Source organism: Meriones unguiculatus, chromosome 5 (genome assembly GCF_030254825.1).
Source record: "Meriones unguiculatus strain TT.TT164.6M chromosome 5, Bangor_MerUng_6.1, whole genome shotgun sequence".
NCBI lineage: Eukaryota > Metazoa > Chordata > Mammalia > Rodentia > Muridae > Meriones > Meriones unguiculatus.
The window spans coordinates 132,887,615-133,175,972 of NC_083353.1; the positions used below are offsets into that span (position 1 = coordinate 132,887,615).

The following is a 288,358-nucleotide window of genomic DNA, read 5'->3' on the forward strand; positions in this document are numbered from 1 at the left end:
ATGCTCTCTCTCATCCCTACGTCCCTTCCCACTGGCACTCAGGACTTAGACCACCCTACCATGGCTCACACAATGCCTCACAAACCACGTCCATCCAATCAAGTGTCTTTCGGTCTAAGTTCAGCAACACTGAAAACCTTTCAGTGTTCATTCTTCTCTCTTGCCAGAGTTAGTCCTCCTCTCCTGTTTTCACATGATCGACTCCACGTAGTCTTCTGTATACCCTTCCATGCCCAGAAGTGTTTCTTGCAAGGGGCAGCATGTCTGTCTCCTCCATTGGACAGTAAGAAAGGACACCCATCTGCCTCAGCCTTGCAGTGCCAATGTCTGACATCACTAAGGGACGAAAGGAAAACATGCATAGCAGCACAGATTGCAAATCCGAAGATTTGGGTAAATGAACACTTAAAAAAACACTGATCTAGATCTAATACCACACCTGGTCTCTTTGCTGTCTCCTATAAACTGTCCTGTGTATTTATTTATTTTTGGTTTTTTGAGATGAGTTTCTCTTGTGTAGCCTTGGCTGTTCTGTACTTACTTTGTAGACCAGTCTAGCCTCAAATTCACAATGAACTGCCTTCTTCTGCCTCCCCAAGTACTGGGATCACAGGCGTGTGCCACCATGCCCAGCTTGTCCGTGTATTTTGAAAGCAACAAAAACAAAACCTCAAGGATATAACAGCTAAGACAACACTTAAACAACTCCTTAACAAATAAGAAACCTCTTCATGCTGAGATACCAATGCTCCTGAAATAATGAGAATACAGAACTCACAAAACTTGCTCAACAAAAAGGAAAAGAATTTATGTTTAAATGAGACACATGTCATTACATTTACTGGGAAGGGGAGCACCAGTGCCGTGGCACACATGCAGACGGTGGAGAACAACCTACAGCAATCAGATCTTTTTCTCCCGTGTAGGCCCTGGGGGTGATGTGCAAGTCATCAGGCTTGTGGCAAGCGCCTGTACCTCCCTCCTGCACGATTTCACCCTCTACCACCACCTGCTGCTTACGATGCTCATTTCTCGATGGAAACAGTGCATGAGCCGTGCACTACACCGTGGGGTGAGCTATGTCTCCAGAGAGATATGCTGAAGCCCTGGGCCACGGTACTTACAAACGAACCTTAGGAAGAAATTTGGGCCTTTGAAAATGGACTTAGTTGAAATCACAGTGGATTGGGGGAAAGCAAAGTTAAGAACTGGTGTCCTCTCAAGAGCAGGTGAAGGCGCCAATAGACAGGAGACCACTATGCAAAGACAGTGTAGGGACGTGTTTACACGCTGTGCAGAGCCAGGAAAGCAAGGAAGCCCTCCACTGAGTACCGGAGCAGGTCTTTCCACAAACTGAAGATGTGGAAAACGAACACAAAAAAAGAAACTACCAACTGGCATCATTCCAACATGGGTCGGCGCTGCTCCCCAGCAACACAGTGTAAGACCAGCAGTAGCTACTCAATCTGCGTGTGCGAGATTAAAATAACCAGATACAAAAGAGAGGAAACAGGTCAACCACACAGGAGATACATTTGCAATATAAATGTTCTCCAGGGGCAAGATGACTAGGTAACAAGTCAGGGGCATACTGATAAAAATAAGACTTGTAAGTGGAGAAGCAGGGGGGGAAAAGCCCGCAGTACTAATTAAGAGCAATAGTTTTCCAAACTGAGGAGGTCGAGTATATAGTATATAAGAGTTCCTGCTAAACATAGCCATCAAAAATGTAATCAGTTTTAAGGGTTATAAAGGCTCTACAGGGCTTTTTTAAGGACTCAGGCCACATGGACCTGCACAAGTCAGAACCTGATAAATAAAACAGCGGCAGGAGTTCGGAAGCCTTTCACTGTCTGAAACATGTTCTCTTCCCAACGTCCTAGGAGCTAACCATTACCGCATTATTCCCGTTTACTGATGAGGAAACCAGGACGCGGAAGTCTCGTTTACTGATGAGGAACGATAAGCTCTCGATGTCCTTAAAACACAGAATTAAATGGTAGGAAAATCACTGGGTGCGGTGGCGCACGCCTGGAATCCAGCACTGGGGAGGTCGAGGCAGGTAGATCGCTGTGTGCGTTTTGTTCTAGACTACCGTGACTTCCTTCCAGGGCCTTTGAACTTGTCGTATTTGTGCAATGTCCGCCGTGACAGGTGTTAACGTGTAACAATACCCTAACGTAGTGAGGCTGAGTATGGCACAGAGAGTGCCTGCTCCCAAGCTCACTACAACAAGGCCGTTCTACTTCTCAGGACGCTCCCCGACAGGCTGGCACAGTGGTAACTTAGGGAGTAATAAACAAGGCAGGCACACGACCCCTGCGCGAACCTGCACACTCGTCTCCTTAGGCGTGTGCGCTGTAGTTCAGTCGGGCTGAAGGACTGCAATTCGCAATCTCAGCTCCACAGAGGCGAGGAAAGGCTGTTTTATCTGTCTTCAGCTGTTGCCTACCTCGCAACAGCGACACAGCTGTTACCTGCCTACCGTCTGGAGGGCACTGGATTCCACACGCAGAGTTAATGGCACGTTTGCTCACGGACCTGCCAAATCTAGTCAACGATTCCCAGGGCTGGCCTGTGTCGGGAGCTGAGCTATCGCCTCCCGAAGGGTCAACAGTTGACCAACAGGACACACGCTCGCACACACGCACCACTTGTCTCGGAATGGGACACACACGCACGCACACACCACCCGTCCCGGTGAGGGTGGGCTCGGGGCCGGCGGGGCCGCCGCTGTCCACGACGGCCGGCCCGAGAGGAGCGTCCCGGCGAAGCCCCGGGCCCCGTCGGCAGGAACGCCCCCGGGCAGCGAAGCGGCTCGGCGGCCAGCGGAGCGGCTCGGCGGCCAGCGGCCCTCCTCGGGGCCGCGCGCGCGGGCCAGCGCCGGGCTGGGGCGCCCTCCAAGGCGCCCGCGTCCCCGCTTGCCCGGCGCAACCGGAGGGAACGGCCCCAGCGGGGCTTCAGCATCTTACCCAGTGCTACGGTCCCAGCCGAGCGCCATGTTTCACAGAAGCCCGGGTCGCCCGAGCCCGGCGAACGCGAAACTATCGCGAGAACAGAAACAATTCACACCGCTGAGCGGGCCTCAAGGGGAGACCTCGCGATAGTTCCCGTGTTGACTTGTGTGACGTCATCAGGAGGCGCGGTGAACCTGGAAGGGGCGTGGCTACGTGGAACCGAAGCGAGCCCACGAGGCCTGTGCCTTTCCAGGAAGGGACCAGTTACCGTCCATCTGACGGCGAGGGACCCGGACTGCGCTCGGCTCTTCGGACCGGAAGTGGCCGCTGGGCACCGTAAGGCCTGGGCGGCGCTTCGAGGCTAAGTTGGTTGAGTGGCCTCCGTCAAGAACACCTGGATGTGCCGTGTCAGACTCGGGGAAGGGCTTCAGCTGTGCGGTCAGCACGGTTGAAGTTTCCCATACCTAAGCCCCACAGAAGAGCAAGACAGCGCTGCTCGTGGCCTGTCACCAGCGCCACCTCATCTCCTGTGCCCTCACAGCTCAGGACGTACAGAGTTTGGAAGAGAGGGTGGCTCGGAAGGGCTGCAGAGGAAGCTCATTTCAGATCTCTTCACCCACTTGCTACCAGATTTTACAGTCGTGGGTTGTCACTTAAAAATCAGGATCACTCAAAAGTAAGAACAGTTCTAACGCGTGTTTACGACTGTTTACACAGAAAGCACTGTTTTAAACAGTGTGATCTTCAGATCACACTAACTTTGTAACCTATATGTCTTCTAAAGCCTATAGTTTTGAGTTTTAGACCCAGGTTAAACTAAAGCCTCTTAGTACCTTTCCAGAGAACGGAGGAATGTGACCCTGGACATCTGTGAGGACAGAGATAAAAAAGTGAGCAAGTAATGACCTTCACTCAGCAAAAAGAATGACCAGACCCTTGTCTTCGAGATAGTGTTTCTTAGCAACCAACCCAGATGGCCTCAGTCCTTCTTCTGAGTAGCACCTGACCTCCAGCCAAAAGCCTGCAGCCCCGATCTTCAAGGAGGAGCTAATTGCCCCCACCTTTAATTGCAGCCACATCCACACTTGGCATGACTGGCCAAGCTTGAGCACCTAATACTAACCAATTATCTTACTTTATAGCTTCCTCATCCAATTCTGAATTGCCAAGACTGCAACCCCTCAAAATTCCCGCACCTTGTCCTTTAAAAACCCAAGGCCTTTGTCTCCCAGGGCCACTCTTTGCTGACCAGCAGGGGTGGCCCCATTGTGCAATGGTTAAAATAAACCTCTTGCGATTTTGCATTGATGAGACCCGGACTCCTGAGTTCTCTTCATCCCTTCTGGAAATGAGGCTCATGCTGGGCCTAACAGCTCCTTTCTATTTAATCCAAACAGTAGTGTTGGATAAACACAAAGTAATAACATTGTTTACTTGCCTAGTGGATAGGGAGTTTTAGTTTTAAGAGAAAGGTAAGGAGTAGGTAACAGCTGTCAAAGAGGAGCAGGCTGGGAAAACCTGACAACAGTACTAAACTGTACATCAATCACAGTGAACGCCCTTCGCTAAAGGGGGATCTCATATCCCTCAAACCAAGGTTGGATGCGTACCCTCTGTTGGCAACTTAATTTCCAGACTTTCAAGATTACTCCAATTAAATATAAGTTCCCACTTCACTGACTTAATGAACATGGTTGAACGGGCACATACACAGCCTCAAGAAAGGATTTCCTAGGTTGAAAATTCAGTCTGACATGTTAATAATATGTGACTTTGAGTATATTGCATTTCTTATCTCCATCCCCTCATCTGTAAAATGAGCAAAATAATCTTAATAAATGTCTAAAATAAACCTTAGCTTAACTTTACTCTTAGCTCTTCCCGGTCCCGTCCCCAGGACTAGAGTGTGCAGGCTCTTACTTGGGCAGAGGCTGGGCTGTTGTTCATGTGGTCACACCTGATCCACAGTCTCCAGAGTGAGTTTCCCGGGGTAATAACCATCCCCTGAGACTAGGGTTTCACAATGTAGCAACACTAATTTGGTCCTACTATTTTAAAATAACCACATTTTGCAAAGCTAACATGAGCAGAAGAGTTAGTTTTTTCCGAAGAGTGAAAAGTTAAGCAAGCAATCAGTTCTCTTTGTCTCTGTTTCCTTTCCTGCTTTTCTTTGTTTTGCTGTTTTGTTGGGGGTGCCCAGGACCAGAACTGGGGCCTGATACAAGTTGAGCTATATCACTGAGCCACACTGCCAGTGCAGCCTGCCTCACTTTATAGGTTACTTTCCATATCACGATGCTGTTACATCTGGAAAACTGCTCTTGAGAAAATCCATTCCATCATGTAACAGTTATTGAAGACATGTTTAGAATAGGGTGAACTAGTTCAAAACGACCTGTATTCAGGGAAAATGCTCAAAGGTATTTTCATGACATCTCTTTCCTTCTTTGTTGATGCTCTCTTCATCAGGCTTACAATACAGGCTTACAATAGTGTCCTGAGTGTGTTTGCATAATTCACTCTTGCCCTTTCTTACAGTCTTGTGTTTTCCTTCTTTTGTTCTTTCTTTCCCTTCCTTCTTTTATCACTCCCCTTTTCTCTCCTCTATTGGTATAATATTCTTGTGGAATGTACCCTTGTTCATTCAAATGCTGTTTGCTCTACCCCGCTATCTGGTTTCAGTCCAGACACTGCATTGTGATGCTTATTCTAAACATCACCTGTCTCAAGTTTGTGTAAACATGCCACCATTTGTTCTCTGTATTTTCAATAAAACAACCAGCCCCAGTGCTGAGCAATGGAGAGAATATGTGGGGCATCCTGGTCCAGAGGGGAGGAGGAGAAGGAAGCAAGTAAAAGAGGAGGGGCAGAGGTGGGCAGGACAGAACTTGGAACCATGAGGAGAGGGTCTTGGAACCAGGAGGAGAGATGAACCAGACCTAAGATATGACTAAAAGCAAGTATAATGGGTGAAATCTGAAGGATAGGAAGCTATGCTGGCTTAGAGGTTTAGGATGGAGTAACTATTGCCAGCATTGTGCTCTAGGTTAATTAAATAAATCCTAGTCTCTGTGTGGTGATTTGGATATACAGCTGGATTAGGAATAACTGCAGCTTAAATAAAAGATAAATCAATAGTAAATATTATTTGATGGAATATCTTATAGACTAGGCTAGCACTGAACGTGCTACGTATAACCTTGAACTCCTGACCCTGCTGCTTCCACCCCATAAATGCTGGGAATACAGCTGCGCTGTGCTTTCTTGCAATGCTTGGTGCCTGCTTCAGTTTGAAGAACTTTCTTTAGCGCTAGTTCTAGAACAGGTCAAGTCACACACAGTCTCTTGGCTTTGATCTGGGAATGTCATCATTTGTTCATTTTACAGAATAGCGTGGTTGGGACAGTCTTTAATGATGACAGGTATTTTTTTCATTGCCATGAAAATCTCACAGCACTCCCAGCCCCTAAGTCTCGGCCAAGAAGGGTACCGTTAGGTGAGCTGGGTCCCTGCATTTCTTTCTTGGTTCCTGCAGCCTCTGGAATCTTCTTTTCCCCAGTAAGAGCTTACTTGATTATATGCTTTGGGGAGATGTCTTGAGTATAATTTGATTGTCAACTTTTGCCTTTCCTGTGCCAGGGTTTTTCTGTGCTCCAGGGCCAGGAACTGTCCTGTTTCATTTCCGTGAATAAGCGTTCTTCCTCTCTGGCATTCACAGGCCCTTCTTACACCCCAGAAGCACAGTTGCTGTTTCAGCAGTTCCCGATTTTCCCGCTTTCTCCTTCCTCGTGTTTTCTCCAGCAGTGCATTTCAAGTAGCCCAGCTCCAAGCTCACTGATTCTCATTAACCCACCTGCTCTTAATGCTTTCCATGATCTTTTCAATTTCACTATGAATATTTTTCACCTTGAGAACTTATTCATTGCTTTCAACTTATTCATTGCTTTCTCTGATTGGATATTGAAACCTTTCCATGTTTCCCTTAAGCTCATCGAATTTCCTTTATAAACAGTGATTTCAGCTTCTCACTGCTCCCTGGCAGGTGACTGCCTGGTCAGTTTCTGGCCCTTTGGGTACTGATAAGCTCAGGCTTCCCTAAAAAGCTGTTGGTGCAAGCTGGTGTGACTTGCACTGAGGGAGCCTGAGGAAGCCTGAGGGAGCCTGGCTTTCCTCTGAGCGTGCTGTCACTCTGGCGCTAGGTGGCACCCAGGCGCAGGCTTGTGCAGCACTGAGGGAGCCTGAGGGAGCCTGAGGGAGCCTGGCTTTCCTCTGAGCGTGCTGTCACTCTGGCGCTAGGTGGCACCCAGGCGCAGGCTTGTGCAGCAAGCTGCAGCACGTCCTCACTGTTGCAGCTGTAGGTGGGATTCTGAGCCCAGCTTTGTTTCAGTACACTTGGGGTATTGCTGAGAGGAAATTGGAGAAGATCGAGAAATTACCTGCCTCCTGGAAAGGATTCAAGATTCTCCCTGGCACCAAGTTAGGGTTAGATGCCTCTTTCAGTTTCTGGGCTGTGTTGAGAGTCCACTGGGTTCTGCCCTCCTCTGGGCAGTCATCATGGATAGATTCTCTCTCATTGTGTTGTCTTTTCGCACAGGTGATTTATTTTCTTTGTTGTGAATGAGGGTTTTTAAAAATTACTTTTGTATAATCCCATTTGTCGACTTTTTATGTGTTTGTCTGTTTTATGTGTTTTGAAGGGGCCAACCAGAAACAGCCAGTTGTCAACATCTTGATGTTTCCTCCATAGATTCCTGTTGGCTTCATAACTTCAAGTCTTAGCGAATGACTCTTCTGGGGGCTGTCGGCTGGGTGCTGATCTCTCCCCACTGTGCCTTTACAGTGCAAGGCAGCCTGTGGGTCAGCCCACAGCCTGTGATGAGCCAGGCACGGTCCACCGTCCCTGGCATTTTTAAAGCCTATGGCCTTGGGCATGTTTCTTAACCACATGCTGTGCCTCAGTTTTCTTTTACATAATTTTGAGATGAGAATGCAATATAATATTCAAAGGGGATTAACCCAAATTATGTTTGCAGCCAATCATAAGTATTTGTTGGATAGGCGTAAACTTCAGTCGGTGTGAAAGCAAAGTGTTAGTGTCGCAAGGAGAAGAAGAACCTCAGGGAGATGAGTATCGAGATTCACAGATCTTTATTATCACAGTCGTCACATGTCCCTCAGACGTCCCGATACCTCCCCTCGTGTGCCGAGAACAGCTGCAGCCTGGCCGATGGCTTGGCAGGTAAGGGTCGCCATGTGTCCTCGGCGGTCTGCAACCAGCTTCCTTCTCTGGGCCTGGCCCCTGTCTGGCCTGGTTTCCGACAGGTCTCTGGACTTGGGGACGTGCAGCTGGATCTGCACAGTGGTGAGGTCTCCGTTGGTAGCGGCCAGCCTGAAGCGGTCTGTGCTCGGCTAGTATACGCTGTCTTCACCAGGAGCAGCTGGAGGTCACAGCACCCCGTTTGGCCAGTGAGGGATTGCTGTTTTCTGTTCTCCATTACGCTGACCACTGTATTCAGGTGGGCGGCTCGTGTCACTTCTTAGCACAGCGAGCGCATGGTTTCACTACAAACGTGCGCGTGTTCCTGTACCCTCTCCTCCTCGTCTTACATGTCTGCAGTTAGGCAGATGGTTTTCACCACTGGAAGGAATTGTGTGTGAGAAGCTAGCACAAGACCCTTGACATGCACACTAAATTAACCTGATTTCATTTTCAGAAGATCTAATTATGAGGTGGCTAGAGGGAACAGAATAAAGTTAATGGGTTCTGACTTGAGTGAAACACTTAATAAATGCCTCGTGATGCCTGTGTAAGCTGAGAGAAAACAGTAAGATAATTCTATGGCTGGGAAGTCCATTAATGAGCAGCTGATTAAGTAGCCATACGAGAAATGTTAGCCTGAGGGAATGGCTTTTCTTTTAAGGTTTATTTTTATTTCTTCAGAGGAGAACTCCAATGTAGGCCCCCTCCACTATCACAAACTATACGGTTGTGTTGCCCACATTGGGGAAATCTCAGGGGCCAGCACAGCCGAGTGCAGTGGATGAGCTGATCACAGCCTGTCCCTGACCGTATCGTTGTTATTCAGTGTGTGTGTGTGTGTGTGTGTGTGTGTGTGCATGTGCTCGCGCTCATGCCTTTAGGGAGGGGAGCCTTAAGGAAGAAATCAGAGCCTGCTCCCTCCACCCCGTGCAAAGATCCACCACAGGCCCAAGGGCCTCAAAACTGAGAGCCAAAACCAACCTTTTCCTTTCTTTCTGTTCTCAGTGTTCTGTTCCAGGGAGGAGTGGTGACGGAGGAAGTTCCCTTGCTGAACTGGATGGTGGCAGTAGCCCACGTCCGTGTCCGGTCTGATTTCCTCCTGCTGGTGCACTGGTGCACGTGGGGACCAGGAGTGAGTGTGCTCAACCTCTCAGGCTGCGGGGATAAGGTTTTAACAGTCCACAGAGTAGGTTGCCCCAGCACTGAGCAAAAATCCCAGCTTTCACTTAGCCAAATCAGAGGTAACCCAGGGCTTCTTTTTAAAAACTGTGTTAAAGGGAGCTGGACAGACCCACCCTTGTCACTCTTCATTCTCTGTAGAAGAAACTGATGAAAGTCATGTTTGCCTGCTCCTCTCCATTCTGGAGAATTCCCTTTTCCAGCGTTGCTGCTCAGAAAACACACTGGTCCATCCCAGCTCTGCTGCTGCCCGAGGGGCCTCATGCCAGGACCTCATCCCTCACTGGAGCAGTCCCTTTCTTTCTTCATCACAGTTACCTGGAATGTACCAGGGTGACTCCCGAGAGGGACCTTGCTTCCTTCCGTTTTCCAGTGCAGCCACATCTCTGGTGTTGGAACCCTCCGCAGCCATCGCCTTGTTGAGGAAGGTTACTCTCTAGAAGCTCTGGGTATGGGAAGCAGTATGGGGCATGAAGAAGGCTCTCAGAAGTCCCTTCATCTTGATGGGCAGTTAGTGTGGCCCTGTCTTTCTGTCATTCTTCAAGATAAGCCTCCCTGTACACAGTCCTTCCTCATCCAAAGTCTCGCACCTACAGCCTTCTTAATGGTTCTTTATCCTTGTTGATTCTTTCCATGGAAGCCCCTTAAATATATATTCTGAAACAATCTCTCTTTTTGTATACAAAGTTGAAAACATTATGTAGATTTTTAACTCTTAGTAATCTCACTTGTTAATGAAGACCAGGAAGAAAGCAATCTTGTCAGCAATAAGCATAAACACATGACTAGACCCAAATACATGGCTTTTTATAGAATTTAATTAGCCAAGAATATTGGGCCTATGTTTTACATAACTTGAAAATATCTCATGAAGAATATGCTAATAAACCCTTGTCCTACTTTTATCAACCTTGTTGAACACTTATTCCTGGATTATCGCAGAAACGGAAATGCCAGACAAGCGCAATCAACATCTCAGGCTGTTTTCTTGTTGCAAACAAACCCCACCCCTCCCCGGCTGCTGTGGGTCACACAGAGCAGCAACCACTACGGAATCATAGAGACAGAAAGGCAGTAATGAGAGTACAGCCCCAACACACCGCAGCTTCCCTCCACTGTCCCAGCTGAGCTACAAGGTTCCTGTTCGCAGGGTTATGAAAGATGTGACCAAGCCTGCAGGCACAGCACTTCACAAAGATGAACCTTTTAAGACATAAAGTTTTCCTTTTTGTTTGTTGATTCTGAGGTGGACGGCTTCCCTGATCTCCTCAGCTGCTCATTATTAGCAGGTAGGGAAAAGCCTTCTGGTGCTGTCTGAGCCACTGTGTCTCATCACAGATCTGTACTTTCCTCGTTGTTGTCAGGTCTGTCTGAGACTTTCTGGCGGAGCACGGCACACCTAGCATAGCATAACCCTGTTTTTGTCCTGGGAAACATCTACACCCTCATACCAAAGGCTCCTCTTTGCATTGGGGTAGCTTGTTCACGCGTGCGTTCAGTTCACGGGTATGTTTCCTTTCAGACACAGGGAAAAGAACCCCCGAGTGCAGAGAGTGTTATGATATCAGAGTTAACTCCAGGTCACCTGAAACTTCGGGTCCTGGTGATCTCCCTGGTTCCTTGTTCCTCTGGAGGCTCTGATCTGGGAACAGTTGAGGAACATTGGCTGCTATGTGAAGGCTCAGCGCTCTCTGCCCTTATTTTCTGAAAGCATGTGTGACTTCCTCTAAAGCATCTGCCTAGCGCCTAGTGACTACCTGACTTTTTGTTGTTTTTGTTGTTCCTATTTGGATAAGGAAAAAAAAAAGCAGGGATTTTTGTATTTCCTTTTGAGATTTTACACACACACACACACACACACACACACACACACACTTGTTGTTTTTCATATAGAATCTCAGGTAGCCCAAGCTGATCTTGCCTTTAACTTCTGATCCTCCTGCCTCTGTGCCCTGAAATCCTGGCATCACGGCATATCACAGCACACTGAATTCACATGGCGCGGGTATGGAAACCAGAGCAGCCTGTATGCCAGGGGAGCACTCCGCCAGGGGAGCGTGTCTCCGCTCAGAAACTTTTCATCGTAGGACTTCTCCAGTAAAAGAGTCTCTGATGCTTTAGACTGGCAATACTTAGAGGTAGATTCATAGTCAAGGGCATTTTGGAAGACTGATTATTTAAATCTGCTTCTTGTTGTAAGCCACCCCTATTCCACTGATCACACGCGCTGGTCACACCCAAGCCACTGTGTCTCATCACAGTTTAGAGCCAGTGATTCTACTGCAGGAACATTTTGACTTTGAACAGACAGGAGGATCCATCCATCTTACAACAAGAAACGAGGAGATTCCCTTGAAGGGTTCACCAGCTTACTTGGGGTGCTGAGTTCGAAACCGGGGGCTCCTGCACACTGAGCAGTCTGTTCCCCAGCTCAGGAGGTTCAGTCTAGATTGCGCAATAACTGGCACAGGAATGCGCACATTCCTCACCTCTCAAAAGAGGATAATGGCTAATTCTGTGGGTTATTTCCTTCCAAAAGCTTTTCTAGGCAACAGCTGGCCAGCTGTTGGGCAAAGAATCAAAAGATGAAAGGCTTGAGTCTCTTCTTTTCACTTTAAATCTGATCGATATGCTATTGATGCCATCTTGAGAATACAATCTTTATAGATTCAAGCTCTTCCAATATTGATCTGCAGACACCCTATCTGAGTCCTTTACATACTTTCCAGAACTATTGGAAATCCCAGGTTTTGTTCAACTTTTTTCTGTTGAAAAAAGTGTTTACTTAGGCGATTATTGATTTTTATTTTCTTTATACGAAATGGCTCACATTTTTTCATTTTCAATGATGTGACAAGCATTTGGTCCCTGACCAGCTGTCTTGGGGCCTGCTGTAGTGGCGTGCTCTGCTCTGGTCTCCCTGGATGATGTTGCAGGCCACAGTGACCCTGGGCCCTCTCCTGGCCCATTGAGACCCACAGGCCTCCTCTGCTCCAGCGTCTCTGTTCTAAACAGGTTTTAGCTTATAATGAAATGATTCTCCCAGCCATCTGCCCCTGGCCTGGAGCTTGCCAAGCAGATCTGCCTGCCTCTGCCTCCCAGCGTTGGGAATGCAGATGTGGGCCACCACAGCTGGCTGTGTGTGTGCTGGGGTGGGGGTGAGGGTCAGAGACAGATCTTGATGCTTGCCAGGAAGGACTGTACTTTACACACTGCGGAACCTCCCAGTCCTGGAGTGCCAGGAAACATTTCCTAGAGGTGTATTTCATATGAATCTGAAGCCTGAGATGTTAACCCTTAACTGGCCAACTGGATCTGGGCCATTTATTATCTCTTATTTTTAATCTTATTTATAATCTTATTTATTATTGTCTGTGTTCACATAAGATGGTCAGAACATGTTTTTAAAACAAAGTATGGAAGCGTTAGGTTGGAACATGGCTGATGAAACCAGTGATTCTTGTCAGGTGACACGCTGGGCCATGTGACCCGTGCAGCCTCTCAGTTCTCAATACCTGTGGGCCGGGAGGACTGGGAGCTTCCTGTACTAACTGAGTATCATGTCGTAACACGTAATGTTGCCTCTTCAGAATGATGCCTGCTGATGCACGACACACTGTGTGGCCTCATACCCGTGTCTTCCCTCCCTGCCTGCCCTCCTGGAGCCTCCGTCCCTGCTCACTCCACTCCCGTTGGCATTTCGCGCTACACTGTATGTACCTTTAACCTTGGTAAGATCAGGGTTTGGGGTGGTCCGTGCCCCACAGCAAATGTCCCACGGAAATCTCTGGGGAGGAAGGGAACTCTGCCCAAGAAAGAGAAGAAAGGCATTAGTTAGCGTATTCCAGTCATTGCTATTAAAAGGCTAGTTGAAGAATGATCAAGTATGTCCTTGAATCAGTAAGGAACCGTTGCTACTCCTGAATGAAATGTTAGCTCCCACAGGGAGAAACACGGCATTTGATAGCACAGGACGTTACACAGAGCACGGACGAGGTCACACTGCCGTTACAACTGTGAGGTCTCAGCTATAATCTGAAGAGACAACAATTCCGTAGATTCTAGCTGACAATTTCATATCACAGCAATGCTAGGTTAGAAAATTACAGGGCATTTTCAGTGATAGCACGGCAGAGTCAGCATTTCCCAAAGGCAATAGAAAAAAGGCATACTCTCTAGAAAACATCCTCCTGTATAAGAATCTAACACACAGTACTGTCAGTTGGGAGTGGGAAACTTCAAGCTTTCCTTTATTTTGCATATGCGTCACTTACCTCCCCGCTGCTTGACCAACCACCACGACCAAACGTGGCGGTGGCAGGAGAAGCTGCAAGCTGCCATCTCGACTGCAAGACCAGAGCAGAGAGAAAGCCAGGAGCGGCACAACGCATTTAATCACAAAGCTCACCCCTATGACCAGGTGCCTCCCGCTACACCACTGAAACCTCCCCAAGCAGGGCTGCCCTTGAGGGCAAGTGTCCACTGCCAGAGACTGTGAGGACATCTCTCAGTCAAGCCTCCACATTCTACCCGCTACCACAAGGGCTCATAATGCAAAATGCCTCCAGTCCAACTTCAAAAGTCCAAATCCTAAAGTTTCTTCTGAGACTCAAAGAACTCTCTTAATTGTAACTCCCTGTAAAATAAAAAAGTAAATAGCATACTTCTAACATAAGGCACAGAATGTATATTGCCATTCAAAAAGGAAGGCATGGGGCAAAGGAAATCCTGGACCAAGCAAGACCAAATCCCTTCAGATCAGGGCCAACATCAAATCTTGTAACTTCATGTCCAATGCCAGGGACTTTAATCTGAAATTTCTACGGCTTTGCCCAACACACTGCTCTCTCTTGGGCTGATTCCGCTTCGTTCATGCAGCTTTTCTTGGAGATCTCATGGTCCCGGCACCTCTACCATCTCAGGTTCTCCACTGCAGCCGGACCTGATTTTTAAGCCACAGGCAATGGCCTCTTTGGGCCTCTGCCCTCTCAGGTCCTTCACACAGGGACTTCCCTTCCGTGTGAGGCCCAACCTCAGGGGCTCTCTGGAACTAGAGGAAGAACCCATGGCCCTTCCACTCAGGCATCTTCAAGATGCAAGGAGAAAACTTGAGTAGTGGGATTCTAGGAGGTGTGAGGAGACCTGGTTTAGAGCGAAGCATGCCACAGTTGGGCTGGTTTGGAATGCCAACATCTAAATAGTGTCTGCACTTAGGAAGATTTTTATCTAAGTGTTATGTCTTATGACTCAGTGACTTTCTCTTGGAGTTTGTTCTCAGAAAACAAACGGAGCCTCAGGCTACCGCTGGCCTTTGTGTATTTCTGAGTCAGGGAGCACCACAGGCTCACGGTGGCAGCTGTGAATGTGTCCAGGTTTCCTCATCAACCAGATTGTCTCAGTTGCTTCCCCACTTCTCACTGGGAGCCCAAAACCTTTCATTGCTGGTGGCAACCCTGTTTTGTTGGACAGAAACATGTCTGCCCCTACATGCTAAAGAATGAGAACTGGATGTGCCGAACAAACTTTTAATCATACCACTCTGAAAGTCTTTTTGCATACTTTGTTTAGTTCTTTTCATTCTCCTCGACCTTTCCTCTTTGCTGCCCATTTGACATCTTCTGAACTATCCTTCTACCACAGGTCTCTTCTGGCAGCCTGGCTAGATTGTGTTAGAAGCTGGACCCTAGCCTCTCTTTCCTCCCTGTCCCCTCTGCTAGTACCCATTTCTTTGTAAATTCCTATTTTGAAAGCAGTAGTGCTTAGGAAAAATAAAGCCCAAGTAAACATCCTGCTGCTGCTTTAGAAATGGTCTTCTGTAGCCCTGGCTGGTCTTCAATTCGCTGTGTAGCAGAAGATGGGCCTTGAATTCCTGATCCTCCTGCTTCTCCCTCCCTCAGAACTCAGGTTTAATCATGCAAGCCCTGCTTTCTGGAAAAGGCCCAGAGCACAAAGCTTCCTTCTAGGAAAGGTGGGTACCTGCTGCCCCTGCTCACAATGGTTTTCTTTCCAGATACTCAGAACTGAGCGTCAGCCACAAGTAAGACCAGGACAGGACGTACAGGCAGGAAGGCCTTCCTGAAGGTGCAAGTCTGAGCACCCACAAACACTCCAGCTCCTCTCTACACCCAGTGGGGGGGAGGGTATCCGCACATATCAGTTGGGTGTATCTGGGCTGCCAGCTGCACTTCTGGCACAGCCTAGAAGTCAGAACATGCGAAAACCATGGGCCCATGTGACCAAGGAAGAGAGCAATGAGTGTTTGTCACAGGCACCAGTGAGCCGGGCTTTTAGGAAGAGACTCGGTCTGTTACTTCAAGTGGATGCATGTTCTTATGTCAAATTGAAGAGTTCTTCACATTTCATTTGTACTTGATTTCTTGGAAGAATTATAGTGGTAAATGTAAATCACATTGAAAATTCTAAATGTTCTCAGAAATGGCACAGTGGATTTCACCAGGTGATCCTGTGATGCTAAGTTTTAAGTGTCCTCTTACCACAGCCTAGACTCACCTGAGAAGAGAGCCTCGGTGAGGAATTGTGTAGAGCATGCTGTGAGGGGGAGGGGTCAGTTGTTATGAGGTAAGGAGAGCTTCTCTGAATGTGGACATCACCATCTCACAGGCTGGATCCTGTGTGGGTAAGCTAGCCAAGAGACAAGCAAGCAGTGTTTATGCTCTTGGTGTGTCTGTGTTTTGATTAGCTGCTGAGAATTCCTCCTTTCAGAGGCCCTCAGTGACAGGCTCCTGTCCTATTCCCCGTTTTCTCCTTCTTCTGATGTCCATCTTATTTGCCTTTCTGAATGAAGATTGAGCATCTTACCAGGGTCCTCCTTCTTGATTAGCTTCCTTAGTTGTACAGATTTTAGTATACACCATGTGTGTCTTTCTGTTTGTGGGATACCTCACTCAGGATGATCATTTCTAGATCCCACCATTTTGCCTGCAAATTTCATAATTTCCTTGTTTTTAACTGCTGAGTAGTATTCCATTGTATAAAGGTATCACAATTTCTGTATCCATTCCTCAACTGAGGGGAATCTGGGTTGTTCCAGCTTTTGGCTATTACAAATAAAGCTGCTGCAAACATGGTTGAGCAAATGTCTTGTTGTATACCTGAGCATCTTTTGGATATATGCCTAGGAGTGGGATAGCTGGCTCTTGAGGTAGCACTATTCTTAATTGTCTGAGAAAGTGCCAGACTGATTTCCAAAGTGGTTGTACAAGTTTACATTCCCACCAGCAATGGAGGAGAGTTCTTTCTCCACATCCTCTCCAGCATGTGTTGTCACTTGAGTTTTTTATTTTAGCCATACTGATGGGTGTAAGGTGAAATCTCAAGGTTGTTTTGATTTGCATTTCCCTGATGACTAAGGATGCTGAGTATTTCTTTAAGTGTGTCTCTGTCATTAGATATTCCTCTATTGAGAATTCTCTGCTTAGCTCTTTACCCTATTTTTTAATTAGATTACTTGATTTGTTGCTGTTTAACTTATGTTTTTATATATTCTGGATATTAGCCCTCTGTCAGATATAGGGTTAGTGAAGATCCTTTCCCAATCTGTAGGCTGTTGTTTTGTTCTGATGACAGTGTCTTTTGCTTTACAGAAGCTTTTCAGTTTCATGAGGTCCCATTTATTGATTGTTGATCTTACAGCCTGTACTGTTGGTGTTCTGTTCAGGAAGCTGTCTCCTGTGCCAATTAATTCAAGACTCTTCCCCACTTTTTCTTAGCAGGGTGTCAAAACATATGCTGAGGCTCATAGCCAAACTTAGGGCAGAGTGCAGGGAATCTTATGAAAGAAGGGGAGATAGAAAGACCTGGAGGGAACAGGAGCTCCACAAGGAGAATAACAGAACCAAGAAATCTGGCACAGGGGTCTTTTCTGAGACTGATACTTCAAACAAGGACCATGCATGGTGATTAACTCAGAACCCCTGCTCAGAACTAGCCCATGGCAGTTCAGTGTCCAAGAGGGTTCCCCAATAATAGGAACAGGGACTGTTCCTGACATGAACTAATGGGCTAGCTCTCTGATCACCTCCACCTGAGCGGGGAGCAGCCTTACCAGGCCTCAGAGGAAGAGATGAGCCAGTCCTGATGAGGCCTGATAGACTAGGTTGAGATGGAAGGGGAGGCCTTCCCACCAGAGGCCAGCTCAGTCACACCTTGGTGGGCCGAATGGTCAGCAGCGCCTTGATCTGATAACCTCGTGCAGGCTTCATCCAGGATTGTCCTCACTCCACGTTGCTCCTTTAGGAAAAAGTAAGCATTTACAGAGTAAAATCAGGGCTAACCTCTGTTGTGAGTGCGTCCACGATGCCCCCTGTGCCCCACAGAACCCGGCAAACAGCTGTGTGGCAGCAGGGCTAGGGAGATCAGCTGCGGGTTCAGGTTCCGGTTCCGGGTTCCCCCAGGGCCTCAGGCACTGTTCCTGAGGAAGGCTTCTTCTTGTTTAGGTGGCGGTTGTGTTTATGGTTGTGGCCCGGCCTTTAACGGCTGAGCTACCTCTCCAGCCTGGTGACAATGTTCTAACATCCCATAGAGCAGTCAGAGAACGGAGCAGAACTCCATGCTCCAATAGACAGTTGTCAGCATTCTTTGCTGTGCCAAGAATTTGTGAACACACAGACACAGAACACCTTCTTTACCATTTTTGATGGATACACTAATAACACCACCATCTACTGACCTCTGAGTGATTGTGCAGGATCACAATCATTTACAGGCCAGCCTGGGCTACAGCGTGACATGCTGTCAAACTCAAAACCAAAAAAAGGTAAAATAAAAACAATACATTTAGCTGAGGTAACAGAAGTCAAGTTCCATGGGCTTCACTGTGAAATTTCACTGTTCCATGTGAAATTTGTACTTCGGTCCCTAACCCACTTTCATCCTTCGTTCCATCCTCTTGCTATAGGCCGGGCTGGCACTGAACTTGCAGGGACGTCCTGCCGTTCCCACCCACGCTCCAGATTACATCGTGTTCCCCACGGGCTTCCTCAGTTATCTTACACTCCTGGTCACCATCTGGAGCAGAGTGTGTACAGGTGGGGGAGGAGTCGCCACTTGTGAACCAAGGGTGGTTGACTACAGAACCTCCATTTTCCTTCAAGTTTATTACACTACCTGACCCTCTATTTGCTGTCAGTTTTTGACTAAAATCCAAAATCCTATGGGCGAAGACAAAAGCTGTTGGAAGAAAAGTAAGAGCAGAGTTGATTCTGGTAACAGCCAGCTATTTCACACCCAGCATCTTAACCAAGAAGATGCCAGTGCTCAGGCAGGAGTTGACATAATTCTGTACATCTCAACAACCCCACCCCTATCCACAGCTGTAAGAGTTTTAGTTACAAAAGCCATGCACCAGGGTAGTGTAGGAAGGCTGCAGGTTAAGGTTTTCCAAAGAAAATTCCTAGCCGCAGACGTTGACTGCTCTTTCCTGAGCCATTTCTAGAAGAGGCTGCGGGTCAGCGGAACAGTCACTACCTGCAGGGTGCTGGCAGCTACAGTTTTGCTCCTGTTCTTTGCCTGAAGGCCGGCAGGTTCTGAGTTTGGTTGCAGGAGTCATTAAAACACCTGGAAAACCGGAGGGCAGCACAGAGTCAGCCCAAAAGCAGCCTCTGTCCAGCAGCTGCTGCGGCCACCAGCAAAGAACTGCAGACCAGTCACTGCACACACTCACTGTGAGAGCTGCAGACCAGTCACTGCACACACACTGTGAGAGCTGCAGACCAGTCACTGCACACACTCACTCACTGTGAGAGCTGCAGACCAGTCACTGCACATACTGTGAGAGCTGCAGACCAGTCACTGCACACACACTGTGAGAGCTGCAGACCAGTCACTGCACACACTCACTGTGAGAGCTGCAGACCAGTCACTGCACACACACTGTGAGAGCTGCAGACCAGTCACTGCACACACTGTGAGAGCTGCAGACCAGTCGCTGCACTCACTGTGAGAGCTGCAGACCAGTCACTGCACACACTGTGAGAGCTGCAGACCAGTCACTGCACACACTGTGAGAGCTGCAGACCAGTCACTGCACACACACTGTGAGAGCTGCAGACCAGTCACTGCACTCACTCACTGTGAGAGCTGCAGACCAGTCACTGCACACACTGTGAGAGCTGCAGACCAGTCACTGCACTCACTCACTGTGAGAGCTGCAGACCAGTCACTGCACACACACTGTGAGAGCTGCAGACCAGTCACTGCACTCACTGTGAGAGCTGCAGACCAGTCACTGCACACACACTGTGAGAGCTGCAGACCAGTCACTGCACACACTCACTCACTGTGAGAGCTGCAGACCAGTCACTGCACACACTCACTGTGAGAGCTGCAGACCAGTCACTGCACTCACTCACTGTGAGAGCTGCAGACCAGTCACTGCACACACTGTGAGAGCTGCAGACCAGTCACTGCACACACTCACTGTGAGAGCTGCAGACCAGTCACTGCACTCACTGTGAGAGCTGCAGACCAGTCACTGCACACACTCACTGTGAGAGCTGCAGACCAGTCACTGCACTCACTCACTGTGAGAGCTGCAGACCAGTCACTGCACACACTGTGAGAGCTGCAGACCAGTCACTGCACACACTCACTGTGAGAGCTGCAGACCAGTCACTGCACTCACTGTGAGAGCTGCAGACCAGTCACTGCACACACTGTGAGAGCTGCAGACCAGTCACTGCACACACTCACTGTGAGAGCTGCAGACCAGTCACTGCACACACTCACTGTGAGAGCTGCAGACCAGTCACTGCACTCACTCACTGTGAGAGCTGCAGACCAGTCACTGCACACACTGTGAGAGCTGCAGACCAGTCACTGCACACACTCACTCACTGTGAGAGCTGCAGACCAGTCACTGCACTCACTCACTGTGAGAGCTGCAGACCAGTCACTGCACACACTCACTGTGAGAGCTGCAGACCAGTCACTGCACACACTGTGAGAGCTGCAGACCAGTCACTGCACACACTGTGAGAGCTGCAGACCAGTCACTGCACACACTGTGAGAGCTGCAGACCAGTCACTGCACACACACTCACTGTGAGAGCTGCAGACCAGTCACTGCACTCACTCACTGTGAGAGCTGCAGACCAGTCACTGCACACACTCACTGTGAGAGCTGCAGACCAGTCACTGCACACACTCACTGTGAGAGCTGCAGACCAGTCACTGCACACACTGTGAGAGCTGCAGACCAGTCACTGCACACACTCACTGTGAGAGCTGCAGACCAGTCACTGCACACACTGTGAGAGCTGCAGACCAGTCACTGCACACACTGTGAGAGCTGCAGACCAGTCACTGCACTCACTGTGAGAGCTGCAGACCAGTCACTGCACTCACTGTGAGAGCTGCAGACCAGTCACTGCACACACTGTGAGAGCTGCAGACCAGTCACTGCACACACACTCACTGTGAGAGCTGCAGACCAGTCACTGCACTCACTCACTGTGAGAGCTGCAGACCAGTCACTGCACACACTCACTGTGAGAGCTGCAGACCAGTCACTGCACACACTGTGAGAACTGCAGACCAGTCACTGCACACACTCACTGTGAGAGCTGCAGACCAGTCACTGCACACACTCACTGTGAGAGCTGCAGACCAGTCACTGCACTCACTCACTGTGAGAGCTGCAGACCAGTCACTGCACACACTGTGAGAGCTGCAGACCAGTCACTGCACACACTGTGAGAGCTGCAGACCAGTCACTGCACTCACTCACTGTGAGAGCTGCAGACCAGTCACTGCACACACTGTGAGAGCTGCAGACCAGTCACTGCACACACTGTGAGAGCTGCAGACCAGTCACTGCACACACTGTGAGAGCTGCAGACCAGTCACTGCACTCACTCACTGTGAGAGCTGCAGACCAGTCACTGCACTCACTCACTGTGAGAGCTGCAGACCAGTCACTGCACACACTCACTGTGAGAGCTGCAGACCAGTCACTGCACACACTGTGAGAGCTGCAGACCAGTCACTGCACACACTCACTGTGAGAGCTGCAGACCAGTCACTGCACACACTGTGAGAGCTGCAGACCAGTCACTGCACACACTCACTGTGAGAGCTGCAGACCAGTCACTGCACACACTGTGAGAGCTGCAGACCAGTCACTGCACACACTGTGAGAGCTGCAGACCAGTCACTGCACACACTGTGAGAGCTGCAGACCAGTCACTGCACACACTCACTCACTGTGAGAGCTGCAGACCAGTCACTGCACTCACTCACTGTGAGAGCTGCAGACCAGTCACTGCACACACTCACTGTGAGAGCTGCAGACCAGTCACTGCACACACTGTGAGAGCTGCAGACCAGTCACTGCACTCACTGTGAGAGCTGCAGACCAGTCACTGCACTCACTGTGAGAGCTGCAGACCAGTCACTGCACACACTGTGAGAGCTGCAGACCAGTCACTGCACACACTCACTCACTGTGAGAGCTGCAGACCAGTCACTGCACACACTCACTGTGAGAGCTGCAGACCAGTCACTGCACACACTGTGAGAGCTGCAGACCAGTCGCTGCACACACTGTGAGAGCTGCAGACCAGTCGCTGCACACACTCACTGTGAGAGCTGCAGACCAGTCACTGCACACACTGTGAGAGCTGCAGACCAGTCACTGCACACACTGTGAGAGCTGCAGACCAGTCACTGCACACACTCACTGTGAGAGCTGCAGACCAGTCACTGCACACACTCACTGTGAGAGCTGCAGACCAGTCACTGCACACACACACACACTCACTGTGAGAGCTGCAGACCAGTCACTGCACACACTCACTGTGAGAGCTGCAGACCAGTCACTGCACACACTGTGAGAGCTGCAGACCAGTCACTGCACTCACTGTGAGAGCTGCAGACCAGTCACTGCACACACTGTGAGAGCTGCAGACCAGTCACTGCACACACTGTGAGAGCTGCAGACCAGTCGCTGCACACACTCACTGTGAGAGCTGCAGACCAGTCACTGCACACACTGTGAGAGCTGCAGACCAGTCGCTGCACACACTCACTGTGAGAGCTGCAGACCAGTCACTGCACACACTGTGAGAGCTGCAGACCAGTCACTGCACACACTGTGAGAGCTGCAGACCAGTCGCTGCACACACTCACTGTGAGAGCTGCAGACCAGTCACTGCACACACTGTGAGAGCTGCAGACCAGTCACTGCACACACTGTGAGAGCTGCAGACCAGTCACTGCACACACTCACTGTGAGAGCTGCAGACCAGTCACTGCACACACTCACTGTGAGAGCTGCAGACCAGTCACTGCACACACACACACACTCACTGTGAGAGCTGCAGACCAGTCACTGCACACACTCACTGTGAGAGCTGCAGACCAGTCACTGCACACACTGTGAGAGCTGCAGACCAGTCACTGCACACACACACACACTCACTGTGAGAGCTGCAGACCAGTCGCTGCACACACTCACTGTGAGAGCTGCAGACCAGTCGCTGCACACACTCACTGTGAGAGCTGCAGACCAGTCGCTGCACACACTCACTGTGAGAGCTGCAGACCAGTCACTGCACACACTGTGAGAGCTGCAGACCAGTCACTGCACACACTGTGAGAGCTGCAGACCAGTCACTGCACACACTGTGAGAGCTGCAGACCAGTCACTGCACACACACTGTGAGAGCTGCAGACCAGTCACTGCACTCACTGTGAGAGCTGCAGACCAGTCACTGCACACACTGTGAGAGCTGCAGACCAGTCACTGCACACACTGTGAGAGCTGCAGACCAGTCACTGCACTCACTGTGAGAGCTGCAGACCAGTCACTGCACACACTGTGAGAGCTGCAGACCAGTCACTGCACACACACTCACTGTGAGAGCTGCAGACCAGTCACTGCACACACACTGTGAGAGCTGCAGACCAGTCACTGCACACACTCACTGTGAGAGCTGCAGACCAGTCGCTGCACTCACTCACTGTGAGAGCTGCAGACCAGTCACTGCACACACTGTGAGAGCTGCAGACCAGTCACTGCACTCACTCACTCACTGTGAGAGCTGCAGACCAGTCACTGCACACACTGTGAGAGCTGCAGACCAGTCGCTGCACTCACTGTGAGAGCTGCAGACCTGCATTGCCACATTCACACATATTCTGGATCTAGATTATATAGCCACTTAAAAAGATGTGCTTTCCTGAGACACCCTAATTTCCACATAATTCCAAGAAAATGAACAAGACTGAACGTAAGCATTAAGGGAGGTGCCATCTGCAAAAGAAGTAACCTGTTTCGAACCATCACACCACAGAAAGGCAGATCTTAGGAACAATTTATACAAGATCCAGTCTGTTTTAAATGAAAAACACCGATGTTCATGAATTCTGAGACAAGTTTGTATATGGAACTTAGAATTTTAATTCAAATTTCCTTTGCTTTCTAAAGCTTAGTTCAGATCCTAGTACAATGTGTCAGAGGGAGCTTGAGATGTGGAAAAGGAAGAAAGCATTTACTCCCCATGATTATGGTTTTTCTTAACTCTGACATCTTGGGAAAACATCATCAGTTGACGTCTGTCTTTCCATGGCTCTTCCTCAGAGTATCTGCCCTTTGAGCACCAGCTACCCAGGAAGCGATCCCAGTTATGCTTCATGGTACAAAAGCATGGGGACCAAGTCTCCATGCAGCCTTGGCTCTTCTCTTCGAGGTCTAAGAATCCTCACTCGTGGGCCGCTGTGGCCCTCCCTTTAACCAGAAAACGTCCTTGGAGCCCTTACTAACTATCACTAGAGTCTTTTCCGTTCAAGAGGGAAAGAATAAGGCTAATTTGTCAGAGTATTAGAACACAGAAAGATAAAACTTCCTGAAAACGACACGGCTCGGGGTTCGCGCTCCCATGCTCTCCCACCGTCTGTGACGGGCCGCCTCCCCAGAGGTCACATTTTGTCAGGGCCTCAGCACCGAGACAGAGGCTGAAGAGTCGGTTCTCAGACAGGTAAAGCTCACCCCAGGCACTGGCCGCTTCGGGGGAGACAAGCAGCAGGGCCAGGCAGGGGCTGCTCAGGTTGGGCCACTCTGATTCTTACCCAAGTGTCAGTCACATGGGATCCACTCTGTGAAAATCATTCTGCCTATGAGCTTAACATGCTGATACCCTTGATGACCTTAAAATGACGTTAAAAACTTGAACCTGGGTCTAAAGAATGGCACAGTGGTTGCGCACACGGGAAGAACACCTAGTTTCAATTCCCAGCACCCATGTGGCAGCTCACAACTCCGACTCGAGTGAGTCCCAGGAGATCTGATGCCTTCTGACCTCCTAAGATATCACGCAAGTATGTGTTTGGAAACATACCTGCAGGAAAAACATTCATATACACAGAAGAACTAAATCTTTAAAAAGTGAACCTGAATCGTATTAATTTGCCATTTCAAAGTCTCCGAGTGAAGAGATGTTTAGGGACCAAATGCATTAACTGCCGAGCACACACTAGCACCCCTGCCCAGAGACTGACAATCCTTACATACTCCAGACTGCCACTGCAGAAAGAGTCACCGCTATTTTCAACACTGGGGTCAAAGCAGGCTCCTGAACACAGGCAGCGAGCTCAGTTCTGGCCAGAACTACTGTTTCCATTTCTTGCATGATAAAGCCAACTCAGTCAAGGGTTTCAGGATGCCCTTTCTTAGAGCAATAATGCCATTTAAGAGTGCTTTGCAATGGTAATGATGTCACAACAGAGGCCATTACCACGGCCATTATCTGCCATGCTCTCTTAATGGGAAGATCTTATTTCAAAGTCACCTTTTAAAATATTGTTTTGTAGTAAAGAAATATTTCTTGGGGCTGGAGAGATGGCTCAGAGGTTAAGAACACTGGCTCTTCTTCCAAAGGTCCTGAGTTCAATTCCCAGCAACCACATGGTGGCCCACAACCATCTATAGTGAGATCTGGTGCCCTCTCCTGGTGTGCAGGCACAATGCATGCAGAATGCTGTATACTTAATAAATAAATCTTTAAAAAAAAGAACATTTCTTAAGCCATTCCTATTATTATTATTATTATTATTATTATTTTTAAAGACAGGTTCTTCGGGGCTGGAGAGATGGCTCAGAGATTAAGAGCGCTGCTTGCTCTTCCAGATGGTCCTGAGTTCAATTCCCAGCAAGCACATGGTGGCTCACAACCATCTATAATGAAATCTGGTGCCCTCTTCTGGCATTCAGGTGTACATGCAGGCAGAACACTGTCTATATAATAAAATAAATAAATCTTAAAAAAAAAAAAAGACAGGTTCTTCTTGTGCTATAGGGAGATCAGATTGGCCTTGAACTTGCAATTGTTCTGTGCTGGGCTCCTGCATGCCACTGAGATTTCAGGTGTGTTCTACCTTGCCTGGCTCAATTCTTTGTGTACAAGCTAATACACAGACAGGCCTGAAGGTATAAGCCTGTAATCCTAGCTGCTCGGAAGCTGAGACGGGAGGAGCCCAGCTGTGGGGGTAAATAAAAGCTGCATGGGAGGTGATTCGACGTCTCTGTCTTTAGAGGCCACCCAACAACGCCAGCAGTCTGGCATCTGTGATGGCAGCGCAAAGGCAGGCAAAGCTCCTGATTCTGTCTGGTCTCCCATGGCAACCTTTCCCTGTCACATGGGAAGTGCAGCCCTGGAAGACGACGAGGTTGGCAAAGTTGAGGCAGAGAGCAAGAGCAGCAAGCACCCATGTTCCCACCACGACAGAGCTTGGCTCTAATGGTGTGTGTGTGTCAAGATCCACCTGCCTCCAGGACCAGCTTTCAAAGACTTTTCCCTGATTAAGGGAATGAAGAAAATGATGAAGTTTAAGAAAATGAGGCCCATAGACATTTCCCACAGCCAAGAAGCACAGTATAATGGCATGTGCCTAAAGTAGAAATGTGGTAAAACACCAGCTTAACATAAAAAGATGGCTCACATTCAGGTACCAGCCCCCACACGGCAGCTGACAACCATCTACAGAGCCCTTTCAGGGGACCTGACACCTTCTTCTGGCCTTAGGCATCAGTCATGCAAGAGGTACACATACAAACACAGGCAAGATTCTCATGAACATAAATCTAAGAAAAGGAAGAGTGTCAGTGCTCGTGAGCCCCAAGGCTAAGACTCCCAACTCTTTCCCAGGATTCCTATCTTCTAAAGCTTAGTTCAGCTTCTAGCACAACATACCAGAGTACCCTAACGTAGGAAACACGGAAGAAGTTAGCCCATGATGCTGTGTCATGTGAGAAAATCCATCACCTCAGACACCTTCCAAGTGGGGGACACAGATCAAGGTATGTCCATGGTTCTTTCTCAGAGGAATCAAACTCAGAGTATGCTCAGATAGCCAGGAAGTTGTCTAGAGGGGCCCAGATACCCAGGACGTTGTCTAGTGGGGGCCCAGGGTTCGCTTCTTCCACTGTAAACCAGCATTCCTCCAGACTCCTCCTTTCGCAAACAGAAAGAGCACAAACGTATTCACAGTTAAACATCCAGTCCCTCATCCCTGTTACCAGTCACCTCTAAACGTTAGCCTTGGAAGGCCGCTCTCCTTCATATCTCCTGCCCAACAGGCACCAACTCCATGCATCTCTGGCAGTCTCCACCATAAAAGAAAAGAGAAAGCACAGTGTCCAGAAAAACGTGAAATGCAAAATGACTTACAGAAGGACTCTGTAGATCTTCATGATTGGCATCTTGCTTGATTCAGCTAGGCTGAGCACACTGTGGTAACCCTGCCCCTCACACCAAAATAAAGAGGCATGAGAGCAAGGATGGTTCCAGGACAGAAGCGAGGAAGCTGACTTTTTTTTATGGTGGCCACACGGAAGGGATGGAGAAAAAGGAACTTCAGAAGGCATAGCTCCGGAAAACACCAGCCAGAGGAAAGGAGAGGCAGCTGCCCAGCTCACCCGAGGCTGTCGTGTGTGAGGGCTTAGCGGCGTCCCGGGCCCGAGTGGGAGGCACCACACAGCCTGCTCACACCTGAAGCTGGTGCGGTGCAGCCCAGAGCACACATGTCCTCCAGCATGAGGGAAGCCCTCCCCAGTGGACCAACAACCACCCGATGCTGTGGAGAGCGGAGCACACCTGCTTGTTCTTGCCAGGTGGCGTACCTGGGACTTACAGGGTTAACACAAGTTCAAGTCAATGTGAGCAACAGGAAATTAGAAACATGAATGGATGAGATGAAGGACTTTTTGAAGGAGAAATTCACCCAATTTCAGTTAACAGGTAGTATCAATCTCCGCGTAGAAGTTTCCCCAAGAGGAAAACAATGTTTTATAAAATTCTTCATTTAAAAAAGCACAGAGCTACCTTCAAACTCTGCTGTAACTAACTCTGTTCATATTTGAAGCACGTAATATGGTGTCTGGACATATATGCATATGAACATGATTTCCTGTGACAGTGATTTGCATGTGGGCAGAGTGAAGGTCTCTTCCCTCAGCACACCACCCTGGGGTTACTCCAGCTGCCGCGCCGAGTGCCAGTCTCCAGAACGCAGGCCTGTCCGACTGCATACTCGCCCTGCTCCCCCAGCCATGGGACCCTGGCACTCCCCCTCTGCCCTCTGGGTTTGGTTTAACTCTCCACCACAGTGTTTCGACTTCCTGCTCGTTCTCTTGCCCTCTATGTGGCAAGGCGTCCTGTGGTTTACCTGGTCTGACATACCGAACGGAAATGACAGCAGCAGGAGCTGGGTACAGTGACGCTCACCTGTAATCCCAGCACCCTGGAGGCAGAGACAGGTGGATCTCTGAGTTCTAGGCCCAGCCTGGTCTACACAGTGAGTCTAGGACAGCCAGGGCTACACAGAGAAACCCTTTCTCAAAAAACCAAACAGCCCTCTCCCCAAGACAGCAACTGGGACATTGCCAAGGTTCTTCCAGGCGTGAGACTGCCATGGGGAGATAGCCGGCGGCCTACACGGGGTGAGCAATTAGAAGGAAGAGAGCATGAAGTCTTCAGTCAGGGTCAACAAGTGCCTACTGTCTCTGGGCAGACAGAGTCCTGGAAAAGGTATTAAGTACTTTGGGGGCTGGAGAGACGGCTCAGGAGTTAAGAACACTGGTTGTACTTTCAGAGGATTAGGGTTCAGTTCCCAGCACCAACATGACAACTCACAGCCTGTAACTCCGGTTCTGGGAGATCTGATGGCCTCTGCTGGCCTCTCTGGGTGCTTGGATGAATGAGATGCATACACATGTATACATGTGTATGTATATGTTACTTATATGTAGTGTGTATATATACAGATATGTATATATGTGTATATATATATATACAGATATGTATGCATATATGTATACATTTCCACATGAATACAGAAAAAATAAAACCTTTGTTCTGAAAGAGCATTTTAAAAATAGAAGCATGGCTGTCATTGCTCTGCCCTCGTTGAGATTCTCCAACCCGTTGTTGAGATTCTCTAACCCGTTGTTGAGATTCTCCAGTTACTAACTCTGGGAAGAGACCCCAGGCCATTTCCTTCCTTGCACACCTCCCATTGGGACTGCACACCTCAGCGCTGCAGGAACTGGCACAGGTGGCTATGCTCACACACAGCCTGTGCTTATGGCTTCCCCTCAAGATCCCAGTCAGATGCCCCAGGCTTGGCTCAGAGGCCTTGAAGTCATTCCGCTTTAAAAATCCTCCTTAACTTTCTCAGGACTCTTACACGGATGCTGCCAGCCAGCTCAGGTTGACCAGAGCTTGCTTAGAGTCCTGCTATCCGCCCTGTGCTGCTCTAACAGACGGCCCAGGGCAGGAGAGAACCAGCCCTGGTTCTAGATTTAGAGAGCTGAAACTGTGTGGAAGATATGCTAGCACCAGGCTCTAAGGGAGAAGCTTGCAAGCTCCCAACTCGACACATTTCACGTAGGAGGCCTTCCTTTGCGAATACCTGGACCCGTACTGGTGACAAGCTCAGGAAATCCAGAGTAAGCCATGGGGATATGATCTTTACCTCATGGCAGAATCTAGGGGCCTCCATCACCTAAGTTCTGGGGGCTAAGGGGCAAGGCCAGCAGCCCAGCATCCTCGGCAGCATACGCATCATCCACAGCATCTACAGCAGCATCCACAGCATCTACAGCAGCATCCACAGCAGCATCCACAGCAGCATCTATAGCATCCACAGCAGCATCCACAGCAGCATCCACAACAGCATCCACAGCAGCATCCACAGAATCTACAGCAGCATCCACAGCAGCATCCACAGCAGCATCCACAGCATCCACAGCAGCATCCACAGCAGCATCCACAGCAGCATCCACAGCAGCATCCACAGTATCTACAGCAGCATCCACAGAATCTACAGCAGCATCCACAGCATCCACAGCAGCATCCACAGCATCATCCACAGCAGCATCCACAGCAGCATCCACAGCAGCATCCACAGCAGCATCCACAGCAGCATCCACAGTATCTACAGCAGCATCCACAGAATCTACAGCAGCATCCACAGCATCCACAGCAGCATCCACAGCATCCACAGCAGCATCCACAGCAGCATCCACAGCATCTACAGCAGCATCCACAGCATCTACAGCAGCATCCACAGCATCCACAGCAGCATCCACAGCATCCACAGCAGCATCCACAGCATCCACAGCAGCATCCACAGCATCTACAGCAGCATCCACAGCATCCACAGCAGCATCCACAGCATCTACAGCAGCATCCACAGCATCCACAGCATCTACAGCAGCATCCACAGCAGCATCCACAGCATCCACAGCAGCATCCACAGCATCCACAGCAGCATCCACAGCATCTACAGCAGCATCCACAGCATCCACAGCAGCATCCACAGCATCCACAGCAGCATCTATAGCATCCACAGCAGCATCTATAGCATCCACAGCAGCATCCACAGCATCCACAGCAGCATCTATAGCATCCACAGCAGCATCTATAGCATCCACAGCAGCATCCACAGCATCCACAGCAGCATCTATAGCATCCACAGCAGCATCCACAGCAGCATCCACAGCAGCATCCACAGCAGCATCCACAGCAGCATCCACAGCATCTACAGCAGCATCCACAGCAGCATCCACAGCATCTACAGCAGCATCTACAGCAGCATCCACAGCATCCACAGCAGCATCCACAGCAGCATCCACAGCAGCATCCACAGCATCTACAGCAGCATCTACAGCATCCACAGCAGCATCCACAGCATCCAGGCTGCACCTGTCACACCTGGGTTCAGTTGTCCCTTGTGGTCATTCTGCTTCTTGTCACCTTTGTCTTTTGGGCTTCCTAGTGCCTCCTGCCCTGACCCGGCCCTGGGAAAGGTGTCCCCATGGCTGGAGGTCCCCTCATGTGTGCCAAGGGTTCTGTGACAGAACAAGGCAGTCATTGGTGTGAAATATGCAGACCAGGGCAGGGTGGGGAGATGGCGGCACTGAAGCCAGGAATCCAAGCTAGATGCAAGCAGGCGCTCCTCAAAACAGGAGTTCAACCAACACATAGCTACTGTTGAGCTTCTAAGTGGGGGTGCCCCTCCTACCTCCACCCTCCTACCTCTACAAGAATGTTGCTTTACTGGGATACAGTATCTATCATCAGCTTCAACAGCAGAACCAATGCTGTATAACCCACTGTCTAAGGTAATTATAGTTGATTCATTACTGAGATATCGTGTCAGGTTTTCTCCATTAATATTACATGGCAGTAAGTTATCCTGAGGATGGGAAAAGAATAAAAGCCAGGCTCTTTGTGGACTTACGTTTGATCAGAATCTTAGGGCACGCCTAAGAGGCCACTCTGCATATACCAACTACCCTGTGCCCAGGGCTCCACTGTCTCCTGGAGATGGGAGGGCAGAAAGGTGGAAGCAAACCTGTGCACGGGGAGAACTCAAAGTGGTGAATGCAGATGCAGGCACCCAAAGAGGGTTGTTTGATTTTTATCAGCCAAGTGCACAGCAATGAGGCAGTGGGCTTGGGGCACGGGTGATCGAATACTCAACTTCCAGGCTGGTGTCCCCTGTGGAAAGCACTCCAGTACAGGCTGGCTTGCTAGCGGCCCTAGACTCTCCCCCTCTGCTTCCGCCAGCCCCCTTTGTCATGACGACTGCCAGCTGAGCCCTCATGTTCACCCAGGTACACACTGTTTTCCAGTAATGCTCAAAGCCCCACACAGACTCAACATTTTCAGTAAGAGGTGATGTAAAACCTGCCCAAAAGCCTTTAGAGTAAGGCAGTTGGTGGCTGGCCCCCCTGTGCTATGCGGTATGGTGCACAATGGTCCAGCTCTGGCCATGCCATGAAGTCAGTCTCCCCAAGTGCTTCCCAGACTTTGTCCCCTGCCCTCCTGTGCGTGGTCCACACAGCTGTGCCTGTGTCCTCTGGTTCCCTCCACAGAACCGAGCACAGTCTCGCTGCTTGTTACTGCGCAGCCCCTGTTGTTACCAGAGGTCGTACGGGAGACCCTGTAACGATGCTGAGAATTCATCCTGTGCAGGCTCACCCAGACAAGGCCCTTCCATCCTCAGGGCAAGAACCTCTCGTGTGAATGGTATCTACAGAGTAGCAGGCAGCTAGGAAACGTCAGGTCTAGTGATAAGGCGGTGCGAGTAGAAATGGTGGTAGCAGAGGATAATCACATCTAAAGTAACACTAGAACACAGGTAAAGAACACTGGTCTCCGAGGGGCCTGGTCTGGAGCGAACCTGTGGCTCGCGGACGCCTCCTTCTGGTCTGGACCCTTCTTCCCTATCGTAGGCCAGCAGCAGTCAGCCACTCAGAGTGTGGCTGTGCCTCGGACTCTCAGCACAGGACCAGACACTGCCAGGCCTGTGACGCCCATGCTAGAGCAGAAGGAGACCGCGGTGCCTCACCCTCTCCAAGGATATAAAGAAAGTTACTAGCTGCTAGGGGACAGGACTGACGTTTTTTCTGTGGTGTAGCTACTGTGAAGGTTTCCCTGCTCATATAAACAACCCTGAATAGACACAGCAGGTCACTAAAAAAAGTGTGACTGTGTGGTTAAAAAAAAAAAAAAAAACAACAACATATCAGCTATTGAGAAACTGGAGACTGTGGTGTTTTCTCCCACTGTGTGTGAGGGCTGGGATGCTTGTATCCCCATCAGTGAGCTTTAAGACAGAACTAGCAAAAGCCAGCGAGCTGAGGAAAAGGACGGGCAATACAGAGGTCAGCGCATGGGAGGCGAAGTCCTGAGCCCGGAGGGAGCGCTGGGGCACAGGGTGTCGAGGGAAGCCTTGCTGTCTAACTTCCATTTGGACCAACAAGCCCTGGAGACACCTACCTTGCCAGTGGAGAGCAGAGCCTGGCCTGGAAGTATCTACCAAGGGAGGAGAAGGAAGGATCTAGTATGGGTAAGTAGACAGTATGGACAGACGCCTGACAGCCTGGGACAGGCCATCTTTACTTCCGAAGCCCATTCACCAGCAGAATGGCTACTGGTGGATTCTCATCAGAGAACCTGAGAGACTGAGGCCAGACAGAATTCTTATTTTACCATGTTTTATATAAAATAGACATTTACATAAATTTTATTTTTGAAAGACTCAGGCAAAGTATACAGTCAGACTTAAACGGAGAAATGTTTTAAGCAGCATAGTAAAAATAATGCAGGTGTACATTTATATATGATCAGCCAAAACAGGAATGTTGAGCAGTAGGATCAAAGAACTCCGCCCTGACAGCAGACAGCAGCTTCCACACGGCCGAAACAGGCACCTCAGTCCCCAGGAGGAAAATGCTCCTTCCTTTCACCCGGGTGGTGACAGGGCCGCCACGAGAACTTTAAGCCCACGGACTGTAACCTGCTTCGTCCTGGGACACGGCTGGGCAACCACCATTTCAGGGTGGCCTGTCACGTGCTCTGTGGCTGGGGTGCTCATCACTAAGACTGCCTGGGTCACTGTTACTATCTCCACAATGCCCAGCGGGTGACTGCGTAGAGTGATAGTAGGACCAGAACTCTGAAGCGCTGACCTGGAGCTAGTGCGTCCCCATGGCAGCGACAACTAACTAAAGAAAGTGCACATCAGCGACACGCGCTCACGATGGCCATCCACCGCGTCCCTGGCCTCTGCTCACGATGGCCATCCACCGTGTCCCTGGCCTCTGCTCGCGTTTCCTGGTGGGAATGACTGCTGACTCCACTCACAGTCAGCCCAGGGCGGTGCCCTGGGTGCTAGCTGCTTGTTCTTAGAGTTCCGTGCCCTGAGGCCTTTAGTCAGGGGAGTCCGGGTGAGTAAATGTGCATATTTCAGCAGAAACCCTCCGGTGGCTCCAGGTGTCTTACCCCCTCCCCCACATGGTCCTGCTTCAGTATGAAGCCTCGGTTTGTACTATGATTTCTTTACCTGCTCTCTCAGAACAGAGCTCACAAAAACACGTATGCCAGAAGTGTTTGCAGAACTACACAACATGCCTTGTGTTGAAAACTCAGACAGGAATCACTGTTTCCGACAGTGCTGTTTGGTTCTGAATTCTTAGCTTACACAGCTGCAGCGTGGACTCAGGTTCTGTGGTATTGGGCAATACCAATCTACAGTCAAAAGTGTGGCCTGACAACGAGAAAACAAAAATGCCCCCCAAGGCTATGCGCCTTCGGTCATAACTCATCTTCCTATTCTCCTGGGCAGACGCACCACAGAAAGGCATTTGCCTGTGATTGTTTTAAAGACAAGTTTTGGTTGGTTGGTTGGTTGTTTTTTTTTCTGAGACAGCTCTGTGTAGCCCTGGCTATCTTAGAACTCACTCTGCAGACCAGTCTGGCCTTGAACTCAGAGATCCACCTGCCCCTGCCTCCCAAGTACCGGGATCAAAGGCATGCACCACTGTGCCTAGCTCATAAAAAACAGGTTTTAATAAGTGCAATCAAGAACAAAATAACAAAGCCCATTGTCTGCATACCAGGCAGAGCAAACCCGTGCCTGTCATGGACACCTTCTGTGAGTCCAAAGGAGTCAGGTTTTGTTGGTTTTTTTGTTATCCTTGGCACCCTGCCTGGCACATGCACATGGCGAGACAGCGCCTCTCCATCTGACAGCCAAGCATTTTCTAAACAGAAGGACACGTTATAGTCCAGTGGCACAAGCAGAAAGCCACCCCGCTCAGCCACCTGCCGGCCAGTCCAGAAAGAACGGCCCTGACCAAACCCACAGCGCAATAACTCAATCTTTACAATTCTTTGGCTCATTTTAGTTCAGTATCGAGGCAAAAGCATTTTGTGGTATTACCCACATCTCCTTGATAAACGTAGTCAGCTCCGCACACTTTGCTGGCACTGGAGCACTGTTTCAGGGAGTCTGAAAGGGCCCGGCTGATCTCCCAGGGCAGCTAGGCCCGGGAGGCCTCCTACCAGCCACGTTGCTGTCTGCTAACAGTCACAGGAAATGTGACGTTTGCTTTCTCTCCTCCCTCAGTTCAGCCACCTCAGGCTTCTACGGTGTGGTTTGGAATTTTATTTAGTCTTGGCTAAAAGCTGCAAAGGCCTGTGCAATTCCACTGTAGACTTCAGAAGAAAACCCGAATCCTAATGCAGACCAGGAGCGTCTTTATGATTTTCAAAAGAACCTAACCCAGGGCTCAGATGACTTCGGCAGCCAGTGACAGAGGGCTCGCCTGCGGGCCTGAGGTTCTGACCCAGAACCACACAAACAAAAAGGCCCCCGGCCCCACAGAGCATCCACTCCCATGGTCTCTGGACTTTTGGTTCATTCACCTGCGTTCCACCAGCAAACCAGGTTTTATAAATGGCATCAGGAACCTGAAACATTTGAATCACTTTGAAAAGTCCGGACTAAATAATCCCCACATTTAAAATAAGCCACCAAAGCATTCCTGTAACCTATGTCAAAGCACAGGACCGGACTGCCGTGGGAAGGTTTCATGACAGGGACTGGCTTTAGGTAAGATGGAGGGCAGGCCTGAGACAGAGATGGTGAGGGGGACACAACATGCATGTGAGAGGAAAACATTTCAGGAACGCCATGCTGGGGGCTCGGCCCAGGCAAACAAATCCTGATTCGCTCTTTGCCTCCTTCTTCCTACCCAGGCAGGGCGTGTTCAGAATTCTGAGCCACCGGGCTGGGTTAAAAGAAAGTTTTAGCTGTGGCTAGGGCTCAGTGGGGGAGCGCTTCCTGCTGTAAGTCTCTGGGAGCAGTAAGGAGGAGGAGGAGGAGGGCCGCCAGCTCAGGCTTCAGAAGCTCTGTCCAGCCACCCTGGACAGTGCCTCATGACAAGCCAAGCTCTCCGCTTCTGGGGAGTAAGAAAGACTCCCACTTGCTATTCCACATTACAAAGACCACACAGCGTGTTACAAGATGCACTCAACATCGACTTTCTCACAGGCAACATTCCAGCCATGGAACCTAGCTCACTGGCTCATTTCAAGAAGGGTCCCAAATATCCAAGCCAACAAAGCACGCTGACTTTGCTTTCTTTTTGAGTAGTGCTTATTTTTAATGTTTTGGCAGATGAATGAGGAAGAAGAGATGCCCAGAGGCAGCAGCCTCCCAGACGCCAGGGGGCCTTTTCTCTTCAGAAGTGCTCACGCTGTCATTGCCTTGTAATTACCCAACAAGCTCACACTGAGACTCTGGTAGCACTTTAAATAAGGCAAGGTCATGTCAAACACTGCAGTTCAAGCTGCCCCACCAGCTTCTAATGCACCATCTGGTAGCTCTGTTCTAACAAGCGCTGCTAAGAAGTCACTTTTACCAAGGATCCCTACTTCCAATGTCGAGACCAGGGACTGTTTTATAATAAACATTACAGCACATTGTTTGACCTTTGGATTTATGTCTTAGCTGAAAATAAGGTTCTGGATCAAGTTATGACGCGTAATGCTGACAGACAAATACACACAGCAGGTGAGGAGCTGCCCCAAAGAAGAGGTGTGGCTGGACCAAACTCCCTCGCAAGCCTTTTCAGAGGAGTGTTCGGCTGCTTATTTCAGCTTACCTGCTACAGAAATAGCACACACAGGCACTGCCTCCTGATGCTGGGTGCAGGAAGCGAAGGGCTGGCTGCATGGTGAGGGGCTTTGGCTTTCCAGCGGTCTGAGTGACATCTGGCTCAGCGTCAGGGCCTCGTGGCTGCGGCGTTCTGTTCCCTGGGGTGAGCCCTTCCACCTCCTGCACTCCCCAAGACTGAGCTGTGGCCCCTCGTTCTACCAGCCTTCGTGGCAAATAACCAGTATGGCCTGGGGAGAGTGTTAAAGCTTTCCTATTTTGCAATTTTCATATGCTTGGTTTTGAGAGATGCTATCAAAATGACTAGGTACAGAGAAAAAAAGGCAAGAAATGTGGATGTATATATTAAATATTTTATAAGTTATATAATAAATAACACTAAAATAATTCTAATTGTGATTTCAACCTTGCCTTCCTTATTTTTAAATATAAACATATTTTTAAAAAATTATGAATTCAGACTTTACCGTAAGGTTTTAGAGTACTCTCCACACTCTCCAAATTTACTAGGCAGAAAGCCACTGTGTTTCAAATACAGAATTCTCACCGACCCTCAAAAGTCAGTAAGCAGAGCTGTCTTCCCTCGACTCAGTCTGTGAGGAATTGTGTCACAGTAGTGGAGATTCCTCAGTGCTCAGGTTTACCTTTCAAAAATAATAAATCTCGCAAGTCTTGACCTTAGGAGAATAAAGAAGAACTCTAACACTTGTGTGCAGCCGTACCCTGCTGCGCCACGCCAGCAGCACACGTCAGGGTCCCAGCTGCCCGGCTAAGCTCACACACACACGGTTTTGGAGTGGAGACACGGCTCTTGTGAAGCTTGGGATACAAGCATGTAAAACATTTCCATGAAGAACTTAGGATGCCGAGCTTTGACTTTCCTGTAGAGACGTTAGCCACAGAGACCCCTAGGAGACCCATCTTTGTGTTTTAGGCACTGGAAACACTTACACCAGGGCGGGATTCAACAAACTTCTGCTTAGCGATGCTCTTGGAGACATTAGGGCAAGCCCAGGCGTCAGTGCTCGGCTCCCGTGCACACCACGGGATCTCCCAACAGTCCTGGGCTCCTGGGGACCAGCTGAGCTCGGGCTGACTCTTCCCCAGGGCTCATCCAGAGGAGACAGCCTCCCAGAGGAGCAGCTCCGAGGACTCCATGCCTCTGTGTTTCTGCTACAGTAAGAACACGGTTCACTATCTGTGCTGCCGAGGCTGCTCGTCCTCTGGAGGGAGCCATGCAGCGGAGCCGGTAGAGCGGCACTTTCCCCTTCTCTTCCCGGCAGATGTCGGCTCTCCTTTGCTGCGTGTCCCTTCATCAGTCACCAGCAACCATCTCCCTCTGTGTCCGCAGGAGGGGAGCACCTGGCTGGCAGTCAGTGTGTGAGCAAGGCCCCCACCTGTCCTCCTCCAGCCTGGAGTCCCACGAGCCTGCGGCCTTTCCTGACTACGTGTGGTCCTGCTCCCGGACTTCCTGCAACCTTCTCTCCAGGCGATCCAGCTTGGCTAGGTTCTCCTTCAGCAGCTGGCTGTCTGGAACCAGGCCCAGGGCCCTCTCATAGTAGGCCCTTGCAGACACATAGCTCCCCTGCGGGGAAGAAGAGAACACTGCTCAGCACAGCCCTGAAGATTGGGGTCAGGCCTCCCCTTCCTCTGACTGCCAGTACCCAGGCTCCCCCAAGGAAACCGTATCTGGGTAATTTTACCCTTATCTCTCGGTGCTTTGGGGCAGGGAAGAGCCAGCTGGGGAATGTGGAGGCTGATAGCTCCAGCTAAGTTAAGGGGCGCACACAGATTCCAGCTTTCTCAGCAGGGAGAGCAGCCATCACCCCACAGCCTTCTCGGGAAGGCAGCACTGAGCTGCTCTTCTTTGTAAGCAACAGGCTTGGGGTAGAGGTGGGGAGGAAGAGCAGCAACTAAACAGACGTCCACTGTTAGCGTCTTAGTTTGTTCTATCTTCAGCCTCGCCTAACGCAAGCTTTCCACAATGCCAAGACCTGATTAGAAGATGGGTTTAGGGCTGGGCATCCACACGCCCGGAAGTAAGCCCCCGGCACAGCTCCTGGCTCACCACGCTGGACTGAGATGGGCTCTTTCTTTGATCTGCTCAGTCTGGGGCAGAGATGGCTACACTTTCCCTCAGGAAGCTGCCCATCTCTTCCCACTGTAAAACTACAAACTAATTTGACATCGTCCTCGGCTGCAGCTGCCATGCGGGCAGACGCCAAGGAGTCTCAACTCTCTGTCACAATTTAAAACATCACCTCTCCACGCTAGCAGCTGTCTACCAACATGCATCTTCCCACATGTGCCTGTGGAGCTCAGGGGCTGCCTGACAACACAGCGAGACCCCACGGGTTGCCATGGTGACCCCAGCCCTGGGTACACTGTTCAGACTCTGTGACTCACCTCTGGTTCTCATGGTGCTTATGTGTGCAGCTGGTGAAAAAGAAAGTGGAAATGACGAGGGGAAAAAAAGGAATTGTACACTGAGAAGGCAGCTACGTCCCGTGTAGCAGACAGATACAGATATATGCTGTGTCTATTTATATTATAGATAGATAGATAGATGGATGGATAGATAGATAGTAGATGATATATAATAGATGATAGATGGATGGATATATGATAGATGATATATAGATAGATGATAGATCTATAGATACATGATAGATAAATGAATGGATGGATAAATAGATGATAGACAGATAGATGATAGACAGATGGATAGAAGGTATACAGTCAGTGCTGAAAGAAGCCAAACTGGCCCAGGCCCAGGAGCCCAGCTCTGGCACCACTGGTTTGCTAACTCCAGCACCCTCCTCCAAGTCCCTAGTGTACGCGTGGACACCCTCACCTTGTGTAGCCCACAGCTCTCAAGACACTCCAGGGAGTGGGTCCTCAGGTCCGTGGAGGCTACCCTGAATCTGGGCCTCACCCTTGACCTTGGAATTGTCTCAGATCACTGGGCTTCTCTGCCCTTTACACAAAATCTAGTTTGCCTTCAGATGGCTCTTTTCTTGACTAAATTGTAAGCCCTGTATATGTGTTTTTAATTCTATCCCTCGAGTCAATGACTCCAATTAGGTGTTCTGTAGGAATTGGAGTGAGGTGATTGCTAGAACTGAATTTATCTAACTAGGACTAACACTTATCTCTCAGTGATAGCAGATGCATTTGCTGTGCCCAGCTGCCGTGGCCAGGCATTGTGGCCAGGCGCTGCTCCCTGACAGTGAAGACAGAACACAGAGAGTTCCACAGCGCTGTCCTACACAGCATGGTGGTCATCACGGAGCCAGGTTGAAAGAGTGATGGATTACGGAGTCCTGATAGAGCCCATCAACCTCATTTCACAGAAAAGCCCAGTGTGCTAGAGAGTACACACCCCTAAACCAGAAAGTGCAAAATGTTCAAAGCCTGCTACTTTGTGACCAGGGTACCATGGATGGGAGATTCCGTCACTGACCCCATGGAGAGGCCTCCCTGCAGACACACTTACACACCCCACGCCGAAGGTGTCCACATGTGAGATACTTCAGGTCACAAGCACACTGAGCGTACATGCCCTTCCTTCCCCGGGGGGGGGGGGCGCAGCCCTCACCGCCTTCTCATCCGAGCACCTCCTTGTCAAGCCTTACTTCAACCTTCACCTCCAGCCCTTGGAGGCCCACACTCTCAGCCTCAGGGCAGCAGCCAGGGGCAGGATGAGCAGCCCCGTGACAAACACTCCTTACAGGACCGCCAGGATGGCTCCTGTGCTCCCACAGTGACAACCCGGGACTATTAAGGTGGTGTCAGAATGACACAACCAACCAACCAACATGGCGAACACACACGTTCACAGCAGACCACATCCTTCAGATCAACCCACAGGATTGTGAACCACGACTGTGGGAGCTTCCCACTGCTCAGGCGACTCCGTGACGTCTGCATGACCAACAGTGATTTTTAAATGACCGTCAACTACATTTGAGAACAGTCACTCAGAAGATAGTTCTCCAGTCTCCAGAGCTCTATGAATTTACCTGGTAATTACCCTGTTTTCTTTTTCTGAACGTTCTTGGGTATATCCTTTCTAATTCTTTACATCGACAACTGAACTTTAATTTCAGTATATCCCGCCTGAGGCAGCTGTACATGGCTTTCAGAACAACTCCTAAAGAGGACTTCGCCCCTGAAGGAGGTCCACCTGCCTCACAGTGAGCGCCGTTAACCATCATCCCACAGCACTGCTCAGGCGCCTGGATCCCCCGCGGCGCCTCGGCTTGAAGTGGTCAGTGGTTTTGAGGAGACCGTGAGCAGAGCCCCGCAGCAGGCAGGCAGCACCCAGAGATGCAGCAGGCAGGCAGCACCCAGCCCCGCAGCAGGCAGGTGGCACCCAGTGATGCAGCCTACCTGGATGTGTCTAATGCCTCCCATGTTCATCCACGCCTGCGCCTGCTCCGGGTCCAGGGCCACAGCCGCCTCGTAGCTCTGAGCAGAGAAGGAGAGCATCACGTTAGGCACCCCCTGCCCACAGGCAGGCCTGAGAGATGACATCACTCCCTGTGGCACATCTAGTCTGCTCTTTCAGGGTTGACGGCAAGGGAGCCTGGGGGGGGGACCACGGGGCCTCTGTGACAGCACCTGCAGCCTGCTGTGGAGACCCAGGGTTTCTGAATGGCTTCTCTCTCTGTTCTGCAGAAAAGCTGTGCGTGCGGCCTTCCCACTACAACTGAGCACTGGAGTGCAGAAGCCAGGGATGTGGTTCAGTACGGAGCACAGGCTCAGCCGCTGTGAGGCCCTGGGCTTGACCCCCAGCACTCACAAAAGGGATAAAGACGAATCCCAGAACCTGATGTGCTCTCCGGAGCGCTTAACCGTGGCCCATCGTCCCGCAGCCCCAACTTACCGCTAAGCCCCCAAAGCAGTGTGCTCATGTCATTTATGCCACTGTATGGGACCCGACACCTGTCCTTCCGCTGCCTTTCTGCAGCTCCTCAGAGCTGAACTGTGGCAGCACACTTCTAGAATTTTGGCTGCTCTGAGGCAAATGACTGGCCCCTTAATGATGAAGTGTTTAAACGTGTTTGTTTTGAGACAGAATCTCTCTACAGCTTTGTTGTCCTAAAGCTCACTGGCCTTGAACCTGTGGTCCTCTGCCTCCAGGTACAGCACCACACCGTGCTGACGTGGTCATGTTTTTAGACCGTTACTGGCTGTGGAGATGAAGCACAGGCATGTCGCTGCAAATGGTGGACAGACACCAACGTCCACCGTGTGGGTCCCGGGGTCGGGCTTGGAGACAAGTGCCTTTACCCATGAGCCATCGGGCCATACCTGACGCAGTGCTACTGAGCCAGCGGAGGCCCAGACGCCCTCATCTGGTGCAGTGGGCGTTCAAACCTGTAACTGTGACCACAGCCTACTTAGTTTACCTCGAAAGCTTTATCCAGAAGGTTCTGCTCCCTTAGCTGGTTTCCTTTCGTGAAGAAAAGCTCAGATATGATCTTTGGGTCCTTGGGCTTGAGCTGAAGAGCCTTGTCAATGGCTTCCAGTGCCTGCAGCAGCAGGAAGGAAGGAGTCATGAGGAGCAGATGAAGGAGCCCGGCTTAAAGACTGGCACTAACACCTCAGTTCACAACTGTCAGCCAGTGTGACACCTGACACACACAGGACTTTCTGCACTCCCATCTTCTCATTGCCAATTACTAGCACAAACTCATTTCCTTATACCTCAGCTTCCCCACTCAGGGATGAGCAAGGAGCAAACATCTTTACACTTTCCGAGAAGGCTGCACAATCGCAGGGGGTTCACCCTGGTCACCCTTCCTTCTGGACCTTCCTGCCTGGTGCCTGGCCCGGCTCTCACACAGGCACTGCTTAGAAGCAAACATGTGCCCTTCTGCCGAGGCTCCACAGTTTGCTCCGGGACCATGGCCTTCCCCAGGTGCGTAGGTGGGGTGGGCAGGACGGGGCTAGTCAGGCCTGCATCTGAACTGTGTGCTCTGTCCCTGTCTTCCCACCGGTCGAGCCTTAGGCACACCTGTTTCTGTTTCCTCAGAGGCCCTTCGGCTTACTGACCTCTTCCTCTCCAGACCCCCACATCGTCTGTGGAAACATGACCCCACCTAGCCAGGTGCTCGACTCTCAGGAGCTTGCTGTCCCTCTTTCTGATCTCACCAGTCACCTCTGTTTTGTGACTTCTTGACCAGTCTGTCTCCCTCCCTAAATAAGCTCCCTAGGACCAGGGCTGCCCTTTCTCCACCCCACCTCGCGCCTGGAGTTTCCTGCGGTGTCTACCCCACTATGCAGGCATTTACAAATACTCTCGAATAGGTTCGTGAATCTAACGGCTGTGTGACTTTTCAATAGGGAGACGAAGATGCAGGGCCTGACAGTTCTGCCGGCCCGGGCTGACGTGAGGACTGCAAGCGAACACTAGAACTTGGGGAGTTGGAGGGCATGCAGGGCTGGGCAGCGAGAAACTAACGGTAACTGTGAGGTAAAGTGTCTGCAGAGGAGCCCGGATGTGCTGTTTAAGATGTGTGGGCAGGTGAGAGCGAGGAAAGCTCCAGGGGCCGGGGTGCAGGCCAGGCTGTCAGGACTCCCGGCCTGTGGACACAGAGGCTCATCTGCACTATTTTGTACCCCACGGCCCTGAGGGCCCTCCCCTTCGTCCTGGCAGTCCTGCCTGTTCTGGGCGACTACACACTTGGAGAGTACCTTGTCGTGGTGCTCCTGCCTGCTGTGGATTGCCGACAGCAGGCGGTAGCATTCCAGGCATCCCGGCTCCTCGGACACGATGCGGCTGGTTATCTGCTCGGCTTCGCCGGTCTGGCCCACCACGGCTAGGACCTGCGCCTGCAGAGCCACAGGGCACGCTTAGGAGGCGCCTGGCGCTCAGAGGGGGCAGGCTGAGAAGGGCCACCAGCCTTGTGAGGGGTAGTTCCCTGCCAGCCTGACAGACACAGCAAATGTACGAAGGTGACAAGTCTCAGAGCATGACATTCACACGCTGCGGATGCTGCCTGCCCTGAGCGTGGTCACAGCACTGCAGCTCTGTGAGAGAACATCCTACTTAGAGCAGCCACGCAGGAGGTAGGTTAGAGATAAAGCGGTGGCCTCTCCAGCAAGCCATCGCGCCAGCAGGAGGCACGGCAAACACCACCAGCCCCACGCTCCTGTGCGCGCACACACACACACACACACACACACACACACACACACGGGCGTGGTGAGCATGCACTACTGGGTCTGGGTCCAGGACTCCACAGGGCTCTATTTTGGTCAGGTTGGTTTAGACTGGCGCCAGGAGGTAGACACCAGGGCCTGTGCACTCGAGGGAAGACCCGTAGGTACCCGGCGCTGCCTGGCTGCCTGTTGGGAACGCTGAAGTCGCTTGGGAAGGGCGCCTGCGCCTGTGTGGCAGCGCTCTCGTGAGCACCCCAGCCGGGCCGAGCTTCCTCCAGCTCTGCTCTAGAGTGCTCAGCTCTGCTGCAGCCTCGCACCCTCTCCCCTCCTCACCAGGGCCAGGCGGAGCTCCCGCTGGGCAGGCTGCAGGGCGACGGCTTCCCGGTACACGTCCAGAGCCTCCTCGTGCCGGCCGGTGTTGTAATAGAGCGCGCCCAGGGGCGACAGGACCTCGGCCGTGCGGGCCACCTGCAGGGCGCTGCGGGACAGAGGCAAACGGGGCTCAGGGCTCCTGGTCCACCCGGACATGGCCGCAGACGCGGGCTGGGATTCGGGCTGTGTGTAGTCAGGGCCACGCTGCGTCCCTCATGTACACCTCCAGTGACCCCTTTCCTGGCCACTCCTAGTCTCAGGAGTCTGTGTCAGCGCAATGGCTGGTTCAGGCCTTGACAGAGAGCAGCCGTGTCCATTTCCAGAGCCGATGTGGCAGTGTCAGCTGTCACGGCAGCTCCAGAAATCGAACTAATTAAAGCAGAAAACTCCCCCAACTTCGACGAGCACTGTGGCCTTCCCAGTGCATGCGTGCGTGGTTGGTCGCTGTGAGCGCGTGGCTCGCTGTCCTGCCGCTCCGGAAGTGGGAGTCTGTGTCCTGGAAGCCCACCTGCCCAGTGAGTGCCCGCCCATGGGAAGCCCTGGAGGGGGGAGGGGCTGTACCGTCTGTACCACTCTTCCGCCTTGCTGTTCTCCCCCAGGGACCTGTAGAGCCGGCCCAGGTTCACCACGGCCACGTGATGGCGCGGGCTCAGCTGGATGGCCTGCTGGTAGTGAGCCACGGCCTTCTCGGGGAAGCCTGCCGGGGGGGGGGGGCGAGAGAAGGAGCCTGTTGGGGACCAGGGGCATGGCTACCCTTCTTCCTCACAGGCAGCATCACACCGTCCGTGACCGGCCTGAGCTCTGGCCTCTTCTGCTTGCCTGACCTCGGCCCACTTCACCGTCCACCATGGCCGCCAACGAAAGAAATAACAAGGAAGCACTGATTGGTTGTTTGCTGAGACAGAGTCTTACCCATTAGCTCAGGCTGGCCTGGAAACCACCATGTAACCAGGCTAGCTTCAGTCTGAGGGCTATGATGCCAGGCGTCAACCCCACACTGCGTGTGGTCATTTCCCTAAGACACAGTCGCTGCCCATTTCCCAGAGCAGAGCAGGCCACAGCAGAGAACGCCGGCTGCAGCAGATTCTACGTGTTAAGGTCACGGGACAGGGAGGAGGCTGCTTCAGACAGCATGTGACAGTGCTCTCCTGACACCTTCTGTAAACCATACTTTAGTCAGTGTTATTTGCACACACACACACAATGTGTATGAGTGTGCGTGTGTCCTCCCTGGGGCACAGGGACATCAGAGTGCGATGCAATCAAACTCAGGCCATCGGGCTTGGCTGCAAGCATCCTTACCCAGAGAGGCCGCTCGTCACCCTCAACAGCACACTGTGACTAAACACAGCAGCCATGCCACTGCCCATCTGTCCCCAGCGTGTGTGACTCTGCTCACGCGGCCTCCACAGATGTCTAGGATGCTATTTTGTTGCCTCTTGGGATTCAAGAGGGAGTTTTTAAACCACCAAAACAAAGTGAGCTCTTCACAAATGCAGACACTAAAGTCTAGACCTAACAGCCTTGATCACCGAGCAAGCGACACAGAAGCCAGGGTGAGACTACAGTCTCCCTGGTCAGGAAGGGTCCCCAGGAAGGCTTCCTAGAAGCCAGCCAAGCGACCAAACTTCAGAGCAGCAGAGTGTGCAGCCTGGACCCCAGGTCACACCTCCCAGCCATCCTGCTTGAACACAGGGACACGCCACAGCCACCAGCGAGGTCATCAGGACCACTCCACAGCCGCCAGCGCCAGGCAGGGCTCCCCTGAACAGCAGGGACAGCCTTGGTCGGGCAGGTGCTTCCTGCTTTAATTGTGTTGGTCATGTGACTAATGACCCGGCAGGGGGCACCACACAACAATGTCACACGTGAAAGGGAGCCTGCTTCCTCAGAGGATTTCTACTCTGTTAAACAGAAGAGTGCCACATCCTGGAAATGGATCCTTTCCCGAGCTTGGTGCTGGAAACCTAATACCCAGACCCGGATCCACCGCGGGCGACGACGGTCCCTGCCGACAGGACAGCGGCACCTCTGGACTAAAGTGTCAGACATCACACCGCTTTGAGGACCCATCACACACCAACAGCGTGTGGGGCTCTGCTCAACCGCAAAGGAAACAGAATCTGTGCCCAGTTCCACGTCAGAGGGGGCCACCTCTCTGTGAGAACACACTTCTGGAGTGTGCATCAGGGGAAATTCCACTACGGGAAGCAGCCGCTGCCGGCTGGAAGCTGGACAGAGACCGGCTCTGCCCTGAGGACAGCCCGTGTGCACTGTGGGCGTGCAACCATGTGGGTGTGTGGGTGTGCACTGTGGGTGCTCAGCCTTGTGGGTGTGCATTGTGGGTGTGCAGCCCTGTGGGTGTGCAGCCCTGTGGGTGCTCAGCCTTGTGGGTGTGCATTGTGGGTGTGCAGCCCTGTGGGTGTGCAGCCCTGTGGGTGCTCAGCCTTGTGGGTGTGCATTGTGGGTGTGCAGCCCTGTGGGTGTGCAGCCCTGTGGGTGCTCAGCCTTGTGGGTGTGCATTGTGGGTGTGCGGCCCTGTGGGTGCTCAGCCTTGTGGGTGTGCAGCCCTGTGGGTGTGCACTGTGTGTGCTCAGCCTTGTGGGTGTGCACTGTGGGTGTGCAGCCCTGTGGGTGTGCACTGTGGGTGCTCAGCCTTGTGGGTGTGCACTGTGGGTGCTCAGCCTTGTGGGTGTGCACTGTGGGTGCTCAGCCTTGTGGGTATGCATTGTGGGTGTGCGGCCCTGTGGGTGCTCAGCCTTGTGGGTGTGCACTGTGTGTGCTCAGCCTTGTGGGTATGCATTGTGGGTGTGCAGCCCTGTGGGTGTACAGCCATGTGGGTGTGTGGGTGTGCACTGTGGGTGCTCAGCCTTGTGGGTGTGCATTGTGGGTGCTCAGCCCTGTGGGTGTGCAGCCCTGCGGAGTGCTGATGGGAAAGCCAGGACACCCCGGCTCAGGGCCAAGCTGCAACCTGCTCGGGGGTTTCCTAAACACCAGGTTTTGAGCTCGGAGACTTAGGAAAATGACAGCCTCAGTGCAGGGTGGCCTGAGGAGTAAGCCACCTCGCAGACAGCCACTGTGTGTGGCAGGGAGGGGCACACTCAGCAGTCGGAGGGCGCCTCACTCACCAGCGTCGACCAAAAACACGGCATAGTTGTTGTGCAGGTCTGAGCTGTCCGGGCAGTACCTGATCCCAGCCTGGTAGACGTCCTCTGCCTCCTTAAATCTGCCCTTTAGAAGAAGGAAGACACGGTTTACACAACTAACAATGCGCTGAAGACTGGGAGTGAGCAGGGGAGAGAGAAGATGCTCATGGAGCCTGTGTATATACCAGGCACTAAAAATAATAACAACAACAACAATAATAACAACAACTCGAGCTCTGCCTGAACCAAAGTTAGTGCTAACTGGGCACAAGCTCAGGTGCGCTCAGCTCCCCTGTGCAAACACGCAGACACGAAGACGCAGCATCTGAAAGCATGCTGCAAAAGGTCTTGGACCGTCCTTCCCCTTGCCGACTGGTGGAGACGCTGACTGGCAGCGCTGGCGCGGAGGCTGGGCTGGGGCAGAGGTTCACAGTGCGTGTGACAGCACACTCTCCTCTCACCTCCATCTACGGTCTGCTAGGGGAGCTTTCCAGCAGTGCGTGCATGCGTGTGCACGCGTGTGTGTGCACGGGCGCTCGAGCATTAGAGGACAGGGAGATGGTTCATTGTATCAGAGGCCAATCAAGATTTAGAAGTGTCAGAGGGCATGCATTCATTTACTCATCTAGAGCATCTGAGCGCACCCACCAGGGGGCACCCAGCAGGGCGCACCCACCAGGGCGCACCCACCAGGACTGTCCTGGAACGTGTGCAGGACTCATGGCGACCTGAGTTCAGTTCCCTGAACTTATGTAGCAGGAGAAAACTGACTCCCTCAAGTTGTTCTCCAGTCTCCACACCTACACTGTGACACACACACATGCCTATGTACACATACACACATACAGACCTGCAATACACTCACACACATGCACATACATCTACACAACTATGTGCACACATTCACATACATACATCACACATTTGCACCCCCACATAACATACATAGGCAAATTCACATGCACATGCTTAACTATGTACACACATGTACCACACACACATTCATATACTCATATACATGCACATACACATATAACACACACACACTTCTTAAGATAAAGAATTGGGTCTTGGATTGAGCCATGAAGAGAGGTCCAGGGAGCATCAGGAGAAGAGAGCTGGACCAGAAAAAAAAAACAAAACAAAACAAGAAAAGTCTCATTTCAAGATGGTTACCCACACGCACACAGGAGCTCAGTGACTGCCGTGCTGACTGTGACACACCTAGAGAGAGGAAGGGATCCTGCTGCCAGACCTGCCTGGTGTCCCCCCCCCACCCGTGTTCCCACCATCCGAGGACAATTCAGAATTCCAGACAGGCGCAGGTCCAGCATTCGGCTCACACTCTCTAGAGGGACCTGCCCGACCTCAGGACCACAGGGCTAGACACCCGCACCCTGATCCCCTACCTATAGGTCCATCTGAGACTCAAACAGCAGAGAAGAGCCGCTGGCTACTCACGGAGATCTAGCCCATGACCTAGGACCCCTCGCCCCTGTGCCCAGGGGGCTCCAGAAACAACCAGATGGTTAAGGGCCAGCATAAGAACACCATCAACAAAACCCAGGGCAGTGTGGCAGCATCGGAGCCCAACCAGCCCCATACAGCAAGCTCTGGACAAAACAGCCGAAAAGCAGAGAAATGACCGTAAATCTAGGCTTACGAAGATCATAGGGGCCTTCAAAAAGGAAATGAATAAATCCCTCAAAAATACAGGAAAATACAATCAAACAAAGGGACTTTTAAAGAGGAAATGAATAAATCACTGAATGAAATATAGAAACATACAATCAAACAGGTGAAAAAAAATGAATAAAACCATTCAAGACCTGAAAATGGAAATAGAATCAATAAAGAAATTACCAACTGAGGAAATCCTGGAGATGGAAAACTTAGGGAAGAGGGCAGGAACTACAGAGGTGAGCATCACCAACAGAATACAACTGAAGAAATCGATACATCTGTCAAAGAAAATATTAAATCAAAATATTTCTTGACACAAAACATCCAAGAGATCAAGGACATGATGAAAAGACAAAACCTAAGAATAACAGGAATAGAAGATTCCCAGCTCCAAGGACCAGAAAATATTTTCAACAAAATGGAGGAAACTTTCCCCAACCTAAAGAAAGAGATACCTTTAACATACAAGAGATTTCAGAACACAAAATACATTAGACCAGAAAAGAAATTCCTCCTGCCACATAATAATCAAAACATTAACTGTACCAAACAAAGAAAAAAATAGTAAAAGCTGCAAGGGAAAAAGGCCAAATAACATATAAAGACCTATTAGAATAACACCCAACTTCTCAATAGAGACTATAAAAGCCAGAAGGGCCTGAGTCTCGCAGAGCCTTAGAGATCACAGATGTCAGCCCAGACTGCTATACCCAGAAAAACTTTCAATCACCGTAGATGGAGAAAACAAGACATTCCACAACAGAACCAAAGTTTTAAAAATCTATGCACAAACCTAGTTCTATGGAAGAAACTACAAGGAAATCTCCAACCCAAGGAGGTTAACTCTAACCAAGAAAACATAGGATATAGATAACTTCATTACAGCAAAACCAAAAGAAGATGAGCACGCAAACACACTACCACCACCAACATCAAAATAAAAGAAACCAACAATCATTGATCATTAATATCTCACAACATCAATGGGCTCAATTCTCCAATAAAAAGACACAGTCTAACAGGATGGATGTGTAAAACAGGATCCAACATTCTGCTGCATTCAAGAAACACACCTCAGCACCAAAGATAAACTTTACCTCAAAGTAAAAGGTTGGAAAAAGGTTCTCCAAGCAAAGGGACCCAAGAAGCAAGCTGGAGTAGCTATCCTAATATCTAATAAAATAAACTTTCAACCAAAGTTAATAAAAAGAGATGGGGAAGGACACTTCATTCTCATCAAAGGAAAAATCCACCAAGATGACATCTCAACCCTGAACATCTATGCCCCAAATACAAGGGCACCCACATTTGTAAAAGAAACATTATTAAAGCTTAAATCATATACCGATCCACACACATTAATTGTGGGAGACTTCAATACCCCACTCTCACCAATGGACAGATTGTAAAGACAAAAGCTAAATAAAGAAATATTGAAGTAACAGAGGTCATGAATCAAATGGACCTAACAGGTGTCTATAGAACTTTTTACCCAAACACAAAATAATGTACTTTTCAGCACTGCATGGCACCTTCTCCAAAACCAACCATATAGCTGGTCACAAAGCAAGCCTCAACTGAGACAAGAAAACTGAATTAACCCATTGTGTTTTATCTGATCACCATGGATTAAAGCTGGACTTCAACAACAACAGAAATAACAAAAAGCCTAACATTCACAGAAACTGAAGAACTCCCTACCAAATGACCACTGGGTCAGGGAGGAAATAAAGAAATTAAAGACTTTCTAGAATTCAATGAAAATGAGGGCAAACATAGCCAAACTTAAGGGACACAATGAAAGCAGTGCAAAGAGGAAAGTTCATAGCACTAAGCACTTTTATAAAAAAACTGGAGACATCTCATACAAGCAACTTAATAGTATACCTGAAAGCTTTAGAAAAAAAAAAAAAAAGCAAACACACCCAAGAGGAATAGATGGCAGGAAATAATCAAAATCAGGGAGAAATGAATAAATTAGAAACAAAGAGACCATTAAAAAAAAAATCAACAAAACCAAGACCTGCTTGGTTCTTTGCGAAAATCAACAAGAGAGACAAAACTTAGCCAAAATAACTAAAAGTCAGGGAGAAAATATCCAAATCAACAGAATCAGAAATGAAAAGGGGGACATAACAACAGACTCTGAAGAAATCCAAACAATTATTCAGTCTTATTTCCAAAGCCTGCATGCTACAAAATTGGAAAATCTAAATGAAGTGGACAGTTTTCTTGATAGATTCCCCTTGCCAAGGTTAAAGCAAGGTCAGGTAAGCAAGGTAAGTTGTCCTATAACCCCTAAGGAAATACAAGCAGTCATTAAAAGTCTCCCATCCAAAGAAAACCCAGGGCCAGATGGTTTCAGTACAGAGTTCTACCAGACCTTCAAAGAAGAGCTAACACCAATACTCTTCAAATTATTCCACAAAATAGAAACAGAAGGAACATTGCCAAACTCATTCTATAAGGCCACAATTGCCCTAATACCTATACCACACAAAGGCCCAACTAAGAAAGAATTTCAGAAAATGACTCTACAAAATACTCACTAACCAAATTCAAGAACACATCAAAAACATCATCCAACATGATCAAGTAGGCTTCATCCCAGGGATGCAGGGATGGTTCAATATATGAAAATCCATCAGTGTAACCCACCATATAAACAAACTGAAAGAAAAAATGACATGGTTATTTTATCAGATGCTGAAAAAACATTTTGCAAAATTCAACAACCTTTCATGTTAAAAGTCTTGGAAAGATCAGGGATACAAGGCACATACCTAAACATAGTAAAGACAATATACAGCAAGCTAATAGCCAACATTAAATGGAGAGAAACTTAAATCAATCCCATTGAAATCAGGGATAAGGCAAGGTTGCCCACTCTCTCTGTATCTCTTCAACACAGTACTCGAAGTCCTAGCTAGAGCAATAAGACAATAAAGGAGATCAAGAAGATACATATAGGAAAGGAAGAAGTCAAAGTATCACTATTTGCAGATCATATGGAAGTATACATGAGTGACCCCAAAAATTCAACCAGAGAACTCCTTCAGCTGATAAACACCTTCAGTAAAGTGGTTGGATACAAAACTAACTGAAAAAAATCAGTAGCCCTCCTGTATACAAACAACAAACAGGCTGAGAAAGCCAGGAAACAACAGCCTTCACAAATGACATAAAGTACCTTGGTATGATTCTAACCAAGCAAGTGAAAGACCTGTATGACAAGAACGTCAAGGTCTCTGAAGAAAGAAATTGAAGGTATCAGAAGATGGAAAGGTCTTCCATGCTCATGGATCGGAAGGATTAACATAGTAAAAATGGTCATCTTACCCAAAGCAATCTACAGATACAACACAATTCCCATGAAAATACCAACACAATTCTTTACAGACCTTAAAAGAACAATTCTAAACTTCATATGAAAAAACAAAAAGCCCAGAATAGCTAAAACAATCCTTTACAGTAAAAGATCTTCTGGAGGTATCTCCATCCCTGACTTTAAGCTGCACTATAGAACAATAGTAATAAAAACTGCATGGCACTGGCACAGAAACAGACAGGTTGATTAATGGAATTGAATCAAAGACCCCGAAATAAACCCACACACGTACAGACATTTGATTTTTTACAAAGTTGCCAAAACCACACAATGGAAAAGAGAAAGCATCTTCAACAAACAGTTCTGGTCTAACTGGATGCCTACATGTAGAAAAATACAAATAGACCCGTATCTATCACCCTGCACAAAACTCAAGTCCAACTGGATCAAAGTGGATCTCATCATAAGCCCAGAAACACTAAATCTATTAGAAGAAAACATGGAGATCAGCCTTGAACTCATTGGCACAGGTGAAAACTTCCTGAACAGAACACCAACAACTCAGACTCTAAGATCAACAATCAAGAAATGGACCTCATGAAACTGAAAAGTCTCTGTAAAGCAAAGGACACTGTCATCAGAACAAAATGACAGCCAACAGACTGGGAGAAGGTCTTCACCAACCCTATATCTGACAGAGGGTTAATATGCAGCATACATAAAGAACTGAAGAAATAAAACAATGAACCAAATAATCCAATTAAAAAGTGTGGTTGTGGGTTGGTCTAGTGCTATGTATCTTAATGCTAATTACTGCAATTTTCATGTACACCTGTCTTTGTTGTGTAAACATTGCTCCACCTAATTTAAAGCTGGTTAATAAAATTGTTGAATCTTGGGATTTGGCAGAAGAAAGGGAGAAGGAATTTGGGGTGGAGGGACCACAAGGAGAGGAGGAGCTAGGATCAGAGGAAAAGGAAATGGACCGCAGTGTGGGAAAGGAGCACATGGCTGGATCAGCATGGATGGAGATAGAGAATGTGCATATGTACTCTGAGAGCATGGATGGCAGGTCGCTGGAGACTGGGGCTGAGAGGTAAAGTTAGTTTAGAGGGTTAGTATCTGCCATGCCCCAGGTAAAGGCTAGTTTATAAAATAGAATGGGTGTCTGTGTCTTTATTTGATTGATAGCAGGTTAGATGGTACTGCCATAATAATTATAGCCTAATAATGAAAAAGAACACATTTATTAGGCCTCACTTTAAAGTTCCCACAATCTATTAGCACCCAATTTGAGGCTTGAATCTTAAAAGACAGTCTCTTAGTCGAGCAGGGAACCAAAGATAAATGCATTTCATTTCACAAGCTCTGCGCCCTGCTGTAGGCTGAGCTTGCACAAGGTCAGCAATGGCTGTGGACATGTCTGGTTGGCAAGAGAAACTGGGAGGCCAGCAGCCTTTTAGACAGAGGTAGGTCTAAAATTATCTAAAGTGGAAAGCGCCGTGGCAGAGGCGCTGGGATCTTTTCTGGCTTTGTTTTGGTTGCTGTTGTTATGGAGCTCGTTGTAATGTGTTTAATGACCGCAGTTTTCCATGCCCTCTCTACAAAAGCTTGGGGAGAAAGTGGGGAAAAGCTGAGGGGTGGAATACCACGGGTAAGCCAGGAGACAAACATGCAAACTACAGAACTCCCACAACAAAAGCTGCTGGCCGCTGACTGAGCTGAGGAGCACCACGCTCTGTTGAGGAGCACAGCACTATGTGGAGGAGCACAGCGCTCTGTGGAGGAGCACCACGCTCTCTTGAGGAGCATGGCACTATGGGAGGAGCACCGCACCCTGTTGAGGAGCACAGCTCTATGTGGAGGCGCACAGCACTCTGTTGAGGAGCACGGCACTATGGGAGGAGCTTATCCCCTGACCTGAGACACTTTCTTGGGAACAGGCTGTGACCATGCCTGGTGCAGAAAAATACAGGGACTACATATGGGCGTGGAGTACACAGCAGCCTAAGTAAGTCCTAAAATCTCAAAGGCTATAATTTGTATATTTAAAAGGTGGAACCGTCCATCCCATATGGAAAGAGGCAGAACAAAGATAGCACAACAAATATAAACAGCCAGATACAAAATACCCAGGGAAAGATAAAAGGGGGTTTATGTAAAGTTTTGTCTATAAAGACATAACCACCTGCTCCATATGGAAAAGAGAACACAACGAAAACAACCACAGCAAAGGCAGAAACCCAGGCCCAGCCTGGAAACAGGAACAAAATGCCCAGGATATGCTTAAACATTAAAGACAGAGGGGATTTAAATAATACCGAATTGAAAAGATAATGCCTTTCTGTTGCTCGCGGCACCACCCTGTCTCTTTAAACATGAAGTCTTCTCACAGAAACAAGTACCAGCTTGGCCTAACCCAGCAGCTGCCCAAGAGCCCGGCGGCAAATACTTAGATCTGCACAGCCTTGTTCTGATTTCAGCAATGTGATGCCTCCTCCCCAGGACAGGTCCATGGCACCCTCTCCTACAAAAGTAAGCATTTACAGATGGCTTCTTCCTGCTCATACAGAGAGCAGAGAGCCATCCTCAACTGCTCTGAGCACCCTGTGCAGCTCATTTGCTTATGGACTATGTATCGCACATGAGAAATTCCACACTTTCAGGGGAAAAGAACTGGACTCTTGAACCTGACAGGATTCATCTCCAGCATGCTGAGACGCTGACACATTTGTTCCGGCTTAAACCACCTCAGATGCTGCTCCTCATCAGAGCCTGCTCCCAAAAGGGCTTTGAAAAAAAGCTACTGATCTCAATTAGTCCAATGTTTCAGACTGTTCCAAATAGGACTTCTATGAAACCTAAAATTTCTCAAAATTCAGAGACTGGGCCACAAATGTGGATGCTAACTTACTCAACCATTTTCTCTAGTTTCCTTCAGGCCCCCAAATAGAATTTACTGCCACCCCCATCAGCAAGAAGCAAATCTTGAGACTGATGCCCCATTTTTCTTAAGAGGGACTGGATAGGTTTTTGGTTGTTTTCTTAGGCTATGAATGTTTATCTTCATTGGGAGATGCTTATACATTATTAATGGCCTTATTCAAAGAGAAAACAAGGTTAGACCCAGGGATTTCTCTCTTTTCTTTTTCTTTCTTAGGGAAAAAGAAAGGCACTGTAAAGAAATAAGGGAATATAGAAATAGCTTATAGAAATAATAAGACAAAAGGTGCATTATTGAATATACTCTTCAACTTTAAGATATTGCTATGTTTATATAAGGTTACTTTGTTACATTGGTATAAATTTACCATCACATGGGGTACAAAGTTAAACAAATAATTCTCAATAGAGAAATCTCAAATGGCCCAAGAAACACTTAAAGAAATGTTCAATGTCCTTACTCATCAGGGAAATGCAAATCACAAGGACTCAGAGATTCCATTTTACACCCATCAAAATGGCTAAGATCAAAAACTCAAGTGACAGCACATGGTAGCAAGGATGTGGAGAAAGGGGAACCCTCCTCCATGGCTGGTGGGAGCGCAAACTTGTGCAGCCACTTTGGAAATCAATCTCGTGCTTTCTCCGAAAATTGGAATAGTGCTATCTCAAGACCCAGCTATACCACTCCTAGGCAAACACACAAAAGACACTCCACCATACAACAAGGACATCTGCTCAACTGTGTTCATAGCAGCTTTATTTGTAATAGTCAGAATCTGGAAACAACCTAGATGTCCCTCAACTGAAGAATGGATAAAAAAACCTGTGGTACACAATGGGATACTACTCAGCTATTAAAAACAAGGAGATTGTGAAATTTGCAGGCAAATGGATGGAACTAGAAGAGATCATCCTGAGTGAGGTGTCCCAGTAGCAGAAAGACACACGTAGTATATGCTCACTTATAAGTGGATATGAGCCATATAGAAGAGGATAAACATACTACAATTCACAGACCCAAAGAAGATAAGTAACAAGAAGGACCCTAGGGGGGATGGGTAAATCTCACAAGAAGGGGACACAGATAGAACAGACCCCAGAAGCAGTTGAAGAGAGAGAACAAGGTAGGACAGGGAGTGTGGAAAGAACTGAGCGGGAGATCCGAGCTGGGAAGAGCAGGAGCAGGAGGACAGAGGCCTGCAGAGAGAAGAGAAACCATGGGCGGGAGCATCTCTGTGACAAGCTGGAGACCTAGGACAGGGGGGGCTTCTGGGAGAACGTGGGGGTGACTCTAGCTAGGATTCCTACTAGCGGGGTCATGGAGGCTGGAGAGGCCACCCTCTGACTAGACAGGACTCCTAGTGGAGGGAGGGGAACAGACAGAGCAGAGACTGGGGGAATGCCCACCCAATGCAGGCCCAGCCTGAGACGCACGCCACAGGAAAGAGCCAGCCTCTGACATTATGCCATGCATGCAGACAGGAGACATGCACGCTGTTCTCTGAGCCGCTCCTCCCAGCAGCAGGTTGAAACAGATGCTGAGACTCACATCAGGTGGAGTGCAAGGAGCCTTGTGCAAGAGCGAGGGAAGGATAGAAGGATCTGGAGGGGACAGGAGTGCAACGGAAGGACCAACAGAGCCAACTAACCAGGGCCCAGGGCAGTTCATGGAGACTGAAGCACCAACCAAGGACCACAGACTGGACCTAGGCCCCCTACACAGATGTAGCCGATGGGTAGTGGGGTCTGCATGTGGGTCTGGAGCAAGGGGAGCAGGGGCTGACTCTGACACAGACTCTGTTGCCTGCTTTTCAGTAACTTCCTCATGAGACTTGATGAGCTGGGGGTGGGCTGGTGGATTGGACTCCCCTTTTTTGAGGAGTAGGGAAAGAGAGATAGATTGAAGAGAGAGGGAGGATGGGACCAGCAGGAGAGGACGGAGGGGGCTACAAGCAGGATGTAAAGTGAATATTTACATTAGGGACATATAAAGTCCCTCCCTTCTTTGAGGACCTGCAGGCAGCTAATGGTTGCTGGGGAAGGAGGACTCTTATTCCTCCACAGTGTAGCTTATTTAAAATAATGAACTCTGACATAAAGAATGACCTCTAACATAAAGAATACATTTATCTAGGAAATACACTCCACAGCAGAAGGAGGTAGTATAGAGGCATTAACTGAGATGTTTACTATCTCATCGTGGTTATGGGCATACTGGGATAGAATTCAGAGCTATGTCCTGGCCCCATTAGTTTAAATCTTTACAGATCTCGTTAATGTCTGACCGAGTAAAAGACAGCTGGATTCTCATACCTGCTTTTGCGACAGTGGTTAAGTGGTTTCTGTCATTGTTAGCTGAGGTGTGGAGGAAATCGGACCTGACAAGCTGAAAAACAGAAAGGGCGCTGTCATTTAACAGCCCGTCTGAATTGTGGATATACCGTGTGACCACTGAAAACTACTGTAAATTCACAGAAGAATGTGAGTGAAAGGCAAGTCACTTTTTCATATTTGCAGGAACGCTGCATAGAGATGGGGAGATGGGGGGCTCCCTCAACAAGACTGGAGCAGAAGCTTAGAGGACTGTCCACTGCAAGGTGTATTCACGGAGGTGCACACTGGGGTCACCAAACAGCCCCTGACACAGCAGCCGATCTGAGCCCGTCGGAACTGTGGCCATTCTAACCCATGGCGCAAGGCACCCCTGAAGTGAGGTCAATACAGAGCTCTTGGAAGCTCCAGACGTGTCTGTGACAGCCTGGGGAAGCCGGAGCTGGACACGCCAGGGGCTTTAGAACCTCCTGAGTTTGCTAAGAAACCAGTCAAGACACAGCCCCTCCGAAGATGAAGATGCCCAGAGGGTCTGCCTCCTGCCTCACCGGTCTCACCACGGTTATTTTCTTTACACAACAGTAAATGACAGACTTCAGATGATCACAGGGCATTCCTGAGAGACAGTCCATCAGTGTTAAACGTCTCAGCTTCTTTCACATCGGCCTGAAGTGAATCAACTAGCCTGGCGTCCTTCCTTATAGCAGTGTGCGCTATAATGAAGTGGAAGAAAGGGCATGCAAAGAGGAGAGCCAGAGCACTCAACAAGCAAGACGTGGAGGGACTAGAGGCAGGACGTCCGCCCCGCAGAGGGAGAGAGGGAGGGAGGAAAGCGCTGTGTAAAGTGGGCCAGGCAGGGACTAGGGAAGGGGAGAGGCAGGAATGGCTTGAGCAGAAGGAAGGACTGCAAGAAAGCCTTAGGGAAGCTGACCAACTAGTGGCACGATCATCTCAAAGGATGAGCTTCTAAAAAGGAGTTCCGATAGCGGTGCCTGAGTGCAGAGCAGCTCCCAGAAATTAAGGTGAAGGATGTGAGCTGCCTCCCTAAGAGCTGGTGGGCAGCCCCGCCCCAGCTGCAGAGGTCGTCCATGCCCTGGGGGATGGCCCCACCAAGGGAGTGCTAACTCAGGCGACTTCAGGGAAGATGGCGTGAGGATGGGGAAACAGCAGGAGGCAGAATGGTGGGAGAGGGAAAAACGGGTGAACATGCTGTCATGAAGTCCTCCAAGAACACATTAGGAAGAACATAAGAGCACACCTCGGCAGAAGCCACCCACGGGGCCAGCAGAGAGAAGGCCTACTCCTGTAAGTGACTCAGTGCCCAGATTTCCGTGTGTCCCACCCTCCACTCCTGCAGGCGTGAGATTCCCATGACCTGCTCCTGGCCAGAAGGCCTTCCTCCTCAGGCTTCGGGTAGTCGCCTACTGCCTGCCGCCCTCAGCCCCACCTGCCTACTCAGCCCCACCTGCCTACTCAGCCCCACCTGCCTACTCAGCCCCACCTGCCTACTCAGCCCCACCTGCCTACTCAGCCCCACCTGCCACCCTCGGCCACACCTGCCACCCTCAGCCCCACCTGCCTACTCAGCCCCACCTGCCACCCTCGGCCACACCTGCCACCCTCAGCCACACCTGCCTACTCAGCCACACCTGCCACCCCCACCTGCCGCCCTCAGCCCCACCTGCCTACTCAGCCACACCTGCCATCCTCAGCCACACCTGCCACCCTCAGCCACACCTGCCACCCTCAGCCCCACCTGCCTACTCAGCCACACCTGCCATCCTCAGCCCCACCTGCCACCCTCGGCCACACCTGCCTACTCAGCCCCACCTGCCACCCCCACCTGCCGCCCTCAGCCACACCTGCCACCCTCAGCCACACCTGCCACCCTCAGCCACACCTGCTGCAGGCACTCTCACTCCATGCTTCGGACCTCTCTGTCATGTCTCCGTTCCAGGAAGGCAAGGCGCAGGACTCCCTACTTGAGGGACCTGTGGTGCTCAGGGACTGAGTGCTCAGTCACCATCAGGTAGATAATTAAATCAATGACCCTGACACTAGGGCTCACTCCAAGTCGATGTGGCGGGAAGGGTGAGCGCGCCAGCCCGAGAAGAAGGTGGGAAACTGACTGCACTCTCTTACGAAGTCCCCATTCCATCTCAGCATTTGTTCACTCTGGTGTTAAACACGGTCACACCCCAAATACATGAAAGGAAAATATTTCTGTTTCCATATCAAGTTCTGCAATAGGCTCTGCAGCCGACATTAGTGAAATTTACAGTGCTCATGTTAACCCCCAGGCAGGAGAAGGACCATTGACCCAAATCATCACAGCGAAATTAATTAAAGCAATCAATTCAGTAAAGCAAGGTTTTTAACCCGTGCACACAACTGCCTCCCGCTAAGGCAGGGGTCAAGAAGTCAGCATTGGAGGTGCAGAAGACCAGGCTTTTAGAGTTCGGGGGCAGTGGGTCTCCAAGTGGGGAGCTGCTGGGCACAACAGGCGGGGCTGCAGACGCAGAACAGGAATGCACGTTAGTCCTAGTGACCTGGACGTGGCTGCAGGCCAGACACAACAGGCCGTCACTGCAAGGTAGTCAGAGGTGACATCAGAAACAAAGGTGGGTTGCAAGATCGTTACAGACAATGGTTTGAAGCAAAGACATGCCATTCCTGGAGCGGGCAGTACAGAAACATCTGTGATTACGATTACAAGCGGGTCACAGCCCAATCCTTGAGAAACAGCTTTAATCATAAACAGGAATGAGCCCACTTTGTCTTTACTATCAGATGGCTTTTAAACCTAAGATGGAGGCAGGCTGGTTCTTCAGCTGGAATCATAGACAATGTTCATTTCATCTCCGTTACTGCTAATGTGATACAAGGTTATGTTCCATGTGGTCAGAGCTAAATGCACACGTGTTCCTGAGGCTCAGGACTGTTAATTTACAGCCCTGTCTGCGGAGCACCCACCTCTGAATGCTGACGGGGATGAGGGGAAAGCAAGACGGAAGGCAGGCCACGACCACCCGGGACTCCCCTGACATCAGATTCCCCACCCTTCTGCTGTGATCACACAGAGGAGCATTTGCTTTCTCCAGGGTCTTCCAGGGTTTTTCCTCAGGGTCAGTCCACCTTGTTTTAGAGATACGAGATCCCACTGGACCCTCAGAGATGGAGGCTGGCTGGACATCGATCCTGGGGCCCTCCTGAGCACCTCCCCAGTGCTGGGTATAGACAGTCTCCACTCTGCTTTTTATTCGGGTTCTGCAGATTGTACTCTGGTCCTCAAGCTTGTCCAACAGGCACCCGAGTCACTGAGATGCCACCTCGCCCCATGATGCCACCCCACTACTGTCACTCTGAAAGTTACCTGCTCCTAACATGGTTTCATTTGTTTGAAACCCAAAGTCACTTTGATCTCCTGGTGTCCACCCAGCCATCCTGCACATGTGGGATTTTCATTTACATGCTCCGTGCCTGTCAAGATTGAGGTCAAGACCACATTGCCTCTGGTGGCAGAGCACACAGGCCTGCTCCGAGAGGAGACAGCTCAGGAACATGGCATGAGAGCTAGGAGATGGTGTTTACTTCTTAGTTTGCACCATCATGAAATGATTCAGATACTATTTCTGTTTCTTTTTCCAACACAGGGTCTCAGTCTGCAGCTTAGGATGGTTCTGATTACAGCAATCTTCCAGGCGCTGTGATTACAGGTATGAGACAGCACACCTGGCTCAAAATATTGTTTTTGAAAAGCTACCAGGGAAAAAAGGAGGGAGAGGAGGAGGAGGAGGGGGAGGTGGAGAAGGAGGAGAAAGAAGAGGAAAAGGAGGGGGGAGGAACATGAAGAGAGGAGGGGGAAGAACAGGAGGAAGAGGAGGAGGAAGTGGAGGAAGAGGAGAAAAAGAGGGAGGAAGAGGAGGAGGAAGTGGAGGAAGAGGAGAAAAAGAGGGAGGAAGAGGAGGAGGAAGAAGAGGAGGAACAGGAAGAGGAGAAAGAGGAGGAGGAGGAAGTAGAGGAAGAGAAGGAGGAAGAGGAGGAAGTGCAGGAAGAAGAAACTGACCACTGGTGTGTAATATATACTCTACAATACATTATCTCTAAGTAGCGAGCAGGCGTTGGGGCGACACCAGCAGGACTCTGTGAAGTTAGTTCAGTAGATAAAGGAGCTGGTCCCCAGCGGTTCCTGGCTTGGTGAGATGTCTGTTGAGCTTTCATAGTCATACAAAAGCGTAAGTCATGTTTATGCAAATAAACCAAGCATATTCAAAAGATTTCTCTTGTGTGGACATCTTAATTATAAGTGCATCCAGCCCACAGGCCGTGCTCTCTGCAACCCTGAAATGAAGTACAGATAAACGTGCGTCGTTCACACAGCTGCTGGAAGCCTGCACGTGGCGAACTCATTTCATTCCGTCATTATTTCTTCTAGTGTGACACTGCGTGGCTGTCCTCAGGGAGGGGGAAGAGCGCTGCTCCCGCACTCTCCGGGGCGTGAAAGACTAGGGTGCTGTCACCGTGCTGCCGCTGAAAGGAGGCTGCTTCAAGGAATGTCAAGTTGCGGATTTTCCTCACCTCCTGTTTGACAACACTGTGTATCAGAAACCTTGTTTCACCCCAAAAGAATTCCAGACATTAAGGTAAGATGTACAGACTCAAGAGGAGGGAGAGGAAAGGGGTCAGCAAAGATGAAGGTCTTCTCCATAATCTGTTTCTCTTCACAACTGCTGAGCTCCAACTATGAGAAATTCAATAGATTTTTATGTCAGCTTGCCTTATTTCCACAAAAAATAATCAGGAAATCATTTCAACTATCCCATCTGATACTCTTGAAATTCAGCTAAGGAAAAAGTATATATGTTATTCTTTTAAAATTTTTGTCTGAAAAGTTCTTTATTTCATTAAACAAACAGCAAACTGCCATTGGTGTAAGCTGAGCCTCTTATATAGTGACACGATGGTCTGGGCCTAATAGGAATGCCAAGGTCACTAAGCCTGGGTCAGTTTAACTCGTATCTTTCATGAAGTCGGGGTTTGTCAGTCTAGAGGAGGAATGCAGACGGACCTGCGGGCATCTACTAAGACCACCACCGTACCCCATTAATGCTTTATCTGTAAACAGTAAGACTAGTTAGAGAGGCCCCACAGCAGTGCGGGTGTACAGAAGAGCACGCTTTTCCTACAGAAACTGTGGTCACAGGAGACAAGCCTGAAAACCAACATATTTTTAAAATGTGATGCATGCATGAATGTGTGACGTGTGTGTGTGAGCATGCGTGTGGAGGCGTGAGGCTGACACTTGTGGGTTCTCCCCAACAGTGCTCCACTTTGCACTGACTCAGGTTTTCCCAGTGAACCCAGCCCGGGACCCTCTGTCTCCACTTCTCACGTGCTGACACTTCAGGTAAAAATGGTGCCTGTTCACTGTGTGTGTGGAGTGTAAGGATCTGAAACCCAGTCTTCAAGCTTCACAGGAGTACCTGCCCCACCTTCCTGTCCCACACAGTTTGAATTTGATCTCAGGATACCAACCCCAGAAATGAAAACACACGATACACACAAACACTACAGTCTGCACACTGAGGCCATGGCCACAGGGCACAATGTCCCTCGCAGGCCATGCCGGTTCTGCGGCTGGTTGGAAAGCAGCATCTCTAAGAGGCGGGCCGGAGGAAGAGGAAGCGGGACGCAGCCTTGACATTTACAGTTGGCCCACTTCCTGTGTGCCTCCTGTCCTGATGAGACGTGAACAAACGCAGTCAACTAGATGTCGGCGTGCAAGAACACCATCCACTCCAAACAGCTTCCTGCAGGCCTGTCCACACTGCTCAGAACACAACAAACCTCAGCTAACAGGCAAGAGAGGGGCCACAGAGAGGCTCAGGGGTAGGTCTGACATCCAAGCCCCGAGTAATCTCAGAGACCTGAGTCAGAGTCCCTAGTTCACACTGGCCATGTGTGTCTATAACCCCAGTGACTCAGGTAAAGACCGGTAGATCCCAGAGTTCACTGCCCAACCAGTGTAGCTAAAAGAGTGAACTCCGGTTCAGTGAGGAACCCTGGCCTAAAGGACTAAGGCAGAGGGTGACAGAGGAAGGCGCTGGAAATCTCTTCTTGCACACACACATACACTCACACACTCACGTTCATACACATACCCATCCACTCTCCTACACGCAAACACAAATAAATGCACTCGGAAAATATTGTGCCTTTTCCGAGGTTTCCTGGCTTTAGGCCCTAATCAATGCAGTGTAGCCGCTATCTGCACAGCTACTGTACGCTGCACTAGGTTTAGGGGATTTAAAAGTTTGCACAGGAGCTGTTTATCTCCGACGCCATTTCACATCTGCAGCTCACAGATCCACAGATGTTTGTGTCTGAGAAGGGTTCTAGGAATGGCTATATTAAAACATAAAAACTAAGTTTGTAATTTCTGTCACTTGGATATTCTTAGAGCATTCGAATTTTGCTGCTTCCTGGAACTTCTGAAATGTTTAAAATGTAAAGTGCATCCCGAGTAACTGCAGTGCGGGATCAGCGTTCCCGTGTTTAAGCCGAGTGACGGCAGCGAGGATCTCAGTTTGGTTTCTAAAGCGGACTGGGCATTGATTGGCAGCAGAACCCACCACTCTCAGGGTCACGGACATGTGTTGACAAAACCGTAGCATCGGTTTACAGAAGGTAGCCCACACGTGCAATCCCCGGGCAAGGGGAACAAACACCACAGACCCCGAAAACTGGCTTCAAGTCACTCAGACAAGCGAAAGGTGACAGGAACACAGCGGCTCAGGCCAGAACGGTCTCCCAGGGGCCTGTCTTGCCGTCTGTTCTTTCCAGGTAGGTTTTAAGATGACGAACTGTCATATCACAAGTAAGTAGAAGTATAAACAGGGAACGAGGGACCACACAGGAGTGTTACTGCGGAAGATGCCAAAGCTCTGGCTGGAGAAGCCCTCAACAAGAGCCCCCAGCAACTCAGAAACAGGCAGCCGGGGAGACAGAGCAGAACAGAGCTGCTGAGCATAGTCTGAGGGCTAATTTATTTGTTGACATTTTCTTTTATTGAAGACATTTTTAAAAACAGTAGGAAACGCACACACTGTCCCCCAAATGCCAGCAAACACACCCCGCGCCAACAGCGCCCTTCTCCCTCCAGTGCCAGCTGGGACCCTAGTGTGGACCAAGAACCTACCTGAGATGACTCGACGGAGCCGACGGCTACTCGTTCCGTCATTCCTGTGCACACCTGTGGTGACACTGGCCTATGCGCCTGACAGTCACATTGAAGGAAAACCTGGTGGAGTTAGATGGAAGCACTTACCTGCTCAGCCAGGAGGGAAGCCAAGCTGGAGTAGGCGTCAGCAAAGTCTGGACCATACTTAATGGACTCCCTCAGCAGCATGATGGCCTCTTCTGTTTTCTCCTGGGACCTGCAGGTGACAGGAGGAAGACACCCTTCATGAGCACCTGCTTTAATCCTCTGCGTAAACATCAAGTTCTCATTGCTTTTGGTAAAGATCAGGCAGCTCACTCCAATTTTACTGTGCTACTCTCCAATCTTATATCAGACTGTTCCGAGGCCTGAGGTCTCTTGTCACGTCTGGTTCTCATGGGAGGGCCGTGGCCCTGCTGCCGTGGCTGGTCCTCCTGCCTCAGTGGCTGGCCCTCCTGCTGTGGCCAGCTGAATGTGGGAACCCTGCAGGCTGAACAACACTTGTTTCCTAGCTGGTGGCAGGAGAGGTGCAGTTACGGAAGGCTGTGGACAGCCACCCACCACAGGCCCTGTCGTCAGCCCAAGGCCTTCTGGAGGAGCAGTGAGTACTCTTAGGTCTTGGGCCTAACTAGAGGACTGCAGAGGGGCTGTAGATCTGGGGACAGGCCTTGAGGTTTTACAGAGCACATCTACTTCCCGTCCGTTCCCTGCCTCTTGGCTGTGGACAGTGCCATGTCCTGCTCCTGAGGCCACGCCCCACCAAGATAGGCTGCATACCTTTTATAACTGGGAACCCAAAGACACCCCTCCTAACTCTTGTCAGGAACAGCAGCCAGCACACACGTTGTGCACTGTGGGGACTTTACTGCCGCGTCTGCAAGTCTGTTAGCAAGAAACACCGACCCGTGATTGTGCTGCTGGCCCAGGACAAGCCGCCCAAATGTCCATCTGCGGCTTCCATCCGAGAAGAAAGCATCCCATACAATGTGTGACCGGGTCAACACACTGTGTGTTCTCACTGCAAGCTGGCTCTGCCTGTCTTCTCCAGGACTGGCAGTCTGAATCCTGTCCTTGGTGAAAGAGCCCTCTCCCGCTGCTGCCGCTGCAGGGGGATGTCAGTTTGTTCCCTGATCTCACTGTCTGAGGCCGAAACCCTCACTGTTAGACAATAGTAACTTAGCTACTGAAACAACTTCCACGAATACTGACGTTAAGCGGCAGATTTTATAAATGTGAAGAACAGAAGCCCTGGAGCCATAGACAGCTCAAGGCCTCAAGGATCCAGGCCTAGCCCGTGGGGGCCCTTTTCCCATCCTGGACCAATACAGACTGGTGCAGGTGCATTCACCCTCAGCAATGACTGCCGTCATACATCCTCATGGTGCCATGAACGCAGAGGACAGACTGCAGCCTCATCTGATGAACACTGTGCTCATCTTTCTAATGTGAAACCCCACAGCAGGGGAGTCAACGGCTCTGGTTACACCGACATCCTCTTCTCCAGTGTCACACAACCGCTTCATCTCCTCTGGGATAGGCGTCACTCTGTATGCCAGGCCAGCCCTGGAATCTCTGGAGGAAAAACGCCCACAGAGAACAGTTACACTATGACAGGACACTAGCACTCTGGGCTGCTCTCTGTGGCTCTATGTTGATCTTACTCATCTTTTGGTTTTATTTTGTTTTTATCCCACTTCAATGGCCTACAAAAGTAAAAATCCAGTGAATGCTAAATTATTTATTTATTTTTGGTTTTTTTTTTTTTTAAGACAGGGTTTTTCTGTGTGGCCCTGGCTGTCCTGGACTAACTTTGGAGACCAGGCTGGCCTCGAACTCACAGCGATCCTCCTGCCTCTGCCTCCTCTCTGCCTCTGCCCCCATTGATGGCCAGTTTGGACCTTTACTGACCATCTAATTGATTCATTACTACTTATCGCTAATGCCAGCTAGCTGGGAGCACAAGTGTGCGCCACCGCGCCGGCTTCTAAATGTTTAAAGCACATTTTTTAGTATCTTATTTCTGGATCATTGTGTATCCACTTAAATCTCCTACTTCAGGCTCCTGAGCACTGGGATTTAGCCTCAGCTGCTTATGCTAACTGCTCAGACGTCAAGCCTGCAGCTCGAATGTGGTTTATGCCCAAGAGTGAATGGCACCTGGCAGCCTGCTGCACACACAGACGCTCAGGCCCCACCCACCCTTCCCACGTGATCTCTGTAGGCGCCAAGGCCTCAGCACACCTGGGCCTCAGCACACCTGGGCCATGCGTTCTCCAGAGCAGGTGAGGGTCAAGCTCACTCCTTCCTGGTGCCCACCCCCTGTTCCCTGTGGGTCCAGGGTCGGTAGGAGGCAGCGTGAAGGCCTCAGTACCAGCCGCTGCTTGTTACTGGTGGATTTCACCTAGGAGGCAAACTCCTATCATAGACCCGAGAGTGAAAAGTCGTAATTTCAAAAGTCTGTAGAGTTAAAGATTCAGTCTGGTAGATGGGGTGGTGTGAATGAAAATGGCCCTCATAGGCTCCCAGGGAGTGGTACCATTAGGAGGTGTGGCCTTGTTAGAGAAAGTGTGCCACTGAGGGGTGGGCTTTGAGGTTCCAAATGCTCAAGCCAGGCCCAGCATCTCTCTCTTCCTGCTGATCCAGATGTAGAACCCTTCTCCAGCACGACGCCTGCCTCTGCCTATACACCTCCGCGCTGACCCTGGGCTAGATCTCTGAACTTGTGGGCCAGCCCCAGTTAACTGTTTCCTGCACGAACACTGCTGTGTCACAGTGTCTCTCCACAGCAACAGAAAGCCTCAGACACAAAGCGTCACTGTGTATTTTGGTGGCATTTGGCTCTCTCCCAGTGGAGGTGTCCTAGTTTGTCTTCTATTGCCATGGTAAACACCAGGGCCAAAACCCAGCTCAGGGCAGAAAGGGTTAATTTGGCTTCCCTACCCTGATCACAGCTCGTCACTGAGGGAAGCTGCTAGAGCAACAGCTGAGGCAGAAAGCATGGAGGAAGGCTACCCACTCGCTCGCTTTCCAGGCTTAGTTCAGCTACCTTTCTCTTCCTTCCAGGACCACCTACCTGTTCAGGGAGGGCACCACCACAGTGAACCAGGCCCTCACATACCAGTCCTCAAGAAAATGCCCCCAAACATGCCCTCAAGCCAGTCTGACGATGGCACTTCCTAAACCAAGGTTCCTGCCCACCAGGGGACTGCAGGTTTTCATCAAGCTGCCTAAACCTGCAGCAAAGGCAGTCTGTCCACCTGTCAGCTCCTAGCTGGCTCTTCTGCATGCACACCCGGCCCTTCGCAGGCTCATCCGTGACTGTGGCCCTACAGGTGGATGCTACGTGCATTTGCCCCACAGCTCTCAGTGCTTTCCTGGTGACTCATTTGGTCAACAAGAGGAAGGTTCTACACCATTCTATAGCGCCTGTGAGGTTTCACCCACTAGAAGTCACTCTTCCATTTATACATGTTTTTTAAAACAAAAAATGCATTTTTTGACCCCAATACTTTGACAGTGATTTTATGGTTAGGATGTCAAGGAGTCTTCACTGTTTAATTTAGAAATACTACTTGAATCCAAGGGAAGATAACAAACTTAACAAAATGCAGGCAGAAAATTAGTCCTTATAGGGCATTAGTTAGCTGAAAATTCTTCAAAATTAGCAAAGGGGAAAAAAACCACAATAATTTTATAGGTTAGTGGCTTTCATTTGTAATCACTCACATCAGCCAGAGTGGGGACGTAGGCCTCTCATGAATGAGCTCAGAGGTTGACTACCATGGAACAGCCTGTGAACACACGCCCTTGACCTCACCAATGTAATGTCCATCCGAGCGATACGGAGGAGACATCAGAGCATCTCCCAGGGAGTCTGGGAAAGGTGGTCCCAGTGAATGTTCTTCCTCAAGAGATTTAGGATAGTGAACACCAGGCCCCTAACACCCAGAGCGCGTACTCTGTGACCCTCACTGTATCCTGAGCTCTACTGTGGGTGGACTCTTGCTCCCTGCGGCAGTTTGAACAGGACTAGCTCTGAATGCTTAGTCCCCAGGGAATGCACTCTTTAGGAGTGTGGCCTTGTTGGAGGAAGTGTGCACCTGCGTGGGCTCTTAGGTTCAAATGCTCAAGGCAGGCTCAGCGTCTCTCTCTCCTGCTGCCTGCCGTCCAGATGCAGGGCTCTCAGCTGGTCTCCAGCACCAGGTCTGTCTGCAAGCTGCCGTGCGTCCTGCCCTGATGATCATGGACTAACCCTCCGAAACTGTGAGCCAGTCCCAGTTAAATGCTTTCTTTCATAAGAGTTTCATGAGAAGCTGGGTGGTAGTGGTATATACACTCCTTTAATTCCAGCACCTGGAATGCAGAGGCAGGCAGATCTCTGTGAGTTCAAGGCCAGCCTGGTCTACAGAGTGAGTTCCTGGACAGCCAGTGCTACACAGAAACAAACAAACAAACAAACAAACAAAGAATTTCCTAAGTCATAGTGTCTCTTCAGAGCAATAGAACTCTGCCTAAGACAATCTTACTAATCTTTTTTTAAAACTCCACCCCAATGACCTGCATATAGTAAAAATCCTCAAAGCTACCTCAGGGATGGACTGAGTAGGAGGAATGGTAATGATACCTGATGCTGCAGAGGCATCTTTCTCCACAGCGGCTCCACTGCAATGCCCTTAGCCAGAAACCACATGCACCACGCCTGGCACCATGTCATTCATTTAAGCATTGAACATAAAGGCAAGGCGGGCTGCAGTGCCCACACTTTTAATCCCAGCACTAGGGAGGCAGAGGCAGGTGAAGCTCTGTGAGCTCCGTACACCCGGGAGTGATTCCAAGACAGCAAGGGCTACACAGAGAACCCCTGTCCAGAAAAACCAAAACAGACAGACAAAAACTCCACAACTACAAGCCTTTTATAGCTTTTGCATCAGGATTCAACTCTATTAAATTCCTACTGCCCCCGAAACCCCCAAAGGCTGCGGTTCCTCAGAGTGGGCTCCCAGGGCAGTAATACCTTCAGAAGGGGGTCGTAAGAAAGGTATCAAGCAGACATTAGATCCTGTTCACAACGTGAAGATCCTGCAGTGCCACATCTGTGGTTTCACGGGGAACTTTACAATGGTTCTGATTTCCTCCCAGTCAAGTGAAAACATTCCCAGGGCTTCCTGGCTCCATCTCAAAGATAGCCTTTCAGCAAGACATTAAGGACCTGCCACATTTTCTTTCAGTAATTAGAGAATTTGTTAATTCACAAAAGTTTCTGGATTCCTGTCTACAGTCCCACATTCATCTCAACAGAAGCAGCTGCTTGCTGTAAGAACTGACTAGAGAGAGGGCTCAGCAGTTAAGATCACTGTCTGCTCTTCCAGAGGACCCTGGTTCAATTCCTAGAACCTACATGGCAGCTCACAACTGTCTGTAACTCCAAGATCTGACACCTTCACACAGACAGACAGACATGCAGGCAAAACACCAATGCACATAAAGTAAAAATAAAGGAAAGAAAGAGAGAGAGAGAGAGAAAGAAAGAAAGAAAGAAAGAAAGAAAGAAAGAAAGAAAGAAAGAAAGAAAGAAAACACTCAAGGGAAGGACTGGGGAAGGTCAGGGGCAGACACAAGCTGGCGGCTGGTAAGCAGCAATGGTGTTCCTCAGTAGTAGATGGTCATGAGCAGCGAGACTGCAAGTGGTCAGCGCGTAGCGAGTGAGAGGCTTCAGCACTCAACCGTAAGTGGGCGTCTATGTCACTCTTCCTCAAGGCTCAGGACTGTGCTGAAGAAGGACGGAAAGACTGTGACAGCCAGAGGTGGCAGACGACCTTGAGGAAAGAGCGGTCCATACACAATAGGATAGATGCATACATGAACTCACAGTGATGGTGTCTGTATGCACGAGACCCGTGCAAGCTCAAGCCAGACAAAACCCAGCTCGGAGGTGGGGAATCGGGCCCAAAGTCTCACCCGTAGGTGAGGGGCGATCCGGAACAGGACTGCTACTGGGAGCAAGAGAGTCAGCTTCTTTACCGGCATGACCCGCTGCAGGGCGGCCCCTCCCATAATTGGAGAAGGCAGAGAAAGAAGGAGAAAAAAACCAGAAGAATAATGATGGGGCGGGGGAGCCCAGGCCGAGCAGGGAGTGGGCGGGCAGCCGGGGCCTCTGCATCCTGAGAGTCTGCCACGGCTACTGTGCTTTGCAGTCACGGGATCACAGCGATGTCTCCCACTGGGGAGAAGACGGACCTCTCCTCTCAGGGCAGGAGACCTTAGCTTCTGAAGAGCCATGTGTAAAGCTCAAGCACCAGGTACTGCAGGCGATGGTCTTGGTAAACACGGCGTCCTGGGGCTCTGCTTCCCATGGGGGAGGGGAAGCCTCCCCCCCCCCCCCGCGCTGCTGTGCGCGTGCAGCACAGGACCCCTGAGTGCATCAGGGCCAATGCAGTGGACAAATCATCGGCTGAGAGCAGCTCACACTTGACTTTCTGCTTGATTTTCATAAATGCACACACAGCCCAGAGGAGACATTGCTGTTAGGTGACAGTGAAGACTGGAAGCAGCACTCACAGCACACTGCTGGGCCGGGGAGGCGCTGCGCTGGTGCAGATCCCAGTCTGCGCTCCGGCAGGTAGGCGTTGTGTCAAGCTTGAACCCAGTACTCTGCAGCTGGAGGCAGCTGGGCTCTGGAGCTCACTGGCCACCTAGCCTAGCCTATCGAGGTACCAGGGCAGTGACAGGCTCTATCTCAAAAAACAAAGTGGCCAGCACATGAGGCTGACCTCTGTCTGCCCTTCACACTCACGCACACTAGATACAGACTACACACATGACACGCACAGAGGGCAAGATTACCCTCACACCCACCACCGCCGGCTCCACCAGACAGGAAGTGAGGCTTTGGTGATGGAATTCAAATGTGCATTCACATGGCAGCAGTGTGCTACAGCAAGGGCCTCACAGTACTGGCTTCAGAAGCTGTGGCCCCGAGTCTCTTCCCACAGGTGTGCACAAGCGTCAGCCCTGTGAGGTCACTGCACCGCTCCTGGGTACCAGAGATCCCATCTCCTGCAGCCTACTCAGGACACACACAGCCAGCTCTGGGTTACAAATGTGTGAAGGTAGGTCGAGGTTCCAGTACCAAACCAGTTCTCACACCAAGTTCAAAACCAGTCCCCAATAGTGTGACATCAAAGCCATGCACATCCTGAGGCCTCTAGGAACTTTAAGAGGGCACAAACATAGCTCTACCACTGGGCTGGGTCAGGCAGCAGGGAGCTGTCACCACAGGTGGAAGCTGGTGGCTCTGTGCTGGGTTCCTGCTAGCCACTGGGCTGAAAGCCACCGGGTCACATGTGGTGCCCAAGCCTGTGCACTCCGGCCTGCTGCATTCCTCTGACTGAAATCTCTGTGCAAGGAGAGCGGATGACAGCCTTCTAGGGAATGTAAACAAAGCAGGCTCCTTCCTGACTGCTTCCTGTGGGACTGGGCGCAGGCCTGGACTGTTTCCCACAGCCAGGGACCTCGGGTACGGAGCAGAGACTCTCGCTCAGAGAAGCATTGTAACGGTTGGCTGTGCTCTTAGTCACGAGGCTGCAGCACACTTTCTCATTCCCAGATAAACCTGCTGGACAGCCACTGACTGTGAGAGGAGGATGGTGGGAACGGGGTACAGTCCGGCCGGTGTCCATCTCACACTGCTCAGCATTAGCTGGGACTGGATCCACAGAGGACAGAGAGTGGTAATGAGCAGTGAGGGGCAGGAACCCCTGAATGCTGAGGCATCTGGACTGTGCCAATGCAATGGGCACAAGTGCCCCTCGGTCCATAGAGAAGACAAAGCAGAGAGGTGTGCGACAAAGGGGCAAAAGGCCCTATGAGGTACTGAAGAAGGTAGTCTAACACCATGAACAGGCACGCTTAAGGCGCAGAAGGGGCAACCATGCTCCTCACAGGAGGCCTGCTGACGGAAGGCCGAACAGTGAAGACTGTCAGAGACTGGCTACAAGCTGACGGTCGGCAATCACACCAAAGATCAGCAGGGGTGAAGACAACGGGAGAAAGGCAGGCCGAAATGAGGAAGGAGAAACATGTCGGATTAGGGCTGGAGATAGGTAAAGCCTGAAGTCACCACAAAGAGGTCACCAGAACAGGAGTGGAGGATTTTGGCCAAGAACATGTCTATCCACAGCTGGTGTGCTCAAACGGTGGCCAGGGCCAGGGGAGTGCGCCTTTAGCCACTGTGTGCTCACGTTAAAGACTGAGGCCCGTGGCTGGGCGCTCAGCACTTGGGAGGCCAAGGAGGGAGGATGGCCCAGCGTTTCTGACCAAGCCGAGCTGCACAGTGAGACTCTCTCTCAGAGGAAAATAAAGCTGAGAGATCTAAAGCAGATCCACCATCCTGTGTACGGACATCCTTATCTCACAAAGTTAGCGTTGGCTGATGGAGGTGCTATGAGGAAGTGTGGCCCAATCAGTGAACCTTGCCATGAATAGTCTGGTCTCTGTCCTCCCTCCAGTCTCCTCTCTGAAGCCGCTGACTAAAGAAGCAAAAGCACGCTGCCCTGCAGCGCGCCAGCTCACTGCTGGGTGGGCATGCTGGCACGCTCTGCTTCCATCCTCAGACTGATGGAGCAGGCCGGGCACCCCCGCCTCTGACCCCAGTGCAATGTCCCTGGAACGCCATCAGGGGCATGACACAAGTTGTCACATCTCCTCTCTTCTCACTTTGGCAACGCAGGCCGGCACCTGTTTTAACTATGCAGTTATGTAAACACCCCCATACCCTGATTCCAAACAGTCCCGAGTCCTCTTGACACCGAGGAATTCTGCAGTCCTTGCCCATAAAAATCGCAAGGTTTCCTTGCTTCTTTTTTCTTTTCTTTTTTGATATTTTAAGTCCCAAGAAAAGCCCTTATTAATCAAGATGGACTGAGGGCTGTATAGTACCCTAACGTGCTACACAGCCTCACAGCAGAGAACCCTCAACATCTCAGAAACAGCCTGAGCCAGACCACACACAGGTCAGTAACCCTGCCCACTGCCGAAGCCGGGTGTGTGCAAGGGGGAGGCGTGGGTGTGGGTGTGGGTGTGGGGGGGAGGGTGTGTGGGTGTGTGTGGGTGTGTGGGGGTGTGTGGGGGTGTGTGTGTGTGTGCACGGAGGGGGTTTATCAGTAATTCAAACATCAGAGCCATTTGCAGTGACCTGGCTGGCATTCTCTGACAGAAGAACTTAAGGCCTGAACAAAGACCGGTGTTCCCCTCAAAGTCAAGGCCATTAGTGAAGGTCAGCGCTAGCCAAGAGACACCAAGCACTGGGCTACTGTCCACTTGAAATGGGCTGTGAATGTCAAATGTGTGTTAGATTTCGCAGATTGAGTATGAGAACGCATATCTTATTCACATCAATGTTTTATGCTAAAAATTTAAACCATTGTAAAATATTAATCATGTACTAAAATAATAATTTAGTCACATTAGGGTTTAATTTAAACCTAATGTGTTCATTTTTATATGCTTTAAAATATGACTTCCTGACTTCGCATACACAGTTCTCAGGCTGTTTCTACCAGGCAGCTAGTGGCCACGTCACAGCTGGCGACTTCCACTGTGCCAGTGTGGGCAGTGATCAAGTCTGCCAAGATGTCCCTCAACCTAAGAATGGATACAGAAATTGCAGTACATTTACACAATGGAATACTACTCAGCTACTAAAAACAAGGAAATCATGAAATTTGCAGGCAAATAGATGGAACTAGAAAAGATCATCCTGAGTGGGGAAACCCAGCAGCAGAAAGACACACAGGTATATACTCACTTATAAGTGCATATTAGACATATAATATAGGATAAACATACTAAAGTCTGTACACCTAAAGAAGCTAAGCAAGAAGGAGGACCCTGGGTAAGATGATCAATCCTCACTCAGAAAGGTATACAGGACAGACATCAGAAGAGGGAGAAAACAGGGAACAGGACAGGAGCCTACCACAGAGGGCCTCTGAAAGACTCATCCAGCAGGGTATCAAAGCAGAGGCTGAGACACACAGCCAAACTTTGGGCAGAGCACAAGAGTCTTATGGAAGAAGAGGGAGATAGAAGACCTGGAGGGGACAAGAGGTCCACAGGGAGAGCAACATAACCAAAAACAAAACAAAACAAAACCAAAACAAAAAAAACCAAACAAAACCAAAACCAAAACAAACAAAAAACTGGGGCCCAGGGCAGCCTACAGAGACCAACACTCCAACCAAGGACCATGCATGGAGAGGACCTAGAACTCCTGCTCAGATGTAGCCCATGGAAGCTCAGTCTCCATGTGGGTTCCCTCGTAAGGGGAGCAGGGAGTGTCTCTGACTTGGACTCTGTTGCCTGGTCTTTGATCACTTCCCCTTGACAGGGTAGCCTTGCCAGCTCACAGAGGAAGAGGATGCAGGCAGTCCTGATGAGACCTGATAGGCCAGGGTCAGGTGGTAGGGGAGGAGGGCTCCTCCTTTCAGAAGACTAAGGGAGGAGGAGGGAGGAAAAGGAAGGGAGGGTTGGACCAGGAAGAGCAGAGGGAGGCTACAATCAGAATGTAAAGTGAATACATTTTAAAAACTAAATTTAAATAAATTTAAGATAAAAAAGGATGGAGGTTCCTTTAGCCCAAACTTCAGTGCCCTCGTTATTAAACAGGAATGGTGAGTGGCTGCCTCAGAAGGCCTGCTAACGCTCCCATGCCCGCCCATTCCTTCAGATCTGTGCTGACCATATGCAAAGGGTGAGCATTCCATTACAGAAGGAGGCTTTATAAAGCAAACTGCAGTAACTGAAAAGCTGGTTCAACCAGGACAAGGATGTTAAAGAAACAGTAGAGCCATCACTTCACCCACATCAGCAACATTTGTGCCCTTTTCTTGATTTCCACTCATTGCTCCTGGCCCAGAAGCCCTCTGGGGGAGGCAGAGGTGAGCTCAGAGCCAGCTAAATGCAGATTAGCAATTTTCTGCATCACCTTCCTTGGCCACTTAGCAATGCAACCCTCTGGGTAATAAAAACAAACTGAACTGTTTCCTTCAAAAGACTATTAGGAAGTCTACAAGGCCAAGGCTAGCTCTTACACAGCTTGACAGTGTGTGCCCTGCCGGCTGGGGGGCAGAGTTCAAGCCTGAGTCACTCACAGCCTAGGACAGAGCTCTCTGGAGAACTGAGATGAAGATGGTAGTTTTCAGAATCTAGTGCAGGTATACACACGCGCACACACATCACAAGTGTACCATCATATGGCTTATGTCAGCTAGAAAGCACCACACAAGTGTCAGCTGGGAGTGAGGCTTCATTCACAGAGTTCCCAGACTCCGAGAGACCTGCTGCCTCTACCTCTGCACAGTGCTTCTTAGGTAGGACCCCATTTCCACTTCCCCCACTCACTTAATGTCTCCCTAGAAGAGCACCACTGAGCAAGCCCCAGAAGAGACCCTCCCACCCCCCACCCCCCACCCCCGCTTTAAGCGATGCTTTAAGCCTTATGCTGGTGAATCAGCTTCTCTCCGTGCCATTCTAAAGCACCCTTCCCTACAGCTCAGACGCCATCAGTGAGAAAGTCAGTGAGGACAGATCGTATGGAGGAAGGGCCGGGCAGCCCTGCAGCCTGGTCCCAGGCAGGAGGCTGCAGGACAGAACTGCTGCGGCAGGGCCACGCTGTGCAGCTGAGCCCTTCGCTGGCAACATCCCTGACAAGGGGTCTCGCTCTGCAGCCGGCCGCTCGGCTTGGCTTCTCGGAAGAGTCCTCACTGGGAAGGTCTCTGAAGCCAGTTACCTTCCACCCATGCAGAAATCTGAGCTACAGACACATACAGACACCAGTGTCCTTCAAACCTGCGTCCTTACTCCCCCTCCTGCTCACAGGCCTAAAGGGAAGCAAAGACTGCCAGCAGCTGGCTGTCTCAGCAGCTAGAACTCGCCCTTCCCGCGCCTTCTGATGTGTTAGCACTTTACACTTTAGGACGTGTCTTACGTGTATGTGCATGTGTGTGTGTGCGTGTGTGCTCTAACTACTGAGCATCTCTGCAGGCCCCCCTGCAGGTTGTTCCATCCAAACAAGCCTAGCCTTGTGTCCTCCCCTCAAGCCAAGCTGGCATGGATCCTGTGTGGGCCCTTCATTTCCCTCAGAGAAGACGTGGGAGGGGCACAGCCCGTGGGGTCTGTGATAAAAGAGTCACAGGAAGAGGAGAGCTCTGCAGCACCCTCTGTGTAAGCCAGCACACTAAGTTCTCCTGGGACGGATCCCAGAAAGCCACCCTGAGAAGTCAGCTCTTAGCTAACAAGACATAGAGCTAGGAGCCAGGCAGGGTGGTGTACGCCGTTAATCCTAGCACCCAGGAGGCAGAGGCAGGCGGATCTCTGTGACCAGGCCAGCCTGGTCTACAAAGTGAGTCCAGGACAGTCAAGGCTACACAGAGAAACCCTGTCTCGAAAAACAAAGCAGAAACAAAGGAAAAATAAATAAAATGAATTGCAGCCTCTGCGTGACAACTCCTCACTGCCAGGGAGAAGCCTGGGGAGCACAGGGAAGCAAGGGTCTGGCGCGCCAGGCCACCCACCAGACGCCACGCCACTTACTTCAGGAGATTCCCCAGATTGAAGAGCGCGCGGTTGTGCTGCGGGTGCAGCTGCAGGGCCCTCTGGTAGTACGCCTCCGCTTCGGCCACGTCCTTCGTCAGGGTCCCCAGGTTGTTCAGCGCACTGGCGTGGCGTGGGTACAGCCTGGAAAATCCGAGCGTTAGACTGGACTTCCAAACCGGCCCTCCAGGTGAACCCGGGCTCTTCCCTGAAGGGAGGCCAGCGCTTCTGCCACTGAAGGCAGCTGAGCAGACAGCAGAGGCAAAACCATGAACTCAGAGGGATGAGGAAAGGCACCCAGACCGCAGGAGGGAACCCAGTTTAGTCCTTCAGAGGCTGGTGCTGCGCCTCTGCCAGGAGATCTGCCTTGCCCTGGCCGGGAACTTTCTGCTGAGGTCACACGGCCCAGCAGATGCCCTTTTGGTGTTCATGGCTGGTGTGGGGTCCCCCAGGAGGGATTTCTCCAATATCTTTGGATCGGAGCCTAAGCTTAACTGAGAAAGGGTGGAAGTCACAAAATGTATCTCGCCATAGAGAAAAACACTGGATCTCCAGCCGCCCCCATTCTTCCTCACTCTCTTTTCCATTTAGGCTGACAGCCCTTAGAACCTTGAGAACAGTTCAGGCACAAAATTTAGCATGCAATGACATCACAGCTAGCCTTCCTAAGATCTGGAAGAAATAAACAGCAGGCTGGAGTTTGCACCAGCAAACTGAACCACCCAGATCAGAGGAAGGCAGAGTCAACTCAGCGTGTCATTCAATGTGGTGGAACGGCCATGCCATCAGCCCCGGTTGACCCACGTGCAGTGGACACGTAAGCTAACAGGCTACAGGCCTGCTCCACCTGTCACACACCTACAGAGCTGAACTTTAACACAAAAACCCAAGACAGAGCTCACCCCAGTGTGTGCTAATGCAAATGGCATTTTGCATTTTGAAGCATTTTCTCAGGTATCATCTCATTTAAAATTCCTTATGTAGTGTTTTACCATTGAGGAAAGACAGGCTGGGGAAATGAACTAATGCAGCAGATCTCTCTCTCCAGCCTCTCTGTCTCCTCTCTCTCCACCCTCTCTGTCTCCTCTCTCTCTCCACGCTCTCTGTCTCCTCTCTCTCTCCAGCCTGTCTCCTCTCTCTCTCCAGCCTGTCTCCTCTCTCTCTCCACGCTCTCTGTCTCCTCTCTCTCTCTCACACACACCCAGAAACACTTGTCTTCTTAGGTGTTAAAAAGGTTATTCCTGTTGACCCACTTGTTCCCCCAAGTACATGAGTCATTCAACCCTCAGCAAATAAATGAACGCTGTGAATTGAGGCTTCTATTTAGAATATTTTATTATTATTTTATTATTTCCTCTAAGCAATTCACTTAGATTATGGTCTAATATGAACCAGGTCTCAGAGGGAAAAGTGAAATCAAAGCAACATGTAAAACTGTTGGCTACAGAGATACTTATTCACTCTAAAAACATCGTCTGCCATCTTAAAAATCATCATTACTGTAAGGCCCAAAAGACTCCACACAGTGGCTGCCTGTGTGCCAGAGCACACGCTGGCCACCAGGCTCTCTCAGAATCACAGGTATTTGTGACGCAGTCCATGCTGGCACCCTGGCTCCTCTCTGCTCTTCTCACCCCCTACCCTAAACTTCTCCGACTCTTGGGCTTCTCTCCCTCTCACCCCCGGCTTCCCATTCTCCAAGAACCCTATTTCAGCCGAGTGTTCTTGCCCCCTTTCCCCGGTCACCTTTGCCCTCATCCTCTGTCTTCCTCTTTCTCCGTCCTCATGCCCAAGTCCCTTCCATTGGCCATGTTCTGTCCTGTACGTCCTCTCCCTGCTCTGGACTCCTTCAGGTGGCTCTACCTGTACTCTGCCTCACACCTACATGAAAACCTTCCCCTCCAGGTGGAGCAGCCATGCCCTCAGGGTTAGAGCAGCACAGTGTACGGAAGTGAGGAAGGTTTGTGTGGGCGTGCAAGTATACACATCTGTGTGTGTCTGTGTAGGGCAGGAGGCTTGGTGCCCTGCTCTGTCACTATCTGCCTTCTTTTGCGACAGGGTCTCTCTTGGAACCAGGCTGGCAGCCAGCAAACCCCACTGCTCCCCCCCCACCTGCACGTCCTGGGGTGACCCACAAGCTCAGCCACATGTGGCTCTTGACCCTGTGCTGGATCTGAGCGCAGACCACTGCTTGCTCTTCAAGAGCTCCTTCCTACCTGCTGTGCCATCCTCCAGCTGGTCTGCAAAGGCCAGGGATGTGGCTGTTTGGGACTAAGGTTTGACCTTGTGCTTTGTTTTGCTCATGTATTTAAAATTTTTAAAGCCTTCACCCTTTCAGCACCTTCCTGCTAGTGTTACTGTTCAAATAACATCAACTCATATGCTACCGTTCGCAACCCCCTCCCAGAGCACACACCCCCGACCAAGCATCTGGTTTTCACGCCACAGATCAGGCTAGTCGAGGTTAAATACCCTAAAGCAGGACGTTTATGTTCTGTTTCCTGTTGGGAAAGCGCGTGTGTGTGCGCGCGCGCACACACACACACACACACACACAGAGGAAAACCTGGCCAGGGGAACTATACCTCTCCAAAGGTGGTTCCAGTTCCTGAACTGACATGTACACAAAATAAGCTTCTCTTCAGCAGCTGACAGACCGACCTTGCATGTTTTATGTGCTTGGTTCCTTTTGTGCACAGACTCAATCGTCCTGTCACTCACGGGCCCTGGCTGAGACCGACACTGTCCTGGGTCTGTGTCTTTGGCTGTCTGGATGATCCCTGGCACTGAGCAGCCTCAGTCTGGGCTCTGGGCTCCTGGTCCCTTGAAGAGAGCCGTAGGGACCGACCATGGCCTCTCACCTTTCTCCTCAGTAACCCCAGTGCTGCGGTGGAGGAAGTCCGCCCAGGGCCTTGGCCAAGGCTCTGCAGAGTGAAATCATTTTCTCTAAGCCCTCAGGAAGTGAGTCACTTGTAAATGGTTGCACTGTCCTTACTCCAGAGAATCCACTTCTAGGGGCTGGGAGAGAAACACACGTCTCTGCTGTTTTCAGGTTTGTACAGCCCGTGTTTCCAGGTGCTGAGAGTCATGGACTCTGGATGAGTGGTGCGGTGGACAGAAAACTGGCTCACGTGCCTGTGAGCCTAAGGGACAGAGCGTGGTGCTGGGTATGGGTGTGAGTTAGCTGCTTCTTACACAGTTTCTACGTGAATCAATGATACAATGGGCTAAAAACATCCATCACCACAGCTGTACTCTGACGTCAGATCAGGTCACCAGCCAGGCTGTATCTCTCCTTCCCGAAAACCAAGGTTTTCCTCATCAGAAGCACCACTCTTGGCCTGGGGAGATTAGGATTAACAGCTTTCTGTCGGAACATGAGTGTGGCTGTGTGAGGAGATTTCAGCGCCTGTGAGAAAACCCCAAGTAAGCAAGACAGGAGTCTGTGGCCTCTGTTCCTCCATAACATGGATTGTTCTTAGAATGCGCTTTTGTGTCCCCCCAGGTGTAATAACAGAAGGGCTTTGCTTCAGGTCACCCAGCATCTTACCCACTGTTCAGAACGCTGTTGTCCTTGTGACCGCAGACAGCCTAAACTCATGTGACCTGTCCTTGTGAACTAAGTGACCTTTTGCTCACATGGCCTTGCCTAGCCCTCAGAAAGCCCCCAGAGCATAAACGACTTGATGCTCTGAATAAAGCTGACTATTGGATGTGATTTCAGCCCACCTCACTTTTAGGCTCCTTTCTCCCAAGTTCATGCTGCCACGTGGACTTGTGGCAACAGCGGTCCAGGGAAAGGAAGCCAGGCCAAAGAGCTCAGTGAAGCACAGACGGTTTACCAAGACGAGGTGGACACGGGCAGGCTCTGCGGGGAAAGTGAGCAGCCGAGTGCACGGCACAGGGGGAAAAGGCGGAAATGCCTGGGGCCTGCCAGGCAGGTGTGGTAGCAGGAAGACAGGCAATGCAGAGACAGAGCTGAGGGCTGAGGAGCACCGACGGGCAAAGGAGATCTGAAGAAACTGAAGACCCAAACAGAAGAAAGGGAGGGCAACTGTTTAGTGAGGTTTAGCAGAGGGTGGCGAGTCTACAACACGAGGGAAACCAACAGCACGCATCACTGTGCTCAAAACCAGCCAGGTAAAGAAGGTGTCCATGGAGAGATGGCGTGGTCAGAAAGTCAAGTGCTCCAGGAGTCAGGGGATGCCGCAGCCATCTGCTGGGAGGCAGCGTCAGAGAGCAGCGTCGGGGAGAGGGTCTGCCAGAGCAGGGAGGGATACAAGAGGAGGCTGTGGCTGTCTAAGAGACTGTGTCACTTGGGAGGCACAGAGTGAATGAACCGTCTGCCATGTCAGCAGAAGAAACTGAGACCAGCTCATGTGCAGGCATGTTTAAATTTGGAGCATCTAAAGGACATTTACAAAGCAACAGGAAGTGCCAGATGAAGGACAGTCATCGTGACAGATTTAAAGAAAGAACTGCCAGTCAGATCATTTCCATCATGGAGATGAAAAGACCCTGAGCTCAAAATAAGGCAGAAGCAGAGCTGCAGCAGCACACTGATGGACAGATGTCAAGTGAGAGACGCCACAGCCATGTCAAATCATAGAAGAGGCAGACAGACAGGCATGGTGGTGGAGCAGCAGCTCACATCTTGAGACACAGCTGAGAGGCAAAGTCACACACACAGACACACACAGAGAGACAGACAGACACTCTGAGAGACCAGACTCCTGAGTCTTTTGAAGTTTCAAAGCCCACCTACAGGGACACACCTCCTCAAACAAGGACACACCTCCTAATCTTTTCCAAACAGTTCCACCAACTGGGGATCAAATATTCAAATATTTGAGATTACCAGCTGGGCATGGTGGCACACGCCTGTGATCCCAGCACTGTGGGAGGCAGAGGCAGGTGGATCTCTGTGAGTTCAAGGCCAGCCTGGTCTACAAAGTGAGCCCAGGACAGCCAAGGCTACACAGAGAAATTCTGTCTTGGGGGAAAAAAAAATCTCTCCTAAATACTTGAGATTACATAGGCCATTCAAACCACAACAGACCTCAATTAAGAAAGATTCCAAACATTAGCCTTGGCTTCCACATCTGTGCGCATGCAGCTGTACATGCGTGTGTCCATACACATTAAAGAAGTAGCCACACGCACACAGCAAGGGGGGGGGGGAGCAGCCCCTGAGGAGAGGAAATGTGCTGAAGACTTGGCTCCCTGGCTCGTGGAGTCCTGAGACAGTGTGCTCCAGGCCTCTCTCTCCTGAATGCTGACGCTGTGAGCAGCTCCAGGCCTCTCTCTCCTGAATGCTGACGCTGTGAGCAGCTTCAGCCACTGAAGGAGGCCGGCTCACACTGTGCACTCATGTGTCTGACTGGATTCTCTGGATGTAAGTTTGAAGGAAATCACCTCACAGAAGCCCTGAGGATAAGGTGTGAGCAAACCCAGCCTCCACAGGCTCAGGTATTTGCAGGCTTAGGAGGCTTAGGAGGGGTCCCTTATTGAAGGTGTGGCCTTGATGGGGGTGTCCCCAGGCCCAGAATCTCCCTCTCTGCCTGCGTAGGTCAGGCTGTGACGCTCTCAGATCCAAGGCTATGCTGCCAGCACGCCAGCATGCTCCTTGCTCTGATAACGGACTGACCCTGTGAAATTATAAGCAAGTCCTCAATAAAATGGCCTCCGTCAAGGTGTCTTCAGAGCAGCAGAACTGTGCCTGAGATAGTGGTGGACAAGTATAATTTCAGCATTTGGGAGGCTAGAGCAGAAGGACTGTTTCAAGTTCAAGGCCAAGCTGTGCTACAGCGTCTGGGTGACAGGTGGAAGAGCAGGGGTGTTGGACCTGGACAGAATGTTTCCAAATGTATTTGCCAGGTGATGTGGACATTACTTTAAGGCTGCTGCAGGAATAATGAGATCCGTCAATTTGAAGTAGGCAGCGCTGTCCTCACTGACAGTCACACTCTATGCTGAGAGGCTGTGAAACCTGCCTGTCAAGAGGCAGCCCAGGGCTGTTCCTCCTCAGTTCTGAGCCACTCACTCCCAGCCGCAAGGAATTCGGGGGCTGACGACACCCACGGTGTCCCCACCAGGAACCTGGGGTGCAGGGCTGGGTGGGTAAGGGCTGTTTAGATTGACGTCTGCTCATGAAGGCTCAGAGGGTCAGCCCTGCTGCAGAAGTCCTCAGGGTCAGCGAGCTTGACGAGGGTCACTGCACGCCCCTGTCCATCCTGCTCTCTGCTTCCTTCCCGTGATTATGAGAGTGCTCTGGGCAGGCGGCCTGCATGGAAACCTCTGCCCCAGAGCCTAGATCCTGGGAAGCCTCATAAGCTGGTTCAATGAAAGTGAAACGTGGGAGGAAAAAGACAGCCAGAAAGCATGGAACTTTCCTGAAGATAAATAATGACACTTTCATTTCAAAACTCAGTTGATAACTTGGCCATACTTTCACTAAATTCAGTATGTTTCTAAATAAAGTAAAGTTAGTTCCTTAAACTCTATGAATATGAGACATGATAAAACACATACATGTGTATCGATATGCCTGTGTATATGCATGTGTGCGTGTGGTATGTATGTATATGTATCATGTATGTATGTGGATTAAGAATGTAATTTCTTCTTGGTTCATCAACAGGAAGAAAGAAAAAAATTCCAAATTCCTACTTGTGACATTGGGAAGCTCTTTAGCCCTTCACAGATAAAAATACCGCACCAGCCGAAGCCATCTCCCCCTGGCTAATAAACCACATTGGGATTTCACTTCTTTCCAGAGACTCGAGGTGGCTGGCGTGCTCACAAGAGAGACATCTGAAATGTCCGTCAGCACAGATGTAGGGCTCCTAGAAGCTCTTGCTGACTCCTGATTTTAACGCCCGCACTCCAGCATGATAAACAGCACTGTAAAGGCACTGTAAAGGCGCTCCAACGCACTGGTGCCGGCGTGCCAGGGGCATCAGACACCAGGCTGCTTCCCAGTCTAACGACAGCCAGTCCTCGTTAACACTCGTTCGTCTGTCAGTTCCCTTCCCACAGACACTTATCTCAACCTGAGGATCTCCCCGAGGAATGCCAGTCATCTGTGCAGGAGGAAGTTCAAAGAACTCTGCCGAAGGGCTGTGTTCTCCTGACAAGTCTATTCTAGAAACTGAGCTAACTGCAAAGCCTTTAGTTCCGTTCTTTCCGTGTTAGCTGACCAAGCGGTGGGTGGGGTATTACTTCTTTTTCTCGTACCTGTGGCGGAACGCCTGACCGAGGCAACCTAGGTGAGGGAGGGTTTACTCTGAGTAGGTATGACTGCATCACGGTGGGAAGGCAGGGAGAAATTAGGCTCACAGCTATCCCAAAGGGTAACCCTGGCACTCAGCCAGCTGTCATTCTCTTCAGTGTCCCTTTCCCCTTTTCATCTGGCTGAAGGCCCCAGCTTGTGGAGCGGGGCCGGAGACACTTAGAGCTGGTCTCCCTCCTTGGAAACACCCAGCAGTGCGCCTCACCAATGCCCCAGGTGTTGCTCAGTCAGTCAGCAGTGGGAACCAACCAGCACGGAGAGTTTTCTTTTGAACAAGAGAGAGCTTAGTTATCCCACGGGAAAGAGCCCAGTCCACTGTGGGGTGCCTCCTGCGGAGATCCGAAAGGCTCCTGTAGTTCAGTGCTGGTCCCTGGCTGGCGGAGCTCTTGAGAAGGATGAGGAGGTAGGAAAGTATTGCAGGGTGTCACCGGGGTGGGCTCTGAGGCTTCAAAGCACCGTGCCGTCCCCAGGCTTCTCTTGCCTTGGGGATGTGGATCAAGACCTAAGCTCTCAGCTGCTACTTCAGTGCCATGCCCCCGTGCCTGCCACCATGCCCCGTACCACGCTGGTCTGGCACGAGCCCGTTAGCGCCCAGAACGGTTTCTTCCTTAGGTCGCCTCAGTCACAGAAATAGAGAAGTAAGAACGACATCTCTGATACGTATTGGTCAGGGAAGCCCCAGGGCACCCTCCCCCCAGAAGAACCAGGCTGTTGCCACTGCTGTCGGCCGCCCATGACCAGACAGTAAGAGCCTGCTGCTGCAGATACAACACGCTTAGGTTGCAGGACACGGATGGATCAAGCCGGAACTGACCTGAACACTTCCTGCCGTAGGCCAGCTTTCCAGGTCTCAGAGCGCTATGTGGGCTGCTGGGGAGAGACCCAGGAGCGGAATTACGCTGTGATGAGCTCTGCACACAGCGCTGGCCGCCTGCCCGGCAGGACATGCTCACGATGCAACGGTGCACGAAGGTGCGGGTGTGACCAGTCATTCTGCACTGACTACAGCCTGTGGCACAAGAGGGAACTCAGCCTGGTGCTGTGAACCTCGTCAGCATGCCCCCTCCCCCCGAGTGGCTTTGAAGCGGGCATCCGGACATCTGCCTGCACCGTTGGGGTTGTGCTGGTAAATTTTAACCCTGAGCTTTTGTGAGAAGAGTTGCTCGGAGGCAGAAGGTCACAGGCCTCCACCACAATACACTCCTTCACATAGAGTATGTGTTGGGGATGACATTTAAGAAAATGAATGTTCCATGGAGCCTCCTCTGGTAGGCGAGAGTCCTGGCTGTCTGGCTGTCTGTCTTCCTTCCTTCGCTCCTTCCTTCCTTTCCCCACCCTCTCCACCTCTCCTCTCCTCTCTGCCTCTCCCTCCTTCCTTTCCACCATTCTCTCTCTTTGGGGATGGGAGAGTTAAAGCCATCCTTCACCATGCAGCCCTGGCCTACAAATCCCTCTGTAGACCGGGCTGGCCTTGAACTTCCCCATTTAAGCTTCCCGCCTCAGATTCTGGGATTTCAAGAGTGCACCACCTTGCTCAGCCAGAAGTCTTTCTGAACTACCTGGCAACGACAACTTTAATCTCTGTCCCAGGTGCTGGTTCCTGGCCAGCATGGCTTAACAACTGGAACCTACCCATGCAGCAGCCTTAAACAGCAGAAAGATCCCGTAAGCACCACAGTAGTGGGACTGTTAATTGTGCCACCAGACCTCCAGGCCGCCTCTAAGGCAAGCAACCGTACTGATGCTTACAGCTCAGACTCAGCCCTTCTGCTCCCGAAGCTAAACACACAACTGCTAAAACTCACTCACAGTAGTCACTACCTTGAAATATTTTACAGACAGGTAAAATATGTGTGGGAAGAATAATTTCTTATTTCTAAGAAAAGCAGGTAAAAATTAGAAATACTGGAAAAAGAAGGGTTTGTTAAAAAAAATTGCCAATCATTTGTGAAGCAGCTGTAAAAGATTGGAGGAAAATAAGAAAAAATAATCTTAGCTAGTCTAATTAAATGACTGCAAGTATCTTTGCCTTTTATTCTGCTCTAACAAACTGTGAATAAGTACGGCCACCGTCATTGCCAAGTCTAACCAGCACGCTCTGAAGGACTTGTGTTTGCCTGTTTGTTACTAGAAACCTGGTGAATGACTGCACATTTGAAATTTCAAGGCAAACAAGATTCTGAGGAGTGTTCATAAGGCCGGGCCTGTGGTGCAGGCATTACAAGCACAGCTACTGGGAGGCTGAGGCAGAAGAATTGCAAGTTCAAGGCCAACTGAGGCAACTGAGACACTTGCAAAATAAATGTAGAGGGAGCTGGGGAGAGAAATGGGGGAGGGAGAAGGAGGGAGAGAAAAGAAGAGGAGGAGGCCAGGGGAGGGAGGAGGAGGGCAGGAGAGAGAAGAGGAGGGTGGGGACCTGCTTAAGGTTCTCTGCTTTTAACTTTCACAACTAGTCAATCAGTCAAACAGCCAACTGTGTGGTCGCAGGCGTCGCCTGTGGCTGTTCAGGCAGCTCCTCCTCTGGACTCACTGGGTAAGTCACTGTGTGGGAACGATTAGTGCAAAAGCTGGACGTCTGGGATGTCCCGACCTTCCTCCCCTATCACTACTGTGAAATGGGGCCTGATGCCCCGACCTTCCTCCTCCTATCACTACTGTGAAATGGGGCCTGTTCCTACACAATACAGAGAGAGCTTCGGAGGCAGACGGTGGACACACCCACGCTCTCTGCTTCTCTCACATGGGACTCTTGGGCTTCAGTGTCAAAATTCAGTGGGGACAGGAGAGCTGAGCCCCAAAGCAATGCTCGTGTCCCCTAAAGGACCATGGAGAGGAGTCCATACAAGAACAAGACTTTAAATCAGGAATATTTGGGATCGGGGTGAGAGCATTAAATAATTCACTAATTTCAGCATTGGATTTATAGCTTTGATTGTCTTCCCCCATTCTTCAAGGACCATATTTCTCCGGGAAGCAAATATTTATTTTTATTGTTTCACAGGAAAGGAGCGGAAATACCAAACCAGCTGCTACAGAATTTTGTGTGGTCAACCGCCAGGGAACGTCATTTAATAAAGTGTTTGGCTCAGCTGTGGGTCAGGGTCACATTTACTCTCCCACTAACACTGCTGGACAGACTGACTGCTGTTCCCTTCCTTCAGGGACACACGAGAAACGGTGAAACACCATCATTAAGGGCAGAGAATGTCAGTTCTGTATAATTAGTAGTTCCTAGGCCATCGAGACCGTTTCAAAGCAAAGTGCATGGAGCCTAAGAAATAACACCTGAGGTCACCTCAGCCCCAGGAAAACACACACAGGTGCACGCCCCATCAACATACACAGCTGTGAAAAAGGACATGAGAGGCCGAGGGCTTCCTATGCACACACTGCTGAAAGGTCTACACAAACGCTCCCCACGTGTACCACGGTTACACAAGCATTTTTAGCAAGAGGCTCCTGTTTCACATGCGTGCACCCCACTGAGTCTCACCAGACTGGGGTGCGTGCAGCAACACGTTGCACATGGAAGCAGGGGGAAGGCTGAGTGTGTGCACTGACCCGAACGCTGAGCCCTCGTCCCCCTGTCCAGGGCCATGAGCACCCACATGCCCTGGGAGCGGGGCGGGGGGAGGCAGATGATAGGAGCAGGCCCGTCACAGCATAGAACAGTGGCTTACTTGAGGGCAGTTCTGTAGTGGTAGATCGCCTCCTTGTTCCGGCCTTGGTCTTTCAGGAAATTTGCGTAGTTGTAATGAACCTTGGCATTGTGGGGCAGAGTCTGAACTCCAGACCTACAGTGGATATTAAAAGAAAGAAAACAAAAATCATGCTTTTGTCAGCTCTTTGGTTTTACTCCCAGCTTCAGCAGGCTGCCGTTGAATGTCCACTGTTTTCATCCCAAGCTTCTGAACGTGGTGAGTTACACAAGTGACTACACAGGGAAGGAGCAAAAGCCACGGCAGGTGTGCACAGCCGAATAACAACACCCCTGACTAAGGGTGCACAGAATGTCTGCAGGGAAGCACCTTCTCTCGGGGAGACACCCAGGCCTTGGTAGGGTCATCTTGGCTGAGGCTTCGGGTCAGGGCAGAGCAGAGCCCAGCTGCAGACAGGAGGGAACAGAGCACAACCAGGACAGGGCCTCCAACTGCCCAGGCCAGTCTATCCTTCCAACTGAGGGTGCAGTGGGCAGGGGACCTGACCTACTGAAGTCAGACCCTGAAGAAGGTGGGACAGTCCCTTGCTGAGGGACTCTAGCCTTGGGCAGGCCCTCCCTTCTCATGTCTACCTCAGGCAAAGGCTATTTATTTACAGATAGAAAACGAAGCAGTGGAAGCGATTCTGTGTGTGCAACACAAAGATACAAGACAGCAAGATTCTCCTACGGTGAGAATTGCAGCCGTTACCAAGCGCTGCTTTAAGGCACAAGATGAAGTCTGACACGAGGTACCCTTGCTCTGAGCCTTCCTTCAGCTTCCTCCAACATGGTGCACAGGGTCAGGAAGTTTGGGCTTCAAGATAATGACCACATGCCAGGGTCTAAAATGCAGTGTCCCAGAAGTCTGGCGGCTTTATAAAACCAGCTTACAAAAGTATATGCTACAGTCACTCAGGGTCTGTGCGGAGCGGCCCAGCACAGGTGGCCAGGGAGCCTGTCCTTAGAACCTGAAGCCAGTTAGGAGAGATGGGCAAACAGACATTCCCAAGGGGAAGCACATCTGAAGCTCCCGGTGAGCTCCCGGAACGAAAGAGAACTTCCGGACGGCAGGCACAGAGCTATGTCTTCCAGGATAGAGAAGAGCTGGTGGCAGCTGAGGACGAGGCAGTGACGTGTCCTAAGTGCATGCGGCCTGAGTGTGAAAGCAATGGGACTTGACACCTCCTGCTCCTGCTACCGTGTTCTCCTGGGTATGATGGTTTCTACCTTCCCAGACGGTGAGGCAGAGGCCTCCTCCCTTAGGCGGCCTCTCAGCAGCAGAAGATGCAGGGAAATGAGAGCAGGGGCATGGGGACAGGGGAGCCCAGAGACTCTAAGAGCTACCGGGTCGCAGACAGACTGGGAGCCCAGTGATCAAGGAGAAAACACCGGGCTTCCCTGAAAAGCAGTGGGGGAGTCAAGCAGAGCTTTCACAGAACGAGAGCAACACTTTGGTGCTTGCGGACTATGGTGGCTGCTGTGCGGGAATAAAGTGCAGGCAGCAGGGCCTTCTGCTGTGGAACGCAGAGACGAGGGCAGGAGGAAGCAGGGTGGCAAGGATGGAGAGGAAGGGTGGGTGTGGCAAGGAGAGAGCGAAGCAGGCGGAAGGTGGCAGGGTCTGCGGTGGACTCCACCAGGCCGTCCTCCACGGGCCAACCAGCTGTACTCTCCCTTCCTTCATTCAGGCAATCCTTCTCTTTGTTTTCTTTCTTTCAATAATTACAGACTGAGTATAAAAGTGAACCATCACCAGAAAGATGACTATCAACTGGTATCTCTATTGTAAGATTTATCAAAATTAATCTTGCACTATCCAGTCTATGCTAATCTCACAGAAACAATTATTCTGTGATTAATGAGATGAGGACTTTGAACACTACCAGCCTCACTTAGCTCTGTGACAGCCGGTCCCAGCCACCGTGAAACACTCTGATAAAACCTAAAATCAGTGTAGGTCAGTTTCTGAGATGAAGCATCCTGTCAGCCCACTGTCCTGGTGGGCCCTGCTCCTGGCTTGTGGACCTCTCCTCTCTAGCTGTATCCCCCCACACCTCTCCTTGTCCGTGTGCCCAGTGAGTAAGCTCTTCTCCCCCCACACCTCTCCTTGTCCGTGTGAGTAAGCTCTTCTGTCCTCTTCTTGTAATGGCAGCAGCCCCTGGCTCAGGCCCTTCTTAACGACTTCATTCATTAGCATTTCTCTCCCAACTCTGACTGCAAAAGCAGTAAAGCCGGATGCCGAGGCATCAACAATGACCTGAAGTTAGGGGGGCAGTAAAGCTGGGTGCTGAGCCCCTGAAGTTAGGGGCTCAGCACGTGTAAACCGCACAGCCGTGCTCTCAACAAGGCATAAGGATCAGCAGTCAGCAGGGGGTCCAAGCACCACACAGCTGAGCCCAAATGCTGTATTTCCCACCAGATGCTTGTCTGCAGCTGAGATCAGAGGCCCGAGTCACCCCCATGCCCTGAAGCTAATACAAGGAGGTGGGACCAGGAGAAGACCAGCTTGTCATGTGCACCTGCTGCATGAACCTGACTTGACCATCAGGCCAGTAGGTGGCAGGGAGGGGAGCCAGGCCTAAAGTGGGTGGGCCCGGAGCCTCTACCTGAAGGGAAGTAGGCAGGAGATGCTCTTGAAAACAGGTGGACAGGGCAGAGGACTATCTGGACAGAAACCTCCTGGGACTTATTTTAAGTAAGGGAGGAAGGGGAACAGTCAATGAGAATGGGGAAAAATGACAAGAGAAGAATCTGCTGTGCAGGCAACTGAGTTGGACCTCAGCACGTCTCCTAGATGAAATTTCATTTAATTCTTAAATATGAAGATACTATTAGTAAGGAAATTCCATGCATTGGATAAAGCCCATGGGGGAGATACATGAAAACAAATACGGTTAAAATCACGGCCGCTTTGTATTTAGCCTCACTTAAAGCCCTCTGGCTGGGGCTCAGGAAACTGTAGAGGCCAGACAGAGCCATGGAAAGCTAGGGACAAGCCCATGGGGACAGGTCAGCTGGACACAGCAGAGGCCAGACTCCGCCCCGCTGAAGGAGGATGAACTTCCTGTGGCTGTTTGCCCAGGGCACCCTGCTGGTCCACATGGACTCTGTCTTCCATCCTCTGCAAATCTCCACAGTTTCTAACGCTGGCCGAACTGGTTTCCAGTCCCACCCAGAGTCTGAGAGTGTCCAAGCTCTCGGCCGCGCTTGTTCCTGCCTCATTGAGAGCAACCGCTCTACAGAGCCCAAGATGGAGACTGTGAGTCCCCATTCACAATCCTGCTCTACAATCCCAGGAGCAGCACAGCCAGGATGGAAGCCTTGCAGTGTGATGCTGCCCACTTCTTTATTTCTGTTTCTGCTAGTCTGTGTTCACCCTTCACTGTGACTTTTAGAAATCACTGCCAAGGTCAGCGCAAACATCCTTCCCCCTTATTCACACAGTCAATACGGCTACACAAGGCCACGAATGATGAACAAATAAAGAAACTGTGGCTTGTGTGTACAACAGAGTATCATTCAGCTTTACAAAAAGAGGCTGTGACATGTGTGACACACGAGTGGCTTTAACACAGTATAAAAGCCACATAAAGAAAAATTCTGTGTGCACAAGAGTTTAAACCCACAGAAGCAGAGAGCAGGATGATGGTAACAGAAAGTAGAGGGAGAAAGAAATGGGAACAGAGTGTTAACTCAAAAGAATCACCCCAGTTAGGGGGTGAGTCTGGAGTTTACTCTGACTGTCTTTCATTAAACACCACTATCTCGTTTACTTTGATCATGTCAAATAAGAGAGGCAGAAGCCATGAAGTTCGTCACAAGTAGAGCAGTGTCGGTGTGCACACTGCCTATGTGCTGAGACCACTTGGCTGTGCCAAGTGTTTCGCTTTTAAGACTTGTGTGTATGTGTGTCTTGTCTGCACGGATGGCTGTGCAGTGCCCTCAGAGGCCAGAAGAGGGCATCTGATCCCTGGAACTAGAGTTAGAGGTGGTTGTGAGCTGCCGCATGGGTGGCAGGAATCAAACCCAGTCCTCTGGAAGCGCAGCCAGTGTTCTTAACCACTGAGCCATCATTCCAGCCCTTATTTTTGGAATGGAGCCATCACTCAGCTCAGCATTTTGACATGTCTCCCTCACACCTTTTATTTTATTTTATTAGATCACTTGAGAAGTAGAGAAGAGCCACCTGCAGCAGGTGTCTCTCTGGAGCTTTCAGGCATCAACTTATTTTGTTCACACTACTTGACAGGCTGGTAGAACCACCGCAAATCCCTAGATTGAGACCAGACATTAAAACATTGCTAATGGCAGCCCGAGTCAGAGCAAAGGAAAGGGTAGGAGAGCTGATTCTCCTCAGTCTTGAATCCTGCTTTGGCCCAAGGAGTCATAGTGCCACAGACAGGTGGTCACGCTCGTAGAGGATTTTAATCCAGCAACACAGCTACCCTGGCCAGAATGCAGAAATACCCTTAGCACACACCTTAAATCCCAAACAATGAAGGTAAAGTCAGTTGACAGAATCAAGCTTCCATGTTTGAAAGTGAGGTCTAATTGAGACTCAGAGAAAATGAGAAAGATTTGACAGAATTGAGAACAGAGAGGAAAGAGAGGTGATTAAAAAGGGAACAGTGCAGAGATATGGGGAGGGGGGAGAGAGAGAGAGAGGAAGCAGTTTTACCTGAACAAGTCTACAGAGACAGGTTGAACAGAGAACAAGCTAGACAGGTGAAGACAGAACGAGCCAGAGAATGGGAAGGAGCCAGGAGATTAGAACAGATTGCCAAAGTTAGTATGAGGCCAAGCAGAGCAATTCAGTCAAAAGCTGAGAGAAGCCAGTTTGAATCAGTCAGCCTGGCGAGGAGTTTTGAGCCAGGCAGCTGAGTTGAACCAGCCAGAGTTCAGAAAGAGCTAGAAAGGGGGAGCTTACTCAGCAGTAAGTCTCTGAGGCTGAAAACATTCTACGTCTAGGTTAGCTTGTATGGAGGCTAGAAGATCCAGGACTAGGCCTGGGTTAGATGGAGGCAGTAAGCATGGAGAGGACAATTAAATCAGGAGAATAAAAGGTGCTTTGACAGATGCTTGCACAGCACTCCTCTGTAACCAAACTTTGGGCCAAGTGCCTACCTGCCATGGGTCATCTTCATCATTTCTAGGGAGATGCTAATTACTCTTTCCTATAATATACATGAAGAGGCTGGAGCCTTGGTAAGTACTTGGGCAGAAACGTCAGTCATGGCCAAGAACAAGTCAAGCTCATCCTGAAGTTGCTGAGCTGGAGGACACCAGCACCATCTGCACGAAGCTGGCTTCCCCAGTCTCCTTCCTCTTTCTGTCATCCTGTATCTTTCTCTTCTCTTATCACAGAGCACAGCTGAAACCTGAGAGCGTCACTTGGTGTTTACCCCATGGCAGACACTGTGAGGTATTTTTCATGCACTCTTTTATTCTCACACTGCCCCTTGGATGATAAACAGTTATTCTCCATTGTCAACGAACTTCTGTGATTTTCCCAAGAGCCAGCAGTTAAATGGATGAGCTTAGCATGCAGTCAGAAAGCCTACTCCAGATGTGACCGTCAGTCACTCACCCTGTCCTACCACAGCAGCCAGCAGTGACACGTCCAAGTGAGATGACATTCTTTCTCACAGAGGAAACCACACGTCTGGCCTGAAAGAACAAAGGCTCCACAGGCCCCCACTTTCCCCAGGACTGAACAGTCTCTGTTTGACCTGAAGCATCAGACACTTCGATTTCACCTGACACAAAAAACTCACCTGCTCTTCTAAGGCCTCCCAGGCCAAAGTCCCTTTCAGCACAACTGTGGAAGGGCTGCATGTCAGTGATCAACTACTCAATTCCTACATGCTTCCCCGGAAGGGACAGAAGCTTTGGGATGCTGAGTCAGTGTGCCTTCTGATTTTGGTGTTGTCGTTTCTGAACTGCTGGTATCAGCTACGGCTTAAGCTCTAGCTTGTTAGGCTTGGAGCAAATGCTGCCTACCCCCACCCCACCCACCTATGTTGTTTTGATTAGGCAGTAAACACCACTGGAAGATGCCATTCCCAGGGAGCAGCTTTACCCTGGGAATGCGCTTGCCATAACAGCAGGGCAGCCGGAAAGCGTTTCATAAAAACATCACCTATTAGAGTGAGAGAAAGAAGATGAAACACAGAGACCAAGAGGACGTTCTGTGTTGAACTTCAAAGCCCCGTGTTGCTGACATGACCCTAGATTAGGGCACAAGGTTAGGGGGAGCCCCTGTTCCGTGAGAACCACCCAGGGAAGAACGCTTTAAAAGGAACAAAAGCAAACCAGGGGGAGGAAGGAGAGACTCTGTCTTAGTGGTGCAGCTACAAGTGCCTGTGACCCTCCAGACAAGAGGACCTGCCAACAGCCCTAATGACAGCGCCGGGTCACCCAGAGGGAAGGGGGGCGCTGGCTCAGCGGGTGGAGCGCTGGCTCAGCAGGTGGGAGCGCTGGCTCAGCAGGGAGCGCTGACTCAGCAGGGAGCACTGGCTCAGCAGGGAGCACTGGCTGCTTTTGCAGATCACTTGTGTTTGATTCCTAGCCCCCACATAAGGGCTCACAGCCAATTGTAACTCCAGTTCCTGGGGAACCCATGCCTTCTTCTGGCCTCTGTGGGCTCTAGACAAGTAAATACTCATACACATAAAGTAAAAAAATAAAATAAAATAAAAAAATTAAACTTGTTTACAAAAAAAAAGAAAGAAAGAAAGAAAGCAAGAAAGGAGTTAGATGACTAAATGGTTGCGAGCACTGGCCGCTCTTCCACAGGTCTGGGCTCCAGTTCCCAGCACCCACCTGAGAGCTCACAACTGTCTGTAGCTGGAAGGACACTGGTTTGGAAGAAGGTGGACAGTGAGAACAGGCCTCAGACTGAACAGGGAACGCATGTGGGCATCATGCCTTCTCCCCACACGGTTGGCAGGAAACACATCGCTATGCACGACAACCAGCCTCGTCCTACAGCAGTCCTCTGAGGGAACCAGGTGGGGCGCCACCACGCCGACGCTGCCGCCAGCGGCACATTGTTGGGTAGTGAGAGCAAACGCAGTCTTTCAGGGTCCTGCCGTGTATTCCTGGCTGCCTGGAACTCTGCAGACCAGGCTGACCTCAAACTCTCAGAGATCCGCCTGCCTCTGCCTCCCAAGGGCTGGGACTACAGAGTGTGCCACTGCGCCCTCCTCGGACACATTACTTAAAAGGGTGACAGAGCCTAGTGAGCATCTGCATTATTTGTTCACTCCTTCACTCCTTCACAACTATTACTCATGTTCATACTTTGGGATAGGCTGAAAGCTATAGGGTAACATGTGTGTATATGTAAATCACACACATCTTTGTGTTACATATATGTATGTAAATATGCACTCATGTATGCACACATATGTGTATGCACATGCATATATATGTATATGGGCTTATGTATATATAAGTAGGTATACATACATTCATATATGTGTGCATGTGCATATAACATATGTACAGCAATACACACACATAAGAGTGATGCTGGATCTAGCCCAGTCTGTCTGGCAAGTGCTCTGCTCCTGAGCTGCTAATACCAACTCAGCAAACATGCTTGCATTCAGAAAACAACTCCATCATGGAGAAAAACACACCAGAAAATAAAGTCTCTATTTCCTCACCTAAAATTAACGTTTAAAATAAACAGTGAGGTTGCAGACCATGATTTAACGCTCTGGAATATTCCAGGGAGAGCCGCTGCCTGCCTCCCCCTCCTGCTGAGTGCTCACCTTCCCCTTGAACCCAGCTTAGTGATGAAATGAGGCGTGCAGACTTCATTTCAGTGACTGATTTTATAGCCCGGCTCATCAGTAGGTGTTTCCACCCAAATTCACAGACCCAGCATCCTTCTCTCATAAATCTACGCAGAATGAGTTCATGTTAACTTTTATTGTCACTTAAGAAATCTAAAATTAAACCCCAAATAAAATTATATCTTTCATTTCAAATTTATTAGAAGCGTTTTCTAGATTAACACATGCTGTCATAGTCATGTTACTTCACTGGGAAGCAAACCTGTGTCAGTGAGAGAGGGAGGAAATGCGCATTTACCCGGGTCATCATACCTGAATAAGGACTCTCTGCTCAGCCAGATCTCATTCTGCTTCACAGTTTTCCAGGAGAAGAGCAGCAGCAGCAGCACGGTGGACGCCATCAGGGAGCTGGCCCCGCACCTGCTCAGCCCAGCGCACAGCTTGCTCAGTCCGTGCACGAAGAGAATGCAGTAGCCCATGCTGGAACACAGCAGAGGGAGGGGCAGGTCACTGTGGGCTGGATGGAGGTCCCTGTGTGGGGCCACTGTGTTGGGCTACTGTGGGTAGGGAGTCACTGTGCAGGGGCTGCTGTGGATAGGGGGGCCACTGTGGGTGGATCACTGTGGGGGGGTCACTGTGTGTCAGGGGACACTGTGTGTGTGGGTCACTGTGGGTAGAGGTGTCACTGTGTGGGGGTCACTGTGGGTCAGGGGTTACTATGTGGGGTCACTGTGTGGGGTCACTGTGGGTCAGGGGTCACTGTGTGGGGTCACTGTGGGTCAGGGGTCACTGTGGGTTGGGGGTCACTGTGGGTTGGGGGTCACTGTGGGTTGGGGGTCACTGTGGGGTCACTGTGGGGTCACTGTGGGGTCACTGTGGGTTGGGCGTCACTGTGGTGGTGTGAATTAGAATGGCCCCTTTAGGTCACAGACCTAGATGCTCTGTCACCAGGCAGTGGCACTATTTGAAAGTATTAAGTTAGCCCTCTTAGGAGGTGTGGCCTCACTGGAGGAAGGCCCCACTTGGAGGTGGGCTTGAGGAGTCAGAAGCTCTTGCTTGGCCTCTCTTCATGTACACATCATGACAGAACTCAGTTGCTGCTCTAGCACCTGCTGGCCGCCACCATGCTCCCCACCATGATGGTAACGGACTAACCCTCTGAAACTGTAGGCCAGGCCCCATTAAACGTCTTGTCTCATAAGCGCTGCCTTGGTCATGGTGTCTCTTCACAGCAACAGAAGGTCGCCGTGGGTTGGGGCTCATTCTGGAAGTGGTTCCCAAGGAGGCTACTAGAGTAACACAGATGCCTGCCCTGTCACACACGTGTGGGTTCCCTAAGGCACCCACTCAGGAAGGCTCCCTCGCTCTCCAGCATGGGTGCGAGCCACAGCCTCACAGCCGAGGGCATGGTAACCCCCAGGGGCCCTGACGGCATTCTGTGGCCCAGGCTTCCATCACGAGGCAAGTTCAGAGCCCGACCCACTGCAGGTCCTACCCCAGCAGCCCAGAGGAGCGTCTGGGGGGCGGGGGACAGTGGTCACTGAGGACCTGAGATGAGGAACGTAAAGGGCCTCCAGCTGCCCACCTGAGGACCTGCATTTCCCAACGCCCCCCAGGCTGCCCGGGCTGGGTGGCTGAGGGCTCTCTCTGGCTCCGGCCCGGCTTTCCCAGGACTTGGCACAGCATCACATTTCTGAAAGCGCATGGTCTCTTTGCCTACCCACAGAGGTGCACAGAGGCTCAGAAGAACGTACCGTGCCACAGGGAGCCCCCTTCCTAACTGCATGGGGCCAAACAGCCTGTGTGAACTGTGTCCCAGATGTGAGCAGCACTGAGCCCAGCTGTTCAGTGCCCAGAGCAGCCTCCAGCACACACCGAGCCCTCCTGTCTCACACTTGACCTTAAAGATGCGTGGTTCCGCTACAGATCTCGTTCCTGTAGAGTTCATTGTGCTACTGTTACATGAGTGCCTGTGCATGACGGCCGCTCAGGTGTGTGAGGTCCCCATGCCTGCTCTTCCAGCCCCAGACAGCTTTTGCCATCCCCCAAGCTAGCCAGGGTGCTCTGGGGCCATCACATGGTCCTCTAGACTCTGATCTTTCCTGCACTGTAAGTGTTCTCAGAAGAATGTTGATTTTGACTTGTTACTGTGTGGAGTCAGAGGTCGCGATGGGGAGTCTCCTCTCCCCGATACCTTTCCCGGGAGCTGGGGATCAAACGCACCTGAGGTCCAGCCCTCACTCACTGTAAGTTAACGAACACTGTGCAGGCAGGAGCCCTGCAGACACTGAGACCTTCTCTATGAAGATCAGGGTTGTAATTACCCCGGAACACGGGTGGGAACAGTGAGTGAGTGAGGAGGCTAAATGCAGATGAACGCTACATGAAGCCAAGCAACAGACGGGGATTTCAGCACGATGGCTGCTGAAGAAGAGCCCGCAGGCAGCTGAGCAAAGACCCGGAAAGCACGGGGCCATGCTGCGCAGCCCCTGCAGCTCCGGCTTGCTCTCTCTGCTCTCCTCTGCACAGAGCAGACTGCTGATGGCGGCAGTAGCACCTTCTGTCTGACTCGGACGCATGGCTTCTCATGCTACGTGTGCCACAGGTTTGTAATCCCAGAAGACTCGGGTAAAGAGGGAGATTGTACCGAGTGAGGTCACACATCCAGTGAGCAGAGGAGCAGTGGGCCTAACCCAGGGATTCAGGCTCAGCACCTTGCCCCTCGTGCTGACCTGCTGTGGGGTTTCTGGTGTGACAGGCAGCTCCTGTGCCTTACCCCACCCACCCTCAGCGGCTTTCCTGTTAGTTCTGTTCAGGAGATCTCACTAGCTGTCACAGATCTGCCCTGTGACGGGAAGAAGAGCAGGAAGGAAGCGCAGAGTCCCAACAGTGGACAGCCGTGCACCACAGTGGGAGCAGACCAGAACCATGAAGACCATGACCGAAAGCATCGGGGTTCACGGGCGTTCCTCTGTGCTCTCCAAGCATTTCAGGGCAGCGCAAGCGTCAGATCCCGGTCACCATGCTCTAAGTGAGGACACTGAAAACTGACCAGCTGAATAACTCACCTCCAGCCCCAAGGCTGGCATCCAGTAAGGCAGATGTGCAGACTGACAGAACCCTAAAATTACAGGCTTGCAAACCCCTCCTCTAAGAGGGCAGACGTCACAGTGCAGACGTTCTGTAGGCTGGCTCACAAAGCGTCACCCGAAAGTACGCTGGGCATGGCCAGACTGAAGCAGCACCCTCAAGGGCTCTATGACCCCCCACCCCAGCCTGCCGCCCTCTGTCTCTCAGTCCTGTTTTCTTAGAAGCACGTGGAAGGGCTTGCGCTGCGCTGTCTGTGCACATTAACACAGCTGCTTGCCTTTTCTGCTGCCAGTCTGTTTACTGTCAGGTCCTTTTACTGGACAGAGATATCTGGACCTCTGGAGCTCAGAGGGTAAGTTCCCTTCATCTCTATGTAGGCCGGGATGCCTCTGCCTCTCTTCTTCATATTGTTTTTGAAACAGCAAGTGCACACCACATAAATGCATGGGTGTGTCCTTGCTCCAACAAAATTTAGTTGTAAAAACAGCAGAGGCCAGAGCTGATTCGTGGCCACAGTTTCCTGGCCCCTGCTCTGTGGATGAAGGAGAACCCCCCCCTTATCATTTGGCAGAGATTTTAGTATCAAGTAACATGAGAACTTGGCTTTTTGTCCAAAGTCCTTGAATTGACACATGGCTTCAAAAATGTTAAGCCATAGAAAATAATCTCTGCGAGGTTGGCGACTTCTTGAGAACATTCTTTCAGATACAAACACTACAGTGACTGACACCCACCTCCATTCTGAAACTTCATCCTTCAACATCTGTTTTAGTGCAGTTCCCAACAGCAGGCAAAAGAAAAGTTCTTTTTCCATCGCCAGGGGCAGGATGAGGCCTCATGGAGAAAGTGGGAAATCAAGCAAATGAGAAACTGTGAGCCTCTGTCTCCAGAGCCAGGGACCTGAGGGCACCCTGCTCTGCTTACTCCAGCTGAGGAAGCTCCAGGCTGCTGGGCAGACATTTCCACACAGAGCCCACAGGAGCCCACCCCAGTGCCAGGCAAAGGGGAAACAGCACACTTTTGGAATCATTCCACAGACCTACAAAGCCATGCACAAGTGGCTCTACTCATCACTAGCTCTCTCTCTCTCTCTCCCACCCCCCATGGGTGTATTCCCCACATGGTTCAGAAGTGAAGCCCAGGAACATGGTGAGCTGAGGGAGCTGCACCCCAAGCCGGTGGTGACTCCTCAGAAGCTGCAGGTGCTGTCAGCCAATACTCGGGAGCACCCCCACTTCTGCTCCACTCTCCATCACAAACATTTAATGGAAAATTCCCCGAAGACTAAATTTATTTGGAGGTGAGAGTTCACTCCGTCTAAGGAAGCACCCTGGTGGCAGAGCTGGGCAGCTCTCAGCCCTGCATGAGCCTGTGCTCCGAGCTGGGACGAAGAGCTCTTCATCCAACACGAAGAGCGACTCTATATGAACGTTTGCTGTGTCATTTTCCAGCATGTTTTCAGGGTAACCAGGGGCAACTGTCAACGGTTTCCAACCTTTGAGCTATGTGGCTCGGAAAACCAACATAATTCTCCTTTGGGTCCCTGACAATACAATGCTTCCTTTTCCTCTCACGGTCACCCTAACAGCACTAAGATTTATAAGGCCTTTCCTGGCGAATAAAGCAAGTCTCTGATGTTGAACCAAATCGTTGGTCTGCATCTCAACTCTGGATACTTGTTGATCTTGAGAGAAGTATTTAAATTCACCGGCTCTTACTTCTCTTCCTCTGCAAAAGGACATGGCTTGATCAGCAGTACGCCCACTGCACAGCAAATAGTAAAGGATGGCATTGAGAGCCGTGTGCTGCTGTGCCGTCAGCAGACAGCTGTTTCTGCAGAGTGAGCCAGAAGGCAGGAGATCTATATGACAGAAAATATCCAGGTCAAAGCAGCTGATCTGCGCCAGCCTCCTGTAAACACAGATTCCAGGCAGCCAGTCCGTGGAGGAGTGCAGGGCGCCCACGCAGTTGTCTGAAGCTTTGGGATGAAGGAGAGGGAGCTCCTGAGAGAGCTGATCAGAAGCACAGGCAAGGGGACTTCCGGATTCCGCTGCCACAGATGAGCCACTTAGCCTCTCGGAGGCTTAGCTGTGTGGATTACAGATGGACACTGCCTGCACGCCTGCTTTGAAAGGTTGCATAAAATAATGTGTGGGAGCGTTTCATGAACTGGGAGAAGCAGGAGAAGCCATGTTGCCATGCAGTGTTTCGTGTTCATGAGTGCTTTTACTATTACTCTTCTCACATGGATAAAGCTATATGTGATTAGAGCTATAAATAACCTCAGTTTATCAAAGTCCCGCTTACACAAAGCATCTGATTTACAGGACAATTCCAAGCATTCATGAGCACACTCTTGAAAAATACCCTTGAAACTGCAGGTTCACTTGTGCAGTACTATTTGCTTCAATGCTGAATTTATCTACTGTTTTATGGTATGAATCTCATCCAGTATAAGCTAAACAGGTAGTATGTAGAGTATATGTAGTCCTGTACTGACACTGACAGTCACAGACCTCAGGAACAAACACAAGCAAATCTTCCCTTACACCCGTTTCAGCTTTAACAGATGCTCTCACCACAAACTCATGGTGGAGAACTTTCTGAGAGTCTGGGGTGATTGTTTTCTTCCACACAGACTCACAGTGCTGACCTCCAGCCTTCTCTGAGTCCTGCATATTCTTTCCCTGCAGTAGGTGGAGATGTGCTCTGTGGTCCTGGGGCAGAAGGGCCTCTAGCTGGTGTGAGGGTGAGCACACAGTGCTTATGAACTGCCTGAGCACTCTCAGCAACTATTTTTGCTTCATCAGTTCTATGAAATTTTAGGGTTTCCTTTTCTTTTCTCACCCTCTCTCTCTTTCTTTCTTGGCCTTCCAGTGTATCTTTTTTATATATAATGCACAAAGATAGCCATATAATTATATGCCTCCCTTGGGGTCATAATAAAAGAGCAAAATTCCCAAGAAAGACTGATTCTAGCCCCCGACTTGCCTGCTCAAATACGACACACACAAAGTGGCATTTATCAGAGCAGGAAAATGTTAGTTCAGTGTGTTTTGATGGTAAAACTCTGACCCTGGAAGCCAAGCAAACAGTCTAGTTCTGTCTCTTTTCTCCAAAGATTTCTGGCAGCAAATAAGAAAAGGGCCTTTTCTGGGTAGGCTGGAAGGCTGGAAGGAGAACAGAAGCCGAGCACTGGAGCAGCTTAGGAATTGTTAATCACAAAGGAGGAAGAGAGAAGGGCACCAGGAGTCAGGCTCAGTCTGGCTTCTCTGGTAAAAACAGCCAGAGCAGCTCCTGGACCAGCAACCTTCCAGGGGGCTGTACTCAGCTTCTCTGTGGTCAGGTCAGGGTACTCAGGCCAGGAGTGTGACAACGTGGAACAGATTTACATAGGACACAGACTCCTTTCTTCCCTCTCTTCTTCCTCTCTTTTTATAATTCTCAGTGAAACTGGGGTTTCCTTTTGTGGGTCCCTAGTCCACAGGACTTGAAAGAAGCTTGAGAACTACTGGAGTCAGGGAGAAAAACCATAGGGTAGACAAGCTGACATTTCAGCAGCTGCAGCAAGTCTGCTCCCATGTACCCCACCCCACAGGGGAGGCCCTCACAGCCACGGGGCATGGCAGGCCTGCCCTCCCTCCTCACAGCCATGGGGCATGGCAGGCCTGCTTGCTCTCCCTCCTCACAGCCACAGGGCATGGCAGGCCTGCCCTCCCTCCTCACAGCCACAGGGCATGGCAGGCCTGCCCTCCCTCCTCACAGCCACAGGGCATGGCAGGCCTGCCCTCCCTCCTCACAGCCACAGGGCATGGCAGGCCTGCCCTCCCTCCTCACAGCCATGGGGCATGGCAGGCCTCTCCACCCTCCCTCCCCTCTGAGGAAACGGCACCAGGACTCAGGATACCACTGCCTTACAGGGTCTGTCTCTCTGGAGCTCTGGCTCGGATGACGCGCCAGGGTAATTACCTAGGCATGTACAGGACTCTCTCGGCCACCACGAAGCCCACCCTGAAGAAGAGGTTGCTGGCTGGAATGAACGGGAACACCAGGAACAGCAAGCCAGTCAACACTTCCTTGTGCTCCAGCTTCTGAAACACACAAGAGGGAGAGGACATGTGGATCTCTGCTCGTGTGCCTCAGTGGCCATCTGACCCTCGGGGTCTCAGGGATGACTGAGCGGACACGTCAGAGACCCGAGCTGAACCGGCCACAGCTAGAGGTGCTGGCCTGTCACACACACCCATCTGTATCCAATACACACCTGTTCCAGAGACATTTGAAATGGGCACATTTGGTAGTGACCATGGCCCACCAGTCTGGAAAGCCTGACCACTTTGCTGCTCAGCCTGTCCCACCCCGTGCCCATGGCCTCAGGACTGTACAGAGGGCAAAGCAGCCGGGCTGCACCGGGCACTGAGATACAGTGGAAACCCCTCTGAAGAAGAGGCCAAAGGGTCACTAGCAGGAGCCACGTCCTGCATCCCGGAAATGCTGTGCTGAGTGTAAAACTGAGGGATATCAGGGAAAGAGGCAGCTGAAACTGTACGTTTCTTGGCACCTCTCAAATTACACTAAAGCAGATTTTTATTTGAGCTGCTTTGGTTTTTTTAGACAAGGTCTCGCTCTCTCTGAGTGTGTGTGTGTGTGTGTGTGTGTGTGTGTGTGCTGTCTTGTTTCTCTCTGTAGCCCTGGCTGGCTTTGACATCTAACAGCCCTCCCCTGGCTTCCCCTAGCACTGGGATCACAGGCCTGGGTTACCAGGAGTAGCTGCAAAGTTCTTTAAATTAAAAAAATAAAATAAAATACATTATGAAAACTCACTAAATTGGTAAAGGACCTTTTCACAATATTTGTCAAGACATTTCTTCATCTTCATGTAATTAAAATGTGTAAGTTAACTTGAATGGTTCTATTAACTTAAAAAAAAATAAAGCCCTCCCCTCAGAGCTCAGGGAACCCCACAGAAGAGGAGGCGGAAGGAATGTAAGAGCCAGGGGCACGAGGGCACCAAGAGGAGGCCCTCTAAGACATGAGCAAAGCTTGTGTGAACTCACAGCGCTGGGGCAGCAGCACAGGGCCTGAGGGGTGTGCACCAGGCCTCTGGGCTTACACTCCGGCTTCCAGGTTGGGGTCTGCATGGGATCCCTGAGCGTGTGAGAGTGGGTCTCAGATTCTTGTTCCCACTCTTAGGCTCTTTCCCTTCTGTTGGTCTGTCTTATCTGACTTGAATACGGTAGTTTCTGTTTGATCTTGTTACATTTTTAAAAATGAATGAAAGTAAACACAGGTAAATCAGGCTAACGATGGAACCGTCATCTACAGCTGCTGGAGAGGGCAGTGTTCTCTGACGGAATGACCGACTCTGTCAGTTGCATGAGGCAGAGCTCATGTTCGGGAGTACTGACCAACAAATAATGGACAGTCCACTTCTTCATGTGCTTTTACTTGGTTACGGTTTGGTGGGTTTGTTTTGTTTCTTCCGCATGATGTTGTATTTTGGTTTTTAGGCCTTGGGACTTTGGCTGTTGCGTTAGTTTGGGTTTTTGTGGAGGAGAGGATCTGGACAAACTCGGGGAGAGGCAAGAACATGATCGAGGATATCTAAATCTAAAATTGATCTAAATGAAAATACTTTTTAAAAAGAGGAAAAAGTGGCCCTGGCTGGAGCTGTGTTTCCATGTGTTATATGCAACAGAAGGGCGTGAGAGTCTCAGTGAGGACACAGCAGAGTATTTTGGACGTTACTGCATTTAGGGGTGTACGCTGTATCCCAGCACTCAGGAGACAGAGGTAGGAAGAGGTTGCTGGGCTAGCCAGGGCTGCGGACTGAGACTTTAAAAAACAAATAAAAAGCTTAAGAAAGAAAGCAGGTCTCCGGGCAGCTAAGAGTTGATCGGGGAGGAAGAGGCGGTTCCGTCAGGGGTGCAGCCACAGGGGCCCCGCCCACGCCCTGTGAATAACCCCTCACCCAGGATCCTGTAAGAAACCCTAAGGGGAAAACAAAACCGAAAATGCACAAAAATAGAAGAGTACAAGGTGGGAAGTTCAGCAGAGAGGGAGGGAGCAGGAAAGGGCAACGGGAGCAAATGTGTTAAAATCTATTATTAATATAGGAAATGCTGCAATGAAGCCTGTTACTGTGCATAAGAACATATGCTAACAAAGGAGACCAAGCAGAACTCGCCACAGCACATGCTGCATCTTTAATGAGCTCCATAAACACTTAGGGGGTGCATTACGTTCAATAACTAGAAAAGAACAAGACAGTATCACAAACATAAATAAAGTTCCCTATCAGGAACTACAACATGGCAAGTATGCAAAGCAAAAGATTTTATCACTGGGACGTTATGAAAATCTTTGTCTTATTAACTACTACATACAGAGATGAAATCTCTCGAGACATTCTATATAATGTGAACAGTTTCCTCAGACAATTCCTTTCTGTTAGTAATGACCTGCAGGACCAAACTCTGCAGGAGAAATGGATAAATGTCATTTTCACAGCCTCCAAATCAGGCGGCTGCAAATCAGAGGAAAGTTACGTGTGACAGAGCACAGACTGTCCATGTACAGTTTCTATTTTTAGTCTCCCTCAAAACTGACAAATAAAAATCAACAAGAGAAGAAAAAACTGAGCCAGTCAATTGTGCTGTAAGTTAGAAGCTGTCTGCCTTAGCTTCCTTTCTGACACTCTGATAAACCCAAAAGCGAATCACAGAGGGAAAGGCTTCACGTCATCACTGGGGAAGCCAGGGCAGGAAGCTGAGGCAGGCCCGAGGCCGTCCACACCCTCGCCTCTCCCAGGGAACTCGGCTCACAGCACAGGAGTGACACAGAAACCTTGGTGTGGCTCGCTGGCCGGAAGGGAGGCTCACGCTCAGTCAGCTCTCTCACACAGTCAGGACCTCTAGACTAGGCAATGCGGCCCTACAGTGAGCCTGGTCTCCCTATCAATTATTAATTTAAATTAATAACTATTAATTAATTGACAGTTAATTAGTAATTGATGGGGACACCTCCCTCAGACACGTCCACAGACCAAACTGGCCTACCAAATCCCTTCATTGGGCTTCTCTCCCCAGACAATTCTAGTTGTGTCAAGCTGACGGCTAACCAGAACAATATCCTTAGAATTCAGGTAACAGTGTGAGGTTACCAAGGTCACTTCAGTTCAAGAACCTGGAGTACAGAACAAGCAACACACACCCTCCCCAGAATGCCACGCGACCAGGTCAGGGTCTCCTTGCTAGCAAACACTGAAGACAAATCCCAGCCTGTCTTCTCTGTTCCTGGCTCCTCATTAACTCTGAGTCTATAATCTTTTTATGTACTTTCAGTTTGTAGAGATGGTTAATTTTCACTTTCAACTCTTCAAAAGCTAGTCCTTAGGAAATCTAGCTCTGATTCTCCACTTTAGTAGATTTAACTCTATGGTACATTTAAAATACCATGAAAGTTACTGTGCTACTAATGATGTAGAGAGCAGACTCGCCAGGTGGCTGAGACTGATTTTACCCTCAGCAGAACACTTTCCAGACTGCAACAGGGCCTGCTGAGGCAGAGGAGGTGGGCAGAAACAGCATGCACAAGATCCGAGCCCATTCCACAGTGACGCCTGTCCTGCGGGTGTTTCCATTCCCACCCTTCAGCCTCTCCAGACTCTGCCTCTCTCTGGCAATGCCTGGCTTGCCTGTCTATGGCACAGCTCCTGCCTAGACTCCGAGTTAGGCTTTGAATATTGGTCATTCCTACAAACTCAAGCAGGACTTTAATCCCCAGGCTCATGGTAAAAATATTAAGCATATGAAGAGTGGCATTCAGAGCTGGGGTGGTGCAAAGTGATTAGATTTGATGGAGCCGTTAGTGTGTGCTCCATCAGTGCCTGCTTTAGGCTTATGAGGAAGACCACACAAACAAGAGCTATGTGCACATTCCTCCACGATACGATGCAGCCAAAGGGGACCCCTCACCTGGGCCTGGGCCACGCTCGGGTAGCAGACCCCAGGGGCAGAAAGGCGCACAGCTTTAAGGAAGACCCAAGGGCTGGCCCTGCACTGACAAGGCTGGCTCCAGGACACCCAGACGACATACTCCCGTCTTCACGTGGTGCTGAATGCTGCCTTCCCGTTAGGCTTCAGCCCGTTAGTAAATCTCTTATTTTAAGATCAGGAAAGAGGAAATTTACAGTGCTATGTAAAAAGTAGTAAATATGGGCCTGGGGAGACGGCATAGCTGGTAAAATGTAAGCCTGAGGACCCGAACTGGAGCCCCAACACCCACGTAAATAGCCATGTGTGGGAACACATCCTGTGATCTCAGTGCAGGGGAATGAAAGAGGGCAGATCCCGGGGTTCACTTGACAGCCCGCCTGCCCTGCTTGGTGAAGCCCATTAAGAGACCCTGTGCATGCACACACGAACACAAAATTCAAAGCTGATTCCTGGGGCCTGGTCACAGCTGCCTCACTCATTCTACACACTCAGCCCGGACCCCTGACAAAGCTCTAAGAGGATCAAGCACACCTCAGGCTGGACTACCGTTTCTTCTCCTGGTGTTGGCGGGACGGGCTCAGCGTGGCACAGTGCTTGAGCAACATCAGCAGGCTGCCTGCACTCTGCCTGGCTCAGGCTGCTGGTGTACTTCCCTGACGCTCCTGAGTGTTGGTGTTTCTTTGTAAATTTCCACAGATTAAGAGTTCAAGGGGGAAATGAACGAAGAGACTATGTGCCCTCTGAGACAAAAGGAGCGTGCATACTCCATGCCTTCTCCCAGCCAAAGCACAGTGTTCTAGGCCCAAACTCTGGGCCTAAAGGCATCGCCAGGCTCCCTCAGGACCAGAGCTGGGGGTGGGCGGAGTCACACCACTCAAAACCAACAGTTTGGATTTCTGGTCTTTCATTTTGAAACTTGGTTGTTTGTTGGTATAATGTTCTTTTGGAATGTATACACTTTACCCTTGTTCATTCAAATGCTGGTTTCTCTCCCCCACTCTCTGGTTTCAATCCCAACATTGCATTGTGATACTTATTCTAAGCATCACCTGTCTCAACTTTGTGTAAACATGCCAAAATAAAGCAACTAGCCACAATGCTGAGCAGGAAGGAAGCAGGAAGAGAGGGAGGAGCCAGAGGACAGGAAGCAGTAGGAGGCAGAGGCTGGGAGAACAGAGGCAGGAGAGAGATCTCGGAATGACATGGAGAGATGGACTGGACCTAATATATCACTAAAAGCAAGTATAATGTGGGAAATCTAGATGTTAGGAAAATATGAGGGCTTGGAGGTTTAGGATGCAGTAACTATTGCCCAGCATTGTGTTCTAGGTTAAATAAATAAATCACAGTCTCTGTGTGGTGATTTGGTTATACAGCTGTTTAGTATTAACAGCAGCTTTACCAGAAGATATATCAATAGCAAATATTAATCGTCACCTGTGACAGTTGTTTTTTTTCCTAACAAAGCTTTGTGTTTGATTTTTATTTAATTAACAGTCTGCACTTTCTTGCCAGCACTGGTTCCAGAGATTTCCACTTCTTACCTCAGTCAAGGGTATAATTACACAATTACCCTGCAGGGTTAAACGAGGTGGAATGCCACCCTGCTCAGACTAGCTTACTGTGAACATAAGCTAATTCATAACTTTACTTGGAAATGTAAAATCAGGGTTTTGCTTAAATGTCTTGTTAATTTTTTTTAATTAAAGCAGATATCTTCAAAGTTAAATTATAGAAAAATGATAAAAACATACATTTACTTTAAGCTAAGTAAGCACTCAGAATGAGTTAAGGGAAGTTAGTGAAGTATAAAATGCTGCTAAATAAATCTTCACCTAATTAGAATGAAATGTTTCAGTAATTTAGGGAGACAGGAACTCTGAAATGACTGTCTTCACCACCAGCTTTGCTTCTGAGCAAAGTTGAAAACAGGCAGGAGAACGCTGTGTAATTATGTTTCTGAAGGGCTTCGAGATGGAAGGAAGCAGGGAGAGGACCCATTTTCCAAGGGTCTACTGACTTAGAAGTCACGCTGTGAGGGCTGAGCCATGCCTCGCCCCATCAAAGCCCCCTGCCAGGCTGCAGGAGTGGGGTCAGAGAGCCAAGGGCTTCTCTTGTCTCACAATGCCCCCTGGCGCTGTCTAAGGCCGACACTCGTCCTGTGCTCAGGAGACACGGGGGGCACAGTCCTGTGAAAACACGGTAGCTGGGCCCTCTTGGGGAAGGCCTACAATCAGGAGACACGGGGGCACAGTCCTGTGAGAACACGGTAGCTGGGCCCTCTTGGGGAAGGCCTAATCCGCTCATGGGAGCATCTTAACAACAACTCTCCTGCTTTATCACGCAGACCCAGAGACGGGGCTGGCCTACTGCAGGCCCCTTCATGGGTGACCAGAAGCACTAGAGGAAAAGGACACCGGGATTCAGGCACAGAACTCAAGTCCTGAGAGTTCTCACAGGCAGGTTTCCGGTCCCATTCAATGTCTTCACCCAGAATCAAAATCGCTTCTCTACAGAAAAGCGTTGCAACCCAGCTGACATCGCTCTGCCTCTGAGGTGTGTGAGGGTGAATGCCTGCTGGGTAATTCTGTTTTCACAAAGGCAAGTACTGGCTCTTTTCACAAATTACTGGCCCGGTGTTCTTCAAACAGCTTACCTACCGCAGCTTAAATTTACTGGACTAATGACATGGGGCAAAGGATGGAGGACAAGGTTTTATGATTTAGAATATGATTTAAAGCCTGTAATTTTACAAGTTCAGACATATACAGACCAACTTTCTTGTTTCAAAGCAAGGAGGAGGCAGCCATCAAAGGCCTGTTTCTGTCAGACAGAACAGTCTGAATCTCTAATGCAGACGTGTAGTGAGACACTGTGGAGAGGCAAGGTCTGGGGTGAGCGAGCAAGCCTGCCCAAGGGTCCTGACGGGGAGCCTTGTTTTCTTGGGCAGTCTTGTATGGTGCGCACTAACAGAAAAGCAGTCTGGACAGAGGAATCAGAGGGCAACGTGTTTCCTTAGCAAGTGCTGTCCGATCATTCTCAAGTGATGACACCAGTGTGATGAGAGTCCAAATCTGAAAACTCAAGTTCACTCGCCAGTCACTCAAAGCCAAACAAGCTGCGGGTGCCTGAAACAGGGCAGTGCCAAGGAAGGCACCAACTGCTAGAGTGGTGAGCCACAAGCCCATAGCCAGCTTGGCTGTGTGGACGTGCCAGGCCTCCTGCAAACACTTGTGGCCTCTAGCAATCACAGCCAGATGGGGTACACACACAGAAGCACGTCTGTGACATGAGTCTGCCCCAATGTTATCGCATATCTTCAGGAACACGAGGGCTTCAGGAAGCTCCAGGGATGCCTGCCACTGCCCTCCACCCTCTGCCTCCTACCAGAACCTTCCTGGAGCCAGGCCTGGTAACTCGTGTCACCTGACCCTAGCATGTGCGAGCTAAAATCAGAGGCACCCTAGCTCTAAGATAGCCTGGCCTACATGAAGTCGTGCCTCTAAACTAAGAACTTTCCAGGAGAGTGACCCTCTGCAGTGAGCTCACGGCAGGGCCCTGGGGGCTGCCGCTCTCTGCTCTTAAAGCGTGGAGAAGCAGCTGAGACAGGCCTTACTTGCTCTGGGTGTGGTGTCACTGTGCTCACACTTTGGAACCAGCTATTCATAAAGAGTGAAACTGGTATCGGTGGCACTGCCTTCCTGGACTGATGTGTAACAGATGGGATGGCTCCGTAGGAGCCCAGGCACATCCTGACTCCACAATCACAGGTTCATTGTGACCGACACATGCACATGTGCATGCACCCCCCCCCACTCAGGCATGCACACACACACACACACACACACACACACACACACACAACACAGGCATGCCCATAACCCCCCCACACCCACACACACACAGAGGGGGCATGGTAGTCTCCACAGAATGAAAACCAACATTCTGAATTGAGAACAGGCTGGACCACAAGGCAGACCCATGCAGGCCAGAGCAATACCCTCAGTGATGTTTGTCCCAGGCCTTGAACCAGGAAAGGAAGCAGAGGGCGGGAAAGTGCTCCCGGGGTGGCTGACATGAATTAAGTAGACACACCGGAGCTGGGGGAAGAGCAGGGAGAGAAAGAGACACAGAGGAAACACTTCAAGAATCTCGGCTCAGGCAAGCCATGGGATGCACTGGGTGGAAAAGGCTGCCGGGGAAATGGACTGAGGACTTTGCTCTGCAGCTAACAGGGACGAGGACAGCACTTTGCACACAAGCTTGTCATGGGGAGGCGCTGTGGGCATGACTTCATTCATCCTTAACGCACTGTAAGTGAGAATGAAGTTCACATTCATCCTGTGTCAGAGCTCGGATGCAGCATGACAGCTCCTGTTAGAAACCTGTTGTCCAGTGCCCTCCGCCCTTTAGGCAATGTGCACAAAGAAATGCGTTTTCTCTTCTTGATCAGCGACAGCTGTGCCCGTGAACCCACCTTCCAAAGAACCTGGCAGTGCATCCTGGCTCATACTGTCCAATTCAATAAGCAAGACAACAGGATTTTTGTTCTCGGTTGCTCGTTCCTGCTGCTTTTATCTCTGAAATTCATAATTACATATTTCATGGCTAAGAACAAGATGAAAAATGTGCTTCTTTAAATAAAACCTTATGTTCTGATAGAGACAGAAAGGACCAAATGGCTTGAGGAGTTATGAAAATATCTTTGACCTTGTATGTTTAAAATTATCAAGGTGTCACACATCTACACGGTAACAGGTAGTCATGGGGACTTATTAAATTAAGAAAAACATCAGTGTTGGAAAGGTCACAGGGCTGGAGAGATGATGCAGTCTGCATCATGCTTTCTGCACATGCATGAGGACCTGAGTCTGGTCCCTGCTTCCACATGTAAAGCTGGGCACAGCAGTGACAGCCTGTAACCCACGGCAGGGAGGGTAGACAGGGCTGCTTGAGGCTTGCCTGCTAGTGGGACACCCTAACGAGTGAGTACCAGGCTCAGTAAAAAAGAAAAGAATAAGGTAGGGGTGGCTGAGGAAGATGCTCAGTCTCAGCCTGTCCTGCAGGTGTGCTCACAGCTACACACACACACACACACACACACACACACACGCGTGCAAGTGAACATTACCTTTCACAATGAAATCAAAGCATTCACTGTGGACACTAAAGTTCACCGACAATCACTCAGCACACAAATCAAGAGAAAGACACAAGGCAGGCAGTGACGCACGACGACTGCCATTAGTGTTACACAACACTGATTTCCGGTTAAGACACTTGGCGAGTGTCCCAACCACTGGAGCGCACACATCAGAGCACGGGCAGGTTGGTTCCCTACTCAACAGGGCGACTTGTGCTAATGCGGCTGTACTGCGATGGCAAAGAAGACAGAGGAGTAACAAACGATGTGGAGAGCTTCTGGGTCAGATTGAGAGCAGAGCAGACAGCTCTGGGGTGGGCAGAGCACACGCAGGGCACCTGGGAACAGGGTGTGCGGGCTTCACTGCAGAGGAAGGCAGGAGGGCACAGTGGCGTCCACACACAGAAACGCCGGGGAAGGCCTGGCTACCCGCCTCCGGTTCCCAACAGCCGCAGGACAAGAAGATGCAGTGTTAATGCTGCCTGCTCCACTGTTCGCCACAGGAAAACAGAGATGCAGCAACCAGCTTCAAGGGGACTGGGAGGCAGCTGCGAAGGTGTGTGACAACTGCAGAGGAGGTCATGTCACAGGAGGCCCCTCTCTCCCACAGGGTTGGCTCGGGTTCCCCGCTGGCCTGTGTGGCATCCGAATCCACGGCTCTGCAGACTCTGATTTGAATGGGGACTGTCATGAGCATGTCTAAGTGTCTGTACCCATCCTGGGAGGCTGAGACTCAGGAGGCAGAGTCCGCTAGAAGAAGTGGTTTGCTGGGGGAAGGCCTCATTGTCCTGCCCATCTCTGCTTCCCATCTGTCCTGATGTGAGCAGGTGGCCTCACCCTCTCGCCACCACAGCTGGGCCAAAATGGACTGCACGTCCAGACTGCGGGCCTAAAGACGCATTCCTCCAAGCCAGAGAGCAGCTACAAACACTGGGTCCTTCAGACCTTAAAGATGCTTCCTGTCACTGGGGAGTAAGGCAGCTGGGGGGAGGGCTGACATTGGAGAGGAACAGTCACTTTATGTCCATTCTGACCGCAAGCACGGGTCTTTAGTCACAGAGACAAAAGGGGCAGTCAGTGGCTTTCTCTCTCTCACCCCTGCTATCTGCACACAGGAGCTCTTCTGTGCTCCTGGGTTTAAGCTGTGCCGCTCTCGGGGCTAGGACTCGTGTGCCCAGCGGCCCCTGTGAGGGCTACTGTGCTGTGTCAGGAGGGACATGGTGCCCTGGCCTGACCTCACAGCCCAGGGCAGGAAGGCTCCGGAAGGGGAACAGATGCAGGAGGCCAAGCTGACCCCAACCGTGGCCTCCTCCCCCTAGGGCTTGGGGTCCTCTCCCCCAGCGGAGAAGCCAGGTTTCCGCTTCGGCTGTGTGCTCCCAAGTGTAAAGCGAGAGGACCACAGAAGAACAGAGCACCGTGACACCAAGCACGGGAGAGCAGCAGTCTTTGAGCAGGCTTCACTGCGCCACAGAAAAAGGGAAGTTTACTTCCAAACTCACCTCGGAAAAAGGTTACATATGAGGTCGTAGTTCCTTAGTGCCGGTGAAGGGAAAGCACTGAAGAGTGCTACGGAGGCAGAAAACTGTGGAAGTTGAGAAAGAGAAGGAAGAGGGAGAGAGGAAAAGCAGGAGGAAGGCGAGCAGGAGGAGCGAGAAAGGGGATAGAAGGAGGGAGACACGGGGCTGGGTGAGCTCTGTATCTGGGAATGAACCCAGGGCAGTGACTGCAGGGAAGTCTGCACAAAGCTAAGATGAAGCTGCTGCCTGCATCAGCAACACACCTCAGGGGAATGAACGCACGCCACTCACTGGTTAGAAAGTCTGCCCAGCAGACCCTCCTGTCTCCATTTCCCTGGTGCCAACGCAGCAGGTGACTGCCACAGCAGCTCTGCGTCCAAGCTCAGTCTTGCTTTCATGAAGGTGACAGCTGAGGCAGCTCCAGCCCTGTATTTTTGACAGTCCTGAGATTTTTGGTCAGAATTTGAAAACGGTTATTATTGTTTCTTTGTTTGGTTTTAGTTTCTGGGTGGAACTCTGGGTATCTGTGCTGTGCCTCGCTGGCTCTGTGGCAGCCGGTGATTTGAAAAGGTATACAAAGAAAACTGACACTGTGCCCTCTCTCCACTGCTGGCCCAGTGTGCAGGCGAAGAATTCACTCGGGCTCGCCCCAGAATCCTCAGCTTCCAAGGGTTTCACACACACATTTAACGGCCCAGCAGTCTGACAAAGCCATGGAGAGGCTTCTGGGCAGCTCTCTCCAGCTTTCTCACTTTCTGTCTCCCCTCAGATCCTCGCTGCTAGCCTGGCCACACCTGCCTGTAATCCCAGGATTCCGGATGTGGAGGCAGGAGGATCAGGAGCTCAAGGTCAGCCTCAGACACAAATGGAGTTCAAGGTCAGCCTGAGCTACAATTGAGTCCCTGTCTCAAGACACTGAACAAACAAAACTTGCAGCTGCCTTGGCTTTTCCTCACAACCCAATCAACTACTTCCCACCAGCAGGCCTGGGAGCTCTTCTCACTCAGTCTGGAAAACGAGGGCACCCAGACTAGAGGCGTTCCATCAATGTAGTGACAATGTCTCTACCACCATTTTCCAGTTTCTTCTACCCTTGATCATTTTTTCAAATCAATTAATTTAATAATTTTGTTAAACTTTATACTTTTTTCTGTCTGGAAAAAAACATCTAATTTAATATAAGAGTAGATATGAAATCTTAATCATATCTTAAACATTTGTAAATATGTTATTTATTAAGATTTCATTCATTATGACATTGTATCAAATAACTTCCCTCCAATATTAGCCAACCGTATCAGGAGGAAACTTTTATTTCTATAAAGTTATCTAGAATATATATATATTCAAACATACATAAATATTTAAATAAGCCACCTGAAGAGGTGGCTCAGTGGCTAAGACTGCTGCTCTGCCAGGAGTAGGGTTTGGTTACCAGCACCCAGGTGGCCAGCTAACAGCCACCTGTAACTCCAGCTCCAGGGCACCTGACACCTTTTTCTGGCCATGACAGGCACCTATACACACACAGGCACACCCACATAGAGACACAAAAATACAAATAAATCTTTTAAATGAGAAATCATAAAATTAAAGTGAACATGGCCTATAAGCCCTGCTGAAGTCTTCTAAATGCATATCACCTATGAGGAAAGCTTGCCAAGTGCTGTGAGTAACACGTGCTTTTGACCCAGACCCATTAAGAAGAGGAGCAGTAGTGAGAGGCAGTGTGTCTTCACTACAAGAATCCATTTGCTCTCAGAGATTACCTTGAAGGCCGCCACACAGTGCAGGCTCAGCGAGGCCATCGCCACTGCCAGGAGGACGGTAGCCAGGTTCCTCACGTCCCAGATGGTCTCCACCAGAGGGATGCTGCCCACTTGCCAGTCGTAGCACAGGGTGATAGGTGCAAGCAGAAGCCACACATTGAAGGCCAGGAGGTAGGAATAGGTAAGGAACCTGTGAGGAGAACAGCTGTGAAATACAACTTCCCGCACTTTACAGACACTTGCTTACCACAGCTGGAGGAAGAGCATGCACTTCTGAAGGGGGAGAGGCACCATCCTTACACCCATCACCTGGAACTTATCTCACAGCCTCCAGCCGCCGGGCTGGGTGTTGACCTCAGCAGAAAGCAAGTTAGACACAAGTCCTACGTCAGATACCTGAACTGATTACACACATAAAAGCAATGGGATAAATGCAAGGAAGGAAATCCCGATGAGGGCACACGGTAATCACGCTCTTGCTTTGTAGAGACTGGTTGTCGTCTAGACCTTCTCATCTTGCAACTGTCCAGAATCCCATGACACATTTGAAAACATCTCATCATTTAGATAACAGACTGACCCAGTTGGAACTATTTCAGTAAAATGTCTGCGGCAAAAAGAGCAGACCTCTTATTCACAGTTGGCAGGGTAGAGGACGGGTGAGGAAGACAGTGGTGGTTCTTAACCCACTTCCTGCCTAGGCTCTAAGGTGAAGAACACGGCATTCTACTCAAGCATTTCCAGGTTAGAGGGAAGTGAGTTCACCTTCATTCAGTTAGCCTGCATGGCCATTAGGCCGTATTCAAGGTCCTTGAGAACCTCAGGGCTCTCAGCACGGAACGGAGCCATCCAAACCTCCACACCAGGATGTGAGCAACCGCTACACGGCTTCACAAACCACTTCCAGAGATGATCTGTCCACCCCAGCCGCCATTAAAATGCTCACCTGAGGAACTGCACGGCTAACAGAGAATGTGCTCTTGTCTCAGTCAGCACCTAAGAGGCCTCTCTAGGCCTCCATCCTAGACTGTGAAAGGGGCTGAGGACCGTAACTGTGTATACATTAAAACTAAGACGAAGAGAAAAGAATCTGGTTTAGCAGGCAGAATCCCTTGACATACAAACATCTGGACCCTGGAATTCATTTTAGAAAGCCAGGCATTCTGAGGGGCCCCAGTGTTATCGGCTGGCGATGAGGAAACAGGACAATCCGTAGAGCAACACCACAGCCAGCAAAGCCTGCTCAGCAAGAGACTCCATCTCAACAGAGGCAGCCAGCAAAGCCTCCTTAGTGAGCCCGAGGCCAATGAAAGACTCCATCTCAATAGAGGCAGCCAGTTTCTGAGGTAGACATTGGCCTCTGGCCTCCAAACACACGTGCATTCCTCTACTCACAAGCACACATACACACATGTGCACATGCCTATGTTAAACAGACAAACCCAGAATTACCATTCTTCAGGTAAGAGGCACACTTTAAACTCCAACCAATGAGGAAGGCTAAAACATCCGTCTCCAGTGCTGTGGAGAGCAGGCTCCTAATTCAGTGTCTGATGGTAGGCAGATAAGGGTAGCATCTTCATACAAATCAAACGGACTTCCATCTTTCCCCTATTGTCAAGTTACTACTAAAAACCTGCTTTCACCACTGTACGTGATGGACAATGTAGTCCCATATGCTATTAAATAAAAACAAGCAGGGAACATCCTGTCTCCAGACACTATATGCTACAATAATGGAAATTATATACCGGGAAGGAACAAGGAAAAGTGAGATGGATGTCATACGAGGACAGGGCCTGAGAAGCCCTTCCCAGAGGAGGATCTTGGATTGACACAGAGGTCACAGCAGAATTTCTGTTGTCTTCTGTGACAGCTAACCTAGAGTCACCTTGACAGGAGTTAGAATCACCAGGAGTCGCGCTTGTGCATGCGTCTGTACGGACATTTCCAAAGGGATTTAAATGCGGTGGGAGGACCCGTCTTGAATTTGGAGAGCAGCACTCTTGGGCTGGGTGCCAGACTAAATATAAAGGAGAAATTAAATTGAGCACCGGCCCATGTCTCTGTGTTTCCTGCTTGTGGCCACAGTATTCCCAGATGCCTGAAAGCCCCGCCCAGCCATCCCCACATACTAAAACAATAACTCAAAGGGTGGACCAAAAAAGCCCGTCGTAAGTTTTTCTTGTTGAATACTTTCCTCACAGCAACAGGAAAAGCCGCTATCACAAGTCCTGTGGCTGAGTGTTACTTTACCCTGAAACCATCAACAAGAGCTCAGACAATCCAAGCCAACCTCTTCCATCGCCTCTTCTCCCTCCAAACTTTGCAGTGAGAATCCTCCCATGTCAGTGAGGAAGACTTCCCTTTGCTGACTCTCAGACCACAACACAGAGATACACGGGAGCCGGACTGCGTCAACAGTTCTGTCTACCACTTTCTTCTCTCGTAGTTCTGACTAAAATGCTAACAAGCAAACAGCAAATAAAGACTGACTCCTTCTTAGTCTTGGGCTTGTGAGCTGTCACCCGAGAATGCCATCCCACAGCAAACCAGCGGCACCACTGAGGGCTGCTTTCCATGCATGGAATGTGAAGGCCCTCCCTTCAGCTCAGTGGAAAGTCTCTGCACGGCCTGATGGGCGGATGCTTGAGCTACCTGCTTCACAGACGAGGCAGTTGTCACTCACACCCATCTCTTAAAATTACTTAGTCTTTTCTGCTTGAAATAAATTGATGCAGGGTAGCCATCAGTGAGTGCTAATGAATACGGTTAGAGGCAGGGAATGCAGCTCACTGTATGATGGACAGATCAGGCAGGTGCCTACAACCCCAGTACTCAAGAGGCTGAGGCAGGAAGACCGCCATGAGTCAGAGGCCAGGCTAGGGCACCTGCTGAGTGAGACCTGTCTCAGATGGGCACCTAGAACCCACTAATTCATTTTAATGTCACCAAGAGAGACAGAGAGTTTAATACACCCCTAATAGAAATATAGCCAAGAAGAAATAATACTGTCAAAACTACAACAGAGGCAAAACCTTGAATGTAAACCAGTTCTAAGACAAACTGCTGCTACAGAATCCACGCCAGAACCAACAGAATACGTTATATGACATTATCAAAGACCCAATGTCCAGGATGTGGGGGAAACCACGGAGCCAATGAGTAGTTTCCTAAACAAGCACATGTCCCAGAGGACCTGTATTAAGTTGAAATGGCCTAAGCCATCACGCGGCACTCTGTTTAGACGCTGCGGTGGTTAGTGCTGATTGTCAATCTGACAGGATAAAAATCACCTCAGAGACAGGCTCCAGGTCCATCTGTGAGGAGTTGTTTAATTTAGGTTAGCCTTTTGGTGCACCTCAGGAGATTATCTTGATGAGGTGAACTGAAGCAGAAGACCCAACCTAACAGTGGGTGTCTCAGCATTCCCCAGCCTCAGTCGGGCTAAACACAAAGGGGGATTGAAGCTGAGTGGTAACGTTCAGTCCTTTGCTTCCTGGGCCCAGTCTGATCAGCTGCCCCAGGCTCCAGCCACCATCACGCCCTCACCGCAGTGGAAGTGCCCAGGAACTCTGAGCTAAACTAAACTCTCCCTCAAGTTGCTTTTGTCAGGGAATTTTATCACAACCCTAGTAACTAAGGAAAAGGTTAATTCAAGGAGCCATCATTAAGCTTACATACTAAACTGGAAAAACTATAATATTAATGGGAAATAAAGCTGGATGCAGAGACTGATCAAGTTTTAAAGTTGTGAAAACGCCACATGAAATAAATGTCTGTGACGGACACAGGGGCAAAAGCAGACCACAGGCAGTGGCTCTTTACATAAAAGCGCGGCTGGAGTCAGGCTCCTCTACACCTGTGGACCCTCAGCCACTCTCCCTGATGAACTTGGAGTTATCAAAATCGCGACTTAGAATTGCTTCAAAGTCTGAGCGGGCTCAGAGGGCACGAGAGGAGGAGCATGACTAAAGCAGATGGCCAAGGGCCGTGGGGGCAGAAACTGCACACAGAGGCCGCCTTCTCTCCTTTTGTGTATCTGATATCTTTGAGGATAGAACCTGAGGAAGGGAGGTGGCGAGCTGCACTGACACCTCAGCCCCGGCCCCTTCTGGCCCACAGAAGGTCTGCCTACTCTGGGCAGGGCTTCCTATTTGAAGTTCTCACGTCCACTTGCCCTCACGTTCCTTCTCCTGCTTGTTTCTGGGACTGTGATGTTGTACCAACTAAAAGAGAACTAAGATTCATTTTTAAGTTACAATCTTATTGAGAACAGAGAAAATCACAGAGCAGCAGCGGCCACTGCTTCCTAGTTTGCATGGATTCTGATCATCTTTCGAAGACGCAGACCTAGCAGTGAAAAAAAATGCTTTGCAAATATAAGCAACAAAGAAGCCATTTGGAATCACTCCAAAAGCTAATTATCTTTTAGGGAGGGCTATTTGAGCCAACTGTAATCAACAATTACAGGGTTTCTTTTTAACTCCTTTTCCATGAATTGCATTCAAATTGCTAAAAATTCAGAAATGAAATAGCCTGAGCAATATTTCTGCCCTGCTGGGTTCTCTCTCTCTCTCTTTAAATCAAGAGCAAAAACAAAATGAATTACTTACCCACTTTCTATTATAAATCCCATTAAAAGGAGGGAAACCACTAAAATGTTTGCTAACAGAACGGAAGTGCAACCCAGGGAAGTGAAGTTCCGTGTAAAGAATGCAGTGATTCATTTTTACTGGGAACCCAGGAAAGACTGGACTGTTCCACAGCCAGAAGCGGTGGCTCAGGCTTAGGATCCCAGAACTTGGGAGGCTGAGGCAGGAGGACCACTGCGAGTCTAAGGCCAGCCTGGGCTACTGTTATGGTTAGCTCAACAGCCAGCAAAGACAGACGCCTCAGCTGAGGACGTGCCTGTACCAGGTTGCTCTGTGAGTGTGAGATGGGGGACTGCCCTGACAGAAGAGGACCCAGCCCACTGTGAGCACCAGGCCAGCCATGGCTGCAGTGTGAGGCCCTGTCTCAGAACCACAGAGTGACAGGCATCAGTGCAGACACACACAGAAAGGATCAGTTTCCTGGGAAGAACACCCCAAGCACCCTGACTGGAACTGTGGCTCTGGAAACCAAACTCTTCGTTTTTGTGAGGGGAAAAAAACTAGTGATTTAAAGGCAGAAATACACATGAGGTATATCCTTGCCTTTGAGTGAACCTTTCTGGCTAAGAAAGGGGATGAACTCACCTCACTTCCTTGTCCAGATGACATCTCAACAAAACCAGACCAAGCAGTGACTCTTGCTTGTTTTACATAAAGAGGGCTGCTGTTGGAGTCAGTGTCCTCTTCACTGTGGACCCTCAGCCTCTCTCCCTGCCATACAACATCCCTCCAACTGATGCATTCGTCTCCAGTCAGTGGACATTGGGTTGTCTTTCTCTTGACTGTGAAAGACACTACTGCTATGAACTCTTGAAAACTGATGCTAACATCACCTAAGCGTTAGGCATTTGGTCCTGGTCCTTTGTCCCGAGATTTTGCTTTTATGAGCGGTGTCTGTGAAGATATCAGCACAAAAGTCTTCCTCCTGCTCACAGAGCTGCCACAGACAGGAAACGGCACTGTGGATGACGTGGGGGATTCAGGATTTTCTTGATCAACTTCTCTTGATGGGAGATGCCCATGACAACAGGGTCTCTCCAGGGAAATGGGCCTTCCTAGCTCCAGGAGAAACATCTGCACCCCTGCAGGTGCAGGGGCAGAGGCAGAAGCAGGGGCAGAGGTAGAAGCAGAGGCAGGGACAGGGTCAGGGGCAGGCAGGGGCAGGCAGGGGCAGATGGACCCTGGCAGGGCCAGACTGGTGCCCACAGCAAGTTGCAGGTGACAGTGAAACCCTGCCTCCAGAAACAAAAGCAAAGAGCCCCATGTGTAAGGGGATGAGAGGACAGCCCACAAGGAAGCGTATCTGAAAGCAGTGGGCAGCTCTCAGGACTAAGAAGCCTCAGCAAGGCCCTACAGAAGACGCAGAGGTGAAGACATGGAAGAGAGGGACTGCAGGACCGGAAGCATGAACACAGACTGAGGCTCCAAGGAGGAGCTGAACAAGCTGAGGCCAGTGGATGGCTGGGCTTACAGGGAGGTGGGAGGGGCAAGAATGTCCGGAGTGCAGCAGTAGACAGGACCCGACTCCTAAAAATATCGGGAATCGCCAACCTCCTAAATCCTGGGGACTAGGAATGCCAAGTGGGCACAGGAGGAGCACGACACGTGAGAGCTAACTGTGAACAGACCCATGGAGGGGGGGGTCTCAGCAACACGAGCGGCAGATGATGGAGCTGCCTGAAGATGGTCTCCCCGGAGCCTGAGCGAATGCCCGGTCTGAGGAATTGCCTCAGGAAAATGATACACGTGGGGCATTTTCTTGTTTGCTGATTGATGTGCGGGCTGCAGTGTGCTGTGGGCAGTGTCATCCCTAGAAAAGCAGGCCTGGCTCTGTAGGAAAGCAGGCTGAGCAAGCCAGTAAGCAGTGTTTCTCCATGGTGTGTGTCAGGCTCCTGCCTGAGCACCTGCCTCGGTTTCCCTCAGTGATGGCCTGTGAGTTGTAAGATGAAATAAAGCATTCCTTCCCAAGCTGCTTTTCGTCACAGGGTTTTGTCACAATAGTAGAGAAGCAAATTACACTACCTACGGGGAAGGAGCTTCCTCACATAAGTTGCCTCTTACTTTCTCATGATTACAACGTGGTGACTTCTTGTCTCCGTTCAGTTAAACAGGACACATGCCGTCTGCAGAGTCACAAGGACTGTCGAAGTCAGCAGGCAGTAGGTGACCCCAGCCATCTTAACTGGAGAAAGACCGAGCAGCCTCCTCTGATGAGGAAGCAACCTTTGTGTGCTCGGACATGGAAGGAAAGCTAACTGTGAAAGTCCTACTAAGCTTACATATCTAGTACAGGAAGTGGCATGGGACCGAATCAGGCCAGAAAGGCGGCATCTACAGAAGCCCTGCCCTCCAGTGCAACTCCTGGAGATTCTGTTACCACGAGGTCATGAGGGCGCTGTCGTGGTCTGAACTCGAAGTGCCACTCACAGGCTCACTGGTTCCCAGACCCCAGTGCTGCTTTGGGAAGTTGTGGAACCATTCACAGGGGGTTACTAGAGGTGAGCCTTTGTGACTTACAGCTTGGCCTGGTTTCTGGCCTCTCCCTCAGCTCCCTGGGACAGCTGGCCACCACCTGCTCCCAGAGCCATGGATTAAGTTACCCCACAAAGCTTTCCTTGGAAAGCATGGGCCAAAATAAGCCTTTCCTCCCTTCAGCTGATTCTGAAAGGGTTTTCCTCCAGTGTCAAGAAAAATAACTAATACAGAGAAAGTCTCATACATCAGGACTGCTTCCTTACAAAATTGTCATCAGGGCTGGGAGAGCCAAAACACTGCTGTCCATGCAAGCAGGAATCCCGGTGTCATCACCCAGCGCCCAGGTGAAGCTGCGCTCGGCACTCGACGCTCTGTGATCCCACCGCTGAGAGCAGAGCCCGGCAGTCCTGGGGTTGCCTGCCAGTCAGCTCAGCCCAGTCTACCTGTCCAGTTCGTGGCTGTGAGAAGCTCTACCTCAAAAACAAGGTAACCAGCACCTGAAGAAAGACGCCTGAAGGTACCCTCCATATGCATGCACATACCTGCCTGCCTGTACCACACACACACACACACACACACACACACACACGGAAAAACACCAGAACTTGGAGAGAACAACTCAGGAACAGACATCTCACGCTTACCGACTCTGATGCCACCTTACTGTGGGACTCCCAACCTGAAGAATTAGGAGGGACTTAGGTCTGTGGCTCACGGCACACAGTTTGAAGAATACTGTCCTGTTGTCCTAACAGATAAATGCAGGACTGTGCAGCTAAGGCAGACTGGCAAACCCAAATGACCAATTTGGAAGCAGTAGGACAGACCCCATGGAGGCAGCGCAGACAGCCAAGTCGGGTGATCACGAGCTGGCTCAGCAGAAGCAGGAACACACAGGAAAGCTCCGCTAGAGAGGCAGCAGCGTGCCAGGGGCAAAGTGTATACTCCAGGTGGTGTGCTGGAGGCAGGCACAGCTCTTCTGGTGCAGCCACCCCAGAGGAATGCGGATGGCCCAGGGTTCTCCACTGTCATTGCAGCCTTTCCCCTCGTCAGCTGCTTCTGCCAGGGTTTTTGGTCTCAGTGTCAAGAAAAGTAACTTGTATGGGAGATCTTGAAGTCTGCAACTCAAGAACATAGATGCAGAGGAATAACGGCAGGTGTGGTGGTGCATGTCTGGGATCCCAGTGTAAGGGAGACCAAGGCAGGTGGATTGCTATGGGTTTGAGTCTAGCCTGGGCTACAAGTGAGCCCGTTTCAAAACTCTGACAGGAGGGAGAAGACATGAAGGTGGGTTACTAGACATTCCACTCTCTCATGCTGTTACAGACTGAATTACCAGAGCTGGATGGCAAACGCTGCTGGAAATGTTTCAGACCTCTCTGAAGAACTTGTACCTCAGGAGTAAGGAGCAAGACCTGAAAATATCTGGCCAAAGTCCTAATTTTACCGTGGATTCTACAAGAGATTGTTGCCATTAGGCCACCAACCAGAAGATTTTGGTGGCGGGATGGTACAGCTAAGGCGGCCATGATTAGAGATCCAATGCAGTATCCTGACACTAGGAGCCTGGGCCAGGCACTGAGGTTTGCTGGTGGCATAGGACACAAATAAAATGCTCAGTTGCCACCTGAGTATTTGCTTCCTCTCTCCACCCTGGCTGAGGCGCTGGGTCATGGCGGGAGCTACGTGTGACAGTGGAACTGACAGGGTCTCCTTGTTCATACACAGAAAGACTGGTAGGAAATAACTACAAAGACAAGCAACACTACCCTACAGCTGAAGGGAAAACACCACAACATTAAAGGACATCACCCCAAAGCTGAAGGGGGGGGTGGTTTGAGAACGGCCCACAGACCCGCAGATCTGAACGCTTGCTCAGGAAGGAGGGGCACTGCCAGGAGGTGTGCCCTGTTGAAGTGGGTGTGGCCTGTTGGAGGAAGTGTGTCACTAGGAGTAGGCTTTGAGGTTTCAGAAACTCGAGACACACCCATGGCTCATTCTCTCTTCTTGCTGTCTGCCCATCTGGCTGCAGAACTCTACTCCCTCTCCAGTACCGAATCTGCCTCATGCCGCCATGCTCCACAGCATGATGGCGGTGGACAAAATGTCTGGACTGCAAGCCAGCCCCAACCAAACGCTTTCTGTTGTGAGAGCTGTGACCACAGCGTCTCTTCACAGCAGCAGTGCCCCTAAGACAGATGGTCCACCAGGCAGAAAGAGTAGCCACTGAAGAAGCCACAGACCAGACCCATTCCTCCATGAATTGTCACACCTAAAAATACCCAGACAAAGAGCCTGCAGACTGAATGTTAGAGACAGGTCTAACAGGACAGGCAGCATTACCAGAGAGCTAAATGTGAGATGGCAGGCTTAAGACTGAACGGCTGTTTGAAAATGTCTGATACTAACAACATTACAAGGCTTTTATGATACTTAAGAGGTAAGCCAATGTGAGAGATCTAGGAAATGGTATTCAAGATCATGAACACAAATAGGGTCAAAGTAGTGAAAGAGACACTTATTATAAAAACATGTCAGTCAGATTGGAAGACATCCTTTTTGAGTGCTAACCAAAAGGTCTGCATGAGGAAGGAGGTACAGGCCTTACAGTGTGGGAGAAGGCTGACCTGCATTAACCGGGCCCTCAGCACCAAAGGATAAAATAGACAGACAAATACCCGCAATGAAAAGAGAAAGCCCTCACACACCACAAGAAAATTCATATAGGCAAAAACAAGTAAGGAAGTATATTGATTAAAACACATACACTAACCTGCTAGGGCAAAGATTGCTGCCTAATGTAAACTAAGGTCAAAACTCTGTCATCTCTAAGACCTACAAACTCAGACACTCGTCGGGTTAGTTTTAAGACTCATCAGAAGTTGAGGATATGTCAGCCATGATGTACAGTGAGCCCCTGTCCAAAACAGAAGATTCCCCGTGCTCTATAGTATATTACAAAACATAGACACCAGAATAGCAAAGGCCAGTTCCATACAATGATCATTAAAGTGAGATGACATTATAGGGTGTTTATAGCATCCATGATCAGCATGACATGTTACTGCATAAATCACTCCAGAGAACACAGTCTGAAGCTATGTGAATTGTAACTGTGACCGTGTCTTAGAGCGTTAGCAGTACAGCACAGCAGGTGAGCGTGGGTAGGGGTGGACACTTCCCAGTGCACCGGGCACACGCGTCAACACTACTTCCTAACCTCTGTGCTCTGCTCTGTAGAGCTTGTTTTACAACCACTCAATAGATGTGTGTGTTACACACCAGCAGCATCTAATAAAATACTTGCCAAATAAACAGAAGCACCGGTGAAAACCATAGCCACAACCCTGCCCAGATGGTCACATGGTGTTGCGGGATATTTGATCCCACTACAAACCCGAAGATTGTGAACTATAAAATCCTGTTTTCTAGTTGTGGTGCTCAGCCCTGGCACACACCTTTAATCCAGGAGCTTTCTGTTCAAAGATTACATTAAATAAAGTTAACCCTAGGTCAAGAGGCCAAGCAAGGAACCAGCCGACAGGGAGTAAACAGGAAGGAGGGGCATTGGGGGAAGGGTCTTTAGGACAGAGTGGAGGGGGAGAGGAGGCTTTGCGTTTTGGGCTTCAGGAGTCTTCCTTCTGGGACACTGGCTAAGGAGGAAGGTCAGCTGGGTGCTTTCTCTGCCTCTGGGAGCTAGTAGGTTACACCTCAGCATCTGGCTCCTCAGGCTTCACAGGTAAGATAGAATGGTTGAAATTTTCATGCATTAAAAAACAACTCGGTTGAAAAGAACATATTAAGTGTTTCCCTTTCTGACCTCATACTGGCTAGTTTATGACTATTATTTCCTTGAAATGCAAAGCTGAATTGTGGTCTAACCTTAATGAACAGGATTCAGCATGGATGAACTCATTTACAAGGAGACCTGCTATTTTGTACAAATGATTTATGGCAATAAAAATGTCCAACAAAACTACTAAGTCCCAAGTGCATTTACGGAATGTACGCCACTGACCTCGTGAGGAAGTAGGGTGAAAAGGAAGCGGGATTGTCCTGCTCTGAGAAGAGAGGCATAGTTCCTCCCATTATCCACAGGCGGAAATACAAAATGACAGCCACCTGGAGGAAGGAGGAGACCCGATGAAATGTCCACCCACACCTCGCCCATCTTTGTACACGCACTCTGACCCTCTCTCAAGGATTGGAGTCAGTTGTCCCCTCCCCTTAAGGCTGACAGACAAGCCTGCCTGTGTAGCTCTGGCCCCAAAGCACAATACAGGAACCCATCAGCTAAGCTTCCATACTAGGCGAGCAGTAAGTGGTCGCAGCTATGCATCTGAGTCCCGGGCCTGGAGACTATGTGCAGCCATACATAACTGATATAACCAGCTCACTCCAAAAACACTCTGAGAGGGACTTTAGACCCTGTGTCATTTGCACTGCACCATCAGATCTCCATGTGTGCTCAAAAGTAACATCTACCTCCTGCAAGCCTTCCTTACGAGACGATGCTGGCAGTAAGTGTATTAAACGGCACGCCCCTGAGTTTAACTGAAAACACCCCTTATTAGCTAGAGTTGCTGCACATATTATATACTTACATAACTGATGACCAAAATGGCCCGTTTTAAAAACGGTCTCAGGGTGAGCAGGAAATTCCTGTTGCTTCCTGTCAGACACCTGAAACAGGAAACGGAAGATGAGCATCTTAAGAGGAGAATCCACCGCATAAACAAACTGAAGGAGAAAAACCACGTGATCATCTCTTTAGATGCCAAAAAAGCATTTGCAAAATCCAACACCCATTCATGTTTAAAGTCTTGGAGAGATCAGGGATACAAGGCACATACCTAAAGACAGTAAAGGCAATATACAGCAAGCCTACAGCCAACATCAAACTCAATGGAGAGAAACGTAAATCAATCCCACTGAAATCAGGGACAAGGCAAGGCTGCCCACTCTCGTTATCTCTTCAATATAGTACTTGAAGTCCTAGCTAGAGCAATAAGAGAACTAAAGGAGATCAAGGGGATACAAATAGGAAAGGAAGAAGTCAAAGTATCACTATTTGCCAATTACATGATAGTATACATGAGTGAGCCACAAAATTCAACTGGAGAATTCCTTCAGCTGATAAATACCTTCAATAAAATGGCTGGATACAAAATTAACTCAAAAAATAAGTAGCCCTCCTGTATACAAAAGACAAAAGGGCTGAGAAAGACACACATGGCATATACTCACTTATAAGTGGATATTAGACATATAGTATAGGATAATCATACTAAAATCTGTACACCTAATGAAGATAAACAAGAAGAGGTTCTGGGATAAGATGATCAATCCTTACTCAGAAAGGCAAACAGGGTGGACATTGGAAGAGGGAGAACACAGGGAACACAACAAGAGCCTACCACAGAGGGCCACTGAAAGACTCTACCCAGCAGGGTATTAAAGCAGATGCTGAGGCTCACAGCAAAACTTTGGGCAGAGTGCAGGGAATCTTATGAAAAAAGCGGGAGATAGAAAGACCTGGAGGGGACAGGAGCTCCACAAGGAGAGCAACAGAACCAAAAAATCTGGGCACAAGGGTCTTTTCTGAGACTGATACTCCAACCAAGGACTATGCATGGAGATGACCTAGAACCCTTGCACAGATGTAGCCCATGGCAGCTCAGTGTCCAAGTAGGTTTCCTAGAAAGGGGAACAGGGACTGTGTCTGACATGGTTGTCATGACTGACATGTGTCAGTGGCTGGCTCTTTGATCACCTCCCCCTGAGGGGGGAGCTGCCTTGTCAGGCCACAGAGGAAGACAAAGCAGCCAGTCCTGATGAGACCTGATGGGCTAGGATCAGATGGAAGAGAAGGAAGACACATCCCCCCATCAGTGGACTTGGGGAGGGGCATGGGAAGAGAGGGTGGGATTGGGAAGGGATGAGGGAGGGGGCTACAGCTAGGATACAAAGTGAATAAAGTGTAATATGTAAAAAAATATTTTAAAACAAGGAAAAAAAAAAGATGAGCATCTGCAGCACAATACTCGTGTCTGGGCAGACAGTCTGGGAAGAGTCCGGGAAGGGCTCTGAAGTCGCCCGGAGGCTGGCTCTGGAGCCAGAGCACCTGGGCTCCCATTCAACACCCCATTCTGCCACCTGCAACTTGAGAAGCGGGAACAGGTTTCTTCATTTCTCTGTGCGCTCGTTTTGCTCATTTAAAAGGTGGTAACATCTACTCTGTGGAGACACTGCAAGGAATAGAGACACCATATAAAACCAGACCCTGCTTTGTTAGCTCTGATAAACATTGCCGTCCCACCTGTCCCTGACTATCCTGTAGACTCTGGTGTACCTCTTAATGAAGTGTGAGGGGTACAATGTCTTCAAAGCATAAACCACCTCACAAGTGTCCCTGAAGAACAAGGATACCAAGATTATGTTCTGGGTGGATCAAAGGCCCCTCTTACACACTGAAGAATTTGCTCACTTGCTTACTGTCTGTTCTAGGAAACAAATTAAATTGCCAGGATGTCAGCTTCAAGAAGGGCAGAGATTAGCGGCCACCCCGCATCTGCCACAGTTCCCACTGCAGCTTTGTGACCAGCACTGACTGGCTTCTGTGACCAGAAGCAAGAGCTGAGCTTGACAAGCTCCCTGTGAAAACATAAAGGGTCCACACGCCCCTCTGTGCAGCTTGTCCACTTCAAAGCAGAGAAAAGAAGTTGAACCCAATCACGTAATCCCACTGGCATTTCCCTCCTCCTCGGTTTCCCTAATGCTTTTCATTTTTCTTTTACTCCTTTTTAATCCGCTTCTCCCTCAAAGGATTTCTCTCTTAAGCTTTGCATTTAAATGAGGGCCTTTCACTGGAGAGAAAATTTAGTCCAGACGTTGCTCTTCAGTGAAACCCGAGTGGGTTAGCTTCCTGCAGAGGAGGGTCCACCCGAGACCGCTCAGGGAAGATGTGTGGTCCCTGCCGCGGAGCACACGCTCTGTAACTGCAGGAACGACATCTCCACTCAAAGCTGCTCATCCTCCGTGCTCCCTTTGTCCTCTTTCTGGTTCATGCGTGCTCACAACTGGCTATCCAAGCACTTGATGACTAGAGAAAGCGAGAAGGGGGCAAGCCACCAAATAGTTTGCTACTAACAACTTCTGGACAGGTCCATCTTCCAGAGCAGCAGAAAGTTTGCATGAGGCCAGGCCAGGAACACTGTGGCTGCCATGGCAGGGTGTGTAGCGGCTGGCCCTGCCTGGGCATTAGAGAGTCTGGAATGGTACAGTGTGTGTGTGTGTGTGTGTGTGTGTGTGTGTGTGCACGCATGGTGTGTGTGTGTGCGCGCATGCATGTGTGTGTTCATGCATGTGTGTGTGCACGTGTTCTTGTATCTGGATGTTTTACTGGGGTAGCCCAAGACTTCTGTGTTTGGGCAGCTGGATTATGATTCCCAGAGTAGTAGCACAAAGGCACACATCCTTCTCTGGGTTGTGCCTCCTTGTGACTGTCATTTTCAAGTAAACTAAACCAAGACTATCCCTTGGCACTTCTGTGTCTTGAGAAATGCAGGGTAACTCTCAGCAGGCAGGTAAAGGAAACAGACAGGGATCCCGGTGCTGAGGAGAGCAAGAGTGAGGCTGGGCCCAGGCTTCCTAGGTGGTTGCTCTTGGAGGCCTCATTTCTAAGCTCCCTCTGCACCGTGTTTCACACTGGAAAAACTAGACATGGCTTTCCTTTCCATAAAACAAGCCACAGAGGTTTTTCTTGCGGTTAGACTTAGATGGCGCTGCCATACATCATCTTTGATGGCTTGCTATGACGGCTATTTTCAGTAGCCACATTTATAATGTGTTCTCTGGTTCCGACATTCTTGGTGAATTTCCATTTCCACAAGAAGGTGGGCTAAGGGCACCAGATAATTTACTCTCAAAATATAACATCCCGAAGTCACATAAGCCAAAAATGGTACAGAGATTCTTGGCGGAAAAGCAGTATGTCAAGGTTTCTATTTTAAGCCGTAGAGCCACAGAAATGACAAAATGAGACATATGACACGGTGCCACTTCTGGAGAAGCACTGGACAGGCGGAAAGCGTGCCACAGGCTCTGTTCTCTACATTTCCTCCTCCACTCCACCCCAGAGCTGGGCAGGAGGCTCTCCCGCCTGACGACTTCTTACAGCCGATGGGGAGACCTGAGCAATGACCAACATCAGCAGTGGTAAGAACAAGCAACCGTGCACGCCAGACATGTGTTCTGCGTGAAATATGACGCCCTGTTTACCCTTCAGAATAATTCCATGAGACCAGAAAAGTAGAATAATTTTTAAACCTGATTTCTCAGTGATGCATTTCAATCATAAGAAAAACATGCCACTTCAACATTTTATTTACTTATTTGTGTGCTTATTTATTTGTGAGACAGGGTGTCACTAAGTAGTCTGTTGTACTGCCCTGGCACTCAGTATGTAGCACAGGATGGCCTCATGGCAATCATCCTATCCCAGCCTCTATTATACTAGGGCTAGAGACGTGTGCCACCAAACCTGGCTATCGACACTTGAATTTTAGCCAAATTCTCCATGGAGTTTGCACATTCCTTAGAAAGCTACAGAAAGCAGCAACAATAACAAGGTCCAAGCCCCCACAAAATCAATGGAATAAGAACCTCGGATCCAGGCTTCTGTCCTTTGTGCTCATGGCTCACATCAAGACTACTGGCTCCTGCTTTCTTCCTCTATTAAAAAACAAAACAAAACAAAACTATCTATATAGCCTCAGAGCCCCTAAAAGATTGTAATTTCTAGATTTTATCAGTGATGACATCATAAATAACTGGAAAAAATAATAACTGGAATAATAATAAATAACTGGGGGAAAAACACAAAGAAACCAAGTTTCAAGAGAAAAGGATGCCATGGCACCCAGGAAGGAAACATTAGCAGATATTCTGCTTTGAAGAGGTAACTGAAAGCTCAGTGTACACAGTGACTTGGCACTGGCACAGGAGAATGTTGTGGTACAGTGATTTAGCACTGGCATGGGGGACTGCTGTCAAATGAAGCGTTTTATCCACCTTTAGATCAAGATTACCCGAAGTGAGTTCCTTAACTTATGCTCTCTCACATCCCAGCCTTCCGTCTGCAAAGCAGGTACCTTTGACTGCAGACTGACAACTCTCTGCCCATCCAGGGTGTCCTTTCCATTCTCAGATCAACTCCAAACTGAAAGCTGAGCATGCTGAGAGATACTTTCTGAAATTTTGACTTTGAAGACATGTTCTCCAGGACCTTGAACTTAGCATGTTCTAAAATGTCTCTATATCCTTAGACTGAGCATGCTCAGGAATGCACCCACCTCTGTGTTTTGTCATCTCAGAGGCTCACTGCTGAACTCACCTTTTCTTATTCGTTCTGAACTTTGGGCTGGCTGGTTCAGCTCAACTGTTCTGGCTCAAACTCCTCTCCCAGCTGACTGATTCAATCTGGGTTTTCTCTCAGCTTCTGAATTGCTCTGCTTGGCTTCAAACTAACTCCAGCCATTTTTTCTAATCTTCTGGCTCCTTCTCATTCTCTGTCTCATTCAGTCTCCATCTGAGTTCTCTCTCTGCAACCTGTCTCTCTATTAATGTCCTAGGTAAAAACCTCCTTTCTCTTTCTGCATTGTTTCTTAAGTAGCTTTCCTTCCCTCTCTCATCTCATGAGAGTTGGGCGTATCCCATTCTGTCAAGTCTTTCTCTGATTCGTCACTGTTTCTGCCACTCAAATAGATACCACTTTCAAACATGGGTGCTTCCTTCTACCAACAAACTTTACCTTCATTGTGTGGGATTAAAGGTGTGTACCACCACGCCTGGACCTAAGCTTTTCTTTACCTGAAACTTGCTCTACACCAGGCTGGCCTTTAACTCATTTCTGCTTGCCTCTGATTAAAGGTGTGTCTGTTTGTATTCCAGCCAGAGCACACAGACTAGAAGGTTTTTGGGTATGATCTCTTGCCAGAACAGCCATGTTCTGAATTAAAATTCTTCTACAACTATTTTTGTACGTATGAGTTCAAGTTCTGAAAGAACTTTCAATGAGCATCCATCAAAGGTCAGTGCATGAAGGGGTGCTGAGGTTGAAGCTTTATGCTTTCCTGTGTAAGGGGTGACTTAGAACATCCAAGTGGGAAACCACAGGAGAGGAGGCTGGGTTGATAAAGTCACTGAGCCACGAAATGTCGGGCCAGCCAGCCTCACAGAGGTGAACAGGAAGCAGCAGAGTACACTGGAGTACACAGTGGAAACTAGAGCTGATATCTGGGAGGAGAGAAGATGAAGAGGGTAAAGTCAGCCATGAGTGTAATCCCAGCACTCAGGTGGCGCATGCCTGTGATCCCAGCACAGAGGAACGCGGATCTCTCCAAATCAAGTCCAGGACAGCCAAGACTACACACAGAAGCCCTGTCTTGAAAAAGAAAGAGAGAGAGAGGGAAGAGGGAAAGAAAGAAAATTAAAGTGCTTAGAATGGTATAGGCACTTTGTCTCTAAACTTAGGGACCCGAGTTCAATTCCCAGGCCCCGCACAACAGGAGAGCATGAACTCCCAGGAGTATCATGCACACGCATGCCCACTACAGAAATAAAAGTAATAAAAAGAAGAGTATGAAACATGTATTCGAGTGAGTTTTCTTGATCTACAGCCCGCACTGTCCCTGAAGGCAGGCGGCACATCACATTCATCTCGTTACATTCGGCCAAGCACAGACCCTGCTAAACTCCGGAGTGCTGGCAGGAAAGGCCACAGGGCCCTCTCAGCTCCGCTCTTCCGGCTTCCTGCCAGCAGGGGGCGCCCGGAAGTCCCGCCCCGGAAAAAGACCCGGATGGGCGTGGCCTCTCCAGCCGCGCGCGCACCGGGCCTCACTCGGTCGTGCTCCGGGAAGGGGACGGGCCTGCTGCCTCCTGCTTCGCCATGGCTCGCGGTCCCAAGAAGCACCTGAAGCGTGTGGCCGCTCCGCGCCACTGGATGCTGGACAAGCTGACCGGCGTGTTCGCGCCCCGCCCGTCCGCCGGGCCGCACCGCCTGCGCGAGTGCCTGCCGCTCGCCATCTTCCTGCGGAACAGACTCAAGTACGCCCTGACGGGCGACGAGGTGAAGAAGATCTGCATGCAGCGCCTCATCAAGGTGGACGGCAAGGTCAGAACCGACGTGGCCTACCCGGCGGGCTTCATGGATGTCATCAGCATCGACAAGAGCGGCGAGAACTTCCGCCTGGTCTACGACACCAAGGGCCGCTTCGCGGTGCACCGCATCACGCCGGAGGAGGCCAAGTACAAGCTGTGCAAGGTGCGCAAGGTGTTCGTGGGCACCAAGGGCATCCCGCACCTCGTGACGCACGACGCCCGGACCATCCGCTACCCGGACCCGCTCATCAAGGTCAACGACACCGTGCAGATCTCGCTGGACACCGGCAAGATCACCGACACCATCAAGTTCGACACCGGCAACCTGTGCATGGTGACGGGAGGCGCCAACCTGGGGCGCATCGGCGTCATCACCAACCGCGAGCGCCACCCCGGCTCCTTCGATGTGGTGCACGTCAAAGATGCCAATGGCAATGGTTTCGCCACGCGCCTCGCCAACATCTTCGTGATCGGCAAAGGCAACAAGCCGTGGATCTCCCTGCCCCGCGGGAAAGGCATCCGCCTCACCATCGCCGAGGAGAGAGACAAGAGGCTGGCGGCCAAGCAGAGCGCGTGAAGGGACCCTGAGGGGCGCTGGGGCCTTTGTTTACACTTCATGTAGAGCAGTATGTTGAATAAATGGAAGCACGCTTCATTGTGGTCCCCTGTGTTTCTTCCCGTGCCGCACTGGCGCATCGTGGGGAACTCCCCAGATGTGTTACCTCGTTTTGAGAATGAGATGGGAACATGCAGGGCTCAACTACCCATGCTGGGAACAGCCCTGGCACTTCACTAGTCCTTTAAGGTGCCAGGGTTAGGGTCCGGTGCTTAGGTAGCAGTGAAATCAGAAAAACGTCAGACTTGTAAAGTCAGCCTCCTTACCAGCAAGTGTCCACAAGCAGTAGAGAACCCCAGAAGTGGATCATTAGAGAAAATGCTGAAATGTCATCCCTAACCTGTAGTCCATTGTGTATGACGTCAGCACTACGCTTTCTGTTGCCAGGGTTTTCTTTAAAACTCAAATAGAACTATAATCTTCTCTTTCAGAAAAACCACAAGTTTACAGAAGCAGCAAACCCAGCACAAGGAAAATAAAACCGAGGCAAGGCTTACCAAGAAACTAAGTGCATTATGAGAGAGCATTCAGTTATCATCAGAACAGCAGCTTATAGGCAAAAAGAAAAAAAATTCATAGCATTTTAATGTCAATGAGCCAGAAAAGTTAAATAATAGCTTTCCAGCTTTGCCCTTTTGCTAGCTAAAAGATTTCCAGGGCAGTTTTATGGTATTGACTAGAGGAAGAACACTTGAATTTCAGATGTTTGTGAACTCCCAGTTAAGGAAACTAAATATTTTTGTTTTCTTCCACTTCAGAGCACACTTGTGAATACACATCCAAAGATGGGCGTTAGTGCAGGTGGCCAGGGAGGGCGGAGGCTGGCCGATCCTCCGAAGCAGCTGTGAGCTCCCTGACCTGTGAGTACAAACCTGGGTCCTGCAGAGAGCAGCGTCTGCTAGCCACTGCGCCACCTCGAGTCCCAAAGAGAAGGACTTTATTTGTGAAGAGATGGTTTTGATTCTAAATTAGAGCTAAGTCCCTTTAAGTGAACTGGCATCTGATAATTTGCTAATGTTGTACCCAAACTTAGGTCACTGGTCAGAGTTTCTTTTTATTGCTGAAGACACTAATCAGCTGTGTGGGAGATGGGATGGTTGTGGGTGCAGCTTGCTATAGCTTGCCTAGCACAGGGAATGTTCGGGTTCTGTTTTCTTTTTCAAGACAAGGTTTCTTTGTGTAGCCTTGGCTGCCTTGGAATTCAGAGATCCACCTGCCTCTGCCTCCCCAAGTCCTGGGATTACAGGCGTGTACCACTGCAGCTGGCAAGGGTTGTTCTTGTTTTGTTTTTAAATTATGTTTGAGTGTTTGCCTGCATGTATGTGCAGCACCTGTCTGCCTGGTTCCCTTAAAGACCAGAAGTGGCTGCCTTGGGACTGGAGCCACACATGGTTGGTAGAAAACGAACAGGTCCTGTGTAAGAGCCAGAGGTCCAGTTCAGAGGAAGGCTTGGGTCAAGCCTCACCGTGCAGATCAGTTCTCTGTCCCCAGTGTCTGTGCTGGCAGCGCCATCTTGCCAGCCCCATTCGAGATTTCAGTTGCTAACACCGTGAAAATAATCTCTAGAGGCAGACCTGGATTTAATTCTGGCTACTTCCACCTGGGTACAGCTGCAGCTTGGAGCAAGCGCAGGAGCACGGTCCAAACACGGGAGGCAGGAATGCGCACGCACACAGTGGTTAGCAGTGTATTCCAAAGATCAGGGCGAATCATCCCCGTGAATACACACACTTTTTCCCAAGTCATCGGTAACATAGAAAAGCCTACTTCAGATATGTTATTCTGTGTTCAATAAAACTTAAAAATATTTGTTTTTGAGACAAGGTCCCCTGTCCCTGGAGAGTGTTAACTTTCCTGTGCGGCCGAGAACGTCTGGTTCTTCTGTGGGCTGATACTACAGGCTTCTGTCCAGCAGCCAGGCTAACCCAGCCAGTCTTTCCAGTCCCCTGGCTCTGGGGATCACGTCTCGGCCTCCCAGGGCTGGACTGCAGGTCTGTGCGGTACTAAGGATTGACTCCAGGGCTTCCTAAACGCTAGGCCAGCACGTCACCAACAGCTGCACCACCAGCTCCTAACGGACTTTTCAAACGGTTAGGGCCTGGAGACAGACCTCAGCTGCTTAGAGCGCTTGCCCAGCACGCACAGACACCTGGTTCAATTCCCAGCCCGGGAAAAATGGACGTGCGGAACCACAGTCCTAAAGTATGCAAACAGCCCTTGCGGGCGTGCTTAGGAAAGACCGTTTTCACGGAGCCTCGGGGAACAGCCGGTTGGCAGAGGACTGGGGGTGCTCGGCCATCCCAGCAATCTGCCCGGAACTTGGACCTTCCGCCTTCATTTAAATTAGAGAAAACAAGCCAAGACCTTTCTTGTCTAACACAGCACCTAAACCAAGGTCCCAAGGGCATTTTTACTCAAAGAGCACGCACCCACGTGCAGCTCTGGGCTCTCAAAGAGACAGTGCCTTGCTGCGTACACCAGACTAGCCAGAGCGCCGCCTGCCTCAGCCTCCCGAGTTCCAGGATAACGGCGACAACCACCGGCCTGTGTTGACAACGCACGCGAACCAGGATGCTGAGTCAGTTCTTTCCTTTAGTGTAGGGCACGCGCGTGGGCGCAGGCGGGTTGTTTGCAGCGAGAGGTTTCGTTTGGTTGCCTGCGCGGCCTCGTGCGCATGCGTGTTAACGGCGGGCGGTGTCTGGAAGCATCTTCTCTGTCATGGCCTCTCAATCAAACCCCAGCGCGGACTCGGCGAGTTTCCAGGCCTCTTGCCTCCCAAGGCTGGGATTACAGGCAGCCGCCCAGCACACCCAGGGTCCAGTCGGGTCTTCGGGACCTGACCTCCGGGCCTGACACCTCCACAGACCACTACGCCCTGGGCCAGGCGCGAGGACTGGAGGGACTGCTGGGCCGCCTCCTGTGTGCGCCCTCCTCCCGGGCCCACGCTCTTGAAGCCTCTGCCACCCACTGCGGCGAGCCCCGCGTGAATGCTCACGGCCCAGCTCCGTTCTTGAACATTAATTACGGGTGGAAGTGCAGTTAGCCCAGCCTTACCTGAGCACGTCCGCACCCAGCACCTCACCCGCACACCGCCCTGCCGACCCTGCTCCGGAGGTGCAGGAAAACTCCATAGCGTCGAAGCCACGCCCTTTCAGCGTAAGAATCATTCTGACTAAAACAAACTTACTCCAGAGGCTATTAGAGCGCTTTTGTAATAGCTAGTGAAAACGGGAAGGAGGGGGGACCGGCCTCTGAGGACCGGGTCTGCAGGCGCATTCTGTGCTTTAAACATACGGCTTTTCTTAGGAGGTGAGATGGGAGAAAAACACGTAATTTGAATCTCAAAATAGCGTAAACCAAGCGCCAGGCAATGTAGGAGATGGGAATCTCTATAAGCCCAATTACTAAGGCATATTGCTTTGGCATCTTGTATATGAAGTGTGACAATAAAGAAATGAGATCTGGCTTTTTGTTGTTTGGTTCATAAACTGGCACCGATGGAATTTTCAAAATAAGAGTTTCTAAACAATATTGAGGAATTCAGATTGAGTGGAACAAGTTTATAGCTAAGACCTTTTCCAAAGATAAAACTGGGCTGCTGCTGTGTAGCGGACTTGTGTGCTGAGACCAGTCCTAACACGTGATCCGCATAGCTCACTGTTGCCTGACAGTAAACTCAAACGGTGAAGAACACATACACCCGTCTTTTAGTTTTATAAGTCCTGGGAGCCATGGTTGAGTGGCAGAGCTTTTGTTTGGCGTGCTCAGTCTCTGGATTATCACATATAAATTCGTTATCTGGCTGCTGGGCGTGGGAGACGCTATCCTTTGAAAGTGGGATCAGTAACTAGGGAGCGGGCTCACTGGTGATTTATTCCACTGAGATCTGCCATAACTGCCTCCAGTTCTCTTTCCAGGGGTCCTGAAGGCCTCTAGCTCTGAGGGAAGTCTCACATATGGATCACACATACACGTGAATAAAAATTTAAAAACTAGACCACCTGGTCTAAGATGGATGGGCAAAGCTATCTCCTCTCCCTCCCCCCTCTCTCCTCCTCTTCCTGAAGATTTCCTTGCTTTCATCCTTTCTGAGGTATGAATGTTAGGATATAGAATGTCACGAATGCTAGGCAGCCATTCTACCAATGAACTATATATTCCCAGCCCTACTTTTACTTTAAAAAAAAAATCTTTTTTGACAGTTGTCTCTGTGTGTGTGTGTGTAAGTAAACATATTCAGGCCCCCAAACCCTTCTCTTCCCAGCTCTCTTTTGTACTTTGTGTTTTGAGACAGGTTCTTATTAGGGTGTGCAGGATGGCCTTGAACTCACTCTGTAGCTCAGGTTGGCCTCGGTGTTTGATGCTCCTGCCTCAGCTTCCCGAGATCCTGGGATTACAGGCTTGTGCTGCCAGACAAGCTTGAGAAGTCTATCGCTATTCCCCCCAGACAGAGAGGACAGCAACAGGCCAAGGGAACAGTTCTAACTGGGTGTGGCTGGGGGAGCAGGTGAGTTTATGGGGACTCGCAGGAGGATTCCAGGTGTAGTCACAGAAGGTTCCCGGGCAGCCGCCCATCAAAGCGTCTCCTGTACAGCAACCGTCGGCTGCTCACACATCCCTGGAAGGAGCCCAGGCACTTGCCCTCCTGCCCTTTTGGGGGACAGTGTTAATGAGCCCGATCTAGCCAGGTTCGTGTGAGTAAGCAGGGCCTGCAACAGCTCTGGTCAGCCTCAGCGCAAAGCACTGCCCATCCCAAGTGCTCTGAGATGAGCCAGTGAGCTGGCATGGGACACCACTACTCTGGACTCAGCTTCCAAGCTAACCGTTCTCACTGCCTGCTCGCCTTCTCACTGTCACCACAAGAATGTGAGCTGGCTCTCAAAGCACTGGCATGTGCTCTTTCTAATAGGGTGTCTTCCTCCTTGCCTGCCCACACCACACTCTTCCTTTATTCTCATTTTTTCTCTCAATAGCTTCATTATTTCACTTTTCTCAATTCTGTGTGGAGGAATTTTAATCCAGCAACATGGCTACTCTTACTAGAATACAAACATGCTTTTAGCACATACCTTTAATCCCTCTGGCTGGAATGCAGACACGCCCTTAAGTATACACCATGTTTGGAAGGAACATCTAATTGAAGAGCAGACAGTGATGAATGAGAAAGATTTGACAGAATGGCCATAGATAAGAGATGCTCAACTCTGAGAACAGAGAGGAAAGAGAGGTGACTTAAAAAGGAGTGGCGGGGGAGGTGGGCACAGGGAGGTTACGGGGGAAGCAAGTTTTACCATGACAGTTTCACGTAGAGAAGTTGCAGAGAGAACAAACTAGATACAGGTACAGACAGAATGAGCCAGAGAACAAGAAGGAGCCAGAAAATTAGAGCAAATGGCTTGAGTTAGTTTGAGGCCAAGCAGAGCAATTCAGAGGCCGAGAGCGAAGCCAGATTGAATCAGTCAGCTAGGAGAGAAGTTTGAGCCAGAACAGCCTGAACTGAACCAGCCAGCCAGAGTTCAGAAAGAACTAGAAAGGGTGAACTTACTTAGCAGTGAGTCTCAGAGGCTGAAAACATTCTAGGCCGAGGTTATATTATATGGAGGCTGGAAACTCCAGGACTAGGCCTAGTTCAGCAGACAGAGGCAGTAAGCCTCCCAGACAAAAACACATCAAATTCAAGTCTTTAGGTTATTTACTGCATGCCTTCTTACATATTAATAGGTGTGTCAAGAAGAACTTGCTTTACATGTTTTCCTTCTGAGGCAAACACTGCTGTGACCTGCATAACTGGCAGTGTTATGGTTAACTCTGGCCTGACAACCTTGTTGACACCCTGGATGGCCATGGTCCACCTCATGTCTACACACTGCCTCTGTGTCAACTTACGGCATAGGCTGTGCTCTCAGCAAGCTGCTGTAACTCCCACACAGCTGTTCCTCGGGGAACCATTGCGGGGCCCTGCATGCATTACATTCTGGCTACTTCATCAAATTCCCACCAGCCACTGATTTCAGAGGTAAGCTGTCAATAAGGCCCTGCTCCCGCTGAAGGTCTAGGCCAAGGTCCCTGCTGCCCCTTCCAGCTCCTGGCAACACTGGCGCATCCCTCCACTTCCTCTGCCTGCATCTGTGCTCTGATTTCTCCTAACCTGTCCTCTGAGGTTAGACGACAATGCTGAGGAGCAGCAGGGACCCCTCAGGTAATCCAGCAGAGTGCTCTCTCATGACCCATAGGCATAGTTTCATCCACAAAGATTCTTTTTCCAAATAAAGTCACATCCACAGGTCCTTAAATTTGTGTGGATGGTTCAGAGAACTGTCACATAATCCACTACACTATATAAACAAAATCTATTTTGTTTATATATATGTATGTTTATATATATATATGTATGTTTATAAGTATGTCAAGAGGCTTGACAAGACCCATATCAAAAAGCAAATAATTGGTGTAGCCTTGTGGCTCAGCTGTAGTTTCTGATTAGCTGTTGTGAGTTTGATCCCAGGCACCAAAATAAAAATAAATTTAAGTTTAAAAGACAAAAAAAGGAAAAAGGGAGGTATAGAAGGTCAGCAAAGGGTGGGTCTGAGGTGTCTGGGGGTCTGGCATGTTTAGTTGTGCCGTTTAATGGACATCTTTGCAGTTTAAGGTGACACTTTTAAAATAAAATTCTCTCCTAACATTGACTTGAGCCCTGCCACTCAATAGGAGAATCAGCAGAATCTGTAGGGTTTTATTTGGATTTGACATTCTCCGTTGTAACTTTATTTTTAACTTTTAATTTTTTTTTTTTGTTTTCACTGGAAGAAAAAGATGCTCATTTTAAATATTAATATGTACAAGTTGCTTTGTTACAATAAAACCAATGTGGACACACACACACAAAAGACAAGTCAGTGTTTCTCCCTTGCTGATTTATCCCTGACTGGAAAATAGCTTTCGTTTTAAAACCTAAGTCTTCAACCTGAATTATGAAGGAAAGTTTTGTGATGGATTTGAGTATGGCCCGTTGAGAAAATAGGAAGCAGCCTTTTCCTGACTGAAATAAACGTGGCTCACTGAGGCGTGAGCTGGCTGCACTTCCTCCTGTGTGGCTGCCCTGGCCCGTTCCTCCTTGTGACTGATGGCAGTTATTTTCTGACTCCTGTGTCTCTCTAGTGGTACTTTTCCAGAGGAGGTATGTTTGCCTACACCTCAAGCTGGAATAAAGCAAGCCCTATGATGAGCTTCGACAGTACAAGGAGGCAGCCTTTCTTATCACAGCCTTCAGTTCTGAGGCACAGCCATCATCAATGTGTAGGCCACAGGGCATCTGGAGGACCATGGAAGGGGCCACCCAGAGCTGGCTTAGGGGAAGACACAGTTCTGCTGCTTTGATGCCTTAAAAAAAATGACAAAATAATGTAATAGTAAATGTTTCAGAAATGACAACAAATGGGAAAGGTTGTTAGCTTTTGAAACCCAAGAGCTCAAAACAGTCCAGTTGTGAAACTGGAGCCTCACCAGTACTGGGACGCACCCCTTTTCACATCAATGCTTACTGACACCCCAAGAAATCTGAAGAATATTAAAAGAAATGTTTTGATTTACAAAGATCTGAGGCCACCTCGCTTACCCCAACATAACCTTTTTCCACGCTGTGTCTGTGCGTTACACAGAAGGGAACCTTTAACACTTGATTTCCAACACACCAAAGGACCGAGCGGGACATCTGTGTTCTTCAGCACCTCTACATCACCTGTTTTTACAGATGAGCGGTTACATCTCCTGGATTTTCGTGATTCCAGTGTTGTAGTGAGGACCAAGGTGTGACCCTAGGAATTACCGTCAACTTAAAGCTCACAACTGTTGCTGCTTTTGTTTTCTTACAAAAAAAAAAAAAAAAAAAAAGCATTTTACAATTAAGGCTATTGGTGCTTTGTCAAGCTATGCTTTCAAGTTTTAAAGTTTATGGAATGCACAGCACAGGTGAAGCTGAGCTTTGACCTCAGCACTGAGGGGAAAAAAAAAACAATAAAATATGTCAGTGTTTTCTTGGGACTATTAACATGTTACACTAGACTGTGAGCAGATATCAGAGTAGAATATGACAAAAAGGAGGTTTTAAGATAAGAAAATATGCCAGACACGGTGAGGCAAGTGGATCTCTGTGAGTTTGAGGCCAGCCTGGTCTACAAAACGAGTCCAGGACAGCCAGGGCTACACAGAGAACCCTGCCTCAAACAAACAAGCAAAGATAAGAAAATATTAAGAAAAAATCTGATATATTCAAGAAGGATCCATATGAATTAATAATCTTTTAAAAACAATGTTTATAATTCACACTCAAAATATGAAGAACTTAGTTCAACATTAATAAACATAGAAGAAATCTTATTCTTTTTAACGGAAAAGTGAAAAGAAAGGCTGTAAAAGCTTCAGAAGATGGACGCCTATAGAAACGCTGTCTTGGAAATCCTCCTCATTCATTGTAGAATTCATTCACTTAGCCATATGTGGCTTAGCCTGTGAATGTTCTATATCAGGAGAAAGCAAGCGATGGTCCACAGATAGAATCTGGCCTGCTTCATGTTTTTATACATAACTTTTTAAAAATAATTTATTTAATTTTATTTTATGTGCATTGGTTTGAGGGTGTCAGACCACCTTGAACTGGAATTACAGACAGTTATGAACTGCCATGTGAGTGCTGGGAGTTGAACCTGGGTCCTTGGGAAGAGCAGACAGTGCTCTTAAACTGAGCCATCTCTCCAGCCCCTATACATAACTTTTTATTGGGATGAAAAAAAAAAACCAAAAACCTGTAAACTCCCAGGAAAGTGGGGGATTCCCATTACTGCCTCAGAACGCTGACCTTTTACCTCTGACCTCCCCACCTCATGTTCTGAGAACCTAGGCCCTCAGCCACTTTGGCTGAGTCTTGAGAAAGCGGGGCATGGTTGTCACTAGGGCCCCACTGAGATTGTACCCAGTAATTCCAACTGCATCTTCTGTTCCCTATTTATTGCCATGCAAAGAAGCCATGGCCACAAGTGGCCCCTGCTGGACTCCTGGCTTCTGTGCCTTCCCACGACAGACTGTGATCCTCTGGAACCATGAGCCAAAACAAGCCCTTTCCCTTAAGCTGTTTCCATTCCGTATTTTGTCACGGGGAAGAGGCAACGGCTGCACAGCAGCTTCTCAGTGTGCCTGAGGGAAGAACGGATATAGATGCCAGAGGAGGAGAGGATGGTGCCACGGGCCTAACTTGGAATGCAGCTCCTCTGGCTGACCTCTGCTCCTTCCCGCCCAGCCGCCGGCACTAAGCGAGCGTCCTCCTCGGAAACCCATTCCCCTGGGAACAGGCCTCCTCTAGACATGCCCGCTGGGGTGCTGCTTGGCCATGCAGACACCGTCTCAACCTCTTGACAAGTGACCGAGAATGGCCACCATGAGTGGGACTGGAAGGTTTTCAATAAAGCATCCATGCCTAAAGTCACTAATTCATACTTGGCCTGAACCTCCGTCTGAGTCCTCCAGCGAAGCGGAGCCCACACAGCACGGGCGCAGAAGTGGCGGCACTGTGAGGACTTTGGTCACGTGACCGAGGAGACTCAGTACTGTCCGTGTTCCAGGGTGCCTCTGAGGAGGGGAGAGTAGATGTTGTGGATAAAGTCCACAGCTGCTGGCTGGGGGATTCCTCCTCGCTCTGGGTGCCAATCTCCTGTTCTAGTCAGACTTTCAGCTGCCTGGGCGAGGGCCACCGTGCTGCCAAGAAGAATCTGCTTTCCTGAGAACTCATGAAATATTCACCCCATAACCGAATACCCGCAGCACCAACATTTAGAATCCCGGGCTAAACTTCTGAGTACACTCAGTCCAGACAAGGCAATAGACGCCACGCTTTAATCTGGATACAAAGTGCCTTCCAAAAGGCCCGTGTCAAAGGTTTGGTCCCCAGAGAGGGACGCTTCTAAAGGGTGATAGACAGTGAGGTGAGCCCCGAGAGTGAGCCTGTGAGGGTGATAAACAGTGAGGTGAGCCCCCAGAGTGAGCCTGTGAGGGCGGGTCTCCTCTGACTTCTTCCTCTTCGATGCCCTGAGGTGAACAGCTGGGCCGCCATGTGTCCACCACAGTGTATGGGTGCAGAACCAGTGATGTCAAAGAAGCCTGGCTCAAAGCTCTGAAGCCGCAGCCTCAGGATAATCTGGCCTCCTTTTCAATTGCTTTCCACCGGGCAGTGAGATGACCCAGCAGTGAGTAAAGGCCAAACCTGAGAACCTGAGAGCAATCCCTGGGCCCACGGGCTGGAAGGGAAGAACCTAGAATTGTCCCCTGAGCTCTAGGTACACTCTGTAGCACACGTGAAGGTCTGTGCATGCTTACGAACATGTAAACAAACAAAAACACAGTAAGATCTTAAAGTGGCTTTCCTCAGCATTTCTCAGAACGACAGCTGCTACCTGACACTCCTAGTACCAGGCCTGATCCCAGCTGCTGTGGAAATGTCTGAGAATAAGTGCCCTGTAATTCGCATGCTCTAAGTCACAGCTGGACGTTTTTGAAGAAGGGAGGTCTCATTATTCATCGACTCCGGGTGGTGACCTAACTCCCCCCTAAGGGAGGCATCCCTCAGTACTGCATTCTGACACCGAGGCCAGGGCTGGGGCTGGGGCTTAGCTGGCAGAGGGCTTTATAAACCTGGCACGGTGTGTGGGCCTGTAATCCCAGCGCTTTGAGCTAGAGAATCTGGAGCTCACGGACATCCTTGGCTGCACAGTGAATCTGAGGCCCACCTGGGCTGCATGAGAAAAATAGCAACAAAAAGAAAACAAAGAGCCTCTGGAATTATTCATTATTATGTCATGAAACTTAGACCAACCCTTCCTCGTCTGGCATGAGTGTGAGGGTGGGTGTTAGGATCCTATCATATAAACATGAGTATCTGTTACAGAGACCCAAGTCCTATTTCTAAAGCCAAGCGATCAACAGGGGAAGAGAGAGTTAACTCACCCTGAAACCAGCCCTACACTCCCAGCTGTGAACAATCAGGCTGTCAGCTTCCCTCCAGGAAACTCCTGCCTCTTTATTGGGATGAATGGGAAACAGCATTCTGACTTTTTGATAGGTGAGGCTGTAAATCCACCATCTAGGCTGAGAGGACCAGCCAGGCTTACTACACAAGCTGCACCTTTAATTACAGACCACACACGATGCAGAGCTCAGGAATGCCCACTGTGTCCCCCGCAGAGTGGGGACAGATGGCCCACGGGTAATGGCCAAGGATCCATCTTCTGACAGAGCCCAGGGAAGGGTAGCCGTGCAGAGAGACCCTCAGTACCCTGGTGGTCAGTCTGGAAATGCTGGCTTATGCACAGGTCTTTCTCATGCTGAGTCACAATTTTGTGACTTTCTCTGAATTTTATGTCTAATTTTAACTTTGGCCTAAAAATGAACAATCTAGCCAGGTAGGCAGAGGAGCACTCTTAATCCCAGCTTGGGAGGCAGGGGCAGGCAGATCTCTCTAAGTGTGAGGCCGGCCTGGTTGTTTAAGAAAGGAACCTTGAGAGCCAGAGAGAGAGAGCCTATGGGCAACATGCTCGCTCCGCACGCATGAGGACCTGAGTTAGAGTCCCGGGCACGGAGGCACTTGTAATCCTAGGGTGAGGTGACAGGCGGAGAGACACAAGTCCGTGAGCCTCCTGAACAGGCGGTCCCCAGGCCAGTAAGAGGACCTGTCCCAGAGTGGAAGCTTTTCTGAACAGCAGCCAAAGTTGTCCCCTGGCCTCCATCTGCATGTACACATGTACATGTACACGTGTTCACATGCAATTAAACGCCACACGCACATGCACACACACAGGAGTGGGAGAAACGGTGAGGTAACTGTTATACACTCACATGCGCCCTGACAGCACACTGTACTATGGAGTACACACTGTGTTATTCCTCAAAGTCAGACATACCGGGGACTCAGTTTCAGCTCTGTGCTGATGCTTAACCGTTTAAGGTTCCTGCCTTTTAGAGATGCCTGCTGGGGTTTTTGTTTGTTTCAGGGGGTCTGTCTGTTCTGAATTAGGGTCTCACTGTGCTGCCCTGGCTGGCCTGGCGCTCACCTGTAGCCAGGATGGCCTCAGCCTCATTACAGCCATCTCCTCAGTGTCCCACTGGGATGGCAGGCAGCACCCACCCTCTCAGGGCTCTTCTCTTCCTAATGTGAATATTGTTATGTGATTTTCCTAACAGTGAATCCCCTGAGACTTCCCTTGATCCTTTTTATATCTGAACACCTGATGAGAGCAGTATCCAGAAAACAGGAATACATCGGTCACTGAACAATTTGTGTGAATTATCTATTTGTACGTAACCGACTACTTTAAAGCCTGTCTGCTCTGACAGAGGATGGTTTTCTGCTCATTCGTGGTGCGTGGCCCAGGCCAGCCCTCTCCTGCGGCTGGCCTTGGGCTCAGCTCTGCGCTGGCTGACCACCGGAGGCTTCTCTCCGCCTCTGTCATCCAGGTCTCTGGAATCTCTCAGGGCAGCAAGAGGAGAGTAAGTAGTTGCAACTTTTATGACTTAATCTTACAAATAACACACCAACATGTCTTGTCTTTTACACAAATCCAGCCCACAGTCTAGTGATTACACAGGAGCACCAACGCCACGCAGCAGCAGCCTAACTACTGCCACCCTCCGCCCCCCCCAAAAAAAACCAAAAAAACCCTGTTCTGTGGACACTGGCTCGAGATGCTTTGTTTTGCTCTAAAGACTGCTTTATTAAAATAAGGAGAAACCACAACAACAAAGCTGAGCAACAGCTAAGGACTGCCCACCCCATTTTCTTTTATTTTCTTTTTTTATTTGAAAAGGAATAAAACTGATAAATAGAAATGCACTCTGGAAATACATAGAAAAAAAGGAAATTTGTCTTCTTAAAGCATGAGTCATGTGGGGTACACAGAAAACCAGGCTTTGTTCATCGTATCAACCTAGAAAATCCTCTTTCAAAGGGAAGATTTTTCTTTTAATTGATAAAGCGCTGAAAATACTTGGGGTTGTCATTATCAAGACAAGAGTTTAAAAAGAAAACAACAATGAATTCCATCACTGGTTTCTATGATTGATTTACAGATTCTTAAAGCAATTTGCTGTTGGTAGAATCTAATTCAGTCAGCAAAATGCTGCGGGTTTGACTCCTTATTGATTTAGACTAATCTCATGCGATAATTCTACGGTTTTCAAAGCTAGCACTAGTTGGAATGAGTCTGAGTCTGCCCATTATTAAATTGCATAGTGGGCGGAGAACAACCACACGTGACAGTGAGATTATGGACACGTTTGCACAGAAAAATTCTGGATGTGATCTGGTTGGAGCCTCTTATTGCTGAAGTCTCCTGGCAGTAGCCCCTAATGTTACTATAGTTCAATTTCTCTTCAAACTTTCAGGCTCAGTAATTACTAAGTCTGTATCAAACAGTTCTCGGCTTATTGAAAACACGTCAAAAATTTTAGCATTAAAAATAAAAAGACTCAACTTTAAACAACGTACTTGAAAGGAGATGTAAACAAATTAATAACAGGCCTGTGTGGAAAAGAGTGGGTGTGAAGGTTGAGAGCAGATGACGTCATCGCACAAGGGAAGGGCGGCCACGTTTCTGTAACATCAGCCGCTCACAGGGAGGCAGGGGGAGGCAGAGGAGGAAGGCGAAGGTGCCGTAGTTCCTGGAACAGCGGGTGCAGCCAGCCCCTAGGATTTCAGACGAGCTCAAATCTAACAGACTGATGTGACAGTGTTTGCATTAAAACTGAAGAATGTCCAACTTCACAGGAGAAAGGTGAAGTGTAAGCAAGCTAAATTTACCAGAATTGAGGTCGAGGCTACACACTACTCACAGGTCTGGACGGAGAAAGGGAAGCAGGCATGGAGGGAGGGAGTTGATTAGCGACCCCAGGCAGACAGAGAGAAGCTTCTTCAGAGCGCTATGTGAGAGGGTTTGGCCCCACAGCAAGCTTTCACAGGGAAGGATGGGGTAGGGCAGGAGGCTCCTAAAACAAACTAAGACCAAGAAGTGATGTGACAGACGTGGTTAGGCTTTCTGGGTCCTGCCCCTCTAAAGGATTATGCAGGCAGCACTTCTCTGAATGCTGAGTGCCAGGCCAAAGGGCGGGAGTGTTTAAAGGTTAAAGAAGCGGAGACAACTTTGCAGAAGAGCAGTCCCGGCGGCTGGAGGCCCTGCTGTTCAGGGGTGGCTTGCTGACTTTCATAGAGGCATGCGCAGAATCCCACCAGGTGAGAGCCATGGCTCTCTCCATGCCCAGAGCGGCCATTGAGACTGACAGGTGCTTGTGAAATGAAAGCTAACCAGTGTGAAAGTGTCAGACGTGGCCTGCTGGAAGGGTCAGACAGTGCTCCTTAGCAGGAGCACAGGAGCCAGTCAGCACTGGGGGGGAAACCAGGAGGTTGGGGGGGTGCAGCTGGTGGGCTGCTGGGCAGGGAGCCTCCTCACACCCTGAGGCCAGGGCCCAGCCTTCAGGCACACCCAGAGGGCTGTTTTTCTCTCCTCATCTATTGCTAGGATTCTAGACTAGCATATGTTACCCCAAAATGTACCTCCTCGGATGAGGCTTATTTTGAGCTAGCTATTCTGAGAAGCTGCAGCCACAGGAAAAGCTGTGGAAACAGAAGAGAAGGAGCCCTTCTGTAAGGGAAACCATGCTTCCCCAAAGACATCTCCATGTATAAGTGTGTCAGTACCAGGAGAAGAAGGACGATCACATCTTCAGAGACAGCAATCAATTCAGAGCGTTACCCCGTGGCCTTGTGCACCCTAACCTCCCAGCGCTGTCCTGTTGCTAGGCTGCCCCACCTCTCTGTCTCTGTCTCTCTCCCTTCCTTCCTTCCTTTTCTCTTTCTTAACTGAAATTTTTTCAATTAAAATTGTTTACAATATATTTTGATCCTTTTCCCTCCCTCAACTCCTCCTCACTCCTTCCTACTTCACCATCCACCCAACGGCACGCTCTCTTTCTCTTTAGAAAACAAACAGGTAAACAAACAAACAAACACAAACCAGAAGGGGGAGAAACCCACAAGAAATATACACACACTCACACACACACACCCGTATAAACACAAGATCGGAAATCATAATATACAACAAACAAAAGACTACTAAGAGAAAAAAAAAAAAGTATACAAAATTGCCCAAGCTCACTCTGTGCTGGCCATGCACTTGTGTGCTGAGGCCTGCCCTTAAGTATGCTCAAGACACCCGTGACACTCGACTGGGAAAACTAATTCTCCTCTGCAGGTAACGGTCAATCACAGACGTCTTCCTGGTTAGTGGTGGGCAGCCCCTCCGCGCCCCTCCTTAGCCCTGGGAGCCCGTCTGGCTCCCTCCCCTGCAAGCTCTGCGTGCAGCCACCGTCTCTGTGGGTTCCCGTGGGCACCAGCCCTACTGTGTTTGGAAGACAGTTTCCCTGATGTCTTTCCACCTCCTCTTCTGCATAGCTCCCTGAGCCCTGAGGGGAGGGCTTTGGTGAAGATGTTCCATTTATAAGAGACTTTTCAAAGCTCTCTTCGTCTCTGCACACTGTCTAGCTGTGGGCCTCCGTGTTCGTTCTCGTCTACAGCGATAGAAAGCTGCGAGGATGGCTGAGCAAGCCCCTGATCCGCAGAGACGCTTTCCTGCTGTGTCCTTTAGCAGAACAGCATTGAGTGTCTTCCCTAGGCCCGTGGTCCACAGCCTTAGCTCTCGGCTACAAGAGCAGCCTCGGGTTCTAGCGCATGGAGTGAGCCTTAAATCTGATCAGAGAGTGCTTGGTTACTACCACAATACTTGTGCCACTATTCCAAGAGCAGGCCACGTAGGCAGGTCACACTGTAGGTGCAGGGTCCGTGTTTACTGTCTTCCTCTGGTGGTGCAAAGTGAGCCTTCCCGTACCATGAACACTAGTCAACGGAAGTGAAGGCTCTAGCCTGGCACCAGCTCAGCATCTCCACATTCAGTGAGATTCAGTAAGTGTTCTCTTCAGCACTAGAGTCTCACCATCGGTTTGTGGAATGCACCCAACAGCCTGGGCAACAGCCCGGACTATTTGAAGGTTTCCACGCCGTCTCTTTGGCCAATGACTCAACTAGCAGCAAAACCTTCCTAGCACCGGAGATTTCCCTTGGTGGTGAAAGATACCGATTCATCCCCCTCATCTGATGACACCGTTTAAACGTTTTTCATATACATTTTAGGAGGCCTCCATGGTGCAGGTTGACCCCTCAAGTGGCCAGTACCCCACACCCTCCTTTCTTGGCTGAAGGCACCATGGAGCTTTAGCGGGGTTCAGAGAGTCACCCATTTTTTCTGTTCATTTCCATTTGGTGATTGCTGCTCAACTTCTGTTTGTCTCTCTCTTGTCTTTACTATTATTTATTTACATGTGCATGTGCTTGTATGTGTGTGTGTGTGTGTGCATGTGTGTGCATGTGTGTGAGACGTAGGTTATGAATTTATAAGGACTACCTCGGCTTTCCAACTACGTCTTCTCTCTGTCTGTCCTCCTAGGCCAGTCTCCAGCCAGCCACACGCACTGTGGTCTTTGCAGCCCTCCAGCCGTGGGTATAGATGTCCAAAGAGCATTCGACGTCCTTCCACAGCGGATATGCTAGCTGTGTGCGACATATTCTGAACACTGGCTTCTGTGAGCCTCACACCAGTCTGCGTGCAGCTTTCCCTGCTCCCCAGCACGCATGGCCAGCTCACCGCACTTCCTGACCCCGCTCTCTAGCTGACGGAATGTCCTCTCCTCATCTCTCCCCTTTCTGGGGCTCTCCCTCACATCAGTCCCGTGAAGCCTTCTTGTGCCCCTCTCTCCGCTTCTCATCTCCCCTAAGTGCGGGCACTCCCCTCCTCCACACTCAAACAAGGCCTGTGAGGCTGAGCGCGGTGTTCCTCATGATTACGTCCTCACAGGGAATGCGCTGTGTCGAGACACTCTGGAATGGCACAAGATGTCTTTGTTCAACAAATACTGCCCAAGATCCGTTCCCATGTCAGGTGCCGCCTGGTACCGTGGGACACATTCGAGGGTGAATGGACACCAGCCCTGGCCTTCTCCAGGGGCACAAGGCACCAACGGGTGACTGCTGAGCATGACGACGGCTGAAAGGGAACAGTGCAGGTCAGCGCAGGGAGCACTTAAGAAGCTGATCCGGCCTCCTCTGTGGGACAGAGCCCCTACCACTGTGCCCTGCACCCTAAGGACTTCAAAATAAACGGGTGAGCACAGCTGAAGAACAGACATTAGCCTGGAGCACCCCCCACCCCACCGCATGTTATCAAAGAAGAACAAGAGAACGGCACGGAGGGATGGGAAGACATACACAGACTGAAAACCACAGAAGCACCGGATGGAATTCACTTCAGAGGTCACCAGGTCAAGCTCCTAACCAACAAGCCGCCTCTGAAACCACAACGCCAACATGACCAGTATAACTACCAATGCCATCAAGGCCAGCAGCGACACTGCCATCTACAACAGTGTCAACAGTATTACCACAACCGTAACCGCCAACACCGCTGTCGCCACCAACAGTGACAATGTCATCACCACTGCCACCGCTGTCACCACCGCTGCTCCCCAACCCTGGAACAGCAGCACCAACCACTGCCTCCCTGTTCCCACAGGTGCTATGCGGGGCTCCTTAGACACCCTGAACTCTGAGTAAGGGCTTTCAGCTTGAAGGCATTTTTACCCCTAATGCCCACTCCTAGACAGGGCAGAGTGAGCTTCACGGAACACAGTACTATTTCACAGACTGTGGGTGCTACAGAGAACTTGGGTTTGTTCCTCTTGAGAAGCACAGACAAAGCAAGTATGTGGTGCTCTTCTGAGCTCTCAGAGTCACCCTTGAGAGACACAAAGGTGCCTGTTCCTGTGCAGGAACTAAGAGGCCAGACTCTGTGACTAACCAGCATCCCAAACAAATGGCCGTGCCCTGGCATTCACCTCAGCTGCTGTTCTCCTGAGGCATGAAGTGATTGTGTTTGCCGCTTCCACCCAGAGTATGCCTTTCAAACCAGACCCACTAGAGAAAAAGAATCACGAGAAAGTATCAAGGGGTCAAAAGCAGAGATGAGGAAAAGTCCTTAACTAACTTCTTTTTATTTTATGTGTCTGGCTGTCTTGCCTGCATGCATGTATGCACAGCACACGAGTGCCCGGAGTGCCTGGACTCCAGGCGAAAGCATCAGATACCCAAGAATTGAAGTCACAGATGGCTCTGAGCCACCATCTGGGTTCTGGGAATCACTCAGGTCCTCTGCAAGGGCAGCGAGTGTTTTTAAGTGCTGGGATAGCTCTCCAGCCCTGGTTTGGGGGAGCAATGCTGGTTTTGTTTCTTTCTCATTATATAAATGAGTGAAAACAGAATGCCAATATGACCACATAAAGTAAAAGTTCTACCCTAAATATGACACGCACGCGAGCACACACACACACACTCACACACATGATGCTAACATGAAGAAAGCAAACGAGCAGTACTGGGGGGCGTTTCACAGTGGGGACAATGGGACAGAGTGGTCACAGAGGGCTGAGTGCTGCAGGAACTCATGACAATGCTCTGACTCTGAATCACTGGACATCCATCTGTTCTGTAAAGTGAGAAAACTAAAAATATTCATAGAATATTCCAAGTTGTATACATTTTAATGAAATAACATGAGTTTTATTTTTATTTTTTGGGGGAGGAAGGAAAAGTTGAGAATGGGCCTCACTTTGTAGCCCAGACTGGCTCAAACTCACAGAGCTCTTCTTGCCTTGGCTTCCCTGGTCCTGCAGGAATAAGCCACCACACCACATCAAGATAATCCATGCAAAACAACACTCCTGAAACACCTGGAACCCCGGAAGAGCAAGAAACAGTATAGGCAGAGAGGTGGAAAGAAAAAACCAAGGAAGAAAAGATTCTCACACCAGACACAAGTAAGATAGAGTATACGATGCGTTTCCACTAAATAACTACACTGGAAATGTTAAACACAAACGCATTCCGGGCCTGGAGACAGAGCTCATTGCGGAGTGTGTGCCCGCTGGGAAGGCCCAAGGATGCGGGTTCAAGTCTCCACACCCAAATAACAACAACAGTTTTAAAATACAAATCCATCCACAGGGCTTTGGGCAGCTCTGCCAGTGCCCTGCCACTGAGCAACACTGCGGCTCCCTAGGTTGTCCAGCCTGGCCTGGAACTTGGTTCTTCCTCCTTCACCCTCCCTCCCAGAAGCCAAGACGACAGGTACGCGCAAAAACACCCTGCTCAGGGGAAAACTTCTGAACAAAAAATCTTAAACAGTTTTCCAAAAGAAGAGAACAAAAAACCAGACAAGAAATCAGGGTAAATCCGCCCTTCCCAGAGCTTTTCCGTCTCCGCCCATCTTTTCATCGTGCACACACACACACACACACACACACACAGTGCTGTGGCCACACAGCTGGGACACTTTTCTAGAAGGGCAGCTGCCTTCCGGAGTGCTCCAGAACTCCCTTCACAACGGCTTTGTACATACACAAGTTTTACTAAAGTAACTCAGCCTGACCCGTTCTGCTAACCTAAGACAGGCTCGTTCGCTCTCACCTGGATTTGGAATCACCTGGGAGACACAGCTCCGGGCGTGTCTGTGAGGCAGTTTCCAAAGAGATGTAGCTGAGCAGCGAGCACCACTGTGGATGTGGGAGGCAGCATCTAAGAGCCGGGTTCCCGACAACGCAAAGGACAGAGTGGCTCAGCACCAGCATTTGTTTCCTGCAAAGTGGCCGGCTGCCTCATGCCCTGCCATGGTGGACTGTACCCCTCACAGTGAGCCAACACTTACCAACACTCTCCTCCCCGGCCTGGGTGCAGAGCTCCAGTGTCCTCACTACAGAGAAGGAAACCACGCTGAAGCGCTGTCCCCAGCATGAGGGCCAAAGGCCAAAGCGGGAGGGTGACCTGGAGAAGCTGTTCCCAGCTATCCACCCAACTGCCCCTGCCACTGGACGGGTCCCTCTCCATCTCCAACAGAGGGGATTCAGAGTGTGTCCTGTTCCCTACGTCTCCCCGTTCCCACCCTATTTCCATCGTGTGACAGGAGCCAGCACAAAGCCGGCTGGCTTCTGCCTGACCCACTTTAAACCCAGCCCACCACGCTGCCAGGTCTACAGGAACCCCCAGGCCTGCGGGAACACAGCAGTCCCTGTGAGTCCCTGGCTCCTGAAGCTCCCACCGTCTGCCAATCATCATGGCTCTTCTTTCTTTGTAGTCATCAAACGCCATTCCTATTTCAGGGTGCTCTCGGGAGCCTGAGGCAAACCAGAAGGTGCAGAGGCCAATTGCATCTCCAAGTACCTGCACCCCAAACATCTTTGGTCTAAGTTACCTGAGCACTATTTTCTCGAAGGTTAAGGCGGTGGTGGCGGGGAGGCAGGCGTTCAGAAGGACCGGGCTCGGCGGGGGAGTAAAGGCTTACTATTAAGTCCGGACTGGGCATTGTGCTCTCTACCAGCACCAGAGCCGAGGGTTCCTTCGTGTTCCAATGCTCAAACCTAGGACTCTCAGTAACTGCCTAGGACTCCAGGGCCACTGGCAAATGGCGGGCCTGATCTAGTGACCAAGACCCCATGAGAGAGCTTGGGCCCTCAGAATGGAATTGTGCCTCTAAAGAAGAAATCCTGCTTCACGGCCCAGTCCCCAGAGCAGGACCACGCCAAGCTTGCCAGCCCCCCAGATGATGAGCAGACTCCCTGTCCCCCTCTGTCCTTCTCCCTCTCATTTACCCAGTGTCCTACTTTTCGTTGTCCATATATACAACTGGCCGGTTTCCAAAAGCCCGTTGTTCTTGCTGGAAAATCTAAGTCTCAGCACTACCATAAGACTGTAAGCTATTTTCAGACGGCTATCAGCTTCCCTGCTCATCTAGAGAAAATGCAGAGCGTGAACAGCCGCACTGGAAAAGCCACAGCTGGTTCAGCTTGAGTTGTCCCCCAAAAGCCACAGGTCCAGGCACTTGTGCTGCCGTGTTGAGATGTGTGGCCGCCTGGGAAGGAGCTGAGGCACAGAATGGCCCTTTGGGATAAACGGAAGCCATCATGAGATCCCTCTCTGGACATGCCATCACTCCTCTCCGGAGGGCGGGGCTGAAGGTTTCCTGTGGAAGCAGACAGGCAGGGACCCAACCTGCCAGCGCTTCCATTTCGGTTTCCCTGGCCTCCAGGTCCCTGAGAGAACACACTGCTGTGCTTTATAAATTATTAGTCTGTGGTGTTATGCCACAGCAACACAGAGTGAAGACAGCTTTCTGACAGCAAGGTTTCTAGCGACGACGTGACTGCTTCAGCTTGCAGCTAAAGCAGACAACCGGGCCCTGACTTAAGTTTCTTTTCCTGTTGTGTTGAAATACTGTGACAAAAGCAACTTGAACGTCAGGTTTTTGTTCTGTTTGGGGCTTAGCTCAGAGTTCCGGGTTACTGTTTATAGGAGCCTGAAGCCACGGGTCACGTTACAGCCACAGTCAGACAAAAGACACACGCCTGCTAGCACTCAGGTCACCTTCTCCACTTTGTAAGCCAGGATCCCTGCCTGAGGAATGGTCTCAGCCAGGGGGCTGCCTCCTGCCTCAATAAAACCTGACAAATAAGCTCACATTCATGTCCATGGACCCATTTCCTACCTGAGTGTAACTTCTGTTGAGTTGACAATCTGCAATAACTTTGTCTTTGTTTGCCTCACTAAGGATATCCCTAAGGGGAAAGAGGATTTCCTCCTCAGGACCCACAATGTAGGGGAAGAGAACTGCTCTCAGAATATGTCCTCTGATCTCCACTGGTGTATGGGTGTGTGCTTGTACATGCACACACACACACACACACACACACACACACACACGCGTGTGTGTAACCATGTATGTGCTCATGTGTGCACCTATACACAAAACAGAAGAGAAACAAGCAGATAGAAACAAAAAGACAAGACAGAGGAATCATTTCTCAAGTGCATAGTTTACAGCTGGATTCTCTGAATAAAATCAAAGTGAGATCAAACGGCATTGCTCGCTGACAGATCATTAAAAATGATCCCAGAGAAGAACAGTAAGTGATTTTCTGGCATATAGCCCAAAAGAAATTCAAAGATTTTTTTTAAAAACTCTCTTATCTACTTATTTATATAAAAATATTTCTTGTTGTAAACACATAAACGAAGAGTCTGAATAGCCAGAGTTGAGCCCAGATTTGTTTCAATACTAAATAATATTTACCACTGACACGTGAACTGACTTTTATTATGTATTCACCTTATAAAACTGCTCAGTGGCTGTTCACTTCCAGTAACCGTAGCTAGAATGATAGAAAACCACCCAGTGTCTCAGAGTGCTACATACTCTGCCTCCTAACACTGCCATCAGGGTCACATTACTTCCAGTCCCCGTTTTGGGGAGCAGCTTACTTAGAGCTGTGCTTTGAACAATGTGGCCTCATACATCTCAACACACAACATTAGTCTGTTTTAAAAGTTGCGCATTAATAACTCCCATTTTTAATTCCCACCCCAAAACACGGCCATTTTAAAAACCATACTAATTTATTTGTAGAATTTTTTTTTGACACAGGGTCTCACTAAGTAGCTCAGCTGGCCTTGAACCTGCACCCCAGTCCTTCTGTCTTGCTGTTTCCAGACAGGACTAGATGATGACAGCTACAGCATTATCTAAGCTTGATCCATGATTGTAGGCTTAGATTTTTCACCTTCACCTCCCTTCTAACCCCCAGACCTTAGGTAAGATTAGTAGGTGAAAGGGCTGTAAATCTCTTTATCTACTTCCTGCTGATTAGGATCAATGGGTCTTTAGGGGATTACCAAACTCAGTCGTGAGGATACCAGCAGTCCAAGCAGCAACATGAAGTCAGTGAAAGCCGCAAGGCTCAGTTGGATTGCCCAGAACATTTCTCTCTGGGAAGTCAAGTGTCGAAGCACAAAGATTAGCACAGCGACGTCGATCCAAAAAGCCAGGTCTCCCTACGCATAGGCCTCTATGTATCTCCTCTCCTCAGAGTCCACCACGGATGTTCTCGGCTGGCCAAAGTCATGCCCCTCACATGAGAGAGCTCACAGCAAAACATCACATGACAAAACCGAGTCTTCAAGAAACCAGAAACTTCCTCTTCACGTGATGGATCCAAAGTCTGAATAGAATGGTGAGCCGTGGAGGGTGGGGACCGGGAGGGCCCTGTGACGGGTACATCTTCTGCTGGGTGTCCTTTCTCCTTTCTGCTTCCTAATCCCACACAGTCCCCTCTGCCGTGCCAGCTGACCACAACTGAGGCCTCCGAAACCAGGAGCCAAAAGAGATGTTCCCTGCTTTAACCTGTTTCCTCCAGTCCTTGTTACAGTGACTAGAAACCCTATTGAACACACCATCTTCTCCCCAATTACATGACAAGCCCACAGAAGAGAGTCTAGAGCAACCCACAGGACAGGAAAGGCGGGCGTGTCTGAGATACCCAGGACCATCCCAGGTCCACTGTGCAGCTTCATCGTCAGAGGACAACATCCTCAGAATGGCCTCTTTCCTTAAGACATTACTCAGCTGTAATTCACAAACGCAGGAGCCTCAGGCCTACCCTCCTGCACTTAAAGACCAGAGAAGACAGGAGGTTTTCTTCCCTAGCAATGTTGCAGATAAATCCCATCCCCAAGGCTTCCAAACAAACACATAAAACCAGGGGCCCGTGAGCGCAATGGCTGAACAAGAGCATGGTGGCCCTTCCAGAACACAGCATGAGGGCCACCACCATCCTGCCCGGGATGGGTAGCTGGTACTGCAGTGGTCAGGCCCTGTGAGAAATCCAGTTCTTGGCACTGACATGGACTAGGAGAGAAATAAACCTTTTGGGAATTTAGAATTACACTGTCCAGAACAAGGTTTTACTACTGCACTCTAAAAATCACTTCATGGACACTTGAAATATCCCTGGGTGTTACTTATCCCCAGGCAAACGAAAGGCAGAGATCATGCAGCCCAGACATCTAAGCATCCACACAAAACCCACAGATAGATGAGCTCAAAGCTGAAAAAACAAAACGCAAAGAAAATGGAGGGTTCCTCTTTTCTGAGGAGAATGGGAGGGAGGAAAGGGGGAAAAAAGAGGGAGGGTGGGACCAGGTGAAGAGCAGGGAGGGGGCTGTGATTGGGCTGTAAAATTAATAAAAAAAATTAAGAAATAAAAGAAAACAGCACACCAAGAACTGTCAGATTAAGAACAAACAAACAAAGAGACAAAGAGACAGAGGGCAGAATGAGACCCACAAAAGTCCACAGGTCAGAATTATCTACAACACAAACTGTCCAATATTATTACCAACTCAAAATGCCGCCAACTTTCAAATGTGCTGTGCTCTTATTTATAAGAGGAAAAGAAAACGTTGAAATTACAGTTGGAAACTGCACCCCAATTTCAGAGACACCAGGATGTGGGGCAGAGACTACAGTTAGTATGTGAACAGGGCTTGTCCACGAGGCTAAGGGCTAGGAAGTTCCCACAGAATCCTTCTAGATCTGAGTACTGGTCATCCTTAGTTCCTGCAGAGCACAGAGGCAAGCCTGAAGCCATGCGTGTGAGCGTGGAGGAGACGGAAAGCAGCCGAAGCCATGGTTCCATGCCACACTGCTGATCCTGCCGGGAAAGCAGCGGACTTCCCCAGCTTCACGGCTTAAACATCACACAGTTACATTTGCACACTTTCTCCTCATTCAAGACTCAGGCATGGGGCCGGAGGCAGGAGGACTTCTCTGAATTCCAGGCCATGGAAGGAACATGCAGGACTGCAGAACAATCCATGGCCAGATGGGTGGGGTTCTTTGCAGGACATTTGTTTTTGTGTGTTTTCCCAATAAACAGGCCACTGTGTGCGCTTTTATATAATTCGCATCTTGTCTACAATGTCTAAAGAATTGACAAAGAAAAAAGAAGCATGAAAACAAAATTCATATAAAAAGTCTAAGTAGATCTGAATAAAAAAAAATGAAGACTTTTAAAATAACAAATAATAAAAATAAGGGATGTGCAAGTGGAGTATAAAACTCCATGGGCAGATTTATGAACAGCACAAAGAAAGATGATGTGAGACTTGATGAATTGGACTCAGACCTGCTTACCTCACCCGGAATAAAACAAAACCAGACAAAGGTTAAATGTGAGTGCAGGGGAAGCAGGAATGGAGGAAGAGTGAGAAAGTTTAGCACGTTTACCAGGAGGCCCAGGCGTCCCACCTTTGAAGACGGAAAACACCAACAAGACCTTTAGAAAGGAGCTGAGCAGAGGCGGGAAGGCGCTCAGTCAGGAGAACGGCGGCCTTGTCATCACGGGGACTCGTGTTCAGAGCCCAGCTCGGCGTGGGTGTGCGTGGTGTGCTCTCCGTCCATGGTGAGAGCACTGTTGGTGCACTCTGGCTGCCAGCTGAGTTCTCGGTTCCACGAGAGATCCTGTCTCAGGGGACGCAGGGAAAGATGGAAAGAGGGAGGAAGACACCCAGTGTCCTCCTCTGGCCTCCAAGTGTGTGTGCACAGAAGCACTCATGCATGCATGCACCACACTCTTATGGACAGAAAAATAACCCAGTCTGTGTACACACCAACAACCATGTAAATGAAGGCTGCAAAAAAAGCCACGTGTGACGGGAAAACCCTGGGACCTGAGTTTTCTTTTCACACAGTTGTGGGTGATAAGGGAGAGATGTGCTCTGCAGTCTCCCGAGCATCACACAGAGCCCCGCATAGCTGTGAGGAGAGCGGAACGGCACTACCGCCACTGGGAAGGGTGACGAGGAGCAAGGGCAGCCAACACATCAGCAAAAGAAAATCATGTAAAAAGTCTAAGCTCCTTTTATGGTAAAACATTATATAAAAGCGAAACTGGGACGGTGAGCCAAAGTGCCCCATCATTCAGACTACAAACAACCTAAACTTCATCATGGAAGTCTCTGCCAAGTTCTTAATGCAGCTATTTCTCACTCTGAATTATCAGATCATCATTCAATAAAGGCAGAACTGAGAAACAACAGTGAATAATCCTGTTTATAAAATGCTGTACCAAATAAATGTGCCACAGCTACATGATTTATTTCTTGTTCATAATTAATTATACGTCCCAGAGAGACGAGGTGCTTCAGCAGCTCCATCAGTGCGGGAAAGACGGTCCCTGTGTTGGCTGGTTCAGTCACCTGCCACGGGACTCGGCCTTCCAGAAATAGGTTGAAAGCCATTACTGGACCGACTTCCAGGAGAAAACAATGGCTTTTAAAACGCAGGACATTGAGTCTGTTATTCGAGGTCAAAACTTTGGCTTGGCCTTCCGGGACATACATCAGAAGCACCTCTGACCCCGGGACAGGCTGCCCACAGGGAGGAAACGTCTCTCCTGGCCTCGTGTGGCGTTTTTAAGACCAAAGACTTTACAGGGAGACCCACCTAGAACCAGAAGTCCACAGCTGAACTCAGTGTGCTGCCAAGTGCTCGGCCTGAGCAGAATCTGGAAAACAGCGTGTTCTCGGGCACCCAGCTCTCCTCGGGACACAAAGCCGGCACAGGGGAACCGCACCAGCTCCAGTCCCCAGAGACTGCCCTCAGGAGGCCTCTGAGCCTGACCTGCAGAGACCGAGGTGGGGCGGGAAGGAAGCCGGTCTCTGGAAAGCGCCCCAGAGCTCCCCTCAACAGCAAATTTTTAAAGACAAAAACAATTTAAAAGCCAGCTTTATACTCGGGACCTTTACCCATAGTGCTTATGTTAGCAAGGGGCCCGCTCCATCTCAGTCTGAACGCAGGCCGCCGCCTCCTTAGACCTTTAATGAAGTGCTCTTCATTCCCCCGAGTGGGGCGGCAAGCCAAGGCAAACACGCTGAGGCACCTGCAGACCTGCTCCTCCAGGGCAACCGGCCCAGACTCCACCTGCGGCGGTGGGAACTTGTCCTGACTTCCGCAAACTCACCTCCAGCCTCAACCCAGCCTCACAGCACACTCAGCTCTCCCGTCACCTCAGGGTTCTACCTGTCACTTCAGGATTCTATCCTGTCACCTCAGGATTCTATCCCGTCATCTCAGGGTTCTACCTGTCACCTCAGGGTTCTATCCCGTCACCTCAGGATTCTATCCCGTCACCTCAGGGTTCTATCCCGTCACCTCAGGATTCTACCTGTCACCTCAGGGTTCTACCTGTCACCTCAGGGTTCTATCCCGTCACCTCAGGGTTCTACCTGTCACCTCAGGGTTCTACCTGTCACCTCAGGGTTCTACTTGTCACCTCAGGGTTCTATCCCGTCACCTCAGGATTCTATCTGTCACCTCAGGATTCTATCCCGTCACCTCAGGATTCTACCTGTCACCTCAGGGTTCTACCTGTCACCTCAGGGTTCTACCTGTCACCTCAGGGTTCTACCTGTCAACTCAGGGTTCTATCCCGTCACTTCAGGGTTCTACCTGTCACCTCAGGATTCTGTCCCGTCACCTCAGGGTTCTACCTGTCACCTCAGGGTTCTATCCCGTCACCTCAGGATTCTATCTGTCACCTCAGGATTCTATCCCGTCACCTCAGGGTTCTATCCTGTCACCTCAGGTTCTATCCCGTCACCTCAGGGTTCTACCTGTCACCTCAGGGTTCTATCCCGTCACCTCAGGATTCTATCCCGTCACCTCAGGATTCTACCTGTCACCTCAGGATTCTACCTGTCACCTCAGGGTTCTACCTGTCACCTCAGGGTTCTATCCCGTCACCTCAGGGTTCTACCTGTCACCTCAGGGTTCTACCTGTCACCTCAGGGTTCTACCTGTCACCTCAGGGTTCTATCCCGTCACCTCAGGATTCTATCTGTCACCTCAGGATTCTATCCCGTCACCTCAGGATTCTACCTGTCACCTCAGGGTTCTACCTGTCACCTCAGGGTTCTATCCCGTCACCTCAGGGTTCTACCTGTCACCTCAGGGTTCTACCTGTCACCTCAGGGTTCTATCCTGTCAACTCAGGGTTCTATCCCATCACCTCAGGGTTCTACCTGTCACCTCAGGATTCTGTCCCGTCACCTCAGGGTTCTACCTGTCACCTCAGGGTTCTATCCCGTCACCTCAGGATTCTATCTGTCACCTCAGGATTCTATCCCGTCACCTCAGGGTTCTATCCTGTCACCTCAGGTTCTATCCCGTCACCTCAGGGTTCTACCTGTCACCTCAGGGTTCTATCCCGTCACCTCAGGGTTCTATCCCGTCACCTCAGGGTTCTACCTGTCACCTCAGGATTCTGTCCCGTCACCTCAGGGTTCTACCTGTCACCTCAGGGTTCTACCTGTCACCTCAGGGTTCTATCCCGTCACCTCAGGGTTCTACCTGTCACCTCAGGGTTCTATCCTGTCAACTCAGGGTTCTATCCCGTCACCTCAGGGTTCTACCTGTCACCTCAGGATTCTGTCCCGTCACCTCAGGGTTCTACCTGTCACCTCAGGGTTCTATCCCGTCACCTCAGGATTCTATCTGTCACCACAGGATTCTATCCCGTCACCTCAGGGTTCTATCCTGTCACCTCAGGTTCTATCCCGTCACCTCAGGGTTCTACCTGTCACCTCAGGGTTCTACCTGTCACCTCAGGGTTCTATCCTGTCACCTCAGGGTTCTATCCCGTCACCTCAGGGTTCTACCTGTCACCTCAGGATTCTGTCCCGTCACCTCAGGGTTCTACCTGTCACCTCAGGGTTCTATCCCGTCACCTCAGGGTTCTACCTGTCACCTCAGGGTTCTATCCCGTTACCTCATTGTCACCTCAGGGTGACTCTGCCCCAGGCTGAATCCCGGGTGTGCCCCAGGAAGAATGTCCCCGGGCAGGGAAAGCCTCCTAAACACAGAGCAGAAGAAACAGAAAGGTGAGGTCCACACACGCAGCCAGACTTGTGGGCATGAACACTGACGACGCAGAGGGGCTAAGAGGGTAACGAGCTGGCTATGCCAACACCAAGACCGTGTTCAAACCAGTGACCACACGAGAAATCATGGCTTGTGGTGCACGAGAGCAGTGCACAAGGAAAGGTTCAGCCTGGGAGTAACAGGGCCTGAATGCTTCAAGCAGGAAAGAGCGGGGAAAGGAAGGCTCAGGGCTACCCTCGGCCGCGTCTCTGAAGGCTGCTGAGGTTTTGCATGTGGCTCCGGAGCCCCAGGTCATGGCAGGATGCTTGGGGACATGGGGACCAGGCCCCCACATCGGTCTCAGACACCGAGTAAGAAGGTTTGTTTTTGTTGTTTGGTTTCGGTTTCCAGTTTCCAGTTATAGTCGCTGTGGCAGCAAATCAATCTCCCACCACTGAGAAAAGGGGGAACAGAGACTGGGGACCTACGGAAGACAGAAGACTGACTGGCCCCGCGGGCCATACTGTCACTGTAACTGTGGGAGCCCTCTGAGAAAGGAGGGGACTTTGTCAAGATGCTAGAGGGGTCTCCATGACAGAGTGCAGCTCAGGGCTGAAGTTCCAAAGTGTAAAGCAAAGGGCACCCCATGGCATCCTGAGCATCAGGTTCTGCCTCTGGACCCCATGACCTGCTCGTGACAGGGCACGAGAATCAAGGACAAAAGAAACAGTGCCAGTTCCTGGCAGTGCGTCAGACCTGGAAAGGTGCAACTGGCAGCAAAGCCACACTCAGGGTTGGCATCCAAGCCGTGAACTGGCAGAGGGGCCGGGCAGGCTAGGCCAGCCTACTTCTACGGAGTGTGTGGACAGTATGGATGGCCCGGGGGCACACAGTCAGGACGGCAGGGTCTGCAGCCCGGGATGGGCTGTAAATGCCACCCACTACTCAAGGCCCACTGGGGAGCAGCTCCCGGACCAGCTCAGGACACCTGAACTGGACACTACTTGTAAGTACAGAGCCTGGAGCAACCAGAGCGAAGGTCTGCAAGGCTGTTTTACACCTACTCCTACCACACCGCCATGCGCTGGGAGAGACCCGCTTCTTGGTTCTGATCTCTGCCCCCAGCTCACTGGTGGACCAGGCCTCGCTGTGTTCTGGGACCCTCTGCCTCTGTTTCCGTCAGCCACGTGACCTTAGCAGGCTCGCTGGTGCTTTCACCATTGCTTTTGTCTTTGAGGAACTGGAGGGCATGATCTCCACAAGAAACCCAGGGGACACCGGATAAGGATTTCTGACAGTGGATGAGGTAGTCCAGGGTAGATGAGAAAAGAGGCCAGAGCATCAGGAATGTCGACACATCGCCGCCGCGGCCACCGGGCTGGTGCGCTCTCACAGCGTGCAGGGCACAAGGGTGAACCAGACGCCACAGAACGGGCTCTGTGGAACAAGCTCCCACCCTGCCCTGCATGGCCCTCACTGCTCCCGGCTTGCAGCCCACACGCCTGAAAAGTTGACAATGAGTGAATCCCTCTCAAACGGGTATCGAACCCTCACGGTGCAAATCTCACCCCAAGGCTTGGCACCAGGCAAGAAGCCAGGCGGCACGGGCAGGCCACGTTGGTCGTGTGGCAGGGTCCCGGCTACTGCCCACAGCGGGTCTCCTCTCCTGCTGGCTCATCCTCATCCCCACCTTCAGAGTACACCCACCCCTCTTCTAGATGTGACCTGACACAGTTGTGATCAGGACGGCTTCACACCTCCCTGTGGGTGTGAATTTCTTACCAGCCTCTCTGTGTCTCCTCATCCTCTCAGCCTCAGGCCCATCAAGAATTTTCCTCCAGTCGGCACGCCACACCTCAATTTACCAGCCTCAGCGCGGCTCTGCAGCTGTGGTTCCGTCTGGGAGCTTTAGAGCTTTCCATTCCTTTGACAACCCAAGGCTTCCCCGCTCCTGGCAGTTTCCACAGCACCTTCGTGCACTAGCGCTGTTTACCTGTTTTCCTTTGGAGGCCTGTACTGCACTTGCTGGGAGACGGCTTGCTTCCACAGTGCAGCGAGCCTGCGTCCTTTCATCTGCTCCACAGTAGACAGCGTCCTGAAAACCATGCTATGGGCTCTGCTCTCCCGACAGGCCCACAAAGACTATCCATTGACAACGAGTCTGGGCTGGGAGACGGCTCAGTCATTAAAGCGCCTGCTCTTCAGGCCTTGACTCTCTACAAAAAGCTCGGCCCCTTACAGAGACAACCACGCTCTCCTGTGCTTTCAACCCCAAGCGGAGAAGGCAGACAGAGGCATAGCCCTGAAGCTCCAGCCAGCACGCCGGAGACACACTGGCTCAAAACAAAACCAAGACAGGCAGCAGCTGAGGAAGAACAGCTGGGGTTGACCTCTGGCCTCCATATGCACAGGTGTGCCCTGACTAACACATACACACACGTGAAAATGCACTAACTATATCATACACACGAGCACACTCCAGTCCTTCCCAGGGCAACAGTGTCTTCTGTCTTTGTAAAGTCCTGTGTTTCTCTTAACCTTCAGGATGTGATGTCTGCAGAGACCCTTTATTTCTTCAAGAACACCCTGGGTGCTGACCTCTCTCGAAGTGTGGCAGGCCTTTACCAACCTGAAGAGCAGCTGCATGCTCTGACTCTTTCCAGTGGGCTCTGGGAGAAGCAAGCATTCCATACTGGTGACCCCTGACCTCTGCCTTTGACCCCAGGCCAGCCCTCCTCCTGTATTTCTGACACTTGTAGCATGCAGACAGGTGGTCTGTGCAGATGAGCCTGGTGGTCACAGGTGACACCGACAGCTCTACCAGCTGTTACTCATAGTTCTACAGAACTATCCACATAGCTGTGAACACACCCAGGAAAAGACTTTAAGAATACACTGACCGCCTTTAGCCCGGGAGATAGTACTTGTGGAGGAAGCATGAGGACCTGAGTTCAAACTCAAGAACCTTCGTAAAAAAGCCAGGCATGGTGGCAGACGCATAATTCTGGTGACAAGGGGACAGAGACAGTGGCTCCCCGGAGTTCGCCAGCCGCCCAGCACAGGCTAACTGATAGGCGCCAGGCCAGTGAGATGGATAAACAGAACGGGCATCTCCTGAAGAATGACAGCAGGTTTACCCGGCCTCTGCACAGGTGTGCTCAGACACACGCACACGATCAACACAAAAGGGCACCCCACTTGTGCAGAGCCTTCACCACAGGGTGGCCGCTGCGCCTTTACATTCCACCTAGTTTTGTTAACGTGAAGCTTTTGTTTTCCATTTTGCAGAACAGAAGATGCTGCGGGAGGCACTTCCAGGAGACACAGCTCCCCGTGATGAAGGGAGCCTGGGGTTCTGGTCGGCGGATCTTTTGAACACTTGCTCTGTGACTTTAGCGCTTTGGTTTTGTTTGAGCTTGCTTTCTGACGGTGCTTGGCTTCCGTTACAAGTGGCAGCTTCTTCCAGGCTGAAAATATCTAAAAGTGTCAAACACTGAGTCATATCCCAACCATGCTTTCACTCAGCCTGAGGTGAAGGTGTCCTGGGTCAGGGAGCAAAGGCCCAGACTCTGACACCCTCACACGAACGCAGGATGCTCTGGGAAGCTGTGACGTTTCCAGCAGAATCAGCCTTCTGTTTGGGGAGCAGCACAGGGCTCTGGAGTCTCTCCTGGGGGTGTCTTCTGGGAAATCGCTGGCCTTCCTGGGTGTCACGATGAAGTTTGTAAGGTTCAGATGGTCAAGGCAGCAGAAGAGTCACGAGGACCCTGTGAGTTCATCTGTGGAACATTCTTAAAACCATGCCTGTGTGAGTGTGCGTGTGCATGCGTGTGTGTTCCATATAATCTAGGAGGAACGCTAACCTCATCACCCAGGTGCGTTTAATGAATGCCAGGAAACGTACAGGAACCACATCAGCAGACATGAAGAAAACTGACTGTGCATGCCGGGAGAACTGTGACACGGTGGCGAGTCCAGCTGCTGGCTCCTGAGTGTGCTGGGAGAACTGTGACTCAGTGGGTGAGTCCTGCCAGGAGCCGCTGCTGGCTCCTGAGTGTGCCGGGAGAACTATGACTTGGTGGGTGAACCTGCTGGGAGCTGCTGCTGGCTCCGCTGGCTTTGACACCGGAAGGGAAGGAGAGAAACCTGTGCTGTCTCTGCAGCGGCTGCATCAGGTGCCGGGAAAGAGCAAGGCAGGTGAATCAGCCTTGTTGCCCAAAATCAGACCTCTCTGGATTACTGGAGATTCAAAGATGTCCCAACCTGTGGCCTGAAGGACCAGACCAGACTGGATGAAACCTTACGATCCTGGGAACACATTTTCCTCCCAGCTACACACGCCTCCAACCCACGTCCTACGTGGAGATCCAGCGTAGGAGCCGGTTAACTGACGAAGCTGTGCTGCCAGGGAGGAGGTGGTCCTGGAAAGCATCCTCTTACAGAAACCCCCGATCCATCCCCACCCCAGGGAGCTGGGAAGGAACCATGAAAAATGCAGTGCTGAGAAAATCCCTTTCTGCCCTCTGCTATTGTATTCCTTAGAGAAAGAAAAAATGGAGAAGATAAATTAAATAGGAACACAGAACTCTAGGATGCTATTTCTCACACTCTCAATATTTTAAATTTCTCAGACAGAGATGGAACGGCAGTCATTCTCACTGTCATCATCTTTCTTTAGAAACAAATGGCGGAACACGTGATGAGGAGCCTGGTTCACGTGTACTCGAATACCTCCATGTCCGCATGGGTAGGGCGCTGGGCCCATAATGCATCACCACAAAACGTCACTCCTGAGAGACTCCATAGCAGGGAGACACGACCTTCCATGACCACTCCACCACTCCAGCCCTTCCATGACCATTCATTCCACTGCTCCAACCTCAACTGCGAACGCCAGGCGCTGAGGCTCAGCCGCTCTGTCCTGGGCACAGAAAGCTCCCGAGGAAGCAGCTGCCCTGGACGTTGGTCCACTCCCTTCCTCACCGTGGACCACCCAGCCAGCCCTGGACCAGCCCTGATCACTCAAGCCGGAAGAGACATCCGCTCATTTCCCTGCCCCTTAGGAAAGTAACTACCTGCTCCAAAACACAACAGCTGCACAGACATAATCCATAAGAGAAATAACGGTTTCTGGCAGAAAGCTGAGTACACTGAAGGACTAACAGGAGGAGGTTAGCAGCCCTCGGCACTCGGTGGCCATGCTATCCGGGGCGACAGTCATGAACTGAGAGGGTGAGCTCAATGGAGAGGTGGAGATAACCACGCTTTGATTCTGATGTCGTGATTGATATTCTAACAAGAGCAGCACAGGGAAAGGAGGGACTGTCAGCTTTACAATCTCAGTCCATCACTGAAGGGAAGTCTAGGCACGGACTCGAAAGCGTTGGAAACAGCTGTGCCCATGCTGCCTGCTGAATGGCTGCAACAGTCCGGAGCACCGTGCCTTGGAATGGGCCTGTTTACATCAATTAACAGTCAGGACAGCCCCCAGAGACAGGCCCAGAGGCCGGCGCAGCTGGGCAACTCCACAGTGGACACTTTCTCCTCACGTGACTCTCATTGTGACAAGGTGACAGGTAAAACTAACCTCTGCAGCCTCTCCCTGGGGCCGGGAGAACTGTTCACCTGCAGGTCCTGACAGCTTCTCTTAAGAATAAATATCCTGCAAAACTACAAAATTCACATTTTCACAGAGACTGAGGCAGGAGAATCACTGCAATCTTGATGCCAGCCAACGCTAGCCTGAGCGATAGAATAAGGCCCTGTCTCAACAAACAAACAACACACTCTTTTATGTAAACTTAATACATGCATTATAGTTGATATATATACATATATACATTTTGATACAACCTTAAGAGAAAATATCAAGCTTTCACAGCTACACAAAACTCAGTCACGTTTTCAAAAAGTCCAAAACTACCATTAAGTCATTCTGAAAGCTAGAAGCCCTGGGCTCACGGTTTCCTGGAGAGAAATCAGAGGAGCACACACAGCACACGGCTTAGCACTCGGCTCAGTACGCCAGGTGCCTGGGCACCACTCTGGCTCCCTCCAGACACCCACCCCCCCCCCCGCCTCATCCAGAGCTGCTCAGGCCTGACTGGGCCTGGAGGGACCACACCCCGTCCCAGCTCACTGTCTCAGCTTAACAGACTCGGCTAGAGCCAGCTGTCCAGGCTGTGGAGGACCTCGAGCTGTCCTCCCTAATTCTAGCCTGTGTTTCCCACTAACAGGGAAATCTCCCCTTTATCTGCATGATTTCCTACCTCTGAGGAGCTAGTCCAGTCTGGACCACTTTATTGACTAAATCGGGACACAGTGATCATAGCTCATCTTTTATGTAAAACTGAACTGAAAAGGGAGATGTGAAGACAAGATGAGTTTAGAATGCAATACTCAGGTAACAAAAACCACTTTTTAAAAGAAGGGAGGGCAGCTGGGGGCAGGAGTGATCCCAGGACTCAGGAGGCAGAGGCAGGCAGATCTCTGTCTACCAATCAACCAGGACAGCCAAAGGCCACACAAGAGAAACTCTGCATGGGGGGTGGGGGGATGGGAGGGCTGGCAAGACAGGCTGTGAGTGAGGCGCTTGATGCCAAGCTTGATAACCTGAGTTCAATCCCCAGAACTCACATGGTGGAGGAGAGAACCGTCTCCCACAAGTTGCAGTGAGTGCTATGGTGCACACACATACACACAAAATAAAAAACAGAGAAGTGGGCAGTGGTGGCCACACTTAACCCCAGCACTCGGAGGCGGAGGCAGAGGCAGGGGGATCTCTGTGAGTTTGAGGCCAGCCTGGGCTACATGGAGAAACCCTGCCTCGAACAAAACAAAACAACAACAAAAACCAGATAAATAAATGTACCAAAAGAATAAAAAGTAAAATGATATATTTAAATAAACAATCAAATGAGATACCAAGAGTTCTAGTAAGGCTAAAACAAATAAGTGCATCGATGGTCAGTGTGTCCAGAAACTAGGCTCACTGTAAAGCCTACGTGACTCCTTCCCGCCAACAAGCCTTCAGATGTGCGTGTGCTGGGAGCCCGGAATAAATGTGCATTACTCCAATGAATCAGTGACCTGACAGCTGCTTCAGGACATCGGAGGGCTGGCAGCCGTGTATTTAATCTCTAGAAGTTAATCTTTTTAATGCTGACATTTCCCATCCATCCATCTGACCTACGTTTCAAAGACTCAGGCAGTGTAGGGTCTAGAGCAGAAAAGGAGAGGAAGGGAGAAAATGACAAACAGCAGAAACACGTCCTGCTGCAGTACCCTGGAGAGCCCGTGGGACCCACTTCTGCATCAGCCTCAGCTTCGGGCTCCAGTGTCACGGAGACCTCGGAGCGACAATTAAACAGCAGAGGCCTCAGGATCCCAGAAAAACAGCAAACCGCACAGCCCCACCCCCTCCCTGCATCTTCCAAGAGAAGTCAGTGCAGGACAGGGAACACGTGGGAGGGAGAGCAGACCCGCAGCTGTCCTCCGCCCTCCACCTGTGGACTGTGCAGGTGGTCACACACATGCACACTTAACTAAGTCTATGAAAACAAATGTGGAACCAGGTGTGCTGGTTCATCCCACACTGTAAGGACGTCACTCAGGCACCTGTGCCAAAAAGTCTGTGTCTGAAGCCAACCTGGGCTACATAGTGAGATTCAGTCTCAAAGGAAAAAAACAAATAAATAGAGGGGTTGAGGGGAAGAGTAGGAAGAGAAAAAGGAAAGAATAACAAGGGAGAGAAGAAAAGGATAGAGCAGAGAAAAAGGGGAAGGAAGGGAGGAAGGAGAGAAGAAGGGAGAAAGGGGGAAGGAGGGAACAAAGGAAGGGAAGGAGGAAGGAAGGAAGGAAGGAAGGAAGGAAGGAAGGAAGGAAGGAAGGAAAGAGGGAGGGAGGGAGGGAGGGAGGGAGGGAGGGAGGGAGGGAGGGAGGGAGGGAGGGAGGGAATGAAGGAAGGAAGGAAGGAGAAGACAGAGAGGAGGAAGGGGGTAGATGGGAGGAAAGAGAGAAAAGCAAGAGCCAGAGAGCTCAGCAAGTGCTGCACACCCTGAGCCTGCACACCAGCCTGCACACCCGGAGCCCGCACACCAGCCTGCACACCCGGAGCCTGCACACCCTGAGCCTGAATACCCGGAGCCTGAACACCAGCCTGCACACCCGGAGCCTGCACACCAGCCTGCACACCCGGAGCCCGCACACCAGCCTGCACACCCGGAGCCTGCACACCCTGAGCCTGAATACCCGGAGCCCGCACACCAGCCTGCACACCAGCCTGCACACCCTGAGCCCGCACACCAGCCTGCACACCCGGAGCCTGCACACCCGGAGCCCGCACACCAGCCTGCACACCCGGAGCCCGCACACCAGCCTGCACACCCGGAGCCCGCACACCAGCCTGCACACCCTGAGCCCGCACACCAGCCTGCACACCCGGAGCCCGCACACCAGCCTGCACACCCTGAGCCTGCACACCAGCCTGCACACCCTGAGCCCGCACACCAGCCTGCACACCCGGAGCCCGCACACCAGCCTGCACACCCGGAGCCTGCACACCCTGAGCCTGAATACCCGGAGCCTGAACACCAGCCTGCACACCCGGAGCCTGCACACCAGCCTGCACACCCGGAGCCTGCACACCTGGCGCCTGCACACCCTGAGCCTGAATACCCGGAGCCTGAACACCAGCCTGCACACCCCGAGCCCACACACCCGGAGCCCGCACACCCTGAGCCTGCGCCCCCAGAGCCTGCACCCCCGGAGTCCGGGGAAGGACACACTGCCTCTCCTTTCTTCATCTGCAGCTCTGGGAAGATCTGGAAATAATCTTCCAAGAACAAAAGGCAAAACAAAACAACCCCAAACACTCCTTCTGAGCACGCTGTTCCTGACTTCCACAAACAGTCAGGCCAGGTAGTAATTTGAGTTCATGGTCAAGACACTCCGTCCCGAGCCCCCCCCCACCCCCGCACTCGCACGGGAAGCCATCTGGCATCCTGAGGGCTGCGCCTTTCCCTCACAGCTGCAGACCACGCAGGGGGCTGGGGAAAGCCGCTCTGTCCTCGCTCTGTCCCATCAAAGCTTTCAGCACCACACGCTGGAGACACCTGTTCCATCCCAAAGCTGCCGTCCAGCACAAAGAGAACCCACTTGGAACCAAACACAAAGCATGAACAAAAATCATTACCAAGATTTAGCTGTTGGTGACAATACACGTCACACCACTCACGAACCAAAATACCAGTTAACACAAACATCAGTCCTTCCATGGAGCTTTGGCTGATTGTTTTAATTATTTTCCAATTGTGCTACTTTAATTGCCTTTATCACCTAAAAGTCAATACTGGCACTCCTTTAAATACTCTAGCGATACCTATGCGGGCTAAATCATCAAAGGCGAATCCGTAATGCTGGGCTTCTGGTGGAGCCGACAGCTTTGGGGGTTTCAAAATCAATATTCCCCCCAAGCCCACTGAGAGAATACAGACCATGATGTGGGCAATATGAACGAGATGAAAAATTCATACGTCCACACCAGAAGGCACATCTCCCTAAGGCTATCTGGGTCACCAACTAAAACAAAAACTCATGTATCAAAGTCTTTCTTTACCAGCTTTCCCTCCTTACCTGCTTGTTACAGTAACATTTTATTCTGTCAACTCCAAATGCAGCAGCACTCTCTATTAAGCTGGGTATCACAATGGCTGTGGCCCCAGCACTCAGGAGGCAGAGGCAAAAGGATCGGGAGGTCAAGGCTAGCCTGGGCTACATATGTGTTGTTTTTACTAGTCTCAGAAGTAAACACTAACAGGGACGTTTGGAAGCCCCGGGGGACAGCACACACTGGTTAGTGGAAGACAATCACTCTACTCTCCCATTACATACGGACACTTCCCGCCGCGACCTCGGCTGTGTTTGTCCTTCATGTTCTGCCTCCTTCTAGCACACTGTAAACTCGTAAAATAAAGTTGCCAACACTATAAATAAGTCAAACCAAGACTAAACAACTTCCCTTCATAAACACAGCAAAGAAAAAGCGATGCTGGCAAACAGCAAAGGATGCCAAACACTCTTTTCACACCAGCCTTGACATAAAATAACGTGTGTGTGTGTGTGTGTGTGTGTGTGTGATCGTAACACGTGTGAAGATCACAATTAAAAGTTTCTCTAAGCTCACGTCACACTGACTCCTTTGCTGCCTCCCACCCTGACGGCAGGGGCAAGCACACAGGGGACAGCTGAGGAGTCGCTGAGACCCGGTGCGGCGGTGGGCTCGGGGCGTGGCAGAGGCTCCAGCTCCACGCCTGTTGTGCGGTGCTGGCCACCCACAAACAACCGTGTTGCCCATAATACCGACCACGAGGAAGTCCTGGCCGCTTGATTCTTGCCCATTAGAAGGGAATTTTCCAGTCACTTGTGTTTCCACAGTTCTGTTTTCCTTCCGTTGGACAGACTGACCTTCAACGCCCTTCATCAAGTTTTGCTGCTTTCCAGGTGTGTGTTGCACACTGGTGCGGCTGCGCCGATGGCAGGATACACGCAATACACAGCGTGTGAGCAGAGCACACGCCAGGCAACTGCCAGAGCAACAAACTCAAGTCCAAACGAAACCAGTGGTTAGGACCAGCACGGAATAACATCTCGTGAAGGAGATTTACACACCCCTGTATATACTGTCCCGAACTGTCGGTGCTCCTGGAACTGTCCGTGCTCTCATCAGGAGCATGCCGCGGGCTACAGTGCACAGGGGAGGGGGGAGAATCGGCTAAGTGACTACAGGATTGACTGACAGAGAAAAGAAAGCAGCAAGCTGCCAGCGACCCTGAGACCTCCTCCAAGCTCAGCAAACGGAGTGAGAGCTGGTATGGCCTTGAAGCCACAGCTGCCGAGCTCTGAACCACAGATGGTGTGAGCCGAGCTGCTAGAGACAGACACCCGAGACCACTCCCCAGAGCCCACGGGTGACGGTGACAGGTTTGAGTGCCAACGAGAAATGCCTGCACCGGGGTGGCCCTCTCCTCTAACCTGTCCCCGTGTCTCCACCTGGAAGCAGACGTCTCTCTTGCTGGCCCCTACACTGAGAAGAACGGATCAGCCCATGACAGCAATTCGCAGGGGACACAGCCCGCCAAAAGCAGAAGCCATTCAGGGCAGAGCAGAAGGAGGCCTCAGACTGCCAGGCCCCCCAAAAGCATCAGCTGCTCCCAGAAATAAAAAGAGCGTCGCCTCTGTGGTGGGCGATGGGTGTGCGTGATGGGTGGGGGAGAGCTTTCAGCCTTAGCGTGGAGCCAGCCAAGGCTCAGCCAGGACGGAGCAGGAAGTCAGCCAGCTCGGGGGACGGCGTCTGCCGCACGCGCACTGGGCCTGATTGTTGTTCCCACCGCTCTCAGCATAGTTAAAAACCGCGTTCACCTCCTCCCTCTACAGAAGAAAATGATTCTTCCGGTAAATTCCATACTTGAAATAAATTACTCTCACTAAAAACTTGAAATTTACACTCTCTCCAAATACAGCTCATGCTAAGCGAGCCTTATAACCCTGACACCATCGGAGTATTTTTAAATAAGAGTTTAATTTATTTTAAAAATGATCTTATAGCAAATTTCCTGCTGGGTGGGCATGGGGTGCATGCCTGTAGGCTCAGCACTCAGAGTGTCTGAGCTGGCACCAGAAAATACAGACCACCACGCAGGGGGGCCAAATGAGAGTCCTTCGTCTGAGGAGCCCGAGAACAGGCTCCGGTCACGGAGAACCGTCAGCCCAGCGACGTTTACAGCGGGCCACAGCCCAGCAAGGAAGGACGGGCTGCAACCGTGGAACAGCCTGAAGCATGGCTCCTCAGAAGAAGGGGGAAGCCGTGTCTCCTGTCAGACAGGAGTGGCTCTGGGGGAGGTGAAGGCAGAGCAACGTTCAAGGAAGGCCTGCTCTGGGTCCTGAGCCTCAGGCAGCCTCTGCTGCGTAAACCCCTGTCTATCTCAACAACCACAAAAATATCAACAAAGATGGAAATTGTTCAGCATTTCCCTCATCCCTACGGCAACCACCACCACTCAACCTTCCCAACGAATCCTGTCCTTCTCCGGGAGAAAAAATGCTGACGTGGTTACTTCCCGTCTCCAGAACTATAGAATTCACCCGCTCCTCTGCAGCCCAATCACCAAAGGGTACAGGGCCAAGCAAAAATGCAGTAACACCCTGTGCTGAAGAGACTCAACAGGCCAGGGAGACGCGTGGGGCACCCACAGGCCTAAGATCATGAACGGGATCGGGTAAGCCTGAGACAGCTCCCTGGACACGGAGAGGTGTAAAGCTCTTTGACAGTAAATGAATGCAGGGCCAATGACCAGCGTAGTGGTGTGCAACTTGTCATCACCTGACAACTTAGTTCAATCCACTGGAGCCACACGGCGGAAGGAGAGAACAGACTCTCACGTTGTCCTTTGCTGTCCACACTCTACACACACAAAATAAATAAAATGAATAGACATTTTCATATAATGGTTTGGATTGTGCTCGTGGATTTGATCGCTGTGGCTCTCCACACTGAAAACAATGCCTGGCGTGCACAGCAGGGGCGAAGCCTGAGGTGTGGATACCAGCGGTTACACTACAACAGAAGACGCCCACGGCCTCGCTCCCTGCTTCCAAGGACACCCCACACCACCCGCTCTCCAGAGACCCGCCCAATCACACACTGCACTCGTGCACAAAACATCCTAACCAAAGGCAGCTTGGGGGAAGAGGCGGTTATTGGCTCACACCTCAAGGTGGGGCCAGGACCCAGAGCAGACCCTGCAGGACCTGCCCACCACTCCCTCGAGGGCTGAGCCCAGCCACCTTTTTCTGCCGCCCTGGGCCAGGGGTCCCCTCACATCAGTTAATAATTAAGACAATTCCCCACATAGTTGCCGATCTGACCTGAGCGGCTCCTCAGTTCAGTCTTCCCTCTGAGGCTGACTCCGCATCTCTGACGCATCCCTCAACCCGCAGACAAGGGTTAGGCCGTGGGGCCTGGCGCTCAGGGGAAGGGTTAGGCTATGGTGCCTGCTGCTCAGGGGAAGAAGAGGGCTGCAGGCATCCGTTTCCCTGTTCCTAGTGTGTAGTACAAAGGCTTTTTGGTGCTGATAGACAACCCGGCATGTGACTCTTAGGCTAACAGGGAAAGCAAGGGGCTATGAGGCAATGCTGTCCCCAGAGCCAGGCGCCTCAGGGGCAGGCTGTCGTCGCCTCCCCGGACACAGCAGCTTTACCCAACCACATCTCACAAAAGTACAAGCAGAGTTTTCAAAACCAATTTCAATAACAATAAGTTTACACTCAAACGAATACGTGGCACAGCCTTCCTTCCCCGGGAGGGAACGTCCATCCTAGCGCGGCGTCCTGCCCATTGAGGCTGTGCCCATTGGCAGCACTGGTGGCCTGGGAGAAGCAGAACACAGTCTGCCGGCGCTGGTAGCCTGGCTCTCACCAGCCCTCACATGCAGACCCACGGATGACTGCATGAATCGCTCCAAGACCACACAGGCCAGTAGGTAGAGACCTCCACTGAGGCACCACGTCCTCACCAGGACTCAAAGCCTGACGAGCAGCAAAGCCCAGGTCTGAGTGACACAACCCAGGGTCAGCCCCACCTCCAACACATGCTCGCTTTGAGTGTGGACAAGGTTTGTGCCTTCGAAGAACCCAGTGTTCTCCAGTCACGGGAATGTAACATCACCCTCAACAGCCTCTGTGACAGAAATGAGGTAAACAGCAGGATGGGCACGACTCCCACCACCCAGTAACAAGCTTATGTCAGCTTCCCAGTGAACCTGCTTTGCTGGTGTCAGGGGCTAACAGTGGATTGAAACAGCAGTTGGCTAATTCTTTAGGAATATTGCAAGCCAGATATTAAGGCCAGCCATCATTAAAGCTAAAGACATATAAATTTAAACTAACTGCATAAAAAAACTCCAGGCATTAATTAGACTACACAGCAAACTGGGCTCTTGAGAGGCCAAGTGTCTGTTGGATCTCAGTTACTCCAAGCCCAGTGAGGTCAGACCACATCTGCCCACACAAGGACCTGCACCCCACAGACAAAATTTAAAATAAAAATGCAGAAAATCCCGACATTCTTCTACTTAACCTCTTTCCTCCTGTGATGTCACCGCCAGGTCCACTGTATTCTTTTTCTTATGGTTGATTCCAATCCATTCCTACGCCCCTCCTACTCATTTATCTCTCAAACACTTAAATAACTGTTAGGCAAAGACGACACTCAGAACCTGAGTCCAGCTGCTGGCAACACAGAGCAAGTTACCACCCGTAAGAGGTTCCAGCACTCAAACTACCTTCCCAGCCCACCCTGAAAGTCCCCAAGCCAGGACCCTTGAGGGGAGGAAGGGTGCCCGAAGAGCTGGCCCAACACTTCAGCTCTGCAGATAGCACGGGCGGCAGCCCTGGGCACCAGAAAGGAATACGACCCAGCTCCATACCTCATCAAGGACCACAGCGCCCGTGGGGACACAGGAAGCGCCCTGCCCCGGGGCGTGGCTGGCAGCGGTGAGTGGCAGCCTCCCCAAGCGTCTCTGGGTGGGACGCGCTGCTTTCTGCTCTCCCGGTGTGGGTGGGCTTGCTGAGAGGCGGGCTGGGGGCTCCCGGGCCGCCCCAGGCTGTGCTGACAGGTCACCCCATTGCTCCTACAGCTCACAAAATTGAGAAGAGAACAGGTCAGACGCAATGACAAGGACTGTAACAAGAGCAGCCGTCCCCTGACCCCTCACTAAGACCCCTGAAAGGGTGTGTTCTTCAGTCCCGAGCCCCATTTCTGCTGCTTACAACTCTCTGTTCTCAAAAGCAGAGCCGCATTGCCAGGTCTGTTCAGCTTATTTTGACTAGCACATAGTCACTGCGCAAGCTGCTGGGTTTCATGGGGATATCTGCATGTAAGCGTATGACGCATTTTAACCATATCCCTCCAACACCTTCCTCTCCACTTACCCCCACTTTATTAGCATGACAGCCTGCCTTCTACTCGCACATCCTATATACCTACCTACCTACCTACCTACATACATACATTCCTACCTACCTAACTAACTACATACACAACTCTATAACCCAGAAATGCGAGGAAAATATGTGCTAAGTGTCTTTCTGATTTAATTCACCATTTATGGATCTTCATTTCCTCCTTTGTGGCTGCATCCCATTGTCTATAAATGCCACATTTGCTTTATAGAGATGAACACTGAGATGGATCCCACACCTAACTGCTGTAACTAAGACGGCAACAGAGATCCAGTTCATGTCTCTCTGGAATGCTGACTTGGCGTCTTTTGGATAAATATCAGAAATGCTACAGCTGGATCACATGACTGATACTTGTTGATCGTCTGTTTGTCTGAGTAGCCTCCACAACAGTGCCCGCAGTGGCCAGGCTACTCTGCACTCCCTCCAGTGGGTGCAAGTACTCCCTTGGATCCACAACCTGTCAGCACCTGTCCTTCCTCTGCTTAATGACTACATGTAAAGCTGTGGAGAACTGTGGATCTGGTCAGGGAGGAAACTTTCAGCGTTTGAACTTCTGCTATGCCCTAGTCACTCCCCACCACAAGCCACACAGATGCACCTTTCCAGGGTGGAGGAGAACGGGGCTCCCAGCAGGCTTCCTGTCTGACCTGTGAGTGAGTGGTCACGACCAGCCAAGACAGGCTCCAGGCAGCCTCCTGAGGCTCTTCGGTCAGAGGACTAGAGCAGGCAGACGGGCTTTAGCTCCCGGGGCTCAGGGCAGCCAGAATGTGTGGACTCAGCATGGGCTGTTAATACCCGCCATTCACAACATGACTGTCTTTGTGAACCAGATGCCCTCAGGAGCACACACTCACAGGAGCTGCAGACTGGCTGTGGACTGGGCTGCTCCCCATGCCAGCTGGGACACACTTAGAAACCAAGAGCCAGAAGCTACTTTTGTCAGTTTTGGCATAAAAGGAAAAGTAACACACGACAGCAAAGGTGGGAAATGACTCACAGCTCGTCCTGCCTGTGGGAAGGGGAGAAGAGGTCATAGAGCAGGCACACGCCGAACACGGTGACGCCCGTCTCCTTCACCAGCATGGCACAGGTCCCCAGGAGCAGACTGAGCAGCAGGAAGAAGGGCGAGGCCGTGGCGGGTGAGCCCGGGCCCTCGCAGCTCCAATCCAGACTCCTGCAAGGCAAGCGGGACTGTCCTCAGCACGCGGGGCGCTGCCCTTTAGAGGAGTGTGTGGCGTGGGACAGGGCAGCGGGCACCAATGTCTCCACAGCGTTCACCAGGCACCTATTTAAAGCTGACCGCGTGGGGCGGGAGCGCTCCTGCTGGGCTGCCAAAGGGAGGGTTCGGTTCCCAGGACCCCTCAGCCAGCCCAGGACCTCCTGCAGCTGCAGCTCAGGAGAGGCCTCCCCTGCTGGGAGTCCCCTCAGGAACAAACACCAATGTGCACGCAGACACTCAGAGATTCACCTACACACTTTTAAAATCCTTAAAAATGTTGTTTAAATAGGTAAAAGTCCAAAAATATCAGCTTAAAATATAGTATGCAAATCAGGATACGATGTGGTTTGTAATGAATAAATGCCAAAAAGTCATTTAAAGCTCTAAGGTGAGGACAGACTTAGTATACAGGAGGATATTCAGTGATTAGAACACACATTACTAACAAACGCGTAAGGACGGAGAAGCCGGATTCCCTGGCACAAGCACAGATGTCCGCTAGCAAGCAGGATTCCATACTGCAGAAATGGGGGAACAGCAGGGTAGCAAGGACTAGGTGGTGACTACGGGAGCCGGGAGCCAGCTCCGGTCCTCTGCAGAAGAACAGCTCTCAACTTCTGAGCCATCATCTCCAAGCCTGGCAATCTTTACTTTAATCACAATCTCCTACGGGAATGTCAAGGTGTTTCAGTGTTACTTTCCAAACTGCAATGCTAACCAGGCCTAGGAAACATTAGCACTTCCTCGGACACCGGCACGGCCAGCTCCCTGCCCCTGGAAGCGAAGGACAAGCCCTGTCTGTCTGTGACAGCTCCTACGCACTGCGTCTCGGAACAGCTAGAACTACAGGCACAGTTGACGACAGACGCGACTTTTCCACAGAGCTGGCCACCAACCACACTTGCTCGGCCAGCAAAGCACCCGCTGCACACGCACGGGACCTCAGCTCAGTTCCCCCACATTAGACCAACCAAAGGTGTGGACGCCGTGTCTGTAATCCTGGGAGTGGAGACACACATGCTCACACACACAAGCTCACACACACGCTCTCTCTCACACACACAGGCACACAAGCATGCGTGCGCACGCGAGTGTACACAGACTCACACATACACACGCACGCGCGCGCGCACACACACAGGATAGTAAATGCTTCACAGGGGGGCTGGAAGATAACAGTTGGACACTGGGTAAAGAGGGGCTTTTGCCCTGACACCCGCGCTGAGAATGCTGCGCCCGGAGCCTGGGCACGTGGGGAGGGAGCGCACTGGCAGTGTGCAGAGCCCCGGAGGGTGTGCGGGCCCACTCACCTGTGGTAGGAGAGGAAAGCCAGCAGGAACAGGAGGCACGCCAGCACATCCGCTCTGCCCACGATGCCAGCCACCTAGAGAGCACAACACAATGACAAAGTGTGAGCCTCGAACACTCACGTCTCTGCGTCTTAGGAAACGCACTGGTTTGGGGCCAGCACAGCAGAGAGCGCACAGACAGCAAGCTGGGACCACGGGCCTCTGTGCATCACACACATTCACCCTTGCAGAGAGAGAGAGAGAAGGGAAGGGGTGGAATTTCCACACTTACCCTGTCTCTCATCTCTTCCACAGATGACCATCTCGCGTAAGTTTGTTCAACCAGCAACTGTTAAAACGCTGTAAGGGCTGTGGGCACAGCCGGGCCAGTGCAGAGCTCAGTGTGCAACGCCCAGGCTCCCGGCTCAATAAACAGCCAAACCCTGAGTGCCGGGCACTGTGCCCACCTCTGGGTGTGGGCAGTGATGGCTCATGGAGCATTTACACAGCGGAGGGAACCAGAAGCAACAACGAGGGGGACTCCTGACTGCTGGCGGCTACAAGCGCCAACACGCGTGTGTGTGCTGGCATGCATGTGTGCGAGCGTGTGTGTGTGCATGTGTGCACCTGTGGTTTCAGTCTGTCAGTGCCCACTACCCCCGTCCCATCTCAGACAGCGCCCCTGTAAGGAGGCTGGGAGACGCGAGCGCAGGGGGAGCTTCTCGGCACAGAGCGCTCAGAAATGCTCATCAAAAGTAAAACAACAACCTGAAGGAAAGGGGCTCCGGAACAGACCCGGAAACCCCAACTACACTCGCAAGGAGCACAGTGCCCTCTAAACCACTAACGGCACGAAAACCACAGTCACATGGAGGACTCCTGGGTCACGCGTGCACAGACACAGCAGCGAGCACCCGAGTGAGCACGGGGAGACGGCTCGGCTGGCCGCCGTGGGTGGTGGGTGTGCTGGAAGAGAAGGGAAGGAGGGGAGGACAGAGACGGAGCGTGGAGCACCATCGGGCCGGGAGCGTCGGTGCGCGGTGTGCGGCAGAGGCAGCGAGGCCTCTGCTCGGCAGCCGCAACCGGAGCTGACAGCGGCGCCAGGACGCTGCCGAGTGCGGCACCCACCTCAACTTCTCACAACTCAGTTTCCAGAAGACACAGACAAGGTGTGTTGAGACAGCACCTCCTTCTCCCGGGAAATCAGAAGGACGATGGTTTCCCACGATGCCACCGCGCACGCCCGCTCCTCGCTAAGGACGTGTGAGCTACCCACGTGCATGGGGAAAATCAGACAACTCACAGCGAGAACAGCCACAAGAATGGGGCTGTGCAGACCTTATAAACACAAACACACTTTAAATTACAGCGTGTCCATGTACGCTGAGACCTTCTGTCTGGGCTACACTTCAGTTTTACTCGTCATAACTTCCGTGTTCCTACGCACAGTTTACAACAGGAAACCAGAAGCTTAGCGTCCCCGTGTGTGAGTGCATTATATACCAACACTGATATTGAATTTAGGCACTTAAAATATGCATTATTTATTTAAACACAGTATATATTATTTTCATTCTCCAGTCATAAATTTTAATGTACCATGCTTCTAAGAAGTATGTTACACATTATATAATATGTATTTATATAACATTTATAAATTGCATTCAAATATCTTCAAAACTTTATACTATGTGCACTTTAATATAAACTCCACAGCAGACTGAAATGTGTATCATGCAGCAGAAAGCCAGCACTCAGGACTGCATGAGAGCGAAGCTGCGAGCCGCGCTGTCCTATTGGAAATGCACACTTGAATTATTGGTGTGAAGGAGCTGCATTGTGCAGCCCCCTCCGGCCACCTCAGAAGACAGTGTCTTCCTACAGCGGGGAGAGGATGACAGAACAAAAGCAGAGAGTGAGAAATTGGCGAGTCCTGGTAGGACCATAGCAGCCGTGTGAGCAGGGGGCTGCGGTGGGCACGGGGCGTGAGCAGGGGGCTGTGGTGGGCACGCGGGTGTGAGCAGGGGGCTGTGGCGGGCACTGGGGTGTGAGAGGGGGCTGTGGCGGGCACGGGGGTGTGAGAAGGGGGCTGCGGTGGGCACGGGGCGTGAGCGGGGGGCTGCGGTGGGCATGCAGGGCGCAGGGACGTTGGCGTGGTTTACAAGCTCCAGTACCACTGTGCTCCAAAAGATGTTTGTGTATTTCTCTCTCTTCTCTCTCCTTTCTCTCTCTCTCTCTCTCTCTCTCTCTTATTCAAGATATAAAACCGTACAGGAGAAACTGGAGCACAGTTTTAAAGACTGCTCTGTTTGTGTCTGCTGTGACTGAAGCTCCATCCTGGCTGCAGGGGCATCAGGGAAGGCTGGCCCTGCAGCCTGAGAGTGAAAGTGGAGGCGACTGAGATCTCAGGAGCTTGAGACCGAGGAGCCTGAAGCCGGGCCAGGAAAGGCGCCAGCGTTCGTGTATTGTGCACTTGTCTTGGAGGGCAGCAGACCGAGCGTTGTTCTTAGGGGGAGAAAGAAGGGGAGGCAGCGCCGATGCAGTGGAGTGAGCGCTGGGGGACAGGCAGCAGGGTGCCATGGTGCTGGTGGCTGAACCTGCCAGCATTAGCACATTTAAAAAGGCACAAGGAGGGCAGAAACACACGCACGTTCCCCAGCCACGGGCTGCAGGCCTTCATGAGCAGGCTGTACGTCAACACGGTTAAAGTGCTGCAAAGCGCTGTGAACACAACTGCGCAGAACATAAACACAGGTCACCCTAACTGCTTGGCACCAGAAATGTCTGAGAATTTTATTTTCAGATTTTAGAGCATCTTCGTGTGTAAGCAGCAGCATGTGTTGGTGAGGGGCCGAAGACTAAGCACAGAATCCACCACTAACGCCGCATACTGTCTGGGCAGAGTCTGAGGGTGATCTTAGACAATATTGCTGGTGTTGCCAGGCTTCCACTGTGACCTGTCATGTGAGGTCAGGTGGGGGATTTCCCAGCTGTCCCCTCATGTCAACACTCAACGAGTTGGGCTTTGGAGACTTTGGAATCTGAGATTTTAGGGTTACGCGTGCGTGAGCTGACGTGCAGACCTATCAGCCACAATCACAAAATTTCGTGTAGAAAATCCCTGTTAGACCTTCATTCGCCCTCAGGTTCCATGTGTTATTTTAAGGACGCTACTGACAGGGACCTTGCCAAGACTCTGTGTAGAGTTACAGATATTTATTTTATCTGCAAGAATGAGCTCCATGAGCATCAGACAGAGCGGGGATGAGTGAGACGTGTGTCATCAGCCAGGAGCCAGATCGGCTGCCGAGATCACAGCCAATTTTCTCCCAAGCCTCCTGTTCAGTCTAGGATTGCTGGCTCTAACCTTTGCTCCGTGTGCCGGCTTCCTGGGTCCTTGCTTTCACTCCTCCAAGCCTGTGATGTCTATGGAGACCAAAGTCACATTTTCATAGGAGAATCACAATAATTTGCTGTTTTTGTCTTGATCCAGAAAAGCATAAAATTTCAAAGAAAGGCCACATTAGGAGGCCTGCTCAAGAATCCCGAGGGCTTAAATGGGGTGTCCGGTCCTGAGTCTGCGATTCCCCACTGTCACCATATGCGTGCATTCAAATGCGTACTGAAAGGCAAGATCAGCCAACGTGTCCCCGCCCACTTACATGTGAACTAACTCTGCCTCCGATGATCTGGCACCTACATGCCTAGACTCATTATCTATGTTAACCTCACTTGTGACATAAGCCGAGTCAACACGCTGACACAGGGCCATGTCGACGCATCTATACAAAACCACCCCACATTTAAATTCTCCATCTTCCTGGAATAATACAATACGGTCCATTTCAGTCTGGTTTAATGAAGAAGGGAGATTTCCCCAGGCCCCCATGTCTCACTGTGCATGTTCAATAATTTATCACTAATTGTCTGTGAAGCACATTGTCTCTTCCGTCTCCCTGTCCTCTCTAGAAGCCTGAACTGCAATCTATAATTAAACAGCAGAGTCCACCTTGCTTTATAGTGTAAATGCTTTGTTGGCTCAGATTTCCACAGCTCCTTCATCTTGCAAACACAAGTAACTTCCCACCACCTTCTCCAAATAATATCCTCTCCCGGCTCTTCAACACCTGTGTCTCTTTAATCGTGTTCCTATGGATTTTCGTATTAGCACAAAAGCCCCAGAAAGCCCTTTCCGAAGCTCACTTTACTAATAGGATCTGCCTATTTCTGAAGAATCCAACCTAACCTCTATCAGGCTTTGATCACACTGCCCATGGCTGCCTTGCGTACTCTCTCTCTCCTCAGCCAATGAATTAAAACTCTAACTGCACAGTTGATCTTTCCTGCAATAACTGTCCCCAAGTACAGTACACAACTGTAGCTTGTAAATTTGTCAAAAATATAATATCACCCTGGGCTTCAATATGGCCAACACTGCCAGGAAAAGAAATCTGTGGTTATTTTTCTTCATATTATGTCCACAAAGAGTATTAGAAAGTTAGGTATTTCATAACATTTACCAAACTACTTTTAAAAACTAAGAGGATCAAACCCCTCACACACCATAAATGCTGGCATTTCAGAATCGGGCTGTATTATTCCATGGGAGCCGGAGCAGCCCAGGCTGCCCGTCTTCTGCCTAAATCCAAGAGCTTTCAATCTTTCCCTAGTTCATTGAAACTGCATTCCCTGAATGTCAGGCTGGCTGGAAGGCTGCACACATAGCCAGGGTGACCTTGCACTCCTGAGTTTCCTGCCTGCACTTCCCAGGTGCGGACACCACTGCCCTGGCCATCACACCTGCTGAGCCATGGAAACCTCTTTCCATGGAAACCTCTGCAGGGTTCTCTTCCTGTGACCTCACATACCGGAGTGCTACCTCCCCTCAGCATTTTCTCTTGATGCACTGCAGAGTGATGTTTAGGTATATTTTATGTATCATACTACCTCTTTATAATGAAAATACATATGGAATCTTTTTGGTCTGTGTGTGTATGTTGCAAAACATGGAACTCAGGACCTCACACATACTAAGCAATTACTCTAGTACAGAGCTATATCTACAGTGCTTATTTTTTTTTTTTTTGCTTATTTATTTTTAAAATTTCCTGGGATAATCACATTTCTCCACATATTATATTTTAGTTACGTATTGGTTTTCTGGTTAAAATTCACATACTAGACATGAAGGTGAGCAGGTTAGTAAGTGTGGCTGGGTTTGGTATGTGCAACTGGTCTGCCTTTTTTTAGGAGAGCAAGACAATTCTCAGTCTGGCTTCCACCTTTAGACTGTTCCCATGGATGAGAACAGCAGGATGTATGTCCCAGGCTTGATGCTGTGAGCTCCGAAGTCAGGTAACTCCCACACAGGGCCCGCCAGCTCACGTCGGGTTTTGTGATCTGTTAGCTAACCAGTGGGCCAGCCTGACTTTATTTTGGATAGAAGCGATGGTTGTCAACACATCGGTCCTTACAGCAGCTCCTGTCTCCTATCACTGTCCCTGCTTTCCAGAAGTCTAGCGAACAGCTTTACCGTGCTGGCAGCAGGGGCCATTACTTACACTTCAGTCTTCCCCCCGTAGGAACTCTGCCCAGTCTGACTTTCTCAGAGAGAGAAGGAAAACTATCTTATGATGCAGTTGTTTTTTATCAGTGATTTTTATCCACTACTTCCCCAACATATAATATGTATGTATATTAGATGTTCACACACAAACACTAATACATATGCTCATATATGTACATATCCTGTTGATACACACACACACACACACACACACACACACACACGTATACCTCGGTGTTGGTATAATGTTCTTGTGGATTGTATACAATTTACTCTTGTTCATTCACATGCTGATTTCTCTACCCCATTATCTGGTTTCAATCTGGACATTGCATTGTAGTGCTTATTCTAAGCATCACTTGTCTCAAGTGTGTGTAAACATGCCACCATTTGTTCTCTGTATTGTCAATAAAATGACCAGCCAATGCTGAGCAATGGAGAAGATGGGGTGGGGCATCCTGTTCTGGAGGGGAGGAAAAAGAGGTGAGTGGGAGAAGTTGGAAAGGAGGGATTGGCAGGAGAGGACTTGGGACCATGTGGAGAGATGTATCAGACCTAAGATATGACTAAAAGCAAGTATAATGTGGGAGATCTGAATGGGAGGAAACTATTGCGGGCTTGGAGGTTGAGGATGGAGTGACTGTTGCCCAGCATTGTGCTCTGGGTTAACTAAATACATCCTAGTCTCTGGGTGGTGATTTGGCTATACCGCTGTTTTGGAAATAACCACTGTTTAACTAAAAGATAAATCAATATTAAACTTTAATAATCAACAACAAATGGTGCCCTATGTGGGACACAAACCCACGACCCTGAGATTAAGAGTCTCATGCTCCACCGACTGAACTAGCCAGGCAGAAAGTGAAATCCCTTTGAGAAGCAGTTCTTGCCTATCTGAGGAGCAAACATTTGTGGACCCATTTACTTCCCAGAGTGAGGAAGGGGTCAGGATCCAGTGAGGGAGGCAGAAAAAACACCTTTCCCTGGAAGCAGGAGCCACGGACAGACTGAGAAGCCACAAGCATCTGACTGATAAAGTCTAAGAGAGAACCTGGGTCTAAGAAAGTGAAGTCCTTAGGGAAAGGTTTTGAGATTAAAAAAGATACTTTCCTATGTTGAAATGGAGGAAGGCATGATGACACCGTGCTTCTAGGGACCATTTGAGTTTGCTTCTCTTAGCATACAAATAAAATGATTTCACTGATGATTTCAGTTTTGTATATCCTCTTTGGGAGAGATCAGGATAAGACAGACTTGGAGAAAGAAGAGACTGAGAAAACAGATGCTAAATTAAGGGTCATAGAACAGAGGTTGGGGGAATCTTTGAATCAAAATAGAGAGCCTTCAGAGCAACCCAATCTGGTGCTTACACTAACACCAAAAGAGGACGTTCCAGGTGAGAAAAGTCCACAGAGGCCTAAAGATATTACAAAATGGCAGCCCACGGAGATGCTGGAGAGAAAGTCTTCAGCTATAGGCCAACTGGATATTGTAAGTGTATTGTTAAGGTTCAATTACTAAATGAGGGTCTATATGCTAAAGTAGAAATGCAGATCCTAGTGTTGTCTTGGAACAAGGTCATAGTCATGTCAAACAGTAGTTTAATTTATCACAGGAGTATACATCCTAGAGTTAACAGATAGATACATGACTCTGTAGACAGGTCAACTGCATGAAGATAGGTAGTCTTCAAAAACTTCAGAGACCTACAGAAGGTGGCTTTTAAAAATGTCTTTATTATTTTAAAGATTCCTTGACAATGAGACAGGTCATCTCCTGGCAGCACCCAGCCTCCCTCAAAGAAGATGATCGGCATCAAAGAACCTCCATATGGAGAAGGCTTCAAATGTGGCAAACAAGCCATCGAGGCAAAAAGAAAACACCCTTGTTTCTCGACAGACAGAATTTTGCCAAAAATGACAAGCTTAAATGCAGGACAAGTCGACTGCCCGAACTGTGCTAAGACAGGGTAAGCAAGTCCTAAATGGTTCCTGTTTCACATATCCTGTCAAATATTCTGAGCCAGAAGGCTAAAGATGATGCTCCAATGTTATAGAGAATTTGGGGTGACTGTTCAGGCAGGAAACTGTCATTTAATTGTTGTTGGAAGCTGCTAACATACACTTCCTATTTACTCCAGTAACTAATTTTATTCCTTCTCAAGTCTCTGGTGGGGTTGAAGAAGTCTCTGGTAGTTATAGTTTCACAGTATTTATCTTAAGTTTTTTAGAATTTAAGAAAATATTTTCATATAGGTAATATCAACAAGGATAAAAGTTAATTTAGGTATTGAACTCTAAACTTGTCAGGATAGGATAGATAATCAAATACTTTGTCCTAAGTTGCCAAGTGCATGTAAACTGGGCATTACACATGTAAATCTTACCTAACAGTTTTCATATCATAACTTTTATAATTATTATTGTTTTAAAAGAAAAGGAAACTATGCGATCTTGGAGGTTTAGGATGGAGTAACTATTGCCAGCATTGTGCTCTAGGTTAATTAAATAAATCCTAGTCTCTGTGTGGTGATTTGGGTATATAGCTGGTTTAGGAATAACCACTGTTTAACTAAAAGATAAATCAATATTAATCACCTTGGGCTTAAAGATTTAGAATTCTGCTCATGAAAAATACATATCATATACCAAACTGGCAAGACCAGTCCTCACTATGGTATCAGTTAGTTGCATTACATTTCTCATGTGATCACACACTTCCGATAAACACTGTATGAAGCCCCGTGTCCACCATCTCACTTCTGACTCAGAGCTTCAGCACAGAGTACCATCGCATCCTGCTGACACCAGGACATATTCTTCACCGAAACAGAAAATGAGCAGAGAGGGCTAGGAAGTCCCTCTGTGAGGCTTCAGCACACCAACACATCAAAACTGTCCTCTGCAGGCGACTCAGAGGCGTCTGCTGGGACAGTCAGTCACAGGGAGTGCGCATTCCTCATGCAGACAAGAGCAGGCAAACAAGGAGAGCTCCAGGAGAGCTGCAGTGCCTCGAGCTCCTGGGCAGTTCTTCAGGGCGGGCCCAGGTGCCCGAGGAGGCGCTGTAGGCCATCCATGGAGACTGTGGTGTCCTTCAGCCAGAAAGCTGCACTGCCCGAAAGCTTGGGCGCCAGTGGCCCCAAGAGCCCTTACCTACCCACAGCAACACACACAGGGATGCCCGCTCCTGTCACTGGATGCACACAGTGGCATCGTGGCCCTAACTCACCTGGTGCACGGTGTCCAAAGCTTTGAAAGGGGTCACAGATCCAAACTAGCCACCCTTCCAAAGTCTTCCCCACACAAAAGAACTAGACTTCTTATCAAGGGACCGGGGAGGCCGTCTAAGTCCCCAAGCCGGTCTGCACGCCCTGGGAGAAGGTCACGGCCCAGCTCTCCAGCTCCGTGCTCAGCCCGTGCAGCTTCAGGCTGTAAACTCGGGCACGAGGCAGAGCAGGGCGACAGCGTGAGGTGGGCCTCACACATCCCGTTACCTAAAGCCCATGGGGTTTAACTCTCCTCACCAGTAAAAAGGCGGAGCGCTCTCTAGCCCCTCTGCAGCTCCCTCCGGGCAGAGCCACGTGAGCACTTACGAGGCGTGGCCAGGTGGAAGGGCGCGCAGGTAGTGTGCCCCGCCCAGGCTGGCACGCCCTCGGCTCTCACTCGGCTCTCAGCGGGCACTATTCCCCGCCTCCCGTGCACTCACCGCCTCAGTGTGCACAGGGTGCACCGCGAAGAGCAGGGCGGTGAGGAACGCCAGCCCGCGGCTCTTGAAGACTGTCTTCTCGCAGGTGTACATCAGCACGAAGGTCACCAGGCAGTGCAGGACCACATTCACGGCGTGGAAGTAGAACGGGTCCATGCCGGTCAGAAAAATGTTCAGCCTGTCAGAAGGTACAAAGGCGAAATGGAGAGTCGCGACAAGCCACAGCCCCAAGGGTCAAACACAAGCGCAGCCGCCAGCCATTGCCTAGCAAGAGGCGCTAGCTGGCCCAGCGACTCTCCGTCCTATGACGGAGTGTCTGCCTTCAGGCTCCGTCCTATCAGCGCTGACTCATGGGCAGAAGCCAGCACAGAGACAGTGCTGGTGCCGGTACAAATCATTAAGCCGCTACCCCAGCTGCAGTTGAGACAGCACAGAGCAAACTCACCAGGAGGCTTTAGTATTTGTGGTATTTTTCTTAATGTTTGTCTATTTATTTTGTGTGTGCATGTCTGGGAGAGAGGAGGAAGTGAGTTCACGCCACTGTGCACACGTGGAGGTCAGCGGTCAGCTGTGGGAGTCGGTTCTCTCTCCCCACCATGCTGGTCTCAAGCTCAGGTGGCCTGGCTTAGCAGCAGGCTGTTATCACTGGGCCTCTGGGTGGCCAGGGTTTGTGTTTGTAACAGCCCCCTCCCCCCACCCCATCTGAGAGTCTGATTGTTAACACCATGAAAAAGCCAAATAAGAGAGAACCACAGACAGGGAAGCCAGATGCTCAGCATCACAAACACACCTGCGCAGCTGCAAATCACGGAGACACATTTAGGGGTTCCCCTTAGTAAAGGGAAGAGCGTACCCAGCCAAGTCTGCAGAACAGGCGTCCTCAGACCCCTAAGTGCTGTGGCCTTTAACGCAGCTCTTTGTGTTGTGGTGACCCCCAGCCATTATCCTAGTTGCTACCTTATGGACTTCCACAAACATATTGAGACACGCACCCCCCCCACAAACGTGAAAGTGGAAAAGGGAGGGTGTGTGCCCTTTGACTGAAAATTCTAATTCCGGAAATTTTCCATCATGAAATAATGATTTGTACACACATACACAAATATCTACACATACCTCATGGTGTTATTTATAAAATAAGAAGCTCTAAAAAGTGTAAAAAGAGAGAGATGAACATTTGAGACAAAATGCTAACAAAATTTTCTAACACAACCTATCTGCTGTTGGAGGGCCGTGCTGCTGAGGTTTGCAGCCTCCAAGACCAGACAGCCCCCAGCTCAGTGCAAGCGGGAGTCCCTTCCCCAGCCGGGCGTCACGCTCCTGCCTGGCCTTGTTTGGAAGATGTCTCTGAACTGAACGCCTGCTTACTGGAGAACAGCTTCTGATAACCCACCGCAGCCCATGACAATCAGGAACCCTGCCCCTGCACAGGTGACAGGACCCAGGACCAAGCTGTCTAATGAAGTATACGGGGCCCTGGCTGCCTCCCTTCTCATACACATTCCCCTCACCCGCCCTCTGCCTCCCTGCAGCTGGTCCGGGAAGCCACGTTCCGTCGTGCCCACAGCTGAGCGCGGCCCTCTTCCCACCACATTCTCTGCTCCCCCTGCCCTCGTGGGCACGCCCATCCCTCCTCCCACCCAGGCAAGAGGAGACCCACAGCCTGTGAGAACAGAGGCAGGACCTCTGGAAGCCAGCGTGGATGGGTGCCCAGAAGAACGGGTATGCACACAGAACAGGGTTCACTGGTGACGTTTCATAACTCAATGAAGAGGGGCTGTGATCGATGCCACGCGTCCTGCCTCAACAGAGACATTCATCACAGCAGTCTGCCGGCATGCCTGACGGCAGATGGATCTGCAGCCAGCACAGAGCGGGACTGAGACCCCAGCGCCTGTCACAGGCCCCAGTGCTATCTCTGATCTTCCCAGTGTCATTGCCAAGAGCTCAGATCCACTTACAAACAGGACAGAGCATCCGTGTGAGGAGTGGCCTACACTGGAGTGCTAGTGTCAATACAGTGATGGCTACAACACGCTGGGCACAGAGACGAACAGAGTACATAGATTCGGCCCCGAGGGGCTGACACCTCACCTGGAAAAGTTAACGTTCTCAGCCACTAACTCGGACAGACCACCAACAGAGCCAGGGAGCCACAGATCTAACAGTTCATCGCGTCCGTTCATTCAACAAGACTCGCTAGCCGTTAACCACCTGAGGCCGTGCACAGACACAAGGGGAAGGACGGGGTCCACTCCTAAAGGGTTAACGTGTAGAGCGGGGAAGGACCGTGCCAGCTAACCAGGAGCAGAATGCCGAGAGGGAAGGGAATGTTCTCCAGGTGGACAGGAGAGGCGAGTCCCAGGGACCAGTGAGGGGCAGCCGGGCTCACGCAGCCGGGCTCGGGAGCCCCTTACACGCTGGGCGACAGCCTTGGAAGTGAAGTCTGTCTCAGGAAGGTGTGTTTGGAGGCGTGGGGCACAAGCTAGAGAGACGGTGGGTGGAAGTGGGCTGAGTGCAGGGTTGGGACAGCTTTGCTCTCCATGTCTAGCACAGCCTCCTCGTGGCTGTCACACAAACACTGAAGCAGAGGGCACGCGGACAGGTGGGTGAATGGACGCAACATTGACCCCACACACTTACTCTAAGTCCACGAGAGGGGAAGCAGGGTGTGGCTGCACTAGAAACTATCAGCTGCACTAGAGCCGGACCAGGCTCCTCCCGAAAACACTTCCCTCTCACCTTCACACCTGGTCTTCAATCTGCCAAAACGTTTAGAGCAGGTATCTGCAAGCATTTGTAACTTATCTCGAAACATTGGGAGACCTGACACCTCCAGGCTGGCCGTGCTACATGGGAACATGTGGGCGCCCGCTGCGTTAGGACAAGCGCCCACAGTTAGCCACGGCCTCCGCCAGTCTCCGGGTGCCGATGAAAGCCAGTCTTTGCCATGGCCAGGATTTTCCCCTTAGTAAAGGCGACAGTGGATTGTTTCTTGTGTCTCTATGTAGGATCACAAATGGGAAGTAAAAATACAGTCAGAATGACTGTGGTTTAAAGAAAAATAAGGTGTCTTCCCAGGGAAGGCATTACCATGTCCCTAAGATGTAAAGGACTACGAGCCAAAGGTCATGGCTCGGTCCTCAGGGAGGCAGGGCTGATACCCCCACAGCTGAGAGTTCAGCCATTAGAGAAGAAGTACCAGGTGGTGTCAGCTGGACAGGGCAGTGCCATGGACGTTACCAACCCGGCAGGGTGGAGAGTCACTCAGGGGACAGAGGCTGGGCTTGTCCTGACACCGTTTCCTGACAGGGTCGAGTGGGTGCCACTCACCCAGAAGAGTGAGGAAGATACAGGGAGATCCCAGGAGAACCAGCAGGAGCCTGCCTGCTGCTTCTTCTGGACTGGCACCCAGCCTCCTCGGCCCTTCCAGGAGGACCTGCCAGGCCTCATCAGGGCTGGAACTGCCAAGGCCTCTAGCTTCAGAGCTGTGCAGCTCCAGGGCGCTCAGCTTTGCCGATGTGCAGGAGGCCACTGCCAGCAGCCCCGCCATGAGGCCCAGCCTGTAAATCTCATTTCTACTGTGTGTGCATTAGGGGTTCAGGACCCCTAGAAGCCCAACATAGCCGGCAAGCATCTAAACACAGCGCCTGGATGACCCAAAGTGCCCTCAGGAACACAGCGATAGTCCTGTAACACCACCTGGCTGAGCAGTGTCTGGGGTCGGGGTCAACCCTAGGGCAGTGTCTGGGGTCAGAGTCACCCTGGGACTACCTCCATGATGGCACTCCATCAAGTTCCCAAGGCTCCTTAACAACTGTCCTCAGGAGTTACGAGCACTTTCCCAGAGATTTAAGAAGCTAATTCTTTCCATCACTGAAATCCATTGCACTGAGCACACAATAGATTCTAAAAGAAATCTGTTGAACAAACAAATGAATCTAAATTATCCTGGAAGTCAGAAAAGCCCATCTTTCCCTTTCAGCTCGAAGACTCTCTCATTTTGTTTGGCTTAGTCTTCATTTCTCATTTAGAGCTAGGATAAGCAGTAGAATTTTTTCCCCTGAAATAACCTTAACAGCTATCTCCGGCTGTCTGCAAACCTGAGCCTGATGAAATCCCTTCCTCTTCTGAACCTCCTGCTTTCCTGTGGAGCTGACCAGGAGACCAGGGCATAAGCTCACAACACCTGGCTTGGCTGTTCTCCAGGACGGCCACCTCAGGTCCCAGGAACTCAGGTCAAGTCCCTGACACCAAGGAGCAAAGGCAGAAGGGTGCTAGCTCTCTCCTCCCTCTCACAGCCAGGGGCTTCCGGTGAACTCTCACTCCTTCCAGTTCCCTTAAAGTCCAGGGGATGAGGAAAAGCGAAACTTTAATCAGCATGCATCTCCAAGAGAGACGTGTGCCGGGGGACACACAGGGTCCGTTCTCACAGGCCTCTGTACTTCAGTCTGATGCTCCAAATCCAGGAATGAGCGAGGTCTGGAAACTGGGCCAGAGGGGAGACTTTCCACAGTGGTAGCTCCTGTATACTCCTGGGGGGCCCCACCGCCACCGCCACCGCCACCGCCACCGCCACCGCCACCGCCACCGCCGCCGCCGCCACCGCCACCGCCACCACCACCACACACACACACACATCACACATGCACACACACAGAGACACACACATTGCACATACACACATATCACACATGCACACACAGAAAGACACACATCACATACACACACAGAGACACATACATCACACATGCACACAAACAGACACACACACACACACACAAGATTTCCCCGGTACATAGGTTAAGCAATACTCTAGACCAATATCTCTGTCATTCAGCATAAGGACCCGCCCAACCCATGACCTGTGCAGCCCAGCTCCTCTGAGCTGAGGACTTGTCTCTGCTGCCTGTCATGGAAATGTTCCCCCATGTTTGGCCTTCAAGCTCCGAGACTCAGACTTGTGCAACCTGGGGTTCCCTCACTAACATGTGAGAGGCCTCTCCAGATGTTCCTCCGTACATGCGCAGAGAGGAGCCGGCCTCAATTTCCCCAGGGGACCAGTGAGGGACAGCTGGGCTCACCCAGGAGGGGCAGCCAGGCTCGGGAGCACCTTACACACCGGGCTCACCCACATAGGGGTGGGGGCGGAGTGGGGGGCGCGTCAGCATGGCGAGAGCCCTCGGAAGTGAAGTCTCAGGAAGGTGGGTTTGGGGGCGTGGGGCACACCCAAGCTAGAGAGACAGAGGGCAGAAGTGAGCCTTTCCTCTTGGGAACAGCTGCAGTGGGGAGGGACAGGGGCACAGGGGGCAGGGGCACAGGGGGCAGGGGCACAGAGGGCAGGGGCACAGGGGGCAGGGGAACAGGGGGGCAGGGGCACAGGGGGCAGGGGTACAGGGGGCAGGGGTACAGGGGGGCAGGGGCACAGGGGGGCAGGGGCACAGGGGGCAGGGAACACAGGGGGCAGGGGCACAGGGGGCAGGGGTACAGGGGGCAGGGGCACAGGGGGCAGGGGTACAGGGGGGCAGGGGTACAGGGGGGCAGGGGCACAGGGGGGCAGGGGCACAGGGGGCAGGGAACACAGGGGGCAGGGAACACAGGGGGCAGGGGTACAGGGGGCAGGGGGCAGGGGCACAGGGGGCAGGGGGTACAGGGGAGCAGGGAACACAGGGGGCAGGGGTACAGGGGGCAGGGGTACAGGGGGGCAGGGGCACAGGGGGCAGGGGCACAGGGGGCAGGGGGCAGGGGTACAGGGGGCAGGGGGCAGGGGCACAGGGGGCAGGGGTACAGGGGGCAGGGGTACAGGGGGGCAGGGGCACAGGGGGCAGGGGCACAGGGGGCAGGGGACACAGGGGGCAGGGAACACAGGGGGCAGGGAACACAGGGGGCAGGGGCACAGGGGGCAGGGGCACAGGGGGCAGGGGCACAGGGGGCAGGGGGCAGGGAACACAGGGGGCAGGGAACACAGGGGGCAGGGGCACAGGGGGCAGGGGCACAGGGGGCAGGGGCACAGGGGGCAGGGGTACAGGGGGCAGGGGCACAGGGGGCAGGGAACACAGGGGGCAGGGAACACAGGGGGCAGGGAACACAGGGGGCAGGGGGGTACAGGGGAGCAGGGGCACAGGGGGCAGGGGTACAGGGGGCAGGGAACACAGGGGGCAGGGGGCACAGGGGGCAGGGGCACAGGGGGCAGGGAACACAGGGGGCAGGGGCACAGGGGGGCAGGGGCACAGGGGGCAGGGGTACAGGGGGGCAGGGGCACAGGGGGCAGGGGCACAGGGGGCAGGGGCACAGGGGGGCAGGGGCACAGGGGGCAGGGAACACAGGGGGCAGGGGCACAGGGGGGCAGGGGCACAGGGGGCAGGGAACACAGGCAGCTATGAACCCCTCAGATGTGAGCTGCACTGTACCAAGGACAGTGTGATATTGTATCTCCCTAAACTAGGCCTCCGTGAGGTACCAGTGTCACCAAACTGGTGCAACCTTCCACTAAGACTCCCTGCCCCCATCTCAAGACAACGGAATGCATGTGAGATGGAGCCTGAGAACCTGCACCCAGGCAGGGGATGAGCAGAGCCATGAGACAGGGGTCTCAAAGCTCAGCTGAAGGCACACGGGGCTGGCAGGCTCAGCAGGAAACTCTGCATGCTCAGCAGCAAGCATTCTTTTCCAACACAGAACTCAACCAGGAAGGGGGAGAAAGGAAGTGTGACCCCTTCATCACTCGTTTTGTGTGTGTATGTGTGTTTGTGCATGTGCACAAGTATGCAGACGAGACCCAGAATGACTGGGGCCTGTGGGCAAAGACATGTAGGTGTGTGCATTTGAAGAACCTCAGCTGCCATTCCTCAGTCCCCCCCCCCCCCCCGATTTTGAAACAGATCACCAGGTGGGCTGGGCCTGTCTGCCAGCCAGCCTCGGGAATTTGCCTGTGTCTGCCTCCCAGTCCTGCTAATAGCACAGTACGGCTACTATGCCTGGCCTTTTAAAACAAAAATAGAAACAAACCAACAAATGGGTCCTCGTGCTTGCCAGGCAAGCATTTTACCTTCTGAGCTATCACCCCAACTCCGTCATCACCCGAACTCTCCTGGGAGTTCACAGCCCAGCAGAACCCCTGGACAGTCCCAGCCTCCAGGTACCCTGTGGCTCTCAAAAGCTTGGGAATGGTTTCCATGGTCATCTTAGATCATTCAACCAATGAGTGACACGTGGTTCAGTTTGTTTTCCCCTCTACGATAGAGGCCACAGGCCCCAGTCATTCTGGGTCTCGTCTGCATTCCCTCCAGTTCTAGAGACAAATGAGCACACCATCATGTCACCACCTGCAGAAGCAAACTCTGCAACCGGCCAGCTCTGACTGGACGCCCACCATAAGAAAGCTGTTCCCCAGGAAACGTGCCAACCACCAGTACTGACTCCTTGGCACTCTGAGTAATCACAGATTAAAGGGAAAGTCTCTAGAGGGAGGGACACTGGGGAGAGGAAGTCTGCGGAGCACACAGAAAAGAGAAAATGTTCAAGAAGAGAACGTGAAGAGAGAATGGGCAAATAACTGGAAGAGCCCGAGGCCACGCATCTTAGGTGGAATTGCAACTGGGCTTTAAAGGCCTTTCCTTGGGAAGGCGCACTCTCTCTCACACCCAGACGACTGCACTTCTTCAGGGCCTACCCGCGCGGGGCTCCTAACCCCAAATGTCAGCCATGGTCATCCCCACAGCATCGAGCATTCGGAGAGCTGGCTACAACACTGAGGCCCCCATCTCTCTCTGGTCCTCCAACCCTAGAATGCCCTGCACTGACCCCATCTCTCTCTGGTCCTCCAACCCTAGAATGCCCTGCACTGACCCCATCTCTCTCTGGTCCTCCAACCCTAGAATGCCCTGCACTGACCCCATCTCTCTCTGGTCCTCCAACCCTAGAATGCCCTGCACTGACCCCATCTCTCTCTGGTCCTCCAACCCTAGAATGCCCTGCACTGACCCCATCTCTCTCTGGTCCTCCAACCCTAGAATGCCCTGCACTGACCCCATCTCTCTCTGGTCCTCCAACTCTAGAATGCCCTGCACTGACCCCATCTCTCTCTGGTCCTCCAACTCTAGAATGCCCTGCACTGACCCCATCTCTCTCTGGTCCTCCAACCCTAGAATGCCCTGCACTGACCCCATCTCTCTCTGGTCCTCCAACCCTAGAATGCCCTGCACTGACCCCATCTCTCTCTGGTCCTCCAACCCTAGAATGCCCTGCACTGACCCCATCTCTCTCTGGTCCTCCAACCCTAGAATGCCCTGCACTGACCCCATCTCTCTCTGGTCCTCCAACTCTAGAATGCCTTGCACTGACCCCATCTCTCTCTGGTCCTCCAACCCTAGAATGCCCTGCACTGACCCCATCTCTCTCTGGTCCTCCAACCCTAGAATGCCTTGCACTGACCCCATCTCTCTCTGGTCCTCCAACCCTAGAATGCCCTGCACTGACCCCATCTCTCTCTGGTCCTCCAACCCTAGAATGCCCTGCACTGACCCCATCTCTCTCTGGTCCTCCAACCCTAGAATGCCCTGCACTGACCCCATCTCTCTCTGGTCCTCCAACCCTAGAATGCCCTGCACTGACCCCATCTCTCTCTGGTCCTCCAACCCTAGAATGCCCTGCACTGACCCCATCTCTCTCTGGTCCTCCAACCCTAGAATGCCTTGCACTGACCCCATCTCTCTCTGGTCCTCCAACCCTAGAATGCCCTGCACTGACCCCATCTCTCTCTGGTCCTCCAACCCTAGAATGCCCTGCACTGACCCCATCTCTCTCTGGTCCTCCAACCCTAGAATGCCCTGCACTGACCCCATCTCTCTCTGGTCCTCCAACCCTAGAATGCCCTGCACTGACCCCATCTCTCTCTGGTCCTCCAACCCTAGAATGCCCTGCACTGACCCCATCTCTCTCTGGTCCTCCAACCCTAGAATGCCCTGCACTGACCCCATCTCTCTCTGGTCCTCCAACCCTAGAATACCTTGCACTGACCCCATCTCTCTCTGGTCCTCCAACCCTAGAATGCCCTGCACTGACCCCATCTCTCTCTGGTCCTCCAACCCTAGAATGCCTTGCACTGACCCCATCTCTCTCTGGTCCTCCAACCCTAGAATGCCCTGCACTGACCCCATCTCTCTCTGGTCCTCCAACCCTAGAATGCCCTGCACTGACCCCATCTCTCTCTGGTCCTCCAACCCTAGAATGCCTTGCACTGACCCCATCTCTCTCTGGTCCTCCAACCCTAGAATGCCCTGCACTGACCCCATCTCTCTCTGGTCCTCCAACCCTAGAATGCCCTGCACTGACCCCATCTCTCTCTGGTCCTCCAACCCTAGAATGCCCTGCACTGACCCCATCTCTCTCTGGTCCTCCAACCCTAGAATGCCCTGCACTGACCCCATCTCTCTCTGGTCCTCCAACCCTAGAATGCCCTGCACTGACCCCATCTCTCTCTGGTCCTCCAACCCTAGAATGCCCTGCACTGACCCCATCTCTCTCTGGTCCTCCAACTCTAGAATGCCCTGCACTGACCCCATCTCTCTCTGGTCCTCCAACCCTAGAATGCCCTGCACTGACCCCATCTCTCTCTGGTCCTCCAACCCTAGAATGCCCTGCACTGACCCCATCTCTCTCTGGTCCTCCAACTCTAGAATGCCTTGCACTGACCCCATCTCTCTCTGGTCCTCCAACCCTAGAATGCCCTGCACTGACCCCATCTCTCTCTGGTCCTCCAACCCTAGAATGCCTTGCACTGACCCCATCTCTCTCTGGTCCTCCAACTCTAGAATGCCTTGCACTGACCCCATCTCTCTCTGGTCCTCCAACTCTAGAATGCCTTGCACTGACCCCATCTCTCTCTGGTCCTCCAACTCTAGAATGCCTTGCACTAAGGGTTATGAAGGAAATCGCGGCACCTTAGGAGTCTGATAAGAACAAAACTCAGGACCAAGGGGAGCAAGCCATGCCTGCAGGAGGCCCGCAGGGTGGCAGAAGCTTCTGGGAAGTGAGCAAAGTCTGGGCTCAGGGCTTTACTTGGGCATCATTATTTGGCCCATTTGATTGACACAGGGCTGACCCCAATCTGCAGCCCCTCCCCCTCTTCAAATGAGCGGCAGAGCTGACGTCAGGAAGCTCCAAGCCCAACCCTCTAATCATTATGTTTTTAGCACCACCAGCTACATGTGAGGCCTAGGTGTGGAGAGCCCGTCAGTCCACGTGAATAATGTGAAATCCCTCACGCTGAGAAATCCCAAGGTTTAGAAAGGTTTGTCTGAAGGAATCCAAGTCAAACACCACTGAATGTAGGTCACTGCACTGAAGCAAAGGATGTTATAGCCCAGGCTAGAGCAAAGGGGGGATGCAGCCCAGGCTAGTTCCTTTGACAAGACCTTGAGGTCCTCGTGCTTCATTCATTTATAGAAAGCAGGAAGGGCCTCCCCATGAATGGACCCACAGCGGGAGAAGGAAGGAAAGCCCACTCTGGGCTCCAGCCTTGAACTTGCAAGGCAGCTTTACTCACAAATGTTCGTTGCAATGAGTCATTCTCTGGTTCAAGGCCTCTGGCCACAATGTCAATACCAGGCCCTCACCGAGGCTCCTCTTAGACATCCTGTTGCTGCCCTGTGTCATGGAGATCCTGAAGCTTTGGATCTGCAGGACCAGCCTTTTCATATACTCCAGCAGTTCACAGACGGGTTGGATGCTGGGGTGGGCTAGCTCAAGTCCTGGGTTTGGGTATGGGTGGTGGCTGAGCTGGGTTTGGGAATGGGTGGTGGTGGCTGAGCTGGGTTTGAGCCTGGGTGGTAGCTGAGCTGGGTTGGGTTTGGGTACAGGGAGTAGCTGAGCTGAGCTGGGTTTGGGTATGGTAGGGGTGGTGGCTGAGCTGAGCTGGGTTTGGGCCTGGGTGGTGGCTGAGCTGGGTTGGGTTTGGGTACAGGGAGGAGCTGAGCTGAGCTGGGTTTGGGTATGGTAGGGGTGGTGGCTGAGCTGAGCTGGGTTTGGGCCTGGGTGGTAGCTGAGCTGGGTTGGGTTTGGGTACAGGGAGTAGCTGAGCTGAGCTGGGTTTGGGTATGGTAGGGGTGGTGGCTGAGCTGAGCTGGGTTTGGGCCTGGGTGGTGGCTGAGCTGGGTTGGGTTTGGGTACAGGGAGGAGCTGAGCTGAGCTGGGTTTGGGTATGGTAGGGGTGGTGGCTGAGCTGAGCTGGGCTGGGTTTGGGTACAGGGAGTAGCTGAGCTGAGCTGGATTTGGGCCTGGGTGGTAGCTGAGCTGGGTTTGGGTATGGTATGGGTGGTGGCTGAGCTGAGCTGGGTCTGGGTATGCGTGGTAGCTGAGCTGGCCAGCCTGCCAGCTTTTCCTGCACCCACACTGCCTGGGGGACTCTCCAGCACTGCCTTCACAGGGGAGAGGCAAAGCATCTTTCCTGCTCTCATGCCCTCGGGCCTGGCTCACCTGGCAGGATCAGCTCTCCCCCCTCATGACCTCAGGCCAGGGTTTTTGTTGTTGTTTTGTTTTTGTTTGTAGGTCCTTTCCCCATACTGCTTTTACCACCTCCAATCCTTACTTTCCCGCCCATGTCTCCGTCACAGAACATCCTCGGTATCTCAAACACCCCAGGCCGGCTTCACTTGTCTGGAGTGGGCAGAGAGCAGCCATCCTTGCAGAGACCGACTACCTTACAGTCTCAAAGGGGGCAGACAGGCAGCAGACCCAAGAGGAGCACGTCAGGGTCTCGGTGCAGGGCAGGTAGCAACTGCTTGCGCTTTCTCAGAGCCGGCGAGCGCCGTGACTAACGATATGAACTCCTGGTAAAATCTGTCATTATCAAGCATTAGCAAGTTGCAGGCCCCACAGCCACGCATATTAACATATTCTATTTTTTAGCTCTGACATTTCAACCACCCACTTTACTCTTATGACTTATGTGATCATCAGAAGCATTCAGGAAAACTTTAGAGCAAACAGTGACCTAAGAGCCTAAACGTGGAAGGAAAAGAGTTTAAGGTCCTGTACTTAGCCTCAACTTCCCCATGTCAGTGCTGAAGACCCCGGGGCCTTTGCTGAGTCAGGCTCTACTCGCCAACTGGATGGAAATTTCCACAGGAGCTTCTTCCCAAGAGGTTGAAATGAAAACGCTAAGTACCTTTTAAATCAATCGAAGCAAGGGGGAGTTATGGGCACTGTGGCCTTTGGTTCTGTGTCACTTCAGTATCTACAGGGAAGCTTAATGCATTCCTCCTGGTTTCAGAGGTCGTGACCGGGGACTGAAAAGACATTACGTCCTTCGCTGAAAAATGGATGCAACTGGAGGCCAGAAAAGACTAACATCAGACGTCTCTCTCCTACGGGGTTGTCGTGGATCACCGTGGGGCTCTTGGATTAGCTGTCAGAGCTCAGGAGCTTTGATAGGAGGAGGAAGTACAGCGCCCATGACCCATGTGCTCGAGGCGCTATGACCGTAGTAGAATCTCAGAAATTGACTGTCAAAGCTGAAGAGAACTAAATATACTCCAAAATAAACACGACAGGCACGCAGGCACTGGTGAGTGCCCGGGACCACCACCCCAGGGGGCACACACCCATCAGTAACTAAGAAAACACCCTCCAGGATGAGCACAGCCCAATACAAGGAGGCATTTTCTCAACTCGTGTTCTGTCCCTCCCAGGCGACTCTAGCGTGTGCCAAGATGACACCAAACAAACAAAACCCAGCCAGCACACCAAGCCACTGATTGATCCACACCAAATACAGAGCATCCTCCTCCCTTCCTGCAGGCTGGGTTACATAGGTCTAACTAGGCACAATCGTGAGCTCAGCAACCAGCCAGCACACCAAGCCACTGACTGATCCACACCAAATACAGTGCATCCCCCTCCCTTCCTGCAGGCTGGGGTTACACAGGTCTAACTAAGCATGGGAGCTCATGAAATCGTGAGCTCAGCACTTAGGAGGCTGAGGCAGGAGGACAGCTGGGCTATACAGTGAATCCCAAGCCAGCCTGAGCTACAGAGAAAGAGCCTGCCTCAAGAAACAAACAAATAAAAGACCCAAACCCAAAGCAACCAACTAATAATAGTAACAAAACAGGAGGAGGGAGGGGAAAAGCTGTTAAAAGTGTCTGAGTCTTCCAGGACTCTTCTGCTGCACTGGAACACGGGGTTCCTCGGGGAGGGTGGCTACCGCAGTGACCCTGGCCATGGGCACGGGAGGAGCTGGGCTACTTTCTCTTCCAAGCCACACCCTGTCGTTCTCTGGACTCACAGCTCAACTGGCCCATTAAAAGGGGGCGGGGAGAGAGCTCTGGGTCTCTATTTGCTTTCTATTGTTGTGATAAACACCTCAGCCCCCTCTCCTGAGACCCCAAAAAAGCTAGGGAGAAAAAGATTTATTTGCGTTACATGTCTGGACCTCGGTCCATCTTTTAAGGGAGTCAAGGCAGGAGCCTGGAGGCAGGAAGTGATGCGGAGACAGGGGAGAACAGGCTCACTGATGCAAGCCCCCCTGCTGTCTTACACAGCCTAGACCACCTGCCCAGGAATGGCTCCACCCACAGTGGGCTGGGGCCTCCCACATCAGCCATTCCGCAAGGAAAGGCCCAGCGGGCCTACCTCTGGGCCAATCTGATAGAAGCCTCTTTTTCTCAGTTGAGCTTCCCTCTTCCTAGAAGACGCTCAGGTCAAGTTGACAAAATCCAACCACCCAACCGACCAACCAATCAAACAAACGACAAAACCCCAACCTCCCAGCACTCTCTCCCGGCAACCCACACGGTGGGGAGCAGGAGTCTGGGGCATCGGCACAATCAGTGAACACCCAAAAGGGACTGCACATCCTTTCTTTCCCCGCTCTGCCACCCTACCAATTCCCCCTTCTTTACGACCCCCGCGGGATTGCGGGGGAGGGGGGTTGCGTTTAAGCCAAGCTAGTGATGTAAGATGTAAGAGGTGGGGTAGCCACAGCCTCCCTCCCTTCCTGCCCTGCCCTGGCGGAGTTCCCAAGAGGAACTATGAAAACACTTGGCCAGCCTGCACCTTTCACTGAGGCCCATCCTCCGGCAGGCATTCAGCCCTGGCCCTCTGAGTGGAAACTGCTCGGCCAGGGCCCAGGGCAGGCTCCAGGGCTGCAGACAGTCTGCACAGGGAGCGCTGCGAGCTTACCCGCCCTCAAGTTAATCAGCAGCCTCACCCAGGCCAAGAGAGCGCCCGGCACCCGGCCGGTCCTAGTTTCACGATAAAAACAAACGAAAACCACACTTGGGAAATTAAAGGGGCCGAGAAACTCTGCATCCAAGGCTTCACTTGGGTTGAAAACCAAGACAACTTTCCAAAGACGAATGCTGATAAAGCATCCCTTTCGGAGCCAGACTAAGCTTTTCTTACCCTCTTTAAAAGGATTACGCAAGAAACAACTGCTGGGTTTCCTTTTCCCAGCCATGGGCCGCCTCTCCTGAAGGCCCTCGCTGGCTGTTACTTCGCCAACTGTCCCCAGACATCAGCGCCATCAACTACAGCTCCTGTGACAGGCTAATTCGGAGCGATGCCCCAAGAGCCTCTGTGTGCTGCGCTCTCGCCAGCCCACACGCCGAGCCAAGTTACGCTGACTGGAGTTCAGCCCTTCGGTCCCCACCGGTCTCTCCCGGAATTCTGAGTTCAGGCAGACAGCCCACCCTACACCCGCGTGCTCCCGGTCCGCGGCTACGGCCTCGCACAGAAGCGCTGAGTCACGGCTCTGGGGCCGGGGAGGGTTCCCCTGCGCTCGGCGGGGTGCCGGGGTGCGGGACGGGACACAGAGGCTCCGGTCAGGGAGGCCGAGGGCGCAGCGCCGGTGCTCGGAGGAGCGTGCCTGGACCCGCTCGCCAGCCCCCGCCACGCACACTCAGCCTGGCGACTCCAAGAGGGGGCCGGAGTGAGAGGTCAGGTCAGCCCTGAACCCCGGGAACGCGGCAGCGAGCGCACCGTCTCCGTGTGAACTCGGGGCCAGCCCCGCATCACGGGGAGCCGGGAGCGCGGGGCAGCGCAGGGCCATCCCCGAGCAGACCGTGAGAACCCGGAGCTGACCCGGGGAGAGCCGAGGAGTGCCAGGGGGAGGCGGGGCAGAGCCCGGAGCAGCCGGGGCAGAGCGAGAACCGGGGCACCCAGGCAGCCCGACAGGTCCCGGAGCGGGCGGAGAGAAGTCCGCCGGGCTGCCCGGGCAGAGCGCTGCGCAGAGCGGGAGGGAGGCGGGGGAGCGGAGCACCCAGCATCGGGCGTCCCGAGGACCCGGGGGAGACAGGAGAGACAGGCGCGCGGCACAGGAGCAGGCGTGGACGCGGGGACCGGGCGGAGCGGCGAGCACCGGAGGGAAACCTGGGGGATCCGGCGGGTGGCGAGAGGAGGGCAGAGCGGGGAGCGCCGGGCTGAACGGGGGGCAGCCGGAGGGGGCACAGGGGGCAGCCGGAGGGGGCGCAGGGGCAGCTGGAGGGGGCGCAGGGGCAGCCCGGAGGGCGCGCGGGAGCCGCCGGCAGTGCCCCGCGGCGCAGCCCTCCTCCGGGCACGGGCGTGCGGACGCGGCGCGCGCGGGCTCACCTGAAGGACAGCACGCACAGCGGCCGGTAGGACTTGTGGCTGGCGCCGTCCGCCAGGCCCTTGCCCCAGAAGTCGTTGGAGAAGACGGCCCAGCGCAGCGGGGCTCCGGGCCGCACGTCGGGGTTGTTCACGATGGCCCACACGTCGTCGTGCACGAACTCGCCGCGCAGCGAGCGGCCGTAGCACAGGCAGCTGGCCCCGGCCAGCAGCGCGGCGGCCCCGGCCGGGACCAGCCGCCGGCGCCGGCCCTCCCCGCCGCCGTGGGCCCCGCGGGTCACCCGCATCGCGCCGCCCGCACGGCCGCCCCCGCGCGGCGCGCATCCTCCCCGGCCGGGGCCCGCGGCGGCCTGCGCGGCTCGGGCATCGCGCGCCGCGGGCGGAGACAGGCGCTCCGCCGCCGCGGTGGCCCAGCTGCGCACTCACAGCGCCCCGCCTCCCCGGCCGCCGCCGCCCACTGCGCATGCCCGCTCGCGCGCCTCCGCCCCCCGCATCCCGGGACCCAGGGTCCCCGACACCTGGCCTCCGCCGAGGGGCGCCGCGGCCGGGGCGCGCGCGGGTAGGAGGGGGCGCGGCGGGGCTGGGGGCACGCGGGAAGGCCGCCCGGGGGCCCGGGGCACGCCCGGCCGCTTCCCCGGGTCCGTGCCCAGCCCTCCTCGGCGGCAGAGGGCCAGGGCTCCGCCGCTCCCGGCCGCGTAGCAGGTGCCCAGCCCGCACCCCACACCTCTCTCCCGGGAGGACACCAGCAGGACAGCGAGGGCACAGGCTCCGGGCTCCACCCGCTGCGCCCCAGACCCGGGAACCCACGGCGCTGTCCCTTCCCCAGAGCCGAGGGGCGCATCCCGGACTGGCCCCCTGCCTCGCCTCTCGGTTGCTGCTGCTTATAGTAAGCCCTGGGTTTGGTTTTTATTTCCGTACAGGCTGCTCGTCCTTTTGTTTTATTCCTTAAACTCATAAGCAGCGACAGAGGCGCCCAGCACATGACTTCTGGCTTTCTTTTGGTTTTGGTTTAGACACACTGTCTTACGCTGTGGGCCAGGCAGGCCTGGCATTGGTTACAAAAGCCAGGCTGGCCTCGAATCCTGGAAATGCCCCTGCCTCAGCGCCCAGGACCAGCTGCTTCACCTGCTGTGTTCCTGGATCTCTGTTGCCTCCTGGTTACCGCAGTGAGACTGCTCGGGCAGTGTCAATACAAATTAAAACTGCAGACCGCCCTGGCGCTGCCTGCGGCTCAAACTTCCTGTCTCTCTCCAAACTGCTGTACTTTTGAAAGCAATCACAGTATGTAAATAATGAGGTATTCCAGAGAAACCCTGAATTCCTCTAGTATCGGAGAGCCCGTTAATTCCTTCACACCACTTGTGGCTTTATTACTGACATTAGCTGAGATTTCATACACCCAGACCACAAACCTCAAAATAAAGTCACCATTAAAATAGATAAACAACAACCTTTGACAAGAAAGAAAGACATAAAGGAGAATTTGTTCTCCGCGTCTCCCAGTGGCTCCGGAATTCTCAGGACCTGAGCACTTATCAGCGGTTCCCGGCTGACAGGGACCTAGTCCAAGACGGGATCTTTTTTGCTCCTTTGATGTCGTATTTATTGTTGGCTTTTCTTGCTGAATTAAAATTAATGAGAGAGAAACAGAGCTGAAATTTTGAGCCTCAACGACAGCTTTGTCGGAACGTAGGACCCTCAGTGGCGGCCCTAGCAGAGCACACACATTTGTGTCTTTTTCTTCCTCTGTAGTAATAAAAAACAAAGGCAGGGTTCACCTGGTGCAAGCTGTGCTAAGGAAGATGGAGACGCAAAGCTACTCAAGTACTCTCTGTGCGTGTGCGTGTGCACAAGTGCTATCTAGGGACAGTGTCTGAACGCAGACTCTAAGAACGGTTCCCACAGCAGCTCACTTCCTCACAGCACTCCTGGCCTCTGCACTCGTCACTGCAGTTTAGGGTTTGGGCTGAAGCTGAGTCAGTTGTCAGTGACAATGATCTAGATGGAGGGGAGCAGAGCAGGGGCTCTGGAGAGAGAGAGAGACACCGAGGAGGAGGAGGCTCGGCACATAAGCTCAGCTCGGGGCATCCAGGCGCAGGCTGTCTCGGGGCTCCTGACATTTTAACTGTCTTTGCCTCAGATGATGGATTTGGAGTTCATTCCGAGTCGAGATGGCCCAGCCTGGAGCTCCCCAGTTTGGCCGTGTGCGAGCCATCCCCTGCACAGAAATGCACGTTGAGGGTGGAATTTGGTCTTCCTGAAGCTCCAGGAGGCTGCAGCTGGGCCACTGGCACTGTGCTGTTCAGGCTGCCTGCGGTTCCACGGGTTGGAGGCTGTGCCACCGTCGGTGCCCGGCACACCGTTCAAAACATGAACTGTGAACCGGAGCAGCTGTAGGAAGATTGTCCAGGCGCCTCCACATTCCCTGCCGCAGAGTGCTGTGTCAGAGAGCAGGTGCCATCAAGCTGGCTGCTCCTCTCTCAAGGCACAAAACACCCATCTCAGCTAATAAAGGGCGCAAAGGAAATTAGATTTAATATCTCCCTACTTAGTCTCCAATTATTGTTAAGAGCTTGGTAATTGCAGGAATACTACCTTGTAAGCTATCAGTGTCCACCCACAGCTATCTAAAACGAATGTCCCCAGAAGTGCCGTGGAGGCTCAGGGCCGTTCACAAACATCACAGGAACAGGATTCCCGGGAAATCAGCACACCACCAGAAGCTAATCAAAGGCGAGTCAGTATTTTAATAAAACAGCTTTCAAATGAACTGCAAAGAGTCTTTGCTCGGCTGAACCTCCGTGAGGCTCCAGAAGCTTATCCTAGGACCCTAGATGGCGTGCAGTTCCCGGTAAATCCAGTTTCGAGATGAGACCCCTTAAGGCTGAGGATCCTGAAATCTGATCAGCCTTACATCACCATCCAGTCCGTAACTGCCGACCACCCTGACTTCAGGGTAATCCCGGGAGATCAGTTTAGCCAGAGTCTTCCTATCCCTGCTGCTTTTCCTGCCGCTGTGATAAAACAACTTAGTGGCGGAAGGATTTATTGGGGCGACTGACTTGGGGAGATGCAGGAATGGCTTTTCTTCCTGGTGGGAAAGGCCCGGAGGTGGAAGAAAGGCAGCAGGAGCCGGCTTGCACCCCAGATGAGCAGGGTCAAGGCCCCGCTGGCCACTTCAGCCAGGACAGCCCCCTCCTAGCGTGTCACAGCCTGCAGGAGCAGCGCAGGCCGTGGGGTCTTGGGGACGTTTTGCATTCAGAGCATGGTGGGTCTTGACTCTGGCGTGGTGCTCTAGCAGTGTCCCGTCCACCCACACCCCATGCATGCACACTTGGCTCCAGAACGCCAGCCCCCGCTGACTCGGCTGCTCCCAGGGCTCAGCCTGGTCTTCCCACAGCAAGGTCTGGCTGCCGTGGTTCTGGGCCTGTCACCGTTATCCTGGAGCCTGTCAGCCTGACTGCTTCAACAGGCATAATTCAATAATGTGTTTTTACTCGCATAAAGACCACTGCGAGTTTTTTCCCTGCTAACAGTACTCCCTAATCAGGTAGGTTATATACAGGGGATAAAGTGCAATGTTACAAAGGCAGAAATTTAGCTAAATGATTGACAACAAAACTTAAAAATATTAATTTTTTGATGTCTAGTAATTTAAATATTTTAAATATTTTCTCTTCTTCAGCCCTCTGGGCAACAGGCAACCTGAGCTCCCAGACTAGCCCACCGCCTAGCCAGGTAAGTGTGGGCATCCTGGGGTGTCACATGTCTGGGATGGTGGCGTGGCTCCCTGGGTCTCTATTTTCTGCAGACACTATCAATACTCACATTCAGATGGGGAGGGAGGGCTGTGCCATCCCCGGGGCTTGGGGGTCTTTGACACGTGCACTCACTCGGGACTTCACACACATGTGCCTCCATGACTGACATGCCTGTCACCTCCCATGTACTGGCTGTGACAGTTCAGCTTCGGCGTCCTGTTCAGAGACAGTTCAGCACACTTCTGTGCTGTGAGATTGGCTCCCAGTGTGGAGCCATATCTGAGGGGAGGAACCTTTAGGACTCGGGGTCCAGACTGGGGGTGGAACCCACGGGCCATTCCCTCAGGGAGGAGTGGCCCCAGCCCCTCTTCTGTTCTTCTGCAAGGTGAGGGCCTTGTCCCTCCACACACTTTCCAAGCAGTGGGGACCCCTGGCTGGGAGCTGCAGCATGGAGAAGTGAGACAGAAACAAACTTCCTCTTTAAAGTCCGTTGTCTCAAACAGCAGCGGCCTTGTGCCCAGCTTCAGGCAAGGTCAGGAGGCCTTCTGTACCAGCCGCTACTCGGATGCCTTCAGCTTGACCTGTCCAGGCGCCAGAAGCCACAGCCCGGAATGAACGCCCGGGCCATCGAGGAGAAGACTGACTAGAGTTCTCCAGAGAGCTTCAAACTCCTGCCACACACTGAGTAAGCATCCTCTTAAGACAGAAAAGATGCCCAACAGAAAAGAGCAAGTGTTACACACACATTTTGATCTTACACTTATAAATCGAAATGCTACTTTCAGTTTCTCAGACACTCCACAAGTTACACAAAATGTCAGAAGCACTGAAATGCCAGTGTATAAATTTACACTTGAAATTAAATTCAGAGTTACACGGAACAAGGTTGTATGAAGAGAGAGATTGGGTTCATGAGCTCTATACAGACTTATATTCTGAGGTGGTTTATGAGACTTTGGCCCAGATTGCGCGGCCTGTAACACATTCTCGGCAGCCCCTGTAACCATTGGCTCGTCAGAAAGAAGTATCTCAAAGTCAACGATAATTTTAAATGTCTCCTGGTCGTGGTATTGTTCATACATCAATCATCGGGTCCATCTTGTGCCACAGAGGTGACGACTCAACACGAAGACATACTGAGAGACTCACGGGCGCGCTCGTGATGGAGGCGGGGGGAGCTCCATCTGTAAACGAGGTCAGAGCTTGTGAATAACACGGTGAGCAGAGACACAGCTGCAGCGTGAAGAGAACTTCCCAGAAGCTTCTACCTTCAGCACAGAAAAGAACCTCAGGAGGGGTCAGGAGGGAACCACAGCTTGAGTTTATTAAGAGATTTTAGCATAGACTTAAGCACAGGCTCTAATGAAACAAGAGGCAGACGGTCTGAGGAGATGGCTCAGAGGTTAAGAGCACTGGCTGCTCTTCCAGAGGTCCTGAGTTCAATTCCCAGCAACCACATGGTGGCTCACTATAGTGAGATCTGGTGCCCTCTTCTGTCCTACAGGTGTACATGCAGACAGAACATTGTGTACATATAAATAAAAAGAATACACACACACACACACACACACACGAGGGCAGCACCTAAGTGTCTTATCAGAGGCCATGTATGTGACCTCTGAAGTTAGTCTTTAAAGGATCTTAGGAATCTCTTCCCTTCCTTCTTCCCTCTCTGTACATGGGCCCGTAGGGTGGCTCCTGAGGTAGCTCAGGTAGCATTACAGCTAGGGCCACATACTTTCTGTAACTACAAAGGAAGTTTATAGTTTTGTTCATGAAATTCCCAGAAAAGTGCAGATTTATGGATTTGAAAGGAGTTAAGAGAAAACTTCAAGGTCCTGTGTGTGAAAGCCTTAGGTGTGGTTCATTGCTATTTTAACATTCTTGTCTGAAACTATTTCTTCGTAAAGGAAATATCGCCTCTTTGTCAGCCACCTTCGCAGCAAATGCTGCTAACCGTGCTGAGCTGTTTCCCCTCAGCTGCTGAGCACCCGAGCCTACCTAGTCTCCTGAATGTCCAGTTTCCCTGTTCTCGTTTATTGTTCTCATTTTTAAAACTTAGCTTTTGATAGCGTCCGCATTTGTTAACTTGCTTTAAGTGTCTTCAGACGTTCAGAGTCAGCTAGTGTGGCAACCCTCGGCTTGACTGTGCTCCACTGTCAGACAGAGCATGGTTGGCTGTGGTTGGTGCTGCAGTTCTCTAACTCTGAGTTGAACAGTGAATGTTGGAAGGCTACTATATCTGTGAAGAAGGAACTTTCTGGCTTGGCCCTTGGCCCCCGGGGAGGATCTAGCCGGTTCTGCCTGATGTCCTCTGCTGGTGGTTCAATGCTGGGCCATCTAGCATGGATTAAGGTGAGGCACTGGATCACAGAGTCTGAGTTCTGACCTCCAGGGAGGCTAGGAACCAGTGTGCGGGGGGGACCCGGGCTGTCAGGATTGTTGGGGCTCGAGGCTTTCCAGCTTCCTTTCTGTCAAAAAGCGGGGTGAGGGAGGGAGGACATTCCATGTCCATCTCTAAAGGCAGCTATGGCTAACAGGCCAGGAAGGGAGCTATTCCAAAGGCCAAGGCTGTGTCACAGGGCCCTCACCACACAGAGTCCTCAGCACACAGGGACCTCACCACACAGGGCCCTCACCGTACAGGGCCCTCAGCACACAGAGACCTCAGCACACAGAGACCTCAGCACACAGAGACCTCACCACATAGTCCCTGCCTGCCTCGTGTTTCCTCCCCACCTTCCAGACCCTCATCCTCCTCTTTCTCTGCTTCAAGGTGGTATATGAGCAGGAAGCAGCTCAGCCATGAGGGCCTGGACTTGAGTCCCAGCGCCCACGTGCTGGTTCACAAACATCTGTAACTCCACTTCCAGGGGATCAAACACCCCCTCTGGCCTCCATGGGCACCAGGTACATACATGGTGCACAGACATACGTGCGGGCAAAACCCATACATATTAAGTAAAATAATAAGGATAACTTTAAAATAAAGCTGCATATATGCCTTAAGTTTAAGGGCCGTCTGTGGAGCGGTTCTTTGGGAGTGGCCGTGCCTGCGCGTGCGATAAGATCTGCTATTTCTCGTGTTGTCTTTCTGCGGTGCCCCGGCAGCGAACCGGAGGGCAGAGGAAGAAGGTCTCCTCTCGGGTGTTAGCAGAAGTCTGGGGTGCTGAAGACTGAAGTCAGCCACACGCCGAGCCCAAGCGACGTCCCAGCTGGAAATGCCCCCTGCACACTGTCACACACGGTGGCGGGTACCAAGAACAGCAAGCTCTGTGGACACTCAGGAAGCCACGCCCATCTCCTCCGGGCGCTCAGCGGGCTTCTCCCATTGGCTGACCCTCATCTTTTCCTGTGCGCTCCAGGGCTGGGGCATAGGCTTTCAGTGAATTCTGTGAGCAGTTCTAGCGAACAGCCAGATGGGGCATGAGTTTAGAAACTCTCTAAATTTGAATTATTTTCAGGAGGAAGAATACGCTCGTGGCTCTCCTTAGTACTGTTTTCTACTTCTAATTTTTTTCTATACTATAATGGTGGGGGCGGTGCTTGTACATGTGTTGGGGGGTTGTGGGAGGGGTACTATGTGTACATACGCATGTGATGGTCACAGGAGGCCTTTCGTAGGCATTCCTGAGGTTTGACACACTTTGTCATTCCTGACTGTCTCACTGGCCTAGGACTCACCAATTTGGCCAGCCGGGGCACTGCACCCCTGTACCCACCTGTCCGCCTCTCCCATCCTCGGACTTCAGATGTGTGTCACTATGCATGTTCTAAAGGACCCAATTGAGGTGCTCAAGGTCACAGGCATTGACTCTGCCAACTGAGCGATCTCTGAACTTTTGTGAGTGCCTTTTAACAAAGGGTTTCTAATGACCCCACAAGAGCAAAACCAGCAGCAGACACCCACAGACCCCTTCTCTTTCCCCACCGAGAGTCTCTAGGAAGAGTTTTTAAAATAAACAAAGCTGAAACTTCAATAAATGCTCCCTTCCAACCTGGAGTGGCTATGTGAGGCGAAGCCAAGCGAGCCTGAGTCGGTAGAGGACGCAGCTTAATCCCGGAGCCTGCCGGGAAGGAGCGAACACCCTTCGAGAGCTGAGAGTTGGGTCGGTCTGCATAAAACATTCATCGCACTCATCAATATTAAGTGTGTTTTGTCCCACTTTGCTCAGTCGGACTTTGTTTGACTGTATTCATTTAATGCTACCTCACCTTACATTTTATTAAATTACAGAAATGATGTAGTTAGGAATGACCCCCTCAGAGGGTCCCAGGGCCCACTCTGCTCACCGGGGCCCTTCAGCAGCTTCAGCGAAATCATTGTGGAGTCTGAAGTAAATTAGGACGAGGGGGCCCTTGTTTCCCAGTTACGGAGGTCACCGCTGTGACAGATAGCTGAGCAAAGATCTCTGCCAGATGTGCAAAGGGAGAATAACTCTAGGGCAGTGGATTCTCTTCCTTTGAGACAAGATCTCATGACACTAAGGCTGGCCTCGGGGCCAATATGTGACTAAGATGACCTCGGATGAGTGACCTCATGCCGCAGCCTCCTAACAGCTGGGGTTACAGGTGTGCACCACCATGCTGGTTGAACGTGGGTGTCTGCGCCTGTCAGGCAAGTATTTCAGCAGTAAGCCTCGCCTGGGTCTCCGTCACCGCTCAGCAGTCAGCGTGTCTGAGCTCTGAGCTCAAATCCCCCTTCCCAGTCTGCTGATGGTGGAGGGGCTCGTAGAAAGAAGAGGAGAGATGCTGCATGCTGGGTGAACGGTGAGAGGGGGATTTTACCCCATGAAGCCTTCCACCCAGCAGCCGGGCTGCTGCCGACTGCAGGCCAGGCCTGGAGGCTGCTGCCCACAAGCAAGCCAAACAGTCAGAGCCTGGAATGGCCAAGCCATGGCCAGTTTCCACGTGAGCCTTCACCCGCCAGTGGCTGCCTCCCAGCACTGAGCCCGCAGAGCGTTAGGATCACAGTAGGTGTGCAAGGCCGGGCCCGAGACCAAGGGAGCGCTTGGCCTTGGCACGGGCAGAATTAGCGAGCTCGGGGAACAGAGGACCCATTGAGGTTCCCACCTAAGTCAGCGTCTGGCTTTCTGTGCCTTCCCTGAAGGAGCCCGTCAGGAGTTTATCGCTGCTAGAAGTGGTGGTCACATCTGGAGACAGACAGTCCCCTGGGAATAACTGTCGGCCAGCCTTCCTCACTGAGCTGCTCATCTTTGTGGACTGTTTTCCCACATGTGAACGAGTGGAAAGAGAGAGAAGTGACCTTTCAGACCCGCTGTAGCTTATGAGAGCTTCGAATGTCTCAGATTCGTTGTTCAGCACGCTTCTCTTTTTCTTTGCTTCTTTCTATGGTAGTTTTAAATTATTTCGGTCTTTACCACTCGGGATGAGAGCAGAATACTGTGTGCGTTCTGAGTCCGGCCTCGGGGTCAGTCCCATGGACTCTATTCTTCCCTTTCCTGTTTTTCTATGATTTTGTTTCCTGGTTCTGCTGTGAGGGAGTCAGGGAAGGACTTAGCCAACCGAAACACTCGTGTCAAGCTGTGGGCACTGCCCTGCCCTCAGGAAGCAGATAACCTGGTCCCGCAGATGCACTGCACATAGGAAAACACTTAGAGGTTATTTTTTCTGCTTATGTTCTGCCCAGGATTCATGTCACAGCTAGAAAATGGTTGCATCCGAGTAAACTGACGTGCTCTCACACCCTACTGTCTGACTGCCACCTACTCCGTGCCTTTAAGCTGCGCATGCTACCTGGCCCAGTGCAATAAAAGTATTTCTGATAAATTTTTAAAAGGGACTAAGAAGAGTCTAATTTGGTATTTTAAAGGCAATTTCCATAATAAGTTCTAGTGTTCTACAGTTAAATTGCCATATTAAGATATTTTTATAAACACTCTACCTAGAAGATGAGAAAACCCGTATACCATTAAGAACTATTTTTAAAGACATCTCTGCACAATAAATGCTCCTGTAGCTGACTCTTTTTGTCTTCCCCACAATTAAAAACATTTTCTTATGGATTAAGATGGATTGTGTTTTGTCTCTGTTCCCTTATTGTAGCAAAATTTTGATTCTCCAGGTCTCGCACCTGCGTGGGAGCTAATTGCTCTCCTCTGCTGCCAGTGGTTTCTGGGCAAGCTGTACGGAAAGCAGGGCCTCCTGGCCAGATGCTGCCAGGCTGTTCCAGCTCTGTGAGCTGAAGAGAAGGCGGAGCTCCGAGGAGTAGGATGGGGTGGGGGTGGGGTTGAGCAAAGCCGGGAGCTTTGAGGATTGCCTGGCACATGGAGAGGTGCTCAGAAAGGCAAGCCTTGATGTAAGACTATGATCCTGATGGCAATGCAGGTCCCCTCCTTTCCCTCACTGCCTTTCTCCCTCCCTCCCCCTCCCAAGGTCCCTCTCTCCCTCCCCCACCTCTCCATCATGTAAAACAGAGAACCTGCTGCCTTGAGGTACCTCCTTCCCACCCCCATCAGTTTTCATTCCCTTATTTTGAATGACGACATGGCTGTCAGGGAATGTGTTCCTTACCCATGAGCCACTTGGCTTCTCTGCTTTTGATGCCAGGATCAGTATTACCTCCTCCCCAGAGGGGGAGGGGCAGTGTTTTTCCCTTCCTCCACATCAGCCTTTACCTTCAAATGATCGGTTCAGGGCCGTAAAAGCCGCGAGTTTTACCTCACACTGCCAACATCCTTGGCTGTGTTATCACTAGCATTTACTCCCTTTTTTTCAATCTGCCTAATTTTAAAAAATTCTACTAAAGCTGGGTGTACAGTGAAATAAGCTAGCAGAATACAGGAAGGAATCATTACCCAATGGCAGCATTTTCCTAGGAATTTCAAGAAAAACTTGGGCCTTAAAAAAACTTACTTATTTTGATTTTACATGTGTTCACAAGCATGTACAGCTGCACACCACTTGCCTGCAGTGCCCACAGAGGCCAGAAGAGGGCACCACATCCCAGGAACTGGAGCTAAGATGGTGTAAGCCTCCTTATAGGTGCTGAGAGCTGAACCCCGGTCCTCTGCAAGTACTCTTAGCCACGGAGCCATCTCTGCGGCCTGGAGCTTTTTATTTACTTTTTTCCCTTTGCAGTCCCAAGTTTACAGCTGACTGTCTGTCACCACGCCTGCCGTTGGTGTGTACGTTTTAGCTATTTTATCTGGGGTCTTATCTACCACCCTGCTCCACCCTAAGCCTTCCAACACTCCCACACCAGGTAGGAGAGACAGGAGGTAAGGGAGAGGGGGCCGCTGGGACCTTTTTAGACTTCCTGCTGATTAGGAATGTTGGGTTCCTTGGGGAAAGTCTAACCTCCAATTTCTTTTTGTCCTTTTCTCACGACCACTTAACAAACCAGCAACAGCAGCAGGAGCAGGAACCAGCAGGAGGAACGGCCACACCATCTCTCTTGGTCTTTCTGCACTCTCTCTAGAGTCCCCTTATTAAACTATCTCAGCTGGCAGAATCACGCCCCTGCCAGAGCACGTATGCGGCAAATAGTCGGCTGCTGTGCACAGTCTGAGGCAGTGTGTCCCACACGTGGGATTAAAACAAAAACATGTTTACATAACTGCATTTTTAAGACACCCAAATTCCCACTACAATCTGTATTAATGCAAAGGTTGGAAGAACCACCAGTCTAAGGCTCTTTGTACCACTCCTTGAGGAAAATTAAAACGCCCTGGGCAGAAACAAAATCAAGAGAAGCTCGCTCTATCACCAGCAGGTCCAATTCTTCCCTGAAGACAGTAGAAAGCCTGATTGGACAAGGACAAGGACATCTGCCTTGTAATTTCAGATCAACAAGGGAAATGCCAGGAGAGGGTGCCCCTCCAGCCCCAGGTTGGGGTCTGTGTTTGGGGTCTGTGTTGGACCTCGGATGAGTGGGAGGCTGAGCCAAGCATGGCTGGTCCAGGCCATTCCTCCCAGGGAGGCCCTGGCCCGCAGTATACCTTGTGCATGGTGGTGAGCTTAAACCATCTTTGCATTACTGTGAAACACTGTCTATAATGACCGCTTACGAAGCAAACACGTTCCTCTTGGTGTCCAGCTTTGCAAACGGAGTCAGACGTCGATGGGCCACACTGCTTTGGGACTGTGATGGTGCAGCATGGCAGGAGCACAGGTAAAGCAAAACTCACGCTTGCAGGCAAGGAGGGAGCGAGGAATCAGCCGGGGTTCCACAGCCCTCGCTGAGGACGCACCCAATGACCAGCAAAAGTCTAAAGCCCTGTCACCCAGCACATAATGGTCAAGAAACAGTTAAGGAAATAACTGAACATCCCCCACATCGGACAGTTTCCACTGCCCTGAGAATATGCCCTCTACCCCCAATCCTCTGGCAAAGGTAGCCTGATGTTCAAAACTCAGCCCGTTTTCTATGGCTCAGCCTCACCTCCCCCCTGTGTGAGGAAACAGTCTGTCGGCCAGTCTGTTTTTCTTCTGTTTCTACATAAAACCATCTCTCCTGCTCAGCCCCTTAAAACACTCACTCCATCTTATGGGCTGGCGAGGTTTCTATTCTAGAGTCACAAAATCAAGATGTTTTAATTTGCTATAATCTTATCTCATTCTGACATTATCTGGGAAGAGAACAAATTAGGAATTATTGGGCCATACAGTTGAGTTCCATTTACTTTATACAGAGAGGGCATCTTTCTCTCAAATATACATTGAAAAATGAGAGACAACTGAGCCAAAGGGTTAATTAACACCAACGAACACCCCATTTTCTTGGTATTCCTTTTATACAAACCCCCTTGTAAAACAGTGAAGCCATTTTAATGATAAGACCTGTGTCTTTTTCTTCAAATGATGGATGTAAGGCAATAATGAAATAACTATGGATGAGCTTGATAACACCTGTTAAACACAAATCACGTAAGACAGTAAAAACGCTAACTTTTAACCAGCTGATTTATAGTCAGAATGCTGGCTTTGCAGGTAGCTTTCTGCTTTTACGCTTCCCAGCTGTGGTAAACATATTTCTACAGGTCTAAACCACCAGTGCTATTTCCGTGTGCTCCACAGTTGAGCCGACTGTCTGCACACACGACCAAGCCAGATAATTGTTAATTGAAGGTGTGAGTTCATGTTTGAATCTATTCACAAATGTAGGGAAGGCAGGGTTTCTGCAAGCTGTGTTCCATCTCCTGGAGGCGGGAGGGAAAATTCACCAGTTTATCCTATTAAAATATTATTACACTCCTTCCCAAAGCCTGAAAAGGTAGAAAGTATTACATTTATAGAGTCTTCTAGGTTTCTGGGCGGAAGTGAAAGGAACCACAGCCAGAATGCACGCCATTGAAATCCTGGTAAACCCCACACTGAGACTCATGGTGTGGGTGTGGGCAGGACTCAACACTGGACATCAGGAAAGAGTTTAGTCTTGGTCCCTGAACTGGTTTCTACAGTTGACATCATTAATTCGTTATCATGAGGGAGTTAAAAAGGGTGTTCATGTTGGCTGGCACTTGACGGAAGAACTTCAGTGCATTTAACAATCTGTCAGGCAGTGCACACTGACAGCCACCAGCCTGCACAACCCCTGCCAACTCCGCCTCTCTGGAAGACAGAGGTGCAGCTACTCAACTGTGGGACTGGCGTCAGCTTGCCTTTTCTACCTACATGGCCTTGGCAAGTGTGCCATCTGCAGAAAGCACTGATGGGAGACTGAACTCGGGCACTTCCTGCAGGGGCACACACACACACAATTTGTGTTATACCCAACGTTATCCATAAATAAAACCCATGTGCAATGCTTTGGAGATGAGAATTAACAATGCCATAGGCTCAGCACCACTAGTTCAGTGAATGGACCCAGTTTACCTGGATGTGTAGGCCACAGGATCAGGACCTCTAGCCTGACCCTCAGACACAGCTTACAGGGGTGTTCAGACCACGTCACTCATCGGCAACACCATGATATCACTGGAGAGCCAAGGGTTCTCTAACAAACCCCTTGGTCTGGGGTGCCAACCTTTTGACATGGCAACATGGCATTGCAGAGGCAGCAGCCCTGTCCTGGATGTGTGCCTCAGGTCCCTGTGCTGGGTGTGTGCAGCCTGTGGGCCTCCGGTCCCTGTCCTGGGTGCAGCCTGGGGGTGGACACACCTGATTAGGCTGGACCTGGCTGAAATTGTGAAAAGCCAGGTACTTTTCAACCAGGCCTTGCTAACTGAAAATTTTAAGACCTTGTCAGACCGGTATCTCCCAACAGATAAATTCTGCCTTGGTGACCATCTGGAAAAGTTATAGATCATACTTTTTCATTTTCTCTCTGAGAGATTTCCAAAACCTTCATTGACTGAAGGCCAATATTTCTGAGTTCTGTTGCCAGCAATGGCTGGATTCTGTCCAGAGGACGCGGCCCATAGCTTTACCGTCAAAACTGCTACCAGATCTTTCCAGCGCTCACAGGCTGGGTCCATGCCTCCCTGTCAGAGATCTCCATCTGATATGGATTCTCGTCAAAAGCCTGAATTCTTCCACATATCTTATGGAATCACACACGTTCATCCACAATAACTTGGAATGCCAGTGGCTGCTCTGCCAAACGCCTGATGTAAATGACAGTGTTCATCTTAGCGGTGACTCGCAGTGAGGAAGCAGGTAGTGGCCACTGTTGAATATTCTGCCTTTTGTAATTAGCAAGAAGAAATTTCTAACCCAAATTCTGGCATCCAAATAGCTTCACTAAAGGGTGTTTTCCACAGCTACTGGGAATGCAGAAAGCCTTGTGACCTATGATTCACTAACCCTTTGCCGTTTACTATCTGCTAACCTAAGTCTTTCATTTTGAGAACATTCTTCCCTCTAGATGCCAGCTTGTCCTCCTTCCATTTTTGCCAAGACCCTTTACCTTCCTCTTGGGATCTCTCATCCTGCTACACTCTCTAGCCCATGCCTCTCCCCTCAGAACGTGTTCTTATAAATGTAAGTCATACAAGAAAGGACGATGAAGGTTTTAAACAAGAGAATTTTCCTGAGAGAAAAGACAAGCATCTCTCAGGAATTTAGACCAACTGGGAACTTGCCATTGCAGCCTCTCTGACCTCGGTCAGCCTGACCTAGCAAGAGGCTCTTTGGATGCCGAGGCTGGCTCCACAGTGTTGAGCACAGGAGAGGCTCTGCCTATGGTTGGTCTGAGAACAGGACAGCAGAGAACACACAGCACGACGAGTTATTTACTGGGGGAGGTATGTTTCCTGCACTCAGCGTGAGTGCAGTTGACAAGCAAAGATGGAGAAATTCAGAGGTTTTTGAAAATCACCTTTTCAATCCCTTGTGTCAACCGGGGTAAACTGACAGGCTGTTTCCAGTGTTATCTTCTTGTGCAAGGACTGGAGCTCAAAGCAGAAGATCCAGTTTCTAAGCCAGGGCTAGAACTGGAAGAAGCTTGCCTCAGACACAAATATTTTGATATAGGTTTAGAAGAAAGGGAAGGGGAGTTAACAGCCTTGCAAATTAAAATATGTGACTTGTAAGAATTACCATTATTTACCTCGGGGAAACACAGACATGCACACACACACCTCCTCCCCCACCCCCACTCTCCCCTCATGAGCTAATAATGCACTCTCCCACTTCACTCACATCCCTAGACTCAAATAACAGGCGGCTCTGAAGCTCTCAGACACCCCATCATTGGTTAGATCAAATCCTCAATTCACATAAAGCCCGAGTTCCATGCAAAAGAACAAACTACTTCAACAGTAATTACAGGGCTGTCTTTCTGGGCTACGAGGACCACCTGAGTGGGAGAAAAGAGCAGAACTGTCCTTTCACACTCATTTTCCTCATGAAGTTTTCCCCCATCGCAATGGACTCTTCCCTTCTCAGGTGACAGGCGATGGAGACGGGCACAGATGACCTCTGTGTCTTACACTAGACCACCCAGAGCACCGTTCGCCACGAGGACAAGTCTCTGCTGACTCCACGCAAAGCTGATGTATAACTAGGGGAGACTCCCGTATTCCGAATTCCTGCTTTCGCTGGTGTGTCCTGGAAGTACAAATGTGCTTAATTTTGTGTACCCTGTCCTATAGGGGATAAAATTGGCAAGGGGGTCACAGACATTTTACTTAACTTGATAAAGCCATTGGAGGTAGCTGCCAAACTAAGCAGGCAGCATCAGCAGTCAGAAAGTCTTAAGTCCTGCAAGCTGACCCCGACAGCCTGTGGCCTAACGGACATGTTAGGGTGTGAGGTCACCCGCAGGCCAAAGGCAGTGACATCTCCAAAGTGAGGTCGGGGAGACTGCTGGAGCCGCGCTCGGCTTGGAGCCCAGCTGAGGACGTGAGGACACCCCGGCACTGCCCACCCTGTTCTGTCCTTCCTGTGGCCCGTCCTCGCCCAGCGTGGACTCAGCGGAGATTTAACAGCCGTCACTAGTCGCTGCCACTCGGCAGAAGAGGCAGCCAGGCCTCCCTGCTCCGGGCTCTTCTGAGGTTATCTGGCAGGGGCATCGGGAGTCCAGATCAAGATTTTTTCGTAGCCAGCTCTTCCGAGAGGCAAAGATCAGGCAGACGGGGGCTCTGAAGTGTACCCTGTCCATCAACCCGTCAGGACTCGCGGCTCCCCAGCCCTTCCTGTTCACTCAGACTCTGGCCATCAACGCAAGAAAGGATGACCCAAACGGTCTCTGTCAGCTTCCCCTAAGAACCTTCCCAACAATTCCACATGCAAATTAGGCCCTAGATCAGGAGATAGAAAGAAATAAAGGTAAGGGTAAAAAAAAATCGATGAGATGCACTGAAATAAATGGAATAGATTACGGTAGTGAAATAATTAAAAACATTCCTACAAAGAAAATTCCAGCCACAGCGAATTCCCAGAATGAATGCCATCAAATATTTATGGAAGTCATAGTTCAACTGTATAAATTCTTTCACAGAATTGAAAAGGAGGATACAGTTTTTAAAACTTGTCTGTAAAGTCCAGAATTATGCTACTACCCCAATCTAAGACATTTCATCAAAAAAGAAACAGACCAATAGCATGTACACAGTCATAACTGTTGTAAGTAAATTATACTAACACTGATGATGCGTCTATTTCAAAGGTTTATTTTATTGCCATTGGTGGGCTTGTGCGTGTGAGTGCAGGCACCCACAGAAGTCAGGCATTGGTGCCCTGGAGCTGGGGTTTTAGGTGTCTGTGAGCAGCTCAGCAAAGGCACTGGGAACCTAACCGTGTTCTTTACAAGAGCAGCACACGCCACTAAGGGCCAGGCCACCTCTCCAGCCCCTGAGTCTAAAGTTTATGAAGATCACAAAAACCTAGAAAAGAAAGTGGAAAAGGTACAAGAGTTCTGATACTTAAACCCAAGACATCATAAGGGTTTTTAAATCTGTATCCACAAATGTAAACATATATGCTGCAGGAACAAAATAGTGTAGAGATAAGCACATAGAGACGACAGCTTTTTAGTAAAGTAGATGTGGTCCAAGACTCCACTCCTAGGTGTTCATCCACGCGAAATGAAAACATCACAAAAAGATCCGAGTGCAAATATTAAAAGCAGTTTTATAACCAGCCTCAAGTGGAAACAATGCCAGTAGCTACCTGCTGACTGCCATGTTGTGGGTGAAGAAATTTGCTGAGCGAGAAGCCAGACACTAAAGCTAGGCCCCTCACTGCAGGAGTTACGCTGGCTTTGAGGGAACACGCAGTAGGTTACAGTGGCTGCCCGAAAGGCTGAGAAGAAGAGTTCAGAAAGTTTGTCAGCAGACTGCGTTTGCGTCTTCATGGCGGCTCTTACGTGTGTGCCCTGTCTTGAACTGTGCCGTTAAAGTGGACAGATCTGAGTTGGGGAGATGGATCAGGCGGTAAGCTTCCTGTGCACACACCTGCATGAAAAGCAAGGCAACGCACACGTGAAACCCCAGTGCTGAGGAGGCAGAGACGGGGGTCCCTGAAATCACTGGTCAGCCAGCATAACGTGGTGAGCCCCAGGCCAATGGATACTGACTCAAAATTTAAAAAGAAAGTCAACCAAGGAAGATGGATCCAGAGGGAGGGCCACCCCAGGCAACCTTCGGCTTCCACACAGGTGCACCAACACACACGTTAAAGGTATAACTTACATTAGCAAGTTTAACATAAAAACAGTCCCTTGGCCAGAGGAAAATTGAAGCTATTTCACCAATTTTGCCCTATAAAAACATGTTTTGTCAATAATTTCACCCAATACTTCATAAAGGAAGAAAAATACATTTGTGCTGATGCCATTGCTCTTGTTGTGACTCCCCTGCACCCACGCCTGGCCTGCTCAGTGTCAGTGTTAATTTAAAGAATCTGTTCTGTGGACCTTGCTTATTTTGTAAACAATGCCTCATCTTCAGAAAGATAAAACATTTACAAGTCAAAAATATGTTTTTCTTTCTTATTAGTGGAAAGCTAGTTTGGGCGTGGGCTGCCCCCACAGGCTCATGCGCGGAGGGCTTGGCTGCTGGCACTGTTGGGAGGTTCTGGGCTCTTTAGGGGTGCTACCTAGTGGAATGCGGGGCACGGGAGTGACACCAGGTCCCCATTCCCTTCCTAGATCTCTGCTCCCTGGTGGAAAGATGAAGAACCCTGGCTGCCATACACATCCTACCCTGCCCTGAGGTTCTGCGGATGTGAGCACAGCCATTTCAGAACTAACCCTGACACTGTGGACCAAACAGATCCTTCCTCCTTCGGTTGCTCTGTGATGGTTTGGCACTTTTTCTTTTCTCCTTCCTTCCTTCCTTCCTTCCTTCCTTCCTTCCTTCCTTCCTTCCTTCCTTCTTCCTTGCTTGCTTCCTTCCTTGTAATGTTCTTGTAGAATGTATACAATTTACCCTTGTTCATTCAGATGCTGATTTCTTTACCCCACTATCTGGTTTCAAAAGCTAAATCCCTTTGAGAAGCAGTTCTTGCCCATACGAGGAGGAAACATTTGTGGACCATTAACTTCCCAGAGTGAGGAAGGGGTCAGGATCCAGGATACCTCTCCCTGGAAGCAGGAGCCACAGACAGACTGAGAAGGCACAAGCATCTGACTGACAAAGTCTAAGAGGGAACCTGGGTCTAAGAAAGTGAAGTTCTTGGGGAAAGGTTTTGAGACTTAAAAAGATAATTTTCTTTGTTGAAAATGGAGGAAGGCATAATTACACACTGCTTCTAGGTACCATTTGAGTTTGCTTCTCTTAGCATACAAATAATGATTTTACTGATGATTTCAGTTTTGTATATCCTCTTTGGGTGAGATCAGGATAAGACAGACTTGGAGAAAGAAGGGACTGAGAAAACAGATGCTAAATTAAAGGTCATAGAACAGAGGTTGGGGGAATCTTTGAATCAAAAGAGAGAGCCTTCAGAGCAATCCAATCTGGTGCTTACACTAACACCAAAGAGGAGGTTCCAGGTGAGAAAAGTCCACAGAGGCATCTCCTGGCAGCATCCTGCCTACCTCAAAGATGATGATGAGCATTGAGGAACCTCCATGTGGAAATGGCTTCAAATGTGGCAAACGAGCGATTGGAGCAAAAAGAAAACGCCCTTGTTTCATGACAGACAGAATTCTGCCAAAAATGGACAAGCTTAAATGCAGGACAAGTCAACTGCCAAGCTCTGCCAAGACAGGTCCTAAATAGTTCCTGCTTCACATATATGTCTGTCAAATATACCGAGCCAGAAAGCAGAAGGTGATGCTCCAACATTATAGAGAGTTTCGGGTGATGGTTTGGGTGAGCAAATTGTCTCTGTTATTTATTTATTTATTTATTTTTTACTTTTTGGAAGCTCCTAACATGCACTTCCTATTAACTCCAGAAACTAATTTTATTCCTTCTCAAGTCTCTGGTGGGTTGAAGACCAAATAGTTACAGTTCTATAATTAAGCTCAAGTTGTATAGAATTTAAGAAAATGTTTTCATATAGGTAATACCAATAAGGATAAAAGTTAATTTAAGTATTGAACTCTAAATTTGTCAAGATAGGATAATCAAATACTATTTCCCAAGTTGCCAAATGCACATGGACTAGATGTTGCACATGTAAATCTTACCTAATAGTTTTCATAACTTTTATACTTATTATTGTATTGAAAGAAAAGAAGCCTTTTATTGGAATTAAAGTGGGAAATATTGGTATTATGTTCTTCTAGAATGTATACAATTTGCCCTTGTTCATTCAGATGCTGATTTCTCTCCCCCACTCTCTGGTTTCAATCTGGACATTGCACTATGATGCTTAGAAGCATCACCTGTCTCAAGTTTGTGTAAACATGCCACCATTTGTTCTCTGTGTTGTCTATAAAACAACCAGCCAATGCTGAGCAATGGAGAGAATAGGGTGGGGCACCCTGGTTCAGAGGGGAGGAGAAGGAAGCAAGTGGGAGGAGTTGGAGAGGGAGAGATCAGCAGGAGAGGACCTGGAACCATGAGGAGAGATGAACCAGACCTGAGATATGACTAAAAGCAAGTATAATGGGTAAAATCTGAATGGGAGAAAACTATGCGGGCTTGGAGGTTGAGGATGGAGTGACTATCGCCAGCATTGTGCTCTGGGTTAATTAAATAAATCCTAGTCTCTGTGTGGTGATTTGGGTATACAGCTTGTTTAGGAATAACCATTGTTTAACTGAGTTAAATAAATAACAAATATTAATATTCTAAAACACTTTCTTCTTTACTTTTTTCTTCCTTTCTTCCTTTATTTCTCCTTTTTCCTTTTGAGCAGATGAATGGCATATTACTGTTTCCTAGCCAGAGCCCAAACTCCTGAGCTCAAGAAATGCTACTGCTTTAGCCTCCCAAGAAGTTAATTCCCTACCTTACCTAGCTTGTAATTAGGTTTTGGGTAAATTTTTCAAATTAAATAGATAACTAACTAAATTTAAATTTCAGATAATTTTTGGTATAACTATGTTTCATAGTTATTTATCATTTATCTGACAATGAAGATTAGCTGGGTATCTTAGATTCATTTTTGTTACCCCTACGGTAAAATGCTGTGACAAAAAGAAGTGTAGGTAAGAAAGGGGTTTACTGCCGTTTACAGTTCCAGGGCGCAGTGCATTATGGGGGGGACTGCGTTCACGTTCATTTTACTGCCTTGTTTCTCCACGTCCTGCCACCAGTGTTAAGTCAGCAACTGAAGCCGGTTATCATACGGGGTGTCCCTTTTCTTGTTTTGTTGTGCCGTGTTGTGTTTTTGAGACAGGGTCTTACTCTGCAGCCCCGCTAGCCTGGAACTCCCCGTGTAGACCATGCTAACTTAGGCGATCTGCCTTCCTCTGCCTCCTAGGCCCTGGAAGTGTGCACCACCATCCTAAGCACAGTTTTGCTAATTTGTCAACCCTGTATCTTGGGCCTTCAATGAGTGATATAATTCAATGAAACAATCGCCTGTGATCCATTAAGCTTAATAAAATATGTTTGGCATAGTCTAGCGCCGAAAAGAGATTGAATAGCTAGCCAAGTTTTGTCCCCAACTTTCACTTCGTCAATATTGCTTTCTGTTTAGTAGATGCTGTCATATGCTGCATAGATAATGAGAGTAGTTAGGTCATTAGCCCCGTTTGCGTGTGGAAAGATATCTCACAGCCATCACTGTAGCACAGACTGCAGTCCAGCTCCAGAGAGGGTGAAAAATGGATTCTCTGAAAGAGGTTGACAGCAATTACATTTTCATTTTTCCTTGGAAATTTCCTCAGGCATTTGGCTCCGGCACTGCCCTGGGGGACGGCCACACTGCACACAAACACACACACTCTTCGTTTATCTCTACTGCAGTCAAGTTCTGTGCTATTTTTATCGGAAAGATGAAGCGGGAACTACCCTCCAGGCATGAAGACTGGTGTTTGCTTCGACCCTGTCATTAGTGTCTCCACCATGCTGAGTGGCCCATCTCTCAGGGGCTTCTCCCTGTGAAAGCTGATGGATGAGCTGACAGGGCCTTCCAGGCCTGGGCTGCTGCAGTGTGAACCAAGGGCCTGGGAACAATAAAAGTGCAATTTTCAGAGAGATTTACCTGCAGAAGAGCCAGGAACATAGACGTTTTTTTCTGTTGTCCACCTTAAGCCTTTTCTCTGCTCTTAGTCTCTGCAGGGGCTGGGAGGGCTGTATCCTGTCAGGTTAATTGAGGGTGACAGGAAATGTAATCATAGCTGCCACTGCTGCACTGGCTTCCAGGGACACTGAGCAGGTGGGGCTCACGTTGGGAAGGGCAGAGGCGGACAGCAGGGTCGGAGCTATCAGCTGTTTGCTGTCGAGCATTGGGCAGGCATCCAGTTGATATGTGACAAGGGACAGGTCTGCTTCCAGGGGTCTGAGGACCTGCGGAACCTTCTCAGTGTTTCCCTGAGTTCAGGCCGGACGCTGCAATCGGTTCTGGGCACAGCCCAGCACGGCTGTCAAAGGGCTGCTCCTGAAACAGGTGTTTCCACACCACAGAGCAGGTAGGGTGTGACCCCATGCCAGCATCCTCTCAGAGCTTGAGGGAACGAGGATGTGGGGCCTCCAGCAGCATCGTGGCTCTCCACGTCATGGTGCAACCATCAGTGAGCCCCAGTCTGCGAGGCTCATCCCACACACGCTGTGCTGGACGTGTCTCACGTAGCATGCCCAGAACGGACACTCCTGCCCGCCCTTGACATTTCTTCCTGGTTAACCTAGTCATCGTGTGATAAATTCACTTGCAAGTTTACTCTGTTATCCATAACTCTTCCAAATGTTGGATCAACACAAAATCAGCTTTAATGGCCCAAGACATTGGAGTTGGATAGCATTGCTGAGTGGACTCAAGACTTTCACAGGAAGCAATTGTCCCTTTGCTGGGTTGAAAACTTCAGTGTGATGCTCATTTACACGGCGCTATGCTGCGATGAGAGGCTGGCCATGCCTTCCTGCTTGCAGCTGAGACTGTCACCACAGAATAAGATCGCTGTCTGTCTCTGAAGACTTACAAGGCTTGATAAAGCTCACAACCAAGGCAGGGAAGAAATGAGCTGTGTGGCTCGTGCCTGTGATCTCAGCACAGGGAGCAGGAAACAAGAGGATCAGGAGTTCAAGACCAGCTTCAGCTACAGAATGAGTCGGAAGGCAGTTTGAATGGCATGAGCCCTCATCTCAAGACAACAGGACGTAAAGAAGAAGAGAGGAGAGGTGTTTGTGGCGACCTTCAGCTAAACTCTCTGAGTCCGAGGAAGCAGATGTTTGCCTGGACCTTCTGAAATCACGGTCTATCGTAGCTGGCACTTATGTAGCCTCAGGAGGTGACAGGACCCTGGAGGGTGGCATGGAGGGGCCAGGAGAAACACTGTAGCTATCAAAACCACAGCAAGCCCAGTGGGTAAACCCTCACCGGCAAGCATTGCCACCCTGGGTGCAAATCTGAAAACAGAGCACACCTGGGTGAGGATGGCACAGTCGCCCAAGACAGAACCACTTCCCGATTCAAACTGGAGCATTCTTCAGCATTCCACATGGAAGACAGACCCACACCCTTAGCCTTGGTCTTGTTATTGGCCTCCAGGGAACAAAGGTTAAACAGCATCCACTTGAGAGCTTTGAAACCATGATGGGAAACTACAAGGGGCCATCTTTCTCAGGAGGCAGGAAGGGTGAGACCAGGCTGGCCCCAGGCAGAGCACAACAGATTTCTGGAGCCTTGGCTGTGTGGGGCCCTGGCCAGATATTGCCAGATCTTTCCAGAAAGAAACTCTGGTTGTGCTGGCTCAGCTTCTGTCTCTGCCTACCTTTCCTCCTGGCATTACCTCCCAGCATTTGCTGGTGTCCACGGTGCCTTCTGGACTCACCAGCCCCATTAAATGACTTTCAGATGGTTTTCTGTTCCCTGGGTGCGAGAGTATTTCCGTAGCAGCCTCTAACTTTACTATTCTCATTAACTCCTGTACTTCCGGACTCCATCAATCATTCCACCTTGTTTGTGAGCCCATTATTGAGCCTTGGCTCCCTCTCCCCGATCATTATAGAGATGTCAGGGTCTGTCCAGACTTGGTGCCAGCACCTGTGGCCTCCCCAGCAGGACATTTATCACTCTTTTACATGAGCCTTCATCACCCCAAACCAATTTTAAGCTATTTTGCCAAAGACAATTCTGAGGATTTGTTAAATCAATACATTCCCCTGGAACTTCCAATGGTCATTGAACTGGAATAGAAAGCCACAAGAAGCAGCAAACCCATAAAGCCACAAAGCTGCAGTCTCCACTGACCACATGATATGGCCACCCTGTGTGTGCCTGTGTGTGTGTACATATGTGTGTGCGCATGTGTGTACATGTGTGTGTGTGCATGTGTGTACAACATATGGAGGTTTATGAGCATGTGGAGGCTGGACATCATCACTGAGTGCTTTCTTCAATCAGTGTAAAATTAATGTTTGAGCCTCAGTCTCTCGTTGGGCCTAGGACTCTCCCGATTTGGCTGGACTGGTCAGTAAACCACAGGGCTCCTCCCCAGGTGTGCCGGGGTTACCAGAGCACCTCAGCACCCCAGGCTCTCATACTCTGGGGATCTTGACTCAAGGCCTTTGCTTGTGTAGAAAGCCGTGACCAACAGCAGCACGAAGCTGCAGGAAGCTTGTACGTGCTGTGTCCCCAGGGTGGCCGAGTGCTGGTGTGCCTTCCCGCCTGGCACACGTGGCTGCAGCTCCTTGGCTGCTCAGACCTCTGCAGGTGGCAGGCAGCAGGAACATTTGGAGAGAGCCTCTTGTTGTCAATAGGGGTTCCTAGCCTCCTCCAGTTCTTAAAAGTCATTCCCAGGGCAGGTAACGTTATGGTGTCATGAACAGAATCAGAGACAACAATCAGGTTGATCAGGACAATCTGTTTTCATTCTTCTCCTTAGGCGCCTGGCAATACGGATGGGTCTCATCACCAGCTCTTCTTTTCTCTTTGCCCTGGAATTTCCTTTGAAATTCCAAAAAAGGAAAGTGTATTCTATTAAGACACTTTTTAAGTAAAGAGAAAATAAAAATGGATTCTCATGGAATTACATGAGCAAACAAGCTGCTTCCTGAGGTGGAGAGGAGGTCCCTCAGGTGGCGGGTCCTCGGCCAGCTGTCTCGGCAACGACAGATGCTCCTGTCCACCGTGCTCCCTCCTTACGGCTGAAATCGTAGGATCCCCAGGGTTTCCTACCTAGGAGCCAGAACAGCTGAGTTGAACTAGCCAGAGCAGCGCTCAGAAAGAACTAGAAAGGGTGAGCTTACTCAGCAGTGAGTCTCAGAGGCTGGAAACATTCTAGGCCTAAACAAGATTGTACGGAGGCCGGAAGCTTCCAGGACAAGGCCCAGGTGAGGAGAAGGAGGCAGTAAGCCATGAGACAACAATGAATCACATGAATAAAAGTCACTATGACCTAAGTTCATTAACACATACTGTGTGAAGAATCAGATTATTCTGAGTCTGTTTTGTTTGAAATAGATTCTCTTCATGTAGCCCAGACTCTACACTGGACTCCTCTGGCCTCCGCCTCCCAAGTGCTAGCACTGTACATGTCCCCACCATCCAGATGAGGATTTTTTTTTCTTTTCACACACACGAGAGAGAGAGAGAGTCAGATAGGAGAATTGCTCTGAGTTCAAGGCAATCCTGGGCTACATAATAAGTTCAGAGTCAGCCTCGGTAAGAGAGATGGGATGTGTTCACATGCTGCTTGTGAACACATCAGATCAATATCTCTAATAGCTCCTCCCTCTAGATTAAAGATGCCAGCATGGCCTACTGCCATGGTCCTGCTGACACTCAGTCTTCATTTCCACAGAAGCTACTTTTGAAGTGATACCTGTTCTCACGGAGAAGTAAAAATAGAGGAGAACTCCAGCTTTTACACACTGACTTAGTGAAAATCAAAGGTCTCTTGTCTCCAGCGACTAACTTCGGAAATGCCTGCGTGTTTCACGCCTGCCTCCCATCAGCCCACTAGAATTCCATCAGCCTGATTTTGTTTGTTTGTTTTGTCTTGTAGTTTCTTGAGGAAAATCCTTACCTGCTCATGATGAGCTAACTTAAAGGTTCCTTGCCGCTCACAGCTGCCCCCTGGCACAGTAGGACTCAGCAACATCATGAGGTGAGAAACCATTCTTACTGGTTTTCAGGACACCTGAGAATGGCAATGTAAACGGAATTCTTTTACAAGCTTTGCCAGGCTCAGAGAAGTGCCAGAGCAGTCACATGCCCCGTGCCCCCTCCAACACCACAGTTCACACACTGAGCTGCTTCGCTTCTCCCCATGGGCTTCTGTCTCCCTTACAGTCTGCAGGCAGCGTTGTTTGTTTTCCAGGTATACTCTGTCTGGCACCTTCGTCTTTCAAGCCATGGGTCAAAGGTCACTTCTTTGAGCAGGCTTCCTCTGCTAACTAGCCTCTTGGAATGAGTTTGCATAGCTTTATGTCCTGCAGAATAAGAACAATACCGTACCACAGCTGACTTCTGATGCATTTCCCATCAGGCTTCACGTGCATAAAGGTCCTGACAGCTCTATGGCCTAGGACAGTTCCTAAAAGAGAAAAGGGTCTCAGAGCATCCACAAGGTGGGAGAGAACGGGACATTCATGGACTCCTCTTGTTCACCACGTGGAGATGTACTTTCTGCTGGTTGTTCTTCAAGATATGATAATACACACAGGGTATCTATCAAGACGATAATACACACAGAGTATCAAGACTTAGCTACATAAACATGAGCAGTCTTTTACGGAGAAAGTAGACACCCCGAGTTTCATGATGGAAAAGATAATGGCAAGTCTAAGATGCTGGTGTGCTTCTTCAGGATGCCCCAGGTCAGAAAGTCTCCGACGCCCATTTCCCCGGGAAACAGTAAGCCTGGTTAGCATGGCAATTGATGACAACACATTTTAAAGAATGCTTTCCAATGTCGTCTGTAGTTCTGAATCTGACTTTTCAGTGTGAAAATATGAAGAATCTCTGATAAGTTTTAGGTTGGTTTGTGCTTTCTTGTCTCATACTCCCAGCTGAAGTGGCTAAGAGCAGGGTTGATGTCCTTGTGTTGGCCAGTTCAGATCTTCCCATGCGATGAGGATGTAATTTATATTTCAGCTAAAATTCAGAACAGTCTTCCCATTCCGACCTGGCACTTGTGAGAATTCAACACGCCGACGTGAAGCTGCCTCCTCACACTCTCCTGAAACAAACTGGCTCCCTTCCCTGGCTCACAGCTGGATCCCTGCAGTGTAACCGTCATCAAAGAAAACTTCAGGTGACATTTTAATGGCTCCATTTCCTACTGTCTAATTATACGCCAACTCTATCAGTGTTATTATAGAAACCTTGAGCTTCTTTCCAATTTCTCTTTGCTGAAATAGTAGAACTTTTTAATTAATCGTCACAAGTCAGTGGCTTTTGTTCACTGTTTTAGGGCCTCACCTCAGGGCTCCACTGCCCACTTTCCAGACAGACACAGGCTCAGTCCCCTCACCATCACAATGTCAACCTACATTTCCTTCCGGGCTCCTCCCTTCTTCTAGAGCCTTCTGTGCTTCCTGTTCACCATTGCACTAAGAATGAACTTCGGGCTCACAGGTTCACGCTCTGCTGCCCAAGGCAGCGATTCCCTGTTTTATACACCCGGGTGCTCCCCAGATCCAGGCGGGCTCCTTCACACCCATCGCCCGGATGCTCCCCAGATCCAGGCGGGCTCCTTCACACCCATCACTTGCCTTCTCCACCGTCTCACGTGAATGCACACCCTGCTTTCTATTCCCCACCCCCTCCACACTTCAGCCAGCCTCACCTGAATTCCCTCGGAGGCCTAATTAAATGCCTTCTCTTAGGCACAGGAGCCCTCACAGGTGGACTCCCTTCCCCAGCACTTACAGTGCAGTTAGAGTTGTTAAAGTGAAAGGTTTGAAAGGTTACAGAAAGTAAACGGAAGTTATCTGCACACAGAACAGTGCTGGCCAGGGAAGCAGGCGTGCTGGCACCATGACCGTCCCTGCTGCCTGAGCTGAGGGCGTTCATCAGGCTGGCGACAGGTGCCAGTACGTCACACTCCGGCTACTGTGAGGGGCGTGCCGCTGTGGTATGGCTGAGGCTACCTCCCCAGGGTGTGACTGACCGTCCTGTTCTTTCTTTGCTCAGGCTTCTTTTCGCTGTTTACATTTGGAGTCAGCTTGCTTGAGAACCACAGAGCCCTGAGTCCATCTTGGAAAAGTGGCCTTTTGATCCCAGGCTATGTGTGTGGGGTGGAGTTGACATCAGGGCCGTCCTCACTGGCTCGCCACCTTATCTTCTGAGACAAGATTTCTCGCTGAACCTAGACTAGCTAGCCCGAGGAGCCTCTTGTCTCTGCCGGCCCAGTGCTGGCATCACAAGCTTGTGCCACTTCTCAGGGCTTTGTCACATGGGTCCTGAGGAGTGAACGCAGCTGCTCACGCTTGCATGACAAGCATTTAGCAACTAACCATTTTCCTCCATGTGATTTGTTTGAAGTAATTCTCTTATTTGAGCAACCAATTTTTTATTAATGATAGATTAATTGAAATGGTTAGTCTGTCTCATTACGGACTATCATGATTCGGGTACAGCTTCCTGAAGAAAGACTTTCTGTGTTACTGGCCTCGCAGTTGTCACCTTGGTCACAGTGAGAGCACCTAAAAGTGGGCGAGGACCGATGGCACGCTCGGAAGATACCGAGATAAATACACCATGGAGATTTCAACAGCAACTTTCTGAGAGACAAAACCAAATCCTGGAGTGTGTGCCTCAGTCAAGACCACCAACAGATGATCTTGCTGAAATAGCCAAAAGAAAAACCAAGATCAGTCTCCAGGGCACACGAGATGCCCAGCTTCTGAGCCCAGCATGCACTTAGCTGAGGTTTCCGGTTTGAGCCTGACGGTTTCCTGCATTGCTCTCTGAAACGCTGTGCTTATGGCACCTGCCATTGCATGGACACCCTGAGTGATCCACTCACCTGCAGGCCTGGCCACAGTCTTCTGAAGTTCTCCTCAAGTTAACCATTTTGTAGAGCTTTGGGCCGGAGGCTTTATGTCGGACGAGAGGTTTTCCACACACGGAGGGTCTCCTTACAGCCACCTTCATCTTTAACAAAAACAGACAAACAAACATCTCAGGAAGCCCCAGTTTGTTATGAAATAGGCCTACTCTCATCAAATGTATCTGATTGTTCGTAGTGACCACCCTGGAATGGTGGTCTGAACAACAACGGCCCCCAGAGGCCCACAGGGAGCAAAAGCTATTGGTCCTCTAAGTCACTACATTCTGAAGCTTTACCTGAGCGTCTCAGGGTGTTAGGTCAGATGCAGAGGCAGGCGGTGGATGGCTATTGAGGTGAGAGAGACTCAAAAGAGAACTCTGAACTGTGACTAACACTCGTTCTAACACTCCAGAGTCTCAGTTCTAATCGGGCCATCGGGCTGGGAGCTCCTCCTGTACGGTTGTGGTTTTCTTCCTGTAACTTCCGTTTCAAGCAGTACAAGGTCACCAGCCGAATCCTGCACCACACGCTGCTCTTGGCCCTGGGGTATCTCAGACCCAGGATAGATCACAACAGTGAAAGGCTTAGATCCCACAGCTGATTGCTAACTGTGGGCACCTTACTCGGGCTCCACACATCCTTTGTGGACATTTCTCACCACTGAGGACAAATTTCAGGCCTGTTGTTGCGTGGCAGTTTTGCCTTTTGAGACAGGGTCCCCCCTGTAGGTCAGGCTGGCCTGGAATGTGTGGTATATCCAAGGCTGATCCCTAACTCTTGACATCCTTCTGCCTCGGGCTCCTGAGCATCAGAAGTACAGACACGCATCACACCCGGCTTCGGTTTCTTCTGAGGGAAACGCTGGGTATTGTAAGGGTCTGTGTCTAAACCGACAGGCAGCCTTGGCGATGGAGGGTCAGCTGACCCTGACTATGGCTGCTGCTGCCGTGGTGGCGGCCCCAGAAGCAGATGCAATCCCAGCCACATTCTAGTCACAGATATGTGTCGAATAAGAGAGCTTGCTGTGTGCCCAGCGTGGATCGTGAGCAGACATTACAACAAGCAACCAAGAGCATGAGGTGGACATGCGCACACTGAAAGACGACGGGGTCATCGCTTTCTCTATTGTCTGTCAAGGAGACAAAGCCTTCGTCTGAGTGTTCACAGGGGTAAACACGTAAACAGCCTCCAGCTCAATCCACGCCTGCCTGCTTTTCTCTCCGGTCCATGGTTCTGCCCTGTTGGAGGGTGAAAGCTACAGGCCTTACCTGCCTGGAGAACTGGGTGTGCCCTGTGGCTGTCGCTGACCAAACAGACGCCCATTCAGCAAGGGAGAGGCTGGGAAAGTAGCCGGGCCCTACCACAGTTGCAGGGCGCAACCCGGTCAGGTGGGTCCTCTGACTGGTTTTGGCAGTGCTGATTAATAAGGTCTGACACAAACATAATTGTAAACAGGAAGGTCTGGTTGTAGCACACAGAAGGTGGGATAGCTGGGGGCTGACTGAGGTCTCCGCGTGTGTGTGTGTGTGTGTGTGCGCGCGCGCGCGTGTGTGTGTGCGTATGTTCAGTGTACATCCAAGTAATTTTCAAATTACCCCTTCCCTACTGTGGCATTAGCTAGAACACCTTAGGAGGAAGGTTGAGGATTAGTCCAGGAGGAGAGTCAGCTGCTTAGCCTGACCCCGGAAGAAAGCAAGCACATTGCGTGTCCAGAGCGCTGTCCTGGGGGCTGGCCCTCTTCCTGGGCTGGTGTCTGCGGCAACCAGGATTCTTTGGTTGCCAGCATCAGGACCAGCTGTGAGCACCTCGCGAGAGCGATGCGTTCTCAGCACAGCTCTGTTCCCAGCTCCCTCGTGGCTACAGAAGACGCGGTGGCTGTGTGACAGGGACAGACAGCGGAGGCACAGCCTTGAGCCCTGCTCACGATGCGCCATGACCCCACGGGTGGACTGAGAGCAGGGAGGAGAGGCTGCCATACACGGTGCTTCCTGGGCTAGGTGGGAGGAGCTGTGGGGTCCGGGTGAGCTGGGGTCAACATTTCACGCCTTACAGCTGGGTTTCCCCAGGGAGGGAACAGCAGAAAGGTTCGTATTTCAGACAGATGTCCAGATGGAAGCAGGAAAGGCAGAGGTGAGGGAAAAGTTCTGGAATTGGAACTGAAATCAGGGAAGAAATCAAGGATCTCTGGTTCTCGGAGAACACGAGGCTTTGGACATCACACCCATGGTGAGAAGGCTCGATTGCCCCTATCCTTCCAGAGACGTGTAGACCCTCTGCCTCGGAGTGCTCAGGTAAGAGCAACAGCAAAAACAGGCAGGGGATGGAGTGCAAGGCCAACACAACGTCGCAGAAGACCACGGCAGACACAAGGCCCAGCACCTGACTCTGGCAATTTGGCCCAAGTGTCAATCATCTAATTAGGTAGTGTGATATGACATCATTATTGCCCTACTGGCTAAGATGTTGGGGATTTAGTTAATGTAAAGTCATATTGTATTTTGACTTTACCAGTGTAATAATATCTTAAAGAGCAGAGGTGATTAATTCTGTGCTTCCCCCCATGTGTGTGTGTGTGCGTGTGTGTGTGTGTGTGTGTGTGTGTGTGATGTATAAAATGTCAGTACTGGGGATTGAATCCAGGTCCTCACACTAGACAAATGCTTTTATCACTGAACACTGTCTCCATCACTAATTCTGCTTTCTTTATTCTTTGCAAATCCCAATCAGAGTGAAGCATTTGGTTTTGATTTGGGGAAAGTATCAGAAGAAAGAAAAGAAAAAACCCTGACATATTCAAAGGAAAGATTTCCATTACATTTTCATTCACTTGTGGCCTGTGACTGTATGTGGGGTGAGGGTCATGGCCACCTGGGGGGGGGGGGTCAGAGGACAGTCTACAGAGCTGACTCTCTCTTTCCACCATGTGACTGAATGTGGGGTGAGGGTCATGGCCACCTGTGGGGGTCAGAGGACAGTCTACAGGCTGGTTTTCCCCTTCCACTGTGTGGGTCCCAAGAAGAAAGAAATTAGAGTCACAGGTTTCTATCTATCTCCTTCTCCTCTGTCCTTCTTTCTCTCCTGTCTAAAGGTGGAAGGTGAAACCGGGAGGAAAAAGGGTGGAAAAAAGAAGAACACACAGAGTAGCTAAAGCTAGCTACAGTCTCAAGCATAAGAAAAAAATTACAGACAAGCAGGCACTTCTGGAAATCACAGCGTGAGTTGGAATAAACAGTTAAACATAATAGGGCAGAATATCTCCAACCTCACTGAATATATATTTGTGATGAATAAATTTTAAATGTATGTATTATTTATCTGTCATCTGTTTGTGTGTATGCACATGTGTGCGTGTGTGTGTGTGTGTGTGTCTGTGTGTGTGTGTGTGTGTGTGCAGTTGCTCGGCTCCCTTCCCCTCCTCTTTTCATTTATCCCCACAGTGAGCCGCCATCTCCCAGCTAGCCACCACTCCTCTTGGCAGCCTGGGAGAATTGACAGGAGACAAGGCATGAGGGAGGCAGCTCAGAATCAGTCTGGCCGCCTCTGGTGAGCTCTGAGTTCTAGGACCTAGGAGAACTGTTTAATGACCACTGTGACGCACGGGGGCTGAGGGGGACTCTTGTGATCTTAGGCTCAAAACTAACCCTTGGTGAAAATACTGAGGCTGGAGGGGAAGCCAGAGAAAAGAGCAAATGGGGCTTTTAGTGTATGAAGTGAAGGAGAGGATGGAGACAGACAGATGATAGAGAGATAGATGAAGACAGAGACAGACAGATGATAGAGACAGGTTGAAGATGGAGACAGACAGATGATAGAGAGATAGACTGAAGATAGAGAACAGACAGATGATAGAGACAGATTAGGGCCAGAGTAGCATACTTTGTGTGTCTGCATGTCCCCATGTGGGGTGTGTAGTTGTTGGATTATTTTTGGTTTTTGTTTTGTTTTGTTGGAATCTAAGGCCAGACCCTCAGGCCCAGGGTTGGGGTGACAGGTCTGGAGGGGGAAATCTGTAAGCCCACCCACCTCACTTAAGTTAAAACAATCCTGACCAGCATAAAATTGCTTTCTGTGACACTCTGCGACTTAAAAGAGTACAAAATATATACAAAGAAAATGCCACCCACAAGGCTAATTCTCTCTAAGTCTGAATCTGGGCGTGGAGAGGCTCAGGGGTAAGGAAACCAATCCCACTGGTTTTCAAAGTGTGTTTAACTTTTGGTCAGAATTAGCTACGTTTCTTTATGTTGTGGTTCTTAAACTTCGGGGCTCTGTTGCATATTTTATGAGAACTCCTGCCCTTCTTGTCTGAAAAAAATGAGTGCACACATACAAATTCACATATGCTGTTGGGAGTTCATCAGGTCCCAGAATAGAAGGGACCCAAATTAACAAAACAAAAACACTCCCTAGTGTGAGATGCAAATATTTATGCCAAAAGGCCAGCTAATCCCACAGACATCATCAATTTTTCTAACCTTTAATTTTTGTCTCTTTCTGAAGTGTGTATAGGTATTTCTACAGTTTGTGCATTTTAGAAAGAGTGTGTAAAAGAAAGGACCAAGGTCCTGCAGCTGTTTGTGACTGAAAGTGTCTTAAAGGGGAAAAGGGAGCCTTCTAAAGGAAACTCGAATCTCTCCTCTTTGCCATCCCAGCAGAAGCAGCCTCAGTACTGAGGTCCCCGAGTGTTGGGGGCTGGATGGGTGGAATAGGGTGGAGGAGGGTGCTAGATAAAAGAACCCAATAAAATAGCCAAACGCCCAGAAAAGGTAGCCAAATGTCCAGCTGTGGACCGCCGTAACCACCAGCAGGGTGGGGGAAAGGGTCTCTCACAGCTCTGTACAGCAGGAGGGCAGGGGCGAATGGGGCAGGGACCTGAGGATGTGGAGAAACGCTGCATCCTGGCTTGCTCCTGTCAGGAAGGACGGAGAGGTGTGAGCTGCAGCACACGGGCCACTGCAAGGCGCCTTTGACGGCTGTGCCTGGCCCAGGACCCCTCTCTCTGTATTTTCCTGTCTCCTGTGAGGCAAGCAGCTTCACCCATTTGCTCCTGCCATGATGACATTCACCTGCATCCAAGAAGCAAGGACAAGGGGCTGAGATCTGTAACTGTGAGTCAAAAGATGGATTCCCCCCTTTAATCCATTTTCTCGAGTATTTTTCACACTGATTGATGGACAGTCTGACTAACACGCCATTTCCCGATCCTTCTGTTTTAAAATAGGTCCTCTTTGCATAACACACTGATTCAGCTCCCAGCTTATCTCAGCTGGAATGGCGTCTGCCTGCTAATGATCTGACAACACAGCTCCAAGAAGACAGCGACTAATTCATCATGGTGACTCCAGCTCTTACGACTGGGCCTGGAGCATAACGGACGGGTGGGTGGGCCTCTCGGGAAATATATTTTAATAATTAATGTTGTAGTTTTAATAGAATAAACACTATTCCGCTTTGTGCCTATGAGGCCTTCTTTGAATTTGTTTATTTATTGCCACTTCCACAATGTTAGCATTTCTTCTATCACTATTTCAGCAATTACTGTGATAACAATCAAATTGGGTAACGCCTCCTGGTCACAAAAAAACAAGAAAAACATTTATTTGAATTCAGTGCAAGCTTGGTTCATTAGAAAATGTGAGCGCAGCACAGCTAAAAAGAAGGCTATAACTGAAAGGACGTCACTTCCGAGAGCTGGAGGAAGCTGGCTTCTCACCAACTGGTGGCTTTCACTCATCAGTGCACACATGCAGGTTATGGCTGCCTGACTGCTGCCATGCGCTGGTCTAGGCAAGGGACACAACAGAGGAGAAGAGAGAAGAGAATAACGGAACCATCAAAGAGCCTTTGAAGGGAAAGTGGAGAAAACTGAGCAATAAAATATAGTACATAAGAAAGTATCATGGCTTCAGGAAAAAGAATATGGATGGAAGGATTAAAAAATGTGTGTGTGTGTGTGTGTGTGTGTGTGTGTGTGTGCACACGCGTGCACATTTGAAATAAGACAGCTAGGAAAAACATCACCACCGAGAAGGTAACACTGAGAGAAGACTTGAATGAAAGGAGAAAGAAGGGAATAGATGTCTTAAAGAAAATTCTAGGCCCGTGGTTCTCAACCTGTGGGTCACAACACTTTGGGGTATCAAACAATTTCACACGGTTCATAACAGAGGTTTACATTACAGTTTGCAGCAGTAGAAAAAGTACAGTTATGAATCAGTTACAAAAATAATTTTGTGGCTGGGGTCCCCACAACATGAGGAACTATATTAAAGGGCCGCAGCTTTGGGAAGGGTGAGGACCACTGTCCCTGGCCATCAACAGGAAGCACAGAATGCTCAGGCAGATCTCGGCCTTGCATGGTGAGGGAGCACAGAGGAGGCCAGGGAGGGCAGGCAGCCTGACAGCGGGCAGCCTGACAGCGGGGGGTGAGGCTGGAGAGGATGGGGTGACCGTAGTGAGTTTGGGCTGTGAGGCTGAAAGGCACTGGATGGACATGAAGCCATTTGCCATTTCTGGGGCCTAAACTCAATCATTGTTTGCACTGCCTTTGAAAAGCACTAGGCTGCATCAGACTCCAGACTCTCATGAAAGAAAATGGGAGTTCAGAAAGATTTCCCAGAGCCTAATTGTTGAGTCAGACACATGGCTCATTGGTAGGAGCTCACTCAGCATGCACGGATTCCTGGGTACTGGGGATAGTGGCACACGCTTGAAGGTCAAGGTCATTGTTGGTAGAGAGAGTTCAAAGTCAGCCTGGACCATGTGAGGCCCATCCTAAAACAAACCAGCTCAGGACTGATTTCTCTTTAATCACAATAATTTCTGCTACAATACACCCTTCATTTTAGAGTAATTGCTGATCATCTACTTCACAACAGATGCTGTAGATGTTTTTTCACGCAGAAGAAGAAATAAGTGAGGCCGCTTACAGAGCCTTGCGGGTAGAGAAGCAAGCACGGAAGGCATCTCCCTGGCAGTGGCAGGAGACATGAGATGCTCCAGGGTAGCCGAGAAGCAGAAGAGCCCGCACACGAAGAGCCCTAGACGAGAAAGCATCTGTGTGCACACGAAGAGCCCTAGACGAGAAAGCATCTGTGTGCAGACAGCATTTCTCACCAGCTTTCGTCTGCACATTCCAGAGTGCCTGCGAAAGATGGCTACGTGGGAGTTTTCACCTTGGCATGAGGGCAGGCTAAGGGGGAAATTCCTTAGGGCAGACAATTACAACACGATTTATGTTTTCAATAGTGCAAGCATTCCCCAAGGCCCGGTGACAGACAGGCCTGTAAATACATTAAACTCAAGAAATCCTTGCACAATTGCCAGCCAGAGAAGACCCCACCCCTTCCAGATTCCAGCATGTTTAAAGGCAATTACACTTGAAATGTAAAGCCTGTAGCTAATCAAAGGAGAGACGGGCATTGCGAAATGACACCCTCCCAGCCCCCAGCATGTTGATTTAGCATTTGTTCAGCTCTTCAGCTAGTACCGACTACAAGTGTAGGAACAATTAGAGGGGCAGCCCGCCCAGGAGGGCTGGGCAGAAGGGGCAGGCAAGGCCCATCCAGGAGGGCTGGGCAGAAGGGGCAGGCAAGGCCCATCCAGGAGGGCTGGGCAGAAGGGGCAGGCAAGGCCCATCCAGGAGGGCTGGGCAGAAGGGGCAGGCAAGGCCCGTCCAGGAGGGCTGGGGCAGAAGGGGCAGCCCGCCCAGGAGGGCTGGGCAGAAGGGGCAGGCAAGGCCCATCCAGGAGGGCTGGGCGGAAGGGGCAGGCAAGGCCCGTCCAGGAGGGCTGGGCGGAAGGGGCAGGCAAGGCCCGTCCAGGAGGGCTGGGCGGAAGGGGCAGGCAAGGCCCGTCCAGGAGGGCTGGGCGGAAGGGGCAGGCAAGGCCCGTCCAGGAGGGCTGGGCGGAAGGGGCAGGCAAGGCCCGAGGTGGAGTCCAACCCTGTGAAGTGGGCAGTGCTGGGAGACGCACAGGCAGCTTCTGGGGCCTCTGGGCCTGTGCAGCGGGGGCCACGTCCTTCGTGTGACCCCGAGGAAGTCACCTCCGAGAGCTTCGGCCTTCGGGACTGTGAACAGCGCCAGTGCCCACTTTGTAGGGTCCTTTGAAGACAAAAATGATTCCAATTTTGCTAACTATGTAAAATACCTCCCATCACGACAAAAGTCACTGCTTACGGCATTTTGCTTGACTGTGATCATTAAGCCAAACAGAACATTTAGAGCATTTGGAAAGGTCCTGGGAAAGCCACAGTCAAAAATGCGGACGCTTTGGAACTTGTGGGCATACTGTGTGTTAAGATTTCAGAACGAGCTGGGAATGTGGCTCATCAGTAGAGCACTTGGCTAACATTTACAAGGGCTTACACACACACACACTCTCTCTCTAATACACACACACATACACTCTCTCTCTAATACACACACACACTCTCTAATACATACACACACACACTCTCTCTAATACACACACACTCTCTCTAATACACACACACACAATTTCGCCAGATTCTCAGCTTCTCCGCTTAGCCGCCATTTGGCCAGAGGCCAATCACTAGACTTTACATCTTCTACTCTCTGTGTCTGGAGAAGGCATTTTGGTGGTCATTTAAAATGTAGGTCAGATGTTTCAGACCTAACCCCTCTAAGAACTCTTTAGAATTAATGTGATGTCGTGAGTGGAACACTACACCTCTGACTCAGTGGGATGGATTTAGTTGAAGCCAAGGTTTGCTAAAAACACTATGTAAAATTATCACTAACCTTTACACAGTATATAAGGTGTATATGAAACATAAAATTATAATAAAATAAATTTTCATTATGAATATGGAAATATTGTAACATCTGTGAACGTTTGCAGCATTTGGGGTCCTGTGCTGTGCTAGGAATTCGATAACAAGCACAGAGCTGGGCCCGTGTGATTGGACAGCAGGTGTTGGCTGGTATTGGCTCTCACGGTCGCACACGTACGGATGACACAGTTTCAGATATGGCTGCAGCTCTGTGTGGCCCGAGCGTCACGCGTCCGGAGTGATGGGAATGTGTAACTCACCACCCAGGACCTCAGGCCATCTTGGTCCTTTCAATTGTTGTTTACTTCGACTTCTGCATCTGGCCTAACGTTTTCGTGACTAAGGAAGAGTTCTCCAAGGCACAGCTGAGCTCAGCAGGCCTCCAGCGCTCGCTCGAAGAGCTCACAACACTTTCAAGTGGCAGCAGAACCTCCTGATTTCACCACTTTTCGGGAGCTTCACCTTCTCTTTCCCCATCAGCACATTTGGCGAATGCATCGGCTCCTGGTGTTCTCTTGCTCTGTGACTATAAAGGTCAAGTAACCTCTCTGATGGCAGGACATTCGTTCAGGATAATGTGAGTCTATGCCACTTGTGGGATTCACCTCTCTCTGTGGGTTCTGAAGATTAATGAGGTCATCAGGCTTGGCAGTGAGTGCTTTGACCAGCTGAGCCATCCTGTTGACCTTAAATGAGCTGTTTTCTTATTTCCTTTAAAACAGGGCCATTATTTTATACCATTTCGTGGATAGAGTAAAATTTGTTGAGATCAGAGGCTAAAGCTAAGCAAGCGTCCAGTTCCTGGAGCCGCTGAGTGCTGGATTTCTCGTTCCTGGTGGAACATTCAGGGCACCCAGACAAAGAGTAATTGTTAAAGCAATGCAAAACTAGCCCAGAAGTAAAGACCGTTCTAGACTAGTGCCAATAAAACACAAGTGTCAAAAAGGCCAAGTTCACCCACAGGTCACTAACCTTTAAAGCTGCCAACGCAAACTGAACATAATTAAGAAACCAACCAAATTCAAACAATCCTCCCGAAAGTACTTAACATACACGAGAAAAGAGGCTTAAACTTGTTAGAAACACAAGAAGTAGTAAATACGGCCCATAGCCAAGAAGATCTGCCAGGGCTACCAATGCCAACAGATGCCCAAGCAGCACAGATTGCAGGGTTGCTGGGAAAGACAGTGAGTAACGGCTGTAGCTGCCACCAAGTGTCTTCCACGGAGAAAGCACCTGCGTGAGCTCCGTGACCCTGGACTGGCAGTCACGCGTAGGCGGGTCCCCGGCTCACCGGCCAGCCCCAGCTCACCGGCCAGCCGGTCCAGTTGACTCAACAAGCTTTGTGTTCACTGGGAAGCCCTGTCCCCTAAATAAGATGGGGAGCCGTTTAGAAAGGTATGTGACGTCCATGTCGACATCCTGCTTCCAAAGGCGGGCTTGCACACTCGCGTGCGCACACACACAGGAAAAGAAATGCAAGAGCAATGTAAGGCGGAAGATCTGCGCAGAAAGAGCAGCTCTGGGTCTCATCAAAAGGCGTGAAAATGAAATGAAATAAAGCCCTTTTAGCTGGGCAAGGTGGTGAAGGCCTTTAATCCCAGCACTCAGGGAGGCAGAGGCAGCAGATCTCTCTGAGTTCAAGGCTAGCCTGGTCTACAAAGCTAGTCCAGGGCAGCCAGGGCTACACAGAGAAACCCTATCTCAAAAAACCAAAACATAAAATAAAGCTCTTTTCACCCATCTCCAGAAAATCTGAAGCTGAGATTTTTCCCTCATGAACAAATGGTGGGCAGAAAAGTATGTAAATCCTCCCTGGCAGGTCACTATGTAGGTGTTTGAGTGGGGAGAACCCAGAGCAGTGAAATCTCTCTGGACTGGAAAGGATCTCAAGACTCACGTGAACCAGCTTGTTTATGACTAGAGAGACAGTGAAAAGACACATTGGAAAGAGACGCGGCTGCTGTGGAAACATCACGGGCTCTCCAGCCCCGCCGTGCTGCTCGCTGTAAGGTCGCGAAGTGCTCTCTGAGTCCCCTCCCAGGAGACTGCCAGATTTGGGTGCTCACCTAGCACAGCGGCACACGCGGATGCTGGCAGACTGAGAGTGCTGCCTGAGAATCATTGTCATCACTCTGCAAAGATGAGGCCCCCATCATGAAGCTGCTGGGACGGTGTTCCGGCTCCTCAGAGCCTCTGGGATAACAGACCTTTGCAGACTGTTTGTTCTATGTAAAGAGCAATTTTCCAAATGAGAGCTAGTTTTCTTTTCCCTAGTTGAAGGCCAGGCCACACCTACAGAGAAGCCTATCACGGCTACATGGCTGCTGGGAACAGGACCTGGGAATGGAGCATCGCTGGGAGAAAACCACTGCCGCATTCAAGACCAAAGTAACACGTGGCAAATAATCAGAACAACAGTCTCCAGCTTGCACCCAAGAACCTGGAGCCTGCTCATGGCAGCGTTCGCCTTATTTTCCAAGCTCTCGTCAACACTGTGAGTTACACACGAGCGCTCCCCATCACTGCCACGCCTAGATTAGACAGACAAAGCTGAGACACTAGGGAAGATGCTGAGGTTAGTGTAGCTGGATTTTTTCTCCTAATGACCCAAAAGAGAGGTTCTGTTCCTAACTACCAAGTGCTAGTATTCTATGGAAGAAACGCGCTGTCTGTGAGAATTAGGATTTCAAATGATACATCTCAATTAGAGAAAATTAGCCTCCTCCTCAACAAGTTTCCCCAGGGGAAGCTCGAGGCTGGAAAGATAAAAGATAATGTCACTGTAAGATGGATAGAATTGGGGTACCAGGAACAAACTGTGTCATTGAATTCACGAACAAGGAAGAACACATACACACATACATAACCCACACACTCACACATAACACACACACACTCACAGCAGAGACCATTCTGATCATGCTTGGGCTCCTCCCCCACACCTGTGTAAGTCTGTAAGTTTTTGCAGTTATGGGAGCTTGGGAAGATGAGCATGCATTTGTGGATGAAAATTATGATGGGAAGATTGAAACAAATGCTGGGCCTCAAATCCTAGAGCAGAGAGATGAGAGCTCTTCACACACGTAAAAGCTCTTGTCCTAAGAACAGTGCCTGGGGTTCACGGGAAAATCCTTAAACATCTTTAGGAAATGAAATTAGGCTGCATAGGCGCTAAGGAAGACTAGATCCGACACACTCGACAACAGCTTAATCCAGCGCCTGAAGTGTGACCGTGGCACTCCCTCACAGAGCGCTGGCGGTCTCTCCAGCTGGAAGAATCAAAAACCAGACAAGAGAACTGAAACAATACTGTAAGACGCCTGCAGTTTGAGCACATTTACCCAGGACCTCCAGCTTAGAGTTCTGGCTGTGATCTCACCTCTGGCGGGCAGGAGCGTGTCCATGTGCATGTGCGTGTGGCAGCATCCGCATGTTAGTTACTTGTGACAAGGGACAAAGGGGAGGAGGGCTTGTTTTGACTGGCAGAGGTGTGCTCCTGGTGGGGGTGTGGCAGGAAACAGAGGGAGGCGGGGGCTGGTGCTCGGCTCACTCCCTCTTTTCAGCCCAGGAGCACTCAGGGAAACAGCACAGCTTGCAGCACCAGTGGACAAGCCAGCTTCATTGACACATCCAGACACTCCTCCACAGGGCTGTGGAGGTCGAGGTCGGTGTCCCAGATGACCCTGGCTATCAAGTTGACAGTAGCAATTATCACCCCTTACTTAGCTGTTTGCTGCCTCCCTGGTGTCCAAGTGCTGGCTCAGAACTCAGTGTGGAATAGATACAGGAGGGCAGGGGCCGCAGGGAGGCCATGCACAGGGTGGGGGGCGGGGGCGCCGCAGGGGAGCCATATTCAGGGCAGAGGCCACAGGGAAGCTATTCACAAGGCCCTCATCTCCCATGACTGGAAAGAAGGCACCTGAGCCTGAGTGATGAGAAATGACAGCGTCTCTCGTGGTAACACAAACACCAAGTGCTCATGGCAGTACTGTGGGGTTGGCGCTGTCATCCACCCATTTCCAGGAGAAGCCCTGAACGATGGATGAGGGACAAATTAACTTGCCCTCATCATAAAACTGTAAGTGCTGAGCCCTGGACGAGGCCAAGCCACCAAGACTTCATTTTTAATTTGTATGCAACTGGGAGCCAGTCTCAGTGTAGAACTCAGTGTTGGGCCTAGAGGGTGGCCCGGCAGGCAAGAGAGATTGCAGAGGGCCTGGGCTCAGGTCCCAGAACCCACAGGAGAGAGTTTACAACCAACAGTAACTCTAGCTCAAGTGCATATGACGCCCTGTTCTGGCCTCTGAGAATGGCGAGGGTGAGCCACGGACTTCTTGCAGTGCAGGAGATGAAAGTCAACAGCTTGACTCATTCATTCATCCCCAAGAACAGCTTTGATGTTCCTTACACACTCGCATCTTGATCTTTCCGGCAGGGCATTGCTGGGAACTGCTATTGTTCTCTAACTTACAAACAGGCAATTCCGCATCTACTACAGAGCTGGAGTTAAGGTGACTCCCGCACAAATTCTATCTAAACACTTGATCTGGATGTGTGTGGACTGGTAAGCCAGCCTCAGTACAGGTAAGCTGTACAGCTTTGCCAACTTAGCACTTTCTTCTTTAATTCTAGAATGTTCCAAGTCAAGCACTACCTATAAAGAAACTCAAAATTAATTTAAACTGGATAAAAGAAAATGATAGTTCAGCAGTTTCTGGGCCAACAGAATTTACGTTTATCCACCCATCAAATTATAGAGGGACGGATGCCAGACTGTCACAGACGTTGTTAGTTCCATCTGCAGACAGGACTCAGGTGCTCCAGCCTGGGGCAAGCGCCACCCGCTGGCCTCAGATGACGGGCAGCTGAAAGGGTCTCCTCCAGAGACTCCTGGAGTGGCTCTGCAGAGGGTGCGCAGTGCGGTGACAAAGGCTGGGGCAGAGTCTGGGAGGCGGAGGCAGGGATGCCCGGGAAGGCCAGGAGAGAAGAAGGGAGCTGCGCTGCCTCCCCAGGAGGTCAGCACACGCCAATGCTGCCTCTGAGTTCCACATTTAAACACTCAGAGCGAAGGTCTGGGCTTGCTTTCTCCTCCAGCGCCCTGTCTTGGATGAGGCACATCCCCAACTGTGATTTATAACTACAGTGTAGCCACACACACACAGCACACCCGGCACCGTCCTCCTGCAGTACAGGAGACGAAGCTGACAGTAGCCCTGAAGAGGTGTCCTGCAGGTAGGGCCGAGGTGGGAGTAGGCTGATGGTTACTGGACTTCTTGTCAGCTTTGGATGAGGAGTTAGGCAGGACTAGCATAAAACACCCTGATGGAAGGCCTGGGGAGGAGAGAGTCATTTCTGCTGGTGATTCCAGGTAACAGCAGTCCCTGAGGAAAGTCAAGCAGGGCAGGCACGGAGGCAAGGCCACGGAGGAACGCTACTCACTGCTTGTCCTCAGAACCACTCAGCCTGCTTTTCTGGAAAGCCCAGTGTCACCTCCCCATTGAGACCAATAAAGAAAGTGCCCCCCAGGCTGCCTGCAGGACACTCTGCCCTGCGCTTTCTCAACTGAGGCTCCCTCTTCCCACGAGACTCCAACAATGAGCCCTCACAGCTGGAACGAAGCAGAATTAGAAGCAGAGCCTTTGGGGACCTCCAAGGACTGTCTGGTGTTTGTCGTGTTTGTTGGCATGGCTGGGGGTCAAAGCCAGGCCTGCACCCGCCTTTGGAAGTGGGCAGAGCTACGCCCAGACTGCCTCAGCTGCCCTCTTCCTGCTTTCTCACTGTCTCTTGTCTGGGAGGGAAAACGAACACAAGACTGACACAGGAGTCTAAATTCTTCCACAAGACGGTCTTGTGACACTCACTCAAAGCCAGGGTACCATGCTTCCTTAGTGACACGGTCTTCGGCTCAGAGCCCTGCTGGCCACACAGCTCCCTCGTCCTCCGCTGCACCTCAGCACCTCATAAGACAGCAAGCTTGGTGGACGAGGCAGGCGTCCCGAGGCTCTGAGCATCCTTGGCTCCTCTACCAGAAGGGCCTCTGAGTAGGGGGTCTCCACTCCCTACTGAGTTCCTCTGTGGGGAGACGCTGGTCCCCCTTGGATCACCTCTGGTTTAGACCAAAGTGTCTTAAGTGTGGCCGGCACCCTGATCTAGGATCTCTCAGCTGAATGTGGGGATCATGAAAATGTTGGCAAAAAAACCTTCTGAATTCACAGTGACCGGAACAAGACATGTGAGACTCCCATTCGTGACCTCACTTCTGCCTTGATTCCAGACACACGGCCTGACGACTTTGTACTAAGCACATGCATGTGCCATGCTGTATTTTACCTTCCTAGAAACAATTGTTCTGTTCATTTCTTCCCATTTTTGACCTGCTTGCTGCACACCCAGTATGTTGATCTAGAGCCTACTTAATAGCGAGAGTGTTCATTCTGCCTTATTTTCCATTAGTATGGCACAACCGGAGACAGCGCACACAAAAGGTATGTTAAGAAGTGACAAATGGCAGGGCATGATGGCATATATCTGTCATCCCAGAACTCTGGCAGCTTAGGCAAGAAGATCAGGAGTTTAAAGTCAACTTCAGCCACGTGCTGAAGGGCTCAGCTCCTGTGAGCGTGTCCTTCCAGGCAGAATGGGCAGTGCACGAAGAAGGTGTCTGAGGGGTAACTGAGGTCCATGATTAGTGGCAGAAAGTAAAAGGATCCTCGCCTAACTACAGGGGCATTTGCGGGGTTCCGGAAAGAGACTCTAAGTGTGTCTCTCACAGGTCAGTTTGTCTAGGTCCAGCCATGGTGGATACGATCTTCTGCACCATAAGATTTTTTTCCCCAAACTTTCTGACATTTTTGCTTCCAAGGAGACATACTGATCCTTCAAGATAGGACATCCAGCAATTCGGCCGAGCACAGGTAGCCACAGAGGTCACAAACCCGTGATCCAGGTAGGTAAGCCTTGTCCACCCCATGATATTTTTACAAAAACATACCAGCTAAAACATAGGAGCTACTGCATTTAACAGCGTCCTGGTGAACAGCGTGCTCCTTGCACTAAACCTCTTATCATTTGCAATTTGATGTTGAGCTTAGCTTCCAAAATTATGGTGGGTTTTTTCTTTCTTCAAATTATGCAGCTTTGAAAGTATATATCATATAATTGCTTTTCTTGGCAGAGGGAGTGATTTTAAATTCCTGGCTCCATGCGGGCTGAGCTGTTAGTCTCCTTGGCACCTCCTGTTCCTTTTTCGCAGGCAAATGGCCAGTGCCCAGTGAGTCCTTGCCCATTCACTTTCTCTGCCACGATTAGCTGAAGAAGTTCATGGAGAACGAAGTCGGCCACGCACCACGTTTGGTCCAGTGAGAACATTTGCTCATGCCTTCTCCGTATTCAGATTACCATGTGGACTAAATTCCTGCTATGCTCTTCTGGTGGGAAGCCCTAAAGAAAACAGTTAACTGAGGTGAACATCTGCCTCGGACCCCAGGCCAACTGCAGTCCTCACACCTTTCTTTCGGGAGAGTGAAAACAGATTGTGAAGAAAATACAATGATCTCATTGTAGGACTTCTGGCATGAATTTGATGCCAGTCTAATTCTGCAACCTACCTCAACCCCTCTTGGAAACCACACAGAAAATGTTGTCAGGGGTACAAACCTTGTTTGCAATGAAACCAGGAGACAGAACATGCTCTTCCGTCTTCTTACCTATAGGAACTGGGAAGCAGCCGACAGATTGCACCTCGGAAATTACTCCCTCGTAAGGGACTATGCCATCTTACAGGTAAAGGAGCTACTTGGAGTAGGTTAAATCAAACCTGAGGAAAAAAGGTGAGGGAGGTATGTGCAGAGTGATGGGTCTGGGTTGGCTATGGCACAAAGAGGTAACAAAGGCAAACCCTGACCTGGTGGAGGTGGCCTCGCACGGCCCTGCGCCTCAGTTGCAGCAAAGCAGGTGGAAAAGTGATGGAGATGAACCATGTAACCTAGACAGACTCAGGAATGTGGCTCCATAGCTGCATTTAAAATCAAAAGTCCTCCATCAGGCTAACAGGAGGTCAGCTCTGCAGCTGCCTACTGTGTGAGCTCATCTCTCCTATTACTTTTCTTTTGCTGTGATAAAACATCATGACCATAAAAGCAACTTATTAAAGTGTTTAGTTGGGCTTACAGTTTCAGAAGGCTAGAGCCCATGATGGGGGAGAGAAGGCATAGTGTCAGAAACAATGGTGACTTCACATCTCTAAGCACAAGCAAGAGGCAGAGAGAGCACCCTGTCCTCAGTGACACACCTCCGCCAATGCGGCCACACCTCCTAATCCTTCTCTAACAGTTCCACCAGCTGTGAATCAGGTATTTAAACAGTTGAGTCTACGAGGAACCATTCTAATTCAAATTCAAAGCACCACAGATTTCCTGGAGAAGCTTGAAGAGACACTTATTCATTCCAGAAAGGGTACTGATGATAGCCCATGACATATGAGACCCTATCTCAAAAACAAAGCAAACAAACAATCAAAACCATGTCAGACTACACATAACCATTTGCAAAATTGGATGGATGGATGGATGGATGGAATGACGAATTCTTCCTGCCCCGAGTTACTGCTTTTTAAAGTTTGTATTGCCTAGTCCCCCTCAGGATCCGAATTTTGAATTAGACATCTTTACTCCTGCTGGCTTTTTCTAATGGATAATAGGGGTCAGAGAAGTTGCAGTGATGCCGATCGGTAGATGAACGTGCTACATGGTGGAGTTGTACATCTTTGATAACCTTCTCTCTGAGAACATTTTATTGCTTTTGTGGGAGATAAAACCAGTTAAAAATAGAAACTGTCAGTCACTGGGATACTGAAAAAGAAGAAACACTGCTCAGCTGAATCACAGAATTTTCTAATGTCAAAATACAGCAAATCAGACTGACTTGGTAGGATATCACCCAAGTTTATTGTGAAACCATTACGTGCTCAAATAGCACTTCCTGTACAAAGATTATGAGATGATTTTTGCACAGATTTTTGTTTTCTGTCTTTGGCATCAAGATCCATTTAATTAGAATTTATTAAGTACAATAAGTATAAGGCATATAACAAATTGTTTAATAGTAGAAGTAGAAAGTCAAGACCAGCATGCCTACAGAGAGAATCATCTCAAATCCACTATCTAAGTCTCCATATACAGGGACCAGTTCCTTTTACACATGGTATCTGGAGCCTAATCCAAAATTCTGAGTTCTGCATAAGACATGTTAATGCTCTGATTAGTGTTAACTTAGAGTGTAGCAGTGCGGCCTGCCATCCCAGCACTCTCTCATGAGGTGGTTGGCTGTCCTCGGTGACCCAGCAACTTTGGCGAAAGCCTGAATCACAGGAGACTCATTCTCAAAACCCAGCCACCACCACCAACCCTTCCCCACAGTTCTGGCTGGTTGGAGTGTCTCGTGCTTGTGATTGTGGTACTTGGAAGGCAGAGGCAGGGGGTACCACAAACTGCGGCCAGCCTGCGCTATGCAGCAGCAGTGAATCTCACAAAACCAAAATGGCAACACACCCCTCCTCCCAAGTTAACTTTTGTAGCATGATTACAAAAAGCTTATGGCAACTCTTCATTTTTAATTTTCAACTAGATTAAGCTTAAAATTTTCAGTTCCTGGCAACTGTGTCATTCATTGCTTTTCAACAAATATGGCTGAAGTTTGGATCTGCACAAGGTCCCCACTCCTGAAATGGAGGGACAGTGGTCTTTCACACCCAAACTCTTCACTTTTTGTTACCTCAATTGTTTCCACCACCTGAAGTAGTTAGTTAATAGTAGTCGTTATAATATAATAATAATTATAGTTGTGTCTTTCAGGAATAGAGATCATCACACTCTTGACTATGGCCGTACTACTGAGAAAGAGAAAAAACAGGAAACAGCGAGATGAAGACTCAGAAATCAGCAAATAACATCCAAACTCATAGGCAGTGTGCCAGCCCCACACCACACACTGAACTAGAGGGTGAGTTTGGGGACAGGAACAGACACCATTTATCTATATTGTAACTACACCATCTTCAAGGCCCACCACAACTTATTTCCATTATCAGTACCACATCCTAACGCCGACTTTCTATTCATCTAAAGCTTAGTTTCTATTCGTATGCAATGAGATGTGATCATACATAATGTGTGATTTTAGAGTCCCAACCACACCGTGTTAGATGTATTTTTGTAAAATCGTGTTGATTTTGCAGTTTTTCTCTTACCCCGGCCATTACCCAACAAATTGAGACTCTATTATATTATTTGTTTACCAAGCTTTACAGAACAATCTTGAGCAATTTTAATCTATTCATAAGCCTCTGTGCTAGTATGGCTTCTGCCCAGTGTAAATCCCAGAGATACAGGACTTCATGGCTTTCTCTACTGAGCTCCCTCTGCCCCTAGCTAAATCCTCCTGCTTTCTCCTCTAACTCCTTCTCCCCTGGTTGGCAGGAAGTCCAGCCCTAATCTCTCCCCTGCTCAGTGATTGGCTGTAAGCTGCTTTATTGGCATATCAGGGGACCACTGGGGAGCAGAGTTTACACAACACTGAGTCAGGAGATTCTCTGAACAAGGCTTGCAACCAGATATGGGGGAAATCAGCTTTTGAATTATACCGTAACCTTATGCCTACAGTGCAGGGCTTTAGAAACAATTTAGACTATGACTGACATTAAAATGCCAATTTAAAAAGCAATTTAAATCTAAGTTGTGGCCTCCTAGCTTTGTGTATTACGGTTTGAATTTTAAGTGTGCCTTGAAGAGCCGTGTGCAGGAAGGGCTGGCTCGGTCTGGTGCTGAGGACATTGGCGGGATTGTTGGGCAAGGCCCAGTGAAATGGAGATACAGCACTGGGCATGTGTCCTTGAAGTGGACATTTGCCTCTTTGTTTCTTTCTTATGTCCATGAGGTGGACAGACCCTCCCTTCCGCATGCTCCCGTGAAAGCCAGACAACGGGAGAAAGCAAACCAGAAGAACCCTCCAATCTGTGAGCTAAAATAAGGCTTTCCTCTCTCTGTTTATTTATCTCAGATACCTGCGACAGCGCTGGAAAGTCTCCCACAAGATGATGACAGACTTGAGTTCACTCTGACTGAGCCGCTGGGCTGTCCTTGCTTTACTATAAAGTACAATGGTCACGGTATGAGCCGCTGGGCTGTCCTTGCTTTACTATAAAGTGCAAATGGTCACGGTATGAGCCGCTGGGCTGTCCTTGCTTTACTATAAAGTACAAATGGTCACAGTATGCCAGATTTCTGCCTCCAAAGCTCAAGGTCACTCTTCGGAGTCTGTGACAACAAAGTCTCAAGTCAAACAACGAAAGAAGTTGAAAGAAAAAAAACGCATTCAGAACTCACGTGAGAAATCTGAGGAGACGTGAGCGCAGCGTGTGCTCTGACCCAGGGCTAAGAGTGCGACAGTGACATGTCTGTCAGTCTGCTGACTGACCAGCAGTGACAGAAGTCAGCGGGCCCAGAGGAAAGCTTCAAGTGTCTGGAAAAGTAAAAGTACCTTAAGACTCTACAGACAAGACACCCGCTCCCCTGCCTCGGCCTGGATTGGTAATGGTGTGGGAACACTGAGTGCTCCCCGATAAGGATGTGGGAACACCGAGTGCTCCCTGGTAAGGGTGTGGGAACACTGAGTGCTCCCTGGTAAGGGTGTGGGAACACTGAGTGCTCCCTGGTAAGGGTGAGGGAACACTGGAGTGCTCCCTGGTAAGGGTGTGGGAACACTGGAGTGCTCCCTGGTGAGGGTGTGGGAACACCGAGTGCTCCCTGGTGAGGGTGTGGGAACACCGAGTGCTCCCTGGAGGCTGAGCCTCTGAGCTCTTCCCTACCCCCCTACAACCTCGGGGAGGGCAGCACCCGGCTGGCTAAGGCCATGTCCAGACCCTTACTGACTTTTGCACTTCTTCACTGGTCAGGCTCCGGCTTCAGGAGTTACACCAAGCAAAGGCTCGGTCACCTGATATTTCCCACGCGTGCTGGCCGATTTCACATCAGCTTGACAAGGACAGGGTCATCTGAGGGGACTCCACCAGAAAATGCCTTGTCAGATTGTGCTGTGGGCAAGCCTGTAGGGAATTTTCTTAATCTTGATTATTGTGAGTGGTGCCATCCCTGGCCTAGGGAAGGGAGAGGTGTGGCCTGTCCCCTCCCTGGTGTAAGGGGGAAGGTGTGGCCTGTCCCCTGATCTAAGGGGGAAGGTGTGGCCTGTCCCCTCCCTGGTGTAAGGGAGAAGATGTGGCTGTCCCCTGCCCAGTGTAAGGGAGAGGTGTGGCCTGTCCCCTGATCTAAGGGGGAAGGTATGGCCTGTCCCCTGCCTGGTGTAAGGGAAGGTGTGGCCTGTCCCCTGACCTAAGGGAGAGGTGTGGCCTGTCCCCTGCCCAGTGGAAGGGAGAGGTGTGGCCTGTCCCCTGCCTGGCTCCCCTGACCTAACAACAGCTACTCCCAGTGCCTGTGGGAGCATCAGGGCGATTTCACAGGCACAGTTGGTGCAGCGGGTGTGCTAACTCCGGAACAGCGCTCTGAAGTCCACCAGCCCTCACTGGGGTCTCTGAAGAGGAAAACGAGGCTCACAGACAGTGAAGAGTGTGGCCCACGCTTACCAGGTGCCGAGTGACACTTGGGCTCCCTGTGTGTCAGCCTCAGGTGAAAGCAGCCTCCAGCTGACCCTCTCCGTGCACAGAAAGAGCTCTAAAGCCATGCAGTTAGCATATATGGTTCTTACAGCCAGTGACATCAGGGCGCCCGATTTACACAGACATAAAGAGCAAGACCAGAGGAGAGCCACGCGGTCCACCAGGAGGAGAGCCACACTGTCCACCAGGAGGAGAGCCACGCCGTCCACCAGGAGAGCCACGCCGTCCACCAGGAGAGCCACGCCGTCCACCAGGAGGAGAGCCACACCGTCCACCAGGAGGAGAGCCACGCCGTCCACCAGGAGGAGAGCCACGCCGTCCACCAGGAGGAGAGCCACGCCGTCCACCAGGAGGAGAGCCACACGGTCCACCAGGAGGAGAGCCACGCCGTCCACCAGGAGGAGAGCCACGCCGTCCACCAGGAGGAGAGCCACGCCGTCCACCAGGAGGAGAGCCACACGGTCCACCAGGAGAGCCACGCCGTCCACCAGGAGAGCCACGCGGTCCACCAGGAGAGCCACGCGGTCCACGCGGGGCAGAGTCAGCAGGACTCACGCTCTAGGTGTCTCGTCTTCGAGCTCACTTATCTCAAGACAAATAACCTGCAGGGAGGGGTTCCGGCCCGGGGAGACACGGTGAGCGGAGCCCAGATTGGCCCAGCCACTGCCCGAGCGTGTTTTCAGCCTGTCCCGAGCAGCCGTGGCATAACTGTCGTGTTCCTGGCCCGTCACACGCACACCGTGAGCACATCTCGGCTCACCTCCCCAGCTGCTCCATAGCCCTGACTCAGATTGAAACCGAAAAACCACTTTCATCTTCACGTCACACGACAGCCCACCAGGGAAAGCACACTCCTCACAAATGCGGCTTTACATGGGAAGCCATGCTCCCCCAGGGGGACTGCCCGGGCCAGGCCACAGGTGAGCCTGCGGTTTCTGAAATCTGTCCACACCTGACCACAGAGGAGCCTGCGGTTTCTGAAATCTGTCCACACCTGACCAGGGATGAGGCTGCAGCTTCTGAAATCTGTCCACACCTGACCAGGGATGAGGCTGCAGCTTCTGAAATCCGTCCACACCTGACCAGGGATGAGGCTGCAGCTTCTGAAATCCGTTCACACCTGACCACAAAGGAGCCTGCGGTTTCTGAAATCTGCTCACACCTGAGGGTGGAGGGAGGAGAAGGATGGGTCCCTGCGCACCGGCCTGGGGAAGGAGGCAGAGACGCTGCAGGGAGTCCAGGTGGCCTGGTCACCGCACATCACGCCCACGGGGTGACCCACAGGAAACGGCGCTCTCACAGAAATGATGTGTAATAAACATTTTTCTTACTTAGAGTCCTGAAGCCGCCTCCTCCAGCTCAGTTCTCCATGTGCACAATCCTACTGGCCCCGATCCTCGGTCCATTGACATGACTCCGTGAGCAGTTCAAGACCCTCCCACACACACCGTGCCCCAAGGAAGCGAGAGCTGTAATTGCTAGAGTATTGTCCACCCTGTTACTAGCGTGTGTTAGTTATACACGACAATGTATAATGTGCATGACCACGTCCAGGCCTGCAGTGGGACTGACCAGTCAGGTTCCTCCTACTTTCAAGTCTGTGTGGTGTGTGTGTGCGTGTGCGTGTGCGCGTGCGCATGTGTGGTGTGTGTGTGTGTGTGTGCGTGTGCGCGTGCGCATGTGTGGTGTGTGTGTGTATGTGTTTGTGGTGTTTGTATATGTGTGTATGTATGTGGGGAGCTGTGTATCTGTGTAGCATTTGAATGTGTGTATGTTTGTGTGTGTGTGTGTATGTGTGGTGTTTGTGTATGTATCTGTGGTGTATGGATATGTGTATATGTATGTGGGGGAACTGTATATCTGTGAGGCGTGTAAATGTGCGTAGGTATGTAGTGTATGTGTGGTGTGTGGGGTGTGTGTGCATGTGTGGGGTGTGTTGTGTGTATGAGATGTGTCACCCATGAGTTTCATGACTAGAACTAGGGTGAAGGGCAGCTTAGATGACAGCGGCTAACAGACGATCATGCTCCTCTCTCCCTTGTGACTGCCAGCTGCCTACAAGCCCTACAACACTTTTTTTTTTTTTTTCCTACAACACTTTTTTACACACGTGTACACAGCAACGTGCCAGTTTCCTTCCCATGTGAAGGTGTTTCACTATTTCTCTTGTTGTGTGACAAAATCATTTCAAGGAAAGAGGCTTAGGTTGGCTCCGGGTTGTGGGGGAGCAGCAGCGGGAGCAGCAGCGGGAGCAGCTGCTGGCCATGAGCAGGAGCGCCAGTGAGCGATGCCCTGTGCTCATGCCTGCATGGTCTGGAAGTGATGGACACTGGTGTCTAGGCCCTGCGCTCACACTTGAGTGGTCAGGAAGAGATGGACACTGGCGTCCAGGCTCTGTGCTCACATCCTAGTGGTCAGGAAGAGATGGACACTGGCCTCCAGCTGTTCAGACGCACGACCATAATGGGGGCCGTTTCTCGATCGCCAGCCAGGGTTCCAGGCTCTTCTTCCAGAGTCTGAGAGAGCTGGTCTCACACTCACCCGGGGTGGTCTGAGGGCTGTGCTGCGGGAAGGAGGCCCGGTGCCTTAGTCACGGATTCAGTTAAACAAATGAGCAAGGCTGAGACAGTCCATAGCACTGCACCTCAGAACAGCTAAGGGTGGAAATCAAACCCATCACTGCGTACAAAGGTAAGTCATCTGCTTAACTGCTCTTTCCGTATAAATGCGCGTGTTCAAGCATCACACAGTTCCACACATGCAGGCACGTACAGTCTGTCAACTAAGGCGCACTAACTAAAAGATGCTACTAGAAAAGATCTAAAGTAAACAATATCTAGATAATGTCTTTATATTATCTGTCATGGTTTCTGTGTTGAGTATTCAGCTTAAAAATTGTCTTTTCAGATGTCTTACTGGCTTGACATCATTCCTAATAATATTAGCAATATTTTAACTCTGTATTTGGTTTTCTCTAAGATGAGGTCTGTTAGTTGGCAAGGACAGCCTCAACTTTGCCACCCTCCTGTCACGCCCCTCAAGAGCTGGGCTTGTAAGCATGTGACACCATTCCCAGCTCAGCACTTAAGTCTGTAATAAAATTTTGTAATTTTGCTTTCCCCATAGAATAAATGTGTGCAACTTCATTTGTACACATAAACTCCTGTGACTTCAGCGACTTTAAGAACTGCTTCATCAGGAGAGACAGGAAGAATGTGTCCCTCACATTTTAGTGTGACCATCACTTCCCCTTGTGTGTGAAGTTTGTATAGCACATGAACTGCGTATGAACTCTGTTTCAGTGCTGTATCTGCTGAATCCAGGCCTTCCACACGTTAGAATCTGTAGTGCAATCACGGATCGTGATGACGCCGCCATACAGGCTCCTGAAGGAGCCTCAGTCCTGTTGAGACACAGCAAATGAAATCCTTGCCTCAGACAGTAAGCGTCTTCACCACAGAGCAGCCAGGTCACCATAACTCGGGCTGTTGGGGTGTGGCTCCAGAGGAAAGAAGACAAGCCGTGTGCTGGTGGGGGTAGGCGAGAAGGAGGCACAGGGCTCTGGCCGGCCGCACCTCGAGATGGGCTCAGCATGTCCGTCACTCCTCGGCAGTGGTCCAGGGTCTCAGAGTAGCAGGGAGACAGGAACAGGAACAGCTGGTTGAGAGTGAAGCGTGGAGCACCGTAAATTCCAAACTAAAGGTTTTTAGAAGGAGGCTCGTTTATAAAAGCAAATGATGTCAATTACCAGAAGATTTATTCCACAAACACAGCAGCAAGCTTAGATTTTACTGTGAAGCTTTATATAAAGACTAATAAAGTACTAATCTTCATTTGTGAACTTATAATTTTGATTCTATTAAATATTCATATTACAAAAGCTTTATTAAAAAGGTTCCTTTGCTTAGTCCTGTGTGTGAAGAAACAGAAAGGGTTCATTCCTTTCTTCTTTGTAGTTTTTGTAGGGTTTTTTTTGGGGGGGCTGGGTTGGGTTGGTTTTTGGTTTTTAGTCTTTGGGGGCAGGGGCAGGTTGGCCTACATTTGCTACATAGTTCATGGCCTCAAACTCATGGCAATCCTCCTGCCTTAGGTTTGTAAGTACTAGCCTTACACAACAGAGCCACCATGTCTGTTCTGAATCTGTTTTTCCAGTGCTGGGGACTGAACCTAGGGCCTCACACATGCTAGGCCAGGACTCCGCAGTGAGTTGACCCCAGCCTTGTTTTTTAACAGCGAAAAAGGTGTCTCCAAAAGTTGGAAATCAAGGCAGAAAGAAAGCAAAACAGATGCCCGGGATCAGACTGACGTACCAGCAATGGGCCTGGTCCTGTGATAGCTACCAAGTGTAGGAAACACACGGAGGAGAAAAACCTTCCTGTCCTTTTTGTTACCCTCAAGGCCCGCTGAGAAAGGAGGCAGCCTGGACAGACATAGCTTTTCCCTTACGCAGGAGTGGCCCAGAGCTGTCCCTCCTGAGGAAAGAGGCAGCCTGGACAGTTAGAGCTTTCCCCCTACAAGGGGTTGCCCAGAGCTGCCCCTGCTCACTTTCTGGGAAGTCAGGTGACACCCTAAAATCCAGGAGCTGGGAGGTCCACTATCTACCCTGGCTGTGTGCCCACCTGGCCACTTCCAACCTGCTCCTTCTCCACCCAGTGTCCATCCGTCTCTGTCTCCTCCGCAGGGGCACACTGTCTTCTCAGCAGGGCCACACTCTCTCCTCAGGGCCACATTCTCCTTAGCAGGACCACACTCTCCTCAGGATCATAATCTCCTCCTCAGGGCCACACTCTCCTCCTCAGGGCCACACTCTCCTCTGCAGGGCCACACTCTCCTCAGGGCCACACTCTCTTCTGAAGGGCCCCTGGTCCTCCTTGGCCTTGCCTGGAACTTCTGTCCTGTGTCACGTTGAGACTGTTCTTCAAGTCAGGGCTGAGCATGGCCGTTTCCCCTCATCACCGTGTGCGCTCTTAACATCTGGCCTCCACCTGGACCTTCCGCTCCATGGAGAGCAGAGCATTAGCTGCGTTTGTGTGTTCAGTTAACACTGACTGTCGCCGCTGACGCCACAGCAGGCATGAAGGTCAGCTGCTCAGTGGACACTGGGCAGCAGTGCCACGCCAGGCTGCACGCTGTTTGAAGTTTTCACGTGACAGGTTTTGGTAGTATTCCTTTCCCTCCTCCAGCTCCTCCCAGACCCTCCCAACTCTCTCCCCACCCAACTTTATGTCCTTTCTTTTTCTCTTAAAGAAAAACAAATGTAAAAAAGACAAAACCCAACAAAGCACACACACATGCACACACACACACACACTCACACATGGGCACACATAGACAGAGTTCATTTTGTTTTGACTCCTTGGCATGAAACCTGCTTGGAGTATGGTTGATATACACAGGGTCACTCTATTGGGAAAAAGGTATAATCTTATTAAACATTATCATCTTATTAAGATATAGAATGAAATAAATCCACTATAAAATATTTTACAGCATTTTCTTATCTGTCCAGTTGTTGGGGTACACGAGACTATATGGAGCCTGTTTGAAAGCGTGGTCTGTTATTTTAATTTGATGCTCTCTGGCCGATGGGATAAAGTGGCCAGGTCACTCTCTAACACTAAATAGTAGCTCAGCAGGACCCGGAGGGTTGAGGCTTGTGCCGCCACGCTGCGAGAATAATTCCAGCCTGTGTTCTTGGTTCATGGTTCACTTCACACCAGGATTGCTGCCTATGAGACTTCAAGCGGGGTGTGAAGACGAGGTGCTGAAAGGAGACCCCAGGGTGGAGGGCCTGGCCGAAAACAGTTCTGCAGTTCCTGATCCCCCACACGCAGCAGCCGACCTACAGAGGGGCTGTCTGTGCTCTGTTCCACTTCGGCACTGGGCAAAGGCCCACGTGACGGAAGAGGTGGCCACCGTGTAAATGACAGCACGTCTGTTGCCACAGCTGAGCACGGCGGAGGGGACAGGCAGCAGCGATGGCTACGTGTGTGGACGACCCCCGAGTCACAGACAGAGCCGTGTGTGGATGACCCCCCCCCCGAGTCACAGACAGAGCCGTGTATGGATGCACCCCCCCAGTCCTGGACGGAGCCGTGTGTGGATGACCCCCCCCAGTCTCAGACGGAGCCGTGTGTGTGGACAACCCCCCCCGTCCCAGATGGAACTGTGTGTGGACAACCCCTCCCATCCCAGACAGAGCCGTGTGTGGATGACCTCCCCCAGTCCCAGATGGAGCCATGTGTGGACGATCCTCCCCAGTCCCAGATGGAGCCTCGTGCGTGGTCAACCCCCCGAGTCCCGGACAGAGCCAAGTGGCCACACAGACGCAGCCCACAAGCCTGTCCCGGCTTCTTGCTGGGAGGAAGTTCTCTGTTGGGGAAGCTGATTTCTAGCTCCCAGCAGTGTCTCTGCAAAGAGCTTCTTGGTTAGGAGAAGGTTTGGTAGGGAAGGATGAAAAGACAGTTCTGGGGGTCACGTGTCCTCTGTGGAAGTGAGTTTCTATCCTGCACCTGTGTCTCGGGGACATCTGTGATTGTGCAGGGGAATATTTCTGACTCGTGGATTCACAAATTGTATACAAGTGATATAAAATGAGCCTGTGCCTCAAAACAAACAAACAAACAAAAAACCCAATTCCTGTCCTGTTTGCTTCCTGTTGAGTTTTCCTTAGAGATACAGTGGAAAGAACCGGGCAGTTCTCACAAGGCTGAGTGTGGAGACCAAGAGGAAGCACAGCCAGAGGTCCAAGGTGCCACCACCTCCTGAGCTTCCAGCAAAGCCAGACTGCTGCCCGCGCTGTGCTGCCGGCGACGTTTGCTTGACAGGTGCCCCTGGCCGGCATGAGCATCTGCCAACACACACAGCGCCAACTAACCGCAAAACATGAAAACGAATCACGGCTGTCCGGAAAGCCTGAGCTCCTTAGAAAATGTTCATTTTTGCCTGATTTACTCCATCTCCTTTTAAGTGATTTCCATAAATTAAATATATGTGAAAGACTGAAGGAAGTGAAACGGCCGCCTGAGCTGGTCAGGAGGGCAGCTGGGAGAGGAGCGCACTGTTGGCAATCCCTGCTCATCTGGGTGCGGGCTGTGGCTCCCTAAACGTGCTGATGCCAGACCAGCCACGCACAAACACCCACCATCCACACACATTTATTTGCCTCCACTGTGGACATTAAAATGCTTAAGACAACTTCTTGTTTTAGCTGGAAGATGAGATTTTCATGGCTCACGTTTTCACAACGGAAAAACACCTGGGGAAACCGCAAATTAGCTGTTTTCTTGAGCACGTTGGATACCTGAAACCATGGGGCAGTCAACTCAAGGCGCCGCTGGTCACAGAGAAGGCCAAAGCACCACTCACCCTCCAGAAGCCGTGGAGCATCTCATCTGCTGGAGGAAGATGAGGGCAAGAGCAGGAACAGTTCACACAGGGCAGAATAAGCCGCCTCAGAGAACCTGAGTTCTTCGGGGCTGCAGTGTTGCTGGATCTTTCTCCCATGGCCTCACCACGTTCGGGGAAAACAGTCCTGGTCTGTTTGCCCAGGATTACGGAGAGCCGGGTGGTGAGATTTTTGGCTTTACAGCTTTGACTACATATGGTCTATGTAAGTTTCGGGTGAGGTGATGAAGAAGCCTGAGGCAGAGCTAAAACCTGCCTAGATCAGTGAGTGCAGGGGATGGGGCACCGAGGATTAATTTCTGGTGGTTACTTCTTCTTCCATTTAATGTAGTAGGTTGGTTATTCTTGAAATACACCTGGCATTTGTGGTCTCCACAGACTTTATGGGTTCCAAAGGAAAAGATCAAAGCCATACAAATTACCTAATTTAAAATGTAAGTGACCTGATCTTGACTTAATTTTGGTAGAGGAATATAGAATGGCAGAGAAACACTTAAAGAGATGCTCAACATTCCTAGCCATCAGAGAGATGCAAATAAAAAAAAAAAAAACAAAAACCTGAGATTTCACCTTACACCCATCAAAATAGCTAAAATCAAAAACTGACAACACATGCTGGAGAGGTTGTGGGGAAAGGGGAACCCTCCTCCATTGCTGGTGGGAATGTAAACTGGTACAACCACTATGGAAATCAATCTGGCGCTTTCTCAGACAATTAGGAATAGTGCTTCCTCAAGACCCAGCTATTTCACTCCTAGGCATATATCCAAAAGATGCTCAAGAACACAACAAGGACATTTGCTCAACCATGTTTGTAGCAGCTTTATTTGTAATAGCCAGAACCTGGAAACAACCCAGATGTCCATCAACAGAGGAATGGATACAGAAATTGTGTATTTTTACACAATGGAATGCTACTCAGCAATTAAAAACGAGGAAACCATGAAATTTGCAGGCAAATGGTGGAATCTAGAAAAGATCATTCTGAGTGAGGTATCCCAGAAGGAGAAAGACACACATGGTATATACTCACTTATTTAGACTTATAAGATGTGATAAACATAATAAATCTATACACCTAAAGAAGATAAACAAGAAAGAAGACCTGGGGTAAGATGATCAATCCTCACTTAGAAAGACAAATGGGATGGACATTGGATGTAGGAAAAAACAAGCAACAGGACAGGAGCCTACCACAGAGGGCCTCTGAAAGACTCTACCTAGCAATGTATCAAAGCAGATATTAAGACTCATAACCAAACCTTCGGCAGAGTGCAGGGAATCATAAGAAAGAAGGAGGAGTTAATATGACCTGGAGAGGACAGGAGCTCCACACGGGTCAAATATGTCTGGGCACAGGGACTTATATGAGACTGTTTCTCCAACTAAGGACCATGTATGGATATAACCTAGAACCCCTGCTCAGATGCAGCCCGTGGTAGCTCAGTAACCAAATGTGTTTCCCTAGTAAGGGGAACAGGGACTATTTCTGACATGAACTCAATGGCAGGCACTTTGAACTCCCCACCTCCCCCAAGGAAGAAGCAGTCCTGCTAGGCCACAGAAAAGGACTTTGCAGCCAGTCCTGAAGATACCTGATAAACCAGGGTCAGATGAAAGGGGAGGAGGTCCCCCCCCCCATCAGTGGACTTGCAAAGGGGCAGGGAGGAGATGAGGGAGGGAGGGTGGGTTTGGGAGGGAAGGAGGAAGCGGCTACAGCTGGGATACAGAGTTAATAAAATGTAACTAATAATAAAAATAAATAAATAAATACTCTAAAGTTTCAAAAAATAAAAAATGAAATGTAAGTGGCACAGAAGATGGTTCTGAGGAGGTATTGGCTCCTCTCTGGGAGCAGTGTGCTGGATCTAACAGGCAAGCCCCCCCAGTTTGTGTCAGCGGGGAGGCCTAGGTTAGTCATGCAAGGGGTTGTGCACAGGGCTGGAAGATGAACATGTGGAAACGGTGGGTGCCGAACCACGATGTCTGCGCACGTGTCTGAGAGCCGTAATCTCCACCGCATGCTCACTGCACAGAAGGGCAGGAGTGGCCCTCCACACCCACGTGGATGAGGGAGAGGGAGCTGGCCCAGGACTGCTGTCCATCAGGATCTTGTGTCTAAGCTCTCTCTAAAAATATCTTCAGTCTAGTTAATAATGGGGCACAAATTATCACTCACGAACAAATATCAGACGGTGGTGATGATGCTACAGCAAGCAAGCCAAGGACACCAGAGCCGCCAGAAGCTGCATGAGCTGGGTCCTTCCCTGGGTGTCCCCGGGGAGCACGGCCCCACTATGGGGAGCACAGCCCTGCCACAGGGAGCACAGCCCCACTATGTCTGGTTGCTGGCCTCTGAGGGAACACAAATAAATCCCCGTTGTTCTAAGTTACCTGTGAGTAGCCATTTGCCCTGGTGGCCAAGAGAAATTAAGTGAGCAAGGACCACAGCAGCTTGCTGGGGATGGCCCCTGCAGGACAGTGTGTTTGAACACGCGGCCCCAGGTGGAGGGTGCTTGGGAAGGTTACCAGCACTTGGCATAGAGTGCGTCACTGACATGGCCTGGGGATTAGTCCATCCCTGCATCTTCTCGCTGTTTCTAGAGTGGCTTCCTACACAGTGCTGCCGTGCTACTCCCGCCCCGGTGGGGTTGCCATCCCCGGCTGTGAGCCCAAGTGAACCCTCCCCCCACACTTGCTTCTTGCCAGCTATTTGCCCATAACACAGGGAAAAGTAGCATGTATGAAAGTTCCGAGGGAGGGTTAGATGTGTGCAGCGCCCTCTTCAGGAGACTTCTGTTCAAGACCTGCGCACTCAGAAGCTGCAGCAGACGTGAACCCATCTTCTGCCCTGCACCATGGAACCAGCCTCTCACCCTTTTGCTGGCTACATCGCCGTTTCCTGAGCCTTGCTTTCATCTGCACTCCCGAGTCATCCTTCAAGCACAGATGATCTGGCTCGCCGCTGTCTCCAGCTCAGCAAATGACTCTTTTATAATCTTGAAATTTTTTTTTAGCAGCTAGGAGGGTGTCATCAATACCAAACTGTGACAAACAGAGAAATATCACTTCAAAGAAGAAATGCCCAATATCGTTAAAAGAAAAAGCAGTGTGAGGCAGCACTCTGGGACACAGAGCTGTCAGGAAGCCGCAGAAAGGGAAGAAAATAAAGACAATCTGCTGTTTCCACACTTGTTTGCAGCTTCCTGCTTCCCTCTTTAGGCAAGGTGTGTGCCTAGACGCCTCCAGGGAAGGTTATCTCGCCTGGGCCATTCAGAAGGGCGGGAGCCTTCTGCGTGCAGCTAGGGATTTCTACCTGCTGCCCTGTCTTCAGCTGACTCCCCCACAGTCCATCCTCAGAAAGTCCAGCACGGGAAGATATTCTTTTTCTCACAAAGTAGAAAAGTAGCTGGAGAGATAGCTCCGTGGTTAAGGGTATTGCTGCTCTTCCAGAGGACCAGAGTGTGAGTCCTAGCACCCGCAGTTACAGCCAGACTGCCTGTAACTGGCTCCACAGAGCTGATGCTCTCCTCCGGCTTCGGTAGGCACGCGCATGCCTGTGTGTGCACTAACACACAGACGCAAACATAAGTAAAAAATGAAGTATTCAAAACACAGAAAAGAAACCAGATCCCCAGCAGAAGGTACTGAACAGAGAAGCTCTAACCTGCTCATTTAAGAACTACTAGTTAGTTCTGGAGAAGACAGATGTGAAGGCCACGAGGTAACATAAAAGACATGTGCAACACTTTCCAATCACAAGCAAACAGGAGCGCACAGACACGCACAAGCATCTGAGGTGCGGGAGTGTGGCATTCCTTTACACCGCGCTGTAACCAGTCGCCCTAACTGAGGCCTCACAACAGCCCTCATTTATTAGGGCACAGTTCTGTGGTCAGAACTCCGAGGCTAAACTGGATTTTATTGTCAGTGTCTCACAAGACAATTCAAAGTGCTGGTCAGGCCTGTTCTCTTTTGGGTGTGTGGGGGACACAGGGACAATGCCCCGGTGGCCTTGCTGGCCATAGAAGGAAGCTGTCGACTGTCGCTCCTTCTCATTCCTCTGTCTTCCAACCAATAACAGAACACGATCCATTTTATGTTTCAAATCCTTCAGGCTCCTCCTTCCTCTTCTGCCTTTTTAAAGCTCTCACAAGACTCACTCGGGTTTGCACAGGTAACCTCTATAGTCTAAGGTCAGCTGGTTCTGGACTTTGATCCAGCCCACAGAGACCGTCACAGAAGCAGTAAACAAATTCCCGTCCACTCATATAGCCAGAGACAGGAGTCTTGACAGGACCACCTTCAAGAATCGCCCAGCTGTCAATCTGTCATTCATCTGTCTTCTCACACACTCGAGTGCATTCTCTGTGCAAGACTCGGTTCAGAAGAGAACAGAGAAGAAAAGGAGAATTCAGCCTGTGCTACCAAAAACAAAACAAAATACTCGGTTCCACAACTGATGAGAAGTTCATTCCCACGGCAGATAAGGACCGCACACAGCTCATCACAACAAACACAGAAACAAATTACTGAAGGCAGACAGACAGACAGAGCTGCTGCAGCAGAAGAAACACCGATCTTCAGTCTTTTGGTCACCAAGATAATTATTCCAAATTGGCCATCATTTCTGCCAGCCTCGCTACCTTAGACCTGGGAAACGCTTTCAGTGAGATGCCACACAAAAATGCCAAGTGTCATGGCAGACAGGACAAGAGTTGTGAGCTGGTCATAAGGCCACAGATGGCAGGCTCTTGACTGAAGCCGAGCCCAGCTTAGAGAGAACTTTCTAGAGCCTTGCCCCAAGCTTACCGTCCTGAGCTCTGTAACACTTCACTTCACCGGGGACTTTAATATTCAGAAGGTATTGTAATCAAATTGATCGACTGAAAGAGCTGAAGTGTTTTAAAGGCAGTGAGCAACAGAAGAAGCAAAAACATCCCAGTTTCAGGGAATTGATGGGCCTTAAATGATGGTGTCTCTATCTCAAGACAATGCAAAAGGATCTGGGGGTGACTTAGTAAACTGTGCCCCTTAGAAGCAAAGTGCCTTACTGCAAGTGCGCGCCTGAGTTCAATTCCCCAAAACCCGCTGAACAAAAGCCAGCCTGGAAACTTACAACCCAAAGACTGTGGCAACAGAGATGAGAGGTCCCTGCATCTCGCTGAGCAGTAAGCCTGGCCTGTGTAGCCAGTGAGAGCCCTGTCTCAAAAGCACAAGATAAGTGGTGCCTGAGGGACAAAGGTCAAGGCTGAACTTGGCTCCACCTGCGTGAGCGCACACACACTCACACACAGACACACACAGACACAGACACACACACACACACACGCACTCACGCTCACCCACCTACACATATGTCCGCACACTGACAGTGAGTGAGAACACATACAAAGATGTCATAAAAGCAGTCTATATTTCTTTAAGACTTTGAGTGTTGGTCTTTTCTAGGCTAGTGTGATGGACAATGCGGCATTCCTGTGTCACCACGTGCCCTAGTTACGTTGCAGTTACCAAACACTGTGCAAGGCAACTCGTAAAAGAAAATACTTCCGGTCTCAAAGGTCCAGAGGGTTAGAATCCATGACCATCGCGGCAGAGAACATGACAGTGCCGGAGCAGCAGCTGAGAGTTTACATCTTGATCCACAGCACAAGGCATGCAAAGGCTTTTTAAACTTTAAAGCCAGGGACACGCCCTCCCTGCCCATACAGCACCAACTCTTCCCCCATCCGGGACTGAGTACTCAAATATATGAGGCAGGGGGCCATTGTCATTTAAGCCATCTCAGCAGACTGTTTATTCATGGGATCCTTCCATTCACCTGGCATCCCAGCCTGTGAAACAATGCTGCCCGTGATGATGCTGGGATTTCCTGGCTGGAATTATCCTCCTAGAGGTACCCCGAAGCATGTCTCCTAGTAACTAAATCCCAGCCAGCTGACAAGGTCAGTCATCTGCGCGGTGTAGAAATCACGAAGAAGGCAGCAGAAGACAGCCCCGTGCTGAGGGGCGCTGCTGCAAATGGAGCAAACTTACCCTACGGAAAGTCTACGCCAGTGGAAGTGTGGGAAAGCGTGACAGGACCAGCATGCTGAAGCAGAGAGAATGCTCACAGCATCTCTTTCAAACAGAACAATGTTTGAGTAAGACATCAAGGAAATGAGAAATCAAGCCCCGGAAACAGCACAGGTTTCACACAGCAGCGGAACGACTGTAGCTAAACGCTGGGCAGATACTGTTGCTCGGACAGATGGTGGTACCACGGGGCACAACAGCCCAACATTTTTCAGTGATGCCCACAGCATTCACCTACCATGTTCAATAAATGATCTTACATGTTGATTCACTGTCTGTGGCCAACCTCAGACACAGAACCCTGTCTCAGAAAATACATCAGTTAGTAAAAACATATCAATTATCTAGTCTAGATTAATCATAAATTGTAAGTAATAGCAAGAAAGGTACCAAGTGCATGAAATTATGAGAGCACTCTCCTTTCTCTCCCCAGCCTGTCTTTAGGAATCACACTCAACCAAAGGTGAAAGAGACGCCTTCCTGAGCCCTTGGCCTAGCGAAACCCCCCAGCCGAGGAATGCTAAGTATTTGTGTCAGAGCCGGGGCTTATCACCGGCAGGAAAGAAAACCCTTGTGGAGATTAGTGTCAATTATGAGATTGCACACCAAAGCTGTCACCTGAAGATCTCTTTCCAAAGTCTTAAATCACAAACCGACTCTCTTCGTTTGTATGTTTTGTAAATTATAATTGCTAAAATCGGCAGTAAGGTTAAAGGTGTTGCAAGAGATCACTCGGGAGTGAGGACATGCACAGTTGATGAGACGGCAGCGCTTACACACCAGCTGAGGACTTTGGGGCAGTGCAATGGACGCTAAGAGCAGCTCGTCCTATCTGTCCGGAGTTAGTTCCACGTTGCCTAAATGCCTATTAGTTGAACCTCAGTGTTACTGGTTTTTGCCAAGACTATGTGCTTTACTATAGATTTTCACTCAGAGTCAGCTCAGACTTTGTCAAGGTGCCTGAAGGTTCCCTGCCTCTAGAGCTCAGCAGATGGACGCTAAGGCCGGGGAACTAGACCCTCCTTGAGTTCTCCGGACCCGCTGCTCACAGTGCCTTCCCTCCACGTTCTCCAGGGAACAGCAGCAGCTCCAGAGCCAGCTGCACAGGGTTCTGCAGGAAGACAGGACCCGGGGACTAGGCCATCCCACTGCAGGGAGATGCTCTGAGGAAAGCTGAGGCCTGCCAGGGCCGGCCTGGCTGTCTAGTAAAGATGAACCAACATCAGACACAATGTATCAGCTGTGAGGGCGTGAACTGCAGCAGCAAAGGAAAGCTGGTTCTTCCTGGGAAGGCCGCCTGCATCCTCACTGCTGGCCAAGGCCTCGGGGCCTCTGTCAGTACCTCGTCACTGGTGCCCCAGGGAACTGTCAGGCCACACCTGCCGTTTGTGCCAGTGGTCTCGCTGCCCCTGTGCCTGAGTGAGCAAGGCTGCACCAGCCCCTGGCGGTCCACAGCCCTCGAAGGAGGAGGAATGGGGGCACAGGGGCACCACAGCCATGCTCGCCTTAGTGGCAGCATCGCTCCGGGGTTGTGTCAGACCCTGTGCGCCCCACAGGGTGTGTGTCAGGGAAAGTGGAGCCTACGCACTTCCAGGATGCTGTGCCCAAGGCTGCTGGGTCCAGGCCGCTCCCCTCAAAGGCCGTTTGCCACCACAGGCCTAGAAATTAAAGTGCATCTCACTGCAGATCCCCACCTTTTAATTCTCAGCTTAGCAAACTCAGCATTGCTTTCTCTCTCTCTCTCTCTCTCTCTCTCTCTCTCTCTCTCTCTCTCTCTCCCCTTCCTTTCCTTTTTCTTTTTCTTTCTTTTTTGCTTTTTCTTTTTTTCCCAGGGAGAAGGCCATCCCTCCCCTCTGCCCCGCTGTGGTCAGCCCATGCTGGCCCTGAATGCGCCTGCGGCTGCTCTCCCAAGGAGACCCCCACTCACTCCACAAGAACTCAGCTCACCTGCACACACTGAGGCCGTTCCTGAGGGCACCCGCCCACTCTCACAACACAGCGCTCCCAGAGCGACTTCCTTAGGATCATGCTTTTAAATGAGGTTTTTCTTGCTGCCGGTTAAGCACTGGCAGGTTTTTTTGTTTTTTTGTTTTTGTTTGTTTGTTTTGTTTTTTTGGATTTTATGGCTAATAGGGTTGCTTCAGCTAGAAGCTTTCAAAACTCTTCACCAACGTGCTCTCTGGAAATCTCTTTCACGGGAAAGTGAATTTAGAAGACTCTTAACCTGTATACTTTTCAGAGGCAGAGGAGTAAGGGAAATCTTTTGCTCAAGCTTGAGTGACGCACGTTGATGCGATGGCTCAGTGGACAGCCTGCCAAGCCAGGGCCAGTCCTGGGAAGCCACAGAAAAATGAACAAACGGCTCCACAGTGACCCTCTGACCGCCATCCACAAACTGAGGCCCACGTATGCCCACACACGTGATAACAGTAAGAACATTTTAGTAAGAATAAGTGAAATTAAACAGAGGCCTGACTGTTTAATCAGCTTGTCATTTTGTTTTGTTTATGCCGAGGTTGGCCTTCTCTGTAGCCTCTCTGTTGGAGCACGTGTCACTCAAATAGGGTGAATTTAAATATCCCAGTGTGTTTCACATGTCCAGATGAAAGATCAGAACCGCATGCATGGTCACGGGCCCAGAGCTCTCAGACCCCGCTGCAGAGCCACGCCCCTCGCTACCCTCTGCAGAGAGCCTCGGGCTGCTCACGATGACGGAGACGCCACTTTGAAAGACCTCGTTCCATCTGGTGACCTCTGGAATGGTGTCAGGAGTAAGAGACTCTGTCCTTCGCTGAACGCCCATGTGAGCCTGTGGCTAAATGTGGAGAGTAGGTCCTGAACCGCCATTTACATAACCATTTTTATTTAAGCCATTGCCTTTTATGTTTATGTGTGGTCCTATGTGTGTATATCCCCACTCCTGTGTGTGTGTGTGTCTCTCTGTGTGTGTGTCCCCACTCCTGTGTGTGTGTGTGTGTGTGCCCCACTCCTGTGTATGTGTGTGTCCCACTCCTGTGTGTGTGTGCGCCCCACTCCTGTGTGTGTGTGCGCCCCACTCCTGTGTGTGTGTGTGTGTGTGCCCACTCCTCCTGTGTGTGTGTGTGTGTGTGTGCCCACTCCTCCTCTGTGTGTGTGTGTGTGTGTGTGTGTGTGTGCCCACTCCTGTGTGCCTGTGGAGGCCGGGTTCCGTGGTGGGTGTCTTCCTCAGTCGTCCTCCACGCTGCTTAGACACGGTCTCTCACTGACCGTGCTCTCCAGCCGTCTGGCAGTGGATCCTGAGCACATCCTGTCGCTGCACGCCAGTGCGGGGGTCACAGTGCTCACGTCCATGCCCAGCTTTCTCTCTCACATGTTCTAGTGATCTTCATTCTGAAACACAGGCACTCTACAGTCTCCATCTCCTCAGCCCTCGGCTCGTTTCTCAGCACGGGTGAAGGAACACTGTGGCCCTGATTGCTGTATAGTGAAACCTCAGGAGTCTCTGTGCCAATGGCTGCCGTCCCGGGTGGCCTGTGCCGTCCCGGTGACCTGTGTTGTCGCAGTGAATGCCGTCATCGTCTTGTTGATGATGTTTATCTGGAACTTCCGGTGTGTTTTTTAAATGCCTGTATACTTAACTCCTACAAAAACTACTTAGGAATCCTGCCTGACTCCCTCAAATTGAGCTTTCTGATGGCTCCTGGCTTTCCCTTTTATCTTTTTAAAAACAGCTTTATTGAGACATAACTCATGCAACACAATTCAGCCGAGAGTATCTTCATGTTCCGAACGGCCAGCATGCGTGTTTGTCCCCCTAGCAGCCATCATCGCTCTCTGGGCACACGCCCGGCTTTGAGGCGCCGGCGATGCCGGCTGGAGCAGAGCTGATCTCCGCACTGTTTTGAGGTCTTTTCCATGCGGCCACTTTCCCTAGAAAATAAGAACAGGAACCGTACCCCACTCTGTGGGGCTGTGCAAATCTAACTCAGATTGATCCTATCCAAAGAGCTAACTAGTTCTTACAGGAAACATGAGGTCGAACTGCTGCATTTTAAGGACCGTGTTTCTAAGGGACACAGTGAAACATATGCTGACTCCACTGAGAGGCAGAGAGACAAAACAGGAGAAAGCAAATTAAGCAAACAAAATAAAATAAAATTGAAAATCTGGCCTTTGCAGCTGAGCCTTGAGCCGCTGACACTCTAGAGAGCAGAAATGAAACCAGAGCTATCTACACGTGGATTCCACCTGCTGCTTCTGGATCTGCTCCTCTGCTCAGAGACGCTGGCTCACAGCGATGCAAACAAAATTTAATGTTTCCCAAGACACGGTGAGGAGGAGCTTTCCTCCAAAGAGGAAATGAAATTGGAAGGCGGAAACGTGACCAAGTTTGGGGTCGAGCTGTGGGAAGGAGAAGGTCGTGATCGGGATAAGGGACTCAACCTTGGGTCACTGTCACGAGCCACTTTTGGTGTTGAAATCTGGGAAGACCTAGGGTTTCAGCACCCTTGACAAGTGTCACTCTGAACTCAAGTAAGGCGAACAGCAGGAAGTCAGTCTGGAAAACAGACACTTCCATACTGACTTAAGGGCTGCAGTGTCCAAGGCCACTGTCTTGAACTGTCTGCCCTGACTCAGTCATTCTGCTTGCAAAGGCAAAGGCAAAGGCAATGGTAAACAGCAATGTAGCTGCCAACCAGCGGGAAGCTGGGCCCTGAGATTAGCTTCTCCTTCCTCTAGTCACGAACCGTGATCTTTTCAGAAAGACCACACACACACGTTGTTTGTTTATGCATTTCTTTCTACAACACCAGGGACCGAACTCAGAGCTTCGTTCATGCCGGGAAAGCTCTGCGCCACCAAGCCGCACCCCAGCGTTTGCCTCATTAAAAAGCAACAGAATAGTATCGCCCCGGAAGGTACAGTTCCTACAAGACCTTTTCACAGCTGACTTCAGTGTAGCAGCAGCAGGGAAAAGAGGCCCTAACCCGGCTTTCCTGGACTTTTTTTTATTGCCTTTCACCTTTACACACACACACACACACACACACACACACACACACACACACACTTTGAAGTTAGATTCAAACGCAGTAATAAGAAGATTATTAGAGACTTGTGTGATTTGAAAAGGGAAGAGGACAGCATTGATCTCTCCCGATCTCGGTAAGATAAGGTTTAGAAGGGTTTCTGCTGCCCCTTACACCTTGGACCTCTTTCCTGAGCGTGAGGTGTCTGCACAGCCAGCCCCGAGAGCTGGATTTCCTGAGAAGCTGAGGAAGATCCTCCACGCCCCCCTGGGACTCGGATCAGTTTTCATTTTACTATAGCTATCCTCCCCTGTCTAAGGGCCAGCGCCCATGTTCTAGCCTCGAGTGGGCTGGGCTCTCAGCAGAACGTTGAGAAGCAGCAGCTTAAAGAGTCCTTGGAGGAACGAGACACCGTGACTCCAACAGCAGAGGAAGAAATCCCAGACCCCCTGGAGTCCAACAACTCAGGTAAAGGCCACAGTACCTGGCCTCCGCCAGCCTGCATCTCGCCTCCCTCTGCTTTCTTGGGGATGGATCTTCTCGGTAGTGAGGTAGAATCTCTTGAGAAGCTACTCTTCCCCCTCAGTGTCCATCTCAAAGTCCCTGGCTTCCAGATTCTATTAAACTTTTTAAAATGTTGATTCATATTCACCGTGCCTTCAACAGTAGGGTAAAGGCTATGCTCTGTGTTCGTGTGTGTGTGTGTGTGTGTGTGTGTGTGTGTGTGTGCGTGTGTGTGCGTGCGCGCACGCATCGTTTCATCCTCTTCACATTGTATTCTACCATGAGAGTCAGGACTAGTTTTTGAGCTCAAATCTTGCTTCGCATCCATCATGAGTGCTAACTGTGCAGAAGTCGCTCCAGAGTTCACCGACAGTGTTCCGCTTAATGGAAGCGATGAAAGCACAAGCAAAGAGACTCACCAGCATCCACAGCAGTGAAAGCACGGGTCTCCCGAGGTGCAGGGTAATCAAGCTACGGCAGAGACTCATTACGCGCACGTATCATGGAGAGTAGGGGAGCAAGTATGCGTTTGCTCCTTGTCTCGGAGCTGTGACAAAAGCAGAATCAGGAAGAGCTGACTCACTAGTCCGTGGATCCTTTTCATGATGGCGGGAGCCATGGTCACTGGCGTGAAGACTGCAGGTCGCGCTGTGTGCATGGCCATCGCGCAGAGAGGGCCGACTGTGCCCAGCTTCGCTTTCTGCTTTTGTTTGGTTCAGGGCCATGGCCCAGAGCATGGAGCCGCTCATGCTCAATCACTCTAACCTAGATAATCCCGTGTGATTACCCAGAGGCTTGTCTCCTGGGCAACTGGAGATCATGTCAGCTGACTGCAGTAACCATCACAAAAAGAAGCACAATAGTTTTAAGGATGCCCCAGAAAAGGTCTTTGACTGTAAGCTAGCAGCCATGTAAATCACTGCCTGTGCATGTTCAGCTGGGTGGCCATCACTTCCTATGAAAGTCCCAAGGTAAGACTATCTGTGCTAACAATCATAGTTACTACAAATAACCAAAAATTTCAAAATCCTCACTCCTGATGGCCTCCAAAGCATGCACTGAGCTGAAAGTAAAAACCAGTCCCATTGCCATCCTAAAATCAAATAACTGACGCTAAAGGAGAGCCCTTTAGAAGCTGTCTGATCTCTGAAGCTCTAAACACAAAATACCACAATTAAAATTTTATTGTTAATTTTACCTTTGTTGATTCACATGCCATAGCAACGGCAGGAGACACAATGTGTGATGATTCAGTGAAGTGTGGGCCTTGCTTTTCTAGCGAACGTGCGGCCTCGGTCTGTGAGGAGGAGACGCAGCAGTGAACGGACCGATTCTCCGTCCTGCTTCTCCATTTCCCTGCAGGAACCCTCGCCTTCTGAAAAGACAGACGTAACCTCCATGCCTGCCCTTCATCTCCCTCTCTGTGTTTCCTTGTGACGGTTGCATTTATCCTGAGCACGGCCACTTCCGACATCACCCACGTGTCCAAGAACTGTGTGAACAAGTACGGAATATCCCCACCCCAAATCCAGCCTTCAGTGACTACATGACAACGGAAGCCACACCCCAAAGGATGATAACCCCCATGTGAACACCTGCGCGCTGTGTCTTACGGGAGCATAAACTGGGCATTATAACCAAGTTAGAGATCCTGGGTGTTCACCACCCAGATTACACGCCTTGGGATGTTGGTCTTACATGTTTTCCCTAAGAAAGGTCATTCCCTGGCCAATGCTGAGTTTGTGTTTGCTTCTTAAAGATTCACAGACACATTGTTCAAGGACACTTGCCTGCCGTCCTAGGGAGCAGGAGGTAAAGGCAGGAGATTCCCAGAGCTGGCTAGTCAAGGCCGCCAAAGCGATGAACTCCAGAGCCGGCGAAAGCCCTGCTCCATTGCATAAGGCTTAGAGCAATCAGGGAAGACATCAGATGTTCACCGTGGGCCTTCATGTGCACGAATACACACACTCACATGTGAATACACACACATCGCACACACACGCACAGGCTAAAAATAATTTTTTGAAATTTCGGTTCAATGAAGAGTCTGTCTGTGGTAAACCCATCGTTTTCCAAATCGGGGTGGCAAACATCCTGCCCCTGTTTTGGTCACTTGGGAACAACTGTGGCAGTAACTGAGAGATGCCTGGAGAGATGCTGTTGAGCAGCAAGGGGAGTTCTTCCAGGGGATTTTACACCTCCTAGAGCCCGGGGCCGTGCCGAGGAAGAGCCCCAGCGCCCATGAGGCTGAGGAGCCCTTGACCCCACTTTCTTAGAGGCTTTTCCGGGGTCTGCCTGGACCAGCAGGGCTGTGGCTCGAGCTGAAGAACATGCTAGTGAGGCCTCCCTCCCCCGGCCAGGGTCATGCTGAGCATACTCAGACGGTGGCAAGAAGTGAACCGCTAAGCCACTTAGCACACAGGAAAACCCAAGGTTCTACCGGTGGCCTGCTCCTTGATACTTCCGGAATGTTCCTCTATCAAAATAAAACACTGGTGAATTTTGCCTCACTGAGAAAACCATCTCCACAGAGGCTGAAAATCTGGTAACACACAGTGCCAGTCAAAGGCGACACCAATGCACACCACAGCAGTGTCCTTTTGGCTCAGCACCTGAGTGAGCTTCCGGCCTGCTGGGGTGCTGACCACTGACTGCAGTGTTCTCTGAGGGGAAAGACTCTACCTTCAAGTGAAATGCAAGATGTCTGAAAAATGTACTCTTAGTCTAGGTTTCCTTGCTTGATTGTGCCTCCTGGTATTTGTGTGTGTGTGTCATATGTGTGTCCTATGTGAGGCCAGAGGACAACACATAGTGTGTTCCCCAACCTCTCTCCACTGAACCTCAAACACATGGATTTGTCCAGGCTGGCTGGCCAGCGAGCTGCAGTCCCCAGTGCTGGAGTCACAAGCTCCTCAGTGCCCGGCTTCTCGGGTGCTTAGAGCCCAGCCCATGCCCTCAAGCATATGCCAAAAGCACTGTCCTACAGAGCTGGTTCCTGGCCCACCGGGGCACCCTGGAGAAACACTTGAAGAGGGTTTAAGCAGTGCGCCATGGCACAAGAAGACCCCAGCCAGGCAGCCCTTCCCGAGGACAGGAGACCCAGCCAGGCAGCCCTTCCTGAGGACAGACGAAGTTGCAAAGGCAAGTCAGCCTGCAGGTCCACACCTCAGCCCAGGAGGGAGAACACACAGTCTGCCCCATGAGCTTAATCTGAGGACAGAAGGACCTTCTGTTGGAAAGGCTCCATCCGCACAGGCCACAGAAGAGCAGAGGACTCGGCGGCCTGGCAAAGGCATCACCCCAACCGATAAGTGCCTGTGCTTTCCCCGAGTCAGCTACAGACAGTGGTGATGAAGGACAGCGACCCCCAGCTGTCCTCTCGCAGGTGTGGGCAGTGGGGGCCGCAGGCTGGTCACCTGCTCATGCTCAGGTCCACTGTGGGCAGGGTGGCAGAGGCCCAGTGCCCGGTGGTGCCGCTCCCAACGCTGCTCCCGGGAAACCACTTGCTACTTTGTTCCCACAGGCCACTCAGGGTGGAAGTCAGGGCTCGAGTTATCTATTCAGCTCCCTTAGCACACGGCTCTCCAGCAGAGAGGTGAACAACGAGCAAGCTACTCAGGCCATGGTGATGTGCAGGGACAGAAAGCTGTCCTGACCCTGTCCGCCCTTGATCACACGAAAAGCAACACCAATGTGACAGGCGGAGGTGCGGAGCCTCAGGGAGAGGCCTGAAGACCCGCCAGGCCTTCCCAGAGCCTGTATCCCTCATGGAGCGGGGTGGCCAGCGTCCAAAGCATCCTTCTCACCCACGTGCAGACTCCGTGCGGACATCGTGCAGGCAGTTTCTGTCTGTGGGAATCGGAATGCCTGGAAGTGACAACCACTCTCTCTGGGTGTTTAGGTGGAAATTTGTTCAGGTTCAGCCAGTCACAGCTCAGCCTCCCTCAAAGGACTCTTCAACAACCAGGTTTACAAAACAACCAAACGGCGGCAGCAGCAACAGCAACAGCAACAGCAGAACCTTTTTACACTTTGATTTGCTGTGAGTGTGTTCTCTTAAACTAGGCACTTTCAGAACGCTCTCTATGTGTGTGAAGAAGCAAGAACACTCTGTGGATCTGTCCTTTATACGTATATTTGAACCACGCCGTAGTCTGAGCTTTCTCCACAGACGAGGAGGGCATTTCTACTGAAAACACAATTCCAGAGCTGTCTGCCACAACTCCTTGGAGCTTGTTTTGATTCTGGCGTCTGCAGGTGTTTCGTGGGAAATCCCATTAGTGATCCCTCTCTATTTCATCTGGAGAAAAGCCTCAGATTCCTGCGACACCAAAGCTCTACTGAGCTGCAGCCAGTGGGGTGTGCACTGCGCTTGCAGCCCGTCTCAATGACTTTCCAGGTTCCCCTCTCACGTCCTAGTCAACATCTGTCTGTCTGTGTTTCTTGTAATTACAATTATTTTGTAAAACAAACTTTTAAAAATTCATTATAAGACACCATATTCAGTACTCTAAATAGTTCCAATGAAAAGAGCAAATTCTTATTAGAAAGATGAAGAAACAAATGTTAATGTGTTGATCAGAAATAGAATAAATGAGCAATCAAAAAGCTGATATCTAATCCCTGGAAATTTTAGTCTTCACAGTTAAACATTAGAGATGTAAGTGCTCAGTGAACACAACTTTTGATCATTTAAGGGTTCATGCTTTGTATCCGCCATTGCTTCCATCAGGTGAAAACCTCACTCCCCTTCTATGTTAGTCATTGTGAGTAGGACACAGTCTTTGGGAGGAAGTGTGTGTCTAAAAGGAAAATAAGTTCAAATAAGCTGTGCCCTGGCATTGTTAGCAAGTATCACATTTTATCATTTAGAACATTTTCCACTCCTTAGATCAGGCCATCTTCACTCTTCTTTACAGTAAGATGACGACTGTCCTTACTTTACAGGGAAGAAAACCCTGGCTGAAAGAAATCATTCTTTAAAAGGGCATCAGGCTGGCGGGATGGCTCAGCAATCCAGAGCCCTGCTGCTCTTCTGGAGCATCTGTATGGGTAAGCACAGCTTTGTAACCCCAGCTCCAGGGTCAACACCTCCGGTCTCTGAGAACACCCACACTCATGTTTACATACCCCCCACACATACACACAATAAAGATAAAATAAATCTTTACAAAATCCAATCATATCAATAAGATGAACTACAGATGGCCAACAGACTTGTGAAAGTGTTTAACATCATTAGCTAGCAGAGAAATGCAAACCAAACTCCACTGAAATTCGGTCTCTTTCTGGTCAGAATAGCAGTCAGTAAGAAAACAAGTAACAACAGGTCTTGGCGAATACTTAGCCATAAAGGGATACATTGCTGATGGGTGCACAGACTAATGCAGCCCCTGCAGAACCCCGAAGGAAGGTTTCCTAAAGACGGAACAGCCCAAGCGACACATCCTTGTGTTTACCTAAAGATTCTAAGTTCACACGTCACAGAGTTCTCGCACATCGCTCACCACAGTGTTCACAACAGCTAACGCCTAAGTATTTATCGACCGAGGAACGGACGAAGAAAGTATGGCCAATGACTTCAACTAGAGGGCATCATATTAAATGAATTAAGACAAGTATTCCATGTTTTCTTCCATTTCTGAATCCCAGATTTTATAAGAATATATAAAATAATAGATATATATGAAAGCGTATTCTAAACTATCTAAGGTAGGAGAATACGAGCAGGGGGAGAAAGCAGAGGACAGGGAATGATGGGAGTGGACATGCCCAAGGGACGTATCCCAGTGTGAGAGCAGCCCATATTTACGGTAGGACGCACACCCAGTCCTATGCACAGCTGATACATGCCCGAAAGTTTTTATTTACATAACGACTACATCACACGTGCTATTCAGAGCTGGAGAGATGGTTCCGGTTCTGGGGTGTCTGTGCCCTATTTTGACCTCTCTGAGCACCAGGCACACGTGGAGCACCATGAATGCATGTAGGGAAACACTCATATACATTAAAACATAGATTAAGGTTTTTAAAGAAGTGATATTCCTGAAATACAAAGGAGTTTCCAAAATACGACACATTTGAGAATAATAGCCAACTAAGGAAACGACAAGCACATAGCCGTTAATTAACACTTCCATTGAGACAATTACCTCCTTTTCTTTTGTAGGCTCATTTTGTAGGCCAATTCTCAAAGACAAAGTCATATAAGCTCAATTTTCAGGAAACTGGGGTCCAAAGCTGCATCTGTCAGTAGAAATCTGTTTCTTGCCCTGTGACGGCATTAGTACATCTCTGAAAAGAAGGACACCGGGAACGCTGTTAGAGAGGAAAACGTTTAGAAATGCAGTTTGGTTTCCTGAGTATTCTGGAAAAATAAAGTGAAATAATCCAGACTCAGAAAAGACAAATAGCAAAGTTTCCTCTCATATGTGGAAACTAAACTGGATGAGGTGGCCTGGAAATAGAAAGCAAACATCTGGGAAGAGGAAGGGAACCAGCTGGAGGGAGAGAAAGGTTAAGTGTACCTGGCATTGAACATCAAAGCACCGTGTGAGTGTGTGTGTGTGTGTGTGTGTGTGTGTGTGTGTGTGAAAACATATTAACACTATCATTTTGTACAATAAATATATCATATACAATATAACAAAAATTCAGTTGTTACTTTTAGCTTCAACAAAAGTCTACAGAATAGTCTAGAAAGTAGCAAAAATGCGCCTGACTCAGAGAGCAAACAGGGATTTCTTATCAGCACAATCCATATCTGTAACATTACCCAGGCCAGCAGGGCGGTGGGAACACTCTGTCAGAGGTGCGCAGAGGCTGTGCAGCCACTGTGCTCAGGAGCAGCGAGGACCCCTGCGAGGAGCGGAGGAGGCTACGGGGTAGGGACCAGGGAGGGCAGGCAGCTGGTAGACAGAGGCAGCAGTTAGGACCAGGACGCACCCTGACAGTGGTAGTGCTAGTCCTCAATTTCCAGAGTGACGAAAAACGCCAACATTTGTGTAACAGTTGAGTTACTGCTACAGCTAACCCCACTTCAGCAATCTGAAGACATTCTGTGCACATGACCAAATGCCAGTGTAACATGTTTTGTCATGCAGGAGAGTCTGAGGCCAAAATAGTGCAGCTCTTACCAAGGTAAAAACAGAAAGAAAGAAAGCAGTGCTTTGTAATTGTTTATAATCATAAGAGTATATATTCTCCAGTCACTTGTAAAAGTAATTTGTTGTTTCATTTTTGAAACAGGGCCCTCTCCATCCCAGGCTGGCCTCAGACACTCACTGCAGCCGAAGATGACCTTGACCTGGGGATCGTCTGATTCCGCCTCTGGGGTGTGGGATCACAGGCAAGCATCGCCACGCCTGCTCTGCCTGGCTGAGAGCAAGCCCAGAGCTTCCTGAAAGCTCGGGAAATTCTTTACCAACTGAGACATCTCCAACTCTGGCCCAGGCCGCGTACAATGAAATAACGCTCAGTGCTCGTGTGTTTGACTTAAGGAGCCTCTCCTACATGCTTCATCACGGTTACCGTGTGTGAGAAAGAGGCCCGCGCCAACCATCTGTTCCCTATGTCACCAATGAGGTGCAGACGAACACGCTGGTCTGCTAACACCGGCTGAGGCAGAGACGCACTGACCGCTGGTGTGATTCTGACCAAAGAGGTGGTGATTGTTATTTCAGGTCCCGGCTTTTGCAGTTTCCTAGGCAACAGAGAGAACCTGTCTCCAAACTGACTGGTACAAAGCCGTGGCCCTGCAGTGTTCTCGCTTGCTAAAATACACAATCACAGTGTGTAACGAGGAAGATTGCCCACACAAAAGGAAACCTGGCACTGGTGTGTGCGCTGTCGCCTTGAGAAGGGGCTCTGACCTTTCCCTCCGACCAGGCTTTAAATTAAATCTGTAATGTAAGCAGCACATCTGGAGTCGTCCACAGCATAGAAACAACATGAGCTTTGCTAAAAGGAGAAGGGCTCTGACTGCCCTTCAAAAACGTAGAAACAGGACACTGCAGAGGAGCTCCTCCTGCTGCGGAGCAGTATTTAATATGTGCTAGTTGAGAACATACGTGTAAAAGAAACAGGTTGGCCATTATTACAAGCAAATGGAAACCTGGGAACAGCCTGTCTCAGGTTACTGAGAACCAGTAACAGGCATTGAAAACTGAGTTCTGGCCCTCTCACTTTAGCTGCATCTCCTCAATTATTTTCCTTCCTGCCGTGAGGATGGAGACCTCTGCAGACTCACAGAGTGTAGATGGGAAGGAGATGGCGTCCCTTCTGCAAACATCAACAGTCATGGCCAAGGCCACCCTGCAGTGACCTGCATAAACAGACATTGGACCGGTGGACAACTGAGCCCTTTTGCTTTCTCCATGGTATATACTAAAAAGTGGCAATTTATTTCAAAATGACCAACACTGTTTGAACATTTGCAATGTGAGGTCTTTATAAGAACTATATTTTCAAACAGAATGTGTTTTCAGTCTGGTGTAAGAAGATAAAATATTTCAAAATTACTGCGTAGTATATTTAAAGCTTTTTTTTTTTTCATTTCTCAAGAGACATGCTTCTTCCAGAAACACAGTTGATAAAACATGGTTTATTTTTATAATTCAGGCAGAGAAAAGCTGCAAGTAGCTACCCAGTGCCAGCTACCATGACTTCTGCTCACTTCATATAGAGGAATTTTAACCCAGCAACACAGCCGCTCTGGCTGGAATACAGACACGCCTCAGTACACACCTTTAATCCCAAACAACAAAGGTAGAGTTACTTGGTAGAAGAAGCAGTGAGGTGGAGTTCTTTCATGAGTCCAGGTCAGCAGAGGCAGCTGAAGCCAGAAAATGAGAAGGAGCTATAAGATTAGAAAAGATTGCTAGAGTCTGAGGCCAAGCAGGGTAATTCAGTCGGAAGCTGAGAAAAGCCAGCTTGAATAAGTCAGCTGGGAGAGTAGTTTGAGCCACAACAGCCGAGGTGAACCAGCCAGCCAGAGTTCATAAAGAGCTAGAAAGGGGGAGCTTACTCAGCAGTGTCAGAGGCTGGAAACATTCTAGGCCTAGGTTAGATTGTATGGAGGCTGGAAGCTTCCAGGACCAGTCCTCGGTTAGCAGGCAGAGGCAGTGAGCCTCAGAGATGACAGTTACGTCTGGAAATATGCCCGTTACTTTACACATATCCTTATTCTGAGGTTTGCTCTAAGGACTACTTGTTTTTTGCTTGAACCTGAAGGAAAAATAGAATGAAAAGAAATTGTCAAGCCTGTGGCTGTCAGGCAAACCTGGTCATTCTTTTGCTTCACCTGAGAACAGCATCTACAGCTGCTGAATGCTAAATAACTGTTAAATCTTCTCTCGGCTTAAGGTGACATTCGCTAATGCAGCCACAAGACATTCGGGGCAGAATGTGCGCAGATAAGAGCTTCTCACACCCCAGGTATGAAAACACCTCACACCCCAGGTAGGTACTACATCTCCCAGTGACGGAACGTGAATGCCTCACGAATCTTTAGCATGCTCTCCTCCTGACTTTTCTAATCTACATTTCTTGTGATTATTAGGAATGCTTTTGGTATACCTTTGTAACACGCTATTTCACAAGTCAGATTTAGGTTCATAGTAAAATTGAGCAGAGCACACTGAGATTTCATAAGTACTTTCTTCCTGCGCACGCATAGGGGACCTTTATCAGCAGCCCCTCTAAGAGTCACCAGCTTTGTAAGTGGAAATGTGGTTTGGATACACCGTTGGCTACACCTGAGGGTGCAAGACAAAACTGGGTGTTGTGGATGTGTTAACGAGCCTCTGTGATTCTTTACAGCTTTGCAGGCTCCTAACTCAAATGTGGGGGCAGAGGATTCCAGGAGGCAGCACAGCCCAGCAGAGACTTTAAGACTGTAGAAATGAGCCGGGGGCGGGGGAAGGAGCCCTCTCCCTCACAGAGGGCCGAGAGAAGAACCAGGCAGCGCCAGAGGGAGTGCGAAGACTTGAGGGTGATTGGATCGTCAAGGGCTCTGGGGAGGGAGCAGCCCTGGCAGTGTCGTGGGTCACACCTGAGGTTTGGGGTTCATTTTGGAGTCACTGGATGATGGAAGAGAGAGAAGCAAAGTCACTCACACACAGCTGCAGACGACAGTTGTAGCAGGCACGGCACACCTGGATGACCCGAGCACTTGGGAGCTAAGAGCAGGAGGATCAGGTTTGAGGCCCCCTCAGCACAGAAGGAGTTAGGGCTAGCCTGGGCTATGTGATGAGGCAGGCAGCCGTCGTCTGACACCCTGGCAGGACTGGAGGTGGGTGGCTGCCACTCACCTCCCACAGCCTCGGCTTTGCACCTGCTGAAACGAGTCTCTCCTCAGCCGAGACAGACGGTACTAACAAGCAAAAGCATTGGTTCGGCCACAAACTGTGAAACAGAAATGTAACCCAAACCATACCAGCAAGCTGTGATGTTTGAGAAAGAAGATTCCTCTCCCTTTGGCACCAGAAATGATAGGTCCCTTCCCTCTGGATACAAGCAGGAAAAGCCGACAGCAGGGAAGAGAGGGGCAGACTTGGACTAACCGTGTTGAGAGATGCCAAATCCTTTCTTGAACACCTGTTTTGAGCGGCACACTATTTTATGTGCACCAACTAATTTATTTAATCTCTACGCCCATTCGTATTGAAACGCCACAGAAACTACCTTCACTGTTTAGGACAGTTCCAGGCTTTACCATCTACAGTCACAGGCGGTCACATCCATGCAGCTGGAGAGTTTTGTGTAGGCCGGGTTTGGGAAGGGCCCAGCCACCCAGCAGAGAAGGCTCCTTCTGAGCACCAACCTGAGCAGTGCACAGCTCAGAATCAGCCCCCCTAACCCCCTTCCCACTTCTCCTGGCCATCACACATTGCTGGTGACATCCCAAAGTTTCAGGCCTTCTCGTTCTGCTTCCGATAGGAGTGTTCCTCGGAGGCTTACCCTCCCTGACTGTCCTTGAGTTCTTTGGCTCACTGTAAACAGGAACACAGGCACAGGCCGGAAGCTGAGAAGCCAGGCACACTGTCTGGAGAATCACAGCAAGGAGACGCTGCACTGCACAATGCTGAGATAGGGTGTGTTTGGGACCGGAATCTGTAGGCGGGGAAGGACAGAACCATACAGTCCTGCCTAGAGAAACTCCACAGGCCCCAAAACAGCCGCTCTGCAGGGTCTGGAGTCTGCCCTGAAGGGACTTGGGAGGACGAGGCAAGCAGCTGAGCCTAGCCTCTCCGTGCCCTGCCCGCGGCGCTCTGGGCTGAGGGACCCACAAGAGCAGCTGCTCTTCCAAGGGACGCACTTGGCCTGCTCACACAGCAGCGCTCACCTGACAGGAACCTGAGGCTTTGACACAGCCTCCTCCTTCTTCCAAACTAGCAAATCCGAAAACGGTTCCCAGACTGTCTGCACAGATCTCTGCTATGCACACAGGCTGTCAGTATGTTTACCTGAAAGGTTTGCTGTTGTTGCTGTTAGATGTTAGGGTTCTGGGGGACAAGGAAGGCTTCAGGAGAGCCTCAATCAAATCACCCTCAGGCAACAGCTTTATTAACAATGTCAGGGAGCCCAGCAGCCCAGCCCAGTCTGAGGAGATGCTTCAGGCCTGCACAGGGACTGCAAGGCCTGTTCTTTAAGGTTCCCTGTGGAAAGTGAAGAGGGAGTAGTGTTGTGCCTCGAGAGAATGGGTCCCAGGTTGGCTGACATCAAGCTAAACCAAGAAGCATTACATTTTCTTGTATCTCTGGCTGTGTCATGTTTGAAAGGTCGTGAGGGAACTCCTGTATAACGGACCTCCGGGAGAACAAAGGGCCTAACTGGTGTTTGATGTGATGGCGGCCACCTGTGGAGCCTTTGCCACTTGGGGCATCTTTGTCTGGACTGGGCCTGTTCTATGGTGAGGTTCCCGACCTAGCTGACCATGATCGTTCCCACTCAGCGCTCACACGACTGCACAAATGACTGTCCTCGAGCTGCGCCTTTAGAAAAGCTTTCCCAAGCAGGCTCGGGGCTTGTCCAAGCAAACCATTCAGCAAACGAGAAGCTGGATTTGAACCTGGACCTGATGGACTACAAAGTCCACGCCCCTGGTTGTATAAACCATCCAAATGCCTCCTGCTGTTGGGGCGGGAGTGAAGCTCCTTCTGAATGAAGAACCATCTTCAAGCCTTCCTCAGGCCAGGGAAAGTGTTACATGCCTTCATTTCCCAGGCCTCAATCCTTGGAAGTAAGATGAAGGCGGCTGCTGGCCGCTTAGTGCTACCTCAGATTCCACGGTCTCGCTTGCCTCTTCCAGGGGGAACAGACCTTCCCCCTGCCCTGCCCAGAGAACACCTCTGTCCTCTGACTTCAGCCTTCAGCGTTACCTCTGGGGTATGTTCCCTTCAGCCCTGTCACTTCCCTCTTGACTCCAGGCGGAGTCTGTGTCTAAATCATTACTGTATTTCCTGGAGAAGACTGGCAGCTCGTGGGGGCCATGAGCCCTGGCCTCTTGGCTCTCCTGTCTCTAGTTCCTCAGCAGTCCTCCCACCAAGAAGGACTGGTCTTGTCGTATTGTTTAAAATCCCACACTAAATGTTCCAGAGATTAAGACGTGTTTCCAGTGCAATGGTCTGTCTTTGCCTGGTTTACCCAGAGCTCCTCGAGCCAGGGTAAGAATCTGTCTCCCTCTCATGATGATTCCTCTTGTAAACTCCGGCTGCTACAACGCCCCCTAGTGGACAGAAGAATAGAAGCCCAGGCGACTACGGAAATTTACAAGACTCAGATGTTCGTGAGCAGTGGGTAATTGTAGGAGAAAGACAGATACGTGGGCAGCGAGCTCCAAGGATGTAGCTCTGAGGGTCAAGCTGGTGAGGCCTTCTGTGTGCTGCAGCTCCCCTGAGCCATTCAGGCCTGTAAGTCATGCTGGTGAAGCTCACTGGCAGCCAGGCGGGGCTGGCGACCTGGGTAAACGGGGTTTGTTCACAAGAAGGAATCACGTGATTTTCTGGTGTGAACTGAAGGTCCAAGGGGAAGGAAGTCACACCTGCATTAAAAAGTCTAGAGGACCAAGTGGATGAATTTTGGGATTACAGAGAGTTTAAATGCTGTAGACCAGAGCCAAACTACTTAGACTACTTCTCTGGTTAGGAAGCCATTCATAACCAGCCCTATGTCAGGGATATTACCCTGTGACTATCAGAAACTGTAAAATGTGTTCTTAGCAAACAACTAGCTTCCAGCAATCCTGAGACATAAAAGAGAGTTCCTCACTTCTCTGTAACCATCCACCTGACCTTTCCGTCAATGTGTCCTAAAAGCGTCTTCATGAAACTGTCTCCACACTGGAAAACCAGCTTTGGGGCAGCTTTAATTTGTGTTCCAGAATAAACCAGCTTTTATCCCCGTTGAGGTGAGAGCTGTTTACACTGTCACTAGCCTCAAGAAAGATGAAAATAGCACTTGGCTGGTCCTGGGTGTGAAGAAGACTCCAGGATGCTGAAACAGATGCTTCCTCCACAGA

At 50.4% G+C, this 288,358-nt stretch overlaps 3 protein-coding genes and 1 long non-coding RNA gene across 9 annotated transcripts in view; 2 read left to right on the forward strand and 2 right to left on the reverse strand.

Moving 5' to 3' along the window:
• The window catches only part of Ergic2 (ERGIC and golgi 2), a 26,252-nt gene extending 23,138 nt beyond the window's left edge, over positions 1-3,114 (reverse strand). Inside the window, exon 1 of the mRNA XM_021659941.2 lies at positions 2,973-3,114. The gene's annotated coding sequence lies outside the window, so the exon portion shown is untranslated. The remainder of the gene's footprint in view (positions 1-2,972) is intronic.
• Positions 3,115-32,900: 29,786 nt separating this feature from the next.
• Positions 32,901-206,061, reverse strand: Tmtc1 (transmembrane O-mannosyltransferase targeting cadherins 1). Of its 5 annotated transcripts, none has more exons than XM_060384531.1 (20): positions 205,657-206,061; positions 190,069-190,246; positions 180,819-180,892; positions 179,287-179,463; positions 177,752-177,955; positions 127,208-127,286; positions 126,622-126,725; positions 115,474-115,663; positions 103,017-103,138; positions 96,270-96,437; positions 88,139-88,252; positions 77,168-77,311; positions 64,685-64,793; positions 47,052-47,154; positions 44,494-44,620; positions 43,885-44,029; positions 43,084-43,221; positions 41,796-41,918; positions 40,774-40,851; positions 32,901-37,966 (listed from the first exon to the last, which is right to left on the reverse strand). In XM_060384531.1, the coding sequence occupies exons 1-20, from the start codon at positions 205,938-205,940 to the stop codon at positions 37,826-37,828; spliced, it is 2,802 nt and encodes a 933-aa protein (XP_060240514.1). In that variant the 5' UTR covers positions 205,941-206,061; the 3' UTR covers positions 32,901-37,825. The 5 variants fall into 5 exon arrangements, with proteins under 5 accessions (XP_060240514.1, XP_060240513.1, XP_060240517.1 ...); XM_060384530.1 differs by having other exon boundaries at positions 44,485-44,620; positions 205,657-206,060; XM_060384534.1 differs by lacking the exon at positions 205,657-206,061 and adding an exon at positions 204,472-205,230 and having other exon boundaries at positions 44,485-44,620.
• On the forward strand, positions 133,454-134,416 carry LOC110562287 (small ribosomal subunit protein eS4, X isoform-like). Its single transcript, XM_021659007.2, has one exon. It carries the CDS (start codon positions 133,552-133,554, stop codon positions 134,338-134,340), a length of 789 nt encoding a protein of 262 aa, XP_021514682.1. The 5' UTR covers positions 133,454-133,551; the 3' UTR covers positions 134,341-134,416.
• Positions 206,062-206,143: 82 nt separating the features above from the next.
• On the forward strand, positions 206,144-215,411 carry LOC132654338 (uncharacterized). Of its 2 annotated transcripts, XR_009592039.1 has the most exons (4): positions 206,153-206,539; positions 209,339-209,391; positions 209,918-210,099; positions 210,525-215,411. It is a non-coding gene; the product is annotated as an uncharacterized LOC132654338 (long non-coding RNA). The 2 variants fall into 2 exon arrangements; XR_009592038.1 differs by having other exon boundaries at positions 206,144-206,539; positions 209,918-215,411.
• The last annotated feature ends 72,947 nt before the right edge of the window (positions 215,412-288,358 follow it).

What these genes read in the sequence shown, in the direction of transcription:
- LOC110562287 (XM_021659007.2), top strand. Translation starts at nt 133,552, where the DNA reads ATGGCTCGCGGTCCCAAGAAGCACCTGAAGCGTGTGGCCGCTCCGCGC.
- Tmtc1 (XM_060384530.1), bottom strand. Translation starts at nt 205,940, where the DNA reads ATGCGGGTGACCCGCGGGGCCCACGGCGGCGGGGAGGGCCGGCGCCGG. An exon ending in GCGGAAGAGTGGTACAGACG is followed by an intron (nt 44,030 to 44,484) that starts GTACAGCCCCTC and finishes TCTGTCCCGCAG; the next exon opens with CGCCCTGCAGGTGGCCCGCA. An exon ending in GGGAGCTCCGCCTGGCCCTG is followed by an intron (nt 43,222 to 43,884) that starts GTGAGGAGGGGA and finishes GTGGCTCTGCAG; the next exon opens with GCGCAGGTCCTAGCCGTGGT.